Genomic DNA, 277702 nt, shown 5'->3' with positions numbered 1-277702 from the left:
GTCGCCTATTTTCATAAACAGACACTTCACTTCCGGCGTCTAAAGGTCGACAAAATCAGCTTTCTGTGTATCAAATCTTACCAACTAAAAATGAAGCTACGACTATAATGACACTTGGATTTGTGATGATTGGGAATCTATTGGAATCAAAACAAAAGCCAACCACCCAAGGTGATTAGGTGAATCTCTTCAGTTTGAAAATTTTTATTGAGGAAAAAGGAGCCTGCTGAGAGAAATTAAAACAAAGTAGAAATGTAAAAATAAGGATTTCTGAACTTGTAGGTTTCCGGAATTTTCAATCATACTATGAAAACGAAAGAAAAGAGGAAAAGAGAAGAAAAAAGGAAAAAAGATTGTGAAAATATTATTGATTATCCTCCTATAGTAAAAATCAATGCTTGATGGTGCGGGTGCGGCTACGCCGCACGCGCAAAAATTTTTTGAGCATTTAGTAAAAACAGATGCGATCTAGTAAATTTTTCCTCTCCGATTTTGTAAATTCTTCCAGGTCAGGGTGGCAACCCTGATTCTAGTGTAAGCTAAGCATTGAAACAGAAAGGTCGCGTGAGAGGAAAGAAAGAAAATAAAGCGAAGCCAGCCCAGCATTAAGCATTTCTTAAATCTTGCAAAAACCAGAAATGACGGTAAGGAGTTTACTACTATTCTGACAATAGTTTGTATTTAGTGGGTTTTAAAGCACGCATGTGTAACTAGTAATTAAAATACAATTCCCAATTTAGATTGAAGACGACCAAATCTAAATTTGGAAATCTTCTCGTAAGAATTTTTCTTAGCTATGATCAATTAAAGGAAACAGTAAAAATGATCGTTATTTGGGTGGGATCAAACTTTTTTGAAAATTAATCTTCTTCTAGAGCCCAAAATGGGATTATTAATAGTTCATTCATTTTATATTCTATTTCTTGTGTAACTATGAGCATGGTTAATGTTGGAATACCTTCATAAGTAGTATCCTTATATAAGATTGAAAACCTACATGAAAATATACATTGAAATTGCTATTGTTTTCAAAAATACATGAAAAATACGATAAATTGCGCAAGAAAAACCCATGGTCAAAAGTGTATACAGTATGAACGGTACATTGGAATTACACAAGAACCCTAAAAGAATTTGCTCAAAAGTGGAATAGATTTCAAGCTTATATTCACCCCCACAAAAATACATGAAAAAATACATTGAATTGCGCGAGAAACTCACGTGTGAATACTTTAAAAGTTGGCACACTATAATGGGTGTTATGAAACTAAGGTTGAGGTTTTTTAAACTTGGCAACGTATAATGTAGTCAAGCATGTTTTGAGAGTTTGATCGTAATAATATAATTTAAAGCAGGTTTTTTTTCTGTTTTTGTTGACGATTGCACAATGAATGTACGTCATGAATTCACGTGTACATTCTTAAAAAAAAAAAACTGATGTGATATAAAGTAGTCAGACATGTTTTGGGAGCACACACGAAATTATGTAACTCAACATCTGTTTTTTTTTATTTGTCCTTGAAAAAATGTATAAAATGTTCATACACTACAATTCAATTTTCATTATGTTTTAACACATTGATTATAGTACACTACATATTATTAACTTTGAAAACAATGGATTCGTCAATTGTCAAAGTGAGTACACTTACATTCTTTATTTACAAAAAAAATTCGTTTTACTAGTAAATTCAAATTTCAGGGTGACTTAGCCCCCCCTCCCCTCCAACAATACAAAACCTTTAAATATAATGAGTATATTCGATAGAAACGGCAACGCATGCTTTTTTCTATTATGTAAAACAAAAAAACTCCCTTTTCCATTGCTCTGTTAGGAGCATAATTCTGTAGTTTTAGTTCTATTTCCTTCAAAATGTGGCTTTTCACTCTATCAAAAATAGGGTTTCCGGTCTAAAAGTATCTTTGTCTAATCCTCTTAACATGAATGACAATTTCCAAACAGGATCTTACATTCGTTATCTTATACTATTCATATCGTGTGTTGAAGGATTGCGGTAAGGGTCTCCTTGAAAAGTAGATTCTTTTTTAGGGTCAAATTAAAGGTGATTAAAGCCACCGGACTTCAGGACTAAACTTAAAGAGGGAATATAGGTAGGACCTACAATTTATTCATCGGTAATTTTGGACTATGTTATTTTAGAAGAAAATTCTTAGTACTTTCCAAAGCTTAGTAGGTAATATCTTGGCTCATTGTCATGAATTGAAACCTGTTTCTGCGATCTTCATCCTTCAAAGTGAAATTATGAAAGATGTATTTATTAAGCTATTAATTGTTTAAAGCATATTCCAGCCTAGGTAGCATACTAGGCCCCCAAGGCTGTTCAGTATGTTCTGTATGTACGCGAAGGAATATTTGAGCAGAAAAATATTGATTTGTAAAAAGTAGCAGGCATTCTAAAGTGCTAATAGTTATAGCACTACAAACATCAGAATTGACTTTATAGGTCAAATTATATTATGGGGGGGGGGATGTTTTTGAAATCCCCCTTCCCTCCAAACTCAAAATTTTACTTTAAAAGCTTATCTTTTAAATATTTCTAAAGTGCTAAGCCATAGAGTGCTACAAACACCAGAATAAACATTTTTTCTTCTGTAAAAGGGAATTGTTTTTTTTTCATGCTAAATTTTGCCTTCTTTTTTAAGGAAGAGGATTCCTACAGTTACTCCCCCGGAAAAGAGAGCTAAGACTAACGGCGTCGCTCCAATACAACAAGTGGAGATAGGTGGTCCATTGGGGGCCACTCACATCCATTCCAGACCGACGCTGCCTGCTCAAAACTCACCAGTGCCAACTCCTATGCAGCCAGGTAGAAAGCTGAAAAGAGAATGGATGGTTCCTCCCATAATCGGGAGCCCCACTGGCTCACCTATACAGGCCAGTGACATTGCCATCACATCTATGCAAGAAACGGACGGCACTCAACAGCAGTCTAAATTTGCAAATGTGAGTATTTTCACCTCTAGCTTCTACCTATTTCTATCCAACTTTTTTTTATAAGTATTTTCTTTTCGCCATTTTTCAAAACCGTAAAAGTGTATGTCAGAGATATTAAAATGTTAATCTCCCCCCACCCCCGACCATTGTTTTAAATTTCTCTGCTCCCCTCAGAGATAGCTGAATATAATGCATTTTTTTTATTAGCAAAGAAAGCACTCTTGCGTCTTTCTGAACTTTCTGTGGGAGGGGGGTGGAAGAAGGTATTTAGTTTAAATAATCCTAGGAGGAATTGAGTTTTTGAGGATGGGGTGAAAAAATGAACATGTTTTTTTTTAACTTTATAGAATAATGGTTATTTCACATAGAAAATAAAACCTTTTCTTCTATAGGTTAATGAATTAGCCTTTGCGACATTTTTCAACACCGTAAAAGTGTATGTCAGAGATGTTAAAATGTTAATCTCCCCCCACCCCCGACCATTGTTTTAAATTTTCTCTGCTCCCCTCAGAGATAGCTGAATATAATGCATTTTCTTTAGTAGCAAAGAAAGCACTCTTTTGCGTCTTTCTGAACTTTCTGTGGGAGGGGGGTGGAGGCAAGTATTTAGTTTAAATAATTCTAGGAGGAATTGAGTTTTGAGGATGGGGTGAAAAAATGAACATCTTTTTTTTTAATTTATAAAATAATGGTTATTTCACATAGAAAATAAAACCTTTTTTCTATAGTGTACTCTTGATTTTTCGAAGTTCATTTTGAATTTCTCTCGTAAAATGCAAGAGTTGGAATATTTCAGTAGTGTTTTGTTGTGCTTTACCTTGTCACAGTTACATTCTATTGATTTTCATAGTTCATTTTGAATTTCTTTCATTGAAATGCAAGAGTTGGAATATTTCACTAGTTTTTTGTTGTGCTTTACCATGTCACAGTTACATTCTCTTAATTTTTCAAAGTTAATTTTGAATTTCTTTCGTGAAATGCAAAAATTGGAATATTTCAGTAGTGTCTTGTCGTGGTTTATCTTGTCACAGGTACATTCTCATGATTTTTCAAAGTTCATTTTGAATTTCCGTCGTGAAATGCAAGAGTTGGAATATTTCAGTAGTGACTTGTTGTGCTTTACCTTGTCAGAGTTACCTTCTTTTGATTTTTAGAAGTTCATTTTGAATTTCTCTCGTAAAATGCAAGAGTTGGAATATTTCAGTAGTGTTTGGTTGTGCTTTACCTTGTCACAGTTACATTCTGTTGATTTTCATAGTTCATTTTGAATTTCTTTCATTGAAATGCAAGAGTTGGAATATTTCAGTGTGTTTTGTTGTGCTTTACCTTGCCACAGTTACATTCTCTTAATTTTTCAAAGTTCATTTTGAATTTCTTTCGCGAAGTGTAAGAATTGGAATATTTCAGTAGTGTCTTGTCGTGGTTTACCTTGTCACAGCTACATTCTCATGATTTTTCAAAGTTCATTTTGTATTTCTTTTGTTGAAATGAAAGAGCTGGAATATTTCAGTAGTGACTTGTTGTGCTTTACCTTCTCACAGTTACATTCTCTTGATTTTTTGAAGTTCATTTTGAATTTCTGTCGTGAAATGCAAGAGTTGGAATATTTCAGTAGTGTTTTGTTGTGCTTTTTTTTGTAAGAAAATTATGGAAAATACAATTCGTTGGCTCAGAGGTGAAAATTAAGTCCAGTTATGGATCGAAAAATAAACAATCTCTGTAAAATCTGAGCTAATAGGGGTTTTTTTCAGTAAAATCTAGTTTTTGTACGAAAATTATGGAAAATACAATCCTCTGGTGCAAATCTGAAACTTTAGTCTATTTTTGGATCGAAAAATAAGCTATTTCTGGAAAATCTCATCTAATAAGGGTTTTTGACTGTAAACTCTAGTTTTTTTTGTAAGAAAATTATGGAAAATACAATTCGTTGGCTCATAGGTGAAAATTAAGTCCAGTTATGGATCGAAAAATAAACTATTTCTGTAAAGTCTGAGCTAATAAGGGTTTTTGCCCGTAAACTCTAGTTTTTTGTGAGCAAATTATGGAAAATACAATTCTCTGGCTCAAATCTGAAACTTAATTCTATTTTTGGATCGAAAAATAAACTATTTCTGTAAAATCTGAGCTAATAATGGTTTTGGACCGTAAACTCTAGTTTTTTGTAAGAAAATTATGGAAAATACAATTGTCTGGTTGAAATCTGAAACTCTAGTCTATTTTTGGATCGAACAATAAAACTGTTTCTATAAAATCCGAGCTAAAAAGGGTTTTTTGACCGTAAACTCTAGTTTTTTGTAAGAAAATTATGGAAAGTACAAATCTCTGGTTCAAATCTGAAATTTAAGTCTATTTTTGGATCGAAAAATAAAGCTATTTCCGTAAAATCTGAGCTAAAAAAGGGTTTTTGACCGTAAACTCTAGTTTTTGGTAAGAAAATTGTGGAAAATACAAATCTCTGGTTCAAATCTGAAACTTAAGTCTATTTTTGGATCGAAAAATAAAACCATTTCTATAAAACCTGAGTTAAAAGGGTTTTAGACCGTAAACTCTAGTTTTTTGTAAGAAAATTATGGAAAATACATCATTGGCTCATAGGTGAAAATCAAGTCCAGTTATGGATCGAAAAATAAAGTATTTCTGTAAAATCTGAGCTAATAAGGGTTTTTGGCCGTAAACTCTAGTTTTTTATAAGAAAATTATGGAAAATACAATTCCCTGGTTCAAATATGAAACTTAATTCTATTTTTGGATCGAAAAAATAAAACTATTTCTGTAAAATCTGAGCTAATAAGGGTTTTTGACCGTAAAATCTAGTGTCTTGTAAGAAAATTATGGAAAATACAATTCTCTAGTTCAAATGTGAAACTTAAGTCCAGTTTTGGATACTCATAATGATGAGGACTGTTGATCCTAATTCAATATTTTCCATAAAAACAGACTATTTTTTTTTAACTTCTAAATTATTGAACTTTATTTATTTTTTATCTTTTTTTTTGTCCGTATCTTAAAATGACGAAATTTTCCTACGGCTCTAACAACTGTACTCTATGATTGGTCAGAGATACGATGTGGCTTTCCTATTGGTATTCTATGATCCGGTTATTGACACTACCTAGTCTATTGCATGTATTAAATCAGTATTTTTTACGCAGTGGAACGATAAACACATAAGTCATATCTTTAAAAAAAAAGTGAAGATAAATTCTTTATCAACATCCGTTGTTGGATATGTTATTATGTCATTATGAAAATTTTTTAAGTAAGTAGGTAAGTAAGTAATTAAGTAGGTAAGTAAGTAACAAACTCTTTCTTGAAGTCACCTCTTGGATACGCAATACAAAAATTTAAGTCAGGAAATTATGAAAATAAAAAATTGAACAAATTCCTTATTAACATTCTTTATCGATTGAACTCACTTCATAGACAGTCAATACAACAATTTCACAAAATCTAAGCATCAGATTGATTAAATTCTATATCAACATCCATTTCTTGGATAAATGGGGATGAAATTGACAAAATCTAAGTGTTAGAGTGAATATATTTTATTTATCAACATCTTTTGTCAGATGCATCGAATAAAATTGACAGAATCTAAGTGTCAGAGTGAATAATTTATTTTTTATCAACATCTTTTATCAGTTACAACAATTAAAAATAACAAAATCTAAATATCAGAGTGAATAAATGCTTTTTCAGCATCCTTTGTTGGATATGTTGAATAAAATATGCAAAGTCGACATAGCTTTATTTCATTTTTTAAGGTTAATTTAGGCGAGCTTAAGTGCGCGCACGTAAGCTCGCCTAAATTTACCTTTTCATAATGACACCTTTTTAACCTTTTTTTCACAATTTCCTGAATTAAATTTCTGTATTGTGTATCCAAGAGGTGAATTCAAGAAAGGGTTTGTTACTTACTTACCTACTTACTTAAAAATTTTTCATAATGACACAATAACATATCCAACAACGGATGTTGATAAAAAATTTATTCATTCTGATAGCTAGATTTTGTCAATGTTATCCCATGTGTCTGACAATAGATGTATCCAAATTCCTTTTCTTACATCTCCGATGTTTTAATAGACATTCTAAACGTTTGATATGCTAGCTTACTCTAAAAATAATGAACACATAAAAAGGTAATGCATAATAGATTTTTAATGAAATAATGCTATGTAGAATATTAATAAAAAAATATATTATTATACATTAACAATATCAATGGTTAGTTTTGAACATTTAGAACCAGTTTCGTAAAACAGTTCACCATTTTCTCTCTTGATACTGTAGCTACTTTCTTCTCTTAGTTCGTAATCAGTAGATTATTCACTATTCCATATAGAGTCATACACAATTTTTAATGGTGTCTCATCAACAGGATCAATATGATTTTCGTCTTTGGTATTATTTGGTTCATTGACTGTTTGATCAATGGCAGTATCGTTTGCTGGTGCTTTGTTTTTCATCGATTCATCTTTATATTCCATAGTCATATTTTCTGACAATGGCCTTTTTATTTTTCTGGTAATTTCACTATCTATTATCGTATTATTTTTACATAGATAACAGTTTCGGCACGTAGACAAGATGTGGCTTACGATATTACTAGAAGAGTAGGCCTTTCTTTTATTGACCTTCCGTTGAATGTTGATACCCAAAAGGTGACGATTGGATGTATCAGTAGGTAATATACTACTTGCAGCATTAGCAAGTTGTCCTCTATCCTCGAACATTATTTTTATGTTGGCATTCTCTTTGAGAGCCATCATTTCTGGCGATCTCAATCTCGGCAATCCATTAGCATAAGAGTTGAGTTTTTTTGTTATTCCAAAGAAATTTAATTCCTTACTGTCATGACAATGCATGTATACATTTCCAATAGTGCTACCACTTGTACTTGTTTCATAGTTTAAATACTTCTCCTTGTCTGCATTCAATGCTACAATAACCTTGTTATGTGAACACACTTTATTAAAATGCTCCATCTTCACTTTTTTTTATAGATATGACTTATGTGTTTATCGTTCCACTGCGTAAAAAATACTGATTTAATACATGCAATAGACTAGGTAGTGTCAATAACCGGATCATAGAATACCAATGGGAAAGCCACATCGTATTTCTGACCAATAATAGAGTACAATTGTTAGACCCTTTGGCATATTTCGTCATTTTAAGATACGTACAAAAAAAAAAGATAAAAAAATGAATAAAGCTGAATAATTTCGAAGTTTAAAAAAAAATAGTCTGTTTTTATGGAAAAAATATTAAATTAGAACCATCAGTCCTCATCATTATGAGTATCCAAAATTGGACTTAAGTTTCACATTTGAACTAGAGAATTGTATTTTACATAATTTTTTTTTACAAAAAACTAGATTTTACGGTCAAAAACCCTTATTAGCTCAGATTTTACAGAAATAGTTTTATTTTTTTGATCCAAAAATAGACTTAAGTTTCATATTTGAACCAGGGAATTGTATTTTCCATAATTTTCTTATAAAAAACTAGAGTTTACGGCCAAAAATCCTTATTAGCTCATATTTTACAGAAATACTTTATTTTTCGATCCATAACTGGACTTGATTTTCACCTATGAGCCAATGAATTGTATTTTACATAATTTTCTTACAAAAAACTAGAGTTTACGGTCGAAAACCCTTTCAACTCAGATTTTGTAGAAATAGTTTTATTTTTCAATCCAAAAACAGACTTAAGTTTCAGATTTGAACCAGAGAATTGTATTTTCCATAATTTTCTTACAAAAAACTAGAGTTTACGGTCAAAAACCCTTTTTTAGCTCAGGTTTTACAGAAATATTTTTATTTTTCGATCCAAAAATAGACTTAAGTTTCAGATTTGAACCAGAGATTTGTATTTTCCATAATTTTCTTACAAAAAACTAGAGTTTACGGTCAAAAAAACATTTTTAGCTCAGATTTTATAGAAAGTTTTATTTGTCGATCCAAAAATAGACTAGAGTTTCAGATTTCAACCGGACAATTGTATTTTCCATAATTTTCTTACAAAAAACTAGAGTTTACGGTCAAAAACCATTATTAGCTCAGATTTTACAGAAATAGTTTATTTTTCGATCCAAAATAGAATTAAGTTTCAGATTTGAGCCAGAGAATTGTATTTTCCATAATTTGCTCACAAAAAACTAGAGTTTACGGGCAAAAACCCTTATTAGCTCAGATTTTACAGAAATAGTTTATTTTTCGATCCATAACTGGACTTAATTTTCACCTATGAGCCAAGAATTGTATTTTCCATAATTTTCTTACAAAAAAAACGAGAGTTTACGGTCAAAAACCCCTATTAGCTCAGATTTTACAGAAATAGTTTATTTTTCGATCCAAAAATAGACTAAAGTTTCAGATTTGCACCAGAGAATTGTATTTTCCATAATTTTCGTACAAAAAACTAGAGTTTAATGCAAAAAACCCTTATTAGCTCAGATTTTATAGAGATTGTTTATTTTTCGATCCATAACTGGACTTAATTTTCACCTATGAGCCAACGAATTGTATTTTCCATAATTTTCTTACAAAAAAAAGCACAACAAAACACTACTGAAATATTCCAACTCTTGCATTTCACGACAGAGATTCAAAATGAACTTCAAAAAATCAAGAGAATGTAACTGTGACAAGGTAAAGCACAACAAGTCACTACTGAAATATTCCAACTCTTGCATTTCAACGAAGGAAATCCAAAATGAACTTTGAAAAATCATGAGAATGTAGCTGTGACAAGGTAAACCATGACAAGACACTACTGAAATATTCCAATTCTTGTACTTCGCGAAAGAAATTCAAAATGAACTTTGAAAAATTAAGAGAATGTAACTGTGACAAGGTAAAGCACAACAAAACACTACTGAAATATTCCAACTCTTGCATTTCAATGAAAGAAATTCAAAATGAACTATGAAAATCAACAGAATGTTTCTGTGACAAGGTAAAGCACAACAAAACACTACTGAAATATTCCAACTCTTGCATTTTACGAGAGAAATTCAAAATGAACTTCAAAAAATCAAGAGTAACCTATAGAAAAAAAAGGTTTTATTTTATATGGGAAATAAACACTATTCTATAAAGTTAAAAAAAAAACAATTTCATTTTCACCCATCCCTAAACACACTCTTCCATCTATAATCATTTAGACTAATCACTTGCCTCCACCCCCCTCCCACCGAAGGTTCACAAAGACGCAAAAGAGTGCTGATTTTTACAATAAAAAAAAATGCAATATATTGAGCTATCTCTGGGGGGGGTAGAGAAATTTAAAACAATGGTCGGGGGTGGGGGGAGATTAACATTTAATATATCTGACATAGTCTTTTACGGTGTTGAAAAATGTCGAAAAGGCTAATTCATTAACCTATAGAAAAAAGGTTTTATTTTCTATGTGAAATAACCATTATTTTATCAAGTTAAAAAAAACATGTTCATTTTTTCACCCCATCCTCAAAAACTCAATTCTTCCTAGAATTATTTAAACTAAATACTTGCCTCCACCCCCCTCCCACAGAAAGTTCAGAAAGACGAAAAAGAGTGCTTTCTTTGCTAATAAAAAAAATCAATTATATTCAGTTATCTCTGGGGGGACCAGAGAAATTTAAAACCATGGTCGGGGGTGCGAGGGGATTAACATTTTAATATCTCTGACAAACACTTTTACGGTGTTGAAAAATGGCGAAAAGAAAATACTTAAAAAAAACAAACAAAAAAAAGTTGGATAGAAATAGGTAGAAGCTAGAGGTGAAAATACTCACATTTCCAAATTCAGACTGCTGTTGAGTGCCGTCCGTTTCTTGCATAGATGTGGTGGCGATGTCACTGGCTTGTACAGGTGAGGCAGTGGGGCTCCCCATCATGTGAGCAACTATCCATTCTCTTTTCAGCTTTCTACCTGGCTGCATAGGAGTTGGCACTGGTGAGTTTTGAGCAGGCAGCGTCGGTCTGGAATGGATGTGCGTGGCCCCCAATGGAACACCTATCTCCACTTGTTGTATTGGAGCGACGCCGTTAGTCTTAGCTCTCTTTTCCGGGGGAGAGTAATTGTAGGAATCCTCTTCCTTAAAAAAGAAGGCAAAATTTTGCATGAAAAAAAACAATTCCCTTTTTAGAGAAGAAAAAATGTTTATTCTGGTGTTTGTAGCACTCTATGGCTTAGCACTTTAGAAATATTTAAAAAGATAAGCTTTTTAAAGTAAAATTTTGTAAAATTTTGAGTTTGGAGGGAAGGGGGATTTCAAAAACATCCCCCCCATAATATAATTTGACCTATAAAGTCAATTCTGATGTTTGTAGTGCTATAACTATTAGCACTTTAGAATGCCTTCTACTTTTTACAAATCAATATTTTTCTGCTCAAATATTCCTTCGCGTACATACACTCATCATACTGAACAGCCTTGTGGTCCTAGCATGCTACCTAGGCTGGAATATGCTTTAAACACTTAATAGCTTAATAAATACATCTTTCAAAATTTCACTTTGAAGGATGAAGATAACAGAAATAGGTTTCATTTCATGACAATGAGCCAAGATATTACCTACTAAGCTTTGGAAAGTACTAAGAATTTTCTCCTAAAATGAAATAGCTCAAAATTATCGATGAATATATTTTAGGTCCCATCTATATTCGCTCCTTAAGTTTAGACCTGAGGTCCGGCGGCTCTACTCACCTTTAATTTGACCCTAAAAAGAATCTATTTTTCAAGGAGACCCTTGCCGCTATCCTTCAACATATGCTATTAATAATTTCAGATAACACATGTAAAATCCTGTTTGGAAATTGTCGCTCTTGTTAAGAGGATTAGACACAGATACTTTTAGACCGGAAACTCTATTTTTGATAATGTGAAAAGCCACATTTTGAAGGAAAAAGAACTAAAACTACAGAATTATGCTCCTAACAGAGCAATGGAAAAGGGAGTTTTTTTGTTTTACATAATCGAAAATAGCTTGCTTTGCCGTTTCTATCGAATATACTCATTATATTTATAAGTTTTGTATTGTTGGAGGAGAGGGGGGGCTAAGTCCCCCTGAAATTTGAATTTACCAGTAAAACAATTTTTTTTGGAAATAATGAATGAAAGTGTACTCACATTGAAAATTGACGAATCCATTGTTTTCAAAGTTAATAATATATAGTGTACTATAATCAATGTGTTAAAACATAATGAAAATTGAATTGTAGTGCATGAACATTTTATACAGTTTTTCAAGGACAAATAAAAAAAAACGGATGTTGAGTTACATAATTTCGTGTGTGCTCCCAAAACATGTCTGACTACTTTTTATCACACCAGGTTTTTTTTTTAAGAATGTACACGTGAATTCATGACGTACATTCATTGTGCAATCGACAACAAAAACAGAAAAAAAACCTGATTTAAATTATATTATTACAATCAAACCTTCAAAACATGCTTGACTACATTATACGTTGCCAAGTTTAAAAAACCTCAACCTTAGTTTCATAACACCCATTATAGTGTGCCAACTTTTGAAGTATTCACACGTGAGTTTCTCGAGCAATTCAATGTATTTTTTCATGTATTTTTGTAGGGGTGAATGTACGCTTGAAATCTATTACACTTTTGAGCATATTCTTGTAGGGTTCTTGTGTAATTCCAATGTACCGTTCATACTGTATACACTTTTGACCATGGGTTTTTCTTGCGCAATTCATTGTATTTTTTCATGTATTTTTGAAAACAATAGCAATTTCAATGTATGTTTTCATGTAGGTTTTCAATCTTATATAAGGATACTACTTTCATATTCCCGTATCTCCAGAAACAAAAAGTAGAATCCCGCAAAAACGGTAATTTTACCGTGTGAATTAATCGTTTAGAGCCATTCCAGAATTTTTAGCCTTGTCTCTAAAATTCAATACTTTTGAGGGGGGGGGGGCAAACTTTGACCTACCAAACAAGTCATGTACGCAAATAATTTAATTAACAAAAGTTGATTTTTTTAAGTTTTTACGAGTTTTACAGGGAAAACGAGTCTTTGCGACCATTAGTAAAATCGGGAGAAAAAATGTTCCAATTATGATTTAAGTGCCAAAATTGATGTTTTTCCAGGAACAGCGAGATAAGAGATAAAATGAGTAATTTAACGATTCAAGGGCAATCTTTGAAGCCTTGGAACAGTCGGGTAGAGAGCATTTTCTCGGTATTTTAATGTTAAGGTCACACTACATGATGCTCCAACCAAGGGGGTAATAACTGACCGTTGCAGGTGTCCCTTCCTTTGGGCTTCCGTGCCTCCGGCACACCCGAAACAGCGTGCTACTGGAAGCGAAGGAACACGGTTTTATCTTTGGTTTATGGAAAGCGTACGGCGCATTTTTTACGACGCAAGCTTTCTCCTCCTGAGAGGTTATCTTTACTTGGTCGTGTTGTTTACTGCGTTCGACATTGGAGATTCTGGGTCCTAAAAAGTGGACATTATGCTTTGAACGAGAAATTTTATTACCACAAACCTTTACCATTGCCTAGAGATAAATATGCATTCTCTAGTGCTTCTCATTCGTCGATTCAAACGGCTTGGGCTCGAACGTCTTTTCAAACTCTCCGACATGAATAGCGAACCGTGTGAAGATTTTTTTAGGAAGATGCGGTCTCAAACCAGCACTTACTGTACTGTAATAAACTTTTCGTTCCTCCAACTTCTACATCGAATTCGTCGATATGAAAGCATAATGGATTTTGAAGCTCAATATTCTAATGAACAGTTGTCCTTGCCCAAGGCCAAGTGAGTTAGATCCATTGGTGTTGTGTCTGTCAGTTCCGATTTTTCTTTGCCCGGGGACGATGAAATCAAGCTTAAGCTAGGGCGAGCTCGTATTGAAAGCCAGCGAATAATGAAAGCCTTGATACCCGACGACGTACTTTCTGCTTTCGGTCACCAAGTACCGAATGTTTGTCTTTCTGTACTTCACGACAGTGACTCAGAGGAAAATACTCTGTCCGATAAGCAGGAAAAGGCTCCCGCGACTGACACTGAATCGGGCTCGGAAAGTGACGGCATCTTTGAAGATTTGCCAGTGATTGCTCAATGTGTGAAACACCAAGTTGAGAAAAATTGGGTTAGTGAGCCTGTGACGAACATGAAGAATTCTAGGTTTTGTCTTGTCAAGACTTCTGACGGCTCCATAACACCAATAAAAAAAGCCACGCTGTTGGGGCTTCTGAGGGAAAGCTCTGAGAAGCTGAGTAGTGACCGATTAAAACGGGTGATGGTCCAGGGCCGACAAGTAGGACTACGTGAGTCTCCACAAACCGATGCAGAGGTCGGTGTGAAATCGGACAATAAATATCTGAGAAACTAGTTATTTTTTTTTAGTTGGTTGCTTTATTTAGCGCTTTTTACTAATAACTCGGTAGTAACAGTTTTTCTGTCTATGGCTTTACAGTTTTCTCTCCAAATAACCAAAGGCCTGGGTTTAATACCAAGAAAGTTCGATTCTAAGTACACTATGATAGATAATTTTTTTGCTCACATGACTGCTATAAAAAGGTAGACTGACGCCCCGCCCCCCTGAAACAAAATCCTGGATACGCCGCTGGTTTTTATCAAAGAGGTAATCGTATAGACTTTGAAAAAAACCTCATTTGATTTAGATTGAAAGTTCTAGATCCGTTTTTTAAAGTCAAGAATAATCGGACAGTAAGCACCCTCCCCATGCCATAAAAACTTGAAACTTTTTGCAATCAAAAACGAACAAAAATGAATTAAATAAAAAACCTTTCCGAAAAACAAGTTTTTCAAAGAAAAGTAAAGGCCAATTTAAACTTATGATCATGATATAAAAATACTTTTTAAAATTCAAACTAAAATCGACCAGAAATTACTATTAAAGAATAAATGAAACCAAAAACGAACAGAAATTAAATAAACAATCATAGCAAAAAACATACAACAAGTAATAATATAAATGAATAAATATACCTGAAAGTGAGTAATGCTTAGAATGAATAGGAAAATCAAGCTTAAAACGGAAAAAAATATTTTGCTATTGAAATACCTATAAATGAAACTTAAAACGAACAGAAATTAAATAAACAATCAAAGCGAACAAACATACAATATATATTAATGTAAATGAATAAATAAATCTTAAAGCGAGTGAAACTTAAATTGAATATGCAAATCAAGTTTGAATCGAATAAAAAAACTACAAACAAGAGTTTGGGTATGGCCTCACTGCAGAAGCCTAAAACCTACTGCGTCATCGGCGCTTTACTGAAAACGAATTATATTACAAATGTTTTCTTTTGTACTTAATATTGAAAATAAATATTAAGATTACAGTAAAATTTTGGACTGATGAGCTTTTAGCAATTAATATCATTATAAATCAAATATTCATTTTAATTTATTAGTTATTTCCAAGATTGATCAAGACAAATATAGTTTCACTATAAACAAAATTTGGATACTGCCCCCTTCTTTAACTGTAAAAAACCTAAAGCCTTCTGCGTCATTGGTGCTTCACTGAAAATGAATTACTCGTATATTACAAATTTATTATTTTCCCGTTCTTACAGCATTGAAAATGAAAACAAAAATTACAGCAAAAAAAATCTTGAACTGATGGATCTTTCAACAATTAATATCATTATATATCCAATATTCAATTTGATTTTGTTTATAGTTTCCAAGACTGTTCAAGACTCATGTAGTTTTCAGTAAGGCGCCAATGATGAAGTAGGTTTTAGGCTTCTGCAGTGAGGCGATACCCAAACTTTTGTTTGTAGTTATTTTTATTCGATTCAAGCTTGATTTGCATGTTCAGTTTAAGTTCAACTTGTTTTCAGATTTATTCACCAATTTATATTAGTATATACTTTTTGCTTGTTTGCTATGATTGTACATTTAATTCCTGTTCTTTTTGGATTTCATTTATCCTTCAACATGAGTTTTTGGTCGTGTATAATTTTAATTTTAAAACGTATTCGTACATTCATAGCTTAATTTTAAAAAGGCCTTTCCATTTATTTTAAAAACTTATTTCTCGGAATTTTTCTTTTAATTAATAATAGGTAACACGCTACGCGTGAATGATAAAATCGGTTCTTCGTGAGCACTTCATAAACAAGCAAGTGTCAGTAACCGATAATTACTTTTGTTGCCCTCCTAGATGCATTCGAAAAAGTACTATAGCTCCTCAGCATAAAGAGCAGGAGGTCGTGGACTGGGCGAACCCCTTCATACACGGACGAATTTCTGTTCGTTCTTAGTTTTTATGTCGCTCTTTGCTTTCATTTGAAAAACAGGTTTCAACGACTCGGTCCAAACGTTTTCTTCTTGGATTTTAGTGATTTTCGCATCCGATATATTTGACACGAATGAATTCTTTTTATTCCCGATTACTGCATGACAAAATAGACAACTCGTCGCACTCTTTTGAAGGCATATTTTAGTTTGCTAATACCACATACCCCTAAATATTTACAAGACTTATTTTCAATTCAATGAACCTATATAGACTTATCAGAAAACGTTTAAATTTATAAGACGGTGCACATGCCCCATTCCGAATTCATCCAAGTTTGTCCTGCCAATAATTACTGCTCCATTATCTATTAGCTTCTGAACAACTGTAGCCAAATATGGTGACTTAAAGCTTTTCAGCATGTTTGAGGCACATGATGTTCTCTGTCCTTTTTGTGCATAACGTGAGTCGCCAACAAACCAATGCAGAGGTCGGGGTGAAATCGGACAATAAATATCTGAGAAACTAGTTATTTTTTTTAGTTGGTTGCTTTACTTAGCGCTTTTTACTAATAACTCGGTAGTAACAGTTTTTCTGACTATTGCTTTACAGTTTTCTCTTCAAATAACCAAAGGCCTGGGTTTAATACCAAGAAAGTTGGATTCTAAGTACACTATGATAGATAATTTTCTTGCTCACATGACTGCTATAAAAAGATAGACTGACGCCCCCCCCCCGAAACAAAATCCTGGATACGTCACTGGCCCCCACCCCATCATGTCCTCAAACACACCCAATCAAATTTTGAGATAGCCATTTTGTTCAGCATAGTTGAAAAGTCAAGTAATCATGTCTTTGGGGATGATATACCCCCCCCCCCCTACAGCCTTCAGGGCAAAGGTTGTAAGTTATGTCCCGGGGAGCATATAAGGTTATTATGGAAGTGTGGTCGTATAAATTTCGGAAAGGTATCATTCGATTGGAAATCCGAAGTTCCATTGCCCTTTTTAAGTGTCTAAGTAATTGGAAGGCCACTACACCCTCTCCCCCTACGTCCTCTTTTCCCCAAATAGAGATAGCTATTTTGTTCAAAAAGAGACCAAAGATCACATAACAAGGCATTCGAGGTGAACACAACCCCACAGAGTCTGGGAGTAAGGGTTGTCAGCTCTGTCCCGGGGGCTTCTGAAGTTTTTATGAAGGGGAGGGGTCATACAAACTTTAGAGGGGGCTCATTTGGTTGTAAATTGAAAGTTCTTGCTCCCTTATAAGAGTCAAAAAGTGATAGAAGGGTAACTAACCTCCCCCCTCCCTGACGCCCTCTTTTCCCAAACGCATCTGATCAAAAATTTTGCGATAGCCATTTTGTCCAAAGCAGACTAAGAACAAATAACAATGCCTCCAGGGTGGACACAACCCCCCACAGCCCAGGGACAAGGGTTGTAAGTTATGACCCGGGGATGTATGGTTTTTATGGAACGAGTAGTCGTATAAACTTTGGATGGGGCTCATTTGATTGGAAATCTCAAGTTCTAGTGTCCTTTTTAAGAATCAATAGTGCCTTGAGCCCCCCCCCCCCCACACACATTGCCCAAAACACATCCAATCAAAATTCTTATAGAGCTATATTGTTCAGTATTATTGAAAGTCCAGTAATTCTGTCTTTGGGGATGTCAACCTCCCCACAGCCGTCAGGGCAAGGGCTTTAAGTTAGGTAATTAGTCCATTGTTTATATATAGCATATGTTATGGAGAAAAATCGGCATGTTTGACCTTTACTTTTCAAAAGACGATGAGCATTCAGGTGAGCCTCTCAGAGACCGTTGAGTGGAGTGTTGAACTAGATCAATACATTTTATGTGCATACGGGTTATCAAATGGGCGTAACTCGTGAATGACTAAGTATATTAATTTGTAACTTTCATGAAATGATAAGGGTTAGTCGTGGTGGTTTTTGAACTAGCCAGAAGACACTATGTGTATACTTTTAATACTACTTTTACGGTTACTGTAACTTATGACACTAGGGGTTTTAGGTGAAACTTCTAGCGAATGCTTGAGGGGGGGGGGAGGGTTCAATTAAACGAAAAGTCTATGTGCATGTGGGTTTTCAAAAGGGCATATAAGCAATATCATAGGCAACGCTGCTCATTCATAGCTAGTATTTTCATTGAAACTTTTAAAGGAGCTAATTCGATTGGAAATTAAAAGTTCTAGTGCCCTTTTTAAGAGTCAAAAGTGATTAGAGGGAAAGCAGCCCTCCTCTTTAGCCCATAATTTTCAAAACACTTCTAATCAAAATTTTGAGACAGCCATTTTGTTCAGCATAGTTGAACGATTTAGTAAGTAGGGAAACTGGGTGTGTCAACCTCCCCCCCCTCCAATAACTTTTCGCGTCATTCACAAAATAATGAACTTCCGGATTATTCACTAGATTATTTTCAGCGAGTTCATTGATAAAGTTCATTCCAAGTTCTTGATGTAAATTTTCTTCTTTAATCTTGCCCAAATGTAAAACAAATTTCCAATGAAAGTGGCAAAGCCTTTCGTGTCTTCTAATTGCAAACCAAATGTTGAGTTTATAGGTTTACTGGGTTGGTCTCATTTCGCCATATATACGACGTATTTTCGACATAACGCCTTTAAATTAGGTGTTGTTTTCATAGACCACACTGCCGTTCTAAGACGAACAAATAAACTTTAAAATGGGGATAAATCCATTTATTTAGACAGTGAATAAACAGGTACAAAAGTCGTATATATGGCGAAATGAGACCAACCCAGTAAACCTATAAACTCAACATTTGGTTTGCAATTAGAAGACACGAAAGGCTTTGCCACCTTCATTGGAAATTTGTTTTACCTTTGGGCAAGATTAAAGAAGAAAATTTACAGCAAAACCTTGGAATGAACTTTGTCAATGGACTCGCTGAAAATAATCTAGTGAATAATCCGGAAGTTCATTATTTTGTGACTGACCCGAAAAGTTATTTCTTTTGTTGTATATAAATATGCTAGTTTTAATTTTATTATTTTAGTATTTCTACTGAAGACGGTCGCTGTATATGTGATCGAAATATCTGGCCTTATGTACCTGTTTTTTCAATGTCTAAATAGACGGATTTATCCCTATTTAAAAGTTTATTTGTTCGTCTTAGAACGGCAGTGTGGTCTAAGAAAATAACACCTAATTTAAAGGTGTTACGTCGGAAATTTTTTACTCGGTGAATAGGCAGGGAATATTTTTCATGATGAATAAAGAAGCTATTAAGTCTTGCTTAGGTTAGGAAATTATTAATAGTAGAAAGTTGATTTCTCATTTTATGACAAGTGAAAGGTATCAATTATAGTAGCAGGGCTATAGACCCCTTTAGAACCAATTGATGGAGATTGCGATGACTAAGACGAATTATACTTACAACTACCGGATCCTAGGTAGAAATGTTGGTATATTTATTAGGGAATTATAATGCCCCGGTAAGTTGAAACAGAATAAAGAAGCTATTAAGTCTTGCTTAGGTTAGGAAATTATTTATAGTAGAATGTTGATTTCTCATTTTATGACAACAAGTGAAAGGTATCAATCATATTAGTAGGGCTATAAGCCCCTTTAGAACCAATTGATGGAGATTGCAGTGACTACTTACAACTACCGGATCCTAGGTAGAAATGTGGTATTTTTATTAGGGAATTATAATGTCCCGGTAAGTTGAAACAGAAATGGTTAACATCTTAGCCAAGATAAATTTTGTGTAGGGAAAGAAAATAGTAATGGTCATTGACTGCATTAATTTTGTGGGCACACAAAATTAAATAAAACCAATACCGTAGTTGGTCTTAAAATGACCCAAAAGTTGGCAAAAGTTCGGTGCTCACCTGATGGTAAGACGGTTATCTTTGTTGATTTTGTTATTGTAAACTGAAGACTGTTAGGATCGAGATAAGATACTAGGGTGTATACACCGTATATATAATTAGCAATATGATCTTTCCCTGTCTCACCCATTATAAAAACCCGGACCGAGGTGCGAGTGCTCTAGAGAACATGTAAACATAAGCGACATTAGATCTTTTCACGGGTAGACAAGTCAGATTTCTCTTGAACGCGAAACTTGGCTTCAACGTCGGAAACTAAATTTTGAAGAAACTAATTTTAAATTAATTTATTCCAATACATATATGAAGAAGAAACCAATTTCAAACTAATGTATTCCAATGCATAAATGAAAATTGTTAATTAGTAGTGCAATATTATTATTACATGTTTTTTAGAAATTAAAAGTAGGCTTCGAAGTCTCGAGTTGGTTTCAAAGGCATTTTGAGAAAGTTTCTGCCAACGACGTGTTCCAGGGTAATTAGACCGCTGATGGCAGATCAAATGAGAGGAGCTGTTTGTACGCACTGATATATATATATATATATATATATATATATATATATATATATATATATATATATATATATATATACACACACACACACACACACACACACACACACACACACACACACACACGCACACACACACACACACATATATATATATATATATATATATATATATATATATATATACATATATATATATATATATATATATATATATATATATATATATATATATATATATATATATATATATATATATATATATATATATATATATATATATATATATATATATACGCAAGTTCGCATTCATTAAACTTGCTCCTAACATATGTTTATCAGATCAACCTATTTTGCGCCCCCTCCCTAAAAAGATCTTGGATCCGCCCCTGAAACCATCACATCTATTCCACCAGTTATTAGAAGAAAAAAATTCCTTATTTTCACAAATTTCATCAACCCCCCGCCCCCTTTTTTAGAAATCCTACATAGGCCAATCAGTTAAGTCCACTGTATATAAATAATAGATTAAGTCATAATTTGTATATAAATTAAGTCATACTTGTGAGATGGGACAGTTGCAAACCACTTGGCCGACTCACCAAGTTTTTTTCTGCTTTCGCAAGTACAAATAATACAGTTTCGAACCATTCTTCATTGATTGACGCATACTCACTAACCCGCTCATGCATGAATAAGTGGGAAGAGCGCTTTGTTCGCACCGAGAATGAAGAGCCAGAAATCATCTGCGGTAAACTTACTGCCTAATTATATATACAGTCGGTGTATACGAAGGGCTGTTATTAATATTAAAAGTAATGGTCACCATATAATAGTGGGTAGGGTTAATCTAAAGCTGAAATTTATGAAGGATAATTACCTTTCGGAAGTTCTGAAACTGGTTGACTCCAGGATGAAAACTTAATAAAAAAAATTCTAGGTACAGTTCAAGGTTAAACTAGAGAGGCAAAAATTTGTCGATGTGGAAGATGAATGGAAGAATTTTAGGAAAATGATATTTGAAGTAGTATTGACATGTTAAAAACATTAAGAGGAAATAGATAATCTAAACTTATTGCAGTTAAAGATGAGAACGGGGCATTAATTTTTGGAAAGGAAAAGGTTAAAGAAAGACGGGGAGACATTCTGTGAATGTGTTAAATCGAGACCAAGTTACAGGAAATGATATAGAGAAGATGAAAAAGTTTGTGATGCTTTGAAAATGAAAGAATATTTGTTTTTTTTGAAGAAGAATTGTAGACAACATTAAGAATACTTAGTTAAAAAAAGTAAGATGCAGATACTTTGGTATAGAGTTCGTATAAATATCTTTTTTTTTAAATATAGTGAATGTAAAGTTGAGAGGTTAATTGCTGGAGATTCGGAATATGGTTTTATAGGCAACGCTAGAGCACATTGCCTATTGTAAAGAGCCATAAAGCTTCAATGTAGGCTATTATTATTTATCTAATTATTTTTCAATTTTTTCCCATAGCCGCTTCATGTGACAGGGATTGTCGGATAAAATTCAGAGGGGGGTTCATTCAATTTTAAATTGAAAGTTATAGTGTTTTTCTTAATGGAAAAATAAAAAAAAATTGTTTTTTTTTAACTGAAAGTAAGGAGCGACATTAAAACTTAAAAAGAACAGAAATTATTAGGTATGTGAAAGGGAATGTCCCCTCCTCAACGCCTCACTCTTTACGCTAAAGTTTTTTATTGTTTTAAAAAATAAAGTTTTCAGACAAGACTTGAGCGTAAAGAGCGAGGCGTTGAGGAGGGGACAGTCACTTTCATATACGGTATTATTTCTGTTCGTTTTAAGTTTTAATGCCGCTCCTTACTTTCAGTTAAAAAAAACTTGTTTTTTTATTCAATTTCTGAACGTTTTTGAATTAATTGCAGCTTTGATTTTGGCTCACCGTACATAATAATCAAAACGTAATTTGCATGTTTATTTAACTTTTTTTTTGCCAAATGGCTTTCTCGAAGTTTTGTTCAGACGTAACTTACGAATTAATTTACGTAACGAACTTCTACATATTAATATATTTTTATTACGTATATAAGAGGTTTGCCCTCTAGTCAATACCTTGCTCTTTACGCTAAAGTTCGAATTATGTTCCAATTCTTTAAGAACGACCCTTGAATCACAAAGGCTGTTTAATTAGAATAGATAGCTCTTTTGAAAGTACTAAAAAAAAGTTTGACGTCAAGAACGAGGTATTGACTAGGGGCAAACCCCCTCATATACGTAATAATTTCTGTTCTTTTCAAGTTTTAATGCTGCTCCTCACTTTCAGTTTAAAAAACTTGTTTTTTTATTTAATTTCTGATCGTTTTTTATATAATGCTTGGAAATTCGGTGCCCCCTTCATAGAATTGTCCGTCCCCCATGAAAAGATCCTCCCACTTGATCCCCCCCTGACCCCAAAAATTGAAAAAAAATCCCTTCTGAAAACGTCTGTATACTTCCCAATACTATATAATAATATTAATAGTAATAATAATATAATGAAAAAACGTAGGCCAGAGCCTCTTACAAAACAGGAAAAAGACAAATACAAAAATCTAGATAAATCTTCTAAAGTTACTGAAGTTGAACATACGACTCTCGTATATCTTGTCAAACGAGTTCTTGAAAGAGCTGATGGAGGGTGCCAGAACGGTTTCTTCGGGTAGGAAGTTCCAGGTGTCGACGATTCGGTTTCAAAAGGCCCATTTGCCTACTTCTTTGTAGAACCTCTTAATTTTAAGCTTTAAGGGATGGCCACGTAAATGATTTTCGTTGAAGACCAGCAGTGCTTCTCCGGGGATGTTGTCATAGCAGCCATGGCATAGCTTGTACGGCTCGATCATATCACCCCTTAGAAATCTGTATGAGAGTGCTGGTAGGTGAAGCAGACGGAGACGTTGTTCGTATGGGAGGTCTTTCAGACTTGGGGAGAACTTCGTCATCCGCCTTTGTACTGACTTACAGTGCATCTATATCCTTGTTCACGGATGGACGAACTGTGCAATGACCATATTTGAGAATTGGGCGGACTAGCGACTTGATGAGGGTCGCGAGCATTTCTACATCAAGACACTTGAACGTTCTCCTGATCAGCGCTGATACCCGCGTAGCCTGTTTTATGGCCAATTCGTAGCGGTCCGAAAAGGTCAATTTGTTATCAACCATGATATCCAAATCTCTTTCGACAGTGCTTTGAGCAAGTGCTGTGGGCCCAATGCTGTATGATGCAGATGAACATTCAGCTCCGAGGTCAAGTGGTGGCTTTTCGGGATATTAATTTCCATGAGCCAAGTCTTCATCCAGGCGCTAATACGGTCGAGATCTTCTTGGAGTTTTGCAGTCTTCAGGTCACATGATGATACGATATAGCTTGGTGTCATCCGCGTACAGCAGAATTGTTGAGTCAATATCATCAACTAGGTCGTTTATATAAAGGTTGAACAGAAGGGGACCTAGGATAGATCCCTGTGGGACACCACTGATAACGTCAAATTCTATTTGGCTTATCTGACCTTCTACAGCAATGACTTGCTTGCGCCCCGTTAGAAAGTTCGTTATCCAGGCAAGTATTTGCCCCCCATCCAGGCCATATTTTTCAAGCTTGAGAAGTAGACGCTTATGGGGCACTTTGTCGAAAGATTTCTGGAGATCCAGGTAGATAACATCTATTTCTAGTCCCTTATCAAGAGGGGTCTTCCAGTCGTCCACTGCGTAGAGCATCTGAATTTCCGCAGATAGTTTTTTTTACAAAACCAAAGTGTTTATCAGTAACAATTCGTTTGCTTTTTAGATAGACGAGAATATGGTCTGATTTTATAGACTCGAGAATCTTGCAGGGAATACTAGTGAGACTGATCGGAGGGTAATTTGTCAGGATCTCCCTTTTGCCAGATTTGAAGATAGGTTCCACTACTGCGCTCTTCCAGACCCTTGACAGTTCGCCTTTATCCAACGATTTGTGGAATATGATTGTTAACAGACCAGCGGTTAAGTCAGCTGTCTCTCTTAGAACCCTTGGATGCAGTTTATCCGGCCCTAGGGAATTTGTCGTGTTTATATCCTTTAGTTTCTTGAGTACTAAAGATTCAGTTATGTTGATACTGGAGGTCGGCTCGTGCTCGTTTGTGCTGCTGGTCGAGGGAATGGGTTCTTTAATGCCTGGTTCTTGAGTAAAAGACTCTTGCAAATTGCTTGCCAAGAAGGTCTGCTTTGCCCTTTGGGTCTTCTATGAGGGTGTCCAGCTGCTTGTCAAACAAAGGTGGAATTCCACCTCCGTTCTAACGCTTTGAGTTGACGTATCTTCAGAAGCATTTTGGATTTTTCTCCAGGCTATTGGCCAGTTTCCGTTCCCTTTCATTTATTTCATAGTGGGTTGCTTTTCGAACTTTGTTCGAAGCCTCTCGATAGCCATCCCTTTCCGAGTCAGCAGGAAGCTTTTTAGTTTCGATTTCATTGTCTCCCAAGCTTCTTTTTTTCTTTTATGAGGTTAGTTGTTTCGCTTGACAACGCTATCCGCGAGTGACGTCTGATCAGTGGAATGTGTTGCCCTTCAGCTTCTTTTATGACCGACAGGAAAATGTCATAGAGTTTGTCAGGTGAGTTTTAGTCCTTGAACATTTCATCCCAGTCAATATTTTAGAGGTCTTGTCTCATCAATCAATCAATAATTTTATTAGTACTAAAACACTATTACAAACGTAAGAAAAGTTATATGGCCCAAGAAGCTTGGCTTGTTGTGGGCCATACAACACAATAATAAAGCACTAAAAGAACCATAAATATTACCCTAAATCAAACAATACATATGAAATAAAGATTAAAGAGAATAAACACTAGCATACAGTAAAAAAAAAAATAATAATAACGATAAATAAGGGAAAAAACAAAAAGGAGAAACACTAGGAAAAGAGAAAACAAGGAACAAGAGAAACGAAGGAGAGAGAGAAATTACTATACTGGAAAGACCCGACGAAAAACGGCCTTTGCAGACAAATAACAGGACATCCGGAGGGATGGAATTCCATAATTGAATTGATTTATAAACAGGAGATCTCTGGGCTGCTGTAGATGAACGTTTGGGTAAAATAAGTCTACGCGAAGTACTACGTAAAAAAGTAGAGTACCTACCTGAGCCTGTCCGTGAAACAAATTGCTGCAGAGGCGGTGGAAGTGTACCTAGAAAAGCAGAATGCGCTAAATAAAGATTATTTTTACCCACAATTCGATCGAGAGGAGCTATTCCAGTATCATTATAAAGATCAGAGGAAGGGTAAACCCGAGGGAGAAGAAAAGTAGCCCTCACTGCCCTATTTTGGGCTCTTTGAAGTGAGCAGAGAAGAAATTTATTAGTATTACCCCAGACAGAGCAGCAATAAGAAAGGTAAGGAAAAATAAAAGCATAATAAAGAGAAAGCATAACATCTGGAGGAAGAAATGAGTTAACCCGGTGCAACATTGAAGACTGGTGGAGGATGAGGGAACTGGTGTGAGTTATATGAGGTTTAAAAGAAAGAAAACAGTCAAGATACACACCAAGAAATTTCACCGTAGCAGCTTGCGGTATAACATCATTCCCATAAGTCAGGATGATTGGCTCCCTTACGTCTCTCATAGGATAAGGGATCCTGAAGTGTACAATGGCACTTTTTTGGCTGTTGAAAGTCATACCATTTGACCAACACCAATCTTTTACTTTATCAAGAAGACCTTGAGCTAGGGAAGTGGCAGATGGCAGGTCCACTGCAGCAATGAATATATATATATACATATATATATATATATATATATATATATATATATATATATATATATATATATATATATATATATATATATATATATATATATATATATACATACATATATATATATATATATATATATATATATATATATATATACATATATAATAATATAAACGCAATCTAGAATCTGCTACTGAGAATTATTATAGATGACGCTGTTTTGCTTCCAAGCAAACAGCATATATAAGTAATAATGTTATAAGGCAACTCCAGTTAAATAAATATATTCTTCAATACAAATTATATGAGAAGAATTGAAAAATGTGGTATCTTACTGTTCCTGGGATCACAGAATCTAAATTGAGCACTACCTTGGCTAAAGAATCAAACTATTTTCATATCAACATGACTCATTTCAAACTTGGTATTTTATTTGCTTCCACTGATTAAAAAGTTACTAGATCTCTGAAAAATATATGTAAACAATGGCCAAAGTTCATAACTTGCAGCCCATCCTCCGGGGGCCGTGGGGGATTAAGTCATCTTCAAAGATATAGTTATTAGATTTTCGATTATGCTGAACAAAATGGCTATCTCAAAATTTTGATCGGCTAACTTTGAGAAAAAATGAGCGTCGGAGGGGGCCTATTTGCCCTCCAATTATTTGGTCACTTAAAAAGGGCACTAGAACTATTAATTTCCATTCGAATGAACCCCATTGCAATATTCTAGGACCAATGAATTGATACGGGATCACCCGTGGAAAAAAAAACAACAAAAAACCCGCATCCGCGAAAAATACAAAATTCCACATTTTTGCAGATAGGAGCTTGAAACCTCTACAGTAGGGTTTTCTGGTACTCTGAATCTGATGGTGCAATCATTAAGATTCTATCACTTTTAGAGGGTGATTCCCCCATTTTTCGAAAATAAGGCCAATTTTTTTAGGCTCGTAACTTTTATGGGTTAGACTAAACTTGAAACTTATATATTTAAAATCAGCATAAAAATCCGATTCTTCTGATGTATCTATTGATATCAAAATTTCCGTTTTTTAGAGTTTCGGTTACTATTGAGCCGGGTCGCTCCTTACCTACAGTTCGTTAACACGAACTGTTTGAAAAGTGATCAGAGGGCAACCAGCCTTGCTCCATGTTATTTTCCCCAATACATCCAATCAAACTTCTGAGATAGTCATTTTGTTCAAAATAGTTCAAAGGTGAAATAAATATGTCTTTGAGGTTGAAATACCCCCCAGACCTCTAAGGCAAGGGCTGCAAGTTATGCAAGCTGCCCATTGTTAACACAAAGGGTTGTTTTTGGGGAAAGGGGGGCATGTCTGATTCAGTGTCTTCAGTAAGGAATCAAGGTGAAACTTTAAGGGAGGGCTGAGGGGGATAACAAAATAATCAAAACGCACTATATACATTGCTGTTCTTGAAAAGGGAATAATATTAATATCTAAGAAATAGCAGAGGATATTAGGTTGGACATTACAGGGCAAGTTGAGGGAATCTTGAAGAGTGATTTAAGGACAGCCAGCTCCACTCCTTAGGTGCCCTCCCTCCTCAACACTGATTGAAATTTTGAGATAGCCACTTTGCTCAAAATAGTCAAAAGGTCTAATAGATATGCCTCCGGGGATACCCCCATAACCATTGGGGCAAGGATTTTAAGTTATAAAATTTATTCAGTGTTTACATGCAGGAATTGTCATTACGAAAATGAAAAATATTTGATTCAGGCTGTGTTTGAAAGGGCTAAGGGTATTAAGGTGAAACTTTGGGGGAATATTGAGGTTTATGTTAAACTTAACCACAAGGCACTATGTGCATAGCATTTATCAAAAAGGCAGTTTTGAAATATTTTAGTAATGGTTGAGAATATTAATTTGAAACTTTCAGAAAATATTGAGAGGGATGTTGAATTTGTTTTTGGCTACCCTCCCTCTGAAAGAATCCCTATATACATTTGGAGTAACCATCTTATTCAAAATAGTCTAAAGGTAAAATAACAATACATATGGGGATGACACAGCCCCCAACAGCCACTGGGGTAAAGGTTGTAAGTTATGCAAGTTGCCCATTATTTACATTTTAGATTGGTTATTGGGAAAAGGAGCATATTTGATCAATGGTTTCCAAAATAGCGTTGGTTATTTTAGTGAAACTTCCAGAAAATGCTGGGGGGAGGTGAATAAAACTAAACTGCACTATATGCATGATTGTTGTCAAAACTGCATATCAGTAATATTTAAGCAACAGCTCAGAGTATAAACTTTACATTTTCATGGCATGTTGAAGGGGGTGTTGAAAAGTGGTCAAACGGGAACCAGCCTCCTTCCCCATAAAATATAAACATTGTTTCTAAATTCATGGCATTGAAAATTAAAAAAAAATACTGTTTTGTATTTTGTACAATGTTAAATGTAATTAATAATGTTGTATATTGAAAATATAATCGATAATAGATAAATTAGCTAGGAAGAGGTTTTTCAGCCCGAAGACGCCCGTCAAAACATACCATGCCCAGAAGAATTATTCATTAGTCAGAATCCCATGCGAATCCTGTTTCGTTTACTAGGCTATAATTTCCTCGAGGGGTACCACTTCTCAAGTGGGAATAGAGTTTACCGCAAAGTTCCCAGTCTTGCAGGTATCCCGAAAGGGTCGAGGCAGCCCTTTGCAGAGGCCGTTGTCCGTGGACCTGGATCTTACGCCCTGCCGGATTGTTCTGGGTACCCGGCTGAGTGACCGTATTTCAAACAATAGGCTATACGAAAAGTGTGGTTCAATACCGCTTTCTAGGGCTATAATGAAAGAAAGGTTGAGGTGGCTAGGGCACGTTTGTGGATGAAGGATGACAGATTGTCGAAGATTGTTCTTTTCGGCCAACCGTCTAGGGCTAAACGGAAAGCAGGTCGTCCTCGTCTGGGGTGGGAAGATGTCATAAAGAAAGATTTAAAGGAAATGGGAACTTCATGGGCGGGTGTAAAGGGAGGCTTTAAATAGATTAGGATGGAGGAGGAGCGTGCGTAGCTGTGTCGGCCTTAGGCGGCTTGATGCTGCGGTGAGTTGTTAGTAGCAGTAGTAGTATATTGAAAATACAGTGTTGTATCTTGAAATGTTGAGACTTTCAACATTTAATATCATTGCATACAAATAGGGTAAGACACCCAGTAGTCGGCCACCTGCCTATTCTCGGACAGAATGTAACTAACAGGGAACCTACCTCTTGGCTAATGTGCTTAGAAAGTTTATAATGCTAGAAAGTTTTTATACATAGCTGGTTTCCCTGGTCACTATTAGATATCCATATGGATATCTAATTTTTTTTTTCAGTTTTTTCCAGTCATCTTGATTATGATTGTGATTTACTTTTTATTTATCACACTGTTCAAAATCCGTATAGTTTTCAATAAAATGCAAATGCTGCAATAGGCTTTACAACTTTTAGGGTTAGAGACAGGGAAGGGGATGGTAACCAATCTCACGTGTTTGGTATTTTTTGTTCGTTTTAAGCTTAAATTAAATTTTCAGTTTAGTTTTTACTCGGTTTAAGATTTATTTATTCATCTACATCAGAATCCGTTATCTTTATGGTTGATAGGATCATCTATATTAATATCTACTTTTTTCGGATTTCATTTATTCTATAATAGTAATTACTGTTCGTTTTGAATTTGAATTATTATAGGAATTAGTTTCACCTGGTTTGAAGTTTAATATGGCTCTTTACTTTTCTTTGAAAGACTTATTTTTTGGAAGGTCTTTTTTTATCAATTTGTGAAGTAGCGATTTTAGGAAAACTAATATAGGCCTTCTATTAGAACGGTGATAAGACCGAGTGTGTTAATTATAAAGACATTAACTTTGTTTTTGTTGGAAGAAAATTATTTAGTATGGTGATACATTTTAGACTTAGGATACCTTTTAGACTTATACCGTAGAAAAATTGTCATAGAAGAACAGTGTGGTTTCAGGAAAGGTAAAAGACGCGTAGACCAAATTATCACTTGTAGGTCAATAATAGAGAAGTGTCTGAGTCATCGGACCGATTTAGCCTCAGTTATATACATTACGAGCAATCAGCTGATTCAGCCAATAGAAGAGGTTCAGTGAAGGTATACCAAAGAAATATATTGAAGTAATAAAATGTAGATCAAGGATGGTCTTTTAAGGGCAAGTGCCCCCCAAGATGGTCAAAAGTTACAATAATCACAGGGTCAAAGGGGGCAAAATACATTTGGGGAAGCCAATTTTGACTTTCCTCTGCTGAAAACGATTAGGCTATGCACAAAAATGACATTAGTAAGGTAGAGACTGAGGCTAGTAGCTGGTTTTATATTGAGTCAGAATTTAAGCAGGGTTACGTTATATCCCATGGTCCCGGGATATAATCTAGATCTCGAATAAGATATAAGATCAGTAAAACTTTTTTTTGACGATTCGGTACTCTGTCCCGAGAAACATGGCAGAATCTATGAAAGGGTATGGATTCAAATGTGAAAGAAAACTCTCCTTTACTAATATTTTGATGAAGATTTTAGTTTCCTAGATAAATTATCGAAATGGTTTTTTGGGGGGTTTTAGAGTTTTGGACGAAAGAACAGATTAACAAATGAGTGTTAAGAAGACAAAGTCAATTAGACTGGAAATGAATGAAGGTGAAGAGATAACAAGAAGACCGATCAAGTGGATTGCTTCAATTATCTTGCGAGTATTTTTATTAGTAACGATAGTGGATGCAGTGAAACTTTCAAAAGTAGAATAGCCGAAACCCAGAGTGTTTTCTCACATTTCAAAAAAATTCGGTAAAAAAAGGAAGATATGTTTATGAACCAAGATTAGAATATTGAAGCTACAGTAATGACGACAGTGGTCAGGTATGTTTTTGAAACGCAAGTGCTAAAAAATTAGCGTATGCTGCTGTGTTGACCTCAGGCGGCTTGGTGCTGCAGTGAGCTGTTAGTAGTAGTTTGTAAATGAAACTTTATATTTCATATCTATATGACTCCTTGCCGAATTTGTAGATCGTGCAACATTATCCCAGAATCTTTAAGCCACCTAATCTGCATACTGATCCAAATACGAAGAAGTAGCATAAATACATAAGATCTCCAATAATACAAGATCTTCAATAATGCTGCAAAACTTACAATACCCCAGTCCCAATGCCCTAAAACACTGAAGAATAACAAACCCCCTAAGCCATGGTGGACATCCTCTTGCCAAGAGGCTTGGCACAATAAAAGGAATGCCATCAGATCCTTCAAGAGAAATCCATCCACTGGAAAATATATTGCAAAGCTACAAGCAGAGGCAAAACTTCAGAGAACAATTAAACTTGCAAAAGAAGAGGCTTGCAAATACTTTCTCTTATCTGTGTCCCACAAAACGCAAGAGTCAAAGATTCACAAATTCCTAGACAAGATGTGTGGCAAATTCTCCACACAGAACCCCTTCCATTACTAGCTAACTCTAAATGGTCAGCAGCTGGAAACCAACGAAGAAAAGGCTAAATTTTTAGCAGATTTTTATGAGAAGAAATTCAAAAACACCTCTCATAATCCACCCTCAGATCAGCCTAACACCCCATTTTGACTTGCCTGGGTCCCAGTATCTACTCCAAGATTTTACAATGATTGAGCTGAATAAAGCAATCAATTCAATCAAAACCCAAAACAACTTGCAGCCATGACCAGATCCATCCATCTTTACTCCAACACCTTCCAATAGAGTTTAAAAAAGTACTCTTATCTCTCTTCAACAATGCCTGGAGCAACTCCTTCTTCCCATCTGCTTGGAAAACATCACTCATCATCCCCATATTAAAACAAAATAAACCCAAAGAGGACCCCAACTCCTTCAGAACCATTATGATTACCCCAGTTCTGGGAAAGTTATATGAGAAGATAATCCACTCCCGATTGTATTGGTTTGCTGAGTCTAACCACCTCATCCCACATACCCAAACAGCATTTAGGAAATATCATTCTTTCCATTGATGCATTTGTTCGCCTAACCAACGCCATATCTGAGCCAACTGGTGTCAAAAGACAACCAAATGCTAGTTGCAGCCTTCTTGGACTTCCAAAACGCATATGATAATATCCAACATCCACTCCTACTGCAAAAATTATCAAAAATGGGTTTTCCAATACCTGTAGTGAATTTCTTTAAAAGTTACCTATCTGAACGCTCTTTTGTTCTCCAAGTAAATTCCTACATCACTTCTAAAAAGTCTGTCTCCAAAGGCCTTCCCCAAGGTGCTGTCCTCAGCTGTCTCCCGTTTTCACTATATTTATGGGATCTTAACCTACCCCAAACAAATATTCAGTTTGCAGATGATATAGTCCTATGGTCTACCTCAAATGATTTTGAACTAGCCCAATCCAAGTTACAAAAGTCGCTTTATGCCTTTGAATGTTTCTCCAACAATTCATGTCTACCCACCGCCCCATCAAAATCAGCTATAGTACAATTTCATAACAGGAGAAATCCCCAATCTGCCCTACTAACCCTAAATGGTGTTGTCATCCAAGAGCAACAACACATCAAATATCTTGCTGGCCTCACTCTAGACCAAAAACTAACTCTTCAGGCTCCACATTGAAAATGTGAGAATAAAATGCCTCAGGAAAATGCGTATCTTACAAAGGCTACTCAATACGCCTTGGGGTTGCCATGAAAAAACTCTCAATAAATTTCTATAAGACTTATATTAGATCTCAGATTGATTATGGACTAATTGTATATGGCTCATGCTCAAATACCCTACTATGCAGTCTGGAGACCGTCCAGAATACTATGATCCGTACTATACTTGGCCTCAGGAATCACACCAAAACCAACTTCCTCCTCAGTGAAAGTGGTCTCACCTCTATTCCCACGCGTAGAGACATTCTACTTGCCCGCTACTTTACAAAAATTGAAGGTAACAGTTCCCATAGATTACATGACTGGCTAAGAAACCCTGGAGCTTTTAGGGGCCTTGCACGGGAATTTGCAACCACCCAAATGACCTACCCCATACCTTCATCTTCTTTATTTCAAATTTACCCCCGGATACCTTCCTGGGCTAACCCCCTACCCAGAAGTGAACCTTTTGTTTGCGCCAGCTATTAAAACAGACCTTTCCCTTGCCTATGTAAAATCATTATTTCATGAATTTGAGTCTCAGAGATATATCCACCATCTCCCAATTTTTGTGGATGGCTCAAAAACAGATTCCAGGACTGCTTGTGGAGTCCACTTCCCATCTTTAGGTATAGCAGCTGCTGAAAGGCTCCAAAATGATGTGAGTATCATGACAGCTGAAATAGCTGCCATCAACATTGCATTGGAAACCATTATAAAGATGCCAAACCCCCCAAGAAACACCCCGCTTATAATTTATTCAGACTCAAAATCAGCCCTTGCCTCAATATCACCAGAACATTCAGAATCCCCAGACAATGATACCTCCACCACTCTTGTACTATTGAACCAACTACTTAAACAAGGTATATCCACAAAATTCCAGTACATCCCAAGTCACATGGGTATAAAAGGGAACCACAAGGCAGATGAAATAGCTAAATCTGCCCTTCAGCTTGAAATAATTTCTGGAAGACCTATCCCAGTAAGAGATGTAAACCACTGGCGCCTAAGAATTTATCTAGCAAACCAATGTCCACCAAACCTTTCTCCATTTACATCCCGGAAAGACTCAAAGATGTACCACAGAATACGATCAAATGCTACTGGCCTTAACAGCCAAACTTATCTCTATCAAAACACAACCATTCCAACAGTAATGAACCTCTTTGCCGCCTATGTCAAACCTATGATGAGACCATCAACCATGTTCTTTTTGGTTGCCCTGTGGCAACTCTCAACAATAAAAAAGAATGGCTAACTTTATCTGCTATATTCAAGCGCCTCAAGCTAACCCCTAATATTGGCCAACTAACACAAAGGAGACACTCTTCAACTGATGATACTGAATTGTTCAAAGCTGTCTTTAACTGCCTAAATATAGGTGGTTTCATCAATGATGTATAAAGCCTATTATTGAATAATAATAGTCTAATCTCTATATTTGATTTCCCAGGACACCCCTGACATAATCATACAATACTAAAAAGGTTAAATGGATTCATCCGAAGCCTATAATTGAAGAAGAAGAAGAAGGAGAATACAAACCTCAAGCCTAAAGTCAGTGAGTTACTGCTCTTAAGCCTCTCAATTAATTTTGAAATATTGCTCTATAAAAGTATCATTAATTTCTTGAGGTGCCAGAACGTTGCATAGAAGAGGGTATCTGTATTAGCATTATCAGTTGAACCATATATACATTAACTGAACCAGCATTATGAAGCCAGCACAACATCGAAGTACTTCTTGGGAAGGACAGCAGGATCGAGAATATGATGAAGACGTTCATGCATATTTGTAAGCGGAATATTTCAAGAATTGAAAGCATGGGTTCTGATCTTTTGGAATACCAAAAAAATAGCTATAGAAAAATAGTTAGTACAACAATAGCAGAGCACCAGACGTGCTCAATTTTATTTTATAGTTGATATTATAAAGACGATATTTTACATTTTTCCATAAATTTTGCTTCTTTAAAGCATGTTTGTTAAACAAAGAATTTTATATTATTTAATTAAAATGCTAGCCTACTTGCTCAAAACAACTTCTAATCCTTCATTTGCCTCACTATTGGTTTGTCTTGAGTAGGACATGTTTTTAAAATTGAAGGCTTGAAACAAAATGCTAATGGTTTGTTATGTAAGCTAGTTTCATGTGTGTTTTTAAATTGCAGGTTTAGATTAATTTTGGGTGAGCAATGTTTGACTATTGAAGTTGTTTGTCCTTCTTACTCTAACCAACAAATATTGTCATTTAATCTTATATAGAAAGCACTATAAATTAATTATAGAGAAGAATGGGCAAAGTTACATGTGGCACAATAATTGGTCAATATCTACCAAATCATATTAGGCCTATTGAGTTAGGAATAAAGTGAATGCACTATTTGATGCCTTTTTTTATGCTGATTACAAATATAATAAGCATTTCTATCAGAAATGAAATTTCAGCCCGCTCCCTATATAGGCTATACCTGACCTATCCCTGAATTGGCCTATATAGGGGGGGGGCTGAAATTCATTTCCGATAAAAATGATTATTATATTTGTAATCAGCATAAAAAAAGGCTTCGAATGGTGTATTCACTTTAGTCCTAACTCAATACTATGATTTGGTAGATATTGACCCAATAATTTAGCTAGGATGAAAGTGAATATATCATTTGGTGCCTTTTTTATGCTCTTTCATAATTGAATGATTGCTTCTGTTGCAAATTGCATCCTGAGCCCATAAAGGGGCCCCAAAGGTATTTTATATGAATTATGAAAGAGCAAAAAAAAAACAACAAATGGTGTTTTCACTTTCATTGTAGGTAAATTATATGGTCTACTGAAAAGTTACCATGAAATTTGGGGCCCTTTTAAGGGCTCTTTGGGGCCCTTTTAAGGGCTCAAGATGCAATTTGCAACAGAAGCAATTATTGAATTGTGAAAAAGTATCAAATGATGTATTCACTTTCATCCTAGCTAAATTATTGTGCCACCTGCAAATTTACTGAAGAATGAATAAAGTTATACAGATGACTTTTTGGTTTTCTAATTTAATATTTATGATCCACTAAAATGTCATACAGAAGAAATTATATTACCCCACTGATACATAGAGAAAACAACAAAAAGTCACACAAATGGCTTTTTATAGCCTAGGCCTATATGATTTCATTTATTGAACAGCCTAAATAAAGTCATACAAATGACTTTAATATATCATTTTAATATAAAGCATTATGAATAAAGCCATACAGATAACTTCTTATGCCTCCTGCTATTATAGAGCAAACATAAATAAAGTCTTACAGGTGACTTTCTATACCTCATACTGTTATAGAGCAAACATGAATAAAGTCCTACAGATGACTTTTTATACAACCATTCCAATTATTTAAAGTGTTAAAGTCATACAGATGACTTTATTCAGCATTGATCTGTGCATTCAGCCACCTGTCACTTGTTTTTGTTCACAGTGAAAAAGGCCTCTTCACATTGGGGGGGGGGGGTCATTGTTGACCTCAGCTATTATTTTCAAAAATATATATTAGTAATGATCATCTTTCCTCTGGAAATAGAAATATATAATTACAAACATACAAGGTATAAAAAGTCATTTGTATGACTTTATTCATGTTTGCTCTATTAAAGTATAAATTTTAAGAAGTTATAGGAATTTATATGTGTTTGCTATGTAATATTACAAGGTATAAAATGTCTTCTGTAGTACTTTATTCATGTTTTCTCTATAATGGAGCAATATATAAAAATTAATCTGTATGGTTTTATTTTTGCTTGCTCTAAAACAGCATGAGGTATAAAAAGTCATCTGTATGACTTTATTTATGTTTGCTCTATAAAAGAATGAGACATAAAGTCATCTGTATGACTTTTTTTTATCATTCTCAATAATAGGAGAAAGTATGATATTTTCTTCTGCTTGACTTTATACTGCATTCTATATAAGAGTAAATATTCTATTGCTCAGATATAAAGAAAAAATTTTCTATGATGCCATATGTAGGTAACTTAACAAAATATGAGTTATTATATAATATTTAGGCCTAGTAGGCTAATAAGCTAATATGAGTGATATGCCATATTTTTCCCCCTACATGATCCTTGTCCTATACATAATATTAGCCCCAGGGAAATGGTAAATTTAGGAAAGATTTGACTTATATATTAGCTAAAAGATAGAAAAACTGCTTAATTTAAAAATTTCTTTCTTCTCAAAAAAAACCTTGAACTATTTTTGAGCCCAAAATAAAAGGATTTTTGGGGAACCAGTTCAAGCCAACCAAAAGAAAAAAATCTCACCCTCTTTTGGGCCTTATTATTGAGGAACTCTTGTCCCTAAATAGTTTTCCTACAATAGACTCCTTTGCCCATAGAACTTAGACCTATAGAACTCTCCTCTAGGTATTGAAAAACTTCCTTTGTCCTCCCCTTAAATGTCTGTGAATTGACACCACTGGCTTGAGGGATCCTTAACATTTGAAGCATGTATATTTAAAAAAGTCATGGGAGGGAGGCTGGCTACCCTTCACTCATTTTGACTTAAAAAGTGGCACAATAACTTTCAATTTTCAATCAAAATATCCCCCTCCCAAAATTCTGCAGCCACTTCTTCTATTTGAAGTAGCTATTTGGAAAAAATTATGATATGTTTTCCTTTTGCTATTGGGACAACTGAACTGTTCTCTCTGGTTTTGTTTTGTGTTTAGTTTCTTTTTTAACTTTTTGTTTTCTAGTACTAGTTTTTATTTTTCTTTCCCATGGTAAGCTGTGGCTAGAATACTTTTTGAATTATGCTACAGTATATAATGTTGGTTGAAGTAGACTACATTTAAAATTAATTGACAAAATACCAGGAACTAAGCCACAGCTTGATATATTACGGCCTAATTAAGCAGGGAGGTTAAACACATTGAATTTATTCCAAAGTTAGGGTTATTTTGGATCAGGGTCAGAGGTAGAATAGCCTTTCCCTCTTTTGGGGGAACCCTTCTCCCTCTTTTATTGATCTGTTGAGAAAAATTCTGTCTAAGAAATCTAGCCTCAGTAGCCTAATGATGCGTTCTACATTTCGAAAATTAATCTTCAGCTGCTTTTTTTTTGCTACCAGTTCTTTGTTTAATACAGTATTACCCTTTTCTTTGGGGTTAAACTTATATCTTTTGCAGCCTTCAGCAAGTAATATTTTTTAAATTGTCTTTGTTCAATAGAAGTTTCAGAGAAATCATATTCCTTCAGTGTACTAATAGGTTTTCAGGTGTGAATGGTTGACATAGTATCCATAATGGAACAAATAATTCTGCAATTTTGATGCCATATATGTGCCCCCTGTGCTCGACCTAGATTTTTTTTTTTTTTTGCCCTATCCTTGCTAGACTTTGAAAATACATTTTTAGGGGTATTTTTACTTAAGTATGCCTTTTTGGTAAATTTATTGATAGATCACACAAACGATGAATTCCTCTGTTTTTTACATTTTTTTGTGGATTTACAACACTTGCAGGGTTCTAGGGGTCTGAACAGTGGGTGCCAAAAAAGGGCATGGTAGGGCAAGTGGTTGCCCTTCAATAATTTTGACTGTTAAAGTGACTACTAGCACTTTCATTTTTCAATCAATTTATCCCACTCCTAAGTTTCTGCAGCCACCCCTTCTGTGTGAGGTGTCTAAGTGGAAAAAAATAGTACATTGAACGTATGTTTCTTTTAACTTGGTTCCCAAGTTAAAAGAAAAATCCAGTGGCAAAACACCAAAGACATTCCTGGTATATTACATTTCAATCTATGTTTCTGAAAAATATTTACACAAAACAAGGACACAAAGTTTGAACAGAGTCTAGACCAAAACAAAGTCTGATTAAAAGGATTTCCTCTGGGAATCTTGAAAAAAGAGTATAATAGGCCCTTATGTATGTTGTTTTCTTATTGATTTTTATTTTGGTTTTTGATGTGATTAAGCTTTATCCTATTGTTAAAGAGTCCAATGACAATCCCCAAGTCAAATCTTAGGCTTGTTTTTAAATCTCTTGGTTAAAGTATATAATAGTAACATAATCTAATAATAGTAGTATAATATATAGGCCTGATAGAAATATAATACTATAACAGTAATACGGGTAATATAATAATGTTATGTTTCTATATTTGTCTTATCTTATGATCCATTCTCTTAAGACATTTTGCTTCATAAAACTTCCCAGTATATATTTTTCTATCTTAAGACACATTCATTGTCTCAGATAGGCCTCCTATCAATAAATTTCTTTGATGCCTCTTTGAGGAAAAACAAGGAATATGTTACCCTCCTCAGCCCCCAAAAAAACTTGTGGTGTACTATGAAAAGAAGTATTTGGCAACAGTTTGGATGATTTCTGTCCAAATATGCATTTGGCCACCATAGATTTTCATGAATTGAACTAATATTAAATTAAACTTATTTTTTAAAAATACATTACACCATATAAGCATTTAACAAGTAGCCATCCAAGAAGAAAAAGGCTTTAAAGACAGATGACTAGTCACTACAATAATCAACATATATTAATGAAATTAAAAGAGATAATAAAATCAAAAATTACAAATAAAAACCAATTTTGCCAAAAAAGCAACAACAACATACTATCATCACCAAGGCCGTCTCCAGGGGGGGGGTTAGAGGGTTTGACCCCCCCCCCTCCTTTGAAATATTCATCTGACTCGTAAAAACATAACAAAAATGAATATAAACAAATTTTTTATGTGTTATTTTAGTTTTTTTTTGTGTATAACCTCCCCCCCCCCCCCCCGAAAAAAAAATCCTTGTATTAAAGACCTCCGAGAAAAATACTGGATACAGCCCTGGTCATAGCTGTAGCTTTAGCGGCAACTTTGTAAAGAGCAAGCCACAGTCCATAGTAGTCAAAAGTTTAAAAACAGGTTTTGAATAAAAATGTCCAGGAAAAAAATTGCCATTTGTGACTGATTCAGGAATGGTGACTTATCTCAATCAAGGTTCAAAGTGATAATTTTGTTGCAAAAACAAACTTATAGGAACCTTGAAAGAGCCAAAAATCCTTTTGAAAATAGTTCTGGATCAAAATCAAAAGTTTGCCACTTGAGTCAGTATTGCTGAAAACCCTATTCTGGAAAATTACAATTCCTCACCTTGAACAACAATAAAAATTAATTTTGTATGGCTATTACTGCTGATGTGCCACCTTGCTTTTTTTTTTTTTTTTCACCAGCACTTGTAGAACCATATCACAGAAAGCACATAAAGTGCTCATTTGGATGCTAATTTTTATGTCAATGTCCACCATCACCATCATGAAGTGCCATATGGCATGCCAAAAATGACACTTTTGGACCCATTTTGGAGTGGAAAGACAGAGAAGAATGACAAGGATGCCATCATAATCTTCATTCAACTTTTCCCAGCCTCCTTAATTAGTTTCCTAAATCATCGGCTGTTGAGTAGACCTAGTTCAAGTGGCTAGACTAGTTACAGGAATCCATGATTATTTTCTTTTTTTGGGGGGGGGAGTATTCTAATTTTTCTAATTAGCAAGTTTTTGTTAAATCAGTTTTTTTTTTAATTTTGGTTATGGGGTGTGGTTTGTCCTTTAGTAGGTTTTTGGTACTACTGCAACCATAGAATAATACAAACAGAAGAACAAGAATGTATAAAAGATTGTATTTCCTCACAGATTCTTCTAGATTACTTTCTAATTCAAAAGTCCAAATTAATAAAAGTCTTATGAGCTTTGCACTGCACGAGTCGTCATGAAGCCCGGCATTTTACAATAATTCGTTCTATAAATTTATTCGTGTCATATAGGCTATCACACAGGAAAAGGCCTTCGGTCTTTTTTTAGCTGGATATAGTAAAGGACGAACCCAAGGGAATCAGGCAACAGTGTCCCTCTAATATGACATACCCAGTATAATGTCCTCTTGTATGCTAAGTTGTAGTTTTTCTTTGTCAAAAAACGGATTTCATTTCTAACATTATTTGTCGTTAATTACAAAAGCCCATAAATATGGCTATTTCATTTAAAATGAGCCCTTAAACAGCTCTTTATGATGTTCCAGTGCGTCGCTAGCAACGAGGACAGAAAAACAAGGAAGTAAAAAGAAGACACATTAGTGTTACCCATGCAAAAAAGCGATTCTCCTTGTTGTTCAAGCCAGGGGACTGTAAGTCCTAAATCAATTAATTATTTATATTAATTATTAACCAATTAATTGATAAATTAATTATTAATCAATTAATTATTAGTCAATATGCTATTTACAAAGGATTTCTTAGGATTTGTAAGGATCATTTTTCAATTAATAATATATGATGATTTCTAATTGAATTATTTAGGTCATTGATCAATTAACAGTATATGATGATTTCTAATTGGATTATTAAGGTCATTGTTTTCTTTTTCTGTAAACTGTTTTTCCTATAACGTTTATTTGTTTTCTATACGTTTTCTGTTTCTATAAGCTATATTTCTTTTTCTTTAATTCCAGTTACTGTCCGAAGTTGAATCATGTGAGAAATCCCTTGGACCTGAAAACTTGAAAGGCTCAGAATTATATAGAATTACTCTCAAAGACACTATTTTATTTCCAGAAGGAGGAGGGCAGGTAAGTAATTTCTCTTTAGACAATGGTTTTGATTCAAGAAGGGAAGAAATTTTTCTAAAATCAAAAAGTATTATTTAAACAATAAGCTATTGAATTTTCCATTTTGTTAAAAGATGTCCTTTATTCCCCCTTTTTTTGGTCTCTTTACTCTTTACTTTACTAAAGGATTATTGAGGATTAGCATTTCATTCCCCTTTTTATTGTTCCTTTACTCTTTACTTTACTCTTTGTTTGATTACTCTTTTAGTAGTGAAATTGTAAGAAAAAGGAATGTCTAGTTTAATCGTTTCTTAGCTATAGCTCTATCATAAATAATCATTTTTATTTTCCTTATCAGTCTCCCCTCAATTTTTGTTTTCATGGGGAATATCATGGATTGCATTACTCATGGGGAATGAACATGGGGATCAAACAGTTTGTTTTAACAAATAGTAAGGAGTGACTTGGCCCAATAGTTACCGAAACTCTAAAAAAAGAGAACTTTGATAACGATTAATACATAAAAGTGTTTTTTTAATGCTGATTAAGCTTAATAATATACCAAACAGAACAAATAAGTGTAATGTAAACATATAAAATTAATCAAGTGTAAAAAGTTACATAGTCTGGGAAAATATGCTTGACATTCCAAAAGGGAGGGGGAGGGGACAAAAAGTCAAGTGTTCTTAGTGAAAATCACACCATCAGATCTAGCGTGTAAGAGAACGCTTCTTTAGATGTTTCAAGCTCCTATATACAAAAATCTGGAATATTGTAGTTTTTGCTCGAAGTGTGGTCATGGATTTGCGTTTTTTTTTCCAGGGGTGATTGTATCAAACCAATTGTCCTATAAGATCATGAGAAGGCTCTTTCAAATGGAAATTAAAAGAAATTGGCGTGCCTTTTAAGTGACTAAAAATACTGGAGGGTGAGTAGCTCTCTCCCACGCCCCTTTGTTCCCCAAACATACCCTATCAAAATTTTGAAATAGCCCTTTTGTTCAGCATAGTTGGAAGGTTCAAAAGCTTTACCCTAATGGGTATGACTGAAACCCCACAGCCCCTGGGAACAGGGTTGTAGGTTTTTCAATTTGCCCATTCTTTAAATATAGTATTTGTTTTTGAGAAATATACGAGCATTTTTCGGTGGGAAGGACTTTCCATGAGAAAAATTTCCATGTGGAGGAAAGTTTCCTGGGCGAATTTTCCAGGGTAATTTTATATGGGGGGGATTTTCTAACATTATTTAAAAACGGTCAAGGATTAAAAAAAGAAACAATTTTTATTCAACTGAAAGTAAGAGCAACATTAAACGAACAGAAATTATTTCGTATATGACGAGGGCGGCCCCTGCTTCTTCCCTTCTTATTTATGATAAAGTTTAAATTTGTGTCTCAATTCTTTAAGAACAATTTCTGAAACACAAGGGCCATTGAATTTGAATGAGAAGCATTTGCAAAGAATTTTAAGACTTCCGTGGTAATGGAAGCCTGGTGAATTTTCAAACAATTGCTTTTTCATTTGTTATTCCTGGCGGCCAGTATAATTTTTTCTTGCCTGTCATAAGTTAGCTTTGCTTTCCTTTGTTTTCGAGTGACTGGACTTTTTGCTATACAGACGTGGCTTGCCTCGAGAAAATATCTTTTGTCTTCCAGCTTAACGATCAGTTTAAGAAATGCATCTGATTAGTATCTAATCCTAGCTGACATGCCTCTATTGCATGAATTAAATAAAAAAACAAGTTTTTTTTTAACTGAAAGTAAGGAGTGACATTAAAACTTAAAACGAACAGAAATTATTCCGTATATGAAAGGGGCTGTCCCCTCCTCAACGTTTCGCTTTTTACGCCAAAGTTTTTTTTGTTTAAAAAAAAGTTATGAGAAAGAGTCAAACTTTAGCGTAAGGAGCGAGACGTTGAGGAAGGGACAGCCCCTTTCATATACGGAATACTTTCTGTTCGTTTTAAGTTTGAACGTTGTTCCTTACTTTCAGTTAAAAAGACTTGTTTTTTTATTTAATTTTGAACGTTTTTGAATTAATGCAGGTTTTGATTTTGGCTCACCGTGGATCGATAATTAAAACAAAATTTGCATATTAATTTTACTTTTATTTGGTTAAATGGCTTTCTCGAACGTTTATTTAATTTTATTTACGAACGTTTTTATTAGTAATAAATATACGTAACTTGCGAATTAACATACGTAACGAACTTCTATATTCATATATTTTTAATACGTATATTAGGGGGTTCGCCCCCTAGTCAATGCCTCGCTCTTTACGCTAAAGTTCGAATTTTGTTCAATTCTTTCAAAATGACCCCTTAATCACAAAGGCCGTTAATTAGAATAAATAGCTCTTATGAAAGTGCTAAAAAAATCTTTGGCTTAAAGACCGAGGTATTGACTAGGAGGTGAACCCAATTATATACGTAATAATTTCTGTTCGTTTTAAGTTTTGATGTTGCTCCTTACTTTCAGTTGAATTTTTTTTTTTTAATTCCTGATCATTTTTTAAATAATGCTGGGAAATCCGGTGCCCCCTTCATAGCAATGTCCCTTTCCCCATTAAAACTTCCTCCATGGAAAGATACTCCCACATAACCCCCGACCCACCCCCCCCCACTACCAGGAAAAATCCCTCCTGAAAACGTCTGTATACTTCCCAATAACAAATACTGTATGTAAACATTGGGTAAAGTTCATAACTTTCAGCCTCCTCCGGGGACTTTGGGGGATTAAGCTATCTTAAAAGACATAGTTATTATATTTTCGACCATGTTGAACAAAGTGGCTATCTCAACATTTTTGTCAGGTGACTTTGGGAAAAAAGAGCGTGGGAGGGGGCCTAGCTACCCTCCATTTTTTGTGGTCACTTAAAAAGGGCACTATAACTTTTAATTTCCGTTTGAATGAGCCCTCTCACAATATTCTAGGACCACTGGGTCGATACTATTACACCTGGAAAAAAAAAAAAAAAAAAAATAAACACGCATCCTTGATCTTTCTTTTGGAAAAAAAAAATACAAAATTCCACATTTTTGCAGATAGGAGCTTGAAACCTCTACAGTAGGGTCCTCTGATACATTGAATCTGATGGGGTGATTTTCATTAAGATTCTATAACTTTTAGGGGGTGTTTCCCCCTTTTTTGAAAATAAGGCAAATTTTCTCTGGCGCGTAACTTTTGATGGGTAGGACCAAACTGATGAAGCTTATATATTTGAAATCAGCACTAAAATCTGATTCTTTTGATGTATCTATTGGTATCAAAATTCCGTTCTTTAGAGTTTCGGTCTCTATTGAGCCGAGTCGTTCCTTACTTAAAGTTCGTTACCACGAACTGTTTGATTTTGTTTCTTCGGCCATCTTTACATTTTGTGAACTAGGAACTACCTCTTCCTAATTATGTGACGGGATTCTGAAATTCCCGAACAAAAGTAGAATTTTCTTCTATCCCTTAGAATATTAAAAACCTTAAAATATCCCTTAGAGTATCTAAAATCCTTAGTATATTAGAATATTCTAAAATCCCTTCTTTTCTTCCGTCTTTTTATTTGTCTAACTTTACCTTTGGCTACTCAATTTTAATTTTAGGGAGAATTTGTAGGGGGGGGGTAAATGTCTAAGAGGGTAATTTTGCATTAGGAAACTGACCGCTTGGGGATTCAATGTGGGAGGGGGGAGAGAATCAGTCGGACTCCATATTTTTTTTTTTTTCTAGTTGGTTTTTTAGTACGAAAGAATTAATTAATTAAACAGTATCGGCTGAAGATTTGTGGAATTTAGTGTAGGCTACGCAATGCTTTTTATTTGTGTCATTATGAATGATAAATATAAAATATAAATAAAACCGGCATTGTTGATTCAGTTGGACCTGAGGTAAAACAGGCACCAGCTAAAACCTTTTCTGTTCATTTATAGGATGTGGTAAGGCTGTTTAAGTCAGTCATTCCAAATCCAGTGACAAATTACAGTGCTTTCTAAAGTTTTGGGAACAGAAAGATTAACATCTCCTAAATTTTTAATTCTTGATTTTTATCTGTAGTTTGGAATTTCCAGTTTCCCATTTCTCAATGTGCTCCTCTGTGAGCTGAGTTTAATGAAACTTAAATTCACTTTTAAGCCTCAAGTTTTGTCCTATATAGGGATAAATGACCAAAAATGTTAAAACATGCTATTTTCTGTATTTAACCTTCATATTTAATCAGTTGATGAAATAAAACAGTTCATGGTAACGAACTGTAAGTAAGCAGTGACGCGATTCAATAGTAGCTGAAACTCCACGAATGGAATTTTCATATCAATAGATATGTCAGAAGAATTGACTTATTATGCTGATTTCAAATATACAAGACTCACTAAACTTTGTGTTATCCATCAAAGGCTACGAGCCTGAGAAAATTTGTATGATTTTTGAAATTTGGGAGATAAACCCCCTAAAAGTTAAAGAATCTTAACGAAAAACACACCGTCAGATTCAGCGTATTAGAGAATCTGACTTGAGGTTTCAAGCTCCTATCCGCAAAAATGCGGAATTTTGTATTATTTACCAGAAGAAAGATCACGTGTTGAAAGCGTGAAAGAAAGAAAGCATGTTTTTTCAGGGCTGATCGTCTTGAACCAATGGTCCTAGAACATCGGAAGGGGACTCTTTCGAACGGAAATTAAAAGTTCTAGTTCCTTTTGTAAGTGACCAAAATTGGAGGACAAGTAACCCTCCTCCCAAGCCCCTTTTTACCCAAAGTCGTCCAATCAAAATTTTGAGATAACAAATTTGTTCAGCATAGTTGAAAAGTCCAGTAATTATGTCTTTGGGTATAACATACCCCCCCCCCCCCCCCCCGGACCCTTGGGAAATGTCTGTGTAATGAAATTTGTCCATTATTTACGTGTAGTATTTTTTGTTGGGAAGTAAACAGACATTTTTCGGGGGGGGGAGGTGAATTTTCTGCTGGGGGGATTTTTCACGAGAGAATTTTCCATGGTGAGGGAAGTTTCCGGGAAATGAGCTTACCAGGGGAAATTTTACACTGGAAGAATTTGTAAGAATTCCGTGCGAAATTCGTTTTTATTTGTCTTACTTTCTCTTTGCCGACTCAAAATTATAAGCGGAGTTATTAAGGGGAATTGTCCTAGGAAAGTTTCCCGGGTTGGAATTGTCTAGAGTATCTTTCCATAGAGGGAGGATTCTACACGGGAGAAATTCTCCATGGGTGAGTTTTCGTGGGATAAATTCTCAAGGGAAAATTTTCTGCTGGAGCAACTTTCTACTAGGGGCCGGGGAGGGGGGGTTGCGGAAAAAATTTTCATGGAGGAGGGGATTTCTGGCATGATTTCAAAAACAATCAGAAATTAATTTTTTTAAACTGAAGGTGGGCTAAGTGAAAATTTCCACTCGGAATCGTCTGCAAGAAATTTTTCGGGGGGGGGGGGGTCTCAGAAATAATGGAATTGTCTGGGGGAAAGTTTCCTGGCAGGGTGGGGGGGGGTATTTTACGTGGGAAGGACTTTCCATGAAGGAATTTTCCGTGAGGGGGGGGGAATTGTCCACTGAAGGGGAGCTTAGTGATGAAAGTTTCTCACATGTGAAACTTTATTGATATTTTTAGGAATAAAGCTTGTGATGAATCATAGAATTTTTTTGTTACTTTGGCATTTCTTTCGGATACCCAAGCCACCAGTATGACAGGACTAGTTTTTATTAGTAGTAGTATTCGGGGCACCGCACATTGACTTAGAAAATGAACATGTTTATTGTTAATCAGAAAACTAAAATTAAAATAAAATAGTGAATAAAATGATCTCTAAAGTCTATGTTTTAAATTAAATATTTAATATTTTTGTTCCTTTATGGCTTCACTTTTAACTCGATTGAATTTCAGCCAGAAGATCATGGGTTCGTTGATGATATAAGCGTTGTTCATGTTCGACGGGAGAATGGGATTGTTGCACACTATACTCCGAGTCCATTGGTTGTGGGAAAAGAGGTTACAATTAAAGTAGATTGGGAAAGACGATTTGATCACATGCAACAACATTCAGGTAACTACGCGTATCACTCACGTTTCTGATTTGTAGCGTCTTGAACCCCTTTTGGCTGTTTTTCTTGTCTTTTCTTTTTTAAAGCTGGGTACGATTTATAGGTTAAGTTTTCAGCCATTCAAAGAAACAAATCAAACCGACAAGCTTTAAAGTAAAAAAAGAGAAGAAATAAAAATGCAGAACAGAAACCAACTATCGTTTGTTAAACCATAATCTAAATATCCTTTGTTAAACCATAATCCAGATATCCTTTGTTAAACCTAAATATCCTTTGTTAAACCAAATGTTAGAAGAAGCCAAATTGTTCCAAAAATGACTTTTGCTGGTTTTATCATGTGTATTTTTTCGAATGTCCCATGCAAAATTTTTGGTTAATCTGAAAACTTTTAAGCTTTTTTTGCAGACAATATGTTGCACTGGGACCTATAGCGAACCCCTTAGTGTCAGAGTCAGGGGTAAAGTATTTGTTATATTGATTCAAAGACATTCCAGATATTTGTTTCATTATAAAGTATCCAGGACAGTGGAAATGAAATCTGATTATTTGAATTAGTTAAGTGGAAACTTGCACAACTATATATTTTGTAACAGGAATGGAAAAATTTGGAATTCAATTTCTAATGAAAAAAAAAACATATGAAGTTATGTAGTTTGGTAGTAGCGGACGTAGAATTTAAAACCTAGAAACGTAGATGAAAAATCAGCAAAAAGTAAGCCAAAAGTATATGACACCAAAATTCCTAAGGAGCTGTAGCTTTTCTTTGAAGGAACAGCTATATTTGGGAACCAACAGGCAGTAGCGGATTCAGGTGGGGGGGGGTCGCCCCCCCCCCCTGGCTTAGGCAAAACGTTCTATCATTAGAGTTTGTATGACTTGGTTGCGATATCAACGCTAGATAATTTCGGAGACCACAATGCCTTTCCATGACGATAAATAAAAGTTCAAATAGGGGTAAAATCCTTTTGATAGACAATGATGATGGTAACAGTGATAGAAATTCACAAAAATACCAGATATCTCGGTCACATATACAGTGACCGTCATCAGTAGTAAAACTCTTAATCAGTAGTTTTACTACTGATGACGGTCACTGTATATGTGACCGAAATATCTGGTATTTTTGTTAATTTCTATCACTGTTATCATCGTCACTGTCTATTAAAAAGGATTTTATCCCTATTTGAACTTTTATTTATCGATATCAACGCTTGGATCAACGCATCTTTGAAAAGGATTTGACGACACTTGGTCTGTCTGCCTTAAGTCTTTAGGGAATTGTCTAGAGTGTTTGGTGTCACCCGAGCTTACAAGGCATTGTGTAACTTGTCATCTCGTAAATCGTCGAAGCTTCAAAAAGTATGCGTGTCAAAATGTTTCCTATTCAATAACTATGCAAAAACCTTGAAATGACTCCAATAACACATACGCCTTAGGGATAGTCGACATTCTAGAAGGGTTCAAAAAGTATACAATTTTTGGATACTATTAACCAGTTGTGATGTCGAAGCGAAAGCAGATAACTCTCGACAACTTTTTTGGTTCGAAAGCTGAAGTTAGGTGAGTGGACACCGTAAGTAAAGATAGAAACAATGAGAGTTTCAGTGTTAGTAGTGATTCCAGCGCTTTGACTAATAGTGAGATTGTGCATGATTCGTTAGCACCAATTGAAGAGTGTAGCCCCAAGCCTAACACAAACATCGAAAATATAAGCACTTTCTGCGAAAATGATATCGGAACCTATATTGATAGAATTGAAAAACTGGATGATCGTACGCGATATCAATTGCTTCACTACCCGTGGATTCCGCCTTCTAACTACAGCTTCCCTTATTCAGTTCTCAAGAAGCAGGGCAGGAACGTAAGATTTCTCAATCGTACTCGCTTGGAATAATTTCATTGGCTAGTACTTTCAAATAAGATAAAGGGCTTATTCTGTAAATATTGTGTTTTGTTTAACGTTCGAGGGTTTGGAGGCTCCAATCAATTGCAAAAGTTGGTAAAGAAGCCCTTCGTGACTTTTGCTAAGCTAACTTGAAAAGACGGTGACTTGGGGTCTCATGAAAAGAATCAGTATTACTGCAACTAAGTTGACACAGGCAAACATTTCCTTCTAAAATATGATAACCCTGTAACCAACATTTTAAGCATTGTAAACGAACAACGTAGCCAACAAGTGCAGGAAAACAGAGCGACATTGAAGCCAATTGTAGAACCGAATGTTTTCTTGGGTCGACAGAACATTGCTCTTCGTGGCCATATAGATGATGGATAATTATTGGTAGAAAAGGACCTATTGACAAACGAAGGCAACTTTCGAGACCTTTTAAGGTACCGTTTAAATAGTGGTGACATCTCTTTAAAACAACATTTGGAAAGCTCAGGTGCAAATTCTACTTATATAAGCAAAACCACACAGAATGAATTAATTGAATTTTGTGCCAAAGCTATTTTTAAAGAAATTCTTGCGCGAGTTCATTCTGCCAAGTTTTAAAGTGTGGTTGTTGATGAAACAACGGTTGTGTCACACAAGTCAGAATTGAGTATTGTCCTTTACAATTGTCCTCCTATATTTATTGTCCTCCTACAATTGAGTACCTGAGTATTGTCCTTTGCTACAATTACAATTGCACAAGAGGTGAAGATTTCGTTGGTTTTTTAGACCTACACGAAACATGTTACTCAGACAGCATTGGAAACTTCGAACCGACCATTAAAGGGGAAATGCTTGGAAATGGTGTGTTGGATTTTCTTCCATCTCTTGGGCTAGACTTGGAAAATTGTGTGGGCATAGGCACTGATGGATGTGCTATGATGGTTTCAGAACATTGTGGTGCTGTAAAAGAAATTCAGAAGGTAGCAAAGAATGCCCTGTGTTGCCTTTGTTTCAACCATGCTCTAAATCTTTACATGTCAAAAACTTCTTCTGTCCAGAGTGTTAGAAACTCTATCGGAGTAATAAAAGAATAGTTGCTTTTTTGGTGCTTTTGCTAAGTGCAATTATGTTTTAACCAGAGTAATGAAAGCACAGCTAACTGGCATGTGTGAAACGCGCTGGATCGAAAGGCACGATTCTTTAATACAGTTTTTGGTAGAACTCCCTAAGATAGTGGAAGCTTTTGAGATCATCAGCGGCTGGGCAGAATGTACAACTGGAGCAAAAGCATAAACCTTGTTGACTGCTGTCACATCCTTTGACCTGACAGTAACCATTTACTCTCCTAGTAACATATCTGGACTGATTTTGCCGCTCAGTTGGCTATTTCAGGCGAAGAGGTTAGATCTCGCATCTACAACTAGAAATCTCAATGACCTTCTTACCCAGCTGCAAGTCAAGCTTCGGGAGAGTGAAAGCGAGTTTAAAAACACATTTGACGAGGTAACTAAAGTGGCAACAGAGCTAGCTTTTGAAATAACAGTCCGAAGGATAGCGAAAAAGCAAACGAATCGAATTAATGTACCATTCAGTTCATGCGTGGAATATTATAGACGGTCAGTTTTTATTCCCCTGTTGGACACAGTCATTTCGGAATTAGATGGCCTTTTTTCCGTTGAAACGCTTGACACTTTTAAGCTCAGTATTTTTTTTTTTTACCAATAAATTGTGTGGAAACGAACAAACAACAATTCGTATCCCGACGTATCAGAGCGATACTGGTTAATAATGGGTTTCCCCTCCCAATCGGTTTGTAAATCTGCCCTGGCCGGAGAAGCGACAATATGGAAAACTCGGTGGCCTCGTCTGAGAGAAAGCAATGTAGGCACAGGTAGAATACCTGGAACACTAGGGGAAACTTTACAGAAACAGATTTGCGATGCTGATATTTTCCCGAATATTTCAGCGCTCTTGCAGATTTTCATGACCCTACCTGTCAGTGTGGCATCTGCTGAGCGAAGTTTTTCTACCTTGAGAAGATTGAAAACATGGCTAAGAAATAAAATGACAGAGGAAAGACTCACCGGACCTGCCATTCTTCATGTTCACCATGATATTGTCGTAAGTGTTGAAAGTGTTATTGATAGATTTGCTAATAGTGGAAATAGGAGGCGAGAATTTGCAAAATAATACTGATAGTGTTTCTGTGACTGAAGTTTGTGGATAGCTTTACAGGACCGACAGCTTTACAGAACCGACAGCTAGATGACGGATAGAAGCAGAGGCATGCAACTTTCAATATCAGTAAGGTACGTTAGGCTTAATTTAGAATGGGAATTTTTCGCAACGACTCGCCCCCTCCCTTCCCAAAGTCCTGGATCCGCTACTGCCATCAGGTTGTTAGACCTTGAATCTTTACGGAGAAAAAGCGTTGTCAAATTTAACTAGTTTTTTTCGCTTACTTTTTTTCCCCACGCTTGAATGTGATAACACTGACGTGATACTGCCCTAATATCTCATGATTTTGAACCAGCCAAAAGAAAATCTGAGAAAATCACAGGTTTAGACATGAATAAACCCAAGGCGGGTACAACAAGACAGCACTAACATTTGGACAGCGCCAAGTTTAAAAAGTAGAAACGTGGGTAAAAAATCAGCAAAAGAATGAGCCAAAACCATGTGGCACCAAAATACTAAAGGTTTAGCTTTTCTTTAAGGATGTAGCTTTCTTCGGCATTCAACAGGTTGCTATTGTTAGAATTTTTACGGTTAACGAACCTTTACAAATTAAACTAGTTGTTTTCGCTTACTTTTTTCCATGCTTCAATGTGGAAACACCGGCGTGATACTGCCCTAAGAATCTCGCAATTTTGAACCAACCAAAAGAAAACTTTGAAACTCATAGGTTCCAGGAATGAACAGACCAAAGATGAGTCCACCTGGACAGTACTAGCATCTTCAGAAAACCGTCAGATTTCAAATTGAAAAGGTTTACTTTCATTTTAGTCTTTTGGTCTCTTTCTTCCTTCATTTCAATAAACAGCGCGTAGTAAAATTGAAAATTTTTAGGAAGATGCCGATTAGTCAATTGCATACTCCTGTCCCTTGAGTGCTGATTTTGAAAATTGGTAACAAGTGTGCAGTATAGTTTGTCTCTGGCGTTTGAATTATACTTACCCCTGTTTTATCGGAACTCAAACAAAATCAAGCCGGCACTGAAAATCTTTTCCTCTTGTGACTTAATGTCTGTATGTGCAGCTCTTCAAATGAGGGACTATCGGGTTATTATCTTGCAATACTACAGATCACTGTGATTTGCCCTTCTTGTGTGTATTATGCTTAGCCTTGTTTTGGTGAGACTCCAACAAAGTCAGACTAGTTGGGGATTTAGTTATCATAGTTATCATATTAGCCTACATATATCTGGCATTTTAATTTAAAAAATCCATAAAAAATTACACCCCCCTTAATTTTGAAAAATACTTTTTTTGTATCTCGGTTTTAAAAAAAGATGTAAGGAATCCTAGTTAGATATAAAATGGATAAAGAACAAGTTTTCCAGCTAAAAATAAGGAGCAACATTAAATTTGAAACGAGCAGAAACTACTCCGTATATGAGGGTAGATGCCCCTTCCGCAACCCTCGCTCTTTACACTAAAGACTTAAGTTCTTCAAAAACGCTTTTCATTTAAGTCCAACGGCCCTTTTTGCCCCTCAAAGAAATTTTGGCAGGTGTAACTAATCCCGACCATTGGTTTGGTAGTGAGGTCAGTGTTGTTAATTATAGTGTTCTACGTATATTCCATGGAGTGAAATTAAGATTTTGTATACCAAGGTATGGTCCATCTATATTTTGCTCTTGATATTGAGGTTGCCAAAAGCATAGCCAGACGGTTGCTTTAAGCTGAAAGAAAACAGCAAAGGAAAATACTAAAAGGGCTCAGTTAAGTTTTCACTTTACAAAAATGCAGAATTGGAGATGGTGTTTCATAATTTGACAGTTTTCCTAAATTATTTTGTGAAGTTTATGACGATTGATTTTCTTTTAGCGCAGCATTTGATAACTGCTATTGCCGAGCAAGACTTTAATATGGCAACCACTTCTTGGTGGCTGGGGGAAACTTATTCTTTTATTGAACTGGATATTGGTAAGTCTTTCAGGTAATTCAGGAGAGAGAGAGAGAGAGAGTGATTGCCGAATGCCTGCCTGCCTGCAGTGGCGTCGTTGAAGGGGGGAAGGGGGTTGTTGCGCCTCAAATAGTTTGCAAAAACTCTAATTTATTAAGTAGCTATAAAACTGCTGCTTGTTTTAAGTGTCAAGTTTGCTCTTTACTTTGAGCAGATAATTCTTTTAATTAATCCATGCTTATTTTTAACATAAAAAAACAGGAAAATGAGGGTTCATTACACTTCATAATATGTTCCACATTAATATTTTTCCAAATATTCTGCCTTTGAAACCTCCCTTATCATCAAGTAGAAATGTAAGCCTAGTTAATGGCAAAATGAAAAATGTTCTATGCTTCCTGTTTCGCCACTTTTGTCCAGGTTAATTTTTTTCCAGATATTTAAAGTGCTTTTACTCCTTAAAATCTAGCAATTCAAGATTAGATTTTCTTGTTTTAAAACTTAAATAGAAGTGAATACACCCTCTACATCTCGAAATAGGAGAGAAATGGAATCATTGAAGAATAAGAAGGTAGATATACAATGAATATAATTTCCTCAAAGAAAAGTAAGTCATTGAAAAAGAAATCAAGACTTAGTGCTTTTTATAATGATATTCGTCCTATAATTAAATAGGTCAAATCGGTTATAGTGGAATTTAGCAGAGGGAGATCCGCTCCAGGAATCGTTTAACTGCTTTAATTTTATACTCCCAATATTTAAATAAAAACTCCAATTTAGCCCCAAAGTCTCTTATTTTTAATTGAAACGCCTTGTGAGTGCTGGTAACGTCCTATTCTTAATGTTCCAGATTCACATACGAACCCATGAATGTAGAATTGCCTCTATTTATAATTAAATAAAAAAAACAAGTTTTTTTAACTGAAAGTAAGGAACGACGTTAAAACTTAAAACGAACAGAAATTATTCCGTATATGAAGGGGGCTGTCCCCTCCTCAACGCCTCGCTCTTTACGCTAAAGTTTTTTTATTGTTTAAAAAAATAGAGTTGTGAGAAAGTCAAACTTTAGCGTAAAGAGCGAGGCGTTGAGGAGGGGACAGCCCCCTTCATATACGGAATAATTTCTGTTCGTTTTAAGTTTTAACGTCGTTCCTTACTTTCAGTTAAAAAACTTGTTTTTTTTATTTAATTTTTGAACGTTTTTGAATTAATGCAGGTTTTGATTTTGGCTCACCGTACATGAATAATTAAAACAAAATTTCATATTATTTGGTTAAATGACTTTCTCGAAACTTGTTTAATTTTATTTACGAACGTTTTTATTAGTAATAAATATACGTAACTTAGAATTAACTTACGTAACGAACTTCTATATCCATAAATTTTTAACACGTATATTAGGGGGTTCGCCCCCTAGTCAATACCCTGCTCTTTAAACTATAGTTCGAATTTTTTTTTCCAGTTCTTTAAAAATGACCTCTTAATCACAGTCAGTTGATCAGTTGAAAAACTTGTTTTTTTTTATTTAATTCCTGATCTTTTTCTTTAATAATGCTGGGAAATCCGGCGCCCCCTGCCTAGCAATGTCCCGTCCCCCCTGGAAGCTTCCTTCGTGGAAAGTACCGTCCAGCGCGCCCCCGACCCTCTCCTTCCCCAACCTACCAGAAAAAATCTCCTCTGAAAAAGTCTGTATACGTCCCAATAACCAATACTATATGTTAACATTGAGTAAAGTTCATAACTTTCAGCCCTCCCCCTGGGGACTTTGGGGGATCAAGTCATCCTAAAAGACATTTTTATCATATTTTCGACCATGCTGAACAAAATGGCTATCTCAAAATTTTGATCGGCTGACTTTGGGAAAAAAATAAGCGTGGGAGGGGGCCTTGTTGCCCTCCATTTTTTTTGGTAAATTAAAATGGTAACTTGGATTTCCGTTCCAATGACCCATCCCACTATTTTCTAGGACCACTGGGTCGATACTATAACACCTGGGAAAAAAAAAAAAAAAAAAAAAAAAAAAACACACACAAATAAAAACGCAACCGTGATATTTATTATGGCAAAAAATGAAAAATTCAACATTTTTTTATATAGGAGATTGAAACCACTAAAGTAGGGTTCTCTGATACGCTGAATATGATGGTGTGATTTTCATTAAGATTCTATTAATATTAGGGGGTATTTCCCCCTATTTTTGAAAATAAGCCACATTTTCTCAGGCTCGTAACTTTTGATGGGTAGCACTAAACTTGATAAAAGTTATATATTTGAAATCAGCATTGAAATCTGATTCTTTTGATATATCTATTGGTATCAAAAACCCGTTTTCTAGAGTTTCGGTTACCATTGAGCCGGGTCGCTCCTTACTTACAGTTCGTTACCACGAACTGTTTGATATGATGCTGACTTCTTGCTATTTTCACTTTTCTAAATATTAATTTTAACGAGCTAAAAAAAAGTATTGACATAAATGTGCTAAGAATTGAGACTGAAATTAGTTGCATTTCACACAACAACAGCGCTACTTGTGGGACATTTATTTCTTTATCAGCATGCTATACGGAGTGTCTGCTGAGAATAGAATAAAGTGAATTTAAACAAAATACGTATATTTTTCTCACAATTTAGAAATTTTGAGTACGTATAAGCGGTACTAACCCATTCTCTTTTTATTGTTATCGGTTTTATAATGCTGCACTTGGAGACCGAATTTTACTTGTGAAGGGAATTACAGACATAAAAGCGATATTCAGTGAACCTCCCCCATGCCCTGATTTACACAAGAAAAACTTTTACGCAACTTATATAAAATTCGCTTTTTAACAAAGATGCAAAGGGGAAGGTAATTTTCAAACTCTAGGAGTCATTTTTCCCTTTCCTTTGGCATCCCTGACAATTTATAATTAACTTAGGGTTTCTGCCGCAATGATGCCAAGAGTTGTTCAGTTTTCTAGATATTCGTTGTCAAACAATGCCCAACGGATGAGTTAATAATTCTAACTTTATTTCTCGAATAATTTCAAATTTGAAGTACGGTTCCTATTTAAATGTGGAGAATATGTTACTATATAATGTTACACAATCTGTGGTAATACTTTGACTTATCCCGTTTCTTTACTTACACAGCGCTATTGCGCTGCGTATGATTTTTTTGGGGGATTTATTTGGCCTGCTGATATCAAAATTGTTTATTAATATAAATAAGTAAACCCACAAACAAATCAATTTAATAAAAAATCATAAATAATATTTCAATAAATCACGTATATTATAAGTTTAGTACAATAAATTAAATCATACAGAGTTAAAATCCATTCAAAATTACGAGCAAATGAGTAGCAGCGATACCGGGGCTACAAGAATAGAGCTTGGTTCAATTATGAGATTGAGCATCCTCTGCTGGGCGTGGGGTTTGGGAAAGTGAAGGTGGGATATGTGCTGCAGCATTAGTGGCGAATCTGGCTGAAAACAGCCGGGTGTATACGACATTTATCTTCGCCCACTCCAAAGCTTTTTTACGCTATACTACTGTCGTCTGCAGCAGCTTATTGCTGACAATTTTAGTAAAAGACAAGCACCAGCACTTATATTAATGATTGTTTAATTTGTTATTATTGCTTATAATGCATTGCGTAATGTTTTAAATTTACCAAGTAGCATGTTCGTCAAATAGTTACTTTTTTTCACTATCGCTTGCATAGCACCTACTCTAATAGCACTTCCTCTTGCCCCTCCCCCCCACTAAAAATACTGTAGCTACGCCCCTGCCTGCCTATAGCCTGACGGGACTGTTTGTGGCAATATTTTTGGCAAAAAAAGGTAACCATTTGACCACCACATTTGCAATAAGTTATTTCTGATTAAATAATAATTAAAGAGTATTAGTGTTTCATCAAGCTAATCTTAGCCTTAATTTACCAAAAACCTGGAATTTTCTTGTTTTCCTGGAATTTCCTGGAAATGGTGGATTTTCTTCCCATGCTTCTTCTTCTTCTATTAATTTCCTCTTCATGGTTCTTAAACATGTTGAATTTTGAGGCTTAACAGAAGGGTGAGGGACATTTGGGGTAATCTCTCTCTGTCTGTCAGTTTTTCTGTCTCTCTTTCTCTTTTCTTTCTCTTTCTATTTCCTACTCCTTTTATTTTTCTCATATGTTTTTCTCTGCCCCGCTCCATCTCTGTCGCTTTCAGTCACTCTCTCTCTCTCTTTCGTTCTCACTCTTTCTTGTTATTATTTCCCAGACTCTAATTTTTAAATTATTATCATAGACTTGGAGGGCTACAAATTGAATAAATATCGTGAGTAAGGGTGGGGGGAGGGGCTGTAAAGTTTTTTTTTATCTAAAAAGAATGAAGGTGGAAAAAAGGATATTTTCTAGATCTAAGGGAAGGGGACACAATTTTTTCAGTGAACTACCAAGGAAATGTATTTCTCAGAAACTAAGGTGGCTAATAGAAGCTCTGGGGATGGGTGATAGCCCCCTCCTCTTGGTTGGTCAAATGAAGGGCACTTTTCTATAAAATTTGGTAATATGAAATTGTGTTCATTTTAGGCTCCCCCAGACGAACAAATCTTTTTTTTACTATAAATTCATTTCTTGTCGTTTAAGATTAGTTTTTTTTTAAGTAAAGTTTGAAAAAAGGTTTCTGGAAAAAATAATATATTGTTTTTTTTTCTGGAAATCTTACAAGGTAATTGAGCTAGGTGTATGTATTTCTTTGGGATTGGATCTACGTCGGGTCAAAAAAGGTTTTTAAGCCCCTAAATCTACCCTTTCCTTGCTTATAAGGCCTAAAGATTTGGTATTTTTTTCTACCACGTTTTTTTACGCTTGCCTTAGTGTCTCCCCTTTGATTAAAGGTGAATCCCTATGCCACAAATAAAAAAATGTTGCATAACTCAAAATTATTTATGAAGAGGTGTTGGGGACGATTTAAAAAGGTTATATGAGCCCTAAATACGTTCTGAGACGTGACGTACTAAAAAGCGAAGAAAGATAAAAAAAAATTAAGAAAAAAAAATTGAAAAAATTTTCATTTAATATTTCATTTGTGTTTTATTGCTTCAGTCACTTTTTCTTCGTCTGTATTTTTTTTATAATGGTTTTTATTTAAAAGAAAGTGGCCCAACGAATCCCTGAAACTTTTAGTTTTTCTCTGTACTACCAAATAGATATGGCATGTCTCAAAATTATTAACGAAGAGCTGTTGGGGATGACACAAAATGGTGACATGTGCCCGAACACGTTCTGAGACATGATCTGAAAAAAAAACGACATACGGAAAAATATTAAGAAAAAAAAGCAAAAAACTCTTCCTTGAATCTTTCATTTGTATTTTCTTTCTTCAGTCACTTTTCTGCGTCAGAATAGGTTACTTTCAAAGGTCATTTTTTGTTTCTTTTATGGCGTATATATGAATATCTTTTTCTTTTTTGGGGGCTTTAAGGACGGCTTAGTGGAGGTCTTTTCCGAAATATCCGTCTTTTTTTTTGTTTTATTCATTGGCTGAAAATTATCTTCCTGGAATTTTTAAAAACATTTTTGTTTAAAAGAATATGATCCAACGACTCTTTAGAAATATTTATGATTTTTTAAAATGGACTCTACATTATAGTTAAAATATAGTTGTATCCCTCTTCCAGATTTCAACAGTTTTGAAGAAAAGTTTCTTAAACTTTTGGAGGAAAGGGTTAATGAACTTATTCTTCAGGGTGCAAAGGTTGAAGTCACTGTTTATGAAGAGGGTGATAAGAAACCAGAGGAAGCTCGTACTCGGGGTCTCCCAGATAATCATAGTGGACCAATACGGGTTATAACTATAGATGGCGTTGACACTAATATGTGCTGTGGAACACACGTAAATAACTTGTTGCATTTGCAGGTATGACTTAACTTTATGCAGGTATGACCTAATTTCAGCAGCTATGACTTAATTTACGTAAATTTCTAGTCTATGCAAGAGCTAAAATCTACTAAACTGTGTAAAATGCCCTTTATGGGTAAATAAGTTGAATGTCGTAAATATGTCTCCTGAAAAGTAACTAAAAAGGGTGGTAATGTACCATTTACTGAAATAAAAAATAAAGAAAGTTTATATTCTGTACATAAGTGATATTACCACCTAATTTTCAATTGTTCCAAAGTACCTGACCTTTTTTTATTGTTGGTAGAAGTGAATAACTTTTTAATTAATTAGTGGGCACATTCCAGGTTGTAGGACGTGGTAACTTCATATTAACCCCAAAAGTTACTTAAAGGTGACATCCACCAGGAACTGTTATCGAATAATCAAGGGCTTTTGAAGCTTATAGCGTAATATCTTCATAAGTTTCAATTGCATCCATTTCTTTTTCACTCTAATAATGTTTGTGTTTCAATGTGATAGTAAAACTCCGGGATGATAGTGATGCAGGTTCATTTTACTGAAGATTCTCGTCAACTATCTTTGGTAAAAGTTACTGGGATAATAGATTCAAATTTACTTTTCTCTCGTTCCAGCAATTATGACAGCGTCTGCTGGAGCAAAAGAGTTTGTTTTTAGCAACTTTTGGTAGAATTTTGTTGTACCTGGAATGCAATTTTTGACGTTGCGGAATACATTCGCGTTGTTAATTGTTCAGGAGCTGGAAAACGATCATCTTTTTGATGTCATTAAATTGTCATTGATGTCAAAAAGATCATCTTTTTAATGTCATTAAATTGTCATTGATGTCAAAAAGATCATCTTTTTGATGTCATTATTATTACTGTCTAGTATTATATTTATTATCATTATATCTTTTCAATCGCTTATTAAATTAATTCTTATTTTTCGATGATGAAAATTTCGGGAGTTTGAAAGGAACGAAAGGAAAAATGAACTTGTATTTTATTGATGGCTTAGGTGCGTTTCTTTTTTATTAGTTACAATCTCATTCACATTATAATAATAATTATTATGATTTCATCGTTTTTATTACGTAATAGTATTGTTACATCATCTTTAATAGTATCTTTTATCAATTACTTATTCAACTTATTCTTATTTATAGAGGATGAAAATATTACTACTGCTACTACTAACAAATCACCGCTGCACCAAGCCGTCTGAAACCTAAACAGCTGCGCACGCTTCTCTTCCATCCCAACCTATTCAAAACCTCTCCCTTTACACCCTCCTAGGAAGGCCCCATTTCCCTAAAATCCCTCCTTACGACATCCTCCCACCCCAACCAAGGACGTTATGCTTTCAGTTTAACCCAAGACGGTATACAGGCAATTGAGATTAAAAAACAATATATAAAAGGAAAATTTCCTATAAATAGAGATACAGGAGACATTTCTTTAAGCCCAATTTAAAATAATTTAGTATTAAAAGATTCATTCAACATTTTCCCCCAGTCTAATTTAAGACAAACTGTCCAACTTTGATATTTTTATTTGATTTTTTTTATTTCCGTAGGGGCAGGGGCGTTGTTTGGGGGTGGAAAGGGGGGGAGCAGTTGTCCCCCCAATAAAGTGGAGAAAAAAAATAAAGTGGAGAAAATACTGAATCGTCTTTATTTAATCTGTCTGGTTTCCTTAGGTAATTTCTCTGGAATTCCTTTTCTGCATTTCGGAGTGCCCATGCTTCAGAACCATTTTTGATCACTGTCAACACTGTAGCTACCAATATTATAATCATGATTTACAAACTTGTCTTCCTATTCTTCCAAACTGTTCTAGACTTTGAAAAAACACCATGGGTCTTGGCTTTTCTACTTTTATCGTCTTCACTGCACCCACCGTTTTTCCTAATAGTGCTGCCAAGATAAGTGAAACTGTCCACTTGATTCTTCTTTTTATTGGAAAAATAAAGAAATGAGAAACGAACATGTCTTTTATTACAGCTAAGAATGCACTCTCTTTTCAGTCAATCATCACCTCCTTAATAATAGTATTATTATTTTTATTTTTATATTGCTAATTCTCTTTTCAATTTCTTTACAAGCACTTACTAAATTAATTCTTATTCATAGATGATAAAAATATTGGAAGTTGAGAAGGGGAAGAAAGGAAAAACGAACTTGTATTTTATTGCTGGAAGAAGAGTATCTGAGCGGTTATCGCGCTCTCTTGGCCGGGAAAAGCAACTCTCTTCCCTCCTCAAGTGAGTTTCCTTTTTATGTTTGCTAGGAACTGCTACCTTGTTACGTTGAATCTTGTTGCTTATGTACGAATTGATTACCGACCCTTTTTTACCATTATGTTCGTTCAAGCTTATTAATTATTTCCGACTCGTGTCTTTTTTGTCATTTATTTATAATGTTGATTTTCAGGGATGATAATTTCCGTGTTTCGTAGGGGTGATTAATTTATCTTTTGTTTATTCATAAGTCGTTGTCTCTGTTTCCGTTTCTTTCACTATTTTTTATACTTGTTTATTATTTGACTTGTTATGAGTTATACAAATTGAATAGTAGTGTTTGAAATTTCGGGAACTCATTAGTTACTAAAATTGTAATAGTTTGTTATAGTTTAGTATAATATATATTAAACATGATATTTAGTAATGCTTCATTGACATCAAAATATTGTTATTTGAAACTGTTTTGGCCGGAGGATATACCATGTCTGGTACCAATCTGCTACCAAGTATTGTTTTCCAAAACGGTTCAAGGGACATGACAAGCTAATTTAATTAGGATATATCCTGTATAAAAAGGGCACGACCCCCACCCCCTCTCACTCCCTTCAATTTTTATTAATGCTATAATATAATTCACCCTTTGTAGGAAACATTGAATGTCCGGAGCATTTGCAAAAATTCTAAATTTGGATTTTTAATCTATGGAAAACCTAAAAGCATTGAAAAGTTCTCGAATGGACGGGTATTAATTTTTAATCATTTAATTAATTTAATTAATTAATTAATTAATTAAATAATTTAATTAATTAATTTTCAAATAATTTCTAAGAGAATGTCAAAAATTTGAATATGGATCACTTTGAATCAGACGTTTGGGGTTCATCAGACGGTAAATTTTTCATTAAGATCAGGGGGATTGATAAGAAACATGTATTAATGGCAACTTTCAAAGGTAACCGATTTGGAGTCAAATTATGCAAGTTTTTGTAGTTTTCTTTACCTATTGAAATTCTGTATATACTACTGCTTAAAATTGAATAAAACTTGATACCCTAAAATCAACATTTATCTTCCGTCAGATCTTTCACTTGCCGTCGCCGGTAAGATTTGAAATAAGAGCCCTCAGTAACAACGTTGCCAGCAGGGTACAATTGTACCCTTTTTTGGTACAATTTGTAAGTTCTGGCACAATTCGGTACATTTTTGAAGTTTTGGTACTATACAAGTTTTCTGGTTTGTTTTGGTTTTATTTGCTCACTTCCGAATTGGATATCTGATCAAGTGTCAGTTTATCGACAATTGTCGTCTTGTTGCGACAGTTTTTTGACCTGCTGTTCAGGTTGTACAAATTCATCTCCTGTGGTACATTTATAGTTTGAAAACTGGTACAGTTTATTTCAAAGCTTTGGCAACGCTGTTCAGTAATAAGCTGAAACATATGGCACACACCAGAGGAAGTTCAGGCGTAGGTCCTCAATAGCTGTAAGAATCAAGAAGGTTTAAATTATTTAAATATGTCAAGATCTATTGAATCAAATTTGAAGATACAATCTTTTTTGTAGATTATTCATATATAATTTTGTGGATTTTAAGATTTAAGTTTGTAGATTTGAAGATTTTTATATTGAATTTTTAGATAAAAAAATAATGTAGATTTAAAATGTAAAAATAAAAGTCGTATAATAAAAACAAAACTAAAATTCATACTTACTTAATCATTTTTTCTTCAATTTTCGCTCAAAATCACAAAAATTTTTCTATCCTCTTCATTTCGTTTTCCAAATTATTCCATAATTTTATATACTTCATAATAAAAGAAAACTTGGACCTGGCAGACACTACATTGTGATTATGTATTTTCCTTTACTGCCGAAATGTCTGTTATTTTCAAATATTTTTTTTTATTATTAGTTTGTTATTTTGTTCCTAAATCAGCTAGAAATCGCAATTTTTCTCACAATTTTTGGTTACTATGGTCTGTGGTTCGTTCTTTACTAGGTTGCAGTTACCGCTGCAACCATGATATATGTGACAGCTCCACCTCTTATTTGGTAATACTAAGGCAAATGCCTTTTTTAATAACGTTTATTTTGTCTGCAACTACATTGAAACTCTTGTCACATATCCCCTATTAATTTTTACCATAATTTCAAACAAATTCATTGTTTTAAAATTGTTGGTTCTTGTTTAAAATTTTACAGGCTGCCTAGCTAATAGACTCGAAAATATGCTTGAAAAACGTGCTTAAATTATGCAGTATTGGGAGCCATTTCGCTTTTGATAAACCTCATTCTTCAGAAGAGCTTGTTTAGCTTTATTAAAGCGATTAGCCCAAAATTGAGTTGAAGTTGTGAATGTCAGAAATATAGGTCCGTATAATATAGTATACATGAAATGATAAAAATAATAACGGTTCTAAGAAAAAATTTAGTGTACAATACTATAGCACATGTCAATGGTGGGCTTATAGAATTAAAATGCAAAAAAAAACTCAATAGAAAAGTCATAGGGGAGATTTTTTATAGAATAATTTAGTGCTAACTTTAACCATGGACATGAGCTGCTGTACAGCAGGATTGGTTTTTCTGCGATTTGGCCCAATCCTGTCCAGATTAGATACGGATTAGAATCAAGTACTAGCCTATGGAATCCGGCCCATAGAATGTGACTTTAATAAAAAAAAAAACGCCGTAGATGCCCTAAATGTTTGTGACAGTAGCTTCTTCCCCAATGTCTATATACCATTAGTAAGACGGTATCCAGAATTTCGTTTGAGGGGGGGTCATTTTTTTGGAGGGGGTTTACAAAAAAAAACCTTTCAAAACGTATCAACATTTGTTTATATGCATTTTTTTTACCTTTTACGAGCTGGGCCAAAATTTTGGGGAGGGTTCAAACATGATAAAGCCCCTGGATATGGCCTTAACTTTTGAAAATCTTTGCTACGTTGTCGGTTTCCTTCGGCACAGCTGAAAGAAGTTTTTCTACCTCAAGAAGATTGAAAAAAATACATTAAAAATTCCATGGCAGAAACTTGACTGAATGGGTTTACAAGTGTTCACAGAGAATGGATGAATGGGTTTATAAGTGTTCACTAAGTATTCACAGACAGCACTTGTGACGGAGAAGAAATGACGAATATTATAGAAAAAATGGACCAGATTTTTTAAAATAGAATCGTTGAACTCTGTTCATTTGACATCTATGGTTCATAGCCGAACAAAATCTTACGATTTTATATTTTTCAGAAAAAGGTTGGATTTGCAGAATTATCATCACTCTATGGGAAGTCCTAATACTTTTTACTTATTGAAAGAGCCGGCACCCTCAATATAATTTGTGACAATTTGAACCGAGCTCATAGAATTGAAATGCAAAAAAAAACAGCAAATGGCGAATTTCAGGCATCTTGAAAACTATTCATTGGGCTTCACAATTATTCTATTCACCATAAAACCTTATGAACTGTTTCACTGGTACTCTTGCTGAATTTACGGGGTTTAAGGTCAGGTGGTTTACTTAAATATGCTTTTCCAAGCTCTAAGAATAATCACTCTTTTCCAAGGAGTATAAACAAGCTATATATTAGAACTCTTCGAACCAGCAACAAAATTTCGACGTAATTACTTGTAAGACAACAAAGTATGCTTTTGCTACTAATTTAGTAGTTAGTCAAGACTCTATCATTTCAGCCAAATTAAAACTCCATTGCTTCATGAGCTCATATATATATATATATATATATATATATATATATATATATATATATATATATATATATATATATATATATATATATATATATATATATATATATATATATATATATATATATATATATATATGTATATATATGTGCATATATATATATATGTGTATATATATATATATATATATATATATATATATATATATATATATATATATATATATATATATATATATATATATATATATATATATATATATATGCATATATATATATATGGCTGTTGGCCAACTACATGAAACCAGGACCGTATTATACAAAGTTAATAGAACTGTCAACAGGGGAACGATTAATTTCTTATACATTTTTGACGGAATTCCATCAAAACCCAGTGTAGATCTTCCACGGTGGCTCCTGATGGATTGTTTTAGCTCAATCTCGGATATTTCCTGAATTAGCTGGTAAGAATGCTCTGGGAGGTGGAGTTCACTGACCACTGCATCTATCGGCTCGGTATGCACTTGCGGGTAGATGGGTGCCTGGCCAGCTGAGTTTCTATGATTCTCCAGGTCTTCAAAATAAGTCGGCCAAGAGTTAACTTCTGGGATCATTTTTGATTGGTCATGTGGCCCACGTAAATACTTCCAGAATTAGAACTTCCAGAAATACTTCCAGAACTTCCAGAAATACTTCCAGAATACTATAGGCTTCAAACACTCCTCTTGCTCCTCTTTAATTTCATATAATGAAATGAGGTTTTAATTTCATATAAGGTTTTAGGTAATAATTTAAAAGTGTCTGAACCCTCAGACCCCTTTAGGCCTAAGGCATGTAGATTATGAATAGGCATTCGATTCAATGCATTTGCTGCCAATATTGGATGGACCTATGCCAACAATTGCTGCCAAAGTAATGCTCAAGTTGGTCATGTGGGCCAGGTAAATACTTCCAGAATTCCTTCATGCTGGCCTTCCTCAACTCAGCTTCAAACACTCCTCTTGCTCCTCTTTAATTTCATATAATGCTTTCTTCCTCCTTACTAAAGCTCAACTCAGCTTCAAACACTCCTCTTGCTCCTCTTTAATTTCATATAATGCTTTCTTCCTCCTTACTAAAGCTCAACTCAGCTTCAAACACTCCTCTTGCTCCTCTTTAATTTCATATAATGCTTTCTTCCCCCTTACTAAAGCTCAACTCAGCTTCAAACACTCCTCTTGCTCCTCTTTAATTTCATATAATGCTTTCTTCCCCCTTACTAAAGCTCAACTCAGCTTCAAACACTCCTCTTGCTCCTCTTTAATTTCATATAATGCTTTCTTCCTCCTTACTAAAGCTCAACTCAGCTTCAAACACTCCTCTTGCTCCTCTTTAATTTCATATAATGCTTTCTTCCTCCTTACTAAAGCTCAACTCAGCTTCAAACACTCCTCTTGCTCCTCTTTAATTTCATATAATGAAATGAGGTTTTAATTTCATATAAGGTTTTAGGTAATAATTTAAAAGTGTCTGAACCCTCAGACCCCTTTAGGCCTAAGGCATGTAGATTATGAATAGGCATTCGATTCAATGCATTTGCTGCCAATATTGGATGGACCTATGCCAACAATTGCTGCCAAAGTAATGCTCAAGTTGGTCATGTGGCCCAGGTAAATACTTCCAGAATTCCTTCATGCTGGCCTTCCTCAACTCAGCTTCAAACACTCCTCTTGCTCCTCTTTAATTTCATATAATGCTTTCTTCCACCTTACTAAAGCCTTGTGTTCTTTTCTAGCTAATCTAAATGTTGATAGGGCTTCTTGTCGTTGCTCTTTGAAATATATATACTTGCTCGTTGCTTCTGAAAATACGTATATTCAGAAATTAAGAAATAATCCAAAACACTTGATTTGTATATATGGAATACTTATTTTCAGAAATGGTCCTCAAGAGCATGTAATGCTAGTTGACAAATTGATTAAATCCACTAAGCAGTCAGAAAAGGTTAGTCATTAATATTTATTAATTCTCATATGCAGTACTTAATAAAACGTTGTGTAAACTTGGCAAATAATATTATTAGTCAAATATAACAGGGTGTAACAAAAAACAATGAAATAAAAGCAAAAAGTCCACGTAATGACAAGAATATACCATGTATTAAGTTGTGTAACGGCGCAGTTGGATTGATCTTTCCATAATACAGGTAATACAGCATAACATAGTTAATGCGGGTACTTTAAAAGCACAGAACCTGAAGTTTAATTTTTGCTGCAGTCACCTACCGCAGGATCTAGAATTGGTCCCAGCGAATAGGTCATGGGAAGTGATGTTTATAGTAATCCAGACAATAAGATGGAAGAGGAAAATGGCAAACAAGGAGAGTGTAACAAAATAATAAGTAAATAATAATAATAAGTAAAATAATAAATAATAAGTAATAAGTAACAAAGGAAATAGAGAAATAGACCCGAGACTGCTGGAACAAAATAAATATCCTTGCAGCCTATGTGAGAAATTTTAGCGTATGGATGTATTCTTTTTACGCCCTGTTGAACCTGGGTAAAGTAGTTGAATATTCAGTTACTGTATCGGCTCAGTCAGAAACCGTTTTTTGACTAATTTTAGACCAAGTCTGTCGTTGAATCATGATTTGTCCATGTCAGCGTTCTTACCATCTTATATGTGCCTATTGTTTGAATAAATTTGACCGTAATGAGGGAAATCGTAAAGAAAAATTCTTGATTTTGAAAGGCATTTCGTGGTGTAGGCTATGTTTCGTCGATCAGGGTAATTTTTAGGCTATAAAAGCTAAGCCTCTGCCACTTTGGCTATTTTTTTTAAATAGTACAACAACAAGGAATTAATTAGTTTAAAAAATTGCAGAAGGCAAATAGAAAGCTATGGAGCTACATAATTAGAGAAAGAGAGAGAATTATTTTCAACTAGAAAGGGGAGCGGCAATTTTGATCAAGACAATACCAAGACATTTGATTTTTAGCAAAAACTTTCTTCAAGACTAAATATATTTAACATTGTAAAATTAAATGGTAAGCAGCTACTTGCAACAGAAGCCAAGATATATAAAAGTTTATTTCTTATCGAAGAGTGATTATTCGGACGAAGATTCTAAACTGCAGTAACCTTTGCAATTAAAAAAAAAAAAAAAAAAAAAAAAAAAACATGTGACTAGGTATGCAAAGCGGACTAAGAAATACGGCTTTGACTTTTCATAAAAATCTTCATAGAATGCCACCATGGTTAGTACAGTTTAGTTCATTCAAGAAGTTCTTTTGGCTGGAAGAGACGGTCAAATCCTCCGCTGCCCTTTCCAACCTTCCCGTTCGCACGTTTTGCTATTGATATGGATTCAGAATTTTATGATGTAGCGTTATCGTGAGTAGCCGCTTCTAAGGCTCAGGTGCTTTAGTTCAGAAGCAGGAGGTTAATATTCCAGGTGCTGAGATATGGATTTGAACTTTAACGAAGTAGCGTTATTGTGAGTGGAGACTCCAAATTCTGAGGCTCGGGTGCTTATGTACAGTAGTAGGAGACCCAGCATCCTGATGCTGAGATGAATTTAGAACTTAAAAATATAGCATCATCGTAAGAGCTGGCTTCAGGTGCTGAGGCTCAGGCACTTCAGTTCAAAAGCAGGAGATTCAGCACTCTGGTGCTGAGATGGATTTAGAGTTTAATATTATAATATCATCGTAAATGGAGGCTTCTGGTGCTCATGCTAAGATACTTCAGTTCAGGAGCAGGAGGCTCAGCATCCTGGTCCTGGGATGCATTTGAAATTTAGTAATATAGCATCATCGCGAGTGAAGTCTTCATGGGCCAAAGCTCAGGGGCTTCAGTTAAAAAGCAGAAAGCTCAGCATCCTGGTGTTGAGATGGATTTGGAATTTAATAATTTAGAGTCATTATGAGTGCAGGCTTCAATTGCTGATGCTCATGTACTTCAGGTCAGGAGTAGGAGGCTCAGATGCGCCAGATGAGGAGCAGTAGGCTTAGCATCCAGTTGCTATTACCATATTTCTATATGGCTCTCTATTTAAATTGTTTTCTCTATTTAGATCTAGAGATAACTTGTTTTGGTAGATATAGATTCGACTTGATTGGGGGAATTTGGTGTTTGGGCTAGTGGGCTTATTTTAGAGAAATTGTATATATTTCTTGGAAGTATATTGTATTCAATAAAGTAATGAAACCAAAAAGAATACAAAGTATTTAAAGCTGGTTACCATGACAAAAAAGTGTAGAAACTGACTAAAGTCTAATCTTTTGTGTTTAAAATTGGTTTTAAAGGAGTTGAGAGGGCTGCTGACATTGCAGCGTCACCCAATAAAACTTGAAAAATCTGGGATAAGACTACTTTTAATTCAGTCAAAATATGGAGTCAAGTAAAGGTCTAAGGCGATTTAGATGCAATTTAATATTCTCTTAAAGTAGAGACATTCTTTTATCCAAATTTATTTGATGATTTTAATATAGTTATGTCTAAGGTAGTATGAAGGACATATGCTAGCTAAAAAAAATGTATATCATTGAGAGAGGAGGCTTCAGGTGCTGAGGCTCAGGTACTTCAGACCGGGTGCTGAGGTGTGGCTTAGAGATTTAATAATGAAGCATCTTATAGAGTTGGAAAAGAATGGAAGCAGCAAAAAAGGTAGAGGGCAATCAAATTGTGCATCGTCGCTGACCTAATCACATTTTTCATTTGCGTTAAATCATATTTCTGTATGGCTCTCCACTTAGGTGTCTACTAAAATTTTTGCTAAAGGAAGCTTATTTTGGTAGATTTAGGCTCTACTAATTTGGGAGAATTCGGTAATTGCGCCAGCGGACTGATTTCAAAAAGAACATATGCATTTCTCAAAAATAGATTGTGCTCATCGCAGCATTTAAAGCTGGTTATCATGGTAAAAAATAGTATGGGAAACTGACAAAATGTTAATCTTTTGTGATTTGAAATTGGTTTTATAGGAGTTAAGAGCCCTACTGATATTACAATGTCACCAAAAAAGCTAAAAGAAGTTGAATAGGATTATTCTTAATTTAGTCAAAACATAGAATCATTTAAAGGTCCATGGTGATTTAGACCCACCCTAGTGTCTTGTAAAAGTAGAGAAATTCTTTTTTTTTATTTGTTGATTTGTAAAGGGTTAGGGCTAATTTAGTATGCAGAACATAGGCTAGCTAGAAAATATATATGAAAGTTTTCGTTGATCATGCCTTCTCGGTAACAATGGTTATCTTTGGCCCAGTTTGAAGTAAAGGTTAAAAAGAGATACAAATAATATTTGAATTTATGTTTTTTTTAACCTTTTTATTTGCCAGGTTTGTCAGGTAAAAGATGGAATTGGTGTTTTATCTCAGCAATTAAATTTAGTTTCCTCTCATCTATTCCTCAAGCTCTTTCTTCATATCAATGAGATGTACTAACAGTATAGATCTTATAAAAAACATTTCTATCTTAGGATTTGTTGTATCCAGGCTGACGTGGAAGTTTCTCTTACAAATTTTACTGATGTATCTAAAATGTTAACTTTTAAGGTGTGCTCTTCATTATGGAAGGAAGTAGCGAAAAATGAAGCCAAGTTGTTCAAAGAAATGCCTCTTAAGCCTAAGCTGTATGAGCTTCATAGGTACTTTGTCTTTCATTTATTTTTTATGCCTTTTATTTGTCATCCAGTTATTCGGCGGCCTATTAGTGTATTGTTGTTGTTTTTTTTTGTTTAAAAAAATCTCTTTCTCTCTACAAACACTTTCAAACATCTATAAACATAACGTTTACAAAATTATTGTAAAAGTTACTACTTTGATCGTTTTAATTGATTTTTTTTTTCTATTTCTTGAAAGTTAAGATGGAAAACCCTCAGGTGATATATTGTAATTATCTCAGCTTGGCAATACGGGCCCTGAGGTTAGATCCCTCGCTACCGCAGAGCCTGGAATTGTATTAAGATTGTGCGTTAGCGTTTCGGAACAATCAAATAAGAAGAAAAAAACTCAACAGCAAACTAAACCGTCATTCTGTTTTTCGTAATTTTTTGTCATAAATAAATCGTCATTTTATTTCAAACAAACGGATATCCAACAAATATAAGAAGAATCAAAGGGATACACGTTAATATTTGAGAAGTTATTTATTTTAATCCGAAAACGTTTTATTTATAAATAACCGCATTCAGTTCTCTGTTATGAAGTATTTCTTATTTCTTTTTGTTGCCTTGATGTTAATACTTTGATGGTGTTTTTTCGTGAATTGGTCTTTGCGTTTACCTTAAGAGACATTTCTCGATTTAATCCCATTAAAGTACTCTTAGCTAAAAATTGAGATCGTGAGGGGATTAGTCAAAAAGACACTACTATAAATAAGAGTGGGGTCAATTTTCTTAACCAATCAGATAAAAAGGAGAAAGCAGGATCAAACATCGAAAAGATATTTGGGTTTGTCAATATTAGCATAATACTAAGAGGATTGTTAGAACCTCTGTGGTGATGGAATAAAAGATGGATTCGTCATGCCGGCAACTAAGAAGTGAAAGTAAAAAATTTCAAGAAGTGAAAGGTAAAAAATTGCATTAGAGTGGAATGTCCACAGCGAACCGTTCTGTTACCAAACTTGTTGGGAAAGATCATATTTATTAATTTGTTTGTCATTTAAACGTTTGTAACAGTAATAATTAATTCTATGGTAAAAATGGAAAAACACATGCCCACAATAGAATAATAGATTTTCATAAAAAAATTGCATGCGCCGTATTGAGGGGGGGGGGGCGCGTATCCCCCTCGATCTGACACTGTAGCGTAGGGATAAATCGCATTAGTAATACCTTAGATTGAGCTACACCATTTATCTAACTTTGGAATTATATCAAAGACTAGAACATTGCTTACAAAAAATTAGTTTTTGTCTAAGGGGGAAGATGAAGAAATTTTTTTTTTAAATCAGGTGCTCTTATCAGATTCTATTTAAGGTGCGATTCGTCAGGATAGAGGAAAGATTTGTAGCAGAAAAGACATAGATCAGACAAGGTCAAAGCAAATTTGTCAGAGCAAATGGTTGGGCAAAATTTTCCCAGAGAATGTCTGCCGTATTTCCCTTCGTTGGCAACAATCTATGCGTGACCAATTTGAAGCTTTTTGCTAATTATAAAAAGCCAGTCTTTTCAACTAGCAAAGTAAGGAGCAATATTAAAACCTAAAACGAATAGAAATTATTCCTTATATGAGGGGTTCTGCCCCTTCCTCATCCCTCACTCTTTATGCTAAAATCTTAAAGTTCTTTAAAAATAATTCTCATTCACACTCAATGGCCTTTGTGCTTCAAGAGTCGTTGGTAAGAAGTCGTGACAAAAAGTCAAACGTTAGCGTAAAGAGCGAGGGATAAGGAAGAATCAACCCGCTGATATATTGAATAATATCTGCTCATTCTAAGTTTTAATACAACTCCATATTTTCAGTTGAAAAAACCTGTTTTTTTTTCTTCCTTAATTTCTGACCGTTTTACAATCATACCAGGAAATCCCTCCCCCGCCCCCCGAAAAGTTTCAGCATATATACAATAAGGTTCTCTGATATACTGAATTTTTCGTTCTGATTTTCATTAAGGCTACTTGACTTTTTGGGGGTGTTTCCCCCCTCCTTCAGAAATAACGCTAATTTTCTCAGGCTCGTAGCTTTTGAAAGGTGGATTGACATAAAAAGCCAATTTGTTGATGTAATTATAATTTTCAAAATTCTCTTTTTAGAGTTTGGTTACTATTGGGCTAATTTGCGTTTAATTTACAGTTTCTTACCATGAACTGACTGATATCAGTACTAATCTGTTGACGCAAAATCGGAAGATTCTAATTAATTAGGCCCCAATCGAATCTACAAGAGGAATTGTGAAACTATTCCCATAAGGGGGAAATGAAAATGGTGCACTCGCGAAATGATATAATTAACTATAGACAGTAATTATTATTTGATTATTTAGTAATATGCTTTGAACCGAACTGAACTGACCTTTTTCGAATATTTGTATTAATTTTTTTTTACTTTTATTCCTCTTTTGTTAAATCACATTCAAAGTCACGTTCTTATATTGATTTGTTTTTTGTTTTGTTTAGGAAAGATGGAACCACTGATTTCGTTAACACGTTTTGTAATGAAGTTAAAGAATTTGTAAGTATCTCTGAGAGCACACCGGTTTACTAACGAGTTTTGCCTATCAGGGACTGAAGGGGCTCTTATTTTGAACCAAATTTATCACTTTGACTGGACCGGTCTAGGTCTCGGTTTGGCTTTCGGCGGAACTAAAATCATTTAAAAATAGTTTCGTTTTGATTCAAAGTTGTAAATAGCACGCTTTTAGTAGCAATGATTACATGCGAGGCAATAAAATGAAGCTGAAGTATTTAAAATTTTAAGCTTGAGTTGAAACATAAAAAAAAAAAAATTAAAAAAACATTAAAAAAAAATTATTAAAAAGAAACTGCTCAAAAAACTAGGATAATTCTAGTATTTGGGACCAATTGAAGGAAACACTACAAAATATAGATAACATATTTAAGATAGTCATAAATACTTACTTATGACATTCCAAAAGCCGCTTTTATTCACTTTATCCCCCCCCCATCCAATGAACCAGTATCGAGTTGATATTTTACCATCATATTTCACAATTCAATTTTATAATATTTACAAATATATTTAGCAATTATATTTTACTCTTTTCTTCTCGTTGCTTGATTAGCACTCACTGTTGGCATAACAATGAAAAAGTGGTGCTTTTTTAAAATATAGCGGTAAAATATAAACTAGGTTGTTTGTTTTTCCATTCCGGAGGGGGGAGGGGTAAACTTGGGCTCTTTAGGAATGAGGTAAGTATTTAGGATTTGTTGAAGTAGACTTCATAATTTTTTGAGAGTTTTCTTAAGTTTGTCCTTTGGTCTTAACTATTACCAAAACCAAGGGCCATAGTAGATAAAAAGTAAATTGAAATTAACGGTAAATATGTTGCTTTTGAAAATAATTTAATTTTTGATGAAAATAAGCTTTTGAAGAATTTGTCATAAAACTTTCAATCCAAATATGTATTTGATGTTACTCTTATCAAACCCTCAAAAAGCCCTAGCTCCAACAAATGAACATCAAGCATAATGTTCATTTTTTTCTAATAAAAAAAAAAGACTTGGAAATTCTGATTTGAAAAATATTCTAAGAAAGTCTTTGCTTTTGGACAGTATCTTATATGTATATTGTATGTGTATATATTATGTTATATGCAATTTCATATGCAAACCAGACGGGTTTTGGTTTCGAGAGTTTGTTGCTATTTATAATTTACAGTTTAATAAAATTTGGGCAGTTTTTGGGAAGTTTTTTTTACGAAACTTCTGGGTTTTTTTCCTGTTTATGTTAGGTAAAATCACAGCAGAAAACGAAACCATTCTGAATATAGTGTACTAACTCGATGTAGACCTAAGTCATTAACTCGTCCTAGATCCATAGGTTTTACCAGTTTAAATGGTAAAATCAACAGATTACTAAATAAACACAAACTTAAAATATTCGGTACTTGTCTGTTAAACAGAACACACTAAAAAATTCCGCTGTCTAAGATCTGACAAAAACCGGTTTGCCCCTCTGGAGTCGGTTATGATTTGCTTATTTTGAGTAAGAAAACTACAATGTAGCTATATTCTCAAATTTAATATAATGTAGTTTAACAAAACTTTTAATAAATTTGTAATCCAAATATGCGTTTGATGTGTGTCCAAATATGTGTTCGTGATCCAAAAACCTTTGCTAAAAAAATGAAAATTTGACACGCTATATTAAGTTCTTCATTTGTTCCAGATTCTCTATTTTTGAGTAAGGATTGTAATACCAATTCAGCGCACATATATATTTCTCATTGTAAGTTATTGCAGATGGCAAAAAATCTTTGCATGACAACGTTGGTCGTTGCTTCAATCTTCCTCTATATTGCTAGTAATTTGTCTTCATTTTTAGTATTGACGTTCAGACTTAAGGGTTTTTTTTTGGTAAATTTAGTTTCAAAGTAATGCGCCTGTTACCGATGGGCCGCCTTTTCACTTCCACTGTCTTATTGACGTTTTTTATCATTGGTTATCGATGAATTATTGGCTTTGTAGGGGGGGGGGGGGTATGTATTGTCGGTAGGTAGCACATCTAATTTAAGGTAATTAATATTAAATTGTAGATTTTCTAATTTTCAGTTCCTGAGTTATATTGGCGTAATTTTCTTGAATTTTGGTAGACTGTTTTCAGAGCTTAACTGAATTTGGAAGAATAGGAATTAGTCTTCGAACCAATATTAGAATGTTAGATGTTTCAGCAATGACTGTTGTCAGTTATTGTTCTGAAACTGGTGCTGAAGACTGACCAGAAGACGGAGGGTGACTGGTTGAATGTTTTTCAGAAGATTTGTCTATGGGTAGTTTTGGGTACCCGTTTGACCTGACGTATATAAAAAAGCTGTACAAAAAATGTGGTTCTATTGCGCTTTCTTGGGCTATAATGAGAGAAATGTTGAAGTGCCTAGAACATCTTTTTCGGGTGATGTGTGACAGACAGCCAAAGATCGTCCTTTTGGCCATCCATCTAAGCCCAAACGAAAAGCAGATCACCCCTGAAGGGAGTGAGAACTTCTTAGGAGGGGGTGTAGAAGAAAGCTTTAAGAAAGCTTTGATCAGAACGGGGTGGAGCAGCGTGTGCAGCTCCGTGGCTTCACGCGGCTTGGTGCTGCAGTGAATTGTTAGTAGTAGTAGTAAGTCAAACAATCTTAGTCTAAAACCATGAATCCCAGCGTGGGGTGCAGGTCCCATGGATGGGGCCTGACAATATTTTGGTGGGTCATGGGCAGGACACGCACCCTTCGGCTGACTGTACTTCAGATAAATTTAAAAAAAAAATGTGATGCGAATGACATCACACTCAAGAGCATTTAAAGTGCAAAGAAGAGACACGATAGTATTGCAGTAACGTTATACACTGTATAAAAGGTGTTGTATTGAAGCAATATATTTCATTCGCATAAAATACACCTAGAGGACAAATCAAAAAAATTTCCCAAGTCAATCGCCTTTTACAAATCGAAAAAAGCTCCCAAGTCAATCGCCTTTACAATATTTTGGTGGGTCATGGGCAGGACACGCACCCTTCGGCTGACTGTACTTCAGATAAATTTTGAAAAAAAAAATGTGATGCGAATGACATCACACTCAAGAGCATTTAAAGTGCAAAGAAGAGACACGATAATATTGCAGTGACGTTATACACTGTATAAAAGGTGTTGTATTGAAGCAATATATTTCATTCGCATAAAATACACCTAGAGGACAAATCGAAAAAAGTTCCCAAGTCAATCGCCTTTTATCATTCCTTTAGGTGAATACACGTAACATTTCTAACAGCAAAATTTAAAAATCATGTGGGGGAGGGGTATCAGGATTTTAGAAATGTATAGGTGGGGCATGGCCCAAAATCAAAATAGAATGGCAACCACTGCTCTATGGCTAAAAAGTGTTTCTAAACGCTGCTCACTGATATATGACCCTATTTCTTATTTTGCACACTGCCAGAACTGGTATGCTAAATAAATACAGGTTTATGCAAACTTATACGGCAGCTTTAGCGGTTAATTTAAATAAATTTTAAGTTAAATTTTTGAGTAAATGCTGCCAAGTACATTTGGGTCTTTTCTGACATTTACTGTTTCTACACATAATTGCCAATTTAATGAATTGTAAACGCTAAGACATGATATTTGATTCTTTTCGGAATGGAAATATTTAATTTGTAATTGCAACAGCCAATGAGAAAGGATTATGCCGCTTCTCTTTTAGGGTTCCAGGATATACAATCAAACTTCGCTGCTGTAGCAGAAGGATTTTCATATTGACTTATTGAAGCAGGTTTAGCACATAACTTAAACTTAGTGTTCATAGGGTAGCCAAGTCACGGAAATGTCTGGTGCAGTTGGGGGGGAGGGGGCAGATATACAAATTGGGGTAATTGCCTTCCCCCAATTTGGTGCCCCTTAGCGCTCATACTAAAGAATTTTAAAAACTAACATTGGTGGAAGCTTTAGTACTTCAAAATGGGTTTAAAAGAAATTAAAAGCATCAACGCTGCATTATTCAATATAATTAAAAATATCCTAAACATGCTGAATTTTAATTTGTTGAAATTGAGAGTTCAGTTAAAGGTCTAAGTTTATTTGGACCCAGCATGAAATTATCTCAAAGTAGGCAGGTTCTTTTATTTCAATTGGTGTTTATTATTATTTATTTGAACAATAAATAATTTAATTGAATAATTTAAATTAATTATTTAGTTTAATAACAATTAATTTAATAATAAATAGACTGCGCTGGGCTGGTATGCAGAACATCGGTTAGAAAAAAAAAAGTACCCAGATATGTAATGTTTTTTGGCAAAAGTTTTTTTTATGCCTGACATTATCTGTTATGCCTTTTGTTTCAATTGCTACATCGTATTAATAGCTTTAATAATGGATTCGTTTAATTAAATAATTATAAAATTTATTTATTTAATTATAAAAGTAATTAATTTAATAATAGTTAATTTACTAATAAAAATGCTGCGCTGGTTTAATATGCAGAACATGGTAACTAAAAATAATGTAACATATTTATTACGTTTATTTGGTAAAAGCATTTCTTTTATCTTTAGCCAAATAAAAAGAAATGACAAAATCGATAAAAACTGAATAGAATCCTAAAACATTAGATCAACACATTAGTAATACATATATAGGGAAACATATAACATATAGCAATGCCCATGTAGGGTGTCAGTAACAAGTAATGTTACCACCACTGAATGTTTGATAATTTTCTGTAGTGTTAGTTCATTACATATTAGAAAGCTCACATTTTAATGGGTGGTAGCTGCATCTCTACGAACTCTTTCTAAGGCTTTTGTCGAAACTTTTTTTTTAGGCCGAAAGGACAGTGTTCTTTTTAACGTATGCTGAAACCCAATCGGAAGCGCATGTTATGATGATTGGGCCACAAAAAACCCTAAAATCTGTTTCTCCAATTTAATATTTTTTTTTTTTTTTTTTTTTTTTTTTAACTTGGATATCACAGGCCACTCAAGTAACACTGATCGTCAAATTTTTACTCTTCATTATAATAAAAGAAAATTAAAATAGAATATTAGTTGGAGCAAAATAGGCTGTAGTTTTGCTGATTGAATCTGTAGATTTATCAAGGAAATTGATATTTTTCGGAGAATTTTTTTCTTCTTTTTTTAATACAAATGAATGTGCATTGTCAGTTTAATATACATATACTGATATTTAGTAATCAAAGTCTTAATATTATTTGACTTATTAAAGTTATAAAAGTAAAAACATTTATATTTTTTTCAGTAAAGTGCAAATTATGTTCTGGCCTTGGGAAGGCATAGAGTTATTGAGCCCAAATTATTTTAATTTCTGCTCTTTTTGAGTTTCACTCGGTTGTTTATTATATTTTCTGTTAGTTTTGGGTTTCATTGATTTTTCAATGCTGATTTATGGTAGTTTCACGGTTGTGATATTGTTTGATTTTATTTTTGCACATTTTTGGTTTAGCGGAGTTCTTTACTTTTCTTTGAAAACTTATTCTTTGGTAAAAGTTTTTCGAATTCATTTCCGCTCATTTTATATTCGAATAGTCTTTTCAGGAATCAAGAAAATCATAGTTCAAATATTTTCTTTTTTTAAAGATTTATAGTTTGGCCTGCCATTTGTATGCTGGAGAAACATTTTCACCAATTTTTAAAAACATACGCCCCCTTAAAAATGTTGACACAAACATAAGTGTTCGATCTAGTTTCATGACTCCTCTTCTTCACCTAAAATAGAAAACTTGATACCATTAGTAAAAAAAAACTGTATATTTTCTTTGACAGCTTGAATGCCCTTACACTACTTCGATTTAGTTAAATCTTACAAGAAGAAGCAGTCCCAAAGGTTTGGACATAATACCATCAATTTTTCTTGGGATACTGATGAGATGTCTTATTGGGAATTAGTATTAACACAGTGCATTTTGATTTAATCTTATGACAACGTTTAGTTTTTAAAAAAGTCAATTGGGAGGGTGGGCGTGGGAGGGGGATTAGTTGTCCTCTAATCACTTTCAACTGTCAAAAAGGGCATCTAGCCCTTTCTATTATCAATCGAATGAGCCCTTTTCGAAGTTCCTACGACAACTCCTTCGATACAAAGTGCCCCGGTCTAAACAACAACAACAAAAAAATAATACATTATACCCGCATCGATATTTACTATAAAAATGTCAAGCCTTCCAATCACTTTTGACTATTAAAAAGGGCACTAGGCCTTTCGATTTCCAATCAAACGAGCTGTTTTTGAGTTTCTACGACAACACTTCCTATAAACACCTTATATGCCCCAGGGCATAAATTACAACTCTTACCCTAAGGGCTGTGAGGTGATTGTCATCCTCTAAGACCTAATTTCCAGAACTTTCAACTACGTTAAACAAAATGGCTATCGTAAAATTTGATTGGATGTGTCTGGGAAAATGGTGAGCGTGAGAGGGGCGTTAAGCTTTCTCCAATCACTTTCAACTATTAAAAAAGGCACTAGCCCTTTCAAAAGCGTTGTGTCTGGGAGGGTTGTGTCTAGCCCTCTCAATTTCCAATTGAATGAGCCCTTTTTGAAGTTTCTGAGACCACTCTATATATAAACACCTTATATACCGCCAGGGCCTAACTTACAACCTTCGCCATGCTGACTCTGGGGGGTTTGTCATCCTTAAATACACAATTTGCAGAACCCTCAACAAGATTGAACAAAATGGTTGTCTCTAAACTTTGATTGAATGTTTTTGGGGAAATGATGGGCGTAAGAGGAGGGTTAATTACTCACCACTCACTTTCGACTATTAAAAAGGGCAATTTCAATTTCCAATCAAATGAGCCCCTTTTGAAATTTCTACAACAACTTTCAATATAAACCTTATATGCCCCCTGAGCATAACTTACAACCCTTGCACTGAAAGCTCTGATGGAGTTATCATCCTAAAAGACCTAATTTCCAGAACTTTCGAATACGTTGAACAAAATGCATATCTCAAAATTTTGATTGGATGGGTTTGGGGAAAGGGTGGAAGTGAGAGGGGGGTTAGTTGCCCTTCAATCACTTTCGACTATTAAAAGGGCAATAGCCCTTTCAATTTTCGATTGAATGAGCCCTTTTGAATGTTTTTACAACATCTATTTCAAGAAAGACCTTACATGCTCCCAGGGCATAACTTAAAACACTTGCCCTGAGGGTTGTGGGGGGGGATGGGTTGTCATCCTTAAAGACCTAATTTCCAAAACCTTCAACTGCGTTGAATAAAATGGCTATCTAAAAATTTTGATTGGATGTCTTTGGAGAAAAGGTGGGCGTGAGATGGGGGGTAGTTGCCCTTAAATCACGTTCGACTATTAAAAAGGGCACTAGCCCTTTGAATTTCTAATCGAATGAGCCCCTTTTCAAGTTTCTATGACAAAGATTTCAATAAAAACCTTATATGCCCCCATTGAATAACTTAGACCCTTTGCTCTGAAGACGGTGGGGAGAGTGTCCTGCTCAATTGTATAATTTCCTGAACTTTAAACTTCATGGAACAAAATGGCTATCTCAAAATTTTGATTGCATATATTTGGGGAAATGGTGGGCGTGGAAGGGGTGTTAGTTGCCTTCCAATAACTTTCGACTATTAAAGAGGGTACTAGCCATTTCAATTTCCAATCGAATGAGCCCTTTTTGAATTTTTTACGACGAAGTGTTCAGTAAAAACTTTATATGCCCCCAGGGCATAACTTACAACCCTTGCCCTGAGGGCTGTGGGGGAGTGTCCTCCGCAAAAACATAATTTCTATCTGGAAATCCACAACACTGAACAAAATGGCTATCTAAAAATTTTGATTGGATGTGTTTGAGGACAAGGTGGGCGAGAGAGGTGGGCTAGTTGCCCTCAAATCACTTTCGTTTATAAAAAAGGGTCCTAGACATTTGAATTTCCTACCTATTGAGCCGCTTTTCAAGTCTTTACGACAAAGATTTCAATAAAAACTTATATGCCCCCAGGGCATAACTTATAACCCTTGCTCTTAAGACTGTGAGCAGAGTGTCCTGCTCAAAGGTATAATTTTGATTGGATGTGTTTGGGGAAATGGTGGGCGTGGAAGGGGTGTTAGTTGCCTTCCAATTACTTTCGACTATTAAAAAGAGCACAAGCCATTTCAATTTCTAATCGAATGAGCCCTTTTTGAAGTTTCTACGAAAACGCTTTCTATAAAAACTTTATATGCCCCCATGTCATAACTTATAATCCTTGCCCTGAGGGCTGTGAGGGGGGTGGTCATCCTCAAAGACCTAATTTTCAGTATTTTAAACTATATTGAACAAAATGACTATCTTAAAATTTTGATTGGACGTGTTTGGAGAAAAGGTGGACGTGAGAGGGGGGTTAGTTACCCTTCAATCACAACTATTAAAAAGGGCACTAGCCCTTGAATTTCCAATGAAATGAGCCTTTTTTGAAGTTTCTATGACAACGCCTTCTATAAGAACCTTATATGCCCAAAGGGCATAACTTAAACCCTAGCCCTGAGGGTTGTGGGGGAGTATCCTCCTCAAAAATATATTTTCTATCTGGAAATCAACTACGCTGAACAAAATGGCTATCCCAAAATTTTGATTGGATGTGTTTGGGGGAATGATGGGCGTGGGGGGGGGGCTAGTTGCCCTCCCATGACTTTCGACTATTACAACGGGCACTAGCCCTTTGAGTTTCCAATCGAATGAGCCTTTTTTGAAGTTTCTACGACAAAGCCTTCTATAAAAGCCTTATATGCCCCCAGGGCATAACTTAAAACCCTTGCCCCGAGGGTTGTGGGGGAGTGTCCTCCTCAAAAATATATTTTCTTATTGGAAATCAACTACGCTTAACAAAACGGCTATCTCAAAATTTTGATTGGATGTATTTGGGGGAATGATGGGCGTGGGGGGGGGCTAGTTACCCTCCAATCACTTTTGACTATTAAAAAGGGCACTAGCCACTCCGATTTGCAATCGAATGAGCCCTTTTCGAACTATCTACGACAACTCTTTCGATACGAAGTGGCCGGATATGGAGAACCAAAAACAACACATTGTGCCCACATCGTTCTTTACTGAGGCAGCGCTAGCGCGCTGCCTATGATAGATGGCCTCTATCCAAGTGCCATAGAAGAGTTGTAGACCTAAAACAGATGCAGGTCTTACTTAACACCAAGTTTGGGAGGGAACATATTTCTCTGGCAAAGGTAGGACCAAAAAGCACAACATAGAAATTATCTCTCACTCTCCGCCAGGTCTTCCTTAGATCTGACAGTCTGTTCTTATAAGTGCCTTAGTTACCAGGTTTGCACCCTCCATCGCTTCCTAATCTCCTCATAGGTTGATGGTTCCTGACCACAAAACGGTCCAGGTAGGATATTCGCTCACACTTTGCGCCAAGTTTGATCTGACATCCCATTCTAGTAGATGTCAAGATGAAAAATTATACAAAAAGCCCATTCACGGGTTTGATCGGATATGGACTCACAAAAGGCACAACAATGGCACTTACTCTTACATAACACCGACCTAGACTTGAATGAGATAGGCCCTTCTTTTGAGAAGAATTTATGGACCGCTCCTCCCTCCTTTTCTCTGGAAAATCTTGGCTAGATATCATAAGCTCCAAGTTGGACTCTAGCCTTCAGTTTCCCCCAGGTTTGATTTGGATCCGACAAGCTGTTCTGGTAAGCTGGCCACTGATGACAATGATTTACTTCCATTCACCCTTCTCTTCCCCTCCCCCTCCTTAAAGGTCGTACTGCATCTGAATATCCAAAGGCACAGCCAGGGCCCTAACTCGTATTTACTATCAGGTTTGGCTGAGGTCCATTTATCTCTTCTTGTGGATGTGCTGATGAAAAGATTCAAATCTCTCTCTCTCTCTCTTTCTCACGCCTATGAATCCGATCGCAGCTAGACTTTGCAGTCATGCTCAGGGCATAAGCTTCGGAACACCAATAAATGCCAATTAAAATAGCTTTAAAAAACACGGAAATAATTTGCCTCGAGTTGAATCTCAAGTATGATTTTCTCTAAGCTACTAAGTTTTTATAAAATTTTGGCCAAAATCGAAATTTCATTGAAAAAAAAATAGAAATTTGGGATTTGAAAATCTACATTTCAGAATTGATACGAAAATCAACCAGAAATACAGAAATTCCATGTTGGGTATTCGAAAAATCAATAAAATGTTCTATACCAGGGCCGTATCTAGGATTTTAGGGATGGTTATTGAGTCTTTTCATTTGATTTTACATAGTTTAAATATCTTTACAGGATTCTTGAAATATTCGATGGTAAAGGGGCTGCAAGAGGTGGTCGATTTCAAGCAAAGGTCAGTTCCATAGCAAAACGGAAAGAGGTCCTCGAATTTCTGAAGAAAGAGTCTTTTTAATTAACATCCGAATGATATTTTTGAGCTGTATGTATATATTATTTTTCGCAGAATAATTAAATAAAAGAGTACTACATTTGATGTTTTTTTTAATAGCTCTGCTTGTAAAATAACCTAAGCCGTGTTTTCAGGCTCAGCGGGTTCGAACACGGGTTGTTCTCGTCTAGTTTCAAGTTTCCAGTTTTTCGTCTAGTTTTGTCTAGTTTCAGCGGATTCGATGCCTCAACTCCGTGTTTGATACACTAGATGCACTAGAGATACACTAGAGAACAACCCGTGTTCGAACCCGCTGATCCGTGAACAACCCGTCTTTAAACACGGGTTGTTCGCGTCTAGTGCATCAAGCGTTGTGCATCAGTGCATCTAGTGCATCAAACACGGAGTAGCAGCTTCGAACCCGCTGAAACTAGACTTAAAACCAGAAACTTGAAACTAGACGAGAACAACCCGTGTTCGAACCCGCTGAGCCTAAAAACGCGGCTCTATAAAACGAAATGAAAACCTTGTATAATACGTGTCACGAATTTCTTCTGAAGCGTACAACCTAACTATAGGAATTGCATTACTATATCGAAATTTCAGAGTTTCTTTTTTTGGGGAGGGGGGGGGGTTCGACATAAAAATTTCTATCGGTGTTTTTTTCATTTTTTTCAGATGGGGAGAAGGCCGGGTCCTTTAAACCATGAGGGGGGGGGGGGCAAACGGTACACCTTTTATTTATTTTTTTTAAATGAATTAGATATTTGGGGAATTATGTTTATCGAAGTGCACAAATATGTACAGAAATATTCATATAAAATGATTAGGAGACTTAATTTGGTCCTACAAAAAAGTTGTTAACGACAAAAAAAAAAGATTTTCTATAAACAAATAGGCAGTTGTTATCGACAAGAGCCATGAGTCTGGGGAGATTATGGTTCAACAAATTCCCACGTAACATCTGAATCTCAGATGCATGGTCCTGAATCAGTGGCGGATCCAGGGGGTGCCCCCCCTAGCGTAGTATAAAGTCGTGTAATTTACATAATTAACCCAAGTTTGTGTTAATTAAACTTGCTCCTAACGCAAGTTCATCGGATCAACTTATTTTGCGCCCCCTCCTAAATTTTTTTTATCGGATAAAGCTATTTTGCCCCCCCCCCCTAAAAAAAAACTGGAACCGCCCCTGGTCCTGGTGGTGGTAACAGCACCTACTTTAAGAAGAGAATTAATACTAAAACTGGACTGTAATAAAGAATATCGTCAAAGAAACTTGATGAAATTTTTCAAGCGTGATATCTAAAAAAGGTCCCATTACATTTTCAATCTAGCTTTGTAACTAACGTCTTTCTAGTTCTTTTTTTTAAACCTTCAGCACACAACTACATTCTCATTTCTTAGAATTAATAAAAAAAAATCCCATTACATTTTCAATCTAGCTTTGAAACTAACCTATTTTTAATTTTTTTTTTACACCTTAAGCACACCACTACATTCTTTTTTCTTAGAATTAATAAAAAAAAAGTCCCATTACATTTTCAATCTAGCTTTGCAACTAACCTCTTTTTAGTTTTTTTTTCTTTAAACCTTCAGCACACAACTACATTCTCATTTCTTAGAATTTTTACACCTTCAGCACACAACTACATTCTCATTTCTTAGAATTAATAAAAAAAAAGTCCCATTACATTTTCAATCTAGCTTTGCAACTAACCTCTTTTTAGTTTTTTTTACACCTTCAGCACACAACTACATTCTCATTTCTTAGAATTAATAAAAAAAAAAGTCCCATTACATTTTCAATCTAGCTTTGCAACTAACCTCTTTTTAGTTTTTTTTACACCTTCAGCACACAACTACATGCTCATTTCTTAGAATTAATAAAAAAAAGCCATTACATTTTCAATCTAGCTTTGCAACTAACCTCTTTTTAGTTTTTTTTCTTTACACCTTCAGCACACAACTACATTCTCATTTCTTAGAATTTTTACACCTTCAGCACACAACTACATTCTCATTTCTTAGAATTAATAAAAAAAAATCCCATTACATTTTCAATCTAGCTTTGTAACTATCCTCTTTTTAGTTTTTAGTTTTTTACACCTTCAGCACACAACTGCATTCTAATTTCTTAGAATTAATAAAAAAAAAGTCCCATTACATTTTCAATCTAGCGTTGTAACTAACCTCTTTTTAGTTTTTTTTACACCTTTAGCACACAACTACATTCTCATTTCTTAGAATTAATAAAAAAAAAAATCCCATTACATTTTCAATCTAGCTTTGTAACTATCCTCTTTTTAGTTTTTTTACACCTTCAGCACACAACTGCATTCTAATTTCTTAGAATTAATAAAAAAAAAGGTCCCATTACATTTTCAATCTAGCGTTGTAACTAACCTCTTTATTTATTTATTTTTTTTTATACACCTTCAGCACACAACTACATTCTCATTTCTTAGAATTAATAAAGAAAAAAGTCCCATTACATTTTGAATCTAGCTTTGAAACCAACCTCTTTTTAGTTTTTTTTTTTTTCTTTACATCTTCAGTACACAGCTACATGCTCGTTTTTTAGAATTAATAAAAAATAATTTCCAAAAAAGAAGCTTTTCAAAAAAAAAAAATTAAAGACCATGTCAAACTTAAGTTCAGTAGAAATAAAAATCTGTTATAATTCAAACCCAAAAAGAATTACTATTAATGAATAAGTGAAACCCAAAATAAATAAAAATTAAATGAATAATTGTAGCAAACAAACATACAACAGGTACTAATCTAAATGAATAAATTAGTCTGAAAACAAGTAAAACTTAAATTGAATATGCAAATTAAGCTTAAAACGGACAAAAATCAATACAAACAAGATTTTGGCTGCTGCCCCATTCCCTGCCGGTAAGAATATAAAGCCTATTGCTTCATTTGCGCTTTACTGAAAACATTATATTATAAATATTTTCTTTTATATTTATTACAACATTGAAAATAAAATGAAAATTACAATGAAATAAATTTTTCAATTGATGATCTTTCGGGAATTCATCACTATCTATCAAATATTCAGTTTAATTTTATCAATTCTTTCCAAGACTGTTCAAAACACATATAGTTTTCAGTAATACTGAAAATACCGGAAAATTAATGGTATCATTTTTTAGTTTACAAATCCTACTTTTTCCTATAAAAGAAATCCAGAGATCATATTCCTGTTGTAAGGTTAATGCAATATATACACAGTTGCAAGGCCGTATCTAGGGGGGGGGGGTTACCCGGTTTGAACCCTCCCCCCCCAAAAAAAAAAATTGACCGAGTCGAAAAAAAAAATATGCTCCCACACTAAATCCTATTGCATTTTGTCGGTAAACGGTTCTGATCAGCTTACGCAATTAGGTAACCCCATGTTCACCTGACCTTGCATAGTAAATTAGGGTTAATATGCGCTATTATCCTATTGCATTTTGTGGCATACAAAAATCCTATGGCAATTTTGTGGGTAAATGGTTGTGATCAGCTTACGCAATTAGGTAAACCCATGTTCGCCTTATTATGCAAGGTCAGACCTTGCATAGTAAATTAGGATTAATGGGGGCTCGAGGTAAATGTTTTAAGAGAGTGCAAGATTGTCAGTTCAGTTCAATTTCGGACTTGGATAAGAGAAGAGCGATTTTCAACATGAAGAGGAAGTGTGACGTTACGTCGTTTTCCGTGCCCAAGCGGACCAGGGATGTTTCTGACAGTGGCGTCTGCGGAGCATTCATCTACACCTGTGGATCTGAAGGGCACTGGAGCCATTGTTGAAGCTTCTGAATCATGCACACTGGAGCCAACCGGGTGAGAAAGCGGATAAAAGAAGAATCTCTCTCTATCTATCTATCTCTCTCTTTCATAATTTGCATTTTACTGAAAAAAACCAATGATCATTTGTTGTTGTTGTTTTTTTTTCAGTAAAGTGTAAATTATGGTCTGGTCTTGAGAAGGCAGAGGGGTTGTCAACCCCACCGGCAGTTTTTTGCTCGTTTTGAGTTTGACTCGGTTATTTCTTGTAATTTCTGTTCGTTTTAGATTTCATTTATTTATTGATGGTAATTTGTGGTAGCTTTGCGGTTGGGAGATTATTTAGCTTTATTTCTGCTAATTTTTGGTTTCATGAAGCTCTTTACTTTTCTTTGAAAAACTTGTTTTATGGAAAAAAGTTTTTTAAATTAATGGCTTTAAAAGACATGAAAAGAATTGTGCTGAATTTCAATCTCAAGTGTGATTCCTCTCAGCTGCTTAGTTTTAACAAAAATTTCACCAATATTGAAATTTCATAGAAATACTAAGAAATAAGAATTCGGAACTTAAAGAGCGACATTTTCAGAATTGTTCCCGAAATTTCCACAAATAAAGCAGAAATACCAAAATTCTATATTTGGTTTTTGAAAAGTTAATTTCACGCTCTATACGAATCTAAGATTGCATTTTGTTTCGTTTTTTTTTGGGGGGGGGCTGGTTACGATTATTTGGATATTTGGACTGATGAACCGATCATAAGGTGATTGCCAAGCTCATGTTGACCTAGCTATTCAAAGTTAAGTGTAGTTTTTGCCATTTTGATAATACATTTCAATGGTTCAGTTCACAAAAGATGCTGTTCTTCTAGCGAAATTCAGAAGTTATCCACCATGGCCATGCCGAGTGTTGGACATAATTAAGACCAAGAACAATAACATATCTTATGTTGTATTTTGTTACGGAAGCCATGAAATCGTGACAGCAACATCCTCACAGCTTTCGACCTTTGTTAGCATTTCAAAGGAGGCTAAGAAGAAAAATGAATTAGGCGTTGCGAACGCTTTTGCGGAATTAGCTGATTTTCCTCATAAGCATCTTGAGATTAGTGGTTCGACTTTACCAGATACATCGCTGAATTCAGTAAACTCTGTTTTATCGGACTTGGACACACTTAAATCCAATATCCGGAATGATATTGAAAAAGAAGTTTGTAAAAAATTTGGAATGTCAAATAGTGCGGATTTGGTTGACTCTATCGTTTCTCAGATTCACGACTCTATACTCGTTCAGTATTCAGTATTCAGTATTCGAGCTCGTATTTCATGGTGTTGACCATAGTGGGGGTCTTCCCATCTCTGAGTGTGTATTGAATGTGATTACAGATAAAATGCAAATTTCTGATTTTTGTTCGACCGCAATAGTTTCTGTATTTAAATTTCGAGCAAATTATACTGATTCAGACACCATTGTAAATGCAAAAAAGCGTCCTGTGCCTATGTTGGTTGCATTCAAGTCTGCTGAAATTGCAAGAAAAGTGTTTGCATGTAAGTCAAAGCTTGCTCGGTCGGGTATTTTTGTCACCGAGTACCTAACATCAAAAAAGAAGCAGATTCTTGACTTGGCTAAGAGTAAGCTTGGAAACAGAAAATGTTTGGTCGAATAACGGGACGATTTTTGGAAAAGAAGTCCGTTTGCCGAATCCGACCATATAATTTTGTGTTGTGTAAATTGTGTTGTTGAATTACTTGTATGCTTGTTTTCCCTTTTGTATTCTATAGCCAGTTTCAGTTCCTTTCACTTGTTTTTCTTCTCTCTTTCTTTTTCTTTTTTTTTTTTTTTTTTTTTTTTTATCGTAAAGGTAGTCACCCTCTTCAATAAGTGAGAATATATATGATGACCCTTTGAATGAATTTGAACAAAACCGAATTTGAACAAAACCGGTTTATTATCGGAAGCCAAGCTTGTGACACACTTGCGGAGGATGATGAATGCATCGATAATTTTTCGTTGAATTGTCGCCCAAGTAATTATGTGAATCCAAATAATCTTTATGAGTATTCAAATCCTGCGAGTGTGGAAAGAGCGATCGTTTTCTGGAATTGTCAAGGTCTAAGAACGGCATATTCTTCTTTATGTGAGATTTTAAGTTCGCTAGATATGAAACCGTGCATTGTAGGCCTTTGTGAGACATTTGTTTCTAGCAAGTCACTGCCATGGGATTTTTCTTTCCCAGGATATGTTTGCGAGCGAAGAGAAAGGACAACCATGGAGCGGGGCGGTCTAGGCCTTTTGATTAATGAAGGTACCCAATATTGGGTTAGGGATGACCTTTCCCTGTGGCTTGAAGGTAGGATCGAAACACTTTTCATTGAAATAAAAAATGAAGGGGAAAGGAACTTGATTTTGGGATTGATTTACAAAAATCCGTCATGTGATATAGGCTTTTTTCTTGATGAATTCGAACCATTGTTAGATAAAATTAATAACGAAAATAAAAACAAATTTATGATGGGAGATTTTAATATAGATTTACTAAAAAGAGCGAATAGCTCAGATTTTGTTAATTTGATGGTGTCACATGATAGTTTTCCTCTTGTTACTATTCCAACTCGGATTTCGCATCTCTCGGTATCTTTCATTGGTAATTTTTTCGTTAATGGTGGATTGCTTGAAAGATCCCAAGCAGATGTGGTTGTGTCCGACAGCTCAGATCACCTCTTTTTAATAAGTAAAATAAAGCTGAATCAGTCAAAGGAAAATGAACGAAGTGGAAGGGCTTCGTTTTAAGGTAAAATGAATAATAAAAACCCTAAGAGTTTTATAAATATAATTGATGAAACAAATCTTTCCCTTGTAATAAAGAACAAGTGGCCACACATTACATATGACCTATTCAGTGAGATAGTGACGAATGTAATGAATGAAACATGTCCCTTGCGAAGAATAAACCCAAATAGAAATTTTCCTAAGAAACCATGGATAACAAAAGCTATTCTAGTTTCAATAAAGCAGAAAAACAAACTTTACGTGAATTATTTAAAGGATCGTTCAGATGATAATTTTATAAAATTCAAAAGATTTCGGAATATTTTAAATTCATTAAAACGGAATGCTCAGAAACTTTATTTCCAAAATTAATTTCATGAAAATCAAGGGAATATAAAAAATACATGGAAAGCAATAAATAAACTTCTGGGTAAATTTCCTAGTAAGGAGGAGGTGAGAGTCATGGAGACAACAGGAGGTCGTCTTACTGATTCTCGAGACATATCTGAATTTCTGTGTGGTTATTTTGCAAATGAAGGAAAAAGACTACGCGCATCTGCGAGTTTTGCATCAGTCGTTGAAAGGCAGCCTGCAAGACAGAATTCCTTTGAGTTTGCAAGATATTCAGAACGGGAAGTGGCACGATTCCTGGCTACGATGAAGTCAGGTTTAGCGGGATGAATGACTTTTCACTGAAACTCATGAAAGTCGCAAAAACGAGTGACTTAACTGTCTTAACGCACCTTATCAACCTTTCTCTAGATCTTGGAGTCTTCCAGGAAGCACTAAAGATTGCAAGAGTGGTTGCTCTTTATAAAGGAGGGAAAAAAGATGACCCATCGAATCGAAGACCTATATCTATTCTCCCATTTTTCTCTAAGTTATATGAGAAAGTGGTACATGCCCAGTTAAGTTATTATATTGAAAAGAATTAAATTCTAATGGAAAATCAATTTGGGTTCAGAAAAGGGCTATCTACGGATATAGCAGTTCTGAAATTGGTGGATTGGATTAGTAATGTATTTGAAGCTGGTCTCATACCCGGAGCAGTATTCTTGGATATGAAAAAAGCGTTCGATACGGTGGACCACTCAGAGCTTATTCAAGCTCTTGACTCGATTGAGGTGAAGGGTTCAAGCCTGGAGTGGTTTTCATCGTATCTACACAATCACGCCCATCATTCCCCCAAACACAACCAATCAAAATTTTGAGATAGCCATTTTGTTCAGCGTAGTTGATTTCCAAACAGAAAATATGTTTCTGAGGAGGACATTCCCCCACAATTCTCAGGGCAAGGGTTTTAAGTTATGCCCTGGGGGCATATAAGGTTTTATAGAAGGCGTTGTCGTAGAAACTTCAAAAAAGGCTCGTTCGACTGGAAATTCAAATGGATGGTGCCCTTTTTTAAAGTTGAAAGTGATTAGAGGGCAACTAGCCCCCTTCCCCCACAACCATCATTCCTCCAAACATATCCAATCAGAATTTGAGATAGCCATTTTGTTCAGCGTAACTGATTTCCAGTAGAAAATATGTTTTTGAGGAGGAAACTCCCCCACTACCATCAGGGCAAGGGTTTTAAGTTCTGCCCTGGGGGCATATAAGGTTTTTATAAAAGGCGTTGTAGAAACTTCAAAAAAGGCCCATTCGATTGGAAATTAAAAGGGCTAGTCCCTCCAATTGGAAGTGATTGGAGGGCAACTACCCCCTCCCCCCCCCACGCCACCATCATTACCCCAAACATATCAAATCAAAATTTTGATATCGCCATTTTGTTCAACGTAGTTTATTTCCAGATAGAAAATATGTTTTTGATGAGACACTCCCCCACAACCCTCAGGGCAAGGGTTTTAAGTTATGCCCTGGGGGCATATGAGGTTTTTATATAAGGTGTTGTCGTAGAAACTTCAAAAAAGTCTCATTCGATTGGAAATTCAAAGGGCTAGTACCATTTTTAATGGTCGAAAGTGATTGGATGGCAACTAGCACCCCCATGCCCACCATTCCCCCAAACACATTCAATCAAAATTTTGAGATAGCCTTTTTGTTCAGCGTAGTTGATTTCAAGATAGAAAATATGTTTTTGAGGAAAACACTCCCCCTCAACCCTCGGGGCAAGGGTTTTAAGTTATGCTGTGGGGGCTTATAAGGTTTTTATAGAAGGTGTTATCGTAAAAACTTCAAAAAAGGCTCGTTCGATTGGAAATTTAAAGGGCTAGTGCCCTTTTTAATAGTCGAAAGTGATTGGAGGACAACTAGCCCCCCCCCTCACGCCCATCATTCCCTCAAAAACATCCAATAAAAATTTTGAGATAGCCATTTTGTTCAGCGTAGTTGATTTCCAGATAGAAAACACATTTTTGAGGAGGACACTCCCCCAAAATCCTCAGGGCAAGGGTTTTAAGTTATTTCCTGGGGGCATATAAGGTTTTTGTAGATGGCGTTGATGTAGAAACTTCAAAACGGGCTCATTCGATTTGAAATCGAGAGGTCTAGTGCCCTTTTTAAAAGTCCAAAGTGATTGAAGGGCAACTAGCCCCCCACGCCCCGATGCCCCCCAACTACATCCATGTTTTTGAGGAGGAAACTCTCACAAACCTCAGGGCAAGGGTTTTAAGCTATGCCCTGGGGGAATATAAGGTTTTTATAAAAGGCGTCGCCGTAGAAATTTCAAAAAAGGCTCATTTGATTGGAAATTCATAGGGCTAGTGCCCTCCAATCGAAAGAGATTGGAAGGCAACTAGCCCCCCCCCCCCGCCACCATCATTCCCCCAAACACATCCAATCACAATTTATAGGTAACCATTTTGTTCAGCGTAGTTGATTTCCAGATAGAAAATATGTTTTTGCCTCAACCCTTAGGGCAAGAAACTTCAAAGGGGGCACATTCGATTGGCAATCGAGAGTTCTAGTGCCGTTTTTAATAGTCGAAAGTGATTGGAGTGCAACTAGCCCCACCCCCTCCCCGCCCAAACAAAATTTTGAGATAGCCATTTTCTTCAGCGTAGTTGATTTCTGGATAGAAATTATGTTTTTGAGGAGGACACTCCCCCACAACCCTCAGGGCAAGGGTTTTAAGTTATGCCCTGGGGGCATATAAGGTTTTTATAGAAAGCGATGTCGTAAAAACTTCAAAGGGGGCTCATTCGATTGAAAATCGAGAGTTCTAGTGCCCTTTTTCATAGTCCAAAGTTATTGGAGGGCAATTATCCCCCCCCCCCCCCATGCCCATCATTCCCCCAAACACATCCAATCAAAATTTTGAGATAATCATTTTGTACAGCGTAGTTGATTTTCAGATAGAAAATATGTTTTTGATTATGACACTCCCCCACAACCTTCAGGGCAAGGGCTTTAAGTTATGCCCTGGGGGCATATAAGGTTTTTATAGAAGGTGTTGTCGTAGAAGCTTCAAAAAAGGCTCATTCGATTGGAAATTCAAAGGCCTAGTGCCTTTTTTAATAGTTGAAATTGATTAGAGGGCAACTAGCCCCCACGCCCATCATTCCCCCAAATACATCCAATAAAAATTTGAGATAGCCGTTTTGTTCAGCTTAGTTGATTTCCAGATAGAAAATATGTTTTTGAGGAGAACACTCCCCCAGCACCCTCAGGGCAAGGGTTATAAGTAATGCCCTGAGGGTATATAAGGTTTTTATAGAAGGCTTTGTCATAAAAACTTCAAAGGGGGCTCATTCGATTGGAAACCAAGACTTTTAGTGCCCTTTTTAATAGTCCAAAGTTATTGGTGGGCAACTAGCCCCCCCCCCCCACCCCCATCATTCCCCCAAACACATCCAATCAAAATTTTGAGATAGCCATTTTGTTCAGCTTAGTTGATTTTCAGATAGAAAATATGTTTTTAGGAGGACACTCCCCCACAACCCTCAGGGCAAGGGTTTTAAGTTATGCCCTGAGGACATATAAGGTTTTTATAGAAGGCGTTGTCGTAGAAACTTCAAAAAAAGGCTCATTCGTTCGGAAATTCAAAGGGCTAGTGCCCTTTTTAATAGTCGGAAGTGATTGGAGGGCAAGTAGCCCCCCCACTCCCAAAATTCCGCCAAACACATCCAATCAAAATTTTGAGATAGCCATTTTGTTCAGTTTAGTTGATTTCCTGATAGAAAATATATGTTTGAGGAGGACACTCCCCCAGAACCTTCAGGGCAAGGGTTTTAAGTTATGGCCTGAGGCATATAAGGTTTTTATAGAAGGCGTTGTCATAGAAACTTCAAAAAAGGCTCATTCGATTTGAAATTCAAATGGATAGTGCCCTTTTTAATAGTTGAAAAGGATTAGAGGGCAACTAGCCCCTCCTACCCCCACGCCCATCATTCCCCCAAACATATCCAATCAAAATTTGAGATAGCCATTTGGTTCAGCGTAGTTGATTTCCAGTAGAAAATATGTTTTTGAGGAAAAAAAAAGGCGTCGTAGGAACTTCAAAAAAGGCTCATTCGACTGGAAATTCAAAGGGCTAGTCCCTCCAATCGGAAGTGATTTGAGGGCAACTAGCCCCCCCCTCCCCCCCCCCCCCGACGCTACCATCATTACCCCAAACATATCAAATCAAAATTTTGAGATAGCCATTTTGTTCAGCGTAGTTGATTTCCAGATAGAAAATATGTTTCTGATCAGGACACTCCCCCACAGCTCTAGGGACAAGTGTTGTATGTTATGCTCTGGGGTTACATAAGGTTTTTATAGAAAGTGTTGTCGCAAAAACTTCAATACAAGCCCAGTTGATTGGAAATTCAATGGGCTAGTGCCCTTTTTAATAATCAATAGTGAATAGAGGGCACATAGCACCCCCACGCCCAACTTTCACCCAAACAAGTTGATTTAGTTGATTTCCAGATAGAAATTATATATTTGAGGAGGACACTCCCCCACAACCCTCAGGGCAAGGGTTTTAAGCTATGCCCTGGGGGCATATAAGGTTCTTATAGAAGGCGTTGTCGTAGAAACTTCAAAGGGGGCTCATTCGATTGGAAATCAAGAGTTCTAGTGCCCTTTTTAATAGTCAAAAGTGATTGGAGGGCAGCTAGCACCCCTCCCACGCCCATCATTCCCCCAAAAACATATCAATTAAAATTTTGAGATAGTCATTTTGTTCAGCGTAGTTGATTTCCACATAGAAAATATGTTTCTGAGGAGGAAACTCCCCCACAACCCTCAGGACAAGGGTTTTAAGTTATGCCCTGGTGGCATAAAAGTTTTTTATAGAAGATGTTGTCGTAGAAACTTCAAAAGGCTCATTTGATTGGAAATCAAGAGTTCTAGTGCCCTTTTTAATAGTCAGAAGTGATTGGAGGGCAAGTAGCCCCCCCCCACCCCCAAAATTCCGCGAAACGCATCCAATCAAAATTTTGAGATAGCCATTTTGTTCAGCGTAGTTGATTTCCAGATAGAAAATATGTGTTTGAGGAGCACACTCCCCCAAAACCCTCAGAGCAAGGGTTTTAAGTTATGCCTTGGGGGTATATAAGGTTGTCATAGAAGGCGTTGTTGTAGAAACTTCAAAGGGGGCTCATTCAATTGGAAATCGAGAGTTCTAGTGCCCTTTTTAATAGTCGAAAGTGATTTGGAGGGCAACTAGCCCCCTCCCACGCCCATCATTCCCCCAAACACATCCAAACAAAATTTTGAGATAGCTATTTTGTTCAGCGTAGTTGATTTCCAGATTGAAAATATGTTTTTGGGGAGGACACTCCCCCACAACCCACAGGGCAAGGGTTTTAAGTTATGCCCTGGGGGCATATAAGGTTTTTATAGAAGGCTTTGTCATAGAAACTTCAAAAAAGACTCATTTGATTGGAAATTAAAAGGGCTATTGCTTTTTTCAATATACGATAGTGATTGGAGGGCAACTAGCCCCCGTACCAAACCCATCATTCCCCCAATTACATCCAGTCAAAATTGTGAGATAGCCATTTTGTTAATCATAGTTTGATTTCCAGATAGAAAATATATATTTGAGGAGGACACTCCCCCACAACCCTCAGGGGAATGGTTTTAAGTTATGCCCCGGGGGCATATAAGGTTTTTATAGAAGGCATTGTCGTAAAAACTTCAAAGGGGGATCATTCAATTGGAAATAAAGGGTTCAAGTGCCCTTTTTAATCTTCGAAATTGATTAGAGGGCAACTAGCCCCCCCCCCCCACGCCCATCATTCCCCCAAACCCATCCAATCAAAATTTTGAGATAGCCATTTTGTTCAGCTTAGTTGATTTCCAAATAGAAAATATGTTTTAAGAAGGACACTCCCCCACAACCCTCAGGGCAAGGGTTTTAAGTTATTCTCTGGGGGTATATAAGGTTTTCATAGAAGTCGTTCATAGAAACTTCAAAAAAAGGCTCATTCGATTGTAAATTAAAAGGGCTCTTACCTTTTTCAATAGTCGAAAGTGATTGGAGGGCAACTAGCCCCCCCCCCCCACGCTCATCATTTTCTCAAACACATCCAATCAAAATATTTAGATATGCATTTTGTTCAGCCTAGTTGATTTTCCGATACAAAACACATAATTGAGGAGGACACTCCCCCACAACCCTCAGGGCAAGGGTTTTAAGTTATGCCCTGGGGGCATATAAGGTTTTTATAGAATGCGTTGTCGTAGAAACTTCAAAAAAGGCTCATTCGATCGGAAATTCAAAGGGATAGTGCCCTTTTTAATAGTCGGAAGGTATTGGAGGGCAAATAGCCCCCCCCCTCCCACGCCCATCATTCCCCCAAACACATACAATCAGAATTTTGAGACAGCCATTTTGTTCAGCGTAATTGATTTCCAGATAGAAATTATGTTTTTGAGGAGGGAACTCCCCCACAACCCTCAGGGAAAGGGTTTAAAGTTATGCCCTGGGGGCAAATAAGGTTTTTATAGAAGGCGTTGTCGTAGAAACCTCAAAGTGGGCTCGTTCGATTGGAAATCGAGAGTTCTAGTGGCCTTTTTAATATTCGAAAGTGATTGGAGGGCAACTAGCCCCCCCTCCCCACGCCCATCATTCCCTCAAACACATCCAATCAAAATTTTCAGTTAGTCATTTAGTTCAGCGTAGTTGATTTCCAGATAGAAAATGTGTTTATGAGGAGGACACTCCCCCACAACCCTCAGGGCAAGGGTTTGAAGTTGTGCCCTGGGGGCATATAAGGTTTTTATAGAAGGCTTTGTCGTAGAAACTTCACAAAAGGCGCATTCGATTGGAAGTTCAAATGGCTAGTACCCTTTTTAATAGTCGAAAATGATTGGAGGGCAACTAGCCCCCTACGCCCATCATTCCCCAAAACATATCCAATCAAAATTTTAAGATGGCCATTTTGTTCAGCGTAGTTGATTTTCATGTAGAAAATAGGTTTTTGAGGAGGGTACTCTCCCACAACCCTCAGGGCAAGGGTTTTAAGTTATGCCCTGGGGGTATATAAGGTTTTTATAGAAGGTGTTGTCGTAAAAACTTCAAAAAAAGCTCATTCGATTGGAAATTCAAAGGGCTAGTGCCGTTTTTAACAGTCGAAAGTGAATGGAGGGCAACTAGCCCCCTCCCCCCCCCCACGCCCCTCATTCCCCCAAACACATCCAATGAAAATTTGGAGATAGCCATTTTCTTCAGCTTAATTGATTTCCACATGGAAAATATGTTTTTGAGGAGGACACTCCCTGACAACCCTCAGGGCAAGGGTTTTAAGTTATGCCGTGGGGGCATATAAGGTTTTTATAGAAGGCGTCCCCAAGCCCATCCGATAAAATTTTTATAATAGCCATTTCATTAAAAAACAGTTCAAAGGTCAGATAACAAAAATTCCTGTATCGAAGGAACCCGCCAGGGCCCGGAGGCAGGCGTTATGAGTAAGGCTCTAGGGGCATATATACTTCTTATTGAAGGGATGCTCATATAAACTTTGGAGAGGGCTCATTTGATTTGAAATTGAAAGTTCTGGTTCACTTTTTAAGAGTCAAAAGAGATCGGCGGACAACTATCCCCCCCTCCTCCACGCCCTAAATGAATCAGATAAAAATTTTTGTTAAAAAATTGTTTTATAAAAAATACTAGACATTTTGTTAAAAATAGTTCAAAGTTTTGATAACAATAAACTCCGGTACCGACACAGCCCCCAGGGCCCGAGGGTAGGCGTTGTAAGTTGTGCCCTGGGGGCATATATGGTTGGTATGGAAGGGATGTTCGTATAAAATTCCTAGAGGACTCATTTGATTGGAAATTGAAAGTTGTTATTCACTTATTAAGAGTCAAAAGGGATTGCGGGGCAGCTAGCCTCCCCCCACACTCCATTTATTTTTTCCCTGAAGCACATCATATAGAAGGGGTCGTCGTATAAACTTCAAAGGGGGCTCATTCGATTCAAAATCGAAAGTTCTAGTTCCCTTTTTAAGAGTCAAAAGTGATCAGAGGGCAGCTGCCCCCCCCCAAGTCCTTTTCTCACAAATACATCTTTAAAATGTTTGAGGTAGCCATTTTGTTAAAAATAGTTCAAAGATCATATAACAAAAACTCCTTTACGTATGGTCATTTTGTTAAAAATAGTTCAAAAATCAGATAAAAAAAAACTCCTGTTTCGACACCGCCCCCCCAGGGCCGGGGCAGGAGTTGTAAGTATTGCTCTGGGGGTTGTATGGTTCTTATGGAAGGTATGCTCGTATAAACTTCAGAGAGGGTTCATTTGAATGGAAATTAAAAGTTGTAGTTCATTTTCTAAGAGTGAAAAAAGATCAGAGGGCAATTAGCCTCTCTCGCCCTCCACGCCTTTGGGTGCATCGGATGGATAAGCCCATCCGATAAAATTTTAGGTGACAATTTTATTAAAAATAGTTCGACCATCAGATATTAAAACTCTAGGGTCAACACAACCCCCCAGGGCCCAGGGATAGGCGTTGTAAGTTATACTCAGGGAATATATATGGTTCTTATAGAAGGGATACTCGTATAAACTTCAAAGAGGGCTCATTTGATTGAAAATAAAAGTTCTAGTTCCCTTTTAAAGAGATAGAAGCTTAATCTAGTCCCCCCACACCCTTTTCCCCAAACACATACGATAAAAATTTTGAGATAGCAATTTTGTTAAAAATAGTTCAAACATCAGATAATAAAAACTCCGAGGTTGACACAAACCCATTTTTTCACGTTGATATTGTTACTTTGATATCAGTTTTGATATTTTGATGAATATTTGATTTTTTTTAAGTTTGATTTGAAATAAGGAATTTTTAAAAACTTGAAATTTTTTGCAATAAAAAAACGAAAAAAAATCAATTAAAAAAACTCTCCGAAAAATATGCTTTTAAAAAAAAAGTAAAGGCCATCTTAAACTTAAGCTCAGCAGATACAAATACCTTTTAAAATTCAAACTCAGCACGACCACAAATTACTATTAAAGAATAAATGAAACCCAAAACGAACAGAAATTAAATAAACAATTATAGCAAAAACATACAACAAGTAATAATATAAATGAATAAATAGATCTTAAAGCGAGTAATGCTGAGATTGAATATGAATATCTAGCTTAAAACGAAAAACAATATTTTCCTATTGAAGTATAAATTAAACTTAAAACGAGCCGAAATTAAATAAACAATCAATGTAAATAAAACATACAATAGATATTTATGTAAATCAATAAATAAACCTTAAACCGAGTGGAACTTAAATTAAATAGGCAAATCAAGCTTGAAACGAACAAAAAACACTACAAACAAGAGTTTGGGTGTGACCTCCTTCTCTCACTGTAAAAGTCTAAAACCTACCGCGTCATTGGCGCTTTACTGAAAACTATATGCGTCTTAAACAATCTTGGAAGTTATAAAAACATTAAATTGAATATTTGATGTATGATATTATTAATTTTTGAAAGAATCATCAGTTCAAGAATTTGTTTCACTGTAATTGTATTTTTATTTTCAATGCTGTAAGAACTGGAAAAGAAAATATTTGTAATATAATCCGTTTCCAGTTAAGCACCAATGGCGCATTGGGCTTTTGGTTTTTATTTACAGTTAGGAATAGAGGCAATATCCAAACACTTGTTTGTAGGGAAACTATATTCGTCTTTAACAACTTTAAAAAGAGCTAATAAATTAAACTGAATATTTGGTGTATAAAGATAGTAATTGCTGAAAGCTCATCAGTTCAAAATGTTACTATAATTTTAATGTTTATTTTCAATATTAAGTACAAAAGGAAATATTTGTCATAACATTGGTTTTATTGGAAAAAAAAAATATTTTCCATAAACAGACATTGTCATCGGCTTGGAGGATGATTGTCGTATCTGACTCGAGATGAGATTCAAGAAAAACGCGATTGAAGTTTGAAACGCGATATCTTTTTTATTTAATGACCAAACCAGGATTTTTTTATCTCGATTTTAGTCGCACTCAAGGGCTACAACCTGGGTGAAATTTCGTTCACCTGGAGCAACTGGATATTGAGATATTGCTTGTTGAAAAACAGATTCGACAAAACGCTCGCGGAAATTTCTTTTTACGGAAAACCAACACAACAATTGTGCTCTGAAAACTAGCAGCGTAAATGTCTTATCTCTTAGGAACTCAGTTTTGCAATCTTTAAATTTTAATCAATTTCGAATATAAAAGAATAAGAAAAACTCAGCACTACTTCGGGTACAAAGAAACATCGTTCCAACGAAACTGGACCTACTTTTTTTTTATTTTATCGAAAAATGCTTTGTAGTATGCTTGATCCTCCAGTGGCATGAACTTTAGAATGCTTTTCACGTCCTTGATCTTTTCCTCAGGCAAGGAAGAGAGCCTGGGGGGTGGGCCTGGCTCAAGTAACTCCTCAATCACAGTAACTTTGGAGACTCATCTTTCTTTTTCGACTAATGCAGCCTCGGGTGCAATCTTCACCAGTTCATGTGAGGCAAAGCCAAAATTCTCCTTGTAATACACTCTTTTATGCTCAGTTGAAACAAATCTCAGTTCCTTGACTTTTGTGAAGGGAACTTTCGAATATACTTTGTATTATTTGGAGCAGCTCTGGCAATCTAAGAAGTCAGAACTTTTCATTTGGATCACAATGTACGGTTCCTTTTTCCTAGCTTTAATCATAAGTCGAGTGAGGGTCAGAGATGAATGAATTTCCAACTTAGCAAAGTAATGTTCGATGGCACTATGGACAGCGTCCACTTCTTGGATCTATGAGTGTCCTGGCTCGCAAAACTTCATTGTAATGGACTGAACATGAGGGAGCTTTTTTAAAGTATCCTTTATTTGGTAGCTCATGATACTGTTCCTGCTTTGTGGGACAAAGGAGTCAGACCACGTTATAATCTCTTTGATATTTGGATGCCCTGAAAATACTTTTGACAATATAGCCGCCACTGCACTTGCAATGTCATTTCCGGTCCACCCTCCAATCAACTCAGACCACAGAGCAGAATAGGCCTCCTTTCTCGTCTGTTTACTTGGATCTGGTTCAGCACTGTCCTTGTAATGCAGCAGAGCAGTCAAGTTATAAGTATTGATCTTTCTTTTGTAAAACAAACAAGATGCATTCCCTCTTGGCAATGCAAATACATTTTCCAGATCAAAACAGAAGACTGGCTTGGTCAGCAATCTATCCATATCTCTTTCTACTTTGGTTTCTGCTTTTGACCTTTTATGATTTTCAAAATAGCTCGTTTTTTGTCAGATACTGTACTTCCATTCTTCCGTGCAACATCAAATTCTTCACACAAATCACATCCGTTAGTTTTTGGTGTGTGGAACGACAAGTTAAATTTAGTTAAATTTAGGAACGACAAGTTAAATAGAATTTTTCCCGTAAATCCTAGTAACTTACCCTCTGCTGACCTTTTGACACCTTCTCTAAAAAATTCACAGCATGTAATATGCTTTTTCCCAGGTTCAGCAACAGTTTCACAAAAAATTTACACATTTTAATAGAAGAAATCGACACTTAACCTGCCAAATTCATCAAGAATTGCTTGAAAATCCCTCGCCAAGTTTTTTCTTGGACGCGCCATTTTCTTCTTCTTCTCTGAAGTGCGCGATGGCAAAACAGCCAGATACGACAATTTTCCAATATGACAATTTCGCTAGCGGATTATCAGCGATAATGTCCGAATGAACAAAAGGTTTACTCAGGAACGGTAGCCAGTAGAGCAAAACGAATAGTAGATTCAGATTCTACGCAAAGTTTTGCACTAGATGGCATTCATAACTAAATTTTGGCCGGAGATACCTAATACGACAATCATCCTCCCAGCCAACGAATTGATAGTAGTGAGTCAGGGGGACTTACGGATCAACAGATTCCTTCGTAATATCGAATCTCAAATGTTGTGTGAGGAGAAAATGCATGATCCTGCTGCAAGAAGACATCTGATAGTGAAGCTGGACTATAAGAAAGAATGTCGGTAAAAAAAAAAAAAAATCAGATAGATATTCTGAGTTTGAAAAGGTGGTTTGAGTCAAGCAACCTTCTTAGGTGGTTTGACAAACCATTTGACAATAAAATTCGTAAATTTTCTTAATTTCTGGCTCCATTTGCGTTTAAAATACTGAAAAAAAACTGAAAAAAACATAAAAAAACATCCTAGATTTTGTAAAATACATTCCCCTTTCCCTCTAGATCTTTCTGAATTGACGTCACTGATTACATCCAGTTTTTCTATTTATGTTTAGAAAACATATAATACACAACTACCCCGTCTTTTTTTTCAATTTTTGGTAACGTAGCCCATTGGCTTTTACTCTAACTTTGTCACTACCTTCTTTTATTTACACCTTCAGCAAACAACTACATCCTTTATGTGTGACAATAAAATGTAACTTATCCTCTTTTTTTATAGTTTTATTTACAAAACTACCTTGTTCTTATTCTGGTCCTGTGACCCTAGCAAACAGCTGCCTTTCATTCTACCACTGTGACTACCGCCTTTTTTTTGGGGGGGGGGGGACTATAATCCATAGCATACAACCATATCATGATTTTTGTTGACTAAAAAATTAGGTTTTGTCCTATCTAATTTGGTTTTTTCCTAGTCCACCAATTCCAGCTTACTGCTAGAAAGCGGCAAGGGTCTGGTCACTGTGGTTTTTACAGTAAGTGTGGGTGTACCTGTTTTTGGATATCTTTTTTTCCTAGTCCGCAAATTTCACTTTACTGCTAGAAAGTGGCAAGGGTCTGGCCATTGTAGTTTTTACGGTAAGTCAAAGTGTACCTATTACTGTCTTTCTCTGATCCATTTGATTGTAGAAAAATACTGTTTCATGTCAGCTACGAAGTGTGATGGGACATGCAAGTCAGAACAGGTTTTTAAAGCACGGTCTTAGGCATCAGCTGTTAGACTAAAATCAACGTAGGGGTGAAGGGCTATACACTTCTAATGATTGGAGTACCTAGCTTTTGTTTTTTAACAGGGTCTATGAATCGTTGCATGATTATGTTAGTATAGTCCTTAGAGTCTTTAGTCAAAAAGTCGAAAATAATAAATATATTTATATAAAAATAAATCAAATTTGTTTTCAAAATGGATTAAATGTAGAAAATCCTTTTTTTCTCTAGAATCTATGAACACAAGTGAAAACGAGGGGTGTAAAACTAATTTTACTTTAAATATTTTAATCTTTTTAACTCGTTTTGTCAGCTCACCGACGTTTTTTATATTTTTGTATTTATGACTTAGATCAATTGACTACATAGATTCTCGGGGGAAAAGAATTATTCTACTTTTTCTTGCATTTTCAAAACGAGTTCGTTAAAAAGTTTTTTTTTATTTATTGTTTTCAATTAATTCTTCTTAAATCCTCCATTTTTCAATATATATTAATATTAAGATGAGCACAATTTTTTGCGGTTAAATCCTTCGGTTTTCAATAATTATTCAATTACTTATACAAGTCGTTCCATCCTCAGTATCTATTAAAATGAGGATTATCTATGTATTTGAGAATTGTGTACCATCTGTTGCTATTAAATTCGTTCAAGTAAACTTTTTTTTTTCATGACATTTGTTGTATATACTTTGCTTGAGCTTAGTTCCTACTTGCTACTGCATATGTTTTTGATTGTATTCTAAAGATAGGTTCTTTAATAGTAGCAAGAGTAAAGTCGGTAAGTACGTTGACATTTTCTATTACTGCTACTTGTGTGACCTGAGGTTGCTTTTAAAATATGTCTTTGATTTTTCATAATGCTATTGCTTTATTAGGTGGCATATTGCTTTATTCTCATTGTATGTTGCCTTGTTGATTTGTTTTCTTAATAACACCTTTTAAAGAATAATTTTGTTATTTTCAGGAAACTCTGTGAAAATATTGGCCTCAAATCCTTATGAAAATGAAGCCTCCTTACTTTGGTAGCTAGGAAGTTCCACTTTTTAAGGATTTTGCATTGAGTCTATCCCCCTCCCCCTCCACTTGTTCAAATTGTTTTGTAGCCTTGTCACTGATTTCAGTGGGATTACAAAGCAGTACTTTAAAGAAATACACCTCTGACGCTTCTTAGCAGGGCCATATCCGGCATTTTTTTCCGGCGGGGGGGGGGGGAGTGTTATCCCATAAAGATTTTTTTCGGGGGGGGGGGGTAAAAAAAAAAAAAAGTGCATAAAAATCTGTTTATATTCATTTTGTTACGTTTTTACGAGTCATACAAAAATATGGGGGAGTGGGTTCAAACACCCCCCCCAACCTCCCTAGATACGGCTTTGCTTCCTAGTGACCCTTTTGTAAGACAAGAATTCTTAAAGTACCAAGGACATCAAAATTTAAAAAAAATAGATCCCCTCTGGACCCATACTAGGTCTCTTTAATGTTGTCCAGTTAAGCTTTGTCACGTAAAAACAAACAAGCAACACTAATTAATTAGATTTGACGATGTTTCACGTCTTTAAAAATTCAATGATTCGGCAGTCTGTAAATTTTAAGTCCAATATCAAGATTTTCAAAGATGATTGCACGTTCAAAGAAGACCTAGACAGATTGGTGGCATGCATTTTTAGGGGTTTTTTAAGTGAATGATCAGGCACGTTTCTTTGTTTTAAAAATCGTCACCCCTTACTGCCAAAATTTGGCATAACTGCATGTGAAATTACTTTTCATTGAAAATTGAATAACTGATTTTTCCGAATTTTTTGAAATATAATGTAAATTCTAATTGGTACTATTCTAATATCTGGGCAAAACGTGACAATGCGACCGAGAAAAAACAAAGATCAGATCACATTACCCGGTAATTTCCTATCTGACGCTGTATATACACGGTGGTTCTCACTCCGGGAACTATATTTAAACTTGATTTTTTCGGGGTTTAGGGGGAAAAAAGGTACCTAGGTTAGGTTAGGCTACGTATTTAATATATGCTATGCTTTACCCCCATCGCGCCTATCGTGCAAATGTGTAGCCGAAATTTGTTTCTATACTAGTATATTTTTATCCTATTTTGTTTTATTTCATTAGCAACAATCAAACTTCACTTCTCACGTGTTGCCCATATATTAGAACAGTACCTTCTAATTCATTAGTTCCAGCAATTAAGTTTCATTTTCACTGTTTGTAATTCCTCTAGAAGTTCAACATTGCATTAGCAAATAAATGATAATTAAGTAATTAAAAAAATAATGAGTTTTTTATGACCAGAGTATATAAATTATAGGTAGTATGATCTTTCCCTATATCACCCATTATAAAAGCCCGGACCGAGGTGCGAGTGCTCCAGAGAACGTAGAAACATAAGCGGCATTAGATCTTTTCACGGGTAGACAAGTCAGATTTGTCTTCAACGCGAAACTTGGCACCAACGTTGGAACACTAAATTTTGAAGAAACTAATTTTAAATTAATTTATTCCAATACATATGTGAAAATCGGTAATTAGTAGTGCAATGTAATTATTAGATGCTTTTAGGAATTAGAAGTAGGTTTCGAAGTCTCAAGTTGGTTTCAAAGGCATTTTGAGAAAGTTTCTGCCAAAACACGTGTTCCAGGGTAATTGGACCGCTGATGGCAGACTAAATTTGTTTGTTCGGAGCTGTTTCTTCGCACCGAGAATGAAGAGACAGAAATAATTTGCAGTAAACTTACTGCTATATCTTTATACTTTGTTTATGACTTATAATTTATAATAAGTAAATAGTAAAAAATGCCGCTTGTAGGACAAAACAAAGTCTCAATATAAGGCTTCAGCTTTCAGAACATGTGTTCGTTAAATTCCGTGGGCTGAGGTACATGCATGAATTAAGGCTAGCGATTCGTGTACTTGGCAAGCTCCGCTTCCATCTGGAACCTAGTTTGTCTTCCCATTAGGAGCTTTCATTAATGGACATTATGATCTTTTTTCTCTTTTAAGATATGTTGGCAAGAATTTGAGAAGTTTGACATTAAACCAGATTTACTTCTTTTTTTTATATTCAAAAACCAAATGATCGTGTTTCTGCACCTTGTTTCAAGTGCAAGGCAAGTGTGGTAGCTTAAAATGTGCTATATAACATTTTTTTAAAAACTTGGAATGTAGCCTAGCCCCTCTAAATAATAAAGTTGTACCTGTTGGCCCAATTTGTTTCTTTCTGTCTTTTTTATTCTCAAGACTTGAATTGCGCAAATAAAACGTTTGGAAGAGCATATGAAAAGTGCGCGTAAAATAAAGAAAAAAAAAGAAAAGGTAAAAATGGAAAAAGGAGATTGAGAACTTGAAGATTAAAATACCAGTAAATTACCTTAAAAAAGATCAAAAGCAACCTTTCACCACAGGTGACGAGAAAGCCCTGGAAAATGCCCGTCCTAAAAACAGTGGATGGTTTTCAAGCCGATTAAATATTTCAGACTTACTCCTCCAAAGCTATTTCACATGCAGTTTCAGTACTTGTTAGAGCACGAGAAATTCCGTTTAATTTTCTATTAGCTGTTGGGTAGAGGTCGAGGCTTTTGCGGGTGCTTCGGAAGATAAGATAAGATAACGTGCATTTCAAGTCAAAATGTGGCCATGTACACAAATAACATACAAGATTAACAAGTGAAGTGAATGCATGTTAAGCTTATAAAAGTTGAGATCATGCTAAAACATATTGTTGCTTTTGCAATTTTAAACTCAGTAAGTCATTAGTACTAATAATAAGATTAACTAATGATAGTGGCTATGAAAATAACCTGTTTTAACTTAAAGGGGCAAAAGTGGATAAAAGACCAGAATCTATGTGAATCAAAAAATAAATGTGAAGTTTTTTTTAAATAGGGTAATTATTTATATTTTAACCCTAAAATTTGCTTAGTCCTTATATGCATTTACTATTTATCTATTCTGATTCAGTTTTCGTAGAAACTAAGGATTTTTTCTAAACCAGCTCGAGACAATTCTCCTTCTTTAAAGCTTCAGTCCTTCAGAACTTGTCTTTTCCAGGTTATGAAGAATCTTTGTTTTGAGGGTATAATCCTTCTAGAATTCATCTGTTTTACTATTGCAAGCCTAGATGCACCGTGGGAGAAATACAAGAAATGCTTTGGCAAATTTTATTCCTGTTCTTCAGTAGACAGAATGCGCAGGCGACAATGGGCAAGGGCAAACTGTCGGATTCGTAATCACAATTTCAATGCAAAAAATGGGAAAGCAACTTATTTCATGTCTTTAAATTGTTTTGCTGACTATAGTGTTGTTGAAAAGGCCTATTTAAGTGCCACTATATTAGATGAGTCGACAAGACTTAATACAAACGTATATATAGCCAATAGCTCCGTACGTAATTTTCCAAATATGCTGGATTATAGAGACAATGATTGCCTGTCTCCAGTTCTTGATCAAGGCAGTTGTGGGTCATGTTGGGCATTTGTAGCCAATACAGTCTTGGAATTTTGTCAGTGCAGCAAGAATTCTGTGCTACTTCTGTTGTATAGTCGACAGCAGTTAGTAAGCTGTGACACGATTAACTTTGGTTGTGATGGGGGCTTTTATGTCAATGGTTGGATTTGGGCTGCCAATAACGGTGGACTTTGTCTTAACAAAAATTATCCATATACTTCAAAGTCCAAGACAACAGCTGATCCTTGTGAAACAACTTGCCTTAAAGAAAATATTGTAACTGGGTTTAATTGGATAGATACAGATGCTAGTGTTATTCGGAATGCACTTGTTTCTGAAGGCCCAGTTGCAGCAGCCTTACATGTAACTGACAACTTCATATATTATTCAGAAGGAGTTTTTGACGACAATGAGTGTACGACGACACCTAATCATGCAGTTGTCATTACAGGATACGGGAGTACCATAGATGGCATTGACTATTGGATTGTCCAGAACACATGGGGTACCTCCTGGGGTATGGATGGGTACATTTTAGTTCGTCGCGGTGTTGATATGTGCGGTATTGAAAGCTATTGCGCAGTTCCCACTTTGTAATTGGCTACTTATGAATAATAATATATTTTTTAAATAGGAATGGCAGTAATTTTTCATTTAGTGCTCATAGGTGCGTCCTGTGAGTTTTCAGCAATCCAAAGGAGTGTTATGTTATTCAGAATATAAATATATTATGAATATTCAGATATATTATTCAGAAAAAGTCTTTGAAGACTAGGAGTGTGCAACAGCTCCATATGACACTTATACAAATGGTCTTGTTTAATAGATTGTTCAGAATTTGTGGTGTTCCTCCTTGGGTATGAATGGGTACCTTTTTGTTTCATAGTGCTGCCGATAGGCTAGTTGTGGTGACGAAAATTATTATACAGTCCTGAATTTGCAAAAATTATGTTGTGAAGTCGTCAGCGGTTTATACTTTTTAATTTTTACCACTCATAGTTAGGGTGGCTAATCTGTAGATACCATATAATGAGCTAAATTGTGTGTGTTAGGTTCTTTTTTAGCAATTAGGAATTTTATGTTCCACCTTGGTCCCTTTGAAAATATGTTATTGACCTCTTGTAGTCAATGGTTTTCACTTCCATACTATTTTCAAATCGACTAAATTATTATGCATTGCTTTTTTTTTCTTGTTTGTTATAAGAATTAAGATGAATTGTAATTGATATTATATATATATATATATATATTAATATATATAATTATATATTAATATAATTGTAATTAATATATATATATATATATATAAGAATATTATATATATATATATATATATATATATATATATATATATATATATATATATATATAAGCAATTATTGTATATTCTATTTCTCGAAAACAGCTCCATATTTTTTCGGGAAATCGGTATACTGGGATATCAAACAGTTGGTAAGTAAGGAATGGTCTGGCTCAATAGTAACCGAAACTCTAAAAAACATAATTTTGGTACCAATAGATACATCAAAAAAATTAGATTTAAATAAATATATAGATACATCAAAAGAAAGTTGATTTTAAATATACAAGTTTTATCAAGTTTAGTCCTACCCATCAAAATTCACGAGCTTGAGAAAATTTGCCTTTTTTCGAAAAGACAGGGAAACACTCCTTAAAAGTCATAGAATCTGAATGAAAATCAGCGTATCAGAGAATTAGATTCAGCGTATCAGAGAATTCAACTGTAGATGTTTCAAGCTCCTATCTGCAAATTATTTAATTTTGTATTTTTGCCAGAAGAAAGTTCACAGATGCGTGTTTATTTTTTTTTTTGTTGTTGTTTTTTCCCCAGGGGGGTATCTTATCAACCCAGTGGTCCTAAAATGTCGTAATAGTGCTCATTTAAAGGGAAACTAAAAGTTCCTAGTGCCCTTCTTAAGTGACCAAAAATGAACCATTTAAGGTTCCTTATTCCACGAAAGATAGTACCAGAAAGACAACTCTAGACCCTTGGATATCAAATAAAAGTTCCAGCTGATCAGTTTTGAAGATGTCGGTTCAATTGTCTTTATGTTTGAAAATCGTTTAGTGACTTGTACCAATCTTGTTGAATTTTTTCGGGGGGGGGGGGATATAAAATAATTTTTCGTGGGGATGTTTACAATAAAAACTTCAAAAAACAAAAAATAATTGATTTTATTCATTTTTGTTACGTTTTCACGATTCGTAATTTTTTGGGGGGTGGGAAGGTGGGGGGTTCAAAGTTAAAGTTTCAACATAAAGCTTCGTTCTTCAGAGCATGTGTTCATTAAATTCTACAAGCCGTGGAACATGCAAGAATTAAAGCTAATGTTTTGTATACTTGGCAAGTTCCGCTTTCATTGTGAACCATCAGGAGCCTAGATTCTCTTCCCATTAGGAGTTTTCGATAATGGACATGCTGGCTACAATCTGAGTTCGACATTAAGTTAGACTTTAAATCAGATTTACTTTTTCCTTTATATTGAAAAACCTCCTTATCAGTAACAGAAAATAAGAGAATGCTGTGAAACTCTTTGGTTTTTAAGAGATGAATAAATGATGAGTGCAAACTATGTTCTTGTCTCGAGAAGGCACAGGGGTTTTGAGCCCTACTCATGCTAGTTTCTGCTCGTTTTGAGTTTGAGTCGGTTATTTATTGTAATTTCTGTTCATTTTGGCTTTAATTTATTTATCGATGCTGATTTGTGGTAGTTTCACGCTTGGTAGATTATTTGATTTTATTTTTGCTCATTTTTGGTTTAATGGAGTTTTTTACTTTTCTTTGAAAAACTTATTTTGTGGAAAAAGTACTTTTTAATTAATCCTAAGAAATATCAAAAGCAACCTCTTACCACAGGTGACGAGGAAGCCCTGGAAAATTTCTGTTTTAATAAAAGTGGATAATTTTCAGGCCGATTAAATACATCAGTCCTCTAAATTGTTTGCCAGTTTTAGTTTCATTATTTATTAATCTACGAGAATAATGTATATTTTTGCTATTAACTGGTGGGTTGAGCTCTAGCCTTTTGGGGGTGCTATCGGCATGTATGTTAAGTTAGTCAAAGTTAAGGTCATGAAAAAGCATGTTCTTGCTACTGCATTTTAAACACTGCAGCCCATTAGTGTTAATAGGTAAAGAAAAAAGGTAAAGCTTACGGCACTAGGACCATTAAGGTCCAACCGGCGGTGCTACTCTGTTTCTTGACCCTTCAGCCAGGAAGTGCAACGGGGGGTTGGGGCCAACCATCCTGTGCTTTTGCACACCCTTCCTGTTTTACCTTCTTCAGATTTCTCCAGGTACCCATTTAGAGCTGGGTCGACTCTGGCTGAGCTTAAGGAATCACACCACTGACCCTCGTCCCAAAACAAAATAACTGAATACACTAGGATTTGAACTCTCGGACAAAGAATCCTAAATCCAGCGCCTGTCTTAATTTAAAGGGATAAAAGTGAACAAAAGACCACAATCTATGTGATACAGATAATAAACTTGAAGATATTTCTTAAAAATGTGGTAACTATTTATATTTTAATCCTAGTGAAACCAAATGAATCTTGTTTATTCATTTATTTACACATACTAGTTACCTGTTTCTGATTCAGTTTTCATAGCAGCTTTGGATTTTTCATAATCCGCCTAGAGACAGTTTTTCAATTTAAAGCAACGCCCCTTCAGACCATATATTTTCTAGGTTATGAAGAAACTTTGTTTCGAGAGTATAATACTTCTAGAACTTATCTGTTTTACAACTGCAACCTTTGATGTATCGTGGAAGAAATATAAGGAACGCTTTGGCAAATTTTATCCTGGTTCTTCAGTAGACGGAATACGCCGGCGGCATTGGGCTAGAGCAAACTCCAGGATTCGTAATCACAATTTCAATGCAAAAGAAGGAAAAGAAACTTATTTCATGTCTTTAAATTTCTTTGCTGACTATGGTGTTGTTGAAAAGGTCTATTTAAGTGCCACCATATTAGATGAGTCGACAAGACTTAGTAAAAACATATATATAGCCAACAGCTCCATACGTAATTTGCCAAATATCCTGGATTACAGAGACAATGATTGCCTGTCTCCAGTTCTTGATCAAGGCAGTTGCGGGTCATGTTGGGCATTTGTATCCAATACAGTCTTGGAATTTTTTCAGTGCAGTAAGAAATCTGTGCTACTGATGTTGTATAGTCGGCAGCAGTTAGTAAGCTGTGACACGAATAACTTTGGTTGTGATGGGGGCTTTTATGTTAATGATTGGATTTGGGCTGCCAATAACGGTGGACTTTGTCTGGACAAAAATTATCCATATATTTCAAAGTCCAGAACTGTTGCTGATCCTTGTGAAACAACTTGCCTTAAAAAAAATATTATAACTGCATTTAATTGGATAGCGGCAGACGCTACTGTTATTCAAAATGTGCTTGTTTCTGAAGGCCCAGTTGCAGCAGCCTTACATGTAACTGACAACTTTATATATTATTCCAAAGGAGTTTTTGACGACAATGAGTGTACAACGACTCCAAATCATGCAGTTGTCATTGCAGGATACGGTACTACTATAGATGGCATTGACTATTGGATTGTTCAAAATACATGGGGTACCTCTTGGGGTATGAATGGATATATTTTAATTCGTCGAGGTGTCAATATGTGTGGTATTGAAAGCTATTGTGCAGTTCCCACTTTATAGTTGGATATTCATAGATATTAATATATTATTGCAATAGGAATGGCATTGATTTGTTACTTAGTGCTCATAGGTGCGTCATGTGAATTTTTAGCTGAAAGCATTGTTAACAGAGTATCAGTACATTATGAATATTCAGAGATATTCATATATTATTTGGAAAATGCCGTTGAAGACAAGGAGTGTGCAGCAGCTTCATAGGGTACTTTTACATAGCGACTTGACTAAGGGACTCTTTAAAATATATTGAGTTCCTTCTTGGGTATGAACATTTTTGTTTTACGATGCTGCCAAAAAGCTTGTTGTGGTGTCGAAAGTTATTATGCAGTCCGAAATCTTTTATCCACTCAGTCGCAGATCCAGAGGACGGGCGAGGGGGGCGCCCCCTAAAATCGTCTAAAATAGTGTAATTTACTTAATTAACGCAAGTTTGCATTATTTAAACTGGCTCCTAACGCAAGTTTGTCGGATCAACATATTTTGCCCCCTCCCCCCTAAAAAAATCCTAGATCTGCATCTGTATCCACTTTTGAGAATTAGGTAACCCCTCCTAGAAGAGAATCTACTTACCCACACCTTAATAGATGGCGTGTAGCTAAGTGACCACGTATAGCGTTTTTTTTTACTGGATAAACAATTTATAATAAGTTATAGTTTTAATGAGACGATTGCTTCTGCACGCCAGTGTTGCCTATGAGACTGAGAAGCTATATAAATACTCTTTAAATAGTTCTCCGAATTTTTGCTCGATAACATTTTAGCTTTGTTCAAGCCGAAACCGCTGTTTTACGGGTCAGCTAAAAAGCGTCACTTTCCTGCGCCCTGGTTTCTTTTGTCAAACAGTTCGTGGTAACGAACTGTAAGTAAGGAGCGACCCGGCTCAATGGTAACCAAAACTCTAAAAAACGGAATTTTGATACCAATAGATACATCAAAAGAATCAGATTTTAATGTTGATTTCAACTATATAAGTGTCATCAAGTTTAGTCTCACCCATCAAAAGTTACGTGCCTGAGAAAATTTGGCTGATTTTAGAAAAAGGAGGAAAGACCCCCTGAAAGTTATAGTACCTTGATGAAAATCACACCATCATATTCAGCGTATCAGGGAACCCTACTGTAGAGGTTTCAAGCACCTATCTACAAAAATGTGGAATTTTGCAGTTTTGCCAGAAGAAAGATCACGGATGCGTTTTTTTTTTTTTTTTTTTTTCAGGGGTGATCGTATCGACCCACTGGTCCTAGAATATAGTAGGAGGACTCATTGGAACGGAAATTAAAAGTTCTAGTGCCCTTTTTAAGTGACGAAAAAAATGGAGGGCAACTAGGCCCCCTCCCACGCTAATTTTTTCCCAAAGTCACCTGATCAAAATTTTGAGATAGCCATATTGTTCATCATGGTCGAAAATATTATAACTATGTCTTTCAGGATGACTTAATCCCCCGAAGTCCCCGGGGGGAGGGCTGAAAGTTGTGAACTTTACCCAATCTTAACATATAGTATTGGTTATTGGGAGGTATACAGACGTTTTCAGGGGGGATTTTTTCTGGTAGGTGGGGGGATCGGGGGTTATATGGAGGATCTTTCCTTGAAGGAAGTTTTCATGGGGGAAGGGACAGTGCTACGAAGGGGGGGCGGATTTCCCATCATTATTAAAGAAAAGGATCAGAAATTAAATTAAAAAAAAAATTTTCAACTGAAAGTAAGGAGCAACATGAAAACTTAAAACGAACAGAAAATATTATGTATATGAATGGGTTCGCCCCCTAGCCAATACTTTGCTCTTTAAGCCAAAGATTTTTTAGTACTTTCATAAGAGCTATTTGTTCTAATTAACGGCATTTATGATTAAGGGGTCATTTTTAAAGAATTGGAACAAAATTTGAACTTTAGCTTAAAGAGCAAGGTATTGACTAGGGGGCGAAACCCCTAATATACGTATTAAAAATCTATGAATATAGAAGTTCGTTAGGTTAGTTAATTCGTAAGTTACGTATATTTATTACTAATAAAAACGTTCGTAAATAAAATTAAACAACTTTCGAGAAAGCCATTTAACCAAATAAAAGTAAAATTAATATGCAAATTTTGTTTTAATTATTCATATACGGTGAGCCAAAATCAAAACCTGCATTAATTCAAAAACGTTCAAAAATTAAGTAAAAAAACATGTTTTTTTAACTGAAAGTAAGGAACGACGTTAAAACTTAAAATGAACAGAAATGATTCCGTATATTAAAGGGGCTGTCCCCTCCTCAACGCCTCGATCTTCACGCTAAAGTTTGACTTTAGCGTAAAGTTTGAACCCTATTTTTTTTTAACAATAAAAATCTTTAGCGTAAAGAGCGAGGCGTTGAGGAGGGGACAGCCCCTTTAAAATACGGAATAATTTCCGTTCGTTTTAAGTTTTAACGTCGTTCCCTGCTTTCAGTTAAAAAAAACCTGTTTTTTTTTAATTTAATTGCTTATAAAGGGCTTTTAACTTTAAATTTTCGCGCAAGTGAACCCTTTTCTAGCAATCTACTGCTACCGGTTTTATATCATCACACTTGAGGGAAAAAACCGCACGTGTGATCATCCTTCTCTACAAAAATAATAAACTTCATATTTGGTTGGTAATGGCTTTAGGGCTTTCATAAATGTTGAATTTTATTTCATATTTTCATTAAAATCACGCCCCTTTTGGGGGGAGTGTATCCACTTCTTCTAGGATTACTCACTTTTTTATTTACTAATAGTTTCTTATGAGCAATTTTAAAATTAATAAGATGAATAAAATTTATTTCCAAAAAGTGGCTATCACCATCCCAGGCGGGACAACCTCACACTTCACAGTCAAACTTAAGACAAATAAGAATTGAACGCTGACGAAACCAAGAAATAGAAAGACACATGGTAAATAAATAGTTTTCATTCAAATTTAATTTTATATAATTAAGATTGAAAAAATTTTGGTCCTTGCTTGAGTTGAATACGCTTGTTTCTTCAATCTTTGAAAAAATGATTTGTTAACTTGACGTTTAAAGGAGCTAGGTAACGGAGTGAAGCCTCAAGACCTGTGTTCCTGCTAAATAAACTGTACAAATTTCAGTATTTTCGGTACAATTTCTTAAGTTCTTTTTTTTTACAAACAGATTACAATAAATAAATAAACAAACTTCTCATTTAAAAAACACAATTCAATTCATTACTGCATGCCGGAAAAAAAACCGAAAAAAAAAGAAAACACATAAAAAAAATATATATATAATATTTTCTTTTATTATCTTTTATTGGTTCGGACCCTAATAAAACCAAACCCAAAAACAAATGAATATCTTCTTTCGCCTCCCTCTCCCACCCCTCAAACAAAAAAAGTGGAAACTTGAGAATCATCCACGCAAACAACTCAACACAACTCACAACATTCACAAAAAGAGAGGAGAAAAAAGGAAATAAATCACTCATCCATTCAAAACCCAAACAATCATCTCACCAACAAAATTCAACCAATCATTCTCCACACAAAACCACTAAAATCTTACATATTGAGAAAAATAGCTTACTCTGGGGGAATTTCGAAATTCATCCAGATCTGTCTTATTTTTTACCTCCTCGAGAAGTTTGTTCCAGACAGTCGGGCCAGAAAAACGGATAAAAAATGTAGACCTTGTTGTTACAGGGAACGGGGTTCGTATTGAATGGGCATTTCTTGTCTCATACCTGTGTTTAGCTTCAGTAAATCCAATCGAGAAACATGCAGGGAGCAGGCTATTAAAACTTTTAAACATGAATAATGCCGTGTAAAACTTAACTAGGCCGAACAGTGGCAGAATCTTTATACCGTCGTATTGCGTTCGAACCGAGTCAGAACCTCGTATTCCAGATAAAACACTAACAGCTTTATTTTGTAGAACCCTTAGTGGCAGTAGATAAGTATTAAATGTCGCTGACCATACACTTTCACAATATAACAAATAAGGATGAACTAGCGAGAAAAACAGTATTCTTAAAATTTTAGGAGGGAAAAAAAGTTATAGTTTCCACAGCATTCCAACATTCCTGGCAATTTTTGTACACAGTGATTCAATATGAGGTCTAAAAATAAGACACTCGTCAACTTGGACACCAAGATATTGGACATAACTATGTCTCTGGAGATATCCACTTTCTAGTTGAATACCATGGATCTAAGGATAATAATTAGCACTTCTTCCATATAGAATAAATTTACTTTTAATATGATTCAAACATAATTTATTTACACGTATCCATCTTTCAATACAACTCATTCCTGTATTTAATAGCAGAAATAAATCTGCCTCAGTCACAGCTGCCACTGAATACTGTGTGTCATCAGCGAAGCTAGGCAATATCATCTTTGACCGTCTAGCTGCAGGTCCCACATGACTAAATATCCTTTTAAGACAGGCAATCAAATCATTAATATAAATTAAAAACAGCAGAGGTCCAAGCACAGAACCCTGTGGTACTCCACATCCCACATTCATATAATCAGAATGAACACTCCAAACCCCAACACACTGTTTCCTTCCACTCAAAAAAGACAAAATCAAACTATGAAAATTACAACGAAAACCGGCATGCTCTAATTTTGATAATAATACACTATGGTCAACAGAGTCGAATGCTTTCCTAATGTCCAGAAATATAGACGCAACTTTCAACCCAGCATCCAACGAACCATTGACAAATGTTGTTAAAAAAAAGCAAAGCTTGTTCTGTTGACAACCCATGACGAAATCCGAACTGAGTAGGTTGAAAATAAGAATTTTTATTTAAAAAATCCACCATTCTTACATAAATCAGTTTTTCAAATAGACGCGATAATATTGGGAGCATTGATATCGGTCTGTAATTATTCATATCATTCTTATCACCATTCTTAAAAAGCGGTACCACATGAGCACTTTTCAAACAATCCGGATGAACTCCACTGTTATAGCATGAATTAATCAAATACAACAGACGACCTGAAATAGAAAAGCAACCGGAACGAAGAATTCTAACACTGAAAACATCTAACCCAGCAGCTGAATTCTTCATTGATTTCACTGTCTTGTAAAGCTCTGCAAGAGTCACTGGTCTTAAAAATATAGAGACTTCAGCTGCCTCATCGAGAAAATAATTATATGAGCCATCATTGGGTGACTGCACAACACTATCAGATACACTCTTACCAATATCTGTAAAATGCGCACACATTTTTTTAGCAACTTGATTATCCGAGTGAGCATCTGGAATGTCAGGGATAGTCGGGGCAGCACGAGGGTTCACTACCAACTTGATGATTCTCCTCGTTTTCGCAGGGTTGCCCTCTACTTCTTTAAATTTATTTTCAAAGTAGAGCTTTTTAGCCTGTCTTAAAAGGGTGTTAAGATTTCTATTATAACTTTTATAAATATCTTTGTCTGATTGAGATCCAGTTTTAGCAGACTTTTCATAGAGCTCTTATCTTTTATCTATCGATTTAAGTAGCGCTATCGATATACATGGTTTCTTTGCAACATCATAACGTGTACACTTTTGTTTGAACTCTAGAGTTTCATATAACATCTGAATCAGTTTTTCATACCATTTACCAAATTTATCATTAACAAAATCAGTATCATTAAGGCATTCAAATGACTCATTCGTAAGTTTAGTCCTATATTTATATATAGCTTAGTTATCAATTATAGGCTGTTTAACTCCAGTCATACCATCTCCTTGACGACAACAACTAATAGCTGCACGGATCACAATAGCACAGTGATCGGAAACGTCGTTCACTAACACTCGTGACAAGTCGCTACTAACATTCAAAAACAGATTATCAATCACAGACAGAAGCTCCAGATATGCTAGGTGGAATATTAACAGAAGGAGAAAGACCATAACTATACATAAGATTTATAAAATTTCTTGGCTTCGAATTCACATCTTGTACATTATTCAAATTAATATTAACCATGGAGTACTGTCGCATCGTAAATTTTACGACGCCAAACCGTTTTTAGAGAGTCCCGTGTAGACGGCAACACATAACCAGACGTTATTTCCCGTAAATTACTTTTTCGAGACGCCAGTTATTGGGCAAGTTCAGACTTGAACGGATCCCTGCTCGTTTCCAAGATAACGAGGGTGAGTAGTAAATTTTACGAAGCGACAGTAATAGTGTAACTTTTTTGCAAAAATCAGAATTAGTACATTTAGTTTTTTCTTGGATTTGTGTCAGTTTTCTTGTGACAAAAAATGTTAAAATTCTAATTTCAACACCTGCCAACTCTTAGTGACTCTGAAGAAAATCTAGTCGGAGAAGATCTGGAGGATTTGGAAAACTGCAAAGACTCCGATGAAGATTATGTACCTGAAGAAGAAAACCGTAGCCATCTGTCCAACACAAATGCTGGTGAAGATACTGGTCGTCAAAGTGCATCGGTATCTGTGCGAAGGTAAGCAAGAGCATATATTCGAACGCAGTCTAAATCTTCAGATGAAGATCAAGAGAGCGGTGAAAAGAACTTACTAAGTTTGGAACTTCCTGGCGACCGACTCATTGTCGTTCCATCGAAACGATCGCTCAGAGGAAAAGATGGACATAGGTGGTCAGCTTTACCCCCACAGAAAACCAACAGAGGGAGACCCTTGGGCGAAATCTCATCAGAGGTGTAGCTGGCCCTTTAGGTGATGCCGACAAAGCGCCAGATACGCCTCTCTCAGCTTTTCAAGTCTTTTTGTCTGCCGAGATTGTGGACAAGATTGTGTTGCATACGAATGAAGATATTGAAAGAAAGGCAGCCAACTGCGGTACACCTAGAGCCTCAGAGGAGCCTACAAATAGGATAGAGCTGAAAGCTATATTTTGATTGTTCATTCTTACGGCTGCACTAAAAGACGGACATCTCTCTGTTGACGAAATGTTTGATGCCAATATGAGCGAGTCTGCCTACAAGGCTACAATGTCGAAGGAAAGATTCTGCTTTCTCATTGATTGCCTCCGATTTGACGATAAAGAAACGAGGAATTCCAGGAAACAGAATGACCCTTTTGCTGCCATAAGAGAGGTGTGGGAAGACGTCATCAAGAACTGTCAAGGTAATTTTAACCCAGGGGCCAACACTGCAATCGACGAGCAAGTGCTTGGTTTTGGGGGAGGATGCCCATTTAGAATGTATATACCGAGCAAGCCGAGAAAATATGGAAATAAAGTTGTAAGGATGTGTGACTTGGGCACCTAATATATGATAAATGTTATCCCTTTACCTAGGTAATGGAATTCGAAAAGGTGGTTTTCCTCTATGTGATCACTTCGTTCGAGAGCTTAGCAGACCAATATGAAGTTCCGATAGAAACAAAACTATGGACAATTTATTCACTTCCATTCCAATGGCCCAAGACCTCTTGAAGCCTCCGCACAACCTGACCATTGTTGAAACTCTTTAAAAGAACAAATACGAAATTCCTCTAGAAATTCTCCAGACCAAAAAGTGTACTTAATGGAGTTCAATGTTTTGCCTTGACCAGGGGCGTGCCATGGTTTCATACGTCCCAAAACAAAACAAAATGGTCGTTCTACTGTCTAAAATGCACGAGAGACCTTCTTTGGCCTACCCAAGTCGAAAACCAGAAGTCATCGAGTACTACAACTGGACTAAAGGTGGGGTTGATACCTTCGACCAAATGTGTAGTGACATGTCCTGTTCGAGGAAAACTAAAAGGTGGCCCTTATGTGTATTTTATGGGCTCCTAAACATCACTTCCATCAACTTTTATGGGGTAACAGCTGCAACCGTGGAAAGATTGGATAGAAGCCTCCTACAAGGAAATGTCATATGAAGGAACTCTACTGAGAGCTAGTGCAGCCTCGCGTAAAGCAAAGGCTCTCAGGTAGACATTTGAGCCGTTCACTCCGTGAACAGATCAAAGATGTTGCTGGGATTGCTAGTCGTTCTGGATGCCCAACATCTCAGGACCGAAAACGCAAAATTTGCTCACTCAGTCCCTTGAAACTCCGTAGAATGACGACCACCTTCTGTAACAAGTGTGGTGGGGCCATCTATGCAGGACGTCGAACGAAGATGTACCTCCCTTGTGGCAGCAAGATATAAATATTGACTAATTCTTCCATTTTTATATTGTTTCATATGTAGTCGATGCACTGTTAAAAATACTATTTGGTACCTCGGCTCTTATATTTTTTGCAGGCATTCAAAGTCAAAGTCGTAAATTTTACGAAGCGACAGTATTAATGCAACTTTTAGGAACCGACAGTATTCCAGGGTTAAAATCACCACTTATAAAGCAAGGCACTCGTGAATCCGGTATTTTATCCAACATATTATCCATCAGGTCCAAAAACTCATCCACATTTCCTGAAGGGGGTCTAAAAACAAAAACAAGAAATAGCTTCCGCCCAGACAATGAAACCTTTAACACCATTGATTCAAAAATCATTTCTCGATATACATCAATATTCGGCCTTGGCTCAACTTTATATCCATTTTCCCATAAATTGCAAGGCTACCATGCTGTCTTTCCACTCGATTCCGAAGAAACAACCTATAATCTGGTATATCCAATAATGAAGAGTTATGCTCTTTTAGCCAAGTTTCTGTCAAAGCCATTACATCAGGTTCCAGCCTAGAAGAAACTTCTATTTGAGGTGACCAGTCATATCTATTTGACGACATGGAGATACCATTATTATCACCACCATCACAATTCGAAGATGATCTCCTTGTCGAGCCAGAGGAATGGATTGAACAATTGTTAATCGATTATTTTGGTGATGATTGTTGTAGTATGATTCCTCCGGATAATGGGGATAGTTACATTAATATACCTAGTACATCTACAGGGGGTATGGTTCATACCAACTAACCTCGAATGGGCTGATCGTCTCAGTCCTGATACACTCGAGGGTTTGTTGAGTGAGTTGAGCGATTTCCCTACGCAACACCCCCATCATTGAGCAAATTTGTGGAGGACATGAAATCCCCGTAACGCCCCTTGTAATGCCCGATTTTAATTTAGTTGCTTCTGCCTTGCACAATGTGTATGTTTATAGGTCTGAGTTTGGGGATCCATTTAATTCACTAACATCCGGTAGCATCATAACGGACCCGGTAGACATAGTGCACTCCTATGTTGGCAAGATTTGATCCCTTCTTGAAAGAGTGATTCGGGAGGGAGGTGGGAGGGATGGGATTAAGACTGCCATCGCACAAAAAATAATTTATTTAAATGAAAAGGCGGATGAGGTGTGTGAGCGTTATTTACGCACTGGAATGCTACCACTTCATCCGGACCTGAATAATTTTGAGGGTGTTTGATAATATAGTAACAAAATTGGATAATTATACTGAGGTGGGTAGTGGGTCGGTGGTTTTATTTATTGGGAGTTTGGATGTTTATGGGGGTAAATTTAAAAAGAGTTTTATTTTAAGAGGTGGGAGGTGGCGGTGGGATCAAAATATAATGAAGATTTAAAGGGGTGTAATGGTGTACGACGCTTCAATTTTTATACAGGGCTTCAATGCTTCAAATATGCATTGCTTGTGTCAGCTCAAAAGCCAGTGCAAGAGAATGATAGTAAGACACTGTTGGACAATTATGCAGTTAATGGGAGTCCAAATTTCCCTATTGTAGATTTTAATTGTTTAAATGATCAATATCCAGTAAAACTTAATGGGAGAACTATTTTTGAGCGGGCTAATGCAAATTTAAAGGCTGGTGTTACTGTTTTACAAAATGGAAAAGAATTTGAGGGGGGTGAGCGCAAAAAGGTCATTATATTTCCAGTGAGGGCTCCGTCCATTGAATCAGTGAAACTATGGGTTTGGCTTCTTTACAAGCCAGCCAGTGATCGCGATTCAATTGGACATTTTTTTCCAATACCAAAAATAAGTCTGGTTTTCAGTGAGAATAAAAGGGGACGTAATAGGACATGTTACTATTGTCCAACATGCCTTTCTAGTTTCCGGTCATAAATTAAGTTAAACAATCATATGAAGCATTGCAAGCGTCACGGATGTCAATCTGTGCAAACGGTTAGCGGTGACAGGGCCATCTTGCGATTTAAGAACTTTCAAAATTCCCTCCAGCAGAGTTACAAGGTGGCCTTGGACTGCGAAGCTGCTCCCATAGATGTGTATGATCCATTGAATTCAAATCTTGTTTAAAAAACATGAGGTCATTGCAGTCTCTTATACTCAAGCACAAAGAGACTCGTGTAATTCCATGCAATTGGTAGAGGTAGTTGAGAGATTGGGTGGTGAGGATTGTATGCTCTCAGCCGTGACAGCACTAATTAAAACAGCAAATAACTCGATATCAAGGCTGCGAAATACATCCTATCCAATGACTCTATCACCAGAGGACGAGTTCGCCATTAAAACTGAAAAAATATGTTGGGTTTGTAAGGGGGCATTTGTTGAGGGTAACGGAAAAGAGGGAAAGGGGGTAAAGGGAAAGGGGGTAAAGGAATGGTCCGTGACCACGATCGTTCGAACAACCTGATTGTATCGGGATTGAGCAATTTTCGTGGATTGGCCCATCAATCGTGTAATTTCAACATTAGTCAACAATTGTTTCTACCTGTTTATACCCACAATTCCAGCTATTATCTGAAATTTATTCTACCGGTGTTCGCACGATTGCAACGAGGTGGAGTTGTATATGGCGCATGGGTAGATGGTTCTTTTTCTTATAATATCATACCCAAATCTTCTGAAAAGCTGCTGCTCTTAGAATTCAAATGGAAAATAATAGATAATAATAAATTGTGCATGAATAAGGTCCATTTTTTAGACTCCTTTAGCTTCTTCCCCAAATCCCTAAGACAACTCATTGAAGTACAGAAAAGTGAAGATTTTAATAATTTCTCCCTCCTTAAGCAACACATCCTTAAGCAGCACTTTCTAGACGGTAACATGTATGATTTAATAACTTGTAAGGGCATATACCCGTATGAGTACTACCGCCCCACCGCGAGGCTTTCTGAGTAACAATTGCCGTCCATCGCCTCATTATATGATTCACTTTACGATCGTCAATGCACCACTGTCGACTATAAATTTGCCAAGAGGGTTTGGGCTCAGAGAGGGTGTAAAAATGGGTGGGATTATTGTAGATTGTTCCTGGCAAGTGATGTATTGACGTAGCTGAATATTGTGTGTAAGAACACGGATAAAATCTATGGGGAATATGTGTTGGATTTAGGTTATTATTTTTCCACTCATCATTTGGTGATGGATTTAATTCTTAAAATCAGTAAAGAGGAAATAGGCTTAATCACCGACGTGGATCAACCTCTATTTGTAGAGAGATCAATGAGGGGAAGGTATGTTTTTAATGGAGATTGTATCCTTGAAACTGATCCGACTGGACAAGACACCGGTGTAAAGTCGGATGCAGTTTTCTTAGATATGAACTCCCTCTATCCGTCGGCAGTGTCTCACTACTCTTTGCCGTGTGGAAATTATAAATGGCTTAACCATCCTCGTGCTTCAGATTTCCCCAATATTGCCAATGTTGTGGAGAATGGAGCGTAAGGATGGTTTTTTTAAATCGATGGTGAAATACCAGTGGAGCATCATGGCACGGTGAAGGATTTTGTTTTCCCGTGCATAAACAGAGCGGTGGCTAGGGACTCTTTGAGTCCCTACAATATTTCTAAGGTAGAGGATGGTGGTGTGCACTGGACACCTTCAAAACAAAAACTTATCGCCGACCTTCATCCGAAAGAGAACATCGTTGTACATCACGTTCTTTTGCGGTGGATGGTAGCCAACGGCTTCAACGTCACAACGATACATTGAGCCCTCCAATTTGACCAAAAACCCTATTTGAAAGCGTTTTTTGACAATTTTGTTGATAAACGTCCCGAAGTGAAAACGAAGGTTGAAAAGTAAATTTTTAAACTTATTTTGAACTTAGCCTTTGGTAAAATGTTTCAGAGTGTACATAATCAAAGTCGCTGTGACATTGTGACAGACCAAAAAGAATGTGCTTGAGTTGTTTCCGATCTAAACCTCATATCACTCACCATCATATACTCAAATATGGTCCTCTTGAATCGAAAAAAAAGAAACCTAATTCTAAATAAAAATATTGCAGGTGGCAGCGCAATAACCGAAATATCAAAAAACTCATGTTGTCATTCTTTGTTGACTACTATTGCCATCTACCAACCTATAGCTTTAGATGGCAGCACAGTCCCTCAGACACACAGCTATTGTTTGAGAGACATGCAAAAAAAACAATAGATATTGATAACAATACTAAACTAACATAACCACAAAATTCCACATTATTGCACAGAAATACCAAAACCATAGGTTAGGTTAGGTTACACAGAAATACCAAAACCATAGGTTAGGTTAGGTTGCACAGAAATACCAAAATCATAGGTTAGGTTAGCCTAGGTACAAGCGCGTACGTAGGCATGGTTTTGGTATTTCTGTGTAACCTAACCTAACCTAGCCTATGTTTTTTGTATTTCTGTGCAATAATGCGGAATTTTGTGGTTACGTTAGTTTTGTATTGTCATCAATATCTATTGTTTTTTTTGTTTTTTTGCATGTCTCTCACACAATAGCCGAGTGTCTGAGGGACTGTACTGCCATCTAAAGCTATAGGTTGGTAGATGGCAATAGTAGTCTCTCGATTCTATGAAATGTTGTAAGATCATTTCGATGCTATGAAATATGTGTGTAGTTGAATTTTTTCTATTTAAATGTACTTTTTTCCTATTAATTTCGAGACTCAGTCAATGATTAATATTTTTATGAGTCTGATAGTAGTAGTGAGTTCTCTTAAAATTCCTTTTCATACATATCTGAAATTTTAATCGACATTTTAAACGTTTTATCTGTCATTGACGGACGTCACAGAAACGATCTGAATAGTGTTTTAAATTTATACATAATGCTACTATAGATAAAAGTCGGTCTCCAACTAACTATAAACGACACTTGTCTAATGATTAAATAATAATAATAATTTTCCCTTAGATCTACCTAGTACGTTATTCAATAACAAGAGCAACAAAACCATATTTTTTCATTTATTGACCAAAACAACTTAAAATACATCATAAATAGTAATAGCAATATTTTCATTTATTAACATCACATTCTGTACAACTTAAAATACAGCACGAATAGCAATATCACACACTATTTGTAAAACAATAGCATGAAGAACAACATTTTTCACTTATTTACGTCACATTTTGTTCAACTTTAAATGCAGCACGAATAGCAATAACACACACTATTTGTACAACAATAGCATTAAGAACAACATTTTTAAACAATTTGAACCCATTTTTTCTATTTACAACAAAAAGAAGAAAAAACAAACGACTCTACCTTGCTATAAAAAAAACAAAAAAAACTACTGAGTGGCAGAAAAAACTGCTGAGTTGTGAAAAAAAACCACTGCTGAGTTGAAAAAAATCTATTAAAAAAATAGAATCCCAACACCACCATCCAACCATTTACTAATGAATTTTTTCCCGACCGAGGCGATGTCTATAATCTCGACATACACTTCGGTCAGAAGTTAGATAATTTCCGTGGGGTAGCACCGTCACACCATCCGCAAACACATAGACTTTATCCGACATAGGACACATGGCTTCTTTATCAACTAAAACGGTGTGGTTTTTAAATTTTAAAGAGCGAATCGCCATGACCTTCACCCTTGGAACTATACTATTTTCAACACAGTTTCTATACACATTCATGTCGAAATTCTTATTCACGTAGTGTCGAGGCACCCCATTGCAGACTTTTTTGATTACCTCGTTGTGTGTTTGCACACAGTACACCTTCGGACCTGCAAGCACACCACTGGAAATCAAGTCACTCCCTATCTCTGATTTTAACATTAAAAACTGAATTGGGTCCTGACGCTTCACTAAGTCCGGGTAAATGGACTCGTTGCAATTGGTATAGTCCATTCGAGAGCTAATGTGCGCGCCTTTTTCCAAATCTTCTAATAAATTTGCTGTTCCAACTTTTAGCAAAAGTGAATCGGTATCCCCCTAATATACTTGAACTTCTCCCTCCCCCAGCCATTGGCGCCTACACACATCGTAAAAGAATGACAACATGAGTTTTTTTGATATTTCGGTTATTGCGCTGCCACCTAAAATATTTTTATTTAGAATTACATTTCTTTTTTTCGATTCAAGAGGACCATATTCGAGTCTATGATAGTGAATGATGTGAAATTTGGATCGGCAACGATTCGAGCACATTCTTTTGGGTCAGTCACAACGTCACAGCGACTTCGATTACGTACACTCTCACAAATTTTACCGAAGGCTGAGCTCAAAATGAGTTTAAAACTTTCCTTTCCAACCTTCGTTTTCACTTCAGAACGTTTACCGACAAAAGTGTCAATAAACGTTTTCAAATAGGGTTTTTGGTCAAATTGGAGGGCTCAATGTATCGTTGTGACGTTGAAACCGTTGGCTACCATCCACGGCATAAGAACGTGATGTACAACGATATTCTCTGTCAGATGAAGGTCAGCGATAAGTTTTTGTTTTGAAAGTGTCCAGTGCACACCACCATCCTCTACCTTAGAAATATTGTATGGACTCAAAGAGTCCCTAGTCACCGCTCTGTTTATGCACGGGGAAAAAATCCTTCATCTTGACATGATGCTCCATTGGTATTTCACCATCGATTTAAAAAAAACCATCCTTGCGGTCCATTCTCCTCTACATTGGCAATGTTTGCAAAATCTAAAGCATGAGGATCGTTAAGCCATTTATAATTTCCACACGGATAAGAGTAGTGAGACATTGCCGACGGATAGAGGGAGTTCATATCTAAGAAAACTGCATCCGACTTTACACCGGTGTCTTGTCCAGTCGGATCAGTACAAGGATACGATCTCCATGAAAAACACACCCTCCCCTCATTGATCTCTCTAGAAATAGATGCTGATCGACTTCGGTGATCAAGCCTATTTCTTCTTTACTGATTTTAAGAATTAAATCCATCACCAAATGAGGAGTCGAAAAATAATAACCTAAATTCAACCAGAATTCCCCATAGATTTTATCCGTGTTCTTACACACAATATCCAGCAACGTCAGTACATCACTTGCCAGGTACAATCTACAGCAATACCACCCATTTTTACACCCTCCCTTAGCCCAAACCCTCTTGGCAAATTCATAGTCAACAGTGGTGCATTGACGATCGTAAAGTGAATCGTAGAACGAGGCGATGGACGTCAGTTGTTCCTCAGAAAGTCTCGCAATGGAGTTGTAGTACTCATACGGGTAATGCCCTTACACGTTAATAAATCATACATTTCACCGTCTAGAAAGTGCTGTTTAAGGAGGTGTTGCTTAAGAAGGGGGAAACCATTAAAATCGTCACTTTTCTGTACTTCAATGAGTTTTCTTAGGGATTTGGGGAAGAAGCTAAAGGAGTCTAAAAAACGGATCTTATTCATGCACAATTTATTATTATCTATTATTTGCCATTTGAAGTCTAAGAGGAGCAGCTTTTCAGACGATTTTGGTATGATATTATAAGAAAAAGAACCATCTACCCATGCGCCATCTACAACTTCACCTCGTTGCAATCGTGCCAACGCTGGTAGAATAAATTTCAGATCATAGCTGGAATTGTGTATATAAACAGGTAGTAACAATTGTTGACTAACGTTTAAATTACACGATTGATGAGCCACTCCACGAAAATTGCTCAATCCCGATACAATCGGGTTGTTCAAATAATCGTGGTCACGGACCATTCCTTTACCCCCTTTCCCCTTACCCCCTTTCCCTCTGTCCCGTTACCCTCAACAAATTCCCCCTTACAAACCTAACATATTTTTTCAGTTATAATGACCAACTCGTCCTCTGGTGATAGAGTCATTGGATAGGATGTATTTCGCAGCCGTGAAATCGATTTATTTGCTGTTTTAATGAGTGCTGTCACGGCTGAGAGCAAACAATCCTCACCATCCAACCTCTCAACTACCTCTACAAATTGCATGGAATTACACGAGTCTCTTTGTGCGTGAGCATAAGAGACTGCAAGGGCTCACTGGAACGGAAATTAAAAATCTAGTGCCCTTCTTAAGTGACCAAAAAAAAATGGAGGGCAACTAGGCTCCTTCCTCCGCTCATTTTTTCTCAAAGTCACCCAATTAAAATTTTGAGATAGCCATTTTGTTCAGCATAGTACAAAAATCTAATAAATATGTCTTTTAGGATGACTTAATCCTCCAAAGTTCCCAGGGGAAGGGCTGCAAGTTATGAACTTTGCCCATTGCTTACATATTGTATTGGTTATTGGGAAGTATACAGACATTTTCAGGAAGAATTTTTTTCTGGTGGGGGGGGGGGGGGCTGGAGGAGGGGGTTACTCGGGAGAATCTTTCCGTGGAGGATGTTTCTTTTGGGTAAGGGACATTTCTATGAAGGGGGCGCCGGATTTCCAAGAATCATTTAAAAAACTATCAGAAATTAAATTAAAAAAACAAATTTTTTCAACTGAAAGTAAGAAGCAACATTAGAAATTAAAACGAACAGAAATTATTAAGTTTATGAGGGGGTTATCCCCCAAGTCAATACCTCGCTCTTTTCGCTACAGTTTTTTTAGTGCTTTCAAAATAGCTATCTATTCTAATTAAACGGCCTTTGTGATTCAGGGGTTTGTGAATTAAAAATTTTTTTAACTTTTAACGTAAAGAGCGTGGTTTTGACTAAGGGGAGAACCCCCTCATATACGTAATAAAAAAAAACAAAAAAAACAAGCGATACGGCTCAATAGTAATCGAAACTTTTTAAAACGGAATTTCGATGTTAATAAATGTATCAAAAGAATCGGCTTATAATGCTGATTCTAAATATATAAATTTTATTAAGTTTAGTATTACTCATCAAAGGCTACGAGCCTGAGAAAATTTACCTGATTTTTCAAAGAAGGGGGAAACATCCCCTACAAGTGAAAGAATTTTAATGAAAATCACACCGTCAGATTCAGCGTATCAGAAAACCCTATTACATAGGTTTCAAGCTCATATCTGCAAAAATCTGCAACTTTGTATTTTTGCCAGAATAAAAATATACGAATATAGAAGTTCGTTACGTAATTTAATTTGTAAATTACGTCAGAACCAAATTTAGAGACAGCCATTTAGCAAAAGAAAAGTAAAATTTTTATGCAAATTTTGTTTACTTATTCAATGACGGTGAGCCAAAATAAAAGCTGCATTAACTAAAAAACGATCAGAAATTAAGTAAAAAAAAACTAGTTTTTTAAACTGAAAGTAAGGAGCGACATAAAAACTTAAAACGAACAGAAATTATTCCGTATATGAAAGGGGCTGTCCCCTGCTCAACACCTCGCTCTTTACGATAAATGTTGACTCTGTCTCACAACTTTATTTTTTAAAACAATAAAAAGCTTTAGCGTAAAGAGCGAGGCGTTCAGGAGGCGACAACCCCTTTCATATACGGAATGATTTCTGTTCGTTTTAAGTTTTAATGTCGCTCCTTACTTTCAGTTTACAAAGCTTGTTTTTCTTTATTTAATTCAACCAGGACCTAGTCGATTGACTGAGGTCCTGGTTGAACGTCCCTGAAGTAATGATGCTAGGACTGTTTTGAAAATATTTTAGTTTTAAGGGTTGTTTTTTAATGTGCGGTTTTTTATATTTGTTTTTTCTTCATTTGTTTTGTTGAGGACGACCCTTGTATATAGGGTCGAAATATTCATTTAAAGTTGCATTCCACTGTCTTATATAAGAAATGTCCCTATTGTTCTAATTGTTGTTTATGATTTGAATGTAAAAAACAATGCAGAGATAGTTAGTATTTATTCAAGCATTTCGTTAAATATGTTTATAAATAAAGAATTTGAATTATTTAATCCATTAGGGATTCGAAAATTGAAAATATACCAATTTGAACGAAATGCTTTTGAAAGACAAATGCACTAATGCAATTTACTACATTCATCTCGGAATGAAAACCTCGCACAATTACGGTACAATAAGTCTGGAAGTAGTGGGGTCAATTCACGAAAATTAATTAGAAAAAATTGTTCCGCAAAATAAGTTTTTCAAAGAAAGAGCTCCATTAAACCAAAAATGAGCAAAAATACAATCAAATAATCTACCAAGCGTAAAACTACCACAGATCAGCATCAATAAATAAATGAAATCCAAAAAGAACAGATATTACAATAAATAACAGAGTCAAACTCAAAACGAGTAGAAATTAACATGGATATCTCATAATTTCTATGCCTTCTTAAAAAAAAGACCATAATTTGCATTTTACTGAAAAAATACAAATGAATGTGTTTTGTCAGTTTAATATAAATATGCTAATATTTATCCCTTAAAATCTTAACAATTTTTGTTATTTATACCTTCAAGTAATGAGGCTAGGATTGTTTTGAAAATATTTTAGTTTTAAAGATTGTATTTTAATATGAGTTCTTTTATATCTGTTTTTCTTCATTTTTTTTTGCTGAGGACGGCCCTTGGATATAGGTTCGAAATATTCCTTGAAAGTTGCATTCCACTATCTTATATAAAAATGTTCCTGTTGTTCTACTTGTTGCCTATGATGGAAAGGCAGTGTGGTCTTCATCACTATTTAAATTCAAATTGTACGCAAATACTTCGTAAGTTAAAGCACTAAGAAACCGCATTTCAAGAAATATCAAGAATAAGAACTTGAGAAATTGTACCGAAAATACTGAAATTTGTACTCTTTATTTAGCAGGAACACAGGTCTTAAGGCTTCACTCCATTATCTAGCTCCTTTAAACGTCAAGTTAACAAATCGTTTTTTCAAAGATTGAAGAAACTGACGTATTCAAATCAAGCAAGGACAAAAAATTTTTCAATGTAAATTAAACAAAATTAAATTTGAATGAAAACTATATATTTACCATGTGTCTTTCCATTTCTTGGTTTTGTCAGTGTTCAATTATTAGTATAGCCAATAAATCAGATTCAGACAAGATATAGGCTAAGATAACATTTTGTCATTTCTTATTAGTCTTAAGTTTGACTGTGAAGTGTGAGGTTGTCCTGCCTGGGATGGTGATAGCCACTTTTTGGAAATAAATTTTATTCATCATATTAATTTTAAAATTGCTCATGAGAAACTATCAGTAAATAAGAAATTGAGTAATCCTAGAAGAAGTAGACTCACTCCCCCCCCCCAAAAAAAGGGGCCTGATTTTAATGAAAATATGAAATAAAATTCAACATTTATGAAAGCCCTATAGCCATTACCAACCAAATATGAAGTTTATTATTTTTGTAGAGAAGGATGATAACGCGCGCGATGTCTTTCCCCCAAGGGTGAGATATAGAACCGGTAGCAGTAGAGTACTAGAAAAGAGTTCACTTGCGCGAACATTTAAAGTTAAAAGCCCTTTATAAGCAACAAAAGGGACCAAGGCGCAGTAAAAAGACGCTTTATAGCTGACCCGTGAAACAGCGGTTTAGGCCTGGACAAAGCTAAAATGTTATCTAGCAAAAATTCGAAGAACTGTTTAAAGATTATTTATATAGCTACTCAGTCTCATAAGCAACACTGGCGTGCAGTGGAAATCATCTCATAAAAACTATCAGTTATTATAAATTGTTTATTCAGTAAAAAAAAACTTTATAAGTTGTCACTTAGCTACGCGCCATCTATTAAGGTGTTGGTAAGTGGATTATCTTCTAGGAGGGGTTACCTAATTCTCAAAAGTGGATACAGTGGCAGATCTAGGAATTTTTTTAGGGCGGGGGGCAAAATAGTTTGATCCGATAAACTTGCGTTAAGAGCAAGTTTGATTGTTCAAACTTGCGTTAATTAAGTAAATTACACTACTTTAGACTATTTTAGGGGGCGCCCCCCCCCCTCGCCCCGCGCCTGGATCCGCTACTGAGTGGATAAAGCCTTTTATCAAGCTATCTAAAAAAGGCATTTTATATAGAATTACAAAAGGTCAATAGTATAGTATGAAAGCAGTCACGGTAGAACAGAAAATTCATGATGGCAAAAAATAGAACCTAACGCACACAAGCTAGCTGAGCAAATGGTATCTTCAAATTATCCCACCTAACCATAAGTGCTACAAATTTAGAAATATATACATGACAAATTACTCTAGATATATTACTTTTAAATTTTTAAAGATTCCGGACTGCATAATAATTTTCGACACCCCAACAAGCTTTTTGGAAGCATCGTGAAACAAAATGTTCATACCCAAGAAGGAACTCAATATATTTTAAAGAGTCCCTTAGTCAAGTCGCTATGTAAAAGTACCCTATGAAGCTGCTGCACACTCCTTGTCTTCAACGGCATTTTCCAAATAATATATGAATATCTCTGAATATTCATAATGTACTGATACCCTGAATAACAATGCTTTCAGCTAAAAATCACATGACGCACCTATGAGCACTAAGTAACAAATCAATGACATTCCTACTGCAATAATATGTTAATATCTATGACTATCCAACTATAAAGTGGGAACTGCACAATAGCTTTCAATACCACACATATTGAAACCTCAACGAATTAAAATATATCCATTCATACCCCAAGAGGTACCCCATGTATTTTGAACAATCCAATAGTCAATGCCATCTATAGTAGTTCCGTATCCTGCAATGACAACTGCATGATTCGGAGAAGTTGTACACTCATTGTCGTCAAAAACTCCTTTTGAATAATATATAAAGTTATCGGTTACATGTAAGGCTGCTGCAACTGGGCCTTCAGAAACAAGCGTATTTTGAATAACAGTAGCGTCTGCCGATATCCAATTAAATGCAGTTATAATATTTTCTTTAAGGCAAGTTGTTTCACGAGGATCAGCAACAGTTTTGGACTTTGAAATATATGGATATTTTTTGTTCACACAAAGTCTACCGTTATTGGCATCCCAAATCCAACCATTGACATAGAAGCCCCCATCACAACCAAAGTTTTTCGTGTCACAGCTTACTAACTGCTGCCGACTATACAACAGCAGTAGCACAGATTTCTTGCTGCACTGAAAAAATTCCAAGACTGTATTGGCTACAAATGCCCAACATGACCCGCAACTGCCTTGATCAAGAACTGGAGACAGGCAATCATTGTCTCTATAATCCAGCATATTTGGAAAATTACGTATGGAGCTGTTGGCTATATATATATTTTTACTAAGTCTTGTCGACTGATCTAATATGGTGGCACTTAAATAGACCTTTTCAACAACACCATAGTCAGCAAAGAAATTTAAAGACATGAAATAAGTTTCTTTTCCTTCTTTTGCATTGAAATTGTGATTAAGAATCCGAGAGTTTGCTCTAGCCCAATGCCGCTGGCGTATTCCGTCTACTGAAGAACCGGGATAAAATTTGCCAAAGCGTTCCTTATATTTCTTCCACGATACATCAAAGGTTGCAGTTGTAAAACAGATAAGTTCTAGAAGTATTATACTCTCGAAACAAAGTTTCTTCATAACCTAGAAAATATATGGTCTGAAGGGGTGTTACTTTAAATTGAAAAACTGTCTCAAGGCGGATTATGAAAAATCCAAAGTTGCTATGAAAACTGAATCAGAAACAGGTAACTAGTATGTGTAAATAAAGGAATAAACAAGATTCATTTGGTTTCACTAGAATTAAAATATAAATAGTTACCACGTTTTTAAGAAATATCTTCAAGTTTATTATCTGTATCACATAGATTGAGGTCTTTTGTTCACTTTTACCCCTTTAAATTAAGACAGGCGCTGGATTTAGGATTCTTTGTCCGAGAGCTCGAATCCTGGTGTATTCACTTTTTTTGTTTTGGGACGAGGGTCAGTGGTGTGATTCCTTAAGCTCAGCCAGAGTCGACCCAGCTCTAAATGGGTACCTGGAGAAATCTGAGGAAGGTAAAACAGGAAGGGTGTGCGAAAGCACAGGATGGTTTGCCCCCAACCCCCCGTTTCACTTGCTGGCTGAAAGGCCGAGAAATGGAGAGCAGCCGCGCCGGTTGGACCTTAATGGTCCTAGTGCCGTTAGCTTTACCTTTTTTCTTACCTATTAACACTAATAGGAAGCAGTGTTTAAAATGCAGGAGCAAGAACATGCTTTTGCATGACCTTAACTTTGACTAACTTAATTTACATTCCGATAGCACCCCCAAAAGCTTAGAGCTCTACCCACCAGTTAATAGCAAAAATATACATGATTCTCGTAGATCAGGGGCGCCAATTAGGGGGCAGGGGGGGGGCCGGGCCCCCCCTAGACTTTGAAAATTACCTTCTTATTTATATTTCACAGCTATTTTCTATTTTAGCTATGTGCTATATTAAACCAGCAACTGGTCCAATAAATACGACCAACTAACTGGTGCCCTAATTATATAATCTTGTTTTGAAATGTCTAAGAGCAAGCGCGTCTACACTATTTTATTTCCGAGTAGGGTTCATTCAATACTAAGCTTCATGTGGTCAGTACCCGTTTTTTTATTGTTCTTGTTAAGAATTCGTTGTAAACTATGAGTGTTGTATATTGCCTTTTTTAGTAGCAACGGAAGGAAATGTGTTCTACGGTTTCAAGGGGGTTTTGGTCAGCAGATTATTGACAATGTTGAATAGTTTATGGGATAATTAGTCCCAGTGGAGTGTATGAGACTGTCTTGAACAGGAAATGTAAGTGATTAGTTTATGGGGTTTCTAAGCGGGGTAGTTACACCGTGGAGTATGGGAGTGATTTTCTGCGTGAGTTTCTACGTGTTTCTTCAGTTCTTCTCTTGCCGTGTCTGAGTGAAGTCCTTGTCTACTACTCTTTTAACTATGATAAAAAAGCGACAACAAACTTTAGATTTCTTTTCGGTGAAAATGCGGAAGAAAAATGAAGAAATTTTAGTGCAAGAAACTGGCAATAGTGTCAGCGCCCAAAGTCTCAGGTTAGTTGAGATAAATTCCCCCACCTGTGACAGAATTTCGGAAACAAGGGGAACAATAAATGGCTCAGATCAACATGAAAGTTCGGTCTGCATCGCAGAACCCCATGTGGGTTCCAGTAGTAGTCAAGAAACTCTCTCAGATATCTCTAGAACGCGTCACGACAAACCAGCTCAACCTATTCTTGAGAGATATCCGGCTACCACTTGTAACGGAAGGAAATTCAGTGCACATTACTATAAGATTTATGAATGGATTGAATACTCAAAAAACTTGAATTCCGTGTTTTGTTTTGCTTGCCGCCATTTTTCTATGGGGACTCTAAGGGCATGAGAAACTGCTGGAAAAAGGGCTTTCATTGTGTCAGGATTTTGCAAGTGGAAAGACAGTTCTGCTCTATTAAAGCAACATGATGGTTCTGAAAGACATAGGCATTGTATGTCAGCATGGACGGAATTTAAGATAATGAGTACTGATACTTCGAAATCTATAGCGAATGCCTTAATTCAATCCAAATCTCATGAGGCTCAGGAAAATAGAAATCATGCGAAGTACATTTTTCGCAGTATTTGCTTTCTTGGCCAACGGGGTCTTGCTTTGAGGAGTCATGACGAATCAGAAACATCTGCAAACCGGGGTAATTTGGTTGAATGGATGGAGAAAATGTCTAAAGTCGACGAAAAGCTGAAGGCCAAGTTACAGCGCCGATATGGTCACTATTGCAGTCATCAGTACCAAAATGAGGCAGTTACACTGATAGGAAATGCCTTGCGCCAAGATATTATTTCAGAAGTAAAATCAGCTAATTACTTTGCTATTCTTGTCAACGAGACAAAAGACGTTTCTAGAAAAGAACAATTAGCGATCCTACTCAGGTACATATCAAATGGAAAAGTAGTGGAGCGACCAATCGGCTGCTATCACATGCACAAATTAGACGCCGAGAGCTTATCCAACTCGATTTGTGAAACTATAGAAAAGCTTGGTGTTGATTTGATGCTGTGTATTGACCAATGTTATGACGGCGCATCTGTTATGAGTGGGGAATTAAACGAAGTTCAGGCAATGTTTAGGGATAAGGTACCTCATGAAGTTTATGTAGCCTACACAGTCACACCCACAGAGTGAAGTTGGTTTTGACAGAATGCCTATAAAATATCAGCGAACTTTCTGAATTTTTCTCTGTGGTGCAAAGACTTTACGCATTTATATCATGCAGCAATACTCGTCACGAGCTATTTGTGGAATCCCAGCGTATTAGCGGGCAAAAAGTCTTGGAGGTAGAGAGGACCGTCCCGACTCGCTGGTTTTACGCAGTCCGCTCTATTTCGAAGGTGAAGGCCGGATTTTATTGTATTGTTGCTGTGTTTGCCGCAGTCTCTGATAGTTCCAACGGCGAGGCAGCGTGTGAAGCAAAAGGACTACTGGACAAAATCAACTCTGCCTCTTTTGTTTCAACTTTACACATAATGAAAAAAGTATTAGTCATTGTAAATTGTTTATCAGAGCAACTTCAATCCGGAAGTTTGTTGATTTATAAGGCACTTGCACTGATTTCTGGGACATATGAGACACTCCAAAAGCTGAGAAATGATAACGAATGGAACAACTTAAGCAAAAACATATCTGAATTCTTGGCTTTAAACGATATCCAGGAATCGAAATCTCCACAATCTAAAACCAGTGCTCGAAGCAAGAGAAGTCAAGCCATTTCCATTCGTCTCAAAGACTTTCTTTCAAACTCAACAACCAGTAAACGTAATATCAGTCAGCCAGTTAAATCAGACTGCGGTAAACTTCTGTACTTTGAGGTAATAGATCGCTTCACGAGTGAGATGGACCAACGTTTCATGCAGAATATGCCTCTGCTCGACGCTTTATCTGCCTTCGACCCCTCAAGTGCTAATTTTCTTGAACTTTCGAAAGTGGAAAGAGTTATGTGTCATTATCAACAGATTCTCGGTGTCGATGACTATGCCATAGAATTCCAGCTTTCTCTTGTAAAGCTGCATCTGTCATAAAGTGATATTTCAAAAATGGATCTTCTTCAAGCTATCGAAATCTTATCCGACCTCCCAGTTGCCTATTCTGCAGTGCTAAAACTGATGAAGCTAGTTGCTTCTTTGCCTGTGACCACTGCCAGTAATGAACGATTTTTCTCGGCATTAGGGCGTGTGAAGGATTATCTGCAATCGACAATGGGAAATGACAGACTCAGTAATCTCATTATCAAGGCCGTTGAAAAAGAGGAGGTAAAGAAACTGGATTTGGATAGATTAGTCGACGATTTTGCCAAGCAGCGACCTCGCCGCTACCTCCTGTTTTAGGTATGTTTGCTAAATGTTGTTCTTTTTTTTGCAACTTAATTTAAAAAAAAAATCGAAAAAAAATCCTTGCCCCCCCCCCCCTACATTTTCGTGAATTGGCGCCACTGTCGCAGATTAATAAATAATGAAACTAAAAACCGACAAAAAATTAGAGGACTGATGGATTTAATAGGCCTGAAAATTATCCATTTTTATTTAAACGGAAATTTTCCAGGGATTCCTCCTCACCTGGGGTGAAAGGTTGTTTTCGATATTTCTTAGGATTAATTAAAAAAAACTTTTTCCACAAAATAAGTTTTCAAAGAAAAGTGAAGAACTCCATTAAGCCAAAAATGAGCAAAAATAAAATCAAATAATTTACCAAGCGTGAAACTACCACAAATCAGCATCGATAAATAAATAAAACCCAAAATGAACAGAAATTACAATAAATAACCGATTCAAACTCAAAACATGCAGAAATTAACATGAGTAGGGCTCAAAACCCCTGTGTCTTCCCGAGGCAAGAACAAAATTTGGACTTTACTGAAAAATATAAATATTTTTACTTTATAACTTTAATAAATCAAATAATATTAACATTTTGATTACTAGATATCAGTATATGTATATTAAAATGAAAATACACATTCACTTGTATTTCATTCAATAAAGTGCAATTATGTTCTGGCCTTGGGAAGGCATTGGGAAGCACTAGCCCTTTGAATTCCCAATTGAATGAGTCCTTTTTCAAGTTTTTAGGGCAAAGCTTTCAATAAAAACCCTATATGCTCCCAGGGCATAACTTACAAACCTTACCCTGAGGGCTCTGGGGGGGTTATTGTCATCCTCTTAGATATAATTTCCGGAACTTTCAACTACTTTGAACAAAATGGCTATCTTAAAATTTGATTGGATGTGTTTGGATAAATGGTGGGCATGGAAGGGGTGTTAGTTGCCTTCCAATCACTTTCGACTATTAAAAAGGGCACAAACTACTCCAATTTCCAATCGAGTCAGCCCTTTTCGAAGTTTCTATGACAACTCCTTCGATTCGAAGTGTCCTGGTCTAAGACCAAGAAACAAAAAAAAACAAAAAAAAAAATAAATAAAAAAATAAATTGTGCCAACATCGTTCTCTACTTAGGCAGCGCTACTGCGCTGTCTATGATAATATATTGGTTTTTTAATCCTCAAGTTTTGTCATTTCTTGAGAACAAAAGAAGACAGAAGGAAACAGATTAGACCGACTGGTAAAACTTTATCCTTTCGAGGGAAATGATAAAGTAGGAAATGCGGAACCACTCTAGGCTACTGCATTCATCTTGCAGTTGAAACAAGGTGCTGAAACACGATCATTTCATTGATTCGATAAATTTGGGACCAAAAGTCCAAAAGTATACTTCTACTAATAATAATAACTGACTGCAGCACCGAACCGCCTGAGGCCAACACAGCTACGAACGCTTCTCCTATATCACCAGTCTATTCAAAGGCTCCCTCTTCATACCCTGATAAGAAGTTCCCATTTTCCTTAAATATTTTCTCAAGACATCATCCCACCCTAATCAAGACTAGCCTGTTTTTGTTTGCCCTTGATAATTGGCTGGAAAAAAAACCATCTTTGTCAATAATCCAAATGGATTACCTAAAACGAATATGGCGAAATGTGAAATTTGTTAACGTTTCGTAGCTTTGCAAAAGCGGCCCAATTTAAACTAAGAAAGTAAAATCTCTTTCTGACCTAAATTATGTTATTTTCAGCGAAATTATTGCTTTTGCATTGGTTTCACCTATTTTATGTTTCATTGTTTTTCGCGAAATTTCAACAGCAAGGAATAAAATAGGCTAAAGTCCGAGCTATGGTTTTTTTCTGCCCTTTATAACAAGAATAAATATTTAAGGTGTTACCCCCCCTCTGTTTTTAGTATGTAAAATAAAAAAAAACTATTGTGGCTTTTTCAATCAAACAGTTTGTGGTAACAAACTGTAAGTAAGGAGTAACTCAGCCGAATAGTAACCAAAACTCTAAGAAACAGAATTTTGATAACAATAAATATATAAAAAGAATTGGCTTTTTATGCTGAGTCCAAATATATATGATTTTTTATGTTTGCCCCCTAATGTGTGTAAGCAAATGATGGGTCTGGTAATAACCCCAACAGAAGACCCATACAGCCTCTACATTGGTACTTATTCATGAAGGTTAAAAAGAGTATCCTCTTAATAAATTGCTTCTAGTACATTTTCTGTTGTGACTAAAGATAATTGGCATATAGACTTGCAAAAGATAATTCAACCAGAGTTTTAAGAGTAAATAAAATTGTCAAAGTGGGCACATCCGGGATCTCTTCAGGGATTAACAGGGAATAAACAGGCAGTTTTACAGAAAGAGCTTAGAGTATTAAGTTGGAACTTTCTGTGAATGCCTAGGGGAAAATTCATTTGACCAAAGGGTATTGTTTTCACATTTCTACTAATATTCGTTTGACGCTAATTTGATTGATGTATTGATAATTTTTATTTTCGGTTATCCAAACATCGAAATCGATATTTTGAATCAGGTCTTTTCTCAGATTAACTCTTGGTTTTACCAAAGTCTAGTAATATAAATTATAATTAAAGAGTATTTTGCACAGTTATTTTTTCAAACCTCGAGTAATATAAAATAAAGCAATAAAAAATCTTCGATTATATAAATGAATATCACGAAAACCACGATTTGAAATTACGCGACCTTAGGACAAAGAAAACTAAACTACCGGCTTAAAGAAAAGCAACAAGTCAATGTTATAACTGAGGGTCATTTCCATTTTTCTGTGATTAGTTGACCATCCTTAGAAAACACTCTCAGAAGGGTTACTGGTGGTGGCCGCGTAAATTACTTTTGTGGTAACTTCGCACAGGTATTTGTTACTTCGTACTGTGGACTACTGTGGTAACTGTGGATTACTGTGTGGTAACTTCGCACAGGTATAACTTCGCACAGTGGACTAATTCTTTTTGGAACTTTAGACTCTCAATTGAAAATCATTAGAGCCATGATAGATTCATGCTGGAAAAGCCTGTCTAACTTCGACTACTAAAACTTCATGGTGTGAACCCAAAAAACTGGCTTGATACCCTTGTGTCTGAATCACAGGAACTGGCATGGTACTTGCATCTACCGATACAGATTGAGCAGCCAGCAAAGGCAACTCCATATCTCTTGCTGTTTTACTCTCTGTTTGGGGAAGGTCGTCAGGGGAGATATACATTTTCCTCAGACGCGGGTCAAGGTATGTGTCAATCATGACGGGTGTGACCTGACCACGGCTTACAAACCTATATAGCATTCTATCCAGCAAAATCTTGTGGAGTTCCTAAGCAACAATTGAGAGTACACCCTGACTAGCTTTGAGAGCAGTTTGAGAGCAGGCTGTGCCAAATTATGAACACATATCTGCATGCTATGTATCAGCTTATGAATCGAATATGTTATTCTTCTTCTTTTAGGCCATTTTCAAAATAATTTTCAAACTTTTACTACTACTAATAACTTGTTGCATCACCAGGCCACCATCACCAGGCTTGGAGTTTTAAAGCTAAATGAACAGGCACTAGGTGCCCGCTGGTTGTCGAAAGTGTGGATCACCAATATATCAGGAACGGCTGAGAGTATGAAATTGGAACCTTCAGAGCTACTGCTACTTCTACTACTGCTGCTATTACTACTATGGAACTGAATTAAAACATTTTAATTGCATCCAGGCTATCAAAATGGCGCACATGCAGTATCTCAGGAGCGGAATCGGGCATTAAATTGTAACTTTTAGGGCCGCTGCTACTTCTACTACTTCTATCAGGAGAGTTTAGGTGCATCACGATTATCCAAATGGCACAGATGCAATATATCAGGAATGGATGGATCAAAAAGAGGAAATGATTGTTTCTACATTGAGAATCAGAATTGGCCACCGCGATAATATTTATTAAGTAAAGAGCAGGATGGCTTATATGTGTTGTTTATTATATTTTTATTTTCACCAGACCCCTTTGTATGGAAGGAGTGGTCATAGGAACTTTGAAGGGGCTCATTTGAATGGAATTTGAAGGTTGCAGTGCGCTTTTTAAGAGTCAAAAGAGATCAGAGGGCAGCCGGCCCCCTTCCACACCCTTCTTAGGTCCCCGCCCCTCATTCAACCGTCAAAGACATTAGGGAGCCATTTTGTTTACAGTAGTGAAAAGATACAGTAAGGACGCCTCTTCAGATTACATGAGATCTCACATATTCCGGGGCAAGGGATGTAAATTATGCCTCTCCTTACACATAGATTTTATTATTATGAAAGGGGGTATGTGTGATGGTGCCCGGCTAATTCCCCTGTGCCTGGAATATTCCCCCTGTAAGCAATTTTCAACCGAAAAATTTGCCCCATGTGCAAAATTGAGCAGAAAAAAACAAAGTATAACAAGGGAAAAAAAATATAAAGAAAAGAAGGGCTTTTGAAACATTTTAACTAAATTCCGCCTATGGTGTTGAATATCGTCCAGTATAAACTTTCACACTTTAATTTCTTCGTATTCTTTTTTTGGTGTTCTTGGGGGTCGAATTATCATAGTAGTGTCAGATAAACGTTAAAAAAAATAATTAAAGAATATGAAATTAGTGTCAACTGTGAAAATGCTGCTGTATAATAGAAGTGCATACATATAACAAGTTGGGACTAAGGACTGTGAGTAATTACTTCACGCAGACTTAGGCTGGTAGCGACATCAACATGATACCAGTTCACACCTTGCGATCAAGCACACTTCCACTGTGTGTATATCAGAAGGTTTTTCTGTCTGAAGAACCTTTGAGGGGCATAGTTATATTTACTTGAATAAACTGGAGTCAAACTCCTAGTCAGAATAAAGCAAATTTATTTCTTTGTATTTCTTTTTTTTTGCTTCTAAATCATTTTTTAAAGTGTTCAGGCGACAGTTGATTTTTTGAAAATGGTTTCTTTCAATTTTTAAAGTTTTCTGAGTAGTAAATCGGCGGTGCAGCAAATACAGTTTGTGATTTGTGATTGAGCTTGGGTTGATTTTTTTTTCACTCGATGTTTCCTTGACCATTCGTTCGATTCAGCGTTTTTCTTTTGTTTTTTATTTAGTTGTAGTTACACAGATTTATATCATAAATTTCCTTCATTGGTTGAAGATGTATAATACGCATTTAATCTATTATTGGCGACTATTATGGCGCCTGGGAGTGTCTCCCTGCAAGAAATCCCATAATTTGTCTCCTATTCTTCCTGTCTACCTCCTCTCTTTGTTCACTTTCTTTTCTATTCGATTCCTATTTTTGATATCTTTCGTTTCCATCCATTTCCTCTTTCTTCTCTTGTGGAAATTATTAACTGTTGTGCCGAATCCGAACTTTTTTTCATGGTCGGTGACTCAGGCCTGAGGCTAAACTTTTGCGACTATTCGGTCACTTTGAATAAATAATTCATATGAATGAATATTTTCTGTCCTAACTGGCCATAACTCTTAGGGCTGAGCTTCTTCATATTCCTCTATTTCTCTCTCTCGGTCCTCTTATCCACTTGTCTCCATAATTTGTTTTTACGCACCACATCACCGCATGGTGTATTCTTCGACCGTCTCAGCTTAGAATAAGCTGTATTCTGATTCGAATGCTCTCCTTCCAGGAAAACAAATTCAATTTGACACCGGGGCTCAAATAAATTGCGCTTCCCTTGTGACTCATTTGGGGATATTTGTGTTTTTGAGGACTACACAAATGTATACAATGGGTACAAACTTGGCATCTTACCGGCTGGTAAAAATGACGTCCTACCTACTGATGAATTCTTAAGGCCATTCCTTGATGAATTCTGTTTAAATAAATGTTGCAAAAGTTTTGTTTTTGGTTTACTGCGGTGATTTTACTCTAGTTGATTATCTAAATCAAGTAATTCCTTTCATTTTCTGAGATATCTCGAACTTGTCTTGCTTTATGTCAGACATAAATCCAAAAACTAAGCTAATACCGTGGGTTTCATGAGATATGGTTAGACCATATGATCAGTACTCTAGTGACAAATACAATAATTTGCCCTAAAATAAAGCTCCGAAGCAAAAACACGCAAATATTATGGGAGAAAACATTAAGAAAATATTATGGGAGAAAACATTAAACATAAATTCATTCAAATACCCGAATAATGTATCTTTTTTACAAATCATGCAGGGCCAAATAGTCCACTTCGCAAAATATAATATCTACGTCCTAGATATTAGTTACTCAACACAGCAAATTATCATCAATTCGCTGCTATGTAATCTCAAATTATATAGATTACATCAAGGGGGAGGTTACTTCACTTTCCAGTATTAAATTCTATATTATGCAAGTTACCTATTATATATATATATATATATATATATATATATATATATATATATATATATATATATATATATATATATATATATATATATATATATATATATATATATATATATATATATATATATATATATATATATATATATATATATATATATATATATATATATATATATATATATATATATATATATATATATATATATATATATATATATATATATATATATATATATATATATATATAATGATTGTGAAATCGGGGCATGTTTGGTGGTGAACGGCTGATTCCCCCCCCCCTCTGTAAAATTTCACCTGTGGACAATCCTTTCGGGAAAATCCTCCCCGTATGCAAAATCAAGCAGAAAAAGGGAAAGTATGATAAATAAGAAACTGAAGATAAGAAGAAATGTTTTGGATATTCTACCTATATTGAAAAATATAGGCAGATCATAGCATGTAGAATACCCTACAATACTTATTTTTACACCTTAATTTCTTTCAACTTTTTGTTCTGTTTTTTGGGTATTGAAATATCATAAGTGTCTAAGATAAAGATTAAATAAAATAACATGAAAACCCGAACTTAGTGGCAACTTTGGAAGGGTTGTCCCGTGGTAGAAGTACATAGAGGTAAAAGACTGAGACTAAAAAGTACGAGTATTAAACTGCTTCCCGTGGACTTTGTCTGGTACCAAGATTTATTATACATGACAAAGAGTATAGTAAAAACTGGCACTAACGTCAACAAAAAAAAACAACACCTACGAACCCCATCTAGCGTCTGGTGACACTTGGCATTTTTTCAAGCTTCGTAATCGTTTTTCTGTCATGAACTGAGACCAGACACTTATTACTACTCTGATTTTGCCAATTACTATAACAAAACTAATTATTCTTATTATTACACAAAAAAATAGCAAGTGTCACCAAACCCTATATGGCATTGATAGTTTTATTTGTCAACACTAGCGCCAGTTCTGACTCTTACAATTTACCAATACTCCTTGGTACATAATACCAGTTCACTCATTGCAGTCAAAACACGTCCAGAAATCGTGTATCAGGAGACATTCCAGTCTGAAGTACTTTTAAGGGGAATAACTTTTTTTTAATTTAATTTAAATAACATGTAGTTAAACTCTAATTCAGGACCGAGTAGATTTCAAATGAACAGGACTTCTTTTTTCAAATGAGTATGCAATAGTTGAAATAAACAGAATTTTCAAAAAGTCGTAATACCTTGATCACAAAGAAGTTCTGGGTATCCTGTCTGAAATACCTTCAAGGTTTTCCTGTCTGAAGTACCTTTAAGGGGCTATTTTTCTTAATTTTATTCAAATGACACGGAGTCAAACTCCAAGTCAGACCCAAGCAGGTTTGAAATTAACGGAACTCGTTTTCAAAATAAGCAAGCAATAGAAAGTTTTAGTTTAAAAAGTCATAGAAAGTCTTTAGTTTAACTAAAGAAAGTTTTCAAAAAGTTATTAAGCCCAGTTCACAAACAAGTACTGGGGTCGTCCAAAATGGAAAAGCTTTGTCTTTTGGGGAGGAACTAATTATTTTAAGTTTATTATACGCCTTACCAATATAATCCTTCTTCATTTATTTCTATTATTACTAATAGTTTGATCAATTTTCTTATTACATAATATAACCTCTTTACCCTCATTCATTCCTAGCCTAATGGTTTGTTTACACATTGCGGAAATTCATGCGGATTTAGCAATCCGTGCGGAAATTTCGTCCGTTTTCGTGCTAGAAAAAATCTCTAGCTTTCCGCAACGTTTTGGTCAAATCAGGACGGAATCTTGGCAGGATTTTTAAATGAATAAAAATCATGAGTATGGATTATCAAAAACTACACGATCTTATAACTTTGGTTCAAGGCTACCCCAGCTGCTATGATCCTGCGCACCCAGGCTATAAAAAAAATTAAGAAAAACGGTGTCATTTGGCTCTCTATTGCTCAACAGCTTTCAGAAGGGGGTAAGAACATAGGTAAGAACATGCTGTTGCAATAATTTGAAATCTTTGCCTTAAAACGCAGCGTTATTTTAGCCAAAGTTCGAACAGAAACGGACGGATTTCCGCATGGATTTCCGCAATGTGTACACGAACCATAAGTAACTATATCTTCCTAAAATCAATTTTAGTATTTATTCATACACCCTGAACTCTCAGAACATACAAAATTCATTCATTTTACCAACATTTTCATTTAAGTAAAGAAAAGGGTATAGGATACGGCACTAGACTCCATAGTTCAAACCGGCGGTGTTGATCTCCGTCGAACGCTCCAGGCCACATAAATTCAATTTAGACCACATAAATTATCTTCATAATCCAAGTCAAAGAGAATTTTACCTTTTCATTTAATAGCATGTTGTCTTAAAGCCTTTTGTTGTCCTTAGTACAGAAATGCGGAAAAATATTGCTTAAAAACAAAAATAGGACACAGCCTTACCAAACCAACCACTAACCTTACTTCCTACTTTTAGACCAGCATTATTATTATTCTTGTGTGTAGCGATAATAGATTTACTGTGCTTATCTGATATAAAAGATATAGCAGAGAGAAAGAACCTGCAGTAAATATTTTCTATCAGCTAAATTAAATCTCTGGTCAAAATCTATAAGACAGAAAACTTTACATTCTTGGCTATTTTGACACCTCTGCAGCATTAATCCTAAAGTGATAAATTTACGTCCTATAGATTATTCCATTTCAAAACATAGTTTTTGGTAAAACAAATCTTTAGCCTGTCTCTTTAATCAAATATGAATGTTTGCAATTTTCACAAATAAGAATAATTGATATTTACATAAATAAATAAACAATAAAATTATATCTTTCAATACGTATTTGATGCCAAAGAGAGTTGGATTTTAGATAGTCTTATGAATCCTATTTACAACACACCTTTTTAAAAGCCAAGTTTACAATATTTAAACCTTTCAAGTGTGCAAATAGAAACTTTTTTTAATGCTTAGTCCCCTTCAAGTCATCGAGACAAATTCCTTAGTATTAACCACCTTCATAGGTGAGTACAGGGTGAAACATTTCTCGTCCATGACCCACTCCCTTTGATGCCTAGTCCCTTTTAAGTCACTCAGCATTTGTCTTAGTACCATTCATTTTCATAGGTGCAAACAGGAAAAGAGGGAAACATTTACCAGCTCCCATCCCCTCTTTTAAATGCAAAATCCCCTTCAAGTCAACTAGACTTATTTTTGACTCTTCCCTTTTTCATATATGGGAAAAGAGGGGAAATTTTCCGGTCCCAAGGATGTTTCCGTTGTTTCCTTTCTCAACTAGAAAAAAAATATGCAAGCCATTGAGCAATAACAAATGAAAACAGACAAGTAGCAGCAAAAGGCTACTACAAGATTCGAAATTTCAGTGTTGACTGATATTCAAGTTGTTAAAAAGGAATAAGTATGCTACTTTTCTATTATTTTTTCTTTTACTTGATTTTAAATTGAATCTTTAAGGAATTGATAATCTTTTTAGATGGCTGCACAAGAAATCAAAGTCTTAGTCGAATAGAAGAGTTATTTTATGACTCATCTCCGTGCTTCATAACCTTGTTCAGAATTACTTCATTATTGAATAAGTAGCATCTTTAAAGATTTCCAGGGTAAGGCAATGTGGTACCGTGGTACCATTTTAGTAAAGTGATGCACTTCTAGGAATGATATTAGCCTTAGGCCAGTGTTTTAGAATTTTTAAAAGTAGGCCTAAATTTCAGATTTTTTAACTGTTTCTTTCTAACTGGTCAAAACACTAAAACTAGCACTGGCAATGTAGCTGTAGCGGTAAAATTCTACTTTTTTGCTATCTTGGAAAGGGGTTAGGTTAGGACAATGAAACTTATGGGGATTGGTCTACATGCTAAAATATGTCCCAGGAAGGTTTTTGGTAAAGTTCTACCAAATCATATTATTGACTTACGCATAAAGTAAATATACCATTCGATGCCTTTTTGGTAAAGTTCTACCAAATCATATTATTGAGTTAGAAATAAAGTGAGTACACCATTTGATGCCTTTTTAATGCTGATTACAAATATAATAATCATTTCTAACAGAAATGAATTTCAGCCCCCCCCTATATATACCTAACCTAACCCTGAATTGGCATGTATAGGGCGGGGGCTTAAATTCATTTCCGATAGAAATGATTATTATATTTGTAATCAGCATAAAAAAAGGCATCAAATGGTGTATTCACTTTTGTCCTAACTCAATAATATGATTTGGAAGAACTTTACTGCCTTTTTTTATGCTGATTACGAATACAGTAATAATTTCTATCGGAAATGAATTTCAGCCCCCCCCTATATATGCCAATTCAGGGTAGGGTAAGACACCCAGTAGTTGGCCACCTGCCTATTCTCGGACAGAATGTAACTAACAGGAACCAGTCTAGTAATGTGCTTAAGTTTTATACAAAGACAAAGCTGTTTCCCTGGTCACTATTAGATATCCATATGGATTTATTGATTATTGGATTTTATTGACCATATGGATTTTATGACTATTAGATATCCATATGGATATCTAATAGTGACCAGGGAAACCAGCTTTGTCTTTGTATAAAAACTTTCTAAGCACATTAGCCTAGAGCTAGGTTCCCTGTTAGTTACATTCTGTCCGAGAATAGGCAGGTGGCCGACTACTGGGTGTCTTACCCTATATATTTCTACAACCTAACCCTGAATTGGCATATATAGGGGGGGCCTGAAATTCATTTCCGATAGAAATGATTATTATATTTGTAATCAGCATAAAAAAGACATTGAATGGTGTATTCACTTTATTCCTAACTCAATAATATGATTTGGTAAAACTTTGAAAGTTTTTTGAAGTACCTATCTCCACTCCTTCTCCCTTTGGAGGGTCCTGAAATTTGCCTACATAACATGTCTATTATACCTTTTGAAATTTTGACAAAGAAACATTTTACCTTAATTATCAGTTATCAGTTTCTTTTTCTCTGGCTTTAATTCTGAAAATGCAATTCCTGTTATTTGGGTAGAATTTCAAGCCATATCAATGTCTTTTTTTCAAAATTTAGGAAATGTATTTGCATATCTTTAAAAACTTATAAATTAGGATTGAGCAAAGTTGTGAAGCTGAAAAAAGTTTTGTTATGCTTCATGTAAGCACAAGATTTATTTTGCAAGGTTTTAATTTTATAACAAACAGATTTTTAAAAGTCATCAAAGGTCAGGACCCTCTAGAGGGAGAAGGAGTTTAGAGAGTTCTAGTTTGGAGGAGTTTCTAGAGGGAGAGGAGAAGGAATTTGATTTTGCTTTTTTTAAGATAGGCCCACTTATTTTATTGCTTTCTTCCACTTTGATGCATCCCTTTCAAATGTATAGAAAATTTAACCGTATTTTCCTACTATTAAGTTCTGCTGACTTTCAGTTTAACTTCACTGTTTGGTGAAGACAGTTTTTTTTTTTTTTTTTTTTTTTTTTTTTTTTTTTTTTTTTTTAACAAGTAATTACCTGTAATACATTATTAGAACATACCTTCCTGGGGCATACTTTAGCCTGTAGACCTATGCCCCAAGTTTCATTTTCCTAACCTAACCCCCTTCCTAAGATAGCCAAAAGCAGCTAAAGTAGAATTTTACTGCTGTAGCATATCACTAGTATCTAAATAAATGGATTTGAACTTAAACAAAAATAGGCCTAGACTAAGCCTGACTGAAGAGTATGCTAGCCTAGGCTACACAAAAATTCATGTATTTAACCTTAGGGTAAAATTCTAGATAAGCTACTTTTTGCTATCTTGGAAAGGGGTTATTTTTGGAAAATGAAACTTTCAGAGATGGATCTACAGACTAAAGTATGTCCTGGGAAAATAAAGTACCTATCTCCACTCCTTCACCCTCTAGAGGACACTGACCTTTAATGACCAACTAAAACTAGAATAAAAGAAATTACAAACTAAAAAATTAAGGTATAATGTTGTTTTGTTCAAATTTCAATAGATATAAACCTGTTAAGTAGACACATTTCTAATGCATAGGAATTAGAAGAGGGTTGACATAGTAGCTTGACAATATTTTCCTGTAGTATGTTCTGTCCCTGGAAGTTCCATTTTCCTAACCTTACCCCTTTCCAAGATTGCCAACAGTAGCTTGTCCAGAATTTTACTGGATTTTTTCTACCGTAATTTTTGTTCTGTCTTAACTACCCTAGCAAATTTCAGTGTATCAAGTGTGATTAAATGTTTGGATATCTGTAAATCTTATGAAGTGCTAAAATTCTAGATAAAAGGATTTTGCAATTTTGGAAAATAGGCCAGTTGATGTAGCTGAAAGAAATGGTATTAATGCACAATTAGGGTTCTTAAGAAGGAAGCATATTAAGAAAGCAATTCTTACTTCATGCCAGTTGTGGTTAACAAATCTTGAAGCTGCTTCCACATTACCCTACCCCGCCCCCCCCCCCACTATGTACAAATGTATAGCCCAAATTTTAAATTTCCTATGCAATTTTCCAGGCATCAATGTTATTTCAACTTGTGTAGCCATAAGTTAAATTGAGGCTGACAAAATCAAGAAATAGAAAACACAGAGAAGCATATAATTTGGACCCTATAAAAAAGCCTATATAAATGTTTCCAGAGCCTAAACTATGTCCTCAGCCCTATCACACTTTAAAGGATACTAAACTTAAAAAACTTGTGCAAACTGTGTGTTCTAAAAAGAAAACTCAGAAATAGATTTAAACTACACAAAAAGACCAAGGAAATTATTCTGATACTTTGAATCTGATACCTGGCTTATTCTAAAGAATTTGAAAAAAAAGTTACAGAGAGAAATTAAAGAGAAATTATAGGCCTAATTTTAGATTTTGAGCCATAGCTCAAAATCTAATCAAATCATTACTATTGTTTTTCCTCTCAAATATAGACTCAAAGAAAATCACAAAGAACAAAAAATATGGAAAATATATTTAAAATTGTTTTATACAGCTAGGCCTACCCAAGGTTTCAAAACATTATAAATACAAATCTTAATATGCCTAATTTTATTATGCTTAAATCTTAATATGCTTAATAGGCCTAATTTTAGATTTTGAGCCATAGCTCAAAATCTAATCAAGTCATTACTATTGTTTTTCCTCTCAAATATAGACTGAAAGAAAAGCACAAAGAACAAAAAATATGGAAAAGATATTTAAAATTATTTTATACAGCTAGGCCTACCCAAGGTTTCAAAACATTATAAATACAAATCTTGAAAAGGTAAGGGAGAAGATCCCCCCATGCCTTAATCTTCTTTATACCTTTATAATATTACCTAGTTCAAATCTTATTTGATGAAATGAGTTTAAATACCAAAGCAACTTAAGAAGTCTTATAACAGAAAGTTAATCAGCTTAGATCTTTTTGAATCATATTGGTACAACATTCCTTTTGTGAACTAAACACTATTATAAGAAAAGAGAAGTTTTACTTGAGTCTTTAACTCAATACTCTTTCAAATAAAACTCTTATAACCATGACCAAAAAATAGTGGTCTCATTTCACAGAAGTATATGGGAGGGGAGGGGGGAGAACATTATTTTTCAAAATTTAGTGGGGGATTATATTGTCGTTTTCAAACTGTCAAATGAAAAAAAGTGAAAAAGCCATTTTAAAATCAAAATACCAAAAAATTTATCTCTCAAAATCTAGGAAGCAGAAAATGCCTGTCCAACAAAATCAGAAAATTTTTCCAGATAGGTTTGAGAAGGGGTGGGGCTGGGATACAGTTAATCTGGAAAAATTCAGTTAAACTCAAAATCCAGTTAAACTCAAAATCCAGTCAATGAATATAGTATAGATATAACAAAGTAATAATTTTATCTATTATAAAGTTTGATAGGGGAGCTAAAATTGATTTAAACCAGCCAGTTGAAAACCAATTTTCTGGTGAAAAGTTGAAAAGCAGTTGTTTTCATTTGATGGTTAACTTTTGATTAGCCTATTTTTTTGTAAAATGTAAAGTGGAATTAGCCCTTAGACTTGTGCTCATAGAAGATTTTGAGATTAGAAGATCAACTTGTTTGAATAAACTAGCAGTACATCAAACCACTTTTTTTTTTTGATGCCATATCTTTTGGTGTGCTCTGGTGCTGAAAAATAGGGTAAAATAGAATATTTCAATAGTCAAGTCCTTATATTTTAAGTCATTTAATCATTGCTTTATAGACACCATTGGATTTCGGGCATGCGATTGCTAGAACAAGTTTTACACAGGCCGTCATTTCATCAAATTATATGGAAGGGGAGGGGGCCATTTTTTAACATCTTGCTATATCATTAAAGCACCAGGTCAAAACTTTTAAAAATTATTTTTTTTTTTAGGATAAGTATTTGTTTTAGTTTTGAAGTATTTCTCAAGGGGGTGAAGGCTGCAATACAATCCTGCTTTTACCCCTCCTTCACCCTTCAAGAGTTTTTTTGTCCATGATCTATGTGGCCTGTTGTCCTTCTCAAAATTATTTCCTGATTAATATTGTTCTGTAGAGGCAGTTTTAAAGGTGGGACACAATTTTAGGGGCACAAAATTTCAAACAAGTAATCTAACAGTTATAATCATTTTATGATTTTTAAATTTTTATTAATAATCAAGAGGGTGCACTTAATAATAGAAAATAATTAATAAATTACTAATTAATTAATAGAATATATTTAAAAATAATTTGAATGATAAATTAGAAAATAATTAAAGAATAAATTGTTAATTGTAAATTGAAATATATTTTGCTAATTAATGAAAATTTGCCCTGAAACCTTTGTAGGAGACAGGAGAAGGGAGGGGCTAATCAAGATTTTGCACCAGACACAAGAGAGGCCAGAGCTGCAACTATTGTTCTGTAAGGTAGACCTAAAAAAAGGCAGTGGCGTAATTTCGTCAAAATTCTGGGGGGTGGGGGGGGGGCAAAGTTGGAGCCATTTTTCCCAAGTCAAGTGAAAATAACAGCGAAAAATAAGCCATACAGTGCCATAAAGTTAAAGATATAGCCTAATAAAAAAAACTGACCTGTTTCTGTGGATGCTTGAATTATGTAGGCTCATCTTAATTTTGACCAGTTTTTTGAAGAAACTAAGTTTCAGCTGGGGGGGGGGGGCAAACTAGGGTCCGGGTGGGGCAGCAAACTTAGGTTTGAGAGGGCATTTGCACCTGGATATGCCTAAGTAAAGATCAACATGACTTCAATTTTTGTTTGTTTTTTCATCTGGCAATTTTTTATGGAAGGAGTTATCATTGAAGCTTTGGAGGGGGCTCATTAGATTAGAAATTCAAATTTACAATGCTTGTTTTAAGAATTAGAAGAGAATGTAGGGCATCCAGCCCCCTTCTCCTATGTCCTGCCTACCTCCTCAACCCCTAAAGACACCCAAAACAAAATTTCATGCTAGCCATTTTGTTTAGAATAGTTTAAAAATCAAATAATTATGCCTCTGGGGATAATCTGACCCCCAACAGTCCATGGGAGAAAGACTTTAAATTAAGCAAGTTGCCCATTGTTTACATATGATTTTTATTATTAGGATTACCTTTACTTAGAACTTAGCTCCTCCAGGGCCATTTGTGTCACATAGGGCATCAGCAAAGCCTCGCCAGATGTCTAGGAGCAGAGCACCACCCATGACCTCCTCCCAATGTGGTTGTAATAACAGGTGAACACTCCGCAGGTCTTGGTCGTACTGTCATTGGAGGGTGTGTTTGGGTCGCCCTCTTTTTCGCCCACCCTCGGTTTACCACTTGTAGACATCATTCAGAAGACGAAATCCTGACTTTCAGAGGACATGACCAAGATAGGCCCATCTTCTCTGCTTCAGGAAATCAGTGGCTGGCGGTTGACCTGTTCGTCTGCGGACCAGTACGTTCTTGATCCTGTCTTGCCATGAAATGTTAAGAATTCTTTTGAGGTAGACATTTTCAAATACTAGGATATATTTTTCCAGCTGGACATTGAGCTTCCAGCATTCACTTGCAAAAAGGAGAATGGACTTGACGCTGTCATTCAACAGACAGATCCTTAGGCACAAAGAGTATTTTTTGTATCGCCATACTGGTTTCAGTTTGTTGGATGCCAGTGTTGCTTGTCCAATTATCCTCTTTATCTCGTTGAATATTCCGCCATCATATTTGATCCAACTTTAAAGATATTTGAACTCCTGGACTTGTTCAATTGTTTTTCCATTGTATTTAAGGATCAAAAGTGAGTTGGATGTGGCCATGCTCTTCGATACGCTTACTATTAGTCCCACTTTCACAGCCTTGTCTGCTATGGTGTCAAGTAGTAGCTGCGAATGTTGCTTCGCCTCTTCTAGAAGTCTTACGTCGTCTGCAAAGTCCAAGTCTGTCATCTGCTGGCCACTGACTTTTACATCAAAGCCTGGTGCTTGCCGTAGGACATAATCCATTACTAGGACAAATAGGAACGGGGATAACATAAATCCTTATTTCACCCCAGAGAGAATCTTGAAGAATCGTATCTCTCCATTTTCCGTTCGGACACAACATTTGCTCTCTTCACAGAGGACCATTATTATTCGGACTAGTTTATTAGGTACTCGATAAAATTTCAAAATCTTCCATAAAACATCGCAATTGATGGAGTCGAATGCTTTATCAAAATAAATGAAGAGCAGATATAACTTTTTATTCCATTCTCTTGACTCTTCCACCATAAGTCTGAGGATAGAAATAAGGTCAGAACATGATCTACCAGGCCTAAACCCATCTTGTTCTTCTCTTAGATGTGAGTCAAGTGCTGCTCTCAAACGCTGCAATATATTTGTGGCCAAGAGCTTACTTGGCACTGAAGTCAGGTTGATCCCTCTAGTCGTCACAGTTAAGAGTATCTCCCTTCTTAAACTGTTTAACTAGAATACTTCTAGTCTAATCACGTGGGACCTTTTACGCGCTCCAAACTGCTAATAGAAGAGCAGTCCATATTAAAGCAGGCTAGAAGGGATGTCTTTAGCATATCTGCCGTTATCCCATCGACTCCTTATGCAAGGCCATTTTTAATCTTTTTGATAGCTGCTTCTACCTCTACAGTGCTGGGAGGATCAGCACTTACATCAATTTGTAAAAACGAGATGTCAGATACAGTTTCTTGGTTATGGGGTGTGGGATGATTAAGTATATTTTCAAAATGGGATATCCATCTTTCGTCTACTTTCTTGGGCTCTGAAATTACGTTCCTGTTTTCATCTATAACAAGTGATGAGCGGTTCCTTTTTTTCTAAATATCTCATTGGTTAGTCGGTAAACCATCGTGGAGTCGCCTTTCTTTGCAGCCTCTTCGGCAAGTGCTGCTTTCTCTACTATCTGGTTTCGCTTATCTTTTCTTTTACTCTTTTTGACAGCTTTATCCTCTTCTTTATAGCAAAGCTGCAGACGGTCTTTATCTTCAGGCCTTGACGCATTCAGGAGATCTCTCTTTCTTTCCTTGCACTGTTCAATGAATTTTCAGGATTTGACCGATATCCATTTCTCCTTATTTCGTTTCTTCCAAGACTGCCCTTGGCGGAATCATGGTAGGTGTTCTTGATTATCAACCAGATATCTTAGACACCATGAGTCAGCTTTATATGTTAGATTTAAGGCTTCAAATCTGTTTTTCAAAGAAATACAGAAATTGTTTCGGGAGTCTTGTTTTTTTCAGTTTGTCAATGTAAGAAAAAACTTTCCAGAAAATAATTTTTTCAAAGAAATGAAACCAAAGACAAGCAGAAATAAAGTAAAAATTAATTCAATCTTTAAGTGAACATTAATCACTATCATCGGATAAATGAAACCCAAAACAAGCATAAATTAAAATAAATAATCAAGTCCAACTTAAAATGAACTGAAAAAACAGGAGTTGAGACTCCTGTTTGACTAATAGTTGAGACTGTTGAGTTGAGACTAATAGTTGAGTTGAGACTAATGTTTGTAAAGACCAGAGCATCATTTGTGCTTTACTTAAGCTAATTTTATTTTTTGACTGATCTAAGATCAACAACAACAACAAAAACGAAAATAACAATAATAAACAAGACTGCTGAAAAGAACTAATGAATGTAGATTGACAGTTTAATATATATTGATACTCATTCCTGAAGATTTTACCAATTTTGGATTAATTAGCAGAATAAAAGAAAAATTGTTTTAAATGTAATTTTGTGTCTAGTAAAGCACAAATGAGGTTCTCGTCTTTTAGAAGGCTTAAGAGGCCCTACTCCTGTTTGCAGTTAGTTCTGTTTTGTTTTAAGCTTTTAACTTGATTGTTTATAGTAATTTCTGTTTGTTTTCGGTTTCATTATTTATTAATGTTGATAAATGGTCATTTTAAGCTTGGATTATTATTTGACTTTATTTCTGCTTGTTTTTGGTTTAGTGTAGCTCCACTTTTCTTTGAAAAATCTTCTTCTGTGTTTTTTTTAATAATTTTTTTTTGGTAGGTTAGACATTATTTGTAAATTGAGTAATAAAAAGAATATTTTCAGAACTTTTAACGGTTTCTGCTTAAGGATCAAGATTCTGGCGTGCTATTTATATATTGAATCAATACAACCTCCTTTTTTTCATGCGTTTCTTGTCCTTGATTACATTCCGTTCTCTTGGTGGTTCCACCAAGTCAAAATGAAAAATCAACTTGACGTTCCCAGCCAGTATTCCCCCGCAGTTTTAGATGGGTATCTTAAGTTGTTAATTTATACTTTAGCCATATCTGAGATATTGCAGAAATATTTTTTTGCCAACCTGTATGCAAACAATATCTTTCAGTTTCATTCAACATCCCCTTCAACATTTTCTAAAAGTTTCAATTTAATACATTAGCCATTTCTGAGATATTTTTGATTAGCCATTTTAAAAACCTGGTTGCATATAGTTTCTTTGGAATTTGTTCGTTGTTCCCTTAAACTTTTAACTCAGTACACTTAATCTTTCCTGATATATCGCAAATATGCCCTATTGGCATCATGGATGTGTTCACTAGACCTTTTAAAGGCTTTTGACAGTGTTGTTCATACTCAAGGTGTATTTTCTCTTTATTCTAATGGAGTAAACTTTTCAGTCATTTTTGTTTTGAGGTATTGGTATGAACGTGCGTATTTGTGGCTTAAATTAAATTCAGTGGAATATATTTCTGTTCGATGTGACGTATGCCAAGGAAGAGTCGTATCCCAATATGTTTTTAAGATGCGTATAGCCTAGCCTCCACTTTAGCCTTGATTCAGTCAACTTATCACTATGAAATGTCTAATATTTCATATTTAGCTTACGCTGACGACATTTTATTGATTAGCCGATCAAAATCTTCGTTGTTTAAAATGGTTGGTACCGTTTGCGATTCACTTAGTAAAAATGGTTTAACTCTAAATACCGACAAATGCGAATGTTTATATTTTACCTCCCGTGCATCGTCATTCCCACTTAATTGTTCTGATTTCATTATTCCTATTGTTTGTTCTTTGAAATGACTTGGTATTTCCGTATGCTCCAGGATTATGTGTATGAGTAAAAAGCTGGAGATGACTAGAAAAAAGATTCAGGTCGGATATTCTAAAATTGTAGCAAATAGGGGAAAATTTAAGCGGAAAGCTTTATGTTAGTTATATTCAACTTTTTATGATCATGCTGTCCTTTTTCCTGTTGGTGTTTTTATTTTGCTAAAACGCCAGGATGCTAGGCGCCTGCGCTCGTATTACTTAGAATATCTTAAGTGCCTTCTTTATTTGCATTCACGTACTCGAAACCGAAAACTTATTCATAATTATAGCGCATCTGATGTAACAAATAAGCTTGCGTTACTTCTCATTAAGATGCCAAAGTCAGCCCCTGGCAAGCTCGGGCCGCACCACGAGCTCATCCGTCTTTTAGTTCAATTTTAGGGTTTTTGCATTTGTGTTATTTTGTGTTTTTTTCCTATTTTTTTCTTTGTACTTCGCTTTCCTCTGTATTTATTAGTGGGTTATAAATAAATTATTAATAGTATTATTCCCTGGAAGTTTCAACTTAATACCATTAGAAGTTTCTGAGATACTGCAGGTATGTCATTTTGACAACCTAGAAGCACATAGGCCTAGTTTGCTTTAATTCATTGCAACATGCTATGGAAGTTTCAACTTAACATCCTTAGCTCTTCCTGAAATATTCCAGATATGCCGTTTGACAACATACATGCACATAGTTTCCTTTGATTTAGGTCATTCCCCCCCCCCCTCGACATACCCTGAAAGATTCAACTAAATACCCTTGGCTGTTTTTGATATATTGCACGTGTGCTCTTTTGCCAATTTGCCTGCATAGTGTATCTCTTGATTAAGTTCAACGTTCTCCAACATTCCCTGATAGTTTTGACATAATACCCCAAAATGTTCCTAACATATTCCAGAAACGTTCCTTTGGCCACCTGGACGTACATATTATTTTTCTTTTGATTTAGTTTAGTATTCCCTACAACGTTTCCTGTAAATTTCAAATTAATGCCCTTGGCTGTTCCAGAAATACTGCAGATACAGCTTTTTGTCAATCTTGGATACACATAGTACCTTTTGATTTCGTTCAACCCCCCTTTCCCTCAACGTCCCTTGGAAGCCTCAAATTAAAGACCTTAGTTGCTCCTGAGATATTGTAATAAGCTCTTTTAACAACCTAGATGTAGATAATGTGTTTTGGTTTAGTTCAATATCCCCCCAACATTCTCATAAAGTTTGACCTTGATGCCCTTTGCCTTTCTGGAGACTCAGTATTAAATATCCCCACCCTCTTCCTAATAACGAATCCTATACTTAAACAATGGGTAACTGGCAAAACTTATAGCCCTTGCCCCAAAAACTGGGGGTCTTGTAATCCCTGAGACATAGCCTAGTCATTGGATCTTTCAACAATTTTGAAGAAATTGCTATCTTGAAGTATTGATCAGATGTCTTTGGCGGTTGAGGGAGGAAGTCAGAAAAAAGGGCATCAGAAGTTGGTTAGTTGCCCTCTAATCTCTTTTGACTCTTTAAAAGGGTGCTAAAACTTTCTATTCCAGTCAAATAAGCCCTCGCCAAAGTTTCTACAACAACTTCTTTCATACAGTGTGACCTGGTGAAAAAAATACATTGAGTTTATATTGGTCTTCCCTTAGATACGAAAGGGATGCATGTTTATTCCTGGATCATAGCCATCGCAATAGCGCTGCCTAAGAAAAGAGCGATGTGGACACAATGTATTATTAGTATTTTTTTTTTTGGTCTTATGGTTTTAGACCAGAGCACTTCGTATCGAAGGAGTTGTCGTAGAAACTTCGAAAAGGGCTCATTCAACTGGAAATCAAAAGGGCTAGTGCCCTTTTGAATAGTTGAAAGTGATTGGAGGACGACTAACACCCCTCCTACGCCCACCATTTCCCCAAACACATCCAATCAAAATTTTGTGATAGCAATTTAGTTCAACGTAGTTGAAAGGTCCAGAAATTATGTCTTTGAGGATGACCCCCCCCCCCACAGCCTATAGGGCAAGGGTTGTAAGTTATGTCCTGGGGAAATATAAGGTTTATAAAGAAAGGGTTATCGTATAAACTTTGGAGGGGGCTGATTGAGTTGGTAATCAGAAGTTCTAGTGCCCTTTTTAACTTTCAGAGTGATCGGAAGGTGGACACCCCCCCCCCCACACCTCGTATTTTCCCGAAATGCATCTAATAGAAATTTTGAGATGAACATTTGTTGTCGTAGAAACTTCGAAAAAGACTTATTCGATTGGAAATTGAAGGGGCTAGTGCCCCTTTTATTAGTCAAAAGTGATTGGAGGGCAACTACCCCTCCCCCTCACACGCCCACCATTTCCCCAAACACATCGAATTAAAATTTTGAAATAGCCATTTCAGCGTAGTTAAGACCCCCCCCACATTTCAGCGTAGTGAGATGACCCCCCCCCCCCCCACAGCCCTTGGGGCAAGGGTTGTAAGTTAAGCCCTGGGGAAAATAAGGTTTTTATAGAAAGGGTGGTCGTATTAACTTTGGAGGGGCCTCACTGGATTGGTAATCAAAAGTTCTACTACCCTCTGCAAGATTGAAAGTGATCGGAGGGCGGATGCTCCCCCCCCCCCCACACCTCGTATTTTTCCAAAATGAATCTGATATAAATTTTGATATAGCCGTTTGTTGTCGTAGAAACTTGAAAAAAGGGTCATTCGATTGGAAATTGAAAGGGCCTTTTTTAATAGTTAAAAGTGATTGGAGCGCAACATCAACCCCCCCCCCCCGACACCCACCGCCTCCCAAGACACATCTAATCATAATTTTGAGATTTTGGCCATTTAATTTTGCCATTGTTTTCAGCGTAGTTGAAAGGTCTGGAAATTATGTCTTTGAGGATGACACCCCCCGCAGCCCTCAGCGCAAGGGTTATAAGCTATGCCCTGAGGGCATATATGGAAAGGGTGGTCGTATAAACTCCAGAGTGGGCTCATTGAATTTGAAATCAGATGTTCTATTTCCCTTAATAAGAGTCAAAGTGATCGGGGGCAGCCGCCCCCTCCCTACGTCGTATTTTTCACAAATGCATTCGATAAAAATTTTGAGATAACCATTTGTTCAGAAATAGTCCAAAGATCATATAGTAAGGCATTTGGGATGGACAGAGTCCGCCTGGGGGTAAGGGCTGTAATTTATATCTCATGGGTATATAAGGTTTTTATGGAAGGGGTGGTCCTGTAAAATTTAGAAGAGGCTCATTTGATTTGAAATGTATGGTTTTAGTTCCTTTTTAAGAGTCAAAAATGATGGAGAGCAACTAGCCCTCCTCCCTAACATCCTCGTTTCCCGAAACGTATTCAACTGAAATTGTGAGATAGCCATTGTGTTACCAATAGTCCAAAAATCAAATAACAATTTCTTTAAGGTGGACAAAATCCCCCAGAGCCCATTGGCAAGGGTTGTACGTTATGACCAGGGCACATAAGGTTTTTATGGAACGGTTAGTTGTATAAACTCTGGTCGGATGGAGCTCATTTGATTGGAATTTGGAAGTTTTAGTGCCCTTTTTAAGAGTCAAAATGAATGAAGGGACGTTAGCTCCCCCCTCCCCAAGCCTATCATTCCCCAAAACATATCTGATCGAATTTTTAAGAGAGCTATTTTGTTTAGCATTGTTGAAGGGTCCAGTAATTATGTCTTTGGGGATGTCAACCTCCCCCCACTGTCCTCAGGACAAGGGCTGACAAGGGCATACTATATGTTATTGAGAAAGGTATGCATGTTTGAACTTTTATTTCCAAGAAGAAGAAGGGTATTCAGGTGAGCGTTTCAAATTGAGAGGAGTGCTGAACTAAATCAAAACACATTGTGTGTATACGGATTGCCTAAAGGGTACAACACAGGAAAAACTAAGCATATTAATTTGGGAAATTCAGGTACTAATAAGGGAGATGACCAAAAAGGCAGTATTTGCACGCTACCAATACTACTGCGCTACAACTACCACACCTGCTAATACCACACTAATCCATTTAAAATATTAAGGGAAATTTTGAACTAAATCAAAAGACGCTATGTGCATGCACATTGTCAAAATAGTTTATCTCAAAAATTGATTTGGGTATTAAGTTGAAACTTCCAGAGAATACTTAAAGGGGAAGATCATCTCACCTAAAGTCAATATGTGCACACTACTGATAACACTACTGTTATTGCTGCATTTACTACTACTACTACTACTTCTATTGCAACTACTTGTAGGGCTAGGAAAATTGAGACGAAAATTTCAAGAAGTATATGAACATACAGGTTATCAAAAGGACATGGCAGCAATGCCATAACAATGGCTTATTGTATTAAGTTAAAACTTCCAGGACCTGATGAGAGAGATGTTCAACTGACCAAAATGCAATATGTTAATACTATTTCTGCCATTAGCACTACCGCTATTCAATATTATTGCTAGTAATATCAATACTACTACTGTGACTACTATTAAAACAATGCCTAAGGGTATGGAGGTAAGAATTTCAAGAACTTTTGAGGGGGAAGATAAACTGAATCAGAACATACCCTTTGTATGCAGGTTCTCAAAAGGGTGGAAGAGCAATATCTTAGGAAGAGTTTGGGGTGTGAAGTTGAAACTAACAGGGCTTGTTGTTAGGCATATTCATTGTTGATATTTTCTTACTCATACTACTGCTGCTGTTACAATTATTACTACTTCTATTACTACTACTGCCACTAAAGCTTAGGCTACTACAATTAATGTTACTTATACTCGTACTGCTACTGCTATTAAAACTAAGGATATTAAGTCTAAAAATTTGGATATTTACAAACTGTATGGAACTAAATCAAAACACACTATGCCCATACAGGTTGTCAAGCGGACGCATAAGAAATGCTTCAGGAATGGTTGATGGTATGTATTAAGTTGAAACTTTCAGCGTTTGTTGAAGGGGATGTTGAAGAAACCATAAGTGCTATGCACATACTGCTACAAATATTGCTACTGCGTAAGCTAAGGGTATTAAGGTGAAGCTTTTAAGAAATATTTAGGCGGATGTTGAACTAAATCAAAACAAGCTATGAGTATGTGAAATTTCAAAAAGGTAACAAAGCAATATCTGAAGAACAACTTGTATTATTAATTTTAGACCTTTAAGAGTAAGTTCTGGGGGATTTTGCACTAGCCAGAAGGCAATATGTATACTTTTTATGCTACCACTACAGTTAATGTACCTAATGACGCTAAAGGTATTAGGATGAAACTTTTAGGAAACGTTTAGGAGTTTCAATTAAAGGAAAAAACTGCTTGCATGCAGGTTTTCAAAAGGGTACATAAGCAATATCATAGGCAGTGTCACTCTATAATAGCTAGAACTATCCTTGAAACTTTTAAAGGAGCTAATTCAATTCAAAATTAAAAGTTCGGGTGCCCTTTTTAAGAATAACAAGAGATTGGAGGGCAAGCAGTCCTTTTCTCAATCCCATTGATTTTCCAAACGCATCCAATCAAAATTTTGTGACAGCCATTTTGTTCAGCTTAGCAGAACGGTCCATAAACTATGTTTTAGGGATATTAGGCATATCAACATCCCACAATTATGCAACTGGCCAATTATGCTTTAAAACTAAATGTTGATTCAATATAAATCAAAAGGCATTGTATTTATGGTTGCCAATAAGACAACCTCAGCAACCTCAGCAACATATCGTAAACGACTGGGGGCATTAAGTTTAAAGTTTTGGGGATACTACTATTACTACTTCTGCTCTTTCAGTTTAAGATTAAATAAATAAAAAGAGTATAAGTGTATCCAGGTTGTCAAAGAGCATAGATAGAAGCTCTTGGAAATGATATTAAGTTTTATTTTTCAGGTCAATCTTAGAAGCTATAAAATTAAATTACAAAATACTTTTTGTATCAGGATTAAAAATTGTTGAAAAAGTTTCTCCAACATACAAATAGCAACCCATACTATGGATTCTTATAGAAAAAACTGAAAAGAAATCAAATATTATTTTTTCCATGAATAAGACTTTGTCAATCCGGTGGCCTTGTACTAGGTGGCTGGTATACTAAACAAACTAACAACTTTTTCTTCTCAGGAACTTCATTCTCAATAGAAAAAGTTTCGATCTTACCTTCAATCCAACAATTTAAATCCTTCTTTACTGTGTATCTTATTTGATCCTTATTTATAAATGCAAGTCCACCCCGCATCATAGAATTTCTTGATTTTGAGACCAGCTGGTACCCTGGCAAAGTACATGACGGGAGAAAGCTATCCTGTGTAAGAAAAGATTCGGATATACCCAACATATCAATTTTATCACAATATGAAGTAAGAAGGTGCGACACTTCAGAAAAATTCGACGAGATGTGACCGTTCCACTGGCCAATACATATATACATATTTGTCACATTAATTACATTACTATTCATAATATCAACATATCTACTATGCCTCATTGGCCTAGCATTAATTTCAGCGGGATCCTTTCCCACACGAGATAACAATACGTAATCAAAACGGAATGGATTACTTTCAAGCAACTTCCATTGCGAAGGGTTAATGCATGAAGCGGTTAACCTTATTTAACTTCACTGACAACAAATGATTACGTGTCCCTGGTTGACGGAGGACAAAACTTATGAAGGGAAAACTAATCCTAAACTGTAAAAATAAATGAAAAATCAATGTTACGTAACTAAAATTACTACAAGCAGGAATAAACTTATGAAGATATGCTAACTAATAATATATGCAAAAATGACACACGCATCAGAAGATTTTTTCTAGCGACCAGAGCCTCCGTGGTGAAGAATTGCTAGTTTCACCAACGAAAATTCGACCTTGGTCGGACCAGACACACTTGTTCTCAAATTTATCTCTAGCAGCGTTTAGAATATCGCGCTTCTTGCATGTAAGCTTTTTGCACACAAAAATCCCGCTTTTTGCAATTTTAGGCTTAGCTTTGAAGATAGACTTTGCAATCTCTTTGTTACGGAGCTTCAGTATAACTGGCGCTACTCTGGCAACTCTGCTTGCCGGCTTGTTATTCAGGCTCTGTCTATGTACCCTAATAATATCGGAGTCGGCAATATTTGCAAGGCCCATTTTTTCGCGGATCAGACTCCGCATAATATTGTTTATGTTGACCGTAGCGGGCTGCTTCACACCATGAAATAGAAGCGAGTCCAGTTTTCCCTCTTGCTGGAAATCGTCCAGTTTATTTTCTAAACTACAGACTTTATCTTCAAGTAAATCAATCTGATGCTGGATTCCTTTGGGGGGTTTTTCCAGAAAGAAAAATTTTGGGGTATATTCCACAGTGATTGCATCACAGATCTCAGAGAAAATAAATATACGTCAGAAAGTTACCACCCCCTCGTTCATTTGATTTTCCCTGTACCTTTTCCTGTACGTTGTCAATTCACCGCGTCCTGTACTATGTGGGGTACCGCAAGGTTCTTTGTTAGGTCCGATTTTATATTTAATTTACGTCGACACATTACGGTTCTACATTCCTGATGCCGCCGTAACATCCTTTGCGGATGGCACTGCAATAACAAATGCTGGAAAGGCTTTGAGTGAGTTTGTTTCAAAAGCAAATAAAGTGATACATAACCGGCATGTTTTTACTAGCCATAGTTGTTTAGCAGTGAACGTGAGTAAAACTAATTACATGATTTTTAGTCTTACTAGAGCTATTGATAATGTTTTCGGTTTAGTTAGTTTTAATGGTACAGAGATTAAGCGGATATTTGATACAAGATATCTTGGTTTTCAGATTGATTGTAAATATATTGGAAAAAACATAGTGAAATTGTATTGGTGAAAGTTGCGCGGGGCTTAGGGCTGATTCGTAGATTTAAACATGTTTTTCCTGTCTCAGTTTTGAAAATTTTATATAGTCCACTTAATCATCCTTACATTGTATACGGTTGTTCTGTGTGGGCTAGTAATTTTGCTTTAAATTTTAAATGGATACAAATTGTTCAGAATAAAGCGGTGCGTCTGCTCGGGGATTTTGAAAAATGTGAAAGCACAATGGATTGTTATCGACATTTTAATATTTTAAATGTTGGGCAGTCGAGAGATTATCAGACCGGTATTTTCGTGTACCAGTGTTTAAATAAACTATCACCTAATTATTTTTGTTGTGTTTTATCATCGAATTCTGCGTACCATTCATATGATTCAAAGAATTCCGCGGACCTAGTACATGAGAGACGACACACTGCTAGGTCTAGTTTTGTATTTAGGCATGTGGGTGTTTCAGTATGGAACAGTCTTCCAGAAAGCACTAGGATGGCCGAGAGTGTGTCCGCTTTTAAAAATAAGATAAAAATTTCTTGATGAGTAAGGAGGGGTGAGGGAGGGGGGCTGTCTTCTGTAAGCACTGGTTTGCGGTTCCAACGAGGTTTATGTTTTATTTATTTAAAAAATTGGATTTTCTTCTTTTTTTTATTTTTTTCCACTGAAAACCAAATACGTTTGAAATGTTTTCACTTTTCTTAGTTTCATAAATGAAAAATTATCAAAATTGTAAGGAATAAATATCAGTATATGTCAATTAAACTGACAATCCACGGTCAATTTTTTTTTCAGTTAAGCGCTATTAAATTAATCTCCAAAAAGGCATTAAGGAGAAACTTTCATGGATCATTGGGTTGGGTGTTAGAATTTATCAATAGACACTATTTGTATCCAGCTTGTTAAAGGGTGTATATGGAATATCTTAGGGACAGTCAAAACTGGATTCCTGTAATGTCTCAGGAACGAATTAAGTCTTAAAGTTGAAATTTCAACAGGACATTGGAGTTTGTTTTTGTGTGTTGGGGGGGGGGGCATTCAATTGAGATTTGTAGGAAATGTGTTGATGGGGAATATCCAACTAAACCAAAAAAAATTAAGAGCATCCCACTTGTCAAAATTGCATATATGCAATATCTCCATAAAAGACCTAGGGTATTAATCTGAAACTTTCAAGGTAAGTTAGAGAGATGTACAATTAAATCAAAAGGCACAATATTATTCCAGATTGTTGAAAGACATATATGCTATATTTTAGGAACAGCTAAGGGTATTATGTAAAAAAATAGTGTATGTCATTGAGCATATTTAACAGATTAAAAAAAATATGTGCATCCAGGTTTTCAAAAGGGCGTATCGGTAATATCTTAAGAACGGCTGAGTTTATTAAGCAGAAAATCGCAGGGCACGTTAACTAAATAAAAACGTAGTATTTGCAGCCATGTTGTCAAAATGGCGTATCTGGAGTGTCTCAGGAAAAGCTAAATTTATGAGATTGAAACTCTCAGGGCATGTTAACTAAATAAAAATACACTGTGTTATCAAAAGTGCATATTAGTAACGTCTCAGGAATAGTAAAGGGCATTACGTTGAAACTTCCAGGAGATGTAAAACTAAATCTAGAGGCACCATGTGTATCCAGGTTGTCAAAGGGGCGTATCTGTGATACATCAGGAACAGCTAAGGATACTGATGTAAAGGCAAAGTGCAAAAAGGGATGTGAAGTGCAAATGTGTAAAGGGATGTCAAGTGCAAAAAGACACAAAATGCATCCAGGTGGTCAAAAGGACGTAGCTGCAATATATCACGAACAACAAAGGGGATTAGCGTTAATTATTTTTGGGAATGTTGAGGGTGTTGTTGAACTAAATCAAAAGACGCTATATGCATCCAGGATGTCAAAAGGGTATATTTGAAATACCTCTGGAACAGCTAATAGTATTAAGCTATAGCATTCAGAGAATGGTGAGAGGGATTTTGAACTAAATCAAAGAATTGTATGTAGCCAAGTTGCCAAATGGGTACATCTGTAACATATCGGGAACACCTAAGTATATTAAGTTGAGAGTTTCATGACATTTTGAGGCGTATGTTGAACTAAAGCACAAAAAAAATATAGGCTTGCTGGTTTAAAAAGAGTGTGTCTGCAACATCTCGGAAATGGCTAAGAATATCAAGTTGAAACTTTCATTTAATGTTCAAGGGATATTGAATTGATTCAAAATAAACTAAGTGCATTAATGTCGCCAAAATGGTATATGTACGATACCTCTATGACGGCTAAGGATATTACATTAAACTTTCAGGGAAAATTTAAGGGAATGTTGAACTATATCAAAAGACACTATGTGTATGTGGGTTGTTACCTCTGCGTACCATTGAAAGTGCCAGAGGATATTGAACTAAATCAAAACATGCTATGCTTATCAATTTTGTCAAATATCTCCAATATCTCAGGAACAGAAAAGGGTATTAATTTAAACTTTCAGGCAATACAAAGGGGTATAATGAACTAAATAAAAGGAGGCTTAGTGCATCACTGTTGTAAAAATGACATACATGCAGTGTCTCAGGAGCAGCTAAGGGTATCAAGGTGAAACTTTCAAGAAAGTTGAGGGGGATGTTGAACTAAATTAAAAGACACCGTGCCTCTGGACTTCCAAAAACGTTTTTGTAATATTATAGGAGCATTAAATTGAAAACTTCCTGGAAATAATCTTGAAAATGTTGAACATAAAACTCGGTATGTGTATCCTGGTTGTCAAAAAGGCATGTTTAAAGTATTTCAGGTACAGTTAAGGATATCAATTAACAGCTTAAGGGACCCAGCTGAAACTTTGAGGAACCATTAGATGGGAAATCAAGTAGATTTTAAATTTCGACTTGAGGAGACCAAGGGAAGAATATCAAAAATATGCTGGTTGTGTTGATTCTTCGTCTGAAATATTTTTTTTTTACGTTTATATAGAACCAAGGTAACTTGACCGGGAAATAATATTGGTTATATTGATTCTTGACGCCGTGTTTTTATTTTTTAAGCAACTAATCAGTATGCTTTTCATTTTTTCATCGTATTTTTTGTTCGTTTTTGGTCTTTTTTTTATTATTCATCAAGGTCTTTGTTTGTTTTAAGCTTTAATCAATATTTGACTTTCTCCTTGTCTTTTGTTTAGTGTATCTTTTTAGTTTTATTTAAAAACACTTTTTTTGTAGGAATGATGTTTTAAAAATCAATTATAATAGGAAGGCGTTTTCTTGTCCTAAAATAAATGAAGTGTGTCTCTTTTTGTAATATAGGCTAAATTCTGTTTTTTTAGTTGCTTCTTTGAATAAAATATTAAATACATGAATGTAATAACATACATTATTTTTATTATAAATTCAAATGAATTTTCAATTTATATATTCAGGAAAAGACACCTTTATATGTTAAAAAATTAAAACAATTGGAGTGGCATCAATCCAGAAACGCCCTTTTGCTATTACGTGTGTATATGTTAGAGTTATTGTTAGAGTTATTGTGTATATGTTATTGTGTTATGTTGTGTGTTATATTGTGTTATTGTGTTATATTGTTATTGTGTTATATGTTATTGTGCTATATTGTGTTATGTGTAGAGTTATTGTGTATATGTTAGAGTTATATATGTAGAGTTATTTTTGAAGGGGCATGGGCGCTCTTTATGTCTTCAGTCATAGAACACAATCGTAAGAATCTTGAATTACAAGTTTACAGAGGCTACCAACTGCGGGCTTGAATCCTTGTAATATAGCATAGCTTTCAAGGCAGAACATTATCATGGTAGTAAAAAGTGAGAACTTGAACAATAAATTATTGATCTGACTGGGACTGATTCCTTGAGCCTGGTAATCTTTTTTGTGCTTTGCTGAGCGGATGACCAACTGTTAAAGGTGCTGGGGTTTGCTGCAAGTCTGGTAGATGAATGGCTACGCCCAAAAAAACCTTTGGAAATGATAGACTTCACTGCACAGGTGCTAGCAGGCTTCGGTATTTCATAGTTTTAGCATTTTTCAACTTCTGGACATGGGTGTCAATTTTATGTAGGGATGACAATTCTACCCTCCCCCCCCCCGAATTTCGAAAAATATATTTTTGGTATTGTCATTGAAAACTAGTCATTTTAGCATTTGTCATTGAAAGAATCCGAAAAACAACAAAATTAACCATCTTCCCCGATTTGAAAAATATGTTTTACACCCCTCCCCTTATAAATTTTTATGAATTGACACTTCTGCTCCTGAAACTATGAAGCCTGCTAGCTTATCGGTCGAAAGGGCAGTGATTAAAAATCTCTCGGGTGAAGTCTGCTTAATTGTAGCTTTGTGCCAATCAAATTGCTAGTGAATCTAGGTACTTTCGTGGAAGGTATATGTTGCTCAGAAGGGGCAGAGCCATTCATAGGGTTCGTGAAAACCGGGAAAACTAATCATAGTGCCCCCGTCCCGACTCAAACATAAACAGTGAAAGCCGAATCAAAATGAACAATTTGGTCAAAGTGGGCAACCCCCTAGCTGCGGCGCCGAGAGCAGTTTCGCTGGTTGGCATCCCGTTTGAACGGCTCAGAGAAGGTCCATATAAAGGAAGGAATATTTAGGGAGAAAGGAGGAGAAGGGAGAAAGGAGGAAATATTTAGGGAGGGTAAGGGTAAAGGACGGTCCTTACTCATGCCCTATGTGCGGAGAAAATGGTGAGGATCTGCTTCACTTCATGGCCCTTTGTCCCGAATTACAGGATTAAAGGAAAGAATTATTTTTTGATGATGTGGGGACAAGTGAGTGGTTGGTTTCAGTAATGGGATAAAAAATTATGGGACAATAAGAATGATAGCAAAATATATAAAATTGGGTATGTCACATAGAGATAGATTTTTTTAAAGGGGGTGGGGTAAGCGTTGACATTAGTTTTGTATGTTTGTAAGCTATTTTCTTGTTTGTTATTTTTGCATTCATAGCCCTTGAAAAATGCAACCTACATCTATCTGTGTACGTTAATTGAATGATATTGTGCACTGTATTAGGTTTTTGTTTTGTTTTGTAATTTTGCGTTGTTATTGTCATGTAGGCTACTATAATTTGCTATGAGTGTTATAATCATGTGCTATTATTCTGTGTGATTTTCCATTTCTTTGCCATGGCCCAAAGCGGCTTTTATTGCAATAAATATCTATCTATCTATCTATATATTTGAAAATTCGCCCCTTCTGTATGTCCCCTTTCAATCTTAAGCTGATCAGAGCATCTTCATCCAAAGGTTAGAGAAGGGGGTTGCAATTTTGTAAATTATCATTTTTATCTTTCCTTTGCCTGAGGAAATTACTTCGTAAGTCTCAAGCCGATCAGAAAAAAACGTCGTACCAACATTCCACAGCTTGGACTCATTGACTCATTGACTCAGTTATCTCATTGGCTCAGAACCAAGCAAGGATGTATATGTCTTTGTGCTGAATTAGGACTTAACTTGTTATTAGAATCTAATCCTGACATGGTTTGTCTTTGCACTGAGACAGAGCAAAGTTTGTCCAAATCAGGAATTAACTGGCTTTTGCAGTCAATCTGAGCTTACTCGTTTTTGCATATATCGTCAAATCTGAAGCTTTTGGAATTGGACCTGTTTGTTCTGCACGCGTAACTTATGTTTTTCTCATAATATTTTGATTGTGTACTATTTCTTATTTTTTGTTTTTTTTTCAGGTTCATAATGATTAGCCCTGAGCCTGGCGAGCTAAGTATAATAACCCCTGATGAAAAGCACGGACACGTAATTATACACTTTGATATTGACTGCTTTTATGCCCAAGTTGAGATTGTAAGAAATCCGACTCTAGTAGATAAACCCGTTGGGGTACAACAAAGGACACTTGTTGTTACATCCAATTATATTGCCAGAGAACGAGGTATTTATAAGTGCATGCCAGTTATTGATGCGCTTAAGGCTTGTCCTGAACTGGTGCTCATTAATGGTGAAGATGTTGCACCATATAGAGAATACGCAGCAAAAATCACCAGTTTGCTTCGAGAATACTCTAACAGGGTGGAGAAATTGGGGTTTGATGAGAACTTTGTTGATGTCACCGAATATATATCACAGAATTCAGACAATTTAACAGCCAAGGAAATACAAGGGAAAATTTTCCAAGAACAAAATTATGAAGACATTCAAAAATGTGAATGTGGTTGCCATCAACTTCTAATTAAGGGTGCCACTCTTGCCAAGACTATAAAAGAAAGAATATATAAAGAAATTGGTTTAACAACGTGTGCAGGTATATCGTGGAACAAACTTGTTTCAAAACTCATAGGCCCAATGCACAAACCCAACAATCAAACCATTATGTTTCCAAGTCAACTTGACTCTCTTATGTATTTCATATCAGATTTGAAAAAAATTCCTGGAATTGGACGTTCAACATTGGATAAACTATCTTCAGTTGGTGTGACTACTATTATTGAGCTTCAGTTATGTAGTTTGAACGACCTTGATAGGATATTTGATAAAGCTACAGCACTTCGCTTACTAAAACTTAGCTATGGTATTGACGATTCCTCAGTAAAATTGTATGAAAAAAACAAAAGCATTGGCGTTGAAGATAGCATTAAGCCAATTACAGCTTTCTCACAGTGCAAGGAAAAGCTTAAAAAAGTTTTGGAAAGGGTTTCAAAGCTCTTAATCGAAGATGGACGGGTTCCAACAAATCTTAAAGTGTCAATAAGATATAAAAACAACTCAGGTGATACTGTAAGGGACAGTCGTCAAACTGCTATTACAAGTGCTATTTTCCGGGGTAATGTTGCTAATATATGTCTTCCAGAAGTTGAAGAGAATATTTTGAAGAAATGTCTAGAGCTTACAAAGAAAATGACACAACCTCTGAAACACATTTTTATTACCCTCTTTGGCGTATCATTTGGAAAACTGATAGAAAAGAAATTTTTGGGTGATAGTTTCTTTTTTACGAAAAATTCTGAACGAGCTGTTGGAGGGTCATCCTGTTCCCAAACATCATGTATATCAGAAGACGATCTTTCTGATATATACCTTGATGAAACTGTACTGGCAGAACTACCTTCTGACTTAAAAAATGAAGTACTTTCATCGTATAGATCACCAAAAATGATAAAAGGCCACACTGGACTTGAAACACAGGATTGTCCCAATAATTGGGATCCAGAGGTTTACAAGTCTTTGCCCTTGGAAATTAGGGAAGAACTTGCACTAACTTTAAAGAGACCTGGTGGTGAAACTCATGTACAGAAACAGCAAAAGAGGCAGAAAAGCATTCTGGAATTTTTTTGTAAGTGATTTTTCATACTTTTACTTTTTTACATATTGCTATTTGATCTTATAAAAATAAAAACAATGTTTATTGAGGATACTGAGACATGTTTTATTATAATTTAAGAATCAGAAATTTAACAACCGACAGTAGGTATATAGGTTTACTTCGTTTAAGCAATTTAAAAAAAAATGTCGTAAATATCCTGATGATGAGAGTGTAGTTTTGCGATTAAAAGAAATTTTTTCATAATATTGTTCAAAATACCTCACTTCAGTCACTACAATGATCATGTCTGTCTTGTGGAAATATTAAAGGGATTCGTGACTAAATGCTGGCCTAAACGTAATTGTTGTTTTATACCCGACCCTGTTCTGGAAAAATACACCCTTCCCCAATACCCGGGAAAATCGGACTTGTATGCGGTTTCATCATCTGGGCAGGCTAAGAAAGGGCGGGTAGATGAAACGGAAATTTTAACTAATAGAAGTACAACCTGTGAATATGCAAGGGGATTTGAGATTATTTTGGCAGCTTATTCAGGATTGAAGGATTAAAAATACTTGATCTGACAAAAAGTCTGAGCCAAGGAATCTCTCCCAAGTGTTATCTAGCTATGAAAAGGTATTTTCTTTATGAAATTATTTTATAGTGTCAGCGTCAAAGACTAAACATATCTATTTTGTCATTATTGCATTATTCTAATATTGGTTATGAAAGAAGTTACAGTTTATTATGCCGATAGACTAGATAAAAAAGGAATAAGGACAAGAACAGCAAATGAAATAAGAATATTTCTACATCCCGACTCAAGAATGATATATTTGATGCTGCAAAACTTAAAGGAACATATTGGCCAACATATTCAGGTTTATTTCTGTTTCTTTGAACACGGGACAAACCTAACAAGGTGCATGTTTCCTAATGGATGATCATGTTGCACGACTGTCCTCTTGTCAAGTATATGATACCAGGTGTTTTGAACTTCACAGAGACTTTTTTGAATTGATAAATTGATACTGAAAATATAGCCTAGGAACCGACACACATCACAACCTATCACAAACTCGTTTCTAACTGTTTTTTTTCTATTTTTATTGGCTTAATTGGGACTCCAGTAAGGAGTGGGGGTAAGCACAAGCCTATATGGTTCTTAGTGTCGTCATGTACTACAAGTTTTCTTTTTTTCCCGTGAAAATACCATGAACAGTACATTTTTTATGCTGAAGATACCAAAAAAAGATATTTTTCAAAATCTATTCTGGGGAAGTCAAATGCCCCCTCCCTTCTGTCCCCCAATCGACATCCCTGGTTATTACTGCGTAGGATCTTGACATACACGTTCTATTGTAAAAGGATCTACCAAAACAAAAAGTCTGTAGAAAATCCCGAATTGAGTTGAACATATTATTTGGAAATGTCGTGCTTTATCTAGTATTATTCGTAAGTTTCTGTTGGCTAAACAACATGAAATAGCTGTTTTCATTGTGTTTGCGGTCCATTTTTCCATCTCTCTTTCCATTTTTATTGAAAATATTTATGTGCTTCTTCGTTCCAAACTGATTATTCTAGGTAGGAACAGTGCGACATCGGCAATTTGCGAGCAGAAAGTTTTGTCAAATCTACCGAATTATTTTCCACTTGTATTTTTTTTTACAGTTCGTTGTGGCAACACTGTAAAATATGCGCATGTCTTCTAAGCTTCATAATATTGTAACAACCAAAAGAAAAATCGTTGAAAATCCCGATTTTCATGTATGAATAGACGTAAGATCCATTAGGTGGTATCCAAAATCATTCTTTTCGTTTTGACATCCTTGGTACTTTAAGGAACACAGATGTTGAAATAATTGTCAGCAGCAATTCAAAGAAACATATAAATTGCCAAAAGATTTAAAAATCGGATTCTCAAATGTAAAAGTATTTAAAACAGCAATTAAAAGTTCAATGCAAGCCTTAACATATTAAGTTTCAGGTAAATATCTTATAACAATGCCTCCAGGGTTCACACAGTGCCCCAGAGGCCGGAAGCAAGGATTGTAAGTTGTGTCCTAGGGATATATAAGGCGTTTATGGAGGGGGTGGTTGTATAGACCTTTGATGAGGCTCATTTGGTTGGAAATTGAAAGTTCTAGTTCCTTTTACAAATGAAATTCAGAGAGGAAAGAAAATAACAAAATGAAAATAAAATAAAAAAAGGTGAAAAAACGAGGATTTTGTCAGCCAGTGGCTAACCATGAAAAAGAAGAAATAAGCAAATATTTCGACAAGGACCTCCGCCGAGTCGTCCTCAGTCATCAGTTAGCTTCACACTGCCGTAAAGTTCAAAGCTTAAACTGTTCGGTGAAGCCGTCTAGAATTTTTTGAAAAAGTGTAGGCCTAAAAATATATGCAAAAATACATTTGTCCAAAATGATAATGTGACACATCTTTTATGGTAGAATTTAACGCCAAATCAAAGGTGATCGGAGGATAACTAGCCGTCCCAACCCCGAACGCCCTCATTTCCCCAAATGCATCCGATCGAAATTTTTAGACTGCTTTTTTGTTTAAAATGGTCCTAGCTCGGGAGCCAGACCACTATAATGTGACAACTAGGTGGTCAGAAAGACACATTCAGTTTGACAATAGTTTCTGACTATATCGACCACGCTGAATCCGAATATGGGTGGTGGCAAAGCTGGAGATCACGGCTTGACCTTGTAAAAGCCAAAAAACACTATTTAGGCCTATAAAACGTATACAGGCTGTTTATTTTTTTCTAAGGTTGTACCACTACGATTTAGTGGTGCGTCGTCTCAATTTGGGCCTAATATGATTTTCTCCTAGAATATGTTAAATTTTTCCCGATATATTGTATAGCCCAGGAGCTATAGGCTAATATTTATTAATTCTACCCGAAAATTTCAAAATTCAAAGGTTCATTTCCAACTAAACCACGTATCTCTTACCTTTCTAATAATTTTTTGCTGTTCATTCTTTTCCAGAATTTACCTTTCGTATTTAGCTTCACATTGCCGTAACGTTCAAAGCTTAAACTGCTCGGTGAAGTCGTCTAGAATTTTTTGAAAAAGTGTAGGCCTAAAAATATATGCAAAAATACATTTGTCCAAAATGATGATGTGACGCATCTTTTATGCTAGAATTTAACGCCAAATCCGAATATCAACTTAAATTTTCAGCCCAATCTTAAATTCGTTTGTTATAGGCTAATTATTTATTTGTAGCCTAAAATTTTTTTTTGGGTAAATGGTATTACAAGACATGTTTTTATGCCAAATTTTGACGCCGAGTCCAAGGGTAGTGTTGACTTGGTCATCGTGTTTCAACTTTAGTTGCTATATGCTATTTAATTTGCTATAAACTCTGATTTTCTTGCAAATATAGTTGTAAATCCAAATTATAATGAACCTACGAAGCTTTGCAAGGCAGTAAACGGACACGAAAGAACCATGCTCGACAGAAGCTGAAAGCTTAAACCTGTAACATGATTAAAGAGTGTTTATTATTTTAACTACTGTAAGTAAAGCTGCAGGTAAAGCTTGTCAAAATGCACTTCCCGAACATCCCAACGGTTTTCCCCAAACATACAAAAAAAAAATCCCGCTAATCCTCGTCCGAATCGTCGCTGTCGGCACCACATCGCCCACCACATGCGCAAAGAATGTCGCATGGCTTTATCCCCAATTAAGGACACTTTTTACCGCACACAGTTTTACAGTAACAAAAGGTTGAAGCCTTGTTGACAGATGGAGGCCAGGGGGTCAGCGCTGATGTCACTGGACTGACTTCTAAAATCTCAAGATGGGTCCAGCCAAACTCAAGTGGGTTGAATTTATAGGGCTTAGGAATCACAGCCTGAAGAATAATGCTCCACTGAAGTATAGTTCTCTTGACGTAATATGCGAAAGAATCATCTATTGGGGGTAAGCTGTTCAAGTTCTTTTTTCTGGGAAATAAATGAATTCGGAGGTCATTGAGAGAATCAAATTCGGAGTGTTTTTTGCTATATACCGATACAGTCAATTTCGTACAGATACGCAAGATTTCGGGTTCGTACATAATGATGTTTTTGATATCACTCTTCACTTTCCGTGTAAGATCAGCAATTTCTTGTATGAACTGTGATTTAACAGCAGACTTAGCAAATGTTTTTTGCCCTTCGAGAAGAATAAACTGACCGTACCACATCCACTAATGCAATGCAGCAGCCCTTTTGACTCTTCAACAGCCCACGATGTTCTATTCACAATTTTCTGGATCCGAAAGAGTTTGTCACGAAACTGAACGTAGAGCTCGGGTTCATAGCCTGGGTCACACCTGCAGAGGAATATTTCGGAATAGTTCTGTAATAAAATGACAACAATGTCTGTCATTTGCTTCAACAATTACTTGGGAACATCCATTTCTGTAGCATTCGGCGCCGTGGAGAGCAAAACACGTGTCTATTTTTTCACATGTGCTGCACACGTTAGCTTCGCAGTCCGGGTTTGGATCCAAAATCATATTGAATAGGACCCGGTTTAGGACCTTCAATCTATCACTGAATCCCCCAGAGAGGTAAATGGTAAATCTTTATTCAGGAAGACAGACATAGCTCCACAATTCAAAAACACGTTCGATAAGTCTTGCCTTACTCTCTGACTGCATAAGCAAAATATCCCAGTTTTCTAGCACCATGGTCTTCGTAACGATAAAACTCTTCGTCACTGTATTTCCTCTCCGCTCATGACATCCACTACTGTCTTTTAGAACAATAGGATTCCTGGAAATGTTTACAAGGCCGAACACTCCGTCATACCGAACAGCTACAATATGCAGCTCGGTTGTAGATTTTGGGAGTCAATTTAAGAGCCTCGCAAGGATTTGTTTCGAAGTACCTCAACGGTTTCGGTTTTGTCTGGCACTTGCGACCGGATTAACGGCATGAAATCTACCACCACACTCGTTCCCGTGACCGTTTTAATCGGTACTTTACTAGGCCAACTTTCTAAACTTACAGAGGTGCGAATGAACTCGAAAAAACTTGACTTCGTACCCGATCAAAGTTTAATACGTTCATTAGCTACTGCTTCAAATATTGCTGGGGCGTAGGGCAAAAGTTCGTGCGGCATGATCTTACTTAGCATCTCAAGCGTAGATCCTTGAATAGTGCCAACAGTAACCAAAATCCTTTTAACAGCTTCCAATTCAGCATAAACGCTGCTACCGGTCTTGGTCGTTGAACATTTGGCCTGTTTTGTTTCGCAATCCATAGTATTTGTTTTAACCTTGGGAAAGAAGTAAGGTTTTCCGTTAAACTAGGCTTCCCATGCCTTTAAACCACTAGCTTGTGCACTCAAGAGGATCTTTTCCACTACCTCATCAGCGACTTGCTTTGAGATAATATTCACCAATGATTCCTCATCACATGGATCAATGTGGTCTTCTACAATAGAGACCACATTACTGACAAGGTTTTCTCGGCGCTTCTCAAAGGTTCCATTTTTGCTTCCTTCACCATCAAATTCACTCATGCTCTCAATTCCAGCAAGTCCATGAAGGGCAGAGGAAACCTCAGCACAGAATGGTATGGTGGTAGTCCACTTGGCAACTGCCATTGAGTTCAGTGTGATTCCCTTTATTCCTCCCTTTTGTTTTGATTCAAGGTTGAGTTTGGATTCCAGTGCATGATTTGGGGAAACACAATTCATCTAGCAATTTTTCCGCTCCACGTTGAATAGTCCTTTGACAAAGATGTCATGCAAGCTAGGTGGCAAGGTTTTCAGGTCATTCAAAGACTGGAGTAGGCATGTAGTGTACTTATAATGCCCTGCAGCTGTAAAAATACGGCAACATGAGGGTTACACCAATAATATGACCTTCCCAGTCTCCCCCACGCTCTGCCATCAGGAACTGGAGAAGAATCAGCACAAGATTCATGTACTCCATCCACAACTTCGTTGTAAGGTTTTTGTCACGCGACTTGTTGAACTGGTTCATCAAAGGCTTCATAGATTCCAGGTGTTTGTCTAGGTTGCCAAAGGCGCCTCCGCAATTCATAAAAGAGCCTCCGAAAATTCTGAGGTACAGATCCCATGGTTTACTACTGCAGAGGTGAAGTAGTACATTATGTTGATGATAGTACATAAGACAAGTAATATCCCTAACTGTAGGCTAGGCTATTCCAAATGTTAAATATACTCAGCATTTGGTATAGGGTATCCAAAATAACAGATTTGTAGTAAATTGACTTAAGGGGGTCTCAGTAACATCAAGACTAACATACCCTAAAAAATCCCTGATCTAACTTAGCGTAATTACAGTATAGGCAAAGTCTACATAGAAATGCCACAATATGTTCATCAGACAGTTTGAGAAAAAAAATCATTCTTAATTCTAACATGGCCTTTAGTCTTGGTCTGGAAGTCTATTACTGATTTACAGCAATCTGAGAGTTATTTAGCCTACCTGTCCTTTACATTACATAGTTCCATAAGGCAGGTATTAGGCGTCGTTCAGTTCCTATTCTTAGCTCTAACCACTAACAGTACAGCTTCTCAATCACACTACCAACCTCAAATTTTATCAGCAACAGTGTTCAAAAAACTGTTGATTTTCTTGTTGTTGATAGTAATTTCGGTATGTTACCCACGGAACACATGACATAAACGTTGTTTTCAAACACTAATAATCCTTTAATGTTTCACGACTATATTGGAAGGTTGGCTTAACAGAGGACAATGTTTGAAGATGACCAGGGAAGGTTCTTGGCTTAGGATTTGTAGGGATACTGTCACTGTCCCATTCTTATCAGCAGATAAACTGAAAATCAGTCAGCATTGTAAATACATTTTGAATTAAGACAAAAAAAAGAAAAAAAAAGAATGTTGATATTTGGTTGAAAAGTAAAGTTCATATTCGGATTTGGCGTTAAATTCTAGCATAAAAGATGTGTCACATCATCATTTTGGAAAAATGTATTTTTGCATATATTTTTGGCCTATACTTTAAAAAAAAATTCAACACGGCTTCACCAAACAGTTTAAGCTTTGAACTTTATGGCAACGTGAATTCTGGAATTCTGGAAAAGAATGAAAGACACAAAAATTATAGAAAGGTCCGAGATACGTGGTTTACTTGAAAATGAACCTTTGAATTTTGAGATTTTCGGGGAAAATTAATACATATTAGCCTATAGCTCCTGCGCTATACTAGTATCGGAAAAAATTTAACATATTCTATGGGAAGACTACATTAGGACCAAAATGAGATGTCGCGCCACTAAATCGGAGTGGTACAACCTTAGAAAAAAACAAACAGTCTGTACACGTTTTATAGGCCTAAAAAAGGTGTTTTTTTTTGCTTTTAGAAGGTCAAGCCGTGATCTACAACTTTGCTACCACCCATATTTGGATTCAGCGTGGTCGATTTAGTCCAAAACTATTGTCAAACTGACTGTGTCTTTCTGACCACCTCAACTCAGAAATAATAGAGATACGCTTTAATGGCTCCCGGACTATCCAAAGATCATATAACAATAGCTTCGGGGTTGACACAACCTCCCCATAACCGGGGGGCAAGGGTTTTAAGTTATAATTCGGAGGCATATAAGGTTTTTATTGAAGGAACGCTCATATAAACTTTGCAGGAGCCTCATTTGACTGGAAATTGAATTATAGTTCCTTTTTAAGAGTCAAAATGGATCGAAAAGCAACTAGCCCCCCTCTAAGACGCCTTATTTCCCCCAGATGCATCTGATCAAAAATTTAGATAACTATTTTGCTCAAAATAGTCCAAATATCCTATAACAATACCTTCAGGGTTTACACAATGCCCCATATCCCGAAGTCAAGGATTGTAAGTTGTGTCCCAGGGCATATAAACCCCTATGCCTTCCCAAGGCCAGAACATAATTTGCACTTTACTGAAAAAATATAAATGTTTTTACTTTTATAACTTTAATAAATCAAATAATATTAACATTTGGATTATTAAATATCAGTATATGTATATTAGGCTGACAATGCACATTCATTTGTATTTTTTCAGTAAAGTGCAAATGATGTTCTGGACTTGGGAAGGTATAGGGGTTTTGAGCCCAACTCATGTTAAGTTCTGCTCGTTTTGAGTTTGAATCGGTTAGTTATTGTTATTTCTGTTCGTTTTATGTTTCGTTTATTTATTGATGCTGATTTGTGTTTGTATTACGCTTGGTAGATTATTTGATTTTGTTTTTGCTCATTTTTGTTTTAATGGAGTGATTTACTTTTCTTTGAAAAACTTATTTTGTGGAAAAAGATTTTTTTTATTAATTTCTGTTCATTTTATATTGACACAGCCTTTTCAGGGAAAAGTAAAATAATACTTTAGATCTTTTCGTTTTTATAAGACTTTGTAATTTGGTCTGCTATGTGTATACTAGAGAAAGATTTTCTGTAAGTTTTAATAACATACACCCTTTTAAAAATCTGGACACAAATAGTAGTGTATAATTTTGTTTCATACCTCCTCTAGTTGACCTGAAATAGAAAACTTGATACCATTCGCAAAAAAAAATCTGTTCACTTTCTTTAATAGCTTGGATACACTTACGCTATTTTGATAACACAATACCCTCAGTCGTTCTTGGGATGCTGCTAAGATGTCTTATTGGGAATTAGCATTAGTAGGAAGGGCATAATGAATATGAAACGAACACATATGCTGCTATCTACAATTGAGTCTAACGCCGACGGGACATAATTTATTTAAGGATTATCGGTCGAGTCTAATGAGGTCAAGGTAAATTGATTTTTTGTTGTTCGTGATTGAGTAATGACACTGGGGTGAGGTTTGCACATGCGCATTGACGGTGGGGAGAGATGTATTGATCTAGGACTCGAGGGGGAAGTGGATTTCCGAGAAATTGATTGCGTAACCGAGGGGGAATTGGATTTCTAAGAGAAATTGTTTGCGTAACCGAGGGGGAATTGGATTTCTAAGAAATTGATTTACATAATCGGTGGGGGAATATATTGATCCGATGACGGGAAACAGGATCACTTGTCTCCTTCTAAGCCAATCAGGGATTCGGAAATATTAGCGGGGGAGGATTGCAGAGAATATAAGGAAAGGATTTTTGCTATAGTTTTTATTAGTGTGTGAATCGAATTCAAAGGAGCGAGAACAGTTTGACTTTACTCATTTGGATATATTTGTGCTGATGATGAGTGGAATGTATACCCTATTAGAAGTTGATAGTGGAGTTGGTGCTCACAATACAAGAGCACCAAACGTGGCTGTGGAAATAACACGAAGTTCCCGACTTTGCCTGGAATAGGATGAAGGATATGCAAGATATGTAAGATCTTTGTACAACTTGTCAATGGAAGATTATCTATGTGTCAGCGCAAAAGTTGATATACCGCATGTAAATAGAGTTCAATGTGCTTTAACTGCATTAGCGAAACATATCTTAGACATTAAACAGTATCGCTAATTGTAATTGTCTAGTACTATTGTAGTAATTATCCAAAAAAATTTTTTCGAAATCGAAAATGTTCCCTTTCTTTTTGTTAGAATGTTAGGCTAACGATTCATGGTCAGTCTAGAATCAGTAGTCAGAGTGATAGGATTGAAAATGAATAAATTCGAGAAAGAGAGAAATAGATCGAATCTTGTATTTGTGGAAAAACATTTAATTTTGGATTATAATTTTCTCGAGTTATCCCTTCAACGCAGGATATTCTCTCGGGGAACACTTGACAATATAATGGAAACTGATTCTCCCCCTTGGACTAGAGTATGAAACTTTGTCGATGTGACTCAAATGCATCTATACAATTTATTGATATATTAATTGGAACAAAGCAGAATAATATCGTGGATATACTTTTGAAAACACTGCCATAAATTCAATGTAGACGGTTCCCCTTTCGAAAGAGGTGACGTCCCAGAATTACTCCTCTCGCCTTACCTACACCCTGAATTTATCGCACGAGGATGATCAGTTTCATTTTAGCTGTGAGAGAGTTGACATCGGAAACCGAAAAAAAATTTTCTATGCATGTCCACTATGCATGTACACTCTTGGCAGTTGGACACAATGTGAGAATTGTACAATTATTGATAACTATAGTGAAAAGTGCAAATTATGTATTCCTTGGAAATTACATAGAGGCTATGCAGTGTAAATTAAAGGATGTAATTCATGTCTTGAAGAGATTTGTGACTCTCACCCTAGAGGACATCTGTGCTCCAGTTGTCACTCTGACAAATGTGATCAGTGGGAGAATACTTACCCTGCTATGATTGGAAAGAATCTCAAACGTGATTTTAGTTTTTTTCTACGAGATTGGTATAGTCATGGATTTAAATTATTCTGGGAGGAAGAATAAGTTTTACGATTCACCTGTGCGCGTAACAAGACAATTTAGTTTCTACGTCATCGTTGTGACGACACTGCCTATTCTGACTATAAACCTAGTGATTTTTATTTGGCAGTTACCGAATGTGATTCACCATTTGAAAACACTGTATGTGATATTGCTTTAAATAGACAGATTGAAACTCGTGAATTTCATAATATGAATACAAATAGTATCATTGACTATACAAAGAGATATGACAAGATTGAAGTTACATTATAGTGTTGAAAATGTGACCCTGACTTTGCAGTCGATCAAAATTAATATATAGTGAAACCAAATGATTTACCAGCATTAGTGGTTCACGACAGTTGCCTATACACCGAAGAAGAAGTCTAAAGTGAAGATTTAAAGACATTGATGTATATATACATTTTATTAATAAACAAATTCTCATACATTTTTTAAGCACTTTACTCTTAGGACACTGAAATCAATATTATACAGGTCTGAGAGGATGTTTTCCACTAGAAAGTCGTTCAGACGCGGTTTGTCTACATAAATGTTGAGAAACTGCTTGTAAGTATAGCCACGACATCGGAACACAAAATATAGTAGTGCATGGAAGCCACAGCTTTTTATCGTCAGATCCTGCACTCTCTTGTGATTTTGAATAATAGTTTTCCTACTGCTCTCAAAATAGTCGATGATGTGAGGTGTGTAAAATGTATGGGGTAGACCAAGAGGATCAAAAAATTACATCGTCTTCATTGTTTGATAGATGCATAGCCAATGACCCGTCAGCACAGTCGATGAACTGCTTTTAACAATAATTAAAGTATTGTTGGCACTTTGAATTTTTCCTGTAGGGGTCCATATTAAATACATTGATTATTTGACTGATGTTCTTGGTGCCAAGTCAAGTAGAACACTGCCTTCGGGAGTGATTTCCCAATAGGTTTCATATTGATTTAGTGAGATTAGTGCAATACTCTCATCCAATGGGTCGGCAAATGTGCACTCTAAACGCACACTCCCCGTACGTACTATACTCATATCCTGAGTACCAGACAAATCCAATACAATGATACCATGTGTTTTAGCAAACATATCTTCGGTTATACCAATTTCAAATAGTTGTGAATCATGATCTAGGGTTTGCATGGTCTTGGCAGTTGGTTCGCTAAGCTGTTTCGCTCTTCACTACCTCTGGCTAGAAAATATATTATTAATATTATTATTATTTATTGGAAAACCCGTCATATAAAAAAGGAAAAGACGGAGCAATAAGCAAAACAACAAAAAAAAGCAATACACATGAACTTAGGAGTTATACATGTGGTTTGTAGTGACGAACACTGGAGCTAAGATCTAAATCAGCACTTAGATCAAATTACACAAAACGAGAAAGAAAAACACAATTATACACTGCTCTGTAGGTACGCGACATGTTTCTTTTATTTTTTTCAGGCTCCTAAATACTTAACAAACATAAATAATATTAACATCATTGCATCAAGCCGTAATTGGTAAAAAAAACCAAAAAAAACCCAAACAATCAAAAGTTAATTAAAAAAGATATACAGAAGAAAATAATATTAAATTGTGTATGCATTAAAATGACTTTATAGAAAAATTAAACAAAACTATTATCTACTGTTTAGAACTCAGATTACTCTCAATAAAATATACATTTACTCCGAAATATACAAAACTAGACCCAAGTAAATCATTCACTTTTACAACCTTTTACAACTTTACTTAAAGCAATATGCTTAAAAGAAAAGATAATTAATAAACAACTCGATTATTAGTAATATACGCAATATATTATAAAAAAAAATTGACACCAAAATTGAGAATAACCAGCGTCAATTAAATTGGACTCATACGAAAAGAGACTAAATCATCATTCATTTTAAAAAATGCAGCAATTACGCTACGCGCGAAAACAAAAAATTAAAAAAAATAAAATAAACCCCACAACACCTACAAATCAAATACTTGGCAAATATTTCCCACCGGGGATGATTAAACTTAATTAAATTGGAATTATGAGCCCGAGTTCACTTTACAGCGGCTCTAATAGAGTCGTCGATGCTGAATTTTCCAATCAGATAAGAATTGCGCGTCCAAGAGGGACAACGTTAAAGATATTTTGCGAACCGGAAGAAAACTGAACGAATTTTTGACTTATCAGAATTTGTGAGCATTTTCCAAAACGGTGATATGTTCAAATAATGTGGTAGAGCGACAGAGTTAAAAAGTTTCGAGAGAAGATGGCGGTTGAACCGTAACTTATTAGTTACAAAAGAAGCATATGATAACACAACTCTACGCTTAATGTGAGCAATTAATAGTTGTCGCGTGTGCATTACTGACGAACCAATGGGAAGACCGAGGTAGGTGATATGATCTACTGGCTTAATCCCACTATTTCCGAGAGGAATATCCCTAGGCGACGCTTGCTTCCAATTTAAGAATACAACTTCGGACTTTTCAGCATTGAACTGAAGACCTAGTTTCGCATACTCAGATTTTAGTGTTGCGAAAATCTCGCTTAAGCGCTGGACAGTGCGACTCAAATTCAGAATTTCGTCTGCATAACATACGAGAGATAAATCAAGACCGGCAAAGATGAAAGATGTGGAAACAGCTGTCTGTGCATCAAGAACTCCATTATTGAAGAGTGAAGGGGAAGAAACAGCACCTTGACGGGTACCTTTTTCAACATTGACAAAAATATTAGGGGTTGGTGCATAGACTTGAGAGCCGTCAACTTTAGCTAATGGGTGAAGTATTAGGCGAACTTTAAGACGATAATACATGTCTCGAAGGGCTCTGATATATGAGGGGCTCACTCCATGTTTTTCTGTAGGGAGTAGCTTAGCGGTGTGAATGAGAGAGTCGAACGCTTTACGAACATCATGCCCAGCCAACACGAGAGTTTCACCTGATGCATCAGCATCGATCAATGCGTTCTCGACAACCAACAAAGCGTGGGCACAACCGAGACGTGGCTGGAATCCAAATTGGTTTGGTGGAACATAGCATTTTGCGTTCAGTTGGTCAATGAACAGAAGTTCAAAAGCTTACAGAAGGTAGTAGCCACTGTTATAGGGCGGAAAGACGAGCACTGGGTAGCGAGTTTACCTTTCTTTGGAATTGGAGTGAGATCTCCGATTGAGAAAGAAGACGGTACAACTCCTTGGGTAACAATCATCTGCAACAAATGAGCAATATGGTTTACCAGCAGCTGGCTTTCATGCAGAATGTGAAGAGCGCTTATTTTATCGATGCCAGAAGATTTCTTACTCTTTAGGCGTTGGATTGCTCGCAGTACAGAATCAGCTGAAACAACAAAATTGTCGGTTGGACACCTAGACAGAAATTTATCAAGCTTATCTTCATATTCGGACTGTAGGGTGGCATCTGGTGGGAGGAATTCAGCAGAGAAGTATGAATTCTATTCGGAATCAGAAATAACTTGAGCAGATAGGTGGGCCCTAGGAGGATCTCTTGATACATTTCTCCAGAAGGAAGGTTGGGACAGAGAAGCTTGCTGGGATGTCTCTTCAATTATCTGGTTCATGTGGATACATAGTTCTCTTGCAAACTTTCTTTTGGTAGAAAGACGAATTTTAGAAACCCAGCCAGAGTGAGGACGGTCGCACTGGAGCCACAAATGGTACCACAATTTGGATTTTCTCCAAGCTTCAACTAGGCTCGGATTACTGGACCAGTGCTTTTTGACACCCCGACTTATACGTTTAAGAGGTATACTGGCTTTTTCTGCGCATCGCAGAGCATGGCAAATTTGTGTAAGATAGATATCTAGCAACATCCGTATTTCATTTGTATCAACTTGCGGATTTTCCATGAGCAGCTGGAACGGAACATGAATTTTATGGAGGACAGAATTAGTTACTGCAGCAAAAAGGTCATCTTGGATATTTTCCCAATCCCTGTAAAATTGGGCGTGGGGCTGATGTGGTTGTGTAGTGGGAGTAGACTGAGCAGAGGAACAATAAATAGAAGCAGATATTGGAAGGTGGTCTGATAGTTGGAAATCAGTAACGACGTGAACAGGTGACACTTGGAGATTTATAGAAGAAACTGCATGGTCAAGGTTCGATACGTGACTTGAATGGTGTGTGTAAGTGTAATCGAGATGTTTCGGCAATATCCTAAGCCAATCGTAAAAAAATACCAGACAAAACAGAAGTATGCAATAACGAGGCGTCGGTTAAATTACAGTTAAAATCTCCTATAATAATTCAACACTTACCTAACAGGCGAATCTTTGAAAGGCAAGACCCTAGTTTCTCACACGCAAAAGTAAATAAAAGTTCTGATTGGTCATTACGGTAATCTGTCCGGAGATAGAAGTTAACAATAACATACTCTTTTACACGGACAGCAAGAAAAAAATCCCATGAATCAAAAATACTCGAGCGGGACGAGGACCCAACAGGCATCGCAAGATCAATCGAGGGGTGATCACAGGAAGCGGATCGCTTAGCAGGCACCAAATAGCTAGTAAAATCATTGTAAATTTTCAGAAGGCCTAAATTCTGACTTGTCAAGAAAAGTTCTTGCAAGCACAATACGTCACAATTCGAAAGCAAACCTTTTATCACAGGAATTTTGACTAAAAGTCCACCATTAATATTCCACAAAAGTACAGCTTGCGTAGTAGCAGACACATCCATGTCATACCCTTGGCTTTGCTAGTTGACCGTTGTTATTAGGACACTTTACACTGTAACAAGTATGGCCGGCAACTTTACATTCTAGACAGAACATTTTTTTCCGAACACGGAGAGGCACTGTTTGAGGTGTGATCGCATGATCCACAGTGAGAGCAGAGGGCCCGATTGGAGCACTGTGAGGCCAGATGCCCAGTCTTATGACACGAAAAGCAACACTTTGGGACATATACAAATGCTTGTGCAGAAAGCTTTTCGTAGCCAACTTTCACAGAAACTTTTAAGAACTGTTTCAGGTTTTGTTTTGACTCAATGTAGACCTTGAGCACTCGGCACTTTCTGCACTGTGAAACTTTCACGCAATTTGCTACAAGAGATTTTACTTGATCCTCATTGCATTCGATCGGTACACCTTTCAGAATCCCTATAAGCAGTGTGGATTTCACACTCACCAAGATGCCTGAGGTACTGTTTTTAGCATTCTCGGGATTTCTATTCGCTGCACGCTTTGACTTAACAACAAGTTTTCATTCCGAAGCCGATTTTTTAAGTTCACTTATTTCACCTGAGGCCTCAGGGCAAATTTTATCGACGAAGTCCTTACGAGCATTAGGTGAGGTCAAGTTTGCAGGACAGTTTTTTTAGTATAACGGCAAACGTAGGAGCTGGGGCAGGGTTAATTGTTACGTTGGTATCAATTCTAGCTGGCCAAACAGGGCCTGAATGCGTCGCATTCTCTAAAAAAGCCGTCATTTTTCCGAGAGAGTTCATTAACTTTCGAGACTAAAGTAGCCGAGACTGCCTCCCCGATTGTCGGTGTTTCAGAAGGTGAGAATATAACAAAAGAGGGAACAGGCAAATTATCCTTTGCCGCCTGATTTAACTGTTTACAAATGTCAAATACATTATCTTCATCCTTTGCATTTTTCACACACCGGCTCTGAATATTCAGCTCTTTATACAGAAACTCTTTAGCACTGATAATAGTACCATGATGAAAAAAACTTACAGCTTTTCTGATAATCAGATCAATTTTCGCACCATCAAGCATAGATCTCGTGACAAAGTTCAGTAATGGGTTTAAAATAATTTTCCTATTTTGATCGGTCATTGCACAATCTAATTATCATAGCCAGGGACAGTCGAGCATTCCAATCAAAATATATATGTAGTAGGTCAATTTAATATGTAGGTCAAATAATATAATCCAAGTTCAAGGTGAACTATTTTCAAGTCCAGATCCGATTATGAAATTAATTCAATAAAAACCATAGGGAATCACAAATGTCTTACTGTACCGGCTGCGACAGATTTTGCATCCTCTACACCATACGATTGGGGCTCTGGCAAGGATTTAAAAAAAAAGTGCTATGTAAAATCTTAGGTCCAGTGTACGAACCCTTGGCGAGAGATTAAAACAAAATGGAAAAGGTTTAAAAAGTTCAAGAAACAGTGCACCACTCATCAGTCTCTACTCAGGACAGAAACGAAAGACATCACCCCTGTCAAAGAAAAGTATGAAAAAGCCAACACGTACTGTAAACACTAGTAGAAGAAGAAGCCCCAGGAAGGTAAATTTAAGTTAAACAATATATTTAATTCCTTAATATGTCCTAACTACTATAAAGGAATTGCCTAAATTCAACCAACGCATTATTGAATCTATTCAATACAGAAAATATGTATAGGTGTGTAACGAATGGATACTGTGAGGAACTTTATTCACAACAACCCCTCTCCGATAATATCCACTTTCAAATTTATTCCAATGAAGACTACTTTATGGACTTGTCTTCGACATTTATAGATTTACAAATGAAAGTCCGGAAATCCGATAATACATTACCAATTCTTGCCGATGGAATATCCTATAAAAATTGTATATTGCATTATTTATTTCGTCAAATCAGTGTCTACATCAATGGCACGCTGGTGAGCAGAAGTAACAATCTCTCAAATTATACAAGCTATATGCAATTCATGCTGATGACACCCAAGTCATACAAGGAATTGAGAGACATCTCCAATGGATATGAATATATTACTACAACTGATAGTACAGATACACTTAAAAATGCTACAACTAGTGAATTACACCTAGTTGGAAAAATATATCATGAGATATTTAATATACCCCAATGGCTACCACCCAATATTAAAGTGGATATAAAATTGACACTGGCTCCATCCAATTTCATATTGAGAAAGGAACTTGCTGCCAATCCTGATGTAAGTCTCTCCCTCACCTCGGCAATACTTCATGTACGTTAACAACAAGTTATGAGTTCTGTTGCTTTGGCAGTGGAAAAACTGAGAGTCAGTGGAAATAATATAAAGCTACTTGTTCCTCATACAGTCACCAATCAACGTCATATTGTCGTGGGATCACGCACCTTCACCGACTCATCCTTTATCAATGGTGAAATCCCGTCAAAACTCGCTTTGGCATTTGTAAAAAGCGCTAGTGGAATAGGATCGTGGACTAGATGTCCACATAAATTTGAAATGTTTTGGCTTTCATCTCTTTTCTGCAAAGTAAGCAGTATTCCACTCTACAATCTATCTTTTGATAAATCCTACAGAACATTGTATGAGTTGACCATGCAAACCCTAGATCATGATTTACAACTATTTGAAAACGGTATAACCGAAGATATTTTTGCTAAAACACATTGTATCATTGCACTCGCTTTGTCTGGCACGCAGGATACGAGTATAGTACGCACGGGGAGTATGCGTTTAGAGTGTACATTTGGCAAACCATTGGCTGAGAGTATTGCAGTAATCTCACTAAATCAATATGAAACCTATTGGGAAATCACTCCCGAAGGTAGTGTTCTGCTAGACTTGGCGCCATGAACACCAGTCAAATAATGAATGTATTTAATATGGACCCCTACATGTCCCATTACAAATGCTATTGTCTGCCCTCGGACTTCCTTGGAAAAATTCAAAGTGGCGACAATACCTTAATTATTGTTAATAACAGTCCGTCGACTGTGCTGACGGGTCATTGGCTGTGCATCTTTCAAACAATGAAGACTATTGAATTTTTTGATCCTCTTGGTCTACCCTATACATGCTACACTCCACACATCAGCAACTATATTGAGAGCAGAGGGAAAGCTTTTATTCAAATTCAGAAGAGAGTGTAGGATCTGACGACTAAAAGTTGTGGCTTCCATGCATTACTATATTTTGTGTTCCGATGTCGTGGCTATACTTACAAGCAGTTTCTCAACATTTATGTAGACAATCCACGTCTGAACGACTTTCCAGTGGAAAATATCCTCTCAGACCTGTATAACATTGATTTCGGTGCCCTAAGAGTAAACTGTTTAAAAAATGTTTGTGAATTTGTTTATTAATAAAATGTATATTTACAACTATGTCTTTAAATCTTCACTTTAGATTTCTTCTTCGGTGTATAGGCAACTGTCGTGAACCACTAATGCTGGTAAATCATTTGGTTTCACTGTATATTGATCTTGATTGACTGCAAAGTCAGGGTCACATTTTCTACACTATAATGTAACTTCACTCTTGTCATATCTCTTTGTATAGTCAATGATACTATTTATATTCATATTATGAAATTCACGAGTTTCAATCTGTCTATTTGAAGCAATATCACTTACAGTGTTTTCAAATGGTGAATCACATTCAGTAACTGCCAAATAAAAATCACTTGGTTTATAGTCATAATAGGCAGTGTCATCACAACGATGACGTAGAAACCAAATTGTCTTGTTACCCCAACAGTTGTTTCGTAGACCAGATTCTTCCTCCCAGAATAATTTAAATCCACGACGATACCAATCTCTTAGAAATAAACTAAAATCACGTTTGGGATTCTTTTCAATCATGGCGGGGTAAGTATTCTCCCACTGATCACATTTTTCATAGTGACAATTGGAGCACAGATGTCCTCTAGGGTGAGAGTCACAAATCTCTTTAAGACATGAATTACATCCTTTAATTTGTACTGCATAGCCTCTATGTAATTTACAAGGATTACATAATTTGCACTTTTCACTATAGTCATCAATAATTGTACAATTCTCATATTATGTCCAACTGCCGAGAGTGTACATGCATAGTGGACATGTATAGAAAATTTTTTTTTTTTGGTTTCCGAAGTCAACTCTCACAGCTAAAACGAAACTGATCATCCTCGTTCGATAAATTCAGGGTGTAGGTAAGGTGAGAGGAGTAACTCTGTGAAGTCACCTCTTTTGAAGGGGGAGCCATCTACAATGAATCTATGGCAATGTTTTCAAAAGTATATCCACGATATTATTCTGCTTTGTTCCAATTATTATATCAATAAATTTTGTAAATGCATTTGAGTCACATCGACAAAGTTTCATACTATAGTCCAATGGGGGAGAATCAGTTTTCATTATATTGTCAAGTGTTCCCCGAGAGAATATTCTGCGTTGAAGGGATAACTCGAGAAAATTATCATCCAAAATTAAATGTTTTTTCATAAACACAAGATTCGATCTAATTCTCTCTTTCTGGAATTTATTCATTTTCAATCCTATCACTCTGACTGCTGACTCTAGACTGACTATGAATCGTTAGCCTAACATTCTAACAAAAAGAAAGGGAGCCTTCTCAATTTCGAAACAATTTTATTGGACAATCACTGCAATAATACTACACGTTTACAATTAGTAATAGGGTTTATTGTCTTCGATATGCTTCATTAATGCAGTTAAAGTACATTCAACCCTATTCACATGCACTCTATTAACCTTTGCACCGAGGCATAATTGATCCTCCATTTTAAATTTGCTCAAGGATATCACATATCTTGCATATACTTCATCCCATTCCAGGCAAAGCCGTGATCTTCGTGTTATTTCCACAGCCACGTTTGGTGCTCTTGTATTGTGGCCACCAACCCCACTATCAAATTCTAATAGGGTATACATTCCACTCATCATCAGCACAAATATATCCAAACTGTTCTCGCTCCTTTGAATTCTATTCACACACTAATAAAAATTATAGCGAAAATCCTTTCCTTATATTCTCTGCAATCCTCTCTCGCTAATATTTCCGACTCCCTGATTGGCTTAGAAGGAGACACGTGATCCTGTTTCCCGTTATCGGATCAATACATTCCCTCACCGATTATGTAAATCAATTTCTCGGAAATTCACTTCCCCCTCGAGTCGTAGATCAATTTCTCAGAAATCCACTTCCCCCTCGGTTACATAATCAATTTCTCGGAAATCCACTTCCCCCTCGAGTCCTAGATCAATACATCTCTCCCCACCGTCAATGCGCATGTGCAAACTTCACCCCAGTGTTATTACACAATCACGAACAACTACAAATCAGTTGACCTTGACCTCATTAGACTCGATCGATAATCCTTGAATAAATTATGTCCCGTCGGCGTTAGACTTAATTGTAGATGACAGCATATGTGTTCGTTTCATATTCATTATGCCCTTCCTACTAGCATGAACACAGTGCATTTTGATTTAATCTTAAGGAAACATTTATTTTTTAAACATAATGGGAAAATGGGGGGGTGGGAGTGGTAGGGGAACTAATTGCCCTCCATAACTTTCTACTATTAAAAAGGGCATCAGCCCTTTCTAATTTCAGTCGATTGAGCCTTTTTCGAAGTTCCTAAGACTACTCTTTCGATACGAAGTACCCTGGTCAAAAAAAGGAAATATATATATATATATATATATATATATATATATATATATATATATATATATATATATATATATACATTGTACCCACATCGATTTTTACTATAAAAATGCCAAGCCTTACAATCACTTTCGACTATTAAAACGGGCACTAGCCCTTTCAGTTTCCAATCGAATGAGCCAATTTTGAGTTTCTATGACAATGGTCTCTAAAATCACCTTATATGCCCCCCAGGGCATAAATTACAACCCTTGCTCTGAGGGCTGTGAGGGGGTAGTCATCCTCAAAGACATAATTTTCTGAACTTTAAACTACGCTAAACAAAATTGCTATCTCAAAATTTTAATTGGATGTGTTTGGGGAAATGGTGGGCGTGAGAGGGGCGTTAATTGCTCTCCAATTGCTTTCAACTATTAAAAAAGGCACTAGCCCTTTCAATTTCTAACTGAATAAGCCCTTTTGAAGGTTCTACGACAACGCTTTCAATAAAAGCCTTATATGCCCCCAGGGCATAACTTACAACCCTTGCCCTGAGGGCTGGGGGGGCGGTTGTCATCATCAAAGACTCATTTTCCAGAACTTTCAACTATGTTTAAGAAAATTGCTATATCAAAATTTTGATTAGATGTGTTTTGGGAAATGGTGGGCGTGAGAGGGTGGGTAGTTGCCCTCCAATCACCTCCGACTATTAAAAAGGGCACTAGCTGATCATATCGAACCAATGGTACTAGAATTTCGCAAGAGGGCTCGTTCAAACGAAAATTAAAAGATCTAGTTTTCTTTTAAGTGACCGAAAAATTGGAGAACAACTTGCCCCCGTCCCACGCCCTTTTTTCCTGAAGGTCGTCTGATCAAAATTTTGAGATAGCCAGTTTGTTCAGCATTGTTGAAAGATGACATCTTTAGAGATGACATGACCCCTCAGAACCACTAGAGGAAGGGCCGCAATTTATGAAATTCTCCCATTGTTTACATATAGTATTTGTTATAGGGAAGTATACCAACATTTTCAAAGGGTGGAAGGAGATCTTCTATGGATTTTCTATGGGGAGAATTTCCCATTTGGATGTAAGTTTCCGGGGGTTAACTTTTCAGGGGAAATTTTACATGGGGAAAATTTACCAGAATTTGTATACAGAATGTTTGTTATTTGCCTTTTTTCTCAATGGTTGATCCCATTGTACATGTAGAGACACTCTGAGGGAACGCTCAGGGGGAAGTTTTCAGCGGAGTTGGAATTCTCTTGGGATCTTTTTTTTTGGGGGGGGGGGGTTTTCAAAGGATAAATTCCCATGGGGGAATTATCACCAGGAGAAATTCTCCTTGGAAAATTTCTGGGGGATAAACTTTCCAGGGGGGGGGGTATTTCCCAAACAGGGATATTCCCCAATGACCTTAAAAAGGACCATAAACTAAATGAATACAAGTCTTTCTTCAAATAAAAGTATGGTAAGGGGTATTTTTCAGGCAGAATCGTCAGCAAAAAATTTTCTGGGATGAATTCGCAGCAGGGATGGAATTATCCGGTGGTAATTTCCCGGCGGAAAAATTTTACATGAGAGGACCTGCATATAGAGGAATTCTTCGTGGGGTACTTTTCCACAGAGGGGACGGATTTCCTGGGATTATCTGAAAAACGATCAGATATAAATACAAAACTAGTTTCTTCTACCGAAAGAAAGGAGTGACATTAAAACTTAGAACGTACAGAAATTGTTCCGTATATGAAGGGCGTTACCCCTTCCTCAATGCTCCCTCTACGCTTATATTCGACCTTTTGTCTATTTTTTCTTTAAGAACGATTTTTGAAACACAAGGGCCGTGCCACCCTTGGAGTAAGCCCCCCTCCACCCTTGGTGGAGAGGAGTTGAGCCACCCCCTCCACACATGTATTCTTTTCTCTAGATGCATCCAACAGAAGTTTTGAGATAGAAATTTTGTTAAAAATGGTCCAAAGAACATATAACAATGCCCTCAGCGTTTACACAACCCGTAAGAGCCGTGGGACAAGGGTTGTAAGCTATGCCCCAGAGGCAAATAAGGTTTTATGGAATGGGTAGTCGTATAAACTTCAGATGGGGCTCGTTTGATTGAAGTTTAGTGCCTTGTATAAGAGTCAAAAGTGATTTGAGGGCAAACCCCTCTCGTGCCTATCAGTTCCAAAAATCAGCATCAAATCATAATTTTTAAACATCTATTTTGTCCAGCATTGTTCAAAGGTCCAATAATTATGCCTTTGGGGATGTCACCCCCCTGATTGAAGGGCAACCCAGCTTACCTAGCGATCCACAACGTCGCTTGACTCCTGGATTGTACCTTATAACATGCGCAAGAAATACTCTGATTGGCAAAAAGCTACCAAAGAAGTAAAAATGCTGACCCTCATGCCGACCTTACCTGTCAAGTGGAAATCTCGTAGGAAGATGAGCCTTAAGCTCCAACAATTAGTTTTCTGCTGTTTAGGCTTATGTTTTTATGAAATTTGTGCTTTCACACTAGTTCATTTTTTATGGATGAACTAAATGAATCTTTTTCGTTTTCATTATATTCGATGTTAACTGACCACTTTGAAATAGGTTTACAAGTCGTAAAAAAAAAACTAGTTTCTAAGATTTCAAAATGGACATACTACAGACAAAATATGGACATAATTTGGCTGAAAAAGACACATTTATGGATGCTCAAGGGAGCATCCAAAGACATATTCATTGACCAAAAAGTTGGCAACCCTGGCACTAGCCCTCTCAATTTCCAATCGAATAAACCCTTTTTGAAGTTTCTGCGACAACGTTTTCTATAGAAACCTTATATTCCCCAGGGCGTAACTTAAAACCGTTGACCTGAGGGCTGTGAGGGGGTTTTTATCCTCAAAGACAGAATTTACTGACCTTTCAACTACGTTGAACAAAATGGCTATCTAAAAATTTTGGTTGGATGTGTTTGGGGAAGTGGTGGGCGTGAGAGGTGGGCTACTGGCCATCCAACCACTTTCGAATATTAAAAAGGGCATTAGCTGTTTTAATTTCCAATTGAATGATTCCTTTTTGAAGTTTCTACGACAACTTTTTCTATAAAAAAAACCTTATATGCTCCAAGGGTATAACTTACAACCCTTGCCCTGAGGGCTCTGGGGGGAGTTTCATCATCAAAAACATAATTTCCAGACTTTGTAACTACGCTGAACAAAATGGCTATCTCAAAATTTTGATTGGATGTGTTTGGGGAAAAGGTGGGCGTGAGAGGGGGTTAGTTGCCCTCCGATAACTTTCGACTATTAAAAAGGGCACTAGCCCTTTGAATTTCGAAGGCTTTCCAATCGAACGAGCCATTTTTGTAGTTTCGACAACAAAGATTTCTGTAAAAACCTTATATACCCCCAGGGCATAACTTACAACTCTTGCCCTGAGGGCTATGGGGGGGTGTCCTCCTCAAAAACAATTTCTGTCTGGAAATAAACTATGCTGAACAGAATGGCTATCTCAAAATTTTGATTGGATGCTTTTGGGGAAATTTTGGGTGTGGAAGGGGTGTTAGTTGCCTTCCAATCACTTTCGACTATTAAAAAGGGCACTAGCCACTCCAATTTTCAATCGAATGAGCCCTTTTCGAAGTTTCTACGGCAATTCCTTCGATACAATGTGTCCTGATCTAAGATCAAGAAACCAAAAAAACAAAAAATAAATAATACATTGTGCCAACATCGTTCTTAAATTAGGCAGCGCTATTGCGCTGCCTATGATACTAATCCATAAATCTAGAACTGTCTCTTTGTACAATTAAATAAAAAATAAGTTTTTTTTACCTGAAAATGAGGAGCGACATTAAAACTTAAAACGAACAGAAATTATTCCGTAGATGAAAGGTATGTCCCCTCCTCAAAGCCTCGCTCTTTACGCTAAAGTTCTGTATTGTTTAAAAGAATAGATCTGTGAGAAAGAGTCAAACTTTGGCTCACCGTACATGAATAATTAAAACGAAACTTGCATGTTAATTTTACTTTTTTTTGGCTAAATAGCTTTCTTGAAAGTTGTTTAATTTTATTTATTAACGTTTTTATTAGCAATAAATATACGCAGCCACTTAAATTAACTTACGTAAGGAACTTCTATAGGAACGTCTTTTTTTATTACGTATATTACGGGATTTGCCCTCTAGTCAATACCTTGCTCTTTACGCTATATTTTTTTGTTTTTTAACTTGTTTTTTTTTGTTTAATTTCTGATCGTTTTTTTTAATTATGCTGGACAATCCTCCCCCCCTTCATAGCAATGTCCCTTCCCCCATGAAAACTTCCTCCATGGAAAGATCCTCCCACGTAACCCCCAACCCCCCCCCCCCCCCAAACTACCAAAAAAAGCTCCCTCTGAAAACTTTTGTATACTTCCCAATAACAAATACTACGGTATATGTAAACATTGGGCAAAGTTTTATACCTTGCAGCCCTTCCCCCGGGGACTGGGGGGAATTAAGTCATCCTCAAAGACATAGTTATTATACTTTTTGACCATGCTGACCAAAATGACTATCTAAAATTTTGATCGTGTGATTTTAGGAAAAAGATGAGCGTGGGAGGGGGCCTAGTTGTCCTCCATTTTTTCACTTAAAAAGGGCACTAGAACTTTTAATTCCTGTTTTAATGAGTCCTCAGGTGATACTCTAGGACCACTGGGTCAATACGATCACCCCTGGGAAAAAAAAAACAAACAAACAAAAAAACACGCATCCGTGACCTTTCTTCTGGCAAAAAATACAAAATTCCACATTTTTTCAGATAGGAGCTTGACACCTGTACTGTAGGGTTCTCTTACACGCAGAACCTGATGGTTTGATTTTCATTAAGATTCTATGACTTATAGGGGGTGTTTATCCCTTTTTTCGAAAATAAGGCAAATTTTCTCAGGCGTGTAACTTTTGATGGGTAAGCCTAAACTTGATGAAACTGATATATTTGAAATCAGCATAAAAATCTGGTTCTTTTGATGTATCTACTGGTTTCAAAATTTCTTTTTTTAGAGTTTCGGTTAGTATTGAGCCGGATTGGTCCTTACTTACAGTTCGTTATGACGAACTGTTTGATACCGTGTTAACTTCTTGCTATTTCTGCTTTTCTAAATGTTTCTTTTAAATAGCTTCAAAAAAAGAATTGACTTAAATATGCTGAGGATTATTATTGTTACTAGTCGTATTTCACGTAAAGCCGACTAACGCCAGCGCTACTTGTGTGACATTTATCTCCACATCAGCATGCTCTACGAAATATCTGCTACAAGTAGATAAGTGGAAATATATAACTCCCATACCATTATTTGCACAAAAGTAAACGTTTATGTTATTTTTGTAGATTTCGTTTTTCTTAGCATAAAATATAAGGGAACGTTAATTTTTAAATTCTAGGTGTCAATTTTTCCCATCCGATTGGCATCCCTGGAAAGTTTTATTTAATATAAGATTTCTACCACAATGCTGCCAAGAATTGTTCAGCTTTTCTGGATATTTTTAATCAAAAATGCTCAACGAGTAAGTTTATAATTCAGATATTTTTTTGAATACATTAAATTAATAATAGTGTAGCTATTTTAAATATAAGGAAAATTTCCAAGGGGATTTTCCATGGAGGAGGATTTCTGCAGGGGTGGGGTAAATTTGTCCTCCAAGTTTTTTCAATTGCCAACATCCTTTTTCCTTATTTTTTAAAATTAAAAGAAAACCCAGAGCGCAGTTTTTGGGTGCCGTGTGTCACTATATGATTGCCTTATAAAGTCAAAATTATAAAGAGCAATTAAATTTAAAATTCAGTTTATAAATGAGCGCATAAATATCTCTCTATGATGTCCATGTGTCTGACCCAGCCTTTCCATTCCAAAAATGTCACCCAAATTGCACTTTTCGTGTACCATGCGGCACTTTATGACGGCCTAATTGAGTATAGGCACATAACAATAAGATATAAGATTTTTTTATGAGTCCTTGAACAGCTCTCTATGATATTCTAGTGCCTCAGTAGCGACGAAGAAAAGTAAGAGGACATATCACTGCTGTTCATGTAAAAAAAAAGTGATTGTTTCTTGTTGTTCAATGAGGTGAGTAGTAAGCTTGTATAAGATTTGAAAGGGACAAGAAAAGGGACAAGGAAACTTACGCCTGAGGCAAGAATATGCAGTGTGGTTTTACGTGGACACTTTAAAAAGCGATTAAACCTTTTATACGTATAAAGTGGTCAAACACGTTTTGAAACTATAGTCAAGATTGTATAAGACAACCAGACTGGCTTTTTGTTATTGATATCAACTGTACAAGAATCTGCAGCGTAGCTTCACGTGCACATTTAAAAAAAAGCTGGCAAACCTTTTTAAATCGAAAACTAGAGATTGTCAAATTGCGTGTTTAGGAATGATTTTGTGGGAAAAGCTGTCTATCACCCATGCGTTATCCACTGTTCCATTTGTTTGAAGTAAGTGCTATCAAGAGCGATTTCTGATTTTTTTGGACAATTGCCTTTAGCTGAGAATAGTTTGATATGAATGTGTCGGTAGATAGCATTTGCGAATTGAATCCTATGAAGGTGGAGAAAAAAAAGGGTTTAGCATTTGCGAATATTTCGATGTGTACTGTATAATACACAAGTGGTGTTTGAACAGTGCTGTCAATTTAAAATAGAGTTTAACGTTATGCTACACTAAAAAGTTGATACTAAGAGAGATGTAGATGGCAAGAAAAGAATTTTAATAACGGATAGCTTTACTTCTTCGATGTATTCTGTATAATGCACAAGTGGTGTTTGAACGGTGTTGTCAATTTAAATTAGAGGTTAACGTTATATTATACTAAAAAGTTGATACTAAGAGAGATGTAGATGGGCAGAAAAGAATTTTAATAACGGATAGCTTTACTTCTTCGATGTGTTCTGTATAATACACAAGTGGTGGGGTGACTGGAGCGGGATATCTTAGAGTACTTATAGTGCTTTACTGTGAGCCGAATTTCGAGCGAAAAACCCGTGTGGATGACTTTAAATAAAATTTTTTAACATGAAATCTTTTAAAAAACATTTTGTAGAGATTAGGCGAGGGCAGCCGGATGCAATAAAGTCGTTCTGTCGTTATAGTTTTAGGACGTATTGCTTACAAAAACCCAAGTGGATGACTTGGAAATAAAATTTTTAACGAGAAATGGCTGAAAAGTGTTTTGGGGGAGAGATCGGTTGATGGCAGAAGGATAGGTGTGTGTTGTCTGAAACCTGTGATTTGGGATGGGCGGTTTGCTATTTTGGACTTTTCTGAGCTAGGTTTCTTAGTATTTTGTTGGTCTGTGTTGTCTGAAACTTATGATTTGGGATGTGTAGTTTACGATTTTCGACTTTTCTGGGCTATGTTTTTTAGTCTTTCGTAGGTGTGTGTTGTCTGAAACTTATGATTTGAGATGTGTAATTTGCTATTTCCGGCTTTTATGAGCTAGGTCTCCTAGTATTTCGTAGGTGTGTGTTGTCTGAAACTTATGATTTGGGGTATGTAAATTACTATTTCGGTTTTCTGAGCTATATTTCTTAGTCTTTCGCTGGTGTGTGTTGTCTGAAACTTATGATTTGGGATGTGTAGTTTGCTATTTTTGACTTTGCTGAGTTAGATTTCTTAGCCTTTCATAGGTGTGTGTTGTCTGAAACTTATGATTTGGGATGTGTAGTTTGCTATTTTTGACTTTGCCAAGCTAGGTTTCTTAGTATTTCGTAGGTGTGTGTTGTCTGAAACTTATGATTTGAGATGTGTAATTTGCTATTTCTGGCTTTTATGAGTTAGGTCTCCTAGTATTTCGTAGGTGTGTGTTGTGTGATACTTATGATTTGGGATATGTAAATTACTATTTCGGGCTTTTCTGAGCTAAGGTTTCATAGTATTTCGTAGGTGTGTGTTGTCTGAAACTTATGATTTGGGGTGTGTAATTTACTGTTTTTGACTTTGCTGAACTAGGTTTCTTAGTATTTCGTTGGTGTGTGTTGTCTGAAACTTATGATTTGAGATCTGTAGTTTCCTATTTCCGGCTTTTATGAGCTAGGTCTCGTAGTATTTCGTAGGTGTGTGTTGTCTGAAACTTATGATTTGGGATATGTAAATTACTATTTCTGGCTTTTCTGAACTAAGGTTTCATAGTATTTCGTAGGTGTGTGTTGTCTGATACTTATGATTTGGGCTATGTAAATTACTATTTCGGGCTTTTCTGAGCTAAGGTTTCTTAGTATTTCGTTGGTGTGTGTTGTCTGAAACTTATGATTTGAGATGTGTAGTTTGCTATTTCCGGCTTTTATGAGCTAGGTCTCCTAGTATTTCGTAGGTGTGTGTTGTCTGAAACTTATGATTTGGGATGTGTAATTTGCTATTTTTGACTTTGCTGAGCTAGGTTTCTTAGTATTTCGTTGATGTGTGTTGTCTGAAACTTATGATTTGAGATGTGTAGTTTGCTATTTCAGGCTTTTATGAGCTAGGTTTCCTAGTATTTCGTAGGTGTGTGTTGTCTGAAACTTATGATTTGGGATATGTAAATTACTATTCAGGCTTTTCTGAACTAAGGTTTCCTAGTATTTCGTAGGTGTGTGCTGTCTGATACTTATGATTTGGGCTATGTAAATTACTATTTCGGGCTTTTCTGAGCTAAGGTTTCTTAGTATTTCGTAGGTGTTTGTTGTCTGAAACTTATGATTTGGGGTGTGTAATTTGCTATTTTTGACTTTGCTGAGCTAGGTTTCTTAGTATTTCGTTGGTGTGTGTTGTCTGAAACTTATGATTTTGGATATGTAAATTACTATTTCGGGCTTTTCTGAACTAAGGTTTCTTAGTATTTCGTAGGTGTGTGGTGTGTGAAACTTATGATTTGGGCTATGTAAATTACTATTTCGGGCTTTTCTGAGCTAAGGTTTCTTAGTATTTCGTAGGTGTTTGTTGTCTGAAACTTATGATTTGGGGTGTGTAAGTTCCTATTTTTGACTTTGCTGAGCTAGGTCTCATAGTATTTCGTAAGTGTTTGTTGTCTGAAACTTATGATTTGGGATACGTAAATTACTATTTCGGGCTTTTCTGAACTAAGGTTTCTTAGTATTTCGTAGGTGTGTAATGTCTGATACTTATGAATTGGGCTATGTAAATTACTATTTCGGACTTTTCTGAGCTAAGGTTTCTTAGTATTTCGTAGGTGTGTGTTGTCTGAAACTAATGATTTGGGGTGTGTAATTTGCTATTTTTGACTTTGCTGAGCTAGGTTTCTTAGTATTTTGTTGGTGTGTGTTGTCTGAAACTTATGATTTGAGATGTGTAGTTTGCTATTTCCGGCTTTCATGAGCTAGGTCCCCTAGTATTTTGTAGGTGTGTTTTGTCTGAAACTTATGATTTGGGATATGTAAATTACTATTTCGGGCTTTTCTGAACTAAGGTTTCTTAGTATTTCGTAGGTGTGTGTTGTCTGAAACTTATGATTTGGGTTGTGTAATTTGCTATTTCCGACTTTTCTTAGCCAGATTTCTTAGTATTTCGTAGGTGTGTGTTGTCTGAAACTTATGATTTGGGATGTGTAGTTTGCTATTTTTGACTTTGCTGAGTTAGATTTCTTAGCCTTTCATAGGTGTGTGTTGTATGGATCGAAAAATAAACTATTCCCGTAAAATCTAAGCTAATAAGGGTTTTTGACCGTAAACTCTAGTTTTTTTTTGTAAGAAAATTATGGAAAATACAATTCTCTGGTTCAAATGTGAAGCTTAAGTTGTTATTAATCGAGAAATAAACTATTTCTGTAAAATCTGTGCTAATAAGGGTTTTTAACCGTAAACTCTAGTTTTTTTTTAAGAAAAATATTGAAAATACAATTCTTTGGCTCATAGGTGAAACTTAAGTCTATTTTTGGATCGAAAAATAAAACTATTTCCGTAAAATCTGAGCTAATAAGGGTTTTTGACCGTAAACTCTAGTTTTTTCTAAGAAAATTATGGAAAATACAATTCTCCTGATTCAAATGTGAAACTTAAGTCCAGTTATGGATCGAAAAATAAACTATTTCTGTAAAATTTGAGCTAATAAGGTTTTTGATCGTAAACTCTAGTTTTTTGTAAGAAAATTATGGAAAATACAATTCTATGGTTCAAATGTGAAACTTAAGTCTATTTTTGGATCAAAAAATAAAACTAATTCCGTAAAATTTAAGCTGTTAAGGGTTTTTGACCGTAAACTCTAGTTTCTTGTAAAAAAATTATGGAAAATACAATTCTCTAGTTCAAATGTGAAACTTAAGTCCAGTTTTGAATACTCATAATAATGAGGACTGATGATTCTAATTCAATATTTTTTTCATCAATCAATCAATCAATCAATCAATTTATTAATACTAAAAACAAAACAATTACAAACTTAAAGTTTATACACGCCCAAGAACCTCAGCTTGTAAAGTGCCAACAAAACAAATAAGACACTATTATAAAGCACATAAAAAAAACAGAAAAAAATACTAAAAAAAAAAAAAAAAAAAAAATTATCAATACAAAATATTTTTTTTAAAACCTCTAAATTATTCAACTTTATTTTTTTTATTGTACGTATCTTAAAATGACAAAATATGCTTACGGCTCTAACAATTGTACTCTATGATTGGTCAGAGACACGATGTGGCTTTCCCACTGGTATTATATGTTCGGTTATCGACACTACCTAGTCTATTGCATGTATTAAATCAGTATTTTGTACGCAGTGGAACGATAAACACATAAGTCATATCTTTAAAAAAAAAGTGAAGAGGGAACATTTTAATAAAGTGTGTTCACATAACAAGGTTATTGTAGCATTGAATGCCGACAAGGAGAAGTATTTAAACTATGAAACAAGTACAAGTGGTAGCACTATTGGAAGTGTATGCATGCATTGTCATGACAGTAAGGAATTAAATTTCTTTGGAATACCGAAAAAATTCAACTCTTATGTTGGTGGTTATGCGAGATTGAGATCTCCAGAGATGATTGCACTCAGAGAGAATGCCAACATAAAAATAATCGTTGATGATAGAGGACAACTCCTTACTACTGTTGCAGGTAACACATTACCTACTGATACATCCAATCGTCAGCTTTCGGGTATTAGCATTCAACGGAAGACCAATCAAAGAAAGGCCTACTCTTCTACTAATATCGTAAACCATATCTTGTCTACGTGCCGAAACTGTTACCTGTGTAAAAATATTGTGATAATAGACAGTGAAATTGCCAGAACAATAAAAAGGGCATTGTTAGAAAATATCACTATCGAATATAAAGATGAATCGATGAAAAACACAGCACCAGCAAACGTTACTGCCATTGATCAAACAGTCAATGAACCAAATAATACCAAAGACGTAAAGCATATTGAGCCTGTTGATGAGACACCAGTAAAAATTGTGTATGACTCAAAATGGAATAATGATTAATCTACTGATTACGAACTAACAGAAGACAATAGCTATAATATCAAGAGAGAACATGGTGAACTATTTTATGGAACAGATTCAAAATGTCCAAAGTTAATCATTGATATTAATAATGTATCATAATATATTTTTGTATTAATATTCTACATAGCATTATTTCATTAAAAATATTACATTGTCATGTGTTCATTATTTTTAGAGTAAGCTAGCATATCAAACGTTTAGAATGTCTATTAAAACATCGGAGATGTAAGAAAAGGAATTTGCATACATCTATTGTCAGACACATAGGATAACATTGACAAAATCTAGGTATCAGAATGAATAAATTCTTTATTAACATCCATTGTTGGATATGTCATTATGTCATTATGAAAAAATTGTAAGTAAGTAAGTAAGTAAGTAACAAACTCTTTCTTGAATTCACCTATTGTATACACTATACAGAAATTTTATTCAGGAAGTTATGAAACAAAAAAATGAACAAATTCCTTATTAATATTTCTTATCGATTGAAGTCGCTTCCTAGACAGACAACACAGCAATTTCAAATTAGTAACAATGTGTCTCTGTGTGTGTGTGTGTGTGTGTGTGTGTGTGTGTGCAAGGCAGAGCAATTTCCTCACAAATTCCACTATTTAATGCCCCCTCCGCCCCCCACCGCAGTGGCCGCCCCCTCCCCCCCCCTTTCCAAAAGTGGGCTTGCCGGGAAGCGCCGCGAGGCCCGCTGTGGCGGGCCGCGGAGCGCCGCTGGCCGGGAAGCGGGGCCCCGCTGCGGTGGACTAGAGTTTACGGTCAAAAACCCACATTAGCTGAGATTTTACAGAAATAGTTTATTTTATGATTCATAACTGGACTTACGTTTCACATTTGAACCAGAGAATTGTATTTTCCATAATTTTCTTACAAAAAACTAGAGTTTACGGTTAAAAACCCTTATTAGCTCAGATTTTACGGAAATAGTTTATTTTTATAGGTTTCAGACAACACATACCTACGAAAGACTAAGAAACCTAGCAAATAAAAGCCGGAAATAGCAAATTAACCATCCCAAATCATAAGTTTCAGACGACACACACCTACGAAATACTAAGAAATCTGGCTAAGAAAAGCCAGAAATAGCAAATTACACATCTCAAATCATAAGTTTCAGACAACACACACCTATGAAATACTAAGAAACCTAGCTCGGTAAAGTCAAAAATAGCAAACGACACATCCCAAATCATAATTTTCAGACAACAGACACCTATGAAAGGCTAAGAAATCTAACTCAGCAAAGTCAAAAATAGCAAACTACACATCCCAAATCATAACTTTCATACAACACACACCTACGAAATACTAAGAAATATGGCTAAGAAAAGTCTGAAATGGCAAATTACACACCTCAAATCATAAGTTTCAGACAACACACACCTACGAAATACCAAGAAACCTTAGTTCAGAAAAGCCCGAAATAGTAATTCACATACCCCAAATCATAAGTTTCAGACAACACACACCTACAAAATACTAGGAGACCTAGCTCATAAAAGCCTGAAATAGCAAACTACACATCTCAAATCATAAGTTTCAGACAACACACACCTACGAAATACTAAAAAACCTAGCTTGGCAAAGTCAAAAATAGCAAACTACACATCCCAAATCATAAGTTTCAGACAACACACACCTATGAAAGGATAAGAAATCTAACTCAGCAAAGTCAAAAATAGCAAACTACACATCCCAAATCATAAGTTTCAGACAACACACACCTACGAAATACTAGGAGACCTAGCTCATAAAAGCCGGAAATATCAAACTACACATCTCAAATCATAAGTTTCATACAACACACACCAACGAAATTTTAAGTAACCTAGCTCAGCAAAGTCAAAAATAGCAAATTTCACACCCCAAATCATAAGTTTCAGACAACACACACCTAGGAAATACTAAGAAACTTTAGCTCAGAAAAGCCCGAAATAGTAATTTACATAGCCCAAACAATAAGTATCAGACAACACACACCTACGAAATACTAGGAGACCTAGCTCATAAAAGCCGGAAATAGCAAATTACGCATCTCAAATCATAAATTTCAGACAACACAAACCTACGAAATACTAAGAAACCTAGCTTGGCAAAGTCAAAAATAGCAAACTACACATCCCAAATCATAAGTTTCAGACAACACACACCTATGAAAGGCTAAGACATCTGACTCAGCTAGGTCAAAAATAGCAAACTACACATCCCAAATCATAAGTTTCAGACAACACACACCAGCGAAAGACTAAGAAATCTAGCTCAGAAAACCGAAATAGTAATTTACATACCCCAAATCATAAGTTTCAGACAACACACATCTACGAAATACTAGGGGACCTAGCTCATTAAACCGGAAATAGTAAATTACACATCTCAAATCATAAGTTTCAGACAACACACATCTACGAAATACTAAGAAACCTAGCTCAGCAAAGTCAAAAATAGCAAATTTCACACCCCAAATCATAAGTTTCAGACAACACACACCTAGGAAATACTAAGAAACTTTAGCTCAGAAAAGCCCGAAATAGTAATTTACATAGCCCAAACAATAAGTATCAGACAACACACACCTACGAAATACTAGGAGACCTAGCTCATAAAAGCCGGAAATAGCAAATTACGCATCTCAAATCATAAATTTCAGACAACACACACCTACGAAATACTAAAAAACCTAGCTCGGTAAAGTCAAAAATAGCAAAATACACACCCCAAATCATAAGTTTCAGACAACAGACACCTAAGAAAGGCTACGAAATCTAACTCAGCAAAGTCACAAATAGCAAACTACACATCCCAAATCATAAGATTCAGACAATACACACCAGCGAAAGACTAAGAAATCTAGCTAAGAAAACCGAAATAGTAATTTACATACCCCAAATCATAAGTTTCAGACAACACACACCTACGAAATACTAGGGGACCTAGCTCATAAAAGCCGGAAATAGCAAATTACACATCTCAAATCATAAGTTTCAGACAACACACATCTACGAAATACTAAGAAACCTAGCTCAGCAAAGTCAAAAATAGCAAACTACACATCCGAAATCATAAGTATCAGATAACACAGACCTACGAAATACTAAAAAAAAACTAGCTCAGAAAAGTCCAAAATAGCAAACCGCCCTTTCCAAATCATAGGTTTCAGACAACACACACCTATCCTTCTGCCATCAACCCATCTCTCCCCCAAAACAGTTTTCAGCCATTTCTCGTTAAAAATTTTATTTCCAAGTCATCCAATCGAGTTTTTTGTAAGTAATACGCCCCCAAACTATCACGCCATAACTACTCTATGACATCCGGCTGCCATCGCCCCATCTCCCCAAAATGTTTTTTCAGAGATTTCATGTTAAGAAGTTTTATTTCAAGTCATCCACACGGGTTTTTCGCTAGCAAATCGGACCATAGGACAGCACTATAAGTACTCTAAGACACCCCGCTCCCAACACCGCACCACTTGTATTATACAGAACACATCGAAGAAGTAAAGCTATCCGTTACTAAAATTCTTTTCTTGCCATCTACATCTCTCTTCTCGGCCCACAGTACAGCACTATAAGTACTATAAGTACTCTAAGACACCCCACTCCCATCACCGCACCACTTGTGTATTATACAGAACACATTGAAGAAGTAAAGCTATCCGTTATTAAAATTCTTTTCTTGCCATCTACATCTCTCTTAGCATCAACTTTTTAGTATAATATAACGTTAAACTCTATTTTAAATTGACAACACTGTTCAAACACCACTTGTGTATTATACAGAACACATCGAAGAAGTAAAGCTATCCATTATTAAAATTCTTTGCTTGCCATCAACATCTCTCTTAGTATCAACATTTTAGTATACTATAACGTTAAACTCTATTTTAAATTGACAACACTGTTCAAACACCACTTCTGTATTATACAGAACACATCGAAGTATTCGCAAATGCTAAACCTTTTTTTTCTCCACCTTCATAGGATTCAATTTGCAAATGCTATCTACCGACACATTCATATCAAACTATTCTCGGCTAAAGGCAATTGTCCAAAAAAATCAGAAATCGCTCTTGATAGCACATACTTCAAAGAAATGGAACAGTGGATAACCCATGGGTGATAGACAGCTTTTCCCACAAAATCATTCCTAAATACGCAATTTGACAATCTCTAGTTTTCGATTTAAAAAGGTTTGCCAGCTTTTTTTAAAATGTGCACGTGAAGCTACGCTGCACATTCTTGTACAGTTGATATCAATAACAAAAGCCAGTCTGGTTGTCTTATACAATCTTGACTATAGTTTCAAAACGTGTTTAACCACTTTATACGTATAAAAGGTTTAATCGCTTTTTAAAATGTCCACGTGAAACCACACTGCATATTCTTGCCTCAGGCCTAAATTTCCTTGTCCCTTTTCTTGTCCCTTTCAAATCTTATACAAGCTTACTACTGAGGCGGGCTCCAATTTTCCTGAATAAGGTTTCAAAAATGGTAATTTAAAGGATATACTTTTTGATTTGCTAAGAGGTCATTTTCAAATCACATGCAGCTGAATGACGTAATTCATGGGGCTGTTGGAATAGTGCGTAGTTCAGCAGTGAGACTTTGTCTCCTATGATAGGTGGAGGATTTGAAGGAAGTGGAAGGGGGATATGCACTTTAATATTAACAGCAAAGAATCCAAGCTTATTAAACTCACCATCACCCACCCGAAAATGTTTACAGTACGCTACTGTCGTGTGCACGAGCACATTGCTGACAGCCTTAGGAAAAGCTGACTACTCTTAATCTATGTTTGTATAATGCGTATGCATTGTTTATTAGTGTATTCTGTAATGTTTTTCTGAATTTAATCGAGAAATATCTTTGCTGAATAGTAACTTTTCTTTGTTATCGCTTGAAGAAAAATGTCCTATTGAAGAAATAGAGAAGGAATGGTCTATCTCTACTTTTTAACTGCTTGGTACATGCCCCCCCCCCATCAGGTGGAAAAGTGCACATTTGGTCCCAAGATCGGGACAGCTGGGCTGCTAAGTATTACGTAAATCATTAATTCAGAATAAGCACGTTCTTAGGCTCAGTGATGTAAGATAGCCAGACTTTCGGTTCTTTAACCAGTTAGAGCAGGAAGACTTTCGGTTCCTTAACGGAAAGTAGAAGAAGAAGAAGAAGGTATTTAAAAGGGATTTGATTCCCATCTAAGTCTTCCTATAGCAACAGAATAACAGAAAGTTAATATAATCTTAACACTGAAAGCAAATCAACTTTGACCAAATTAATTAACAAACGTGATCCAATTATTGGTTCAACCTCAGCCTTGGTTCATGTTCGTGATGGCCCCTTTCAACAAAGAGACTTGATTTCATCTTAGACTAATGGGAGAAAATTCGGAACAGACTCGTCAGAACTTTCAGAAATCTTTAAAACACCTTTAGATTTGTGTTTTTCACATGTTTTCTAACACCCTTTCCTCCACAGGTGGTTTTCGAGAAGAGGGATCGAGAAGGCACTTGCCCCGGGCGCAGAAATTTTAGGGGTGTAAATTTGAAATAAATAATATAAAATTTAAAGTCATTTTGTAGTTTTTAAATTGTATCTTTGTTAAATAAAATAGACGTCGTAGTTGTCAGTAAGTTACGTACTGTAATGCTTATATAATAATGCTTAATACTTATTGTAAATAGAAGCAAATTGAAGTGGCCAGAACCGCCACCCAATCAATCAATCAAGCATTTATTACCCACTCAAGAGAAAAAAACAGTCGCGCATTAACATCACATTAACTAATATCTAAAATAGATCGAAGATCACTTAAATTAAAAAGAAAAATGAACCAAATAATCATAGGAACCAATGCGGCAAGCTTTTTGCTCATACATCCTCTCGAAAATGCCAGGCAAGGCAGACAGGGCATCATTAACTGACAAATTATTTATGATGTACCAATTTCAGGTGCGCCTTCGGAGGTAAAACAAAAATTTTGCAAATTTAAAATAATTAGTCCGCAACTTCTTCCTATCCTTATTACGAAGGATGTGATTGAAACCATCTAGGTAATAAATATCAGGGGCACAATATGCAGTATGTAGGTGACTAAGTGTCCTCCGGTTGAAACGTCCTCGATTCGAAGAGATTTTACCGTAGGCAATCCTGATATTTTGTATACATTCATATATAATTATTTGAAAAAAACTACGTTTTCTAAAGAGTTAAAGAGGCTGAGTTACAAGGTCGAACCTTAAAACGTACAGGGATTAGGTGGCACAGTTGGGGGGCTGCCGCCCCCCAAACCCCCGCTTTTGCAGCCTTTAAATAAAAAAAAAAAATTTTTAAACTGAAAGTAAGGAGCGACATTAAATCTTAAAACGAACAGAAATTATTCCGTATATGAAAGAGGCTGTGCCCTCCTCAACGCCTCGCTCTTTACGCTAAAGTTTGACTTTCTCACAACTCTTTTTTTAAACAATAAAAACTTTCTGCTTCGAATGAGTCCTCATTCAACCGGATCCGTTGCCAACTGTGGCCTGTAGGCGTGGCTAAGAAAAAAAAAGAAATGATGATGAATTTTAAGTGGCTATATTTGGTTTTTTGAAAACAGGGAAGGAGTGATCGGATTGAGCTGAAATTTCGAGGAAAAGCTCCCGGGCCCTAGGAAAGCTTAACCTCTAAATTTCAGCCCAATCGCACAACGTTAACGGGGGGCTGTGGTGGGAGGGTCCAAATTTCCGGCCCAGTTTACCCCAGGAAAAGACCGTCGGAGGAGAATGAAACTTTGCAAGGGTCTTATTGTGAGTATGGGCTAAAAAATACGATCACTGCCGTCTCTCTGCGGCATCTAGTACGTGAACTCACTCAACAGTGTAGTGGGTCGCCTCTGTATAGCGGCACAAGTGTGCCTCCTTGTTATAATGCCTGCGAATGTACAACATTATCAAATACACCACTAATATCAACCGATACAATAAATAGAGACTGGTGATTCATAACAAAGATAATTTCTTAAACCACATTGGCCTGACATCACATAAAGAAAGAAAAAACGAGCAAAAATGGGGTTTTTATAGGCCAAATGACGATACTGAAAAAACAAAGCGAATATTTCGAGAGGACAAACGCATCTCTTCTTCAGCGCGAAACAAAACGATGTAACAATAAAAGCCAAAAATTAAAATAATTAAAACCAACTACCTACAAACCATAAAAGCGAGTTATTCGCCAATATCCGCGTTTTGCACAAAATCCAAAAAAAAAAAAACATGAACTGCCAACGACGGATACTAGCGAGCAACTGATAAATGAAAGGAATCACGTCATCCACTTGAAAAAACAAAACGAACCAGCAATTAAATAAATTCGAAAACTATGTCATTTGATTTCAGATTTTAATTAAGGCATTTCTTGCAGACACCCATTGAGACCTAAGGGGTTGTTCATGGGTTTGATTATATGACTGGGAAAGTGGTTCAAGGTTTATTTCAGGGATTAGTAACGTATCGGCGTCTCTTTTGAGAAAACCGAAATATGACTCGTTTATTCTTAAATCACCGGAATCTCTGTTTTAAGCTAGACCTAAATGTTGGTATTTATAAATTTCAACAGCTTCTCTGTAGTGCTGGACAATACCTTTATCATGCGAAATAAGACTAGCTTGATTAAACAAAATAGTATGGTCTGGTTTTTCAAAAATGTGCTCTGCAAGGGCAGAGTTAAAATTTTCTGGTTTTTTCCGCTTTTTAAGTGTATTATTAATTGAACTAGAATGCTGGGCTAATCTATCTGTTAGTCGCTGATTTGTTCTTCCGATATACCAAAGACCACACGAACAAGGAATTCTGTAGACACCGGAATTTTCATCTATAGGGATAGGGTCTTTACCTTGATAAATTTGGGACCTGATAGTTTTACTGGGTCTATAATAAGTGTAAATGTTATTTTTCCTTATATTTTTTGAAATTAGGTCTGAAATCCCTTTAATGTATGGGAGACCAAGATAAACTGAATTTTCCCTTTGATTTGTGTTTTCTGTGGAACTATCTGATAATCTTTTAATGCGTTTTGTAATTACAGAATTTAGAATAGACCCTTAGGTCTCAAAGGGTGTCTGCAAGAAATGCCTTAATTAAAATCCGAAATCAAACGACATAGTTTTCCAATTTATTTAATTGCTGGTTCGTTTTGTTTTTTCGAGTGGATGAAGTGATTCCTTTCATTTGTCAGTTGCTCGCTAGTATCCGTCGATGGCAGTTCATGTTTTTTGGATTTTGTGCAAATCGCGGATATTGGCGAATAACTCGCTTTTATGGTTGTTAGGTAGTTGGTTTTAATTCTTTTAATTTTTGGGTTTTATTGATACATCGTTTCGTTTCGCGCTGAAGAAGAGATGCGTTTGTCCTCTCGAAATATTCGCTTTGTTTTTTCAGTATCGTCATTTGGCCTATAAAAACCCCATTTTTGCTCGTTTTTTCTTTCTTTATGTGATTCATAACAGCATGTTTCATGATTTTGCTTAGAAGTTTCTCCTGATGGTAGACTGTGCCCTTTGACTATTCAGATGTGGACCCCCTCTTACCCCCCCCCCCCCCTTCAATAAAAATGCTGGAGCTGCGCCCCTGATGGTGAGTTAAATAAAAAGGTACTTTTTGCATCCACGTTATCAGAAACACATCTACAATATTTTAGGTGCGGGTAAGGGTATTAACTTTTCAAGACCACTACTGCTAAGCCACAAACTTTTGCGGCTGCAAATGCGGCTCTTAGGCCCAGCGCCCACGGCGCAGCTGTTTCAAGACTACGGTTGGAAACTAGTCTCATCTACAACTGGTTTATGACCAGTTTACAACCAAATGAAACGTGTGTCCACCGGACGCGAGTGATTGTGGATCAGTTGTGTTTATCTAATTGAGTAGTGCAATGTCGTTAGCCATTAGCATGTCGTTAGCATGTTGAGTTCCAATGAGGAAGACTTAACTGATTACTATGAGTACTGCAGGTTTCGTAGGGTTCACAGGTATTATTGGGTCCATCCCTACTTGTAAAAGAATGCAGTCTCGTCTGTTCCTAGCAGCAAAAGAACTGTCTCAAACAAATAGAGAATTTATCGCAATGCCGAAGGAATCTTACCTGGAGTTGACAATGATCTTACCTGGAGTCAGACATGTTGAGAGCCAAAATAATTGGACAATATCAGCGTGGTAGCTTCCGAAAATGTGTGGGACAACACTCTGCAACGCAACTGTGACCACGGCTGGAGGCTCATACGGGACCGCATTTAGACTGATTGGAAAACAGTCTCATCTGGATTGTTTCGTGGGCGGGCCCCCACTCTACTTCAAAAGCTATAGTCATAAAACAGTTGCGTGCGCAATCGGTTAGAAATTCTAGTCTCAAAACAATTGCCCCGTGGGCGCTGGGCCTTACTTAGACTGCTTGCAACTGGTACTACATTTACTTTTAACTACTTTCAGAGAATGCTTTTTAATTAAATAAAAAGACACTAAGCATATTTGCTATATTTAAGGAATGGCTAAGAGTCAGAATATTCAATCAAAAGATGATGTGTGTATCTAGGTTGTCAGAAGGGCGTATCTGAAATGTCCCTGGGCCAGCTGATGGCATTTAGTTGAAACTTTCAGGGATTGTTAAGGGGGTATTGAATTAAATCAAAAGCCACAAATTGAAACTATTATGAGAATTAGATATTGTGATTCTTACGTTAAAGACTTGAAAAACTGGATAAATGCTCATTATATTAACTAAAACCCAAACTTTGGCTGAAATCAAACCAAAAATCAAAAAGGAACAGAAGTTAATCAAAAAAACTTTCAAACAAGAAGTTCATCAAAGATAAGTAAAAAAAAAAATATCTTTTTTTCCCAGCATTACTTCCCTGGGAATAAGATAAATGATGTAAATCTCCACAAATCTCTTAACCCTAGATGCATGTGATCGAAATTTTGAGACAGCTATTTAGTTCAAAATAGTCCGAAGTATCATATAACAATGGCTCTGGGTTACACAACCCCGAGAGCCTGCGAGCAAGGGTTGTAAGTTTTCCCTGTGGGCCTATAAGGTTTTTATGGAAGGGATGGTTGTATGAACTTTGGCAGAGGCTCATTTGATTGGAAATTGAAAGTTCTTAGTGCCTTTTTTTAGAGTCAAAAGTAATCAGAAGGCAACTAGCCCCCTCCCAGCACTCTCTTTGCCCCGAATGCATCTGATCGAAATTTTGAGATAGACATTTTGTTCAAAATCGTCCAAAGATCATATAGCAATGGTTCCGAGGTTAAAACAACTCCCCAGAGCCTGGGGCAAGGATTATAAGTTATGCCACGGGGCATAAGGTTATTTAGGGGTATAAGGTCATTACGGAAGGAGTAGTCGTGCACTTTTGAGGGGGCTCATTCGATTGGAAATTGGAAGTTCTAAGTTCTAGTGGCCTTTTTAAAAGTCAAAAGGGATAAGAAAGCAACTAACCCCATCCCCTATAACCTCTTTTTTCCTAACGCATCCAATTAAAATTTTAAGGTAGTTTTTTTGTTCAAAATGGTTAAAAAGGCCCAGTAATTATTTCTTTGGGGATGTCGACCCTTCCACAGCCCTCAGGGCAAGGGCTATCAGTTATGCGAGTTGCCCGTTGTTAACATTTAAGGTTTATATGGAAGGAGTGGTCGTATAAACTTTGGACGGGACTCATTCAATTGGACATCGGAATTCCTAGTGCCCTTTTTTAGGGTCAAAAGTGATCGTTGGGCAAGAAGCTCGCTCCTCCCCTACGCTCTCGTTTTTGAAATACATCCGATTGAAACTTGAGTTAACTATATTGTTCAAAATATTTTAAACATCGTAAAACAATGCCTCCATCGTTGACAAAACACCTCAGAGCCCGGGGGCAAGGGTTGTAAGCTATTCCTCGGGCGTATATATGGCCTTTATGGAAGGGGTGATCGTATAAACGTCGTAGGGCGTTCATTCGACTGGGAAATCAAAATTTCTAGTGCCCGTTTTTAAGAGTCAATAGTGATCGGAGGGCATCTAGGACCCCACGCCCTTTTTTCTCCAAATGCATCCGATCTAAATGTTGATATAGTAATGTTGTTCAAAAAAGCCCAAAGCTCAAATAACTATGCCTTTTGGGTTGATAAAACCTCCGCAGCCGCCAGGGCAAGGGCTGTAAGTTATGCCAGTTGCCCATTGTTAAAATATAATTTCTTATGGAAGGGTGGGCTGAATAAACTTCGGAAGAAAACTATTTGATTTGAAATCGAAAGTTCCAGCTCCCTTTTTAAGAGTCAAAAGTAATCAGAGGGTAACAAGACCCTCCCCCCATATTTTTGCCAACCCCTCTGTATTTTCAAGATGTATTTTTGAGAATTTCATTTAAAAATGCCTTTTTAGTATCTTCATACAAAAAAAGAAAAATCCAAAAAAGGTTGAATTGCCATCGAAGGATAATAGTGAAAGGCTTCGTGTAAATCATGGATATCGATGAATGACTCGCTTTTTTCTTTGTAGGTATTTGGTTTTAATTCTTATAATTTTGGCTTTTAATAAATTTTATTCATCTATTACTTGTGTTTTTTATTGATTTTTCTTTTCGTATTACGTTTGTTTTTGGTATTTTCTTGGCCCTTTTTGGCACTTTCCGCAAATATTTTTCGCTCGCGCTCAAGAAGAGAGGCGGCTGTCTTTTCGAAATATTCGCTTTTTTTGACTATTTTGTTTGGCCTTTGAAACCCCTATTTTTGATCTTTTTTTCTTTATGTTATGGCAGGACAATGTGGTTTAAGAAATTATCCTCCTTATTAATTTCATCACATAATAAGCAAACTATTATAGCATCTTAGTCATTTCTCCAATTATAATACAAAGAATAGACGATTTTCGTATATTATCTGATTTTTCTGAACTTCAATAATAATAAATAAATAGCTATGACTAATGATAATTGTCATCTGGAGCGTACCCTCTGTTTTGCTTTGATTCATTTCAGAAAGGTTCCAATGTTGGATACTGCTTTGCTTGTATAAATGATTTCACAGGCGGAAGCATCTTTCGAGAGACAAGACTTTGATCGCCCTTGTTTCATCACTACCTACGCAAAATTCCCTACGAATATGGAGAAAGTGTTTTTCTTGCGATTGGGTTACTCTCATCCCAGGACTATTCCCTAGCTGTAGGCTATTTTTGGCTCTAAAGTAGTTCCATCTTCTAAACGATAAGTCTGATCCAGTTTGATTCGGACGCAATTCCGGTGCTTTTCCGACTTTTGATAAAAATTGATACTTTCTTGATAAAAAGGTAAGTAGTTTAAAAAAAAAGGGCTCACGCCTAGAATTCGAGCTATTGAGAAGATAACATATTAAGAAAACAATTCTTGCTTCCTAATATGCAAAAAATTGTAGCTAGCACATTTTGAATGCGTTTCAACCAGACTTTACCTCAACTCTCTATTCCGCTTAATATGCAATATATAGCCCAAATTATGTTTTTCCCATGCATTTTTGCATGCGTCACTCTTGTTTCAGCCAGTGCACCCGTAAATTGAATTAACGCTACGAAATCAAGAAATAGGAAAACGCATGAAAATATATAATTTGAGCTATGTATATGCAAATTAGGGGAGGTTGGAGGTAAAGTGTAATAGAAGCATATTAAAATGTGTTGGCTACAATTTTATGCGTATTATAAAGTAAGAATTGTTTTATTAACATGTTTTCTTCTCAATACCCCCAATCCTAGGCTTATAATAAAAAAGGCGTTCATTTGTTTTTATTTTGACTGAGGCTACAGTTGCTAAATGGGGATGAGGCTTGGGAGGAAGACTAGGTGTTTTCCTCTTTTTCATTTGAAGGCCATAAATACCATGTTCTTCTGGTTGCGATATTTTTGTTATATTTCTTTGGGGAAAATGTTCTGGGATTGTTCGTATATGTGTCGCAAATATACAATTAGTTTTTATTTTGAGTATGTATAATTATATAATAGATTTCAGAAAAACCGAAAAAACTAAGAAAAAGTATATTAAAAAACTTTGTTTTCAAAATTAAATCGGGGTTAACTAAAAAAAAACAAAAATAAAGGTTGTGTGGAAAGTACTCTGTCTTATGATTCAGAATATGTCAAGTTAATAAAGTTTTCAGTTTGTTTTACCGTGTAAAAAAAAATCGGGAAGGCGTCATAACATCTAACCGCCAGGAGCACTAACGTCATTTCATATACAAAATCCGTCATAACATCGACAAAAAAATCCGTCAGAATCACTAACCGTCATAACATCTAAAATTTTAAAATTTGGGGTTTAGAGGGGAAAAGGTACCTAGGTTAGGTTACGTATTTAACATATTCTATGCTTTACCCCCACCCCCGTGATGTGCAAATATATAGCCAAAATTTGTTTCTAAACTTTCATATACTTATTACTATTATATAAAATTATAATTTTTTTTAGATGTTCTGAGGTTAGTGATTCTGACAGATTTTCGAACAGTCGGTCGATTTCAGACAGTCGAAATGGTGGCAGCCCAAAAAAATCAAGAGCGGTGTGACGTTGTTATAGGCCAAATTTGACTTTATAGGCTAAAATGACCATGCTCTACACGCGTGCGAACTTGTGCATCCCGATACTCATTATCAGCGCCCCCGATTACCATAAAATCCATCCTCAATTCTACTGCGGCGAATGTGAGCCGTCCCTTGAAAGATAACGGTCCCTGTATATAACGGTCCACTGACTATAAGGTTTCTGTTTGAAGTGTTTGTGACTAAGGTTACATGTTGACATTTTTTACTTTTTGCTGGCATTGCAATGAACACGTAACGGATGTTGAAAAGACATTTTGTTTTTTGTTGCGTTTTTGTGCGGTTTTGGCGAAGTGTCATGATGACATTTTCCATCAAGTCGTTCACAACCTGTTTCTTTAAGGATATGTAAATTAGAAACTGTCTTAGAAATTAAACAGCTGCCTGATAGAAATATTTTAAAAGTTGTATCCGTTTGCTGGGGTTAAAGTAGGCATGGTGATTTTCAGTTTAAAAATTTCTAAAGGGTAATTTTCAAATTCGGTCGTCGTTGTAGAATAAATTTTGTTTATTTTTGAGCGGAAACGTAAGTTAAAATTACAACTATAAGCTCCACAAAATTCTAATGTTAAAAGCGTTGGGTCATAAGTTTAGATCCAAATACTTTAAAAAGGGAACTAATTTATCGGCCCCTTTATGTGGCAATATTTACTCTACCTATTTTCAAATACTTTGTGAGCGTGTCTGCCGATTACTTTCTGACAGAGAAAATGAAACTTTGTAGCTCGTAATCTTATCAAATTAATAAAAATGTTTTTGATAAACAAGTAATACCCTACAAATAAGGAAGCTGCTACTCACCTCAGTCCCCTATTCTTTTTAATAGAGAAGAGGGCAGCATGTGCTTATAAAATATTGTCATACTGGCCAGTTCAAAAGGCTTGTACAGGGACTGAGGGAGGTGCTAATTCCATTGAGGCTGAATTTTGCACGTTCAAACGGAGATAATTTACAATCTGCAGCAATTTGTATTGAGATTGGAATTTGAGAAAAAACTGGGCATTCACATCTACTAGCCTACTACTACTAACAACTCATTATAGTACCAAGCCACCTGAGGGCAACAAAGCTGTGTCTGCTATTCCTCTATCCCAATATATCCAAAACTTCAATCAGTACTTGTTAATGTAACGAAACAAACTCAAGAATTACGCTTAGGTTAGATCTGAGAAAACCGGTTTCAAAGACAAGTGGCAGAATATATAATTTGGGCTATATAATTGCACATTATGGGGCGGGGGGATAAAGTATTTAGATAGTATGAAATTAGAATTCAATTTTTACTTCGTAATATGCAGAACAATTGTAGCTAGACCCCGGCGCCGCGCCGTTGAGGGAAGACCGGCGGCGGGGGGGCAAAAAACAGCACGCCGCCGGTAAGACGCCGGCGGCGCGCCGCCGGTAAGATGTCAGTGGCACGCCGCCGGCGCGATCAATGTTGACCGCAAACATTAATGTTTTCATCAGTCTCTCAAATCCCAGCTTCAATTTACAACAGATTCGAGCCTATTCATGACTTCAAAAATTCACAAGCCGCTGGCTGGAAACTGGTCTTCTTCGTTATTCATCAAGAGAAGAAGAAATCTGGTAGAAACGAAATGGCTGTGGCTTTTCAGAACCCTTGCATAATACGAGTAGTTGAAGTATCTATTAGCTATTTATTCTTAACATAAATAATTATCAAAATTAGTAGTTTTTTTATCGAGCATTACTGCATATAAAACTTCAAATACCGTATCACAAAATTCGTCAGTTATCTGGGTAAAAGCTTCGCATATAACTTTTAACTTAGAATATTCATTTTTTCATAATGCCCTTTGCCTATATATGTTTCGTCACCTTTAAAAAATTTGAAATGGGTGAATTTGATATTGATTGTTTTTTTTTTTTTGCTCTTTTGGATTCCTAAGAAGTCTTCTTGTATTAAAAACTGGTTTTTAATTACAATTTTAAGAAAATTCATTTTAAAGTTTTTTTTGGCTTCTTTATAGAATATATTTCATGTAGGCTAAGTCTGAACTGCTGCTTTTTTATCGCTTTTGGCTGCTCTTTTGGATATCATTCATTTTTTTCTTTTGGGGATTCATTCCAAATTATAAACTGATAAATACCTAATATCAGTCAAATTATAAACTGCATCTAAAAGGAGTAAATTTATCAAATTGAAAAATACGTGATGAACAGAGAACACTTCAACTACAATGAAACAAAAACACTTTATGGTTTATTCGGTATGAAGAAAAATAAAGTGCCAGCTATTTTCTTAGGTAGAAAATGAAAAGCTCAGCCGTTTTAAATGTAATTAAATGAAATAATATGCAGACTGAAGTAGCTTCAGGAAGATGTTGAGATTTTCTTCCTAGTTCGTCACTTTTAATCCAAACAAAATGTTAGGACACTTAGTATCAGTTATTGAGTTTAAGCTTTGATTTCCAATTTACAGAAGGTTTATTATTCAGTTTTCATAATGCCTAGAGGACATAGCAACAACCTAGACCACCAAATGTAATAAGACCAATCTGGGGAATTGAGGTAAAGGGTATGGAAAAAATGCCTAAGGTATAGATAAGCAAAAATGCAGAACAGAGAAATATACAGTTAGAATACTTGCGTGAGCAACAATTACAACAAGTCAAAAACAAAAGTAAAGAACAAAGAGATATGCATGAACAAGACAGGTGACAATGAGAAGCAAAGTAAATTAAAAATGAAAAACAAAGAAATATGTGGTTAAAAGATATGCTAGAGCAAAAACAAAGAAATATTGGGTTTGAAGATAAGTGGCAGCCAGAATTACAAGTAATAGTGAGAAAGAAATTCGTGGTTTGGATCATTATATACAGCCTCAAAATTTGCTACACAGTTTTGGTTAAAACTGTGGTCACAACTTTAAGAATAAAATATATATATATATATATATATATATATATATATATATATATATATATATATATATATATATATATATATATATATATATATATATATATATATATATATATATATATATATATATATATATATAATATTAATGTTCATTTTCATTTTTTAATGTTCTTTTCAGATTGTTATTGTGTTTTCTTCTCTTCCCAGCCCACTTAGATAAAATCTCAAACTCAATCCAAAGCAATACTAAGTCCATAATTTTAATAAATTGAATATAAACACACCACACTAAATTTGAATATAGCTTTTGTAAAAGTTCAGGTAAGGTGTAGCCTAGTTTCACTGAAGCTTAGCTTGTATCTAAAGAAACTGTCTTATTATTAAATGTCAAATGAAAAAATATATGTGAAAATTTTAATAGAGTAAGATTGAAGCCGATTTGAGCTTGTTTAAATTTTTCTAATAAAAAAAAACAACAAATAAATAAAAAAAATCGGCACCCTTTAGGAAATTTTAGATAATACCCAAATGCAACTGATTAATGTGATAAAAATATAATTTTTGGCAACTGTAACTAGATTCAAACTTGTTTTTGATTTTTCTAGTTCTTCTGGTTAATGCTAAACTGTCCTGACACCAGAAAGGTGTAATTCCTTTTACGGCCATGTTACGCATTTTTCTTTAGGTTTATGTTAATGTTTATGTTAATGAGGTTTATGTTAATGATTTCCAAATGCTCACAATAATTACCAAATTTAAGAAAATCGCAACAATAAGTCACCTGTGGTCAAAATACTTAGACTCCTCTTTGATCCCCACCCAGGCTCAAAGCTTCTGCTATGGTCATTTCCATGGAAATCTCCAAAGAGTTTCTTTTTAAAATAGCTTTCAAGCGTAGTTAGGGGTATTTAGACTTTTTTGCTTTTCTTCAAAGCCTTGAAAAAAGTGTTATAATATTCCAAATGTTACATTTGTGCATATTTTTGGTAATCATTTGTGGGGCGATCGAATTTTCTAAACCACTGTAGATACGTAAGAACGTTGCAATACCTAGTACCCTGAGGTCATAAGACTGTCAAAGACTCCTGCTTGAACCCCCAAATTGAAAGCTTTTATTATGACCTGGCCTTTTAATGTTACTTGGGCACTGGACCAAGGGCGCCATTGTCGCTCGAACGCTACGTTAGGTGGGGATGTCGATATCGCTTTCGTCACACCAATTCGTTTTAGTGTGAATCTGCCTGGTACTTATGAATGAATGTTTTCCAAGTAAACCCATTTCATCAATAGAAAAAAAACCGGATTGGACGCTTAGGTCCGTTTCCCTTTGGAACTAATGAATATGCAAGTACTGTATCAAGTATAACTCACGAAAATCTTGTTAATTTTGTCAACTTGTGAACTTTTCGGCATTCTTGCTTTCAATAGAAAAAAAAATCAAGGCGCTATTACTTAAATATAATAACTCCCTATGCCCTCCTTCTGGATACCCTCTTGATAGGATACCGTCTCTGCTTTAAATAAAAAAAAAAAATTAACTTATTGGCACCCCTGCTTTAAAAAAAAATCGAGGTATTATCATTTAAATATGATAGCTCAATACCCCCCCCCCCCTCTGGATACCACCTTGATAGAATTCCGTCTTTGCTTTAAATTAAAAAAAAATGAACTTTTTGGGATCCCTGCTTTCAATAAATAAAATTTCGAGCTAATATCATTTAAATTTAATACCTCGTTAAATAAATTTAATATCTATAAAATGATAGCCCCCTATCCCCCTCCCCTATAGGCAATACTTTAAAATTTTTTTTTGAACAATATTTTTGGGGTAGCGGCTGGCTAAAAAATAAATTCCCCAATCTTGTAAAAAACTTATTATATAGCAAAATATTTTCTAAATCGATTGCTGGTTGTGTGGGTTTTTTTTTTTTTGGGGGGGGGGGGTTAATAGTTACAAGAAAAAAGATTTTATTTTCTATAAGGTGTTCAATAATTTATTATTAAACAATAAGAAAATCTTATCCAAAACAGCAAAAAAAAAAAAGAAAAAACTGCAAAATTACAATTCAGCTGTAGAAACAATCTGTCGGCTGTCCATTTCAAAATCCAACAAAAGGCTGAAGCTGTATAGTAGTGAATGCGTTCTATAATTCTATTCAACTTGAAAATAAAATTCTTGACTACGAATGATGTAAGAAATAGCGATTGGGAAACTGCTTTCGAAATAATTTAAACTCATTTTATAAAGACGATACTTTTTTTTGTCAACATATGAAGAACTGTGTATATTGCAGTATTTGCAATAGCATATTGCATCTGTTTGGTTTTTATGCAAAGTAACAAAAGAGACGAAAATTAATGAACAAGAGAGCAGTGAAGAATTATGGTATACAAAGTAATATTTGGCAGGGAAAGTCACTGGTGATAAATCACTAGGGGTGGTACCGTGATTGCGTGATTTTCGGGGATTCGGGGAACCAAATTTTTTTTCGGGTTGACGCATAGATTTTCGGGGAAATACCCGAAAATTCAGGGATAGTGCAAGCTCTGCTTGATTTCTAATCAGCAAAATCGAAATACTAAACCACACGAGAAGGAAAAGCTCCGACTTTGCGGTTGACGCAATAAAGAATTGCCGTAAAAATAATTTAAAGTCGACCGAACGCCGCCGCCTGTGCCGGCGGCGGCGTGCATGTGGCGCGCCGGCGGCGCTACGACACTTCGGCGGCGTTCGACCGGGCATCTCGTCGGCGGCGTGTGGTCGATCCGCCGGCGCGGCGCCGGGGTCTAATTGTAGCTAATACATTTTGAATGCATGCCCGCTATACTTTACCCCCACCCCCTTGTATAGCCCAAATTAAATTTTCCCCTTCCATTCTTTCACTTGTCAATTGTCTTTGTGGCTATGAAACCGGTTTTCTCAGATCTAATCTAAGCATAGTTATTCAGTGTGTTTCGTTTAATTAACAAGTACCCTTCAGTCTTTTCCATCTCTCATGAAGTCCTTGTTGCCTTAAAATCGTTTCTTATAACTTCTTTCGGTACTTGTATGATATAGCGCCGACCACTCAAGTTGTCACTCCTTTGTCGCACTATAGAACCATGTCTTTCTTCAGTTTCTTTCAGATTAGTGTGGGATGGGATTAAGAAAGATGAGATAATATGTGGGAAATGTATAACTTTGGCTACATTCTAACACATTAGGAGGGGGGGTAAAGTGTTTGGACTGTATAAAATTAGAAAACAATTCTTACTTTATAATATGCAGAATAATTGTACCTAACACATTAGGCTTTTATTGACAGCAAGGCATCCGAACTGCAAGAGGCCGCCAAGAAAAAGGACAGTGGAGCCACCTACAAGATTCTTCGTGAGCTGTCGGGTCAGCACACTCAAACTACGCCATACCTTCGAAGCGCTATCGGTGAGAATATCTACGACCAATCACAATGCCTCCGCCAGTGGGAGGACCACTTTGAGAAGCTGCTCAACTCAGATCCACCAGACCAGACGGACCATGAGCTAGCAGCTGCTGCGGCTACTACCATACCTGCTCCTGATGGTCCTGAATTTACAGCGGAGGAGATAAAAGCTGCCACCCGCAAGCTAAAGAATAACAACGCGCCAGGAATATGTGACCTAACATCGGAATTCCTTAAAAATGGGGGTCCAGCCATGATCCTCTGGCTACAAATGCTGTTTAACCTTGTGTGGCACTCTGAAAAAATCCCCTCAGACTGGAGGAAGGGCCTACTTGTACCAATCTACAAGACGAAGGGGAGCAAAGCAGAATGTATCAATTATCGTAGCATAACTTTACTCTCAGTTCCTGGAAAACTCTTCGCTATGCTGCTTCTCAAACGGGCAACAAGATACCTCCATGCCCTGCGTCACCCCCAGCAAGCTGGCTTCATGCCAGGCAGGTCCACCACCGAGCAAATCCATACGATTAGACAGCTAGTAGAGAAAACTTGAATATAAGAGGAAGGCGTACATTGCCTTTGTCGATTTTCGATCTGCCTTCGACGCTGTCGATAGGCAGTCACTATGGCTAATGCTCCAGTCTGCTGGCGTACCCACGAAAATCGTCCGTCTCCTCAAAGAACTGCATAATAACACTGAAAGTGCGGTGATTGTAATTGGACGGCCTTCTGGATATTTCAAAATTAAAAATGGTGTCCGGCAAGGATGTGCCGCTGCACCTGAGCTCTTTAACTGTGTAATAGACCACATCCTGAATAAAACACAGAAGGTGCAGCCGTTTGGCATAGGCTTTGCTGGAAGATTTCTTTCAGACGTCGACTGTGCCGACGACGTGGCGCTAATATGCGAAAACATTAGTGACCTCAAAACTACACTGGAAACACTGGCCTCTGCCGCTGAGAAATTCGGTCTGAAAATAAATTGGTCGAAGACCAGGATAATGCCTGTTGAGAAAACGCCGTCCAACCCCCTGTCATCTGTGGAAACTTGTGGCCAGACTGTAGAGGTAGTCAAGCAGTTTACCTACCTTGGTTCAATTGTCTGCTCAAACGGAAGCCTAGATGCCGAAATATCAGCAAGATCGGTAAAAGCAAACTCTGTCTTCGGTTGCCTTCTAAAAACAGTCTTCCATAAAACCCAGATCAGCTGTCTCCCCAAAGCACGAATATATTCTGCTTAGGTTGCCAGCATCTTTCTCTCTTCTGCTGAGACTTGGTTACTGACTCAGATACAGACGCTGAAGGTAGATGCCATCCAGACGAAACACCTCCGAAAAATAGAACGCTCCCGATGGCCCGACAGGGTACGAAATTCAGAAATCCTCAGGTCCTTCAAACTCCCACCCCTGTCCGAGCAGCTTGAGTCTCGCTCACTGCGTTGGTATGGTCATCTGCTCCGTCTGCCTGCCCAAACACCCACCTGGCTCATCTTCGATTTCGACCCAGCTGCAAACGGCTGGAGGCGTCCTAGGGGAAGACCACGCACCAGATGGGCGGGCGTCATCCGTGATCGGCTCGCCTCCAGAAACATCAACCCAGCTGAAGTGACAACCCTCGCCCTGAACCGACCACTCTGGAGAAGACTGACGGCGCTGACGACTGGTTCCCTCTACGCTGGCGACGCTGCCGAGCAAGAGCTTTAAGTCAAGTAAAAGTTATTAGGCATGCGGACCCACTATACTTTACAACCCCCCTCCCACCCCTAATGTGCAAATATAAAGCAAATTTTGTTTCTAAAGTATCATATTTTTATCATACATTAGGTATGTTTTATTAGGATTGAGCGTCAGAGAAACAGATTCTATTTAGACGAAGAATATTAGGTCAACGCAATATCATACAAGTAGCCTTCTTTCCACCTGCCTATTCGAGGACGACCGGCTTTTTGTTCGGGTCCAGATGGACGGACAAAAAGCGAAGTCCTTAGCAATAGGTCACCCTTGATCCGTAACACGTGGCCTAGCCACCTTAACCTATCTTCTATTACAGCCTTAAAAAATAGGGTCGAATCAATCGTTTTCACGTAGCTTATCTTTTTATACCCGTTCAGTCAGACCAGTACCAGCCAGGGTTGCTCGATGCTGACGTCCAAAAAGAGTGCAAATTAAGGCCAAAAAAGAGTGATTTTTGCTCAAAATGAGTGCAAATCAAAAAATTTGCAGGCGCACGGCTGCCGCTGCTCGCTTATCACCTCTGAGGTGTAAAAGCATGCATTTCAAATGAAAAGGAAGCAAGATGGTAACCTTGTTCTTTGGGTTTATTACACTTCTGACGAAGTTGTCAACTACTGGCGTTCAAAGTTAATAAAAAATAACACACAAAAAGAGTTATTTTCACTTTTCTGCATCCCCTCTGTGGTAAAAGAGATTATATATCACGCGAAAAGTGTGCAACATGGCATCCCTGGTACCAGCAGCTATCATTGGAAAATGCCTCTGGGAAACATTTAAAGACTCTTCTTCAGCGTTTCTCAGCACCAACGTTTCAGAGCCATGATCGAGTCGTGGTCATGGCTTCAAATATTCTAATCTTAGTTCGAAGCATAGTTGCCAGGTGGCGCGTATTAGGGTGCTTTTTTGAGTTGATTGTGCATTGAATTTTTCAAATTGGCGCATTGTGCCAATTTTGCGCATATCAAAAAATTCGCCGCAAAGTGGGTGCATTTTGCCTTCGCAATAACAATGACAAAACTCAAAATTTTGAAGTATATTGTTTACTGACAACTTCTCCTGACAGATTCAGGAATCTGTCTATAAAGACAGGTGAAATTTTCACAACCCCGTAGGGATTCTGATATCGCATTCCAGGCTCCATGACGGCCTAAATTTTAAATTATTAAAGCGTGCATAAAAACCAAATGGGAAAGTGGTCAAATTTCGATAAAAAAAAATACAGAAAAGACTGTAAAAAGCTGACCTTGGTTCAACATAACTCAAGCAGCCGTTTCTGTCTTAGGTTTACCCATCAGCAACCCCTTTGTCGATAGAGTATTTTTTGTTATGATTTTTGTCATGTACAAAATTCGAAACAGGATACAGCCTAAAATGCTTAACTCTTCTGTGATTATTCGACTTTGGCTAAATTTCCCTGAAAAGTGCTATAGGGTCTTAGATTCTACACCCGCTATGCTATATAGATCTACTATTGACATGCAATGCATCAAAAAACCATTCAGTGATAATGAAAATCAAGATAAAAGTTTGGGGAAAATTTTGGGTGATATAGAAGGAGGGTCTCATATTTAACTTTGGAAATGATATTGAATACTAGTCTAAGACAAATATAATATTATATTAAAAAATATAGAAAACTAATCCAAAGTTCATTAAAAGGAAAACACAAATAAAATAACAATCGGAACTGTTGAAGGACCTTGCCAAATACAATTTTGTCTCTTTGGCTTCATGACAAAATCTCAGAACATTGTCTTTGGTCTGCAATTTTATAGATAGTTGCATTAATAACGGCCGGTCTAATTTCATATCTTTGACTTGGTCGTTCTTGTCGTTCTAATTTATATTCTGAAATCTACGAAACATTTTGTTCTCATAACTAAGTTTAAGAATCTATATCTTTTTGCAGCTTAGAATTGCAATGTCATAAAAAATTATATAAAGAAGTAAAACTTGATATCACTTAACTAAATGACATGTTGCAGAGATTCGACCTTAAGGGATCATGCTTCTTTTTAGTTCCACATTAGAAAATCTTATGTATTAGTTATATTTATCAAATGCACCTTTAACTTCCAAGTTTTTGTATAACCTATCTATATTGCAAGACCAGTATGCTGAGTTCTTATTTCTTTTTTTAGTTCTTTAATCACAATTTCTATTGTTGATGGGAATAATTCAGTATATTAGCCAGAAAGTAATGTAAAATACCACCTTAGATATTGGCAAGAATTTTTTTTGTCAGATCTTCTTTAATTCCCTTATTTATTTAATTCTCTGACATACCAGAGAACTAAGGAAAATTTCTTTCTTGTCAAGCCAGAGACAGAACAGAAAATTTCGACTACAAAAGCGCATGTAATCAGTCAAAAATGCTTCACTGTTTCAGATTTCGGAATATGGTGCCGAAATCTGTCAATGAAGACTGAATCCTATCAATTTTGAGTTCTAGTATTCTGAAAAGGCAAATTCACACTATCTGGTAATATTGTCTCTGATTTTTTTTTTTTTTTTTTTTTTTTTGCACTCATCCCTGCAAGATCTAATTTACCCTGAATTTTGAACTCCACCCAAAAAGTATACAGCAAAAATGCGCCGATGGCGCATTTTCGCTTCCCTTGGGCGCATTTTCGCTTCCAATCTAAAGTCAGACACCTGGCATCACTGGTTCGAAAGGTTCTTCTATTCCTTCTATTCAAATTTTTCTTTCTTCTTTCTTCTTTCTTCTATTCCAATTTTTTTAAACTCTGTAAAACACCCTGCATCTTGGCTATTCTACTTTTTACCTCCACCATCTTTATTAGTCTTGCTACCCAGGTGAGTGAAGCTATCCGTTTGATCAGTTTTCTCTGTATCTATCATCATTTTTTCACCCTTATACATGGGCGTAGGGAGGGGGGGCAGCTGCCCCCCCCTAGACCTTCAAATTTACATTAAATATGGCTGAAAAAGCACATGGTTTGGAAAAAGCAGTTGATAAAACTCCCTCACACTATCGACTGCCCCCCCCCATAGACAATATCTGCCCCCCCTTAGACAATATGCTGCCTACGCCCATGCCCTTATATATTTCTAGTCTATGCTACTTAATCTTCTTAAAAGTAATTACACTGGTTTACAAATATATATATTTTTTTTAATAAGACATTCAGAAAGTATTTTTGTGCTGAACGCAAATACTATTTTAATTAGTTCCAATCAGGCATTTTTTCGTGATATTTATTAGAATATTTTATGCCTGTGTTCCCTAGCACAACGTCCATCAAAATAATGCATATAGATCTTGGACATGGCCCAGGACGTATCCAGGGGAAGATTTAGGGGATTTGACCCCCCCCCCTCCCCTCCCGAAATATTTTCGACTCGTAAAAACGTACCATAATAAACTGAAAGCAAGGAGCAACATTAAAAATTTTTAACGAAGAGAAACTGTTAGATATATGATGGGGGTTGCCCCCTCAGTGCCTCACTCTTTACGCTAAAGTGTTTTCGAATTTGTAAAAAGCTTATTATACTAATTAAACGGCCCTTGTGTATCAGGAGTCATTCTTAAGTAATTGGAACAAAAAGTCAAACTTTAGCGTAAAGAGCAAGGTATTGAGGAGGGGAAACTTCCTCATATACGTAATAATTTCTGTTTGTTTTAAGTTTTAATGCTGCTCCTTACTTAGAAGTAAGCCTTAGGCCTTAGAAGTAGGACTTAAAAATGGCCCCTGAATGAATAGTCTACTTTCCTTTTCTATTTACTATACTAATTACAAAAGTAATTTTGAAAGTAAAATAGACTAGTCCCATAGGGGCTATTTTTAGACCCTAGTTCTGAGGATAATCTTGATCAGGAACATTTGCTTTAATGAAAAGGGAAAAATTTACATTAACTAAAAAAAGAGAGCGATAATACAAATCATTTCTAGTAGGCTAACAGTAGGCCTAGCAATAGCTCTTTTCTGTATTATAGTTCACTGGTTCACTGGGCCTGAATGAAACAATACGTGTCTCCCGTTTTAAAATCATTTATGCCACGAGGACCCTCTCTGACATTGATTCCACGGATGATTTGGCCATCCTTAGTGACAATCTTGATCAACTTAAATTTGCACTTCAGACGCTCTCCTCCACTGCCTAAAGAGCTGGGCTACAAATAAACTGGAAGAAAACAAAGATATGGCCTCTATATGGCCTCTATCTGTTTTACTTTTTAATTAATTCTGTGTTTTTTCCCCATTTTTGCTGAAAAATGTGTTGATGATAGATATGAAAAAGTGAATAAAAACGCGGGAAAAATATCGTTTGTGTAATTAAGATATGGCCCATTTTATATTAATTATAATATCGCTCCTATTTGCTTAGCTAGTGCTTAATATTTCTCTGGTGACCACTTGATTCATCTTGTTTATTCTATTAGAGCTTTAGACATTATAAATAGCTCTGACATAAAATTCTGTGAGTCAGATCTGTGGCGTCTTTTCTATTTTAAACATTAGTTTTTCATTCTTTATTGAGGTCATACTGGCAGTTTCATCGGAACTCGCAGTTTCATTTGTCTTAGAAATACCTAATTGAAAAAAAATTGTTAGTATTGAGGGCAGCAAAATCAACATCTAGAACAGGGATTACTTTGCCCTTCCAAATAATGCTGATTTTTATTTATTTTATTATTTTATTCATTTTTATTATTAGTTTTTAGTTGTTTTTTTTTTATAATAAATTTTCTAATAAGGTTATATTCTTAAAAGTGGTACTTGATTCTGAAATTGAAGCCTTATGTATCTTATAAACGTCTAATTGAACAAATTATTAAGAAGATGATCAAGAGCAGCAAAACTATGCTTGTTTTTTGGGTAATTTTTGTCCTTGTAAAAAATATTTGTTATTTTTTTCTTTATTTTTTTACACTGCTTTTTTTCTACTACCTGTTCTATTAAGGTTGCATTCTTAAAGTGGCGCTCCTCCGAACTTTAAGTTTTATTTTTCAGAAATCAAAAACAAGAAGAACAATAGGGAATTCTGTTCGAAAGACAGCGGAAATTCTAATTTGAATGAATATTTCGACGCTATGTCCAAAAGCCGTCTTCAGCAAAGCATAAATATATAAAAGAAAAGAGACTTATATTAACATACGACCATTAAAACTAAAATGAAAATTTTAAAACAGTCCCTTCATTTAAGACAGTTTATAATTAAAATTTTAAACAGTTTATGATGGAAAGGTAGTGTGGTCTTCGTCGCTGTTTATTTGTCTGATAAACAGCATAATTACTAGAATTATAATTAAAGGGAGCAAAATTACCCTATTAAACGGGAGAAACTTTTGTCCTTGTTAATAATGATCTTTTTGTTATTTTATAACTAGAACCTTAGAATTATTTTGTCCTATTAAACGGTTTATGAGATTATACTTTATTGTATCCTCTTGTGTCATACTTGTTTTATTTAGTATTCTTTTTGCATCAATTTTTTTAAATAATGATAATACGTATAATATCATGGAGTGTAGGAGAAAAAAGAGGTGGATGTCTTATTTTCAGGGTTTATATTGAATAATTAAAATCGCGCGTTCCTACGAATTAAAAGTTTTATGTGTCTGATGAGTATCTCAGAGAGAAAAAAAAGTTAGAATCTATAGTTCAAGAGAGCAAAATTACCATTTTAAACGAGAGCCAGAGGCGTCGTTTGGGGGGAGCAGGATGGGGGGGGGGTGCAGTTGCCCCCTAATAATGTGGAGATAAAATTATTATATATCTCATGTCCCTTGACTATCCTGATATGGACCCCTCTTGCCCTTCCCCCCTCAATAAAAATGCTGGAGATTTGTTTGTTTCATCCTTGTTTTATTTAAATTTTTTGCAACAAATTTGTTAAATAATCATGATACTACGTGTAATAATAACTACGTAAAAAAACTGGGGGGATGTTGCCCCCCCCCAATAATCTGGAGAAAAAATATTATATATCCCATGCCCCTTGACTATCCGGACATGGACCCCTCTCGCCCCCCGCCCAATAAAAATTCTGGAGATCCATTTGTTTTATTCTTGTTTTGTTTGAATTTTTTAAATAATCATGATACTATGTATAATATCGTAGAGTATAGAAGAAAAGAGCGGGAGGGTGTATTAATTTCAGTGTTATATTGGATCATTAAATAGTTTGTCAATTGTGGATATATCAGCCCCTAAACTAAGGATAACCAAATTGCTCAGATCGTTCTGTTCACTTAATCACAACTTGTTCATAATTCAGGTCTATTCAGGGTCTATTCAGGTAATTCAGGTATTCAGGGTCTATTCAGGTCTAATCAGGTAAATTCAGGTCTATTCAGGGGTTGATCTATTTAGAAGGTTGGAGGGTAATACTCTGCATAAAATACTTCTTACTCTATACGAGTGGTTCCCAACCGATTTTGGGCTCCCCTCGTAATATTGCTCCCCTGCTCCCGATTGCTCCCCTCGTAATATTTAAAATTTATTGCTCAAAATTTTTGTGCATTCACATTTAGGAAGCTTAAAAGGCCATTAACTTGATATCTTTTTTTGGGTCGTCTTCTGGGCGTATTTTATGCCAAGGAAAATTTTGTCTGTTTGCAACACCTTTCTTACAATGTATGACATCCTGCAATACTATCAAGTATCTTTTTTGCTCTTTGAGTGTATATGAATGTGACGTCAATAATATAAAAAGTGTTTTTTTTTTTTCAAAATTACGGCTCTATTGTCAGCCGAAGGCTGCACAACCTACACATAACTTGGTTCCAAAATATTCCTAAATATATTCCCAAAATATGCCTGTGCCCTACGTTAAGAATCCCGGCTCTACTTACTCTCATATCGATGGAAAATCATTCTGGCCTAAGCCCTAGACTGAACACGATAATAATGTCAATTTTAGACTGACATATGTCTTCTGTGAGCCAAGGACTTGATTTTGACAAGCTCCAGATATTCATCCCTCATCGGAATCACGTGTGAAAGTGAAAAAAAAAAAAAAAACAGTCAAAAGTGTTTCTTAGGTATCAAACAATTCATGGTAACGAACTGTAAGTAAGAAGCGGTGCGGCTCAATAGTAACTAAAACTTTAAAAAATGGAGTTTTGATATCAGTAGATGTATCAAAAGAATTGGCTTATTACGCTAATTCCAAATATATAAGATTCATTACTTTTAGTGTTACCCGTCAAAATCTACCTTGCCTGATTTTTGAAAAATGGGGGAATACCCCCTAATAGTCAAGGAATCTTAATGAAAAACCACACCATCAGATTCAGCATATCAGAGAACCCTATCGTAGAGCTTTCAAGCTCCTATTTGCAAAAATTTGGAACTTTGTGTTTTTTGCCAGAGTTCTGTGTTTTGTATTTTTTTTTTTTTTTTTTTTTAGTTTTTTTCCCTCACGGGCAGTTGTATCAAACCAATGATCCTAAAACATTTGGATAGGGTAAAGTTGAACGAAAACTTTCCATGGAGTTATTTTTCATGGGGGAAGGAATTTTTCATGAAGGGGGAGCCAGATTTCATGGCATTATTTAAAAGACAATCAGAAATTAAATAAAAAACTAATTTTAATTGGAAATTCAGTGAATGATTTCATGAAATTCTCAAAACTGAATGAGAAAATCAGGTTTTTCAACTGAAAGTAAGAAGCAACATCAAAACTTAAAATGAACGGAAATTATTACGTTCATGATAGGGGTCGCCCCCTCCTCAATACCTTGCTCTTTACGCTAAAGTTTGATCTTTTGTCCCAGTTCTTTAAGAAGGACACCTCAAATATAAGGGCCGCCGTTTAATTAGAACAACGAGAAGCTTTTTTTTATACTAAAAAACTTTAGCGTGAAAAGCAAGGTATCGAGGAGGGGCGATCCCTATCATATACGTAATAATTTCTGTTCGTTTTAAGTTTTGATGTTGCTCCTTACTTTCAATTGAAAAAAACTTGTTTTTTGTCAGTAGGATCTCATGCTGAATGTAAGCCAGTCAGAGGCCAATTTAACTTAATCCGTAAACAAACAGTTGAGACCATTCCAAAAGAAGATTCATGCATTGAAACATTAATCAAATATTTCATGGTAAATATATATATATATATATATATATATATATATATATATATATATATATATATATATATATATATATATATATATATATATATATATATATATATATATATATATATATATATATATATATATATATATATATATATATATATATATATATATATATATATATATATATATATATATATATATATATATATATATATATAAACAACTTACATTAAAATATGAAGTTTAAAACTAAAAATGCTCTTAAAAACTTTTAAAACAGCCCCAGCCTCCTTACTTCAACGAAGTTCAACCAGGACACTGAGTCCTGGTCAAGTATATTTATCAAGTATATTTTTTCTTTAATGTTGTGCTGAAGACAGCCCTTGGACATAGGGCCGAAATATTCACCGATTTAAATTGCACTGTCTTGGAAAAAATTTCTCTATTGTTTTTAAGTTGTGTTTGTTTGAATTTGCCGGATTATAGAAAAAGGGGGAAAACACCCTAAAAAGGCGAGCGATCTTAACGAAAAGTTACACCATTAGATTCAGAATATCAGAGAATCCTACTGAAGAGGTTTCAAGATCCTATTTATAAAAATGTGGAATTTCATCTATTTATTGATTTATTACTTTGGCAGAAGAAAGATCACGGAATTGTGTATCTTCTTTTTTTCTTTTTTTTTTCTCGAGGGCAATTACATCGAAACAATGGTCTTGGAAGATTTGAATAGGACTAATTTGAACGGAAACAAATAATTATAGTGCTCTTTTTAAGTGACTAAATGGATTGGAGAGCCATTTGGTTCAACATACTTGAAAGGTCCAGTAATTATGCCTAAGGGGCTTACATGACGCCCACTGCTCCTGAGAAAAGGGCTGTAAATTATACAGTTTGCCCTTTATTCATATGCATTATTTGTTTCTGGGCAATATACGGACATTTTTGGTGGAGAATTTTCTGCGCGGGGGGAAGAGGGAGTATTTTTCAATGGGGAAAATCTTCCATGGGGAGAAAATTTTCTGGGGTATTTTCCATAGAGGGGTAGGAAGACTTCCTGGCATGGTTTGAAATACGATTAGAAATTAAATAAAAAAGTAAGTATTCTCGGTTGAAAGTAAGGGGCAACATACAAACTAGAAACGAACAGAAATTGTCATATGTTAGAAAGACTGCCCCCTCGTCCTCCCCTCGCCCTTTCCACAAAAGTTTGACTTTTTTCCCAATTCTTTAAGACAACTTCTGAAACACAAGGAACATTGAATTGGATTAAGAAGCCTTGTTAAAGCACTAAAAAATTTCAGCTTAAAGAGTGATTGGTAGAGGAGAGGGCAGCCTCTCTAATGTACGGAACAAATATCGTCCGCTTTAAGTTTTAATGCTACTCCTTACTTTCAGTTAAACCTTTTTTTATGTAATTTAAAGATAGTGTGGCCTTTATGTCTCCTGAATAATATTTTGTGTCTATTAAGGATTAAGGGTCATCACATCATGATGGATCACATCATGGTCCATGAAATCAGGTTTCACCCGGGTTTCTAGCCTGTTGGTAAAATGCGTTCTGACTATAACTGACATTAAGACCTCTCATTCATTTTGATGTTCTGAAATTCGAGAAAGAAGCCGAGAAAAAATCCCAAACTACTGGTTTAAACATAATACGTAATTTATGACTTAAAAAGCAAAGAATTGAAAAGGAGATTCTTAAAAAATTAAACTAGAGATTTAAGTATTGTAATGAAAGTAATAAAATTATTTTTCTTACGGAAGTAAAGGATGAATTTGAAACAAACAAAAATTATTATTTCGCTGATTATGCAAGATATATTTACAAAAACCTAGCTGAAATATACTGACTTGCAATATCGACTTATATTTGTAGGATTCTAAAAGCTTGGGTTTTACTGATAATACAAAACCAACGCAAAAACAACAAGATGTTCGCTTAGGAGCAGAAAGTCCATAAGTAAATTGCAAAAAACGAAAGAATAATTTATAAGGCTCTCCATAATCTCTCACTGGCCTTGATATCGATATTTTTTTGTGTTGACAAAAATCAAGTAAGCTCATTCAAGCAAAGTGAAGCACCTTAAATGAAAAAATCTCAGTTTTATATTTTTTCAATGCATTTTCAAACTTTTCGTTACAAAGGGCTGTGGTTCACTCTTCGCTAGGTTGCAGCTGTTTGTCAAACTATGATGAAAGCTCTAATGTTAATAAGATAATTCGTTCTGTATAATTTGTTCAGTTGAATAATAAATCTGTATTTCCTATTGTGATCAAAACGAAATGAAAAATTTGTAAATATGAGTTTTCTCGTTTTTCAATTTCCATTTTCTTTTGTTGAGTAGCCTATTGCTTTCCATTTCTTTATCAACTTAATCAACTTAATCAACTTAATTTAATCAACTTAATTATCAACTTAATCAACTTAAATTTTAGATGAAAGTAAAGAGTGAAATTGAAACTTGAAACGAACAAAAATTGCTGATTCGCAGTTTTTGCTATCCGAAATTTTTTTTAAATAAACTGACCCGTGACATTTCTCTGTTTATAGAATTTTTTCTAACTTCTTTTGGAACTAAGATTTTTGCAGTTTTTCTGCTGCAATGCCGCGAAGAAGTTTAAACTTCTCTTAATAAAGTTTACTTTCATTATTTGTGCCTCTTGAACTTTAACAGTTAAAGGAGAACTTGCCATTAGAACAATATTATCAGGAAACATACAAGGTTAAAACAAAAGAATTGTAAAATTCAGAGAGGGGCAGCTCCCTTCCTTTAAATGACGGACACGTGTGTGACGACAAAACGAGTGACCAATTTATGCACGCCTTAACCGGGGGGGGGGACTAAAACCCCAATTGTTAAAGCTTCGAATGGTTTCACATTTCAACGCTCCTAAGATGTTCAAGTGCCCCGCTAGCGCTGGAAAGAAAACAGGGGAAAAACAGGGATGTCAGGGTCTCAATCTGTTTTTAAGATTCCCAAAAATATGCTTTAGTACTTCAACTTTACTGTTATGATAAACATAAATAGTATTTATCACTCTTTCTTAATAATTTTTAAACTTGAATGAAAATATATTTTCACTAAGCAGTTTTTTTTTCAAAGCCCGTTGTTCATTTTCCATTACCAAGAGGACTCTGAGGGGGTGGTATTCAAGAGAGAGATTTACGCATTCGATTAGGGATTTTGGCAACGGAGCTTTCAATGGCACATAACACAAAAACTCCTATTTTAAGGTGACATATGCCACCGTACGCCGGTACTGTCAAGAAAGTTTCCATATGAAAGAATTAGTTGCCAAATGAGCTCTTATAAAGTTTTTTTTTTAAGTTTCTTTTGAAAATTTTTGAAGTTTCTTGATGTTTCTGTCAGGTTATTTTTTGAAGTTTCCAAAATCTATTATCGTAAAGTACTTTCACTCCTAAGATAAATACAAATTACATTTTTGGTACTTTTGGGTTATCATGACTACATTGAAGAAGTGAAGTTACGTTAATCCTAATAATATATACCGTAACAGGGCGAAACTATAATACTTTAGTATCGAAATTCCAAAAGATGCTATATATAACTATGGAAATCAAGCTTCCCAGGCCTCATCGTATGGAAAACATTGCCTATCCACTTTTTTAAATCATACATTAAATTAAATTATTCCTGCATAGTAGTTTATTTCAGGCTAAGCTAATTACCTCCAAACGCAGATAGACAAACCGGTTTTACTCAGATTAAGAACTTGAGTGTAGTCGGGATAACACATAAGTACCCAGTTTTATTTCAAAAACCAATTTAACTTTTTTTTTTCATTTGGCAGATGTTTTCAGAACATATCTCTTACTAAGAGGGCTGGGAGGAGGATTTTGTAATTAAGGAAATTGTAAACCTTCTTTTGAGGATTTCAACCATGAAGACTGTATGCTACCTTTTCCTTTTGTATGCTTCCTGTCCCTTTCCCCTTCCTTTTCCCTTCCGCTTCCTTTTTCTTTTGTATTCCTTTTATATCATTCCAAGCTTTTCAAAGAGTTCATGGTAACGAACTGTAAGTAAGGGGCGACCCGGCTCAATGGTAACCGAAACTAAAAAAAACAGAATTTTGATACCAATAGATATATCAAAAGAATTAGATTTTAATTCTGATTTCAAATATATAAGTTTCATCAAGTTTAATCTGACGTATCAAAAGTTAGGCGCCTGAGAAAATTTGGCTGATTTTCGGAAAAAGGGGGAAAGACCCCCTAAAAGTTATAGAACCTTAATGAAAATCACACCATCATATTCAGCGTATCAGAGAACCCTACTGTAGAGGTTTCAAGCTCCTATCTACAAAAATGTGGAATTTTCCATTTTTGCCAGAAGAAAGATCACGGATGCGTGTTTATTTGTTTTTTTTCCCAGGGGTGATCGTATCGACACAATGGTCCTAGAATATTGTGGAAGGGCTCATTGGAATGGAAATTAAAAGTTCTAGTGCCGTTTTTAAGTGACAAAAAAATGGACGGCAACTAGGCCCCCTCCCACGCTCATTTTTTCCCCAAAGTCACCTGATCAAAATTTTGAGATAGCCATTTTTTTCATAATGTTCGAAAATATTATAAGTATGTCTTTTATGATGACTTAATCCCCCGGCGTTCCCGGGAGAAGGGCTGAAAGTTATGAACTTTACCCAATATTAACATATAGTATTGGTTATTTGGAAGTATACAGTACAGACGTTTTCAGGGGAGATTTTTCCTGGTAGTGGGGGGGGGGTGGGGGGTTATGTGGGAGGATCTTTCCATGAAGGAAGTTTTCATGGGGAAAGGGACATTGCTATGAAGGTGACGCCGGACTTCCTAGCATTATTTAAAAAAAAGATCAGAAATTAAATATAAAAAAACAAGTTTTTCAACTGCAACAGCAGCAACATCAAAACTTTAAACGAACAGAAAATATTAAATATATGATTGGGTTCACCCGCTAGTCAATACCTCACTCGTTAAGCCAGAGATTTTTTAGTACTTTCATAAGAGCTATTTATTCTAATTAACGGACTTTGTGATTAAGCGGTCATTTTTAAAGAATTGGAAAAAAATTCAAACTTTCGCTTAAAGAGCAAGGTATTGACTAGGGGCTGAATCGCCTAATATACATATTAAAAATATATAAATATAGAAGTTTGTTACGTAAGTTAATTAGTAAGTTACGAATATTTATTACTAATAAAAACGTTCGTAAGTAAAATTGAACAAGTTTCGAGAAAGCCATTTAACTAAATAAAAGTAAATTGATATTAAAATTTTGTTTTAATTATTTACGTAATGTGAGCCAAGATCAAAACCTCTATTTATTCAAAAACGTTCAAAAATTAAATAAAAAACAAGTTTTTTTAACTGAAAGTAAGGAGCGACATTTAAACTTAAAACGAACAGAAATTATTCCGTATATGGAAGGGGCTGTCCCCTCCTCAACGCCTTGCTGTTTACACTAAAGTTTGACTTTCTCACAACTCTTTTTTTTTTAAACAATAAAAAACTTTAGCGTAAAAGCAAGGCGTTGAGGAGGGGACAGCCCCTTTCATATACGGAATAATTTCTGTTCGTTTTAAGTCTTAATGTCGCTCCTTACTTTCAGTTAAAAAAACTTGTTTTTTTTATTTAATTCTATAACGTTTTTTAATTAAGTCGCCCAATAGAACTTTTGAGACAGTCATAAGGTTCTACATAGTCAAAAAGCTAGTAAATGTTTCTTGGAGAATGACGTGGTCCCCCATAGTTCCGGAGGAAAAGGCTTCAAGTTATAAACATAGCCCAATGTTTACATAAAATATTGGCTATTGGGACGTTTCAGTTATACAGGCGTTTTCAGGAGGAATTCTTTTCTTGGAGGGGGGTCGGAGTAGGGGTTATGGGGAAGAATCTTTCCTTGGAGGATGTTTCCTTAGGGGAAGGGACATTTCTATGAAGGGGTGCCGAATATATATATATATATATATATATATATATATATATATATATATATATATATATATATATATATATATATATATATATATGATATGGATATATATATATATATATATATATATATATATATATATATATATATATATATATATATATATATATATATATATATATATATATATATATATATATATATATATATATATATATATATATATATATATATATATATATATATTATTATATACATATTTTGATTTATTTTATCTACTAATATTAGCTACATTTCGGTTGCAAGGAACGCAGAAAATTTTTACTTTAATAAATGTAACCTATGATAGACAGTTTCTAATGTCAATTTTCACTGGAGTAGGAATGTGGAATTCAGATTTCTTCTCAGTATTAAAATAGACTGGCAAACACCGTTAAAGCACCAATGACAGTGACAGTGACATCTGATTGGTTGAATTGGTTTGTGTGAAAACTTACATAACCGCACATGTATTAACAAGGAAAACTGGCAGGCTCAATATTTAATTGAAAAGACCTCCATATGCAGCTAAGCAGTTTTTGCTTCTAGTGAGTGTCAAATAAAAAAAATCGAATGACTCCCCCCCCCTCCCCTAAAAAGCTAAGAACTCCATTTAATTATTCTATTCAACTTGGCAACAGTGACGAAATTTTGATACTTACTTAAAAATTTCACAATTTTGTAACAAAAACAACAACAAAAAAAATCTTAAATAATCCGTTTTTCTGGTAAGAATAGGTATAAGATGATTCCGGTGGGGAGGGGCAAACTCTTTTTATTTGATGTCGTTAGTGATTTAAGGTTTAAAGCCCAGGATGATTCTAGCAGATAGAATAAAGCTACAACTCTTGCACGAAATGGTTAACACATTGATAGAGTTTACAAAGTACTCTTATGTCTCTTGTCTCATGTCTCATATATAACGACTCATTTTAGTGCTTTTAATACTATTTTTCTTTTTCAGATTTTCGTCTCCTTCTTTTTGTTTCTGATTACAAATGATAAAAATTGCAAATATAATTTTTTTTTTAATATGGCGTGGCTTAACTAAAAGGTGAGTTTTTATTAATTGCAAATTGTATGTGAGTCATAAAAAAGTTAAAGATAAAAATCCTCTAGAGCGATTGCTGGCGCAGAGGGTGTCCAGTCAACGTTTCAGGGTTATGAGTCATAAGAAAGAGGAATCACAATTGAAGTGTATAGGTTACTCTACTTTTAGAAAACGAATTCTATTGAGAGCTTGAGCAAGCCTGATTGGCGAAAACTATTGCTGCAATGTGAATGTTCGCACATCTTATCAGGCTTGTACTCAAGTATTTGTTTTTTGTCGGAGAGGTGGGGAGTTAATTCGTCAAAACTTCCCAAACTAGGCTAATTATAGGGAAATTTAGGGAAGATTTTACAAATCTAGATATCTCCCCCCCCCCTCTCCATGAGAAAATTCTTGCTTTGTATTGTTACAGAAATTTGTTATAACACCTTCACATTGAAATAAAAAAAAACTATCTGGATTCAAATTTTTAAGTTCGTTAATCCCTTTCAAGATAGTTCTATCCTGTAAAATTAGACAGTTATCACATATTTTGTTTCTCCTCTTTTATTAAAACAGGCAATTTATACAAGGGTGAATTGAAATAAATTTATGGCTAAAATTATGGTTGAAGGTGATTCGAACCCGATCCCGGATGAAGGACAGTATTTAAGATAATAAAGCTTGAAATATTCTTTTCTTTTTCAGACTTTTGTCTTGGGTGAGTGGTGGCACCCTATCAAGAGCAAGTGGAAATTTATAAGAAGAAAAGACGGTAATTACCCTGAAGTCGTATAGCTGGAATAGGTGTTAAGCGAATCTTAACTATTAGGTTCCTTGGGCAGGCATCCATAGGAAGAAGGTAGCCTGCCCACTTTGAGTGCAGTGTTTCAGATTTATTGAAGTGGAAAAATGGGTGTGACTCAAGAGCTTGCCCCTAGTTTCACACAGAAGCCCCAATTGCGTAACGAGGATGAGGGGAATAGATTGATTTTTGAATGTCAGTTGAATGCATCTCCAAAACCAGAGGTAACTTTTGATTTCTTATTTGTAGCCACTAGAAACTCCCCTTTAAGAAATATCAATGTCAGAGAAAGAAAGATTTAAATGTATTAAATTATTTTTTTTTTGCGGCAAATTCAGTCTAACTTTAAAAAGTTGCCCAGTCTTTAAAAACGGCACAGTATTGTCGCTATAACGATAGAATGTTTTAAATAAAAATTTTATCTGTACAGTTAAGTGTGGCTCTGAAACGTGGGCACTTCGAAAGACTGAAAAATATTTTATAAATGTATTAAAATATTTATTAAATGTACATTAAATGTTAAATATTTAAGCCATATTTTAGGGCCACGTTTTGCAGTTTGCAGCTGCCACCCCGTTTTTAGAAGAAATCATACTGGCACTTATGTATTATACCAAACACAGTCGAGAAGTTTGCTGAATGTAAGATCTGAGAAAACCGGTTTCATAGCCACAAAGACAAATAACGGGTGACAGAATGCATTGGACTTACATAACTTGGGCTATATATTTGCACATTAGGGGGGGGGGGGGTAAGGTTCGGATTGGTTAGATTATTAGATTGCAAGACTTGGTGAAAAGGATTTTTCCTAAGCTGGCTACCAACTGCGTTGATATAGAAGTTGGCTAAATAATGTCGTGAGGTTAAGTTACCGCTAGCCCATACATAGTAATGACATGGGAATTCGTTTGAAAATAACTTTACTTACAAAGCTGGAAAACTTTCTGTACCTTTTGGATGATTTCAAATGTCGCTTTTTTCTTCTTTTGATCCAAAACAAGTTCTTCTTGTATCTAGCAAGTGGGGAGAAACAATTTTTAGAAAAAAGAAAATATCATCAGGCAAAGAAGAATAAACTGTTAAAAATAGTAATAGGAAATTAAGGGTACCAACAGGCATATAATTAACCATATTCTTATTGGGGAGGACAGTTTTAACAGGAGTTGAAAATTCAAAACGGAAAATAGTTGACCAATTTGTAAAAATCCTAAAATATGGGAGGGATATGAAGTTCCCTCGTGCAGACGTGGTTGGGTAGTAGTCCCACAAATTAAAGGTTAACGTAAAGCTAGACAAAAAGCACCCAGCCCCTCCACATCCCTTAAAACAGAGAAAAAGAGTAAGAAGCTTAATTTTAATGTCACTGGCGGTTCCAGGGGAAGGGCCGCCCTTCCCCCAATATTTTTTCTGGTGCCCTCATTCCTTGTTTTTTTCAATCATTTTTTTAGAATAAATTCGTCAATTCGGTCAGTTATTGGCACCTTTGTCACATTGTCCCCTCCCCTCTCCAAGATTTTTGTTATTGGTGCCCTTGTCACATTGGTCCCACGCCCAAGATTTTGCTCTAGCTCTGCCCCTGCTTATTTCCATGAGAACTCTTTAGTTAGGAAAACTCTTACAACCACTTTTTTTATTGAACTTTTATTGGTCTCTTTTATTGAACTTCATTTTTCAGAAAGAAATGACGTAGTAGGTAGCTTTTAAGCTTCAAAATGCTTAAACTAAATTTATCACAAAAGCCTCTTATGCCTGTAATCGATTTGTATTTTATTTGTGCATTTAATATCTTTAAATCCAATTTATAAACCATCGATGGCCAATGTCATTTTCAACTGTCAATGAATGGTCAATGGATTATCAGCTGTGTATTTTAGATCTTTATACCAATTTTTCTATTTGAAATTCATGCAGTTTGGGCTGCCTTTCAACATTGGAAAATACTTCTATTTTACTTACACCTTACTGTAACACCAAGCCTCTTGAGGCAAATACTGATGAGTGCACTGGTTCTCCATCCGAGTCTGTTGAATTGTCACTTTTTACCCCCACCCATGTAGTTCAAATTTTCTTTATTTCTTTTCTTATGACCTCTTTCTGCCCTATTCATAACCAAACTGTTCTTCTCTTGAAACTTTATCAGCACCTTATCTTAGTCTGATAAGTGCTGCAATACAAAGTATTGTGCATCCTTCAGAAATCAAGCTAATAAATCTGTAAATACCTCACTCACTCCTATGATTAAGAGGATTAATCGAAAGTTTTTCTAAAACCATTAGAGAATTCCCCCTTCTCACAAAAGATATTCATAGTCATCAGTGTTTTTTAACTTAATAATAACTTTATTTCAAAACTTCATTTACCACCCTATTGCCACTTGGAAGGACCATATGCATGAGAGACAACAGTAAAAAAATAAATTTTATTTGATGATTTGAATAGAAGTGCCTAGAACCCTGAAAAGCTTAAGATTTAGGGGAGGGTATAATACCCCTCCTCCTGCATACATATCTCACCTGAGGCCTCCTCACAATTTTTCATTTCTCTAGCACAGTTTCTAGCAACTCCTTGTGGAATAAATCTTCCTTCACTTCAAATTGTCGAATAATCCTTAAGTCTTTTCTATATCCTTTCCTACAACCTTATTGCAGCTTTAAACCTTTTTCAGTATGTTGTGCCATAATTTACACTCCTCTTTACAACTCCTCTTTAACGCTCCTCTTTAACACTTTAACATTCTTACACTCCTCTTTACACCTACTCTAACACTTTTTTTTATACCTTTTTTATACCATTGAAGACCTGTTCGTGCCTTCAACTGGGATGGGGTCAAACTGATTACTTTGTCTCAATTTTTTAACTTGTCAAAAAAATATTTTTACAATATTAGTACAATATTAGAACAATATATCACTGTTATGTCTTGTGCAGCTATATTTTAGCAATTTCATCAGTTGCCTTCATATTACATCTTCTTGATCCATACTTTAATACCTTCTTTAGTTCCCTAACATTTCTCTTATTCACGTATGATCTATCACTCAAAAATCTCTTGTACAAACCCTTTGTCTCTTCTAAGAAGATTATAGCGTTTTTACTAATATTTTCTAGCTGCTTTCCCAGTTTTCTTTCCTATGGTACCTTCTTGACTTAATTAAATTAAGTTTTTTGCGTCCTCTTTTTTCATTTGTCTATTAATGTAACTCCTGTATTCACTTCTATCATCTGCCGAGTGGAGTAGATACGGTAAGCTAAGCAACGAGAAGTTGTCCTTCCATCTCTTTTGGGGGAGGGGTTGCCCTCTTGGTTGAGAACCATGACACCTTCTGGTACTTTGTAAATCATTTTTCAAATATTATTTATTCTGTTTTCTATAATTTCAAAACACAAACTATCCACTTCTGCTGTCTACCATAATTATGATAGACATGATAGACACGTTATGATATATATAACGTTATGATAACGTTGTGATATCTTTGTTTTGTTTTAGTTGCAGTGGTACCTAACGTTATGATATCTTAACGTTATGATATATGATAACGTTATGATATCTTTGTTTTGTTTTAGGTGCAGTGGTACCTAACGTTATGATATCTTTACGTTATGATATATGATAACGTTATGATATCTTTGTTTTGTTTTAGGTGCAGTGGTACCTAACGTTATGATATCTTAACGTTATGATATATGATAACGTTATGATATCTTTGTTTTGTTTTAGGTGCACTGGTACCTAACGTTATGATATCTTAACGTTTTGATATATGATAACGTTATGATATCTTTGTTTTGTTTTTAGGTGCAATGGTACCGTGAGGATAAACTTATTGTAGAGGACGACCGAACACTTATACACATTAGAGAAGTCTCACCTGGAAGATATACCGTTGCGCTGGACATTAATGATGTCGTTGAAACAGATGGCGGTCTTTACAAGGTTAAGGCAAAGAATAAGCTGGGAGAAGTTTCTGCTTCAATTAACCTTAATTTCAGTCGTAAGTCCCAATTACTCTAGCCACATATATTTTAGCACTAATAGTACAGTTTTAAAGTACTATTTTGCTTAAAGTATTATGCTACTGAAAAGTGGAGCATCTCTTTCAGTGGAACATCTTTGTTCCTCTGAAAAGTGGAACAAAGATGTGGTCAGGGGTATCAGAAAGAAGGTCAGGGGGAGTAGATTTGTCTCCTGAATTGTCTGAAAGATCACTCTCCTGGAAAGCTGAAAAATTTACGTTATTCATCTTCTAACAACCTAATATAAAACCTAACAATTTAACATAAACAACTTAATATAAAACTTAATATAAAACCTAAACTTAATATAACTTATAACTTAATGATAACTTCTATAAACTTAATAAATTCTTATAAACTTAATAATAACTTCTAACAACCTAATATAAAACCTAACAACTTAACATAAACAACTTAATATAAAACTTAATATAAAACCTAAACTTAATATAACTAACTTAATAATAACTTCTGTAAACTTAATAACTTCTAATAAACTTAATAATAACTTCTAAAAACCTAATATAAAACCTAACAACTTAACGTAAACAACTTAATATAAAACCTAAACTTAGTATAACTTCTATTAACTTAATTAACTAATATAACTAAACTTAATATAACTAACTTAATAATAACTTCTATTAACTTAATAACTTCTAATAAACTTAATAATAACTTCTAATAACTTAATATAAAACCTAATATAAAATATGTCTCTGTTATCACCGACATGGGGGCTTTAGTACGTTTTAGCACAATAAGTACATCCATAAAGTAAAATGCTTTTGTGTATGAAGAAAGGAAACACAAAGGAGTTTAGAAATAAGCGAAGTTGGTTTCCCCCTTGAAATAGTTCCAGAGACTCCCAGCGGGAACAATTCCAAAATAGCGGCCTTAAAATGCAACTATTTTTGACATTTGAATCAGAAAAGAAATGTTTCTCTATTCAATAAGGGAGGAGAAATGGTTTCTCCATATGAAATGGCCCCAAAGACCCTACCCCAGAACAATTACAAAACAGTGGCTTTAAAATGGACTTCTTTCGGTTTTCAATATTTTAGTCAGTTATAAAATATACCTCTCTTAAATAAAAATATCTTAGGTCTATATGGTTTAATTTTGAGGTTAGAGAATATTTCGAATAAGTAGTCCCGAAGGACCTAAAAAACTGAAGATTTAGGCTTGCCCAAAATTTAAAAACTTGGAAATTCGTTACTTTGTGTACAAGCAGTTTTTTCCTTTTTGTTTGTTTATCTTTTATTTGAAAGAGGTGTAAATATTTTACCACAATTTAGAACAAGTTTTGAAACTAAGAAATAGCACAACTGCACTGTCGCTGCAGGGCCGTATCCAGGATTTTTTTCGGAGGGGGTTTTACTAATTATTTTTTTTGGGTGGGGTGGGGGGGGGGGTTACACAAAAAGCCTTAAAAACACATAGAAAATTTGTTTATGTCCATTTTTGTTACGGGGGTCAGAACCCTTACCCCCCCTGGATACGGCCTTGTGTCGTTGTATAATTTCATTGATTTGTTTTATAACGGAGACTTTTTATTATATTTAGTGAGACAATAAATTAAATCCCAATCCAAATCTTGTGCTTTCGTAAAGGGTCCTTTTTCTAATTTGATTCCTTTTTTCGCTTGTAGGATTGTGTGCTTTTGAAAAAGTTCCGTGGTGGTGATCTCGAAGTATCAAATTTTTTCATTTTCTAAGTTTTTTAATTCATTTCTTCACTGCTAATAATAAAAATTCTCTAGTTAAAAAAACGCATTAAAATAAGAAATAATGGAGAATGTAAGCTAAACTTCTGCAAGATACTTAGAGTCTTCGTAAACACAGATATGCTTGACATACATGAGCGCCCAAGGCCGTATCCAGGGGGGGGGGTTACCCGGTTTGCACCCCCCCGAAATTTTTGACCGACTCGAAAATAAGTCGAAAATTAGTAAAACCTAGGTAAAAATCAGTAAAATTAGTCGAAAACTGAGTCAAAAATTAGTAAAACCCCCCCCGAAAAAGTCAAAAATTAGTAAAACCCCCCCTGAACAAAAATCGTGGATACGGCCCGGTGAGCGCCCATAAGCTGAATTCCAGGGGGGGCAAACCTGGTCTAATTGGCACTTTTAATGCTGTATAATAGAAATCTGGAACAAAAATATAAAACTAAGGCAGCATCATTCAGCCAGGGGATGGGGGTGCCCCCCTGACCCCCCTTATAGGCGCCCATGTTGACATATGCTTGCATATGTCCATGGACATAGGCTAGACCTTAGAGGAGGGACAAATTGATTTATTACGGAGGGAGGGAGCGAAAGAAGCAAAAATATTGTTATCACAGTTAGTACAATTGAGCCTAGTTGATTACGAAAAGTATGATTCGTTCTTCAATTTAGAATGTTTCCTTATTCTATCGATGTTTTCTCATTTCATAATGTAATCATGTTCTATAAATGTTTTCCTATTTCTCATTCTTTATAAACAAACGATATTCTCGAACATAGGGTGGTTTTTTTTTTCAAATGATATCTTGTTTAAAGTTTTTCTTTGTTTTGATGTAATATTATTAATTAGATATTGGAATGAAATTACATTGGCACCAATTATTTTAAGAACTAATTAGCTGGATTATGTGTATCTATATTAAAAAGCAAAAAAAAGCATTACCCTCTAATTTTTTAAGATATCTTTTTTATCTACCAAAAAAATCAAAAAATCTTCACCCCCTACATTTTAGTGAATTGACTCCCCTGTTGGTATTCCCTTGGTTTTTCTATGAGTACGTTTCTTGTGGAGATTTTAATTTAATTAACCTAATTAATTAAGGTGTAAAATAAAATTTTACACATTATTAATTAGTTCGATGAGTATTAGTTGATGTGTTAATTCAATTAATTTAATTCGAAAATACTTCAAATTTAATTCAAATTAACAGCAAACCTGGAACGCTATTAATTAATTCCCTGGTGCATTTATAATGATTACTAAAATATGAATATTTTAATGAGTAATGCGTAAAATATGGAAAAATATGAGAATTAATACTCATTAATTTTCTATTAATTCAAATTGATTAATTAATTCAAATCAATTAATTCAAATTCTCAATTAATTCAAATTTTCATTAATTCAAAATAAAAATATTGCATTAATACTCATTAATTCTCATAAAGTTGACCATTTGCCTCCATTTTTTCAATTTGATGATGCGTGGAAGTTAATCCACTAAGTACTATAGTTAACCGCATTCACAAAAATTAAATACAAAATTTAATACGAATTTGATTTTCTATCGTTCCAGCTGTTAATTTTGCTTTCTCCTGGAACGAATAAATTACTTTTTATTTAATATTTTAAACTTTTTGTCGCGCCTGGAACAGACTATAATATTAGTTATTTACCCCCCTGCACAAATACTTAGGAAAAACGGAATAGAAAAAGAAGTTAAAGAAAACAAAACAAACAAAACGTTATATAAGTAAACCAACGCTATGAGTGAGCAATCATGTGAATCAGCTGGAGATGTGGCCCTAGTTCCTTAATGCCTGTTGATAACAGTTTGTTGTGAAGTATTATAAATAATATAAAGTAGATCTTGGGCCTTGGGCCATTTCTCTGAGTTATCTCTTATTTCCAGTTTCTCTTGGGCCATTTACAATGCATAACATCCATAGGTAAGGATTGGGAATTTATTCAGCAACGGTCCCCTTTCTGGTCGACCCTGTGGCAGGGATTGACCCCCGAGTGTCATATTGTCAAGCAAAGATCCATCCACTGTGTAATAAGAGGTCTGAAGTGTTTTAAGCCTACTTTTAATAGTTCATGCCTTTTAATGAGTGAGGAGTTTTCGCTTTCGAGTCAAATAGGGTGGGTAAAGAAAGAACTTCAGATGCTGAAAGTAATGCAATTCTGAGACTTCAAACATCGCACCATTTTAGTAAACTTAATAGATCGGGTGGGAACTGGGAACAACATGGCATGGTGGAAAAAAAAAATTCTGAACACATACATCCGACCACCGAACATTGATTTTTAAGAATTCTGCTCTATTAAATAACATTTTTGAATATTAAGTACCTAGAAAGAAAGAAGATGAACTTTTAAAAGAGAGGGGTTCTCCAGCTTATAACGTTTCAGGTTATGCCTTGCATTTAAAGCGTATTTCTAGAATGCTGCGGGTTTAAAAGTTAAATTATGCAGCTCGAAGTTAGAATTTTATTTTTACAACAAATTTTTCTGTAACACTTTTTTAGTGCCACCCAAAAATAATGGAGCTTCTTTTAAAGAAAAGGAGAAAAAAGACAGCTATTAAACTTTAAAAAATCATGACACTCTGCGTGATGACGCAGAAAACAGCTGTGGTAGTCAATCCAATGGATACTATTAAAAATAAGCGAGGAATGGATGACCCAAAAACCCCATGTTTTTAAAGGGGGGGGGGGGGAAATGCATTTAATGCTCCAAATGTCTTGATGATAGCTTTTTAGCAAACGATGTTAATCTAAGAACATCAATGAATGTGTGGTTGAAGAAGTTGAGCTTTACCAAGAGATATCAGTAAAATTATCATAAACTGAAAAGATATTAAATAAATCAAAAGAATAAAACAAAAATTGAAATAGCTTAAAAGAAAAACTTAAATAAAGAAAATGCTTGGTACTTTTATTAGGTCCGTTTCTGTTATTGAATTCTACTTATATCTTATTTGACGTGATCAAGTAATAAATTTTATTTTCTTATTTAGCTGTGGATGAACCTATTGAAAGGTAGGAATCGATTATTGATCTTTGACCTTTTTCTTTTCTTTTTCTTATAATAAAATAACACTTTCTTTTCTTTCTACTCTAGCTAACGACTCTCAAATGATGAGGTAAGATTGGACTATATTTTCCGCTTTTTCATGTCTTTGTCTTCTTGCATGAATTTGAATGTCTGGAATTTTAACCTGTCTTAGCAAGTACATTTTGAACCCTTAAACAACATTTAAGTCTAAGGTGCCAACGGAAAGAGAACGGGGAATATTTTAGAGCAACCCTAGATGTTTTGCCCTTCTGTTATTTTGAAAAATATCCTTTTTTGTTTTTTTCATTGAAATTTTGTTATATAATCATTGAAAATATCATTGAAAACAGAATTGCTCCCGATAGGTTTTAAAAAGTACATTTTTTCCCGCTCCCCCTCCCGTGAATTAGAAAAAACTGCTTTTTTTTAAAATCTTCTTTTTTAGTGTTCGAGGACTCGCTAGAACAAAGTTTCAAACGAAGCATGACGTAAAATCTACAAATATTTAAACATTCTGTCTTAAGAAACACCTTTTTAAAAGTGTTTTAAAAGTCTGGGAATTGCTTCTTTCCTCTCTACGCACGGGTTGGCTCCATATAGGGTTTTGCGGCCACACTTTCTGTAATTTGCTCACCATATGAATTTGAAAGTCTGATAATTTGAAACTATCAGAGTGAGGACATTTTTAAAACCTTTTTAAAAGTAAAATGCAATTTGGTATAAACTTGACTCAAGTTTTCTGCCGAGGGTTATTTGGGGTTGATGGTCCTTAAGAATAGTATTCTTTTAATTCCTTGTAAACCATTTGGAGTTCAAATACGCCTATAGAACCAGGAACTGATACAAAAATAGTGTGTGGGAAGTTCACGAACGCAACTTGAGCTTTTTCATTTGTGTTTCTGGCCCATCCACCTATATAATTAATGAAAATTTCGACATTCTTGTGGGAGGGATACATGCCCCTAAAACCTCCCCCTGGATTTGTCTTTATAAGTAAGTAAGTAAGTAAATTTATTGCCCGAAAATTCACATGGAATTAAAACGGAGTATAACAAAGGAAAAAGAAAAAAAAAGTCACACTAGGGACCATCACCAAAGATATTTGATGTACATTAGGAAAACTACTGGCACAGGATGGCTAGCAACGCGTTCGCTCTTCCCTTAGCGTTTTTCAAAAGCGTTTTAGCGTTATAGAAAAAGATAAACTAATTGGCTATGAGGAATGTTGTGGTTACGTGGTTACGTGTGGCACGAAAATTGTCGTTGTTCACAAGTTTATGAGCACACTTTGCATAGGATGTTTTTATAGTCACGTTTATAACGTTTGATTGTTACATGCAAAAGTAGAGGCCGGCTCGATATATTTCGTTGCTTCTGATGGAAAGTAACATGGAAAATAGAATTTCCAAGGATATTCTCTAAGGAAAGGAAGTAAAGATTTGAAAGAACAAATATCATAAAAGCCATTATTACAAAGAAATAAGCTCTTGGATTTTCCTTTTTTTTGACATGAAAGAAGCCTTTCACTTCGTTTGAATTTTTCGTGAAGCAGGCGGAAACGAAGTCGTTATTTAACTTCGAATTTTACTAAGAATATATCCCTTATTATTTAATTAAGAAGACGGGCTACTTTCCAAGTCCATTTTAAATCTGGGGATCTTACTTTTGAAAAATAACGTGCTTTCAGTCCTCCAAAATTTCAACTTGAATCGGAATAATAATTTACACTTATGAAGTTTATGATATTAAATTTTTTTGGAATTCCAAGTCCTTAATTCTTAAGTGCCCTCAGAAAAATGCAAATTTTGTGATAAACCTACAGCTGTAGCTTGGAACAGCAGTATAAAACAATTATATGATTGGATTCATAAATTTTAGATATATCCATTCACTTAGCAAGAATTAGGTACTACTTAGGCTTTTTCTTAGATAAGGGTCCAAACCTACATAAAGAATTAGAAATTTTCCTATTGTTGCATGATTTTCATGTCTTTCCGATATCATGTTCAGCCTATTCAAATATAATTTGAATAATTCAAAATTCAGTGGAATATTTTGAATAATTCAAAATATTTTGAAAATTCAAAATATAATTCAGTGGTGATTAAAGCCGAATCTCAACTATCGAATGTTACCAAAATTACCTTTTTTCGTTACGAAACCTTGGTAAAAAATCACCAAGACTTGAACAGGGAACATCAACTGAAAAGTTCACTTTTTTTGGAAGAGGGCTCGTAATAACTGTTCATTAAGTAGATCAGTATGGAAATTGGCAAATAGTAAATAGCAAGTTGACAATTTAGCTTTGCAATAGCTTGCGGTTTAGCCTATGTTTTGTCTTGAAAATGTGTTAGCAGCATCTTCTAGCAGCACAGAATTGCTGCTAGAAGAAGCAGCACAGAATTGCTGCTAAAAGAAAAATCTTCTAGCAGCACAGAATTACTGAAAAGAAATAACTTTTCTTGGTAGATTGAAAACAAAGCAGAAAGCTAATCAGTAAGCCATTTTTAAGCCATTTTTAAAGACATTTTTAAGCCATTTTTTAAAGACATTTTTAGCCATTTTTAGCCCAAAAAATAAGAACCGTAATAAGTAAATTTGAAAACAAACCATGAAAGCGAACAAAAAGGCGAAGAATCAAACTTGTTAAAAATAAATAAAGATTATTGCATCGTTTAGTCCCTCCACCAATTTTCAACATAATTCCCACCACAAAAATTTAAAAAAATTTAATATTAATACTACTTGCCTAATTTGGTGTTATCAAACAGTTTTGGGCAATGAATTTGTAAGAAAGGAACTATTCAGACCAATAGTAAACGAAACTGTAAAAATAGAATAATTATAGCAATAGATAAAAAAAAGAATTGGCTTTTTATGCTGAGTTAAAATATGTACAATTCATTAAGCTTAATGGTACCCATCAAAAACTACGATCCATAGAATATTTGCCTTGTGTTTGAAAAAATGGGGAAACAACCCCAAAAAGTCAATTGATCATAATGAAAATCACATCAGATTCAGTATATCAGAGGGACCTATTGTAGAGGTTTGAAACTCCAATCTATAAAAATTCGGAATTTCTTTCTTTTTTTTTACAGAAGAAAGATCACGGATATATGTTTATTTTATTTTTTATTTTTATTTCAGGGGTGATTGTATCGAACCAATGACCTTAGAAGATCGGGGGAGGGCTTATTTGACCGAAAAAAAGTTCTAGTGCCCTGTTTAAGTGACCAGAAACATTGGACGGGGAACTAAATCCACTCTGAGCCATCCCCCACCCAAAACATCCGATTGACGTTGTTCACACATTGCATTTGTTATTGGGAAATATACAGAATTTTGTTTGGGGGGGGGGGGTGATTTGCTACAGAGTGGGTTTTCCAGGGGGATCTTGCTGTGGGGAGGAAGATTTCAGGGTAGAATTTTACAGTTTAAAATTTACAGGGGGAGGGGGGTAGAGAAGGAGATTTTCTGACATGATATGAAAAACGGCCAGAAATTAAATAAAAACAACAAGTTTTTTAAGTGAAAGTAAAGAAAAACATCAAAACTTAAAATGAACAGAAATTATTCTGTATATGAGGGGGGCTGCCCCTTCCTCACCCCTCGTTGTCTACGCAAAAAACTGACTTTTTCATAAGATTCTTTAAGAAAGACTACCCTAACACAAGGGCCACTGAATTTGAATGCGAAGTATTTTTGAAGAACTTTAAGACATTACCGTAGAGAGCAAAAAACAAAGAAAAAGAAATGAAATTTAAAATAAGCTTTGGTGTTCTTTCGGTTTTTCGAGAAGGGACATAAATCTTCAGGCCCTTTTTAGCGTAGCCTAGGCCTTAATTTAATACCATAAATAGTTTTTCTCCTTTTTCGTTTTACAAAGTTTCTCCTTTTTTATGAAGGGTCTCTCACCTTCCTTCTAGTATTTACTTATGTGTTTTGAGTGTTTTTATTCTTAATGACTAAAATAATTCAACCATAACTTAACTATGTTTTAATAATTTCAGTGATTTAACTGTGGCGAACATAGAGCAGGCTACTTTCTGAACGTTGCCATATTAAAAATAAAGTAGAGCCGGAATTGCCATAATATTTGAAATCAATCTCTTATAAAAAAAAAAGCTGCTACATTGAACGTTCCTCAAATAGGTCTGTGAAACGATAAAGTTTTGTTGTATTTTTGTTTTAGTTCTTTCTCATTTAAGTAAATGATTAAATTCTATCTCAAATACGTTGTTACAAGGCCGTACCCTGCTTTTTTTTTTTTTTTGGGGGGGGGGGGTACACAAAAACGCATACAAAATTTGTTTATATCCATTTTCGTTACGTTTTTACGAGTCAAACAATCATTTCGCAGGGGGGGGGGGTTCAAACCCCCTAACCCCCCCCCTGGAAACGGCTTTGCGTTGTTATTTGTTGACCATCTAAAATTTGTCCATCTATCTTGGCCGCTGCTATCCTTATGCTAAGGATATGCTTATCCTCGAGAGGTATCATAGGCAGCGCGATAGCGCTGCCTAAGTAAAGAACGATGTGGGGACAATGTATTATTATTTTTTTCATCCATACCCGGGCACTTCGTATCGAAGGAGATGTCGTAGAAACTTCGAAAAGGGTTCATTCGATTGGAAATTGGAGTGGCTAGTGCCCTTTTTAATAGTCGAAAGTGATTGGATGGCAACTAGCCCCCCCCCACATGCCCATCATTCCCCCCAACACTACCAATCAAAATTTTAACAGAGCCAGTTTGCTCACTATAGTTGTTTTCCAGATAGAAAATATGTTTTTAAGGAGGACATTACCCCACAACCCTCGGGGCAAGGGTTTTAAGTTACGCCCTGAGGGCATATAGGAACGATGTTGGCACAATGTATCATTTATTATTTTTTTTCTTTAGAGTAGGGCACTTCGTATCGAAGAAGTTGTCGTAGAAACTTCGAAAAGGGCTCATTCAATTGGATATTGGAGTGGCTTGTGCCCTTTTTTATAGTCGAAAGTGATTGTAAGCCCTTTTTAAAAGTCGAAAGTGATTGGAGGGCAACTAGCCCCCCCCCACGCTCATCATTCCTCCAAACACATCCAATCAAAATTTTGATATATCAATTTTGTTCAACGTAGTTCATTTCCACGTAGAAATTATATTTTTGAGGAGGACACTCCCCCACAGCCTTCAGGGCGAGGGTTGTAAGTTATACCCTGGGAGCATATAAGGTTTTTATAGAAGGCTTTGTCGTAAAAACTTCAAAAAGGCTCATTCGATTGGAAATTCAAAGGGCTAGTGCCCTTTTTAATAGTCAAAAGTGATTGGTGGGCAACTAGCCCCCAGCCCCCTCCCCCCACGCCTATCATTCCCCCAAACACATCCAATGAAAATTTTGAGATAGCCATTTTGTTCATCGTAGTTGATTTCCAGATAGAAAATACGTTTTTGAGGAGGTCACTCCCCAACTACATTCAGGGCAAGGATTTTAATTTATGCCCAGGGGGCATATAAGAAGTATGCTGACACAATGTTTCATTTATTATTTTTTTCCTTTAGTTCAGGGCACTTCGTATTGACAAAATTGTTGTAGAATCCTAAACATGGGCTCATTCAATTGAAAATTGGAGTGGCTTTTGCCCTTTTTAATATTCGAAAGTGATTTGAAGGGAATTAACATCCCATCCACGCCCACCATTTACCCAAATACATCCAATCAAAATTTTGAGACAACCATTTTGTTCAGCGTAGTTGATTTCTAGATAGAAATTATGTTTTTGAGAGGAAACTCGCCCACAAGCCTAAGGGAAAGGGTTGTAACCTATACCCTGGGGGCATATAAGGTTTTTATTGAAAGCTTTGCCGTAGAAACTTCAAAAAAGGCTCATTCGATTGGAAATTGAAATGGCTAGTGCTCTTTTTAATAGTCGAAAGTGATTGGAGGGCAACTAACCCCCCTCTCATGCCCATCTTTTCCCCAAACACATCGAATGAAAATTTTGAGATAGCCATTTTGTTCCACGTAGTTTAAAGTTCAGGAAATTATACCTTTGAGCAGGACACTCCCCCCATAGTCTTCGGGGCATGGGTTATAAGTTATGCTCTGGGGCATATAAGTTTTTATTGAAATCTTTGTCATAGAAACTTGAAAAAGGGCTAATTCGATTGGAAATTCGAAGGTTTAGTGCCCTTTTTAATAGTCGAAAGTGATTTGAAGACAATTAACCCCCTCTCTCACCCACCTTTTCCCCAAACATATCGAGTCAAGAGTTTTGGATAGCCGTTTTGTTCAGCGTTGTTGATTTCTAGATAGAAATTATGTTTTTGAGGAGGATAATCCCCCACAGCCCTCAGGGCAGGGGTTGTAAGTTATGCCCTGGGGGCTTATAAGGTTTTTATAGAACGCATTGTCACAGAAACTTCAAAAAAGGCTCATTCGATTGGAAATTGAAAGGGCTAGTGCCCTTTTTAATAGTCGAAAGTGATTTAAGAGCAACTAACCCCCCTCTGACGCCCACCTTTTCCCCAAATACATCCAATCCAAATTTTGAGATAACCATTTTGTTCCAAGCAGTTTAAAGTTCACGAAATTATACTTTTGAGCAGGGCACTCCCCCACAGTCTTCAGGGCATGGGCTATAAATTATGTCCTGGGGGCATATAAGTTTTTATTGACATCTTTGTCGTAGAAACTTGAAAAAGGGCTTATTCGATTGTAAATTCAAAGGTCTAGTACCCTTTTTAATAGTCTATAGTGATTTGAGGCCAACTAACCCCCATCTCTAACCCACCTTTTCCCCAAACACATCCCATCAAAAGTTTTAGATAGCCATTTTGTTCAGTGTTGTTGATTTCCAGATAGAAATTACGTTTTGAGGAGACAATCCCCCAAAGTCCTCAGGGCAAGGGTTGTGAGTTATGCCCTGGGGGCATATAAGGTTTTTAAAAAACGCGTTGTCACAGAAACTTCAAAAAGGGCTCATTCGATTGGAAATTGAAATGCCTAGTGCTCTTTTTAATAGTCGAAAGGGAATTGGAAGGCAACTAACACCCTTTCCACGCCCACCATTTCCCCAAACATATCCAATCAAAATTTTTAGATAGTCATTTTGTTCCATGCAGTTTTTAAGTTCAGGAAATTATACGTCTGAGCAGGACACTCCCCCCCCCACTGTCTCCAGAACAACGGTTAAAAGTTATACCCTGGGGGCAAATAAGTTTTTTTTTAGAAATCTTTGTTGTAGAAACTTGAAAAAGGGTCCATTCGATTGGAAATTCAAAGGGCTATTGCCCTTTTTGGTAGTCGAAAGTGATTGGAGGGTAACTAACCCCCCTCTCACGCCCACATTTTCCCCAAACACATCCAATCAAAATTTTTAGATAGCCATTTTATTCTACACAGCTGAAAATTTTGGAAATTAGGTCTTTAAGGATGACAACCCAATCCCCCCCCCAACCCTCAGGGCAAGGGTTGTAAGTTTTGCCCTGGGAGCATGTAAGGTTTTTATAGAAAGCGTTGTATAAAAAAATCATAAAAGGCTCACTCTGTGGGAAATTGAAGGGACTAATTACCTATTTAGAGTCAAAAGTGATTAGACAGCAACTAACACCCCTCTCACGTCCGACATATCCCCTAACATAATCAATCAAAGTTTTGAGATATCCATAGTGTTCATCGTAGTCTAAAGTTCTGGGAATTAGCTCTTTTAGCATGATAACCCCCTCAGAGCCCTCATTGCAAGGGTTGTAAGTTATGCTCTGGGGGCATATAAGGTTTATATAGAAATTTGTTGTAAAAGTTTCTAAAAGGGCTCATTTGTTTGGAAATTGAAATGGCTCGTTTTAATAGTCGAAAGTGAGTGTAAAGTAATTGACCCCCTCTCAAGCCCACAATTTCTCCAAACATATTCAATTAAAATTTTGAGATAGCCATTTTGTTCAAAGTAGTTGAAAGTTCTGGAAATTATGTATTTAAGGCTGGCGAACCTCCCCCCCCCAGAGTCCCCAGGGCAAAGGTTGTAAGTTAAGATTAAATCAAAATGCACTGTGTTAATGCTCATTCTCAATAAGGTTCTCAGCCGTATCCCAAGAACAACTGAGGGTATTATATTCAAACTTTCGGGGCTACTTCTTCTCTTAAAATTTAACCAAATCAAAATAGTGTAAGTGTATGCAAGCTATCAAAGAAAGCAAACAGATTTTTCCGCGAATAGTATCAAGTTTACTATTTCAGGTCAACTAGGGGAGGTATGAAACTAAATTAAACACCACTATTTGTGTATAGATTTTTAAAAGGATGTATGTTGTTAAAAATTGCTGAAAAGTTTTCTCCAGCATACAATTGCAGGCAAAACTATAAAGTCTTAAAAAAAGAAAAGATTTAAACTATTATTTTCTTTTTCCCTGAAAAGACTATGTCAATATAAAACGAACAGAAATTAATTAGAAAAACTTTTTCCACAAAATAAGTTTTTCAAAAAAAGTAAAACACTCCATTAAACCAAAAATGAGCAAAAATAAAATCAAATAATCTACCAAGCGTGAAACTACCACAAATGCGCATCGATAAATAAATGAAACCCAAAACGGACGAAAACTACATTAAATACTAATGTTAAACTGAAAACAATCAGAAATTAAGATGAGTTATGCTCAAAAGCCGTATTCTTTCGTAAGACCAGAATATTATTTATAATTTACTGAAAAAAAATACAAATGTAATATGCATTGTCAGTTTAATATACATATACTGATATTTGTTAACCAAAATGTTAATATTATTTGATTTATTAAAGTTATAAAAGTAAAAACATTTATATTTTTTCAGTTAAGTGCAAATTATGTTCTGGTATTGGGAAGGCATAGGGGGTTTTGAGCCTTGCTCATGTTAATTTCTGCTCGTTTTGAGTCTGACTCGGTTATTTATTGTAATTTCTGTTCGTTTTGGGTTTCATTGATTTATCGATGCTGATTTGTGGTAGTTTCACGCTTGGTGGATTATTTGATTTTATTTTTGCTCATTTTTGGTTTAATGGAGTTCTTTAATTTTCTTTGAAAAACTTATTTTGTGTAAAAAGTTTTTTAATCAATTAAATAAAAAAACAAGTTTTTTAACAGAAAGTAAGGAGCGACATTAAAACTAAAAACGAAAAGGAATTTTTCGTATATGAAAGAGGCTATCACCTCCTCAAAGCCTTGCTCTTTACGCTAAAGTTTTTTTATTATTTTAAAAAATAAAGTTTTTAGACAGAGTCAAACTTTAGCGTAAAGAGCGAGGCTTGAGAATGGGACAGCCCCTTTGATATACGGAATAATTTCTGTTCGTTTTTAGTTTTAATGTCGCTCCTTACTTTCAGTTAAAAAAACATGTTTTGTTTATTTAATTTCTGTACATTTTTGAATTAATGCAGCTTTGATTTTGGCTCACCGAACATGAATAATTAAAACAAAATTTGCATATTAATTTTTTTTGTTGCGAAATGGCTTTTTCGAAATTTTGTTCAGACGTAACTTGCGAATTAACTTACGTATCGAACTTCTATATTCGTATGTTTTTATTACGTATATTTGGGAGTTCGCCCCCTAGTTTATACCTCGCCCTTTTACTCTAAAGTTCAAATTTTGTTCGAATCACAAACCCTTGAATCACAAAGGCCGGTTAATTAGAATAGATAGCTCTTTTGAAAGTACTAAAAAAAATTATCGTAGAGAGCAAGGTATTGCCATGGGGGCGAGCCCCCTCATATACGTAATAATTTCTGTTCGTTTTAAGTTTTAATGTTGTTCCTTACTTTCAGTTGAACAAAACTTGTTTTTTTTTTATTTAATTTCTGATCTGTTTTTTCAATAATGCTGGGTAATCCGGCGCCCCCTTCATAGAAAAGTCCTTTCCCACAAGGATACATCCTCCATGGAAAGATTTTTCCTCGTAAACCCCTACTCAGACCCCCCCCCTCCCCCAGCAGAAAAATTTCCTCCTGAAAATGTTTGTATACTTCCCATTAACCGATACTATGTGTAAGCAATGGGCAAAGTTCATAACTTGCAGCCCTTCCCCCATGAACTGTGGGGGATTAAGTCATCCTCAAAGACACATTTATTAGAATTTTGACTATGCTGAACAAAATGGCTATCTAAAAATTTTGATTGGATGACTTTGGGAAAAAAATGAGCGTGGGAGGGGGCCAAGTTGCCCTCCTATTTTTCAGGCACTTAAAAAGGGCACTAGAACTTTTAATTTCCGTTTGAATGAGCCCTCTTACGATATTCTAGAACTACTGGATCGATACGATCACCCCTGGAAAAAAAACGTATCAGTAATCTTTCTTCTGGCAAAAAATACAAAATTCAACATTTTTGCAGATAGGAGCTTGAAACTTCTACATTAGGGTTCTCTTATACGCTGAATCGGATGGTGTGAGTTTCATTAAAGTGCTATGACTTTTAGAGGCTGTTTTCTCCTTTTTTAAAAAATAAGGCAAATTTTCTCAGGCGCGTAACTTTTGATTGGTAAGACTAAACTTGATGAAACTTATATATTTGAAATCAGCATAAAAATTTTATTGTTTTGATGTATCTATTGGTATCAAAATTTCGTTTTTTAGTGTTTCAGTTGTTATTTAGCCGGGTCGCACCTTACTTACATTTCGTTACCACGAACTGCTTGATAAAGCCGCATTCTGGATAACGTGGTAGCGCGTCAGTCAGCCTGCGTTTTGATGAAAAGCCTAGTCCTTACAAGCAATGTATAGTTAATCATCATGGTAGATTTTGTAAAACAAATGATCTTCAAAGGGGTAGGGGGAAGTGTAGGAGATATTTCCGGAGAAGAGGGAAAGGAAAAAATTCAGTCTTCACTTATCTCTATTTCTATGGCATGGAATATAGCCCAAATTGCAGCATGTATGATTTTTGTCTGTTTTCGTAATTCAATAACTTCCTTTGGGTTCACCGTAGAAACTTTATTTTTTATATAAGTAACAAAAATGTTTTCTGAAAAAAAAATCAGTGTGCAGTCATATGAGAAGTTGAACTGAAAACGAATAGGAATTACTATGGATGAACAAAAAACCTAAAATAAACGGAAATTCAAACGAGTAATTGAGTCAAAACTGAAAATAATGGATGTTACTATGGATGAATAACTGATAGCTTAAAAAAAGAAATTAAACTGAGCAGTCAAGTAAAACTTAAGACGAACAGAAATTACCACAAGTAAGAGTGTGGCTAGCCCCTCCCTTTTTTAAACCCTTTAAATGCTCCTGGAATTTCATTTTTGCTTCACTGAAAACAATTTGTATCTTGAACAGTGTTTTTTGTCATAACAACAGTATCAATAAAAATCAAACAAAAAAATAATAATAATAATTCTTGGAATTTGATTTTTCAATGGGATAGTGATAAATAATAAACTATTTTAAGAAGCTCGTGATTTCAAATTTTCCGTGTTGGCCTCTAAGAACCAAATGAATATTCATTAAAAAACAGTAAAAATTGAGTTTTATAAGCAAATGTGTTACTACTTTTTTTAATGAATCTACGTATCTGACTTAGTGGAACTCAAAAAATTCTTTCCTAGTAAAGAATTATTTTTTGAATGTTTATTTTGTACTTTTTAATGTCTTATTCTTTTTATCTCAATTTTTGAACGCTTCAAAATGCAAAGCTATATGACAAACCACTAGACCGAAAATATTTTGATATATTGAATTTTGAATATTAAATTTTCGGGTACGGTTTTCCTCTTACTTCTCTAAAAGTTATAAAGCATTGAAATCATGAATCAAATACTCCCTCCTCCAATTTTTATTGCCACTGGTTACAAAATCCCTCCTCCGATTGCCACTGGAATCAAATACTCCCTCCTCCGATTTGTATTACCACTGGTTACAAACTCCCTCCTCCGATCGCCACTGGAATCAAATACTCCCTCCTCCGATTTTTATTGCCACTGGTTACAAACTCCCTGCTCCGATTACCACTGGAATCAAATACTCCCTCCTCCGATTTTTACTGCCACTTGTTACAAACTCCCTGCTCCGATTGGCACTGGAATCAAATACTCCCTCCTCCGATTTGTATTGCCACTAGCTACAAACTCCCTCCTCCGATTACCACTGGAATCAAATACTCCCTCCTCTAATTTGTATTGCCACTGGTTACAAACTCCCTTCTCCGATTGTCACTGGAATCAAATACTCCCTCCTCCGATTTGTATTGCCGCTGGTTACAAACTCCCTGCTCCGATTACCACTGGAATCAAATACTCCCTCCTCCGATTTGTACTGCCACTGGTTACAAACTCCCTCCTCCGATTGCCACTGGAATCAAATACTCCCTCCTCCGATTTTTATTGCCACTGGTTACAAACTCCCTGCTCCGGTTACCACTGGAATCAAATACTCCCTCCTCTGATTTGTACTGCCACTGGTTACAAACTCCCTCTTCCGATTGCCACTGGAGTCAAATACTCCCTCCCCCGATTTGTAGTGCCACTGGTTAGAAACTCCCTCCTCCGATTGCCACTGGAATCAAATACTCCCTCCTCTGATTTTTATTGCCACTGGTTACAAACTCCCTCCTTCGATTGCCACTGGAACCAAATACTCCCTCCTCCGATTTGTATTGCCACTGGTTACAAACTCCCTTCTCCGATTGCCACTGGAATTAAATACTCCTTCCTCCGATTTGTATTGCCACTGGTTACAAACTCCCTTCTCCGATTGCCACTGGAATCTAATACTTCCTCCTCCGATTTGTATTGCCACTGGTTACAAACTCCCTCCTCCGATTGCCAATGGAATCAAATGCTCCCTCCTCCGATTTTTATTGACACTGGTTACAAACTCCCTCCTTCGATTGCCACTGGAATCAAACACTCCCTCATCCGATTTTTATTGCCACTGGTTACAAACTGTCACCTCTGACAGTCTCGTCTCGCGAAAACAATGCTTATTTTTTTCAGTAAGGGATTAATAACCTTAAAATGATGTTTCTCCGCGATAGATTTGATCATTTTTATGCTGTTGAGGTTCAGTTATTCACGGGATTTGCCCTTTTTGTAAATTCGTGGAATTTTCGAAGTTTATGCGAATTACTTTTCGTTGGGAACTCTAATCTTCCAAGCATAGTTAGAATAAATGGCCCCAGTCAATCTAGAGTAAACCCCAAAATACCGTTCCACAAGGAGAAATGAAAAAAAATCGAAAAAAAATTAAAAACAAAGAATGGTGAAATTTTTAGAAAAATGAATAAAAAATCTTATATTAAGAAAAAATTTTTAAGATACAGAAACTTTAAAACTAAACTAAAAATATTTTTTAGCTATGAAACATAGGATTTTTTTTCTAGTATAAAACTGGATATTACATTTTTTTCACGTCCATCTTCTCACGTGTTTAAATGCCGTAAACCGTTCAGAATAGAAATATTTTTTTCTTTCAAATCTTAATTTAGATATATTTTACATTTTTCACACGTGACTGTACCCAAAAATAATACTTTAACACAAAAAAAAGCTGTCAAGGATTTAAACCATTTCAGTATTTCAACGGCTTTGAAAGTCCCGAAGAAAATGAAGTTTTGTGGATTTTGATATGTTTATTTTGGCTCACTTACTTTCAAACCACTAATGGCCCATACTAGTTCCCCATTGGCCAGTTGGAAATTCCAGAGAAAAGGCTTTAGTAAACTTAGGAGAAATTAGAATAGTATATATTCAAGTGCTGGCTGTACTAGATGTGGAAAACTTTCTAGTTTGTTCTGATCTTGCTTTAGTATAGACACACAAAATTAACAAGACTATTATCAGTTATCTTATATATCAGAATAACCATAAGGGGTTGCATACCCTCCAAGGGGCTTGATTTATCTCATTTGTGTATTTTTTATTAAAAGTTTGAATTTTATGATTAAATGGTGACTAAATTAATGTTGGTGTTTATATTCGGATGGGAGTGGGGCTTAATCCCTACTCATGTATGCCAATGCAATCATAACAAATAACAAATCTAGCAAAGTGACTGCTAAATTTAACTTTAAATTTAAAATAAGACTGTTTTCCATTTATATGCATAATATTTTACATCTTAATTGGTCTAAATTTTGTAATCTTTTGTTATTTTTGCATAGACTACAATTTTGTCCCTTCCCCCTAGTTTTCATAGGTTTAATTAATCTATCTAATATATCTTTCAATAATATTTAATATATCTTTCAATAATTTTATTTATTATATTATTATATTTATTATTATATTTAATAATTTTATTAAGAATTTCAATAATTCTTAATATATCTTTCAATAATATTAGCAAGATCTGAACAGATACATTAACGATTTAAGTGATTTAGGATAGGATGACGTCAAGCCTTTTTGGAAGAAGATCTAATTCTCGGTGATTAATTTTCATTCCATTAACGTGTCAAGAAACGGAATTCTTTCGCTTTTTCTCTCTCAAAATAAATATTATGCTTTGAATTATTTTTGGAAGTGAATTTTCTAGTAGTGAAAGTTTCTGAATCCCTTTTCACAATTTTCACATTCCATTTCAAAGGATTTGTTTTTGAGGGGAGGATGACTTATTATTTGGAGATTCTTTGGTTTTTCCACGGAAGTTTTGGAAAATTTACTAATTTTCGTGAAGTTGGCTTGAAGACTTAGGCTCACTCCAGTAGTAATTTTGGATACAAATTAATGAAAACGATTATTTTGTAATAAATCTCATTACTCACTTTACAAAGTTTTCGTATTTTTGTTGTCAAAACTAATTTGAAACTACCTGTCACGGCCGTAGAGCTTTGTCATGGCAGCTCGAAGTTAAATATTTTATTTGGGTCATACAAACGACAACGCAATCACAATCACGTCATTGTGATTTTGCTATCCTATGGCAAAATCACAATGACGAGTCCCAAAAGTGTTTTTAATAATTTTTTTTTTTATGGTCAATCACAACAGAACAATTTAATATTAATAGTTTTGCTCTTTTGCGACACCCATTTGTGTCAGGAAAAACAGCAATACCCTTAGTTCCCACATGCTGCGTTTTGTGGGAAACTGCGGCGATTTTGCCAATTGTGGAGGGATTATTTACCATCAGTTTCGTGGGAAAATACAAATTGACTTGTGTTGAAATCTTCTAACTTATGCAGGAAAGTGTGTTCAAGAATCAAGTGAACAATTAATTGTTAAAAATGGACTGCATTGAAAGACAGATGTGACGTTTTAAAAAAAATTGTAGGATTTTCTGTTTGTTTGTAGCAATAATATATTTTAACAACAATAAATCAATTGAAACTCGTATTGTGTAAGATTGTTGCTTGACAATTTTTTCAACACTTATTTGGAAACCAATTTGAAAAAAATGACCCTTGATTTTTCTCTATATTTGTAGAATTATGAGAAGACTAGCACTTAACTGAAAACACAAAACAGACGCAACAAAACAGAATTAGGAGTAGAAAGATCCCTAATTAACCTGTCAAAAATGAAAGAGTAGCTTGTAAGGCTCTCAATAGTCTTTTAATATTCATGGCACTGACAAGAAAAAAAAATGCACAATTTTGATTCTCTAAAAGACTCAAGGAAGTTTAGTTTCCAGTAAAGCGCTAGTTTTTCAAAATTCCAAAAATATAGGGAAATACTAAGAGTCAGAATGTTTCAAACAGTTTTTCTGATATATGTTGCATAAAATCTGCAGTACTAATTTTTGTTCGTTTTAAGTTTCAAATTCCCCCGTCACATACATCAGAAAAACTTTGTTTCTTTAGAAATTAGTCTTCGTTCATTTTGAGGTTTTAGAAATATACACAACAAACCTTGCAAAAAGATTATTGTCCAACTTAGGCATGGAAACTAAAAAAGTCAGCATGAGTTTTAGTTAAAATTGGGAATTAAATATAGTTTCTATGTTGTAGCTGCCTTATACTTTTCCGTAAAAAAAAAAAAAAATGCAATTCTGTCCCGTGAAGAGTTCACGGGGTATATTTCCTTGGGTTCCATTGTAACTGAACCCCCGTGTAACTGAACCCCAAGAAACTGAACCTCTGTAACTGAACCCCCGTGTAACTGAACCCCCATGTAACTGAACCCCCATGCAACTGAACCCCCTTATAACCGAACCCCCGTGCAACTGAACTCCCGTGCAACTGAACCCTCGTGCTACTGAACCCTCATGCAACTGAACCCTCTTTAACTGAACCCTCGTGCAACTCAACCCCCGTGCAACTCAACCCCAGTTAACTAAACCCCCGTGTAACTGAACCCGCATGTAACTGAACCCCCATGTAACTTAACCCCCGTGCAACTGAACCCCCCGTATAACCGAACCCCCAGGCAACTGAACCCCTGTGCAACTGAACCCTCGTGCTACTGAACCCTCATGCAACTAAACCGCCTTTAACTGAACCCTCGTGCAACTCAACCCCCGTGCAACTCAACCCCATTTAACTAAACCCACGTGGAACAGAACCACCATGTAACTCTAACTGTGTGTAACCATGTAACCATGTAACTGTGTGTTAACAGAACACAACTGATGAGCGAAAAGTGATAAAAGAGAGGGGTAATACCGAACTCTCAGCTACCATTCTTGGGAGACATCTGACAGTTTATAAGTGACCATGGAATTCCTGTGTTGTTTTAAAGTCCCTTTTCTGCGAATAGGCAGCGTGGCGGCAGAGTGCACCTGGCGACGATAAATCACATCAGTCCAGTTTTTGTCAGGAAAAAATTACTCAGTGATAATTTATTGCTCCCGCTAGCATTATGCGCCTCTAGGTCCGGGCTTAGGGACCTAGTGGTAAATCCAGGCCTGAGCGTGCATATATTTCCTTTTGATGAATTGACTTTCCCTTTAAGCACTCTCTGAAAGTTCTAACTTAATACACAAATCCCTTTTTGAAATATGCCATTTTGAAAATCTGCTTGCACATAGTGTCTCTTGATTTAGTTCAAGTTCCACCTCAAATACCTCATTCTGTCAAATTTTCAACTTGAGATATGAAGCCTTAATAGTGCTAGTTTAATAGTAGCAGAAGTCGTAGTAGAAGCAGTAGAAGTAAAAATACTGTTGAATTAATAGTATTAGTAGCAGTACTAATGGCAGTAGTAGCAGGTAGATGCTCCAGAAGTTTAATCTTGATAGGTTAAGCTGTTCACAAAAAATTGCTTATACACCTGAATCAGCAATCTGTATGTTATTGCAAGACACCAATTGTTAAAATTTAAGGTTTCAAACAGTTCGTGGTAACGAACTGTAAGTAAGGAGCGACCCGGCTCAATGGTAACCGAAACTCTAAAAAACGGGATTTTGATACCAATAGATACATCAAAAGAATCAGATTTTAATTCTGATTTCAAATATATAAGTTTCATTAAGTTTAATCTTACCCATCAAAAGTTACGTGCCTGAGAAAATTTGGCTGATTTTCGAAAAAAGGGGGAAAGACCCCCTAAAAGTTATAGAACCGTAATGAAAATCACACCATCATATTCAGCGTATCAGAGAACCGTACTGTAGAGGTTTCAAGCTCCTATCTAAAAAAATGTTGAATTTTCCATTTTTTGCCAGAATAAAGATCATGGATGCGTGTTTATTTGTTTGTTTGTTTTTTTGTTTTTTTTTCCCACGGATGATTGTATCGACCAAGTGGTCCGAGAATATCACGGAAGGGCTTCTTGAAACGGAAAATAAAAGTTCTATTGCCCTTTTTAAGTGACCAAAAAAAATGGAGGGCAACTAGGCCCCTCCCACGCTCATTTTTTTCCCAAAGTCACCCGATCAAAATTTTGAGATAGCCATTTTGTTCAGCATGGTCGAAAATATGATAAAAATGTCTTTTAGGATGACTTGATCCCCCAAAGGCCCCAGGGGGAGGGCTGAAAGTTATGAACTTTACTCAATGTTAACATATAGTATTGGTTATTGGGAAGTATACGGACTTTTTCAGAGGAGATTTTTTCTGGTAGGCGGGGGAAGGAGAGGGTCGGGGGCTATATGGATGGATCTTTCCATGTAGGAAGTTTTCATGGGGGAAGGGGCATTGCTATGCAGGGGCCGCCGGATTTCCCAGCATTATTAAAGAAAAAGATCAGGAATTAAATAAAAAAAAACAAGTTTTTCAACTGATCAACTGATTGTGATTAAGAGGTCATTTTTAAAGAACTGGAAAAAAAATTCGAACTATAGTTTAAAGAGCAGGGTATTGACTAGGGGGCGAACCCCCTAATATACGTGTTAAAAATTTATGAATATAGAAGTTCGTTACGTAAGTTAATTCTAAGTTACGTATATTTATTACTAATAAAAACGTTCGTAAATAAAATTAAACAAGTTTCGAGAAAGCCATTTAACCAAATATAATATGAAAATCTTGTTTTAATTATTCATGTACGGTGAGCCAAAATCAAAACCTGAATTAATTCAAAAACGTTCAAAAATTAAATAAAAAAAAAATTTTTTTTTAACTTAAAGTATGGAACTACTTTAAACCTTACCACGACCAGAACTTAGTCCGTATATGACGGGGGCGGTCCCCTCCTCAACGCCGCGCTCTTTACGCTAAAGTTTGACTTTCTCACAACTCTATTTTTTTAAACAATAAAAAAAGTATAGCGTAAAGAGCGAGGCGTTGAGGAGGGGCCCGCCCCCGTCATATACGGCCGCCGTTCTAGTCGTGTTCCGTTTTTACGTCGTTCCTTACTTTCAGTTAAAAAAACTTGTTTTTTTTATTTAATTTATAGAAGGGATGATCCTAAAAACTTTGAAGGAGGCTCATTCGAATGCAAATTGAAAGTTCAAGTTCAATTTCGAAGAATCAAAGGTAATCACAGGACAATCGGTCTTTCCCTCTTAACCGACACCCCCCCCCCCCAATACATCCTATCAAAATAAAAATAAACATTTTGTTCAAAATAGTCTGAAGATCAAATAACCATGTCTTTGGGGTTAATAACCCCACCAGCAGCATCGGGGGCAAGGGCTTGGGGGGGGGGGGCTCATTCGATTGGAAATCAAAATTCCCAGTGCACTTTTTCAGAGTTATAAGTATCGGAGGGCTTCCATCCCACCCTATTTTTCCCCCAATTACATCCCATCTAAATTTTGGGACGGCCATTTTATTTCAAACAGTTTAAAGGTTGAATAACTATACCATAGTTAAATAACTATGGTTCATAACCCTATTGTGTTTTACCCAATATAAGTTCGGTAGTTGAGTTGCACGAGGGTTCAGTAGCACGATGGTTCAGTTGCACAGGGGTTCAGTTGCACGGGGGTCCAGTTTCACGGGGGTTCGGTTATACGGAGGTTCACTTGCACGAGGTTTCAGTTGCATGGGGATTCAGTTACAGGGGGGTTTAGTTAAATGGGGTTGAGTTGCACGGGGGTAGAGTTGCACGAGGGTTCAGTTAAAGGGGGTTCAGTTGCATGAGGGTTCACTAGCACGAAGGTTCAGTTGCACGGGGATTCGATTATACGGGGGTTCAGTTGCACGGGGGTTCAGTTACGTGGGGATTCAGTTACATGGGGGTTCAGTTACACGGGGGTTTAGTTAAATGTGGTTGAGTTGCACGTGGGTTGAGTTGCACGAGGGTTCAGTTAACGGGGGTTGAGTGGCATGCGGATCCCGTAGCACGGGGGTTCGGTTACACAGGAGCTCAGTTGCATGTGGGCTCGGTTATACGGGGGTTCAGTTCCCCGGTGGTTCAGTTACACGGGGGTTCAGTTACACAGGGGTTAGGTTACAGGGGTTCATTTGCTTGGGGTTCAGTCACACGGGGGTTCAGTTGCACGCACACCATTTCCTTGGAATCTCTGAAGAATTGTAGATAATAATTGAAATAATAATCGAATTATTTATAAAATATTCTCCTTTATGAAATACACAAAAACTTTTGAAAACTGAAAGAAATTAGAAGAATTAAAGATGTATAGTTAATACAGTTTATGGGATTTCTTCTTATTAGGCTATTATTACAATTTTTCTAGTCGCAAGGCTGCTAAGAATTTTGAACTTCTTATAAGAAAGTATACTTTCATTATTTTTGCTTCTTGAACGTTAAGATTTTAGAAAAACAAATTGTTATGAAAAATATAAGGTTAGAACATAAAAATTCTCCGACTTCAGGGAGGCAAAAGTCTTTCCTGTCCCTAGATGACAGAGCTGTGTGACGCCCAAACGAGGGACCAATTTACCAAGTGACCAAGCCTTGTTGCGGATACTTCGCATGGTTAAACGTTTTGATGCTGCTATGTCCCAGTGCCCAAGGCCGTATCCAGAGGGGGTGTTAAGGGGGTTGGACCCCCCCCGCCCCGAAATGTTTGTCTGACTCGTAAAAACGTAACAAAAATGGATATAAACAAATTTTGTATGCGTTTTTTTAGTTTTTTTGTGTCAACCCCCCCCCCGAATTTCTTTTGCGTAAAACCCCTCCGAAAAAAAATCCTGGGTACGGCCTTGCCAGTGCCCTACTAGCCTTTTGATAAGCACTAGGATTTCAAGTCCTTTTTGAAATTCCCAAAAATATGTTTTAATAGTTTACCTTTATTGTTAGGGCAAATGTAAATTGTAGCCTACTAATCATTATTCCTGAATTAGTTTTGAATCAGTTGAGTAAATCCTTTTCACTGGGCAATTTTTTTTCCAAAACCCGTTTTTCATTTTTCACCTAATAAAATGACTAGGAGGGGGGCATTCAAGAGGAAGAGTTTAAGTTAAAGATATTTGGCCATGAATATTTCAATGGTATGCTACACAAAAATTAAATCTTTTCGTTGGTATATTACGCCTCACACTTGTTCTTTCAAGAATAATTATGCTAATATATGTAAGTATTAGCTTTCAAATGAGTTTCTAGACACCTTTCTACGATTTTAAAAAAGATATGTTTGTAATTGAGGTTTACTGCTAAGACATTATAAATAGTAGTTTTTATTCCAAAACCATTTTTTTTGTGTGTTTTTTTTTCAAAACATGTTTTCTAGCTTACCACTTACTAACGTATTGAAAATACATCCTTTGTCACGATGATGTATGAAGAACTGTTTACAAGAACTATGCCACAAGAGCATCGAATGTGTTCGAACTATTCTTGTAGGCAAGCGTTGCCACTTCGCAGGAACTTCACCCATAATGTCAATCCGAAGCTCTATAACTAAATCGTTGCAACGTCTTTGTCATACTCGGATTTTACAAGAGAGAACTTTGTAAATCTGCAGTTGAGGGTTTTCAATCATGGAGGTTATAATAGTACCCTTTTTATGCTTCCCAGCATTTTAACCCCATAAATTGCCAACAAACGTGCTATTTTTGGTGCCATATGATACTATACGATGGCATTATTAAGCCATATCTACAAAATTATTTTGATACGATCAACAGCCAATAAGTATGTCTTTACGATTCCGCAGTAGTCTACTACTTCTGCTAGTCAACTAACGATTTATAAAACTTACTAAGAGAGGAGAGGAGAGGTATACAAAAGAAGGGAATTGAACGTCAGGTATAGGATTTTTGACAATGAAAATTATGATGCTACCTCGAATACTAGCTCGAATAATGAAAAAAAAGTCCACTCGTGATTTAACCGTGAATTGTGAGAATGTGTTGCTACTCGAAGTCTGAGGAAACGGTGAGAGGGAAAAGGGTCTTCCATAGAAAAGATATAACTTTCCTCTTGTGAAGACCCTCTGGCTGTGTCATCGAAGAAGGTTTTTGTTTGCTTTATTTTCTCCCTTCTCGTGTAACAAGCTTAAATATCAATGTGATCTTCTTGTGATTGAACCGGATGTTCTCAACCTCGAGGAGACCTAGAGAGGAAAAGCGTTCTTCTGAAAAATATGTCTTCAAGACATTTTGAAAATCTTTTTGAGATGGGTCAGATAAAAAAAAAAATCAAACCATAAGAAAGTCTGTTATTTAAAAGTGATTTTTAATTCCTTGTTTTTGTTGTAAAGGAAAGTTTTCCTGCCCTTATTTTCTCCCTTTTCGCTTAGCAAGATTGAATATCCATCAAGTCTACTCGCGATTTAATTGCATGTTGCAGAAATAAGAACTCTACAGGAAGTCCGAGGAAACGCTGGTAGAGGAAAGACTTCTTAGCAGCAGGCCTCGTAATTTATAATTATATATAAAAATAGTCACACTTACGCAGGAACCATCATAAATTTAAATTGAATACTTTTATCAAATCCTTTTTTAGACCTTTCATTTTTATATATTTCATTTTATGTATAAATATATTTCATTTTTGTATATTTCATTTTATATATAAATATATTTTTATATATTTGCGGGGAGACAATATAAAAGATCATTTGGGCCTGTCTTAATCTGAATTGCCTATAAAAGGGTCTATTCCCGTTCATGACGATACACAATAAGGTGTTTTCTCTTTATCATTATCATAACTCTATTGTGACACCACGCCTCTGTGCCACGAAGAAGGTACTCTTCGTGGCACTCCGTGTGTAACGTATTGCCTGGTGTACTAGATTTTTGAATGTAGACGACCCTTGGGAAAATTTTTATTCATTTGAAGTTTTAATGTTGATGTTTATTTTCATATCACAATTTTTTTTTATTTATTTGATCGGCTGTAAATATTACGTTCATATCTTGCGTTGATATATTTTAATCGGCCGATACTTATATTGACCAATAATCGCCCATCTTTTAATTATTGTTTACCAATTCTCAAGATGTAAGCAAGGATTCCATTCTGACGGACTCGAACTTTCTTAAAGGCAGGAGGGGGAGGGTAGATAAGAAGTGTATACATCTTCACTTTTCAAAAACCTTATATTAACGTCAAGGGAGTGTCAGGATGCTTGTTCGAGGGGGGGGGTCAATAGGGAATACAAAGAAACTTTAAAAACGCATCAGAAGAAAATTGCATGCATTTGTTTGCGTTTTTAGCTTTGGAAGATTTTTTTGAGGTGGGGGGGGGTCAAACCTGTACCCATTTCCTTGGATACGGCTTTGATTTTAATATAATTGAAGTATTTTTAGTGTGCCCACAGGGCTCAAACACCTCCAAAATCGCATGGTTTTGGTGAATTTTCCCAGCCTCCCTCTTTGAAATACAAAGCTGTGTTCTTCCCTGGTAGTATACAAGAAGTTTTAGGTCTGTTTTCGTATTTTTTTTTTATGACTCCCATATATTACAGACAAATTGACGGAATTGCTCCAACTTTTTCTAAGAAACCGCAAATTATACAAGAGAAAGATGGAAAGCGATTACGATTCGAATGCAAAATATTAGCCGACCCTAAACCCGACATTTCCTGGTTTCATGATGGAGTGGGTGTCAAGAGTGGTGGCCGTTTTAAGGTAATTTATTACTTATCGTGATTTTAGTTTAATTCTTATGTAACTAACTTCTAGTACGCCACTGCCTTTCCCTTCTCAGTTAAAACAATGTGAACTTCTGAACTGTTGTATTTAACCACAAAAAAACTGACCCCCTACGGAAAGAGATCTCGTAAAGTTAGATGCATGAAAATCACAGGAAACGGTTTCGGCGATAACCACAAAAGTATGAAATTTTCATATTCAACCTTCAGCTGTGACAACGACGATTCTTAAACTTCAGAGGCCATAAATTCATATCAAAGGAATGTAATTAGTTTCAAATAAATTTTCTTATATAGATCTTCTTGGTACACAAAAAAAACTAGAGTAAATTCACTTTCACGGGTAAACAATATCAGGTTTAAAGAAAAACACCGGTCTCCCAGTTTCCTCAGGTTTTTAATTTGGCCTTCAGATCTGTTTACCAAGGTGGTTGCTAGGAAATCAAGAATTTCGTGTTATTTTCGTCTCTTACCTAATGTCTTCGCCAACTTGAAGATAGAGATAATTCTATGGGTCCCAGGAGATGCAAGAAAAAGAGAAATACTTCAGCGAACCACCGCTAACGTAACATAATTGTAAATTCTCAATTTTGGTTTTCCGTGGAGAGAGAGAGGAAGAACGCATTGTTAGCTGGGCATTCGACTTCTTGACGATTTGGAAAAAAAAATCCCAAGATATTATGCTATATATGTTTAATACGATTCTATTGTTTCATAGAACTTTCCTTCTCCCCTGAAAGACCAAAACATATAAAATTCACAACTTTTCACAATACTGGGCAAGAGGCAGTACTTTTCTGACAAAAACCAAACAATTTTTGGTACTTACGTATTAGCCAGGCAACACGTGAGAATTGTATCGCGAAAAACTAGTCAGGCAACATCTTTAACAAGACAATTCTTTTGTCTCGTTAGGCAAGCAGGGGTTTCTCACTCCCTGAACTATGTTTAAACTTTAGTTTTTTAAGTTGAAGGAGCAAAAAAAGGTACCTAGGTTAGGGGTTACGTATTTAATATATGCTATGCTTTACCCCCTCCCCCCTCTAATGCAAATATATAGCCCAAATTTGTTCATAAACTATTACATTTTCATCCTATTTCGTTTTATTTCATCAGTATTAAGCATTAAGTAAATTCACTTTTCACGTGTTGCCTGGCTAATACTTAAGTACCCTATTTTTTTTTATTTTCTTCTTCCAATTCTTTTTCCAGGATAACTCCCCCCCCCTCAGAAAAATTTCTTACATATACACGGGTAGAGTTTTTTCTAAATAAAACTTCAGAAACAATTTCAAAGTTTTAACGATTTTTCTTTTTTTTTGCCCTTTTTTAGGCGGTTTATGCAATTTGACGTTTCAGTAAAAAAAAAACTGGTGTAATATGTAAAGAAATGTCATCTCTTGTTTCTGACGGAAGCCTTGATGTACTAAGGTGGTTGCTAAGGTGGTTGCTAAGGGCATGTACTAAGGTGGAAATCAAGAATTTCGTTTAATTTCGCCTCTTCTCCAATGTATTCACCAACTTGAAGATAGCGATTTTTTCTGTGGGTCCCTGGAAATTCAAGAAAAAGTGAAATGCTTTAATTAACCACCACTTAAGCAACTTTATTGCAAAACCACATCGAATTTATGGTCGGATGGGTTCTCATAAACCCTGTCCAATCTGTAGCGAAGTCCCTCTGACCCTCGATCATTTTCAGTCCTATGGGCAGAGCAAAGATTGCACGAGGGTTTAGACTTATTTCTTATCTAACAACTTGGTTGTGGAAGAACATAAGCTACTCATGGTCAACTACGTAGACTAGCTACGACAAGTGAATGATTACTAAAAGTAGTTTATGCCAAGTTTTCAGAAAATACTGTCAAAAAGAAGTTTTTCAGAAAATACTTCGTAAAATATAGTATGACCTATGATTAGTATGATAAAATAATAATAATCTAATCAGAAACAAGTTTACAGTCTGAACGATCTTGAGTGAATCAATTTTATGCGCCTATTTAGCAAATTTGAAACCACTTTAAGAAGTTGCAACGACGTCTTGAGATAGGGTGAGTTACATAATATGCTTTTATGATAAATAATAATGAAATTCTTTTACCACCATAAGAAACATGTTAGCTGAACTTCAAATTAGGTTGAATAAGGCAATGGTGCGACTGTTCTCTTCCCGACTCCAGTATCTACACACAAATTTGGCTTTTAAGCTTAGGATGGACCAAGGTCGCAGGCCTACCCAGGATTTTTTTTCGGAGGGGGTTTTACTCCAAAAAAATTGGGGGGAGGGGGTGCACGAAAAAAACTAAAAAAACGCATACAAAATTTGTTTATATCCATTTTTGCTACGAGTCAGACAAACATTTTTTTTCGGGGGGGGGGGGGGGTTCAAACTCCCTTAACCCCCCTCTGGATACGGCCTTTGGATGGAACTCCCCTGGTCACGAAGTGGTATTATAAGTGCTAGTATCTGCGTACAGCAGAACAAAGATTTCAAAGACAGGAAGAAAATAAGCCTAAAAGAGCCTTTTTCTGAAACCTTATATCTTCATCTGTTGCTCCCATTACAAAAATGAAAAAAAAATCCACTGTTTTGCGATTTTCTAGAAAACTTAGACAATCTAGATGCTTATGCTTTGGCATGGGAAAGCACAGTGTAGTCTATGTTCACTTCTAAGCTAAACACTAGGACAAAAAAAAGTCACTTCAATACTTTCAATAAATTTTTCGCTTATTGAA

At 35.8% G+C, this 277702-nt stretch overlaps 5 protein-coding genes and 2 pseudogenes across 13 annotated transcripts in view; 5 read left to right on the top strand and 2 right to left on the bottom strand.

The window, feature by feature from the left end:
• Nucleotides 1-23771, bottom strand: part of LOC148956051 (cathepsin K-like) — a 46268-nt pseudogene extending 22497 nt beyond the window's left edge.
• Nucleotides 23772-34797: 11026 nt separating this feature from the next.
• Nucleotides 34798-84049, top strand: LOC148956050 (alanyl-tRNA editing protein Aarsd1-B). Of its 3 annotated transcripts, XM_089093808.1 has the most exons (10): nt 34798-34862; nt 41490-41606; nt 47465-47624; nt 53548-53646; nt 59274-59512; nt 61629-61759; nt 67361-67427; nt 70982-71073; nt 73546-73600; nt 83853-84049. In XM_089093808.1, exons 1-10 carry the CDS (start codon nt 34815-34817, stop codon nt 83859-83861), a joined length of 1017 nt encoding a protein of 338 aa, XP_088949934.1. In that variant the 5' UTR covers nt 34798-34814; the 3' UTR covers nt 83862-84049. The 3 variants fall into 3 exon arrangements, 1 of the variants encoding a protein (XP_088949934.1); XR_016142182.1 differs by lacking the exon at nt 67361-67427 and having other exon boundaries at nt 83853-83932; XR_016142181.1 differs by lacking the exons at nt 67361-67427; nt 83853-84049 and adding an exon at nt 78409-78490.
• A 3622-nt stretch (nt 84050-87671) lies between these two features.
• Nucleotides 87672-108855, top strand: LOC148956049 (cathepsin L-like proteinase). 4 transcript variants are annotated; one of them, XM_089093795.1, is made up of 2 exons: nt 87672-87780; nt 107857-108855. In XM_089093795.1, the coding sequence occupies exons 1-2, from the start codon at nt 87760-87762 to the stop codon at nt 108847-108849; spliced, it is 1014 nt and encodes a 337-aa protein (XP_088949921.1). In that variant the 5' UTR covers nt 87672-87759; the 3' UTR covers nt 108850-108855. The 4 variants fall into 4 exon arrangements, with proteins under 4 accessions (XP_088949921.1, XP_088949931.1, XP_088949929.1 ...); XM_089093805.1 differs by lacking the exon at nt 87672-87780 and adding an exon at nt 103654-103669; XM_089093803.1 differs by lacking the exon at nt 87672-87780 and adding an exon at nt 104488-104578.
• On the top strand, nt 87686-112992 carry LOC148956048 (cathepsin S-like). 3 transcript variants are annotated; one of them, XM_089093773.1, is made up of 2 exons: nt 87686-87780; nt 111966-112992. In XM_089093773.1, the coding sequence occupies exons 1-2, from the start codon at nt 87760-87762 to the stop codon at nt 112956-112958; spliced, it is 1014 nt and encodes a 337-aa protein (XP_088949899.1). In that variant the 5' UTR covers nt 87686-87759; the 3' UTR covers nt 112959-112992. The 3 variants fall into 3 exon arrangements, with proteins under 3 accessions (XP_088949899.1, XP_088949908.1, XP_088949891.1); XM_089093782.1 differs by lacking the exon at nt 87686-87780 and adding an exon at nt 104527-104582; XM_089093765.1 differs by lacking the exon at nt 87686-87780 and adding an exon at nt 109038-109109.
• Nucleotides 112993-133453: 20461 nt separating this feature from the next.
• LOC148956047 (cathepsin S-like) lies at nt 133454-134443 on the bottom strand (annotated as a pseudogene).
• Nucleotides 134444-147936: 13493 nt separating this feature from the next.
• On the top strand, nt 147937-173261 carry LOC148956046 (DNA polymerase iota-like). 2 transcript variants are annotated; one of them, XM_089093743.1, is made up of 2 exons: nt 147937-148001; nt 171574-173261. In XM_089093743.1, the coding sequence occupies exon 2, from the start codon at nt 171581-171583 to the stop codon at nt 173180-173182; it is 1602 nt and encodes a 533-aa protein (XP_088949869.1). In that variant the 5' UTR covers nt 147937-148001; nt 171574-171580; the 3' UTR covers nt 173183-173261. The 2 variants fall into 2 exon arrangements, with proteins under 2 accessions (XP_088949869.1, XP_088949858.1); XM_089093732.1 differs by lacking the exon at nt 147937-148001 and adding an exon at nt 148129-148203.
• Nucleotides 173262-217513: 44252 nt separating this feature from the next.
• bt (projectin protein bent) overlaps nt 217514-277702 on the top strand; it is a 379904-nt gene continuing 319715 nt past the window's right edge. Inside the window, 5 exon segments of the mRNA XM_089089036.1 lie at nt 217514-217640; nt 242729-243049; nt 246625-246820; nt 251589-251610; nt 274784-274946. Of these exon segments, the coding sequence (XP_088945162.1) occupies nt 242933-243049; nt 246625-246820; nt 251589-251610; nt 274784-274946 (498 nt within the window). The 5' untranslated portion in view covers nt 217514-217640; nt 242729-242932.

This window comes from Artemia sp. Qi Xiang Cuo, chromosome 1, assembly GCF_049724085.1.
Source record: "Artemia sp. Qi Xiang Cuo chromosome 1, ASM4972408v1, whole genome shotgun sequence".
NCBI lineage: Eukaryota > Metazoa > Arthropoda > Branchiopoda > Anostraca > Artemiidae > Artemia > Artemia sp. Qi Xiang Cuo.
Note: the sequence above shows the minus strand (reverse complement) of the source record. Positions and strands in the feature narration are given on the sequence as shown.

Coding starts and splice junctions, on each gene's coding strand:
- LOC148956050 (XM_089093808.1), top strand. CDS start 34,815: ATGGGTTCTGATCTTTTGGAATACCAAAAAAATAGCTATAGAAAAATA. Junction 47,625..53,547: donor TCACATGCAACAACATTCAG/GTAACTACGCGT, acceptor ATTTTCTTTTAG/CGCAGCATTTGATAACTGCT. Junction 61,760..67,360: donor CAACTCTCTTCCCTCCTCAA/GTGAGTTTCCTT, acceptor ACTTATTTTCAG/AAATGGTCCTCAAGAGCATG.
- LOC148956049 (XM_089093795.1), top strand. CDS start 87,760: ATGCACACTGGAGCCAACCGG. Junction 87,781..107,856: donor TGCACACTGGAGCCAACCGG/GTGAGAAAGCGG, acceptor TGTCTTTTCCAG/GTTATGAAGAATCTTTGTTT.
- LOC148956048 (XM_089093765.1), top strand. CDS start 109,047: ATGACACTTATACAAATGGTCTTGTTTAATAGATTGTTCAGAATTTGT. Junction 109,110..111,965: donor TTTGTGGTGTTCCTCCTTGG/GTATGAATGGGT, acceptor TATATTTTCTAG/GTTATGAAGAAACTTTGTTT.
- LOC148956046 (XM_089093743.1), top strand. CDS start 171,581: ATGATTAGCCCTGAGCCTGGCGAGCTAAGTATAATAACCCCTGATGAA.